This window comes from Amphibalanus amphitrite, unplaced genomic scaffold (genome assembly GCF_019059575.1).
Source record: "Amphibalanus amphitrite isolate SeventyFive unplaced genomic scaffold, NRLGWU_Aamphi_draft 000276F_arrow, whole genome shotgun sequence".
In the NCBI taxonomy this organism is placed as follows: domain Eukaryota; kingdom Metazoa; phylum Arthropoda; class Thecostraca; order Balanomorpha; family Balanidae; genus Amphibalanus; species Amphibalanus amphitrite.
In genome coordinates, this window is record NW_024881771.1 from 597 (window position 1) to 288,954 (window position 288,358).

General features: G+C 52.2%; 3 protein-coding genes across 6 annotated transcripts; 2 read left to right on the top strand and 1 right to left on the bottom strand.

Annotated features, from left to right (window-relative positions):
- Positions 1 to 1,849: 1,849 nt before the first annotated feature.
- On the top strand, positions 1,850 to 11,509 carry LOC122387201 (ankyrin repeat and SOCS box protein 12-like; the record flags this gene model as incomplete). Its single annotated transcript, XM_043377141.1, has 5 exons — positions 1,850 to 1,962; positions 7,738 to 7,806; positions 8,125 to 8,281; positions 10,116 to 10,156; positions 11,348 to 11,509. Coding segments are annotated over exons 2-5 (408 nt in total), but the record flags the coding sequence as incomplete, so codon positions are not given.
- A 58-nt stretch (positions 11,510 to 11,567) lies between these two features.
- On the top strand, positions 11,568 to 116,888 carry LOC122387188 (leucine-rich repeat serine/threonine-protein kinase 1-like). The gene is made up of 48 exons (XM_043377118.1): positions 11,568 to 11,606; positions 37,095 to 37,254; positions 38,391 to 38,535; positions 39,924 to 40,111; positions 41,152 to 41,254; positions 42,633 to 42,840; positions 43,822 to 43,971; positions 44,418 to 44,596; positions 44,936 to 45,126; positions 45,318 to 45,471; positions 45,765 to 46,006; positions 46,258 to 46,330; positions 46,639 to 46,808; positions 68,954 to 69,157; positions 69,682 to 69,875; positions 70,217 to 70,368; positions 76,310 to 76,457; positions 76,777 to 76,919; positions 77,207 to 77,341; positions 77,569 to 77,714; positions 78,154 to 78,298; positions 78,576 to 78,685; positions 79,307 to 79,446; positions 79,701 to 79,796; positions 80,170 to 80,298; positions 80,775 to 80,897; positions 81,371 to 81,567; positions 83,148 to 83,271; positions 83,645 to 83,823; positions 88,402 to 88,559; positions 89,020 to 89,156; positions 93,887 to 93,994; positions 94,305 to 94,459; positions 95,688 to 95,984; positions 96,361 to 96,485; positions 99,140 to 99,221; positions 99,678 to 99,786; positions 103,763 to 103,905; positions 104,370 to 104,508; positions 104,917 to 105,026; positions 105,439 to 105,561; positions 107,055 to 107,241; positions 108,950 to 109,130; positions 110,746 to 110,886; positions 111,263 to 111,379; positions 111,623 to 111,776; positions 114,217 to 114,396; positions 115,091 to 116,888. Exons 1-48 carry the CDS (start codon positions 11,582 to 11,584, stop codon positions 115,469 to 115,471), a joined length of 7,380 nt encoding a protein of 2,459 aa, XP_043233053.1. The 5' UTR covers positions 11,568 to 11,581; the 3' UTR covers positions 115,472 to 116,888.
- Positions 116,889 to 118,009: 1,121 nt separating this feature from the next.
- On the bottom strand, positions 118,010 to 218,087 carry LOC122387189 (rap1 GTPase-activating protein 1-like). Of its 4 annotated transcripts, XM_043377119.1 has the most exons (12): positions 217,628 to 218,087; positions 196,963 to 197,032; positions 178,615 to 178,710; positions 140,763 to 141,017; positions 128,579 to 128,761; positions 124,068 to 124,306; positions 122,529 to 122,680; positions 121,806 to 121,932; positions 120,989 to 121,154; positions 120,120 to 120,496; positions 119,361 to 119,637; positions 118,010 to 118,792 (listed from the first exon to the last, which is right to left on the bottom strand). In XM_043377119.1, the coding sequence occupies exons 1-12, from the start codon at positions 217,687 to 217,689 to the stop codon at positions 118,658 to 118,660; spliced, it is 2,139 nt and encodes a 712-aa protein (XP_043233054.1). In that variant the 5' UTR covers positions 217,690 to 218,087; the 3' UTR covers positions 118,010 to 118,657. The 4 variants fall into 4 exon arrangements, with proteins under 4 accessions (XP_043233054.1, XP_043233055.1, XP_043233057.1 ...); XM_043377120.1 differs by lacking the exons at positions 196,963 to 197,032; positions 217,628 to 218,087 and adding an exon at positions 195,817 to 196,023; XM_043377122.1 differs by lacking the exons at positions 178,615 to 178,710; positions 196,963 to 197,032; positions 217,628 to 218,087 and adding an exon at positions 152,611 to 153,178.
- Positions 218,088 to 288,358: the final 70,271 nt, after the last annotated feature.

Genomic DNA, 288,358 nt, shown 5'->3' on the forward strand with positions numbered 1-288,358 from the left:
TTCTATCAGGGTATAGGCAACCATGTTGATGCATGCCTACTGCATACATAACGGGATGAGGGTTGCTTTATTGGTCACTACTCACAATTTCTTTGGTTTCGGGTATGCGCGAAAATTGGCAAAATATATTGGCAAACAGCTCCAAAACGTTTAAATTTTGCAGCTCGTGTGACCAGTTTCATCCCAGAATGCCTTAGGTCTGGTCACCAAGTCAAGTTGCCCTGCCTATAAAAAATTGTGGTCCTTTAACCGTATAATTCATTTCCTGGAAGCTCGAAATTTTGTGTAGAGCAATTGCAGGACTGCTTGGGTCGGAGCCGGAGTCGGTCGGAGTTGACAGTTTTGGCCAGAGTCAGAGCTAGAGTCGCTGAAATCGTTTCAGGACCTCAGACTTTTAAGTCAGAGTCAGCATTTTCTGGCTTTGAAATCATGCTCTTGTAGCTGGTAAGTTGAAATATATGAAGCTTTTTTTGGCCAGTCGTATACGGCACACGTGGAATTCATGGTTGACGATATAAAAAGAATATTTTCCCATAGGCTTATCATTACGACGTAATGACCTCTAACTGACCTCAGGCCAGTGACATAAAAATGAACTATATGTTATACAACTCGGTAAACTTAGCAGTTAGCACAGCCTGAAAAGTTTGAAGGAAATCAGTCTAAAACTGTGAGCTGGACTGGTGCATAAATAAAATGGAAATTTGACCATGACTTTGTACCGGTTTCGGGTTTCTCTCACCTGGTGACTGACCCAAGGTCACCCGGACCTGAAACTTTTTAGGTGATATGTAAAAAGGCTGCCCCATAGGCTGTGAGCCTGTGCGTCGTATCGACCCCCACCCCCTGCCAGGGCGAGGGTTAATAGCAGGAGATCTGTCCTTGTGAATCTTTCCATTCAAAAGGTTCGGACTAAATTTATACAAAATGAAAAATGCATGCATTTTTCATGCATTTTTCTCTCATATGCATATGAGACTTGAGAGGAAGGTTATTACCTCTTATTATTTTAGATTTTGTTGAAAAAATGCAATGTCTGGTGCCTCACTTGCGGATCCGGGGGGCGGGGGAATTTGCGGTAGATCCCTCCCCCCCCCCCCGCAACGCCATAAATTGAAATGGACCGAAATTTGCGATATTACGACCATAGAACGAAAACTAAACAGCTTTTATTTCTAAAGTTTGTTTAAACTGCATAGCAGCGCACTGCGTAAGGAGTCGAAATCCGATTTTCTTTGAATTTTGAGAAACGTTTTTTGACTTTGTGGTTTGCCCTTCTCCCCCTCCGCAGCGTCCAAGACCACCTCTCTGGATCCGCCAGTGCGGTGCCTCATAGTAGGTAAGATGTGCACCTGTGCAGTGTGCTTTCTACGATTTGGTACCGGGCTGGTACCGGGTCTGATTAGAAAACCGTCGGCTTTAATCTTTCCTAATTTCCGTACTTTTCTAAATAGTGTAGCTTGCTACCAAATAAGTTTGCTGTCAAAATATATGGATAATTTGGTAGAGCATTTTTCATCATCATCGTTTGAAAGGAATGAAAGTAATCGATTCATTCGTTTTTAGTACTTTTTCTAGCAGCACTATATGCTGGGCAGTCAAATGCTGCGCGATAGTTGCGGACGTGAACCATAACAAAGAAGTGTTCTTTTAGAGACGAGAAAGAAATCACGGTTTCCAAACGCTCGATGTCCAGCGTGGTGAAGAATGCTAGTGGTTGTTCCCTAAGCAGCAGCAAACGCTAAAATGAACACTTGCCTTGAAAGATTCCGTAGATTTCTATGTTGAACGTGTTGAAGAATGATATTGGTGTATGTTTAGGTTGCATTTAGGAACCATATTGCACGTTTATTTTTGAATCATAATGCCTATGCTCTCTTTAAAGTGGATGTAATTTTGAAGCTTTATTTTAAAGCTGTATTTGGTCTTGTACTTATTGAAGAAGACCTTGAAGAATATCAGGTACTTGATCATTTGATTTCATGACACACTTTACTTTGTTTTAGGTTATTGTTATAGGGGAAGGTGGGCATAGTTTGGACACCTTTTCTGTAGAGGCTATTTGCTCAGTAACTTTTCAGGTTTGGTGAACTGCAAATAGTGCCCCTGTTGGTCCCATGTGCATCCTTCACAGTGGCGTATCTAGGATTTCTCTCAGGGGGGATCCGCAGTCAAAAGGGCCCTTGACTGACTGGGTTGAAAGGGCCCTTAAGTGGCAAAAGGGCCCTTGAAGCCTGAGTTGAAAGGGCGTTAGCCCGCGCCCCGTATGGGGGGGGGGCGAAACGGCCCCCTGTCCTCTTCCGTAGCTATCTCCTAAATGACTGCAGATATCGCCACCAAACTTTCAGGACCTCTCCGGGCATCCATTTTACACATTGTGACCTTTTTCCAGAGGCTATGATAGGTTGGCCGCAAATACGTCAGAATGACGTCATGTTCTGCCATTTTCGACCCAAAAAATGTTTCGCAGGAAGAGCTATCAGGCCTACAGAGCTGTAGAAACATGAAAATGTTCCGATATAAAAAGTGTACAATTAACAGGCTTAGGTCAAATCTGAGCACAGTTTACAGAAAGAGCGTTAAAAGAGCTTTGTTTGTTTTGTTGGGTTGGACCCAGGCCCTTTCGGCTTTCGGTCTGACGAGACCATTTCAGGGCCGGAGGGATGATAGGAATTGAGGGAGACATTGGTCTGGGCGGGCACCTTGGTGACTCACTGGGGCTGAGCCTGTCCAACAGGACAGGCCGACCAGCCTCCCAAGTGCTCACTGCACCCGGTTACGAGCGTGCTTCCTTTGGAGCTGCAGTGCGCTCCAATGGGAGCCGCCCGCATGGAATAAATTTGCCCGTCCAGGTCCAGCCCGGATCAGGGGTTGCGGCATGGAGGAGAAGGATTTGAATGTCCTGAGGATGGAAACGGCGAAAGGGGTGTTAAAAGAGCTATTAACTACGCTTTTCCCCGGTACTGTAGCTCTATTCATTTCCAAATCATGCGGTGGTTTGTTGAAAATTGTCGAAATTGGACCTGAAGATTGGCGAAATTTAACCTCGGATGACCTCTGTGAACTGAATTTTGAACTGATCTAAAAAGCGACAGGCGTAATTTCGTCATTATTGTTTGCTTGCGTCCCTTCGAACACTGCCTTAGGCGTGTTGGTACGTGGCTCAGAAGCCGAGTTATAGATGCAGGGGTGCGGAGCCGGAGCTGGAGCCGGAGGAGCCGCCGGTGCCGGCAGGCGGCATATTTTGCCTGGAGCCGGAGCCGGAGCCGTGAAACAATATAGCCCGGAGCCCGAGCCGGAGCGGTAAAAAAGGCGGCGACTCCGGCTGTTTTTTTTTAAGAGGAAAACATTATTGACCTAGCTCGGTTTCACAGTACCTGCAAGGCAGTAAAATATGTGGTATTCAAAATAGCCTTGTTATGCAAATACAGAAACAACGTGAACCAATCCTTCATCTTTTCTTTTCCACCCGTATTTATTTGTATAAAGGATGAACTGAGTACTGGAGTCGAAGCCGGAGCCGGAGCCGGAGCCGAAGCCGATTTTTTTCTCCGGAGCCGGAGCCGTCTGAAACTTCCACGCCTCCGCATCCCTGGTTAGAAGGACCCTGGCCGGGGGGGGGGGGGTGGCGGGGGTGCCACCACATCGTTTTTTTGCGACAGCTCGGAACACGTCGGCAGGCAACAGAGAGCCAAAACTGGGCATAGCTACCTGACCTTTGATGCAAACCGGGCCTTGTGACGCCCGCATTTTCACGGAGGGCCTCTGGTCGTCTTAAGGACCCTCTGTTACCCTCAGAGGGACCCTCTGATGGCCTCTGAAGACCATCACTGGCCTCAAAGGGTCCTCTAGTGGCCTCCATGGACCTTCTGGGTACCTGAAAGGTCCCTCTGTTTTCTCTCCAGGGGCCCTTTTTACCTCAAAAGGTTCTCTTTTACTTCAAATGACCGTATGTTGGTCTAATACATGAGGCCCCTAGTGGCCTAAAATACTGCCCTCATATCATCTAAGGTGACCCCCTGTTTGCCTTAGAAAAGAGGTCCCTCCGGGTGCCTGAGAGGCCCTGTTCGTGTCCCAAAGGGTCCTTTGCTGGTCTCATAAGGCCCCTAGTTGACCTAAAAAGTCCTCTGATTGTCCAAGGGCCCTCTGGTCGCCTCAGAGGGCCAGCTTTTTCCTCAGAGTGCCTGATGACCTCATAGAGCCCATAGGGGCCTGACATAGCCTTCATATCACCTCAGAGGGCCCTCTGTTGTAAGGCTCAAGTGGCCTTCTCAGAGGGCTCCGACTGCCCTGTGACTGACAATTGTCCACTCTTATCCCTCTTTTGGGTGACCTTTTCCCCCTCTGACACCCAAGCCAAAATACGATTTTGGGACACTGACTCCGAAGGCCAGTTGATTTTCAGAGGGCCCTCTTTGAGGTGGATGTTAGGGCCCTCTGTTCGCCTCAGAGGGCCCTCTGGTGGATTTAGACTTCAGAGGACCCTATTTTGGCATCAGAGGGCGCCTCTCTGTGGCATCAGAGGGCCCTCGGAGGCCTCAAATGGCCCTATTACATCTCAGAGAGCTGTCTTTGACCTCAGAGGGATCTTTTTTACTTCTTTGTGGTGTCTGAGGGGGCCCTCTGGCCTTTGTTCGCTCAATGAGCCTTAAGGGGTCCTCCGATGACTTCCAAGGACCTTCTTTGATCTCAGAGGGCCTGATGACATCATAGGGCTCATGGTGGTCTGACATAGCCTCATATCACCTCAGAAGGCCCTCCAGTGGCCTCAGAGGGCACTTTGTGACCTTTGAAGGCCCTCCATTCGCCTTAGAGGGCCCTCTTTGATCTCTTTGATCTCTTCGATCTCAGAGGGCCCTTTGTTCACCTCAGAGGGCCCTTTGGTGACCTCCAGGGACCATCTTTGATCTAAGAGGGCCGTCTGGTGGCCTCATAGGGTACCTTGTGGCCTGACATTGACCCTCGTACCTCAGAGGGCCTTCTGTTCGTCTTAAGGGGCCCTCTACTGGTCTTAGAGGGCCCTTTGTGTGCCTGGGAGGCCCCCCTCAGTACCTGAGAGGGCCCTCTGTGTGTTTGAGAGGGCCCTCTGTGTGCCTGAAAGGGTCCTCTGTGTACCTGAGACGGCCCTCTGTTTGCCTGAAAGGGTCCTCTGTGTGCCTGAAAGGGCCCTCTGTGTACCTGAGAGGGCCCTCTGTTTGCCTGCGAGGGCCCTCTGTTTGCCTGCGAGGGCCCTCTGTGTGCCTGAGAGGGCCCTATGTGTGCCTGAGAGGCCCTCTGTGTGCCTGAGAGGGCCCTCTGTGTACCTGAGACGGCCCTCTGTTTTCCTGAAAGGACCCTCTGTGTGTCTCAGAGAACCCTCTGTGTGCCTGAGTGAGCCCTATGTGTGCCTGAGAGGGCCCTCTGTGAGCCTGAGAGGGCCCTCTGTGAGCCTGAGAGGGCCCTCTGTGTGCCTGAGAGGGCCCTCTGTAAGCCTGAGAGGACCCTCTGTGTGCCTGAAAGGGCCCTCTGTGTACCTGAGAGGGCCCTCTGTGTGCCTGAGAGGGCCCTCTGTGAGCCTGAGAGGGCCCTCTGTGTGCCTGAAAGGGCCCTCTGTTTACCTGAGAGGGCCCTCTGTTTGCCTGAGAGGGCCCTCTGTGTGTCTAAGAGGACCCTCTGTGTACCTGAGAGCGCCCTCTATGTGCCTGAAAGGGCCCTCTGTGTACCTGAGAGGGCCATCTGTTTGCCTGCGAGGGCCCTCTGTGTGCCTGAGAAGGCCCTATGTGTGCCTGAGAGGGCCCTCTGTGTGCCTGAGAGGACCCTCTGTGTGCCTGAGAGGGCCCTCTGTGAGCCTGAGAGAGACCTCTATGTACCTGAGAGGGCCCTCTGTGTGCCTGAGAGGGCCCTCTGTGTGCCTGAGAGGGCCCTATGTGTGCCTGAGAGGGCCCTCTGTGAGCCTGAGAGGGCCCTCTGTGTGCCTGAGAGGGCCCTCTGTGTACCTGAGAGGGCCCTCTGTGTGCCTGAGAGGGCCCTCTGTGTGCCTTGAAGGGCCCTCTGTGAGTCTCAGAGGACCGTCTGTGTGAGAGGGCCCTTTGTGTGTCTCAGAGGGCCTTTGTGTGCCTGAGAGGGGCCTCTGTGTGCCTGAGAGGGCCCTCTGTGTGCCTGAAAGGGCCCTCTGTGTACCTGAGAGGGCCCTCTGTATACTTCACAAGGTCCCTCATTGGCCTAAATGTGTCCTCTAATAATCCTCAAAAGAGTTCTACAATACTTTTTCTTTTAGCGAATAAAATGGGAAGTGGTCAAAAGGGCCCTTGAAGTCATTTCAATTTTTTCCGTGTTATAAAAAAAACTTATTCTAGGCTCCAGGGGGGATCCTAGGACCCCCAGGGTCCCCCCTTGGATACGCCACTGATCCTTCATAATTAGCAGGAAATAAAGGAGTTCAAGTTGGCTTGAAATGTGAAAGTTGAAGTAGGAGATGTGTAAATTTTGGGTCAGATGTCCAAAATACCCCACACATGAGGAATCCCCACAGTCTGTCTGAAGCTGCCCCATCATCTGCCTGACTTCAACCCACCCGTGGGTTGAAACCCAAAGAGTTTCGCGCTATGGGTGCAAAATGACCTTGTAGTCGGCGTGCCCTTAAGCCCAATAAACAAACAAACAGCCAAACAGTCGCAGTCTAAGAGGTACTGAATACTATGATCACATGTTTAATATTACATCGCCTTTTTCAAAAGGAAAACAATGCACCTTGTGTTCAAGCGCCCTTGGAACCTGACCGCTGTATGGCGCCAAGTGTTGGCCTACTGAGCGTGACAAAACACCCCGCTGCTGCTGCTGCTATCTTAAATTTTTACTTGCCTTGACTTGACTATCCTGCCGTCCGAAACATACCCACTCTCTCCTAGGGCATGCTGTCCTCTTTTTCATTGGATTTAGATTAAACTTATTTCAAGTTGGCTTCCATGTCATTCAATATGCTGAATATGTGTACTGCCTTTTACTGAAAAAGAGTTGATAAATGTATCATGGAAATTGGAATTCATAGTGTTTATTTTTGAACTTATATTACATTGGCTTATGCCTTCTTAAATCTACTGAATCGAATGGGTGAAAGATGCCTTTTGTATCCTGGGCTCAAAGATTTTGTGATAGGTAATTTATGAGCAGAAATACCAAAACCTAATCTAACGTGATGTATTAAACAGGTAGTTATAGCCACAAACTGCATAGGTAAATGTTGTGGTCTTGTGTCAAAGTTTCTTAAATCATCCTTTTGTACCAAAATTTCTTTGTCAACCCATATGCTGAATACATTCATCTGTGCCTTGGTTCTTTTAGTGGAAGTGCTTTAGCTCATTAACTGCAAGTGTGTTCTCACTTCTAGTTAGTTTATCTGATGTGGTAGGACAGCAGCCCTGGCCTGTCTTATTGAAAATTTCTGACCAATTGTGCAAGAGAATCTGGATAAGATGGAGCTGACCTTGATTGACTCATGAAATGATTTTTAGCATCCCGCAGAAGGCTTTTAGTCAGATCAGTGTGGGAACACTAGATAATCTAATGGGATGCCTATGTGGGATGCCTGACCACATCAGGGAGTGTGTCAGACTCATGCATGAATATATAAATCAAGTAGGTACCTACTTTACATTGTGTGCTGCATTCAATCAGAGTTAATTACAAATTGGTGTGATGTGAAGAGTGACATCTTTTTATGCCTACCTGGCTTTAAATCTAGGTATCCCATGTTTACAGATGTAAGCTCATATAGACAAAATGTCAGCTGAAGATTCAGATGAGTTCCCAGGCAGGCTGCTCCACCAGGTAAGCTTCTATGGATGTACCTACTCTGCCAAGCAGCTGGAAGCCTAATAGTCTGGTTGTGTCATTCTCTACATTGCTCTTGCCATTCTACTATTATTTAAGTTCCATAGTATTTTTTTTCATACTCATGAATTCATCTTATTCAGTTTTTATCATGCCTGTCAATAATTTAATATGCCCAACCAGTCCATCTTTGGCATCATTTCATTCACAGCGTGGCAAATCACCATACCAAAATGCTGGCTGGCGGCCACCAGCCAGCAGCGGCATCCCATGTATATGCACTCTAGCCTCGTTTCCTCCGCCACCTGTCCGCAGGCGGCGCTGTGGGACAATGCCGAGCTTCTGGAGGACCTCCTGGCCAGTGAGGAGATCGCGCACATTGGCTCCCGCGACTCGTGGGGCCGCACACCTCTGCACGCGGCCGCCACCACCTACAGCTCGCGGTGTCTCCGGGTGCTGCTTCAGTCGGGCGGTGAGCGGGCGATTCAGACCTTTTTAACCCTCGCCCGCACATGGGGGGGGGGGGGGGGGGTTGCCACCCCCCCAGGTAGTCTTTCTGCTCTGCACTCAACATTTTTAGAGATAGAAAGCTGATTTTTCGTATAGCTGCTCGTCTATCCTTTCTTGATGTTCGCTGAAAATTTCAAGTTTCTGTGATTTTTGGTTTCGGAGATATGACCTTGTTTTTCAGGTCATGTCATGACCCAAATGGCCAATTCTCAACATCTTGCGTTTGCCATGGGCCTTGTGAGGTTTTGGCACCCTGATTTCGGCCTTTTTTGCCAGTCTTACCTCCCACCTATCATGGAACATGTTGTTCGACAATGAGCAGGGGTCAAGGTCAGGGTCAAGGTCAACCTAGGTCATCTAAGATAATTGCGTTTTAGGCAAGCTGAATTTACTTTTTGTGAAGTTTTTTTATTGCATTTTTGGTAAAAGCTTCTCAGATCATGATTTCATGTAATATGGACCCTAAAACAATCGGTGCACACATCAGTATACACACAGACACACACAGACATACAAACACATATAATTGACCTTGACCTAACTTGACCTGAAATGACCTCAGCAGCAAAATTCTGGTCGGGTAGTGTGACAAAGAGGTTCTAGCTGGCTTGGCACCAGAAAACAGCATCGTCATCGGTATTTGATAAGCAGCGCACTTGATATCCAGCGGTGACCCAAAACAGCAACATTTTTTAGTTTGAACTGACCTGGAAGGTCAATGACTGACCTGAGAAGGTAAAACTGGGTATCATTGGATTCGTCTCTTCCCAAAGAATCTTTTTGGTCATTACCGCTAAGCTCTATCTCCAACAGGAACAAAATGGCGCGGGGGGGGGTGGCAACCCCCCCCCCCCATGTGCGTTCTAGGATGGGAAAATGGCATGTGCGGGCGAGGGTTAAGGGATATATAACTATATTCATCAGCATATCATAACATGACACGTTCGTGGTGACACTCGATGCTACGCTTCATCTCCCTGGACATGAAACGATCGTGGAGGGGCGATTCAGGCTGGAGGAATCCTCCAGCTTCCAGCCAGTGGCCACCCGGCGGCCATTGACTGGAGGGATGGGGCAGATTACATACCTACATATATGCCTAATAGAAACGAAATAAATTCTTCCGTGTTGACATTGTTCGACTATACTACGGACATTGTGTTGATGTTTGGGAAGTTTGTTTCTGTACTGCTCACGCGGTCTAACACACGGCCCTAAAGTAATCATTAATGGTTTCAACCCTCCGGTGCAGTCTGCATGTGGCACGTTCATGCATGTCCAGCCTGTCCAGTTGCCGCCGGTCGGTGGCCGGACGTATCGACCCGCTCCCGCCCCCGCCCCCGCCGCCCCCGCCGCCGCCGCCACCGCCCCCGCCACCGCCGCGACACAGTGTGCGCGGGCTATCGCCACACCTTCCCAACACAACGCAATATCGAGGTTATTGTCTGGCGAACCCCGCCCGTTCGATCGCAGATGTATGTTAGACGTGGTTCCGGCTTATTCATCATAATATGAATGGATGAGTGTTGTGTATGTACGTATAGCTATATGCCATATGATCTGTATCTCCTCAATCCCCTCTTACGGTTATTTTTTTTTTCAAACTGCTTTTGTTCGAGTTTTTAACAACAATAATTTTTGCTGGTTTTGAATGACAGTGTAATACGGGACCCGAATTAAACCAGCCAGGTCATTAGCCTGACGTGACCTAACTGACCTGTCACCTGTGACCTGACTGTCCTTCAGCGACCTGACGCTGCCGGACGTGACCTGACCTTGGGTTTCGTTTGTTCCAGCGGACCCGGATGTTCCCTGCGGACCACGGGGAGAGTACAGGGTGAGTGAGACGGAGAGAGAGATAAATCTGTAAGGCGGAGATAGCGAGCTAGACAGGAGAGACAGGAACCAGGGTGGTGATCGTGGGCTCAGTGAATCGGGTCCGGGAGTGGATGGGGGAATTATCCGGCCGGAATAATAACTTCCTTTCGTCATGTCGTCGGTGGTTGATTATCAAAGCTACAGAAGCGTGTCCCGGGCCCGTCTTCAGGTCGCCAGAGCCAAAGCCCTAAATGCCAGAGCAGTGTTTCCAGAACGAACTGATAAAAATCAGCGGCGTATTTTCAGCTGTGACATCGGCGGCATTTTATTACGTTACCGGTGTTTCTGCCGGGGCGCTGCTCTGCCCCCCCCCCCCCCGATTGGATCCCTACCGCCCCGAAATCAGCGAACGATGAACAGCGAACACCTGGGCCGCGGTTAGCGCCGATAAGCGATAAGCGTCTGCTGGCCTCACACCTCGGCGAGAGGACGTTTGAGGCTGTCTAGAATCAATATGCCCAGCCAAGCTTACCTGAATTATAATGCAATTGAATTTAGCAATTTAGCGTGTTCGGATGGTGCAATCGAATTCAGGGATTTACGAATTCGCTGGCTTTTGAATAGTACGTTTTATGAATATTTACTAAGTTCTAGCCTTATCGAAAAATAATTAATAGCTCAATTTTGTTTATAATGGAAATGAAGTTCCTTAATACCAAACCGAACCCGACTGTCACGGGGTGACAAGGCCGCGTTTTTCAGCAAGCATAGTCGGGTTCCATTGCTGACCCCTATATTCATTGCTGAGTCAGGCGAATGATTGACACCAATTTTGTCTGAGCTATTAAACCCCTAATTCATGAAGCCAGTACAATTATTTAACCCTGTATCAACTCATTGGGTCTTGATGCCATACGAATGTCCTGGCGGCGCTTAGAAGTTATTTGCTGGTCGCTGTTATAAGGTTGTGGACTGTGGTTGTAGCCGTGGTTGTAGCGGCCTGACTGCTGCGCTGTCCAGCTCGCAGAGAAAGGCGCGCTTCCAGTCGTGTTTATTGACACGAATCGAGTCTGGTCGTGTGGTCTAGCTGACGTCACCTAAAACCACAAACCACCAGTTTCTCCATTTACTACCACCTAGCGGTCGCTGACTGCAGGCCAGCCTCGGCCCGCCGCCGTCAGGTGTCAGTAGTGTGCCGTGTGTCCCGCAGACTGCGCTGCACCTCGCCGCCGAGCACGGGCACCTGGATAATGTGCGCCTGGTGCTGGAGAGCGGCGCCGACCTGCTGCTCAAAGACCACTGCGGCCTGACAGCCATGGACCTGGCCGAGCGGGGAGACCACACCGACTGTATGCAGCTGCTGCGAGAGACGGCAGGTCAGTCCCGTGGGACAGAGCCTGCGCGGGCGGGCGGGGGGGGGGGGGGGGAGGACCACACCGACTGTATGCAGCTGCTCCGCGAGACGGCAGGTCAGTCCCCTGTGGGACAGAGCCTGGGCGGACGGGGGGGGGGGGGACCACACCGACTGTATGCAGCTGCTCCGGGAGACGGCAGGTAAGTCCCGTGGGACAGAATCGGAGCCTGGGCGAACGGGGGAGGGAACCATACCTACTGTATGCAGCTGCTCCGGGAGACGGTAGGTCACTCCCAAACCCCACAGTCCAGCACCCCTCAGACCTCATACAGGTCAGTCTAACACCCCATAGTCACCAGTCACAGAGATACGAAGTTCTGTACAGCTCACACAGAGACCGACAGGTCGGTCCCACAGTCCACAGCTCACTGTTGGGACCGTCAGGTCAGTCCTACATGTCGAGGTCCCCTAAGAGACCAGCAGATTAACCCTTTGTACAGGACCAGGCGCAGTGGGCTGATCATATCGACTTTGTGAACCTTCTGTGCAAGATGGCGGATCAGCCTTATATATGAATATGTAACAGGTCACATACGGACCTCCCTGAGACTGAGGAGCAGCCCAGGATTGTCAGATGGTAGACAATGTTAACCTGGAACTCTAGACACGTAAGGACCGCTATGATAATGAAAATTCAGTACCACAGACCCCGGTTCCACACAAAGTTCGTAAAACGACAAATCCATTTGATTAGTCTGGTCACATTCAAAAGTCCCGAGACGACAGGTCACTTTTCACCATACCTGCACACAGGCCACTTAACATTTTTATGGAATAGGCTTGCGCATGTGTGTGTGTGTGTGGGGGGGAGTGGGGTGATGGGGAGACGTACAGTATCTATGGCAACCACGCACGATTATACTCTTGTATCAGCTCCGATCTTGCTCCAATTAAAACACCACATTGACTGGCGACAACCCCATCAGCAACCCATACCCCCAATGATGATATGACCTCCCTGAGTCTGCGGGGCGGGGCAGCCCATGCATGTCAGGTGGTAGACATGCTCACCCATGATATTACTCCCCTGGTGGTTGGAAGTTCGGAACTCCTGCTGACTGCGTAGATCGCAGTCGTTTCGTAGTCTACTTTTATTTCAGACGAGAACCCTTTGTCAGGAGGCCGGACTGCCGATTTGGGTAGCCTGCAGTCGACTGGCCGGGGATTTAGGAGATTAGTGGACCGCGGAGGTTGACAGATGTATATGACATGCACATGATGCTCCTTTTGAACTAGATTTATGAGATTCAGCAGCATCGATGCTTAAATACCACAACATTGCCTTTAATTAGGTTATGGGTGCACAATGGGCAAAACGGTAAATGGATTAGTGCGAGGAGGTCAGACATACAAGTTTGAGACTTCCACAATCTCATTTTTTTGTGGTATGCGCTGTTCGCTGCGTTTATGGAGAGATTTACTGAGCTCAAAGTCGCGAAGCAACAGCTCTGTCTGTTTGTGCAAGCCACGTAATCAGATTAAATGAATGGTATGTGTGACGACGGCATAGAAGCAATTCGTCATGTATCTGAGGCCTGTCACGCTGCCACGTTACTGTCAGATTTTAGCGTCAAGGATGTCATGTTACGAAATGCTTCCCCGGTTATTGACACTCATGTCAGACCTACATATTTGGTCTGAAATCCATAATGATTTATTGCGTATTGCTGCACTGAGGGCGAATCATCTCTCACTGAAATAGCCCGTTCAGCCTAAACAAAGTCTTTCTCCTTGTTCGATGCAAAGTTGCAAGCAAAATCCTTTATCGTGTCTTGCTTGCGGTCTCTGCAGTTTCGTGTCTATCTGGGACTTGTGGCTGTCATGCTCAATCTGCTGTATGCAGTGCCTGAATCGAATACCTCAGAACTCCCATTCGCACAGGCTCGCAGCGAGGGGCCATTCCTTTGCCGCACGGTCTATGTGCTGCTCGGTTAGACATTTCAGGTAGTGTTGGGTGAATACCTGTGGTCGGAGGCCGTGGCTGGTGAGGAAATCTTCTGTGGCTCCCTTTATTCAGTAATTGTGAATGGTGAGCGGTGACACTGGACCCGGCGACTTGTTCGTATCAGATGGTGGGAATGCCTTTAAAGCCGTTTGGAATCAAACAGCTGTTTTCGGCCTTGCCCTGATTGCAAAAAGATCATAGGTCAGACTGGCATCAGTTCCGGTAGATGTTTCCGTATGGATAACAAAGAGTTTTAAGGATGTCTCTAAGCGGTATGTCTGATTTTGTCACATGTTGCGTCATCTCCGTCTGGCACTTATCAAAATTATCGCTATCTCTTCCCATTCATATCTGTATATGCCTTCGATAAAAGCCCTGCTCTATCTAAGCGTCTGTCCTGTCCTGTTATTTGTTCATCCGATCTTTCGTGGTGCTCCCGGTGGATGTGTTTTCCGTGTTCAAAACCAGTGTTACGCGAGAGCTGCTGCCTGCCACCGCCATCCGCTCGAAGTGCAGCTATTTCACTCCTCGTGGACCGGCTATGGGTACAAGATTGAGCCGGTCTCGCTCCGGCAGGCGTCCCTGTAAGTAAGCGTCCTGTAAGCGACGTCCTTTATGGTCTCTGTAAGCGTTAGCGCCCTGTAAAATCCAATCTTTGTGCTGTGTATGTATCTGTGTTTTTTTTTTTTCAGTTTTAGTGCCTCATATTGATCAGCGTCAATGGTAAAACGATATTGCGATAGGTTAACCCTCGCCCGCACATGCCATTTTCCCATCCTAGAACGCACATGGGGGGGGGGGGGGGTTGCCACCCCCCGCGCCATTTCGTTCCTGTTGGAGATAGAGCTTAGCGGTAAAGACCAAAAAGATTCTTTGGGAAGAGACGAATCCAATGATACGCAGTTTTACCTTCTCAGGTCAGTCATTGACCTTCCAGGTCAGGTCAAACTAAAAAATGTTGCTGTTTTGGGGTCACCGTTTGATATCAAGTGCGCTGCTTATCATATACCGATGACGATGCCGTTTTCTGGTGCCAAGCCAGCTAGAACCTCTTTCTCACACTACCCGACCAGGTTTTTGCTGCTGAGGTCATTTCAGGTCAAGTTAGGTCAAGGTCAATTATATGTGTTTGTATGTCTGTGTGTGTCTGTGTGTATACTGATGTGTGCACCGATTGTTTATGTGTCCATATTACATGAAATCAGGATCTGAGAAGCTTTTACCAAAAATGCAGTCAAAAAACTTCACAAAAAGTAAATTCCGCTTGCCTAAAACGTAATTATCTTAGATGACCTAGGTTGACCTTGACCTTGACCTTGACATCTGTACATCGTCGAACAACATGTTCCATGATAGGTGGGAGGTAAGACTGGTAAAAAAGGCCGAAATCAAGGTGTCAAAAGCTCACAAGGCCCATAGCCAACGCAAGATGTCGAGAATTGGCCATTTGGGTCATGACATGACCTGAAAAACAAGGTCATATCTCCGAAACCAAAAGTCACAGAAACCTGAAATTTTCAGTGGACATCAAGAAAGGATAGAGGAGCAGCTATACGAAAAATCAGCCTTCTAGCGCTAAAAATGTTGAGTGCAGAGCAGAAAGACTACCTGGGGGGGGGGGGGGGGGTGGCAACCACCCCCCCTGTGCGGGCGAGGGTTAAATTGTAGCATTGGCGCTTGCATTGCCTTAGTGGTCGGCGGTCGCTGGTCGCGTATATGATTTAGGACAATCGTCCTTTGCAAGAGAAGCAGATCTCGTGATGTGTTCATGTAACATTTTCCATAGGCACTATGCATAGATCATTTCGTTCTTGTATCTTGTATTTCTTGTATTTTCATAAATCACCAACAGGCTTACGCCCAATGACAGGTGAAGTCACACGCACACGCATACATCAACATGCATAAATACCCCCCCCCCCCACACACACAAACCACTTCTTTGCATCCGACAGAGGCCGACTGTCACATAACGCACGCCAGTGTTGACGCATACGCCGATGCCTCTCGCTTGAGTCGCCCGATCGAGTCAAAGAAAATATCTGACCTAGGCGAGAACTCAAGAAACTGATTGACGCAGCGAGGGATGCGCACAAAAAGCCCTCCTGATATGGTGTTCACCCTGGCGAACGGCACATCAATTAATGGTGTGTTTCTGGTCGGCCTCGCGGATATATGGAGCTTAAAAGACCCAAGTAAATATGATGATGAGATGAAGCCTTTAAAAACCTTGCATAAAAACAGAACATCACACTTTGCGCGTCGTGCTCCTAAGTGTGGCACACGAAATGATGACAATAGGTCCGAGTACTTGAGCGACGAATTACAATTCGTGGTGCGACAAGCCAGCCACATCAAAAACTTGTGTTGCACCCTCTCCACACGAACGAGATGAGATTTGGCCACTCCGCCCCATATCACTGAACAGTACTCGACCACAGATCGAACATTGGCGTAATAAGCCGCCAACACGGCCTGCCTGTCCAGCTTACACTTGGGGGAAGCCGACTGGAACGTTCGAATGAGGAGCCCGAGCGCTCTATTAGCCCTTGTGACCACTGAATGCACGTGATCGGCGAAATCTAGCTTTTGATCAAGAATGATGCCTAAATCTCGGATCGATGTGACATTTTCCAAAATAGTGCCATTGATCGAATATGTCGAGTCAATGGGGCTACGTTTAAGTGTGATTTTAAATGACTTGCATTTGGAGGCATTTAGCTTCAATTTCCAGTCGGCCGCCCAGCGAGTCACTGCGTTCAAGTCACGCTGGAGCGTCTTAACATCATCATCGGACCTAACCTCGTGAAGCAACTTCAGATCGTCAGCAAACAGCAAACAGTTGGTGGAAATAACAGTTGGCAGGTCATTCACATAGAGAGAGAGAACAGCAACGGAGAGATGTGACCCCCTTCCGGTGTTCCAGACACAACCGGAACCCACTCGGACACTTTCCCGTTCAACACAACGCGTTGTTTGCGCCTCTCCAAGTAGGACCTCAACCACTGCAGAGCGTTGCCGTCAACGCCGTACATCCTTTCGAGCTTATGCAGTAGCTCGTTGATCTCGATCGTTGATTTCGATCAAGATCATTTCGTTAGATCATTTCGTTGTTGAGGTTGTTACCTTCATGTCATGCATCGACGTGCGCTCATTGAAAGATGTGACGTCAGTAACTGCTGTTCAACTGGTCTCTTATATAAGCTGCGTTTGACTTCATATCTAGCAATAAATGATGCATGCCACTGTTAATCACAGAGGATGCCTACTGCTACTTGTTCAGGATAAACGCCATTCCCTGAAGCTAACCATTTCATTTAATTTCAATTCCATTCTTGAGCATTGCTGAGCGATGAGCAATGACACAAGTCTTAATTCAGCGGCGCCGCTGCAAACATTATGTAATACGTGTACTCCAATTTCAAAAACTTGTATCCTACAGCCATGCTACAGCTATGCCTCTTTATGATTACATTGGTGATGTGGGACCTTGGAGACTATCTGCGTTACTCTTATTTCTATGCACGCAGTATTCCTCTGCGTGTTTCATCCCACTTTCCACGAGTTTGTTCGACTTCAGTCATCCTACCCGTTACAAGCCGGCATTTCAGCATTATTTCTATGCATGTCTGGCCGCCATTCGGCGCCTCACCGGGTGAGATCCGGTGTCCGGCCTTCGCTGGGCGGTGTGCCGCCCTGACCTTGACGGGAGAGGAGGCCATCTCCCGACCACCCCGGGGTCGAGTTCCAGTGGCCGGCGCCTGACCGCCAAACAGCCGTGCCGATCGCTCTTAGCTTCCAGATTTGGAAATAACTCGACAGGTATTGCAACGTGATGAAATGCGGCTGTTTTGGGTGGCGAGGACAGATCAACATAACTCTGAAGATCAACATTTCTCCTACTTATTCCATCGCCGGCGTCGACTAAGTTCGCATTTCGCATGCGAAGAACGCCGTGCATTTCTCATGTTTTTGTTGAGGTTAAACGAAGAGACGTTTTGTCGGGATGTCTACGCTTGTGGTTGCAGTTCTCTGGCCGTTTTTATCCGTCCTTTCCCGGCCCGGCGGTCCGTCAAGCGATCAGCCGATTGGGTCCATTAGATAGGACCGGTATGGGCGGAACTGACACACGGTGCTCGTCTGGGTCTGGTAAGGGTCAGTGACCCTCACAGCGGCGGCTACTGTTCATGGCCTGACGCACGCACTGTAGAAGGCACTAAGCGCCGAGCAGTGTGCACTCAACTGTGCACTGTGCAGGTCTCCAGGCTCCCGTGATCTTCCCCTAGCAATCGATCGCTGTCTTTTCAGTTTCCAGCACTCGCCCAACATGTTGCAGATGGGCGATTAGCGTAAGAATATTGCGCTGTTTCCTGCGTGTATCGTTTCCAACTTTGGTGTTTTTTCTTTGTCCAAGCTTTAAAATATTTCAGGGTATGGTGGCAAATATATATAATAAAAACATGGCATAATTTATCCATCATGCAAGATTCCAGTTGAATGAGTATAATTATCTCGCTGTTTTGCAGCATGAAGTTACGGCTCAATCTCACCAGCATCGCCGGAAGCTACTCTACAAGGTTATATGGTCCGTTCGTAAACTCTCCCCACCTCCACTAATTCTGGCCGTACTAAAGTGGACCTCTAAAACCCCTCGTGTGGTTCACCGAGCGGCCACCAGGCGTGAAACTGTCGCTGGTGTCGCGCCGGTGCGTTGTGCGGTGGGAAGTCAGGTAGTCGCGTTCTCAGCTCGGTGGTGACTCGCAGGTGATAGTCGGCCGCCGACAGTGGCGAGAGGAGGGCTGTGTGACGACCGTACGTGATGCTGTGACTCGGCGTGACGGGTGTTGTGACGGTGGGGTGAATTGAACGAGGCTGTGTGGACAGGTCTGAGGCCTGCTCCTTATTTGGCCTGTCAGCGCGAAGGACAGGCAGGTGCGAATCCGTGTCCGGTGGGGGGCTGGTGCGACCGGGTGGCCAGTAACCGTGGACCAAAAGCGGCACGTGCGAAGTGCCCCGTGGTGTGAGAGAATTATTGCTGGAGAGTGGTACCGTTCCGTGTGAATTACCACACGGCGTATGAGTTGTGGGGCGGACAGCTCCAGTGAGCCAGTGTGACGTCCCTCCCGCCTCTGCACGCGCGGCGCCCCGTTCGGTGGCGGTACCGCAGCCGTGCGCTCTCCGCCGGTCGCTGAGGACCCGGAACCCCCCTCTGAGTGCCGCCATGGTGGTGTCGTCGTTTGGGGAGATGGTGCAGGGACTGCGCCGCTCAGGCAGTCTGCGCTACTCGGTCCGACGCCGGCCGTCGCCCGTTCAGCCCGTCTGCCTCGGTGAGACTCAGCGCGTGAAACGAGCCCGGGGTCCGTCTCGGAAAGTGTTTTATGTTTTAGACAGCGCTGAATCGACTTGTATTGATATTTGATACGTTCTTATGCCTCTTTCAGTTGTTCTTTGCTCTTTTATGTTCAGATTCTTATGACTTGTAAGCCACTAAAGGTCGAACATTTAATTTTGGAAAAGCATCCCACGATTGGTATTACTTACCTAGGTACAGGTCTCGCGAGATTAAGCGGTAGGTTTTGCACTTTTACATTTCCGGTTATATCTCAGAAACTAATCGATCTACGATGAAGCCATTTTACACGATCATGGCCGGCTTGTTACCCAACAAGTCGATCGCATCTTCAACACTTAAAAGCTTAAGACGACGAAGATATAGCCTGAAGTACACTAAATTTTCTAGGTGCAAAACCTACCGCTAAAACCCGCGAGACCTGTACCTTCAAAAATACCAGTTCCTTTTTGAATTTGACCTCCCCTGTCAGACTTTCATGTGAGACGGCATAACGCCAGCATCAGCCTGACGGCTGTCTTCCGTTCGTACCTCGTGCTCAGTCGTCTGCGAACACCGGTTGATTGCTGAACAGAACAATAAGAAAAGGCATTGATGTTTCGGTTTTTATGTTATATAATATGTGATCAGCCAGATATTATCCGTCTCGAAGCCAGGCTTATGGTGAGCTAGTCTCAGGCCTTTGTGTTGAGTTTTGGTGGTGTTACACAATGTTTCATCTATCATTGAGGCATACTACCTATCTCCTTTTCCTTTTTAGCCCAAACACTGGACAGGCCGATGACGTTCTCCTGTAGCCTACCACAGACGGTCTAGCTACAGCCTCTCTAGTCGATAGACGACCTGGGGTATACCTGCATCGAATCAACTGAGTTCGGTCTCGGGCGGCCGCTGGTTCCACCGTAGCGATCGGTGTGAACGTGTGAACGCCACCCCACCTCGGTCGGGTCGTGGGAGGGTCATGACCGCGCCACGGAAGAACTGATAGCTGCGTCACGGTAACGGTGACGTCACGAAAGGAAAGACGATTACACGACGCCCAGTGAACACTGAATACATGGGCATAAATACACACTACACAATGCACACACATGCGTGCTTATTATACATGTACCCTTTCTACATGCATACTCGTATACACAAATATAGCTTGCTGAGATACACCACGCACACAAACAAGCTGACAAGCTGTTTTCAAGGACACCGGGTAGCACACAAAGGCGCCCGCGTGCCCAAACAGTCGCTATTTGGCTGGGATCGGTCTCTGAGGTGTTGGGCCTTGCCTCAGCATTCATCCCGTTAGCTTTGTTCGCTGGTTTTGTTGCTCACCTTCTGACGCTGTGCATTGTTCAATGTTCATTAGCATCACTTGGCTGACAGAGGAACACGGCAAAAAGCAAACATTGAGGTGTGAACAATGATACGATGGATCCAATCTTCTGTCTATCACTTTCATACAACTATCGAATATCGATTCTTCCCAATCATGCCTGTTCGTTTCCCTATGGTCGTTAGTCGTTTGTCAGAGGCCAATCGGCGTATTTTAGGCAGGAGCCATGTTTCTTCCCGTCGGAGGGGCATGGTTGGTCTGTCTCCTCGTCATAGGTGGGGACGCCTGGCTGATTGGTCCGTCTTCTCTCATCAGAAGAGATGCAGGGTTGGTCGAACTGTTTCATATTTCCTCCTCTCAACAGCAGACACAGGCCGGTTGTGCTGTCTCCTACTCACCCAGAACCAGCGGGATAGGACGTTAGAGTCGACCCCCACCGGACACGATTTGGTAGCCGAGGTCTGTGACGTCAGCTGGACGTGAAGTTTTCCCTTCACCATAGGCTTTGCACACAAACTGGCCAAAGTTCATGCCTGGATAGCCAAGCCTGAAGGGCAACAAATGATTACATTTTGCCCTTATTAGATTCAGCGCCTCATTTTATAACTGAAAACGTCCGTTATTAGGCCTCTATGAAGGTACAAAGTACTCGAAATCGAAGTTCAAGAAGATGCTGTCCGAGCACAATCTGGTAACATCACGTGACTTCTTTTCAACAGATTATATATAATTTAAGGATATATTTACACGATTTCTGCCTTAAACATCATAAATAGTACACTTTTAATATTTATTACTTCTGTTTAAGTCATAACATTGTAAAACGCAAAGTTTATCATTTTAGTCACGTGACCAAGGGTATAGCAGGGGGTTGGGACAAACACTCAAAGGATTTCAAGTTTTGTAATTAAGTTATATAAGTTTTATATTGAAATTGAAAGACTGTATTTTTTGCTTATAAAATAAAAATTTTCGTTTGTAGAATATTTTCCTTAAAGGTAGTGTGCCACCTTTGAAAGATTTCCCATTTTATTTTTCCTAGGATAAGAAGCTTCTGTTTTTACCTAATATCGCAAAAAAATCAAAAATGGGCCTGGAATAGTGCCTTTTTCGCCTAAAAGTTTATCGGTTTTTCGATATGTATAACAACTGTAGTGGGCTGACCTGCAAACAGGCGTCGGCAACAATCGCGAATGCGGCGCACATGTGACAATAAGCAAAGGTCATTATAGAGTTACGACGTACGGGAATGAGTTATCAGCTGTCTAATCGTAGACAACTGTGTTGTCACAACACAATGTCGAGCCTTAAACTGTAAGCCTGTATTGGTAGTGTTTCTTTTATTTGGCTGTCGAACATTATTTATGGTTTGAAATATGATTTTATGTAAAATAATTGATATGAAAAAGCCGTCTCTTAAGTTATGACCCCATTTCACCACACGCAAGTGGCAGAAATGACAATGATCAGCTGACGCATTTTCTTGGCCGAAGTCAGAGCGCGCGGCCCGACGCACCACCACCGCACCACAAAGTATGAGCAGAAGCCGCGCCCAAAGCCAGGGCCCTGGTAACGTGAGGTAGCCGAGTCGGGGCAGCGTGCGCTGACCCAAGCCGGGGCCGCAGCTTTGGGCGCGGTCTACCGCATCCCCGCGGGCAGCCCCGGGCTATCACATGACACCGGGAGGACGCGCGGCCCCGGCTTGGGTCAGCGCACGCTGCCCCGACTCGGCTACCTCACGTTACCGGGGCCCTGGCTTTGGGCGCGGTCTACCGCACCACCTAACAGGCGTGTTCGAAACCGCAGGAGATGATGATGAACGGGTTTATCGAAACTTGATTGGATGAGCATATCGGTAATAGCGATTTCAGTATGTGCATTTATTGTTCATAGTGGTGTGAAATGTGGTTGGGGTACGACCGACAACCCGTCGGGGCGAATTTCGCACTGGGGTACTCAAAATTTGAAGAATTTAAGACGTTTCCATGAGTTTTGAAGGTATAGATAAGTTCTAAAAATCCGGTTCTCCTTAGCTGGGCCATTAACTCCATACGGTCCAGGAAAGCTGGCACCCTACCTTTAAAGGCGAAATTCTCCATATAAGAAATGTCCGTGACGTCACCAGGGCTTTACTCAAAACACCCGACCTACCTGTTTCTTTTAGGTATCTTGGTTAGAGTCGCGTCCGTTAGAGCCGTCCCCGCTAACAAGAGGAGACGCCTGGACGGTAGAGCCACCTTCCCGTTCGAAGAGTGCCGGACGGACCTCGGTCGCGTGTCGCACGCCATCCGACCTTACTGGGAAGTCGCCGCGATGGGCCGCCTCCCATATGTGTGTAGAGGATGTGCGGCTCGGTGGCGTTAGGTAGGTATAGATGCTGACCGGTATTGTCCGGTATGTGCACGGTAACGCGCTGTGTACGGTGCGATTTGGTACGTATGTACGGTACGGTGCAGCGCTGAACGTGGTGCAATCCTGGACGACACGGTATGGCTCGGTATACGTAAACCGTGGGTATATGTAACAAAACCGTAGGTATATGTATGTACGTTTCGATGTGTAACGCCAGCTGCCCTCTGCAAGACCGTTAGACTTTCGGGCCCAATACACTCCGCTGGGCTAGGAGAGTCTAAAAATGGACTTGGGCTCACTGGCTGTTTGAAGTGTGAAGCTGTGAGATATAAGATACGTTACATTTCCTGATTTTCTGTGGACGCCACGAAAACTTGGACACGGACACAGGGAACTGAGCAGATCGGCGATTAGCTGATTAGTAAATGATCACGGCTGACGCAGTCTCGGTAGGAGTTAAGGTGATGTCAGAATTTGCATGGTCTGCTGGCTTCAGTGCCAGTTTTAGAGAGCTTCAGAAGCGTAACGAAGAGTAATGAATGCGTGTGTGAAAGGATTTCTTTTCACTTCTTGGCTAATGCTCGTCCATTATCGCAAGTTTTCGTATCAACATTACAGGCGCTGCATTGCATTGTGGCTTTGTTCATGTTGCCTGTTGAACAATCAAGTCTTTCTGATGTGGAAGGGAGTCAAATGGTCACTCTATCTCAGATGATCCATACATGCACCCACGTTTGGCTGACTCGGCTGGGGCGGACCGGGTGACCCAATGGGCGGTGCGATTATCCGTCCGACCTCGCCGGTGGTGTTGATTGTTTGTTTACAGCGGCGCTCCCTCTCACCGGCCTTTAATGCCCGGCCTCCCGTGCCGATGTGCACTGTGCAGGGCTGTGCACTGTGCAGTGTGCACTGTGTAGTCCGGAACGGATGAGAAGATAGGCCGTGCAGCTGAGCAGCGGAGATGGATGGGAGGACGGGGCGTGCAGTTGAGCACCGGGAATGGAAAAGGTGACTGCGTGTGCACTGTGCAAAGCTAATGCAGGGCTGAATGCCACCGACAGACACAGTCCTTGGTGAGTGCTGTGGACGGCTGCCACCAATCGAAAGTGCCAGTCGCTGATGACTGCTCGGTCATGTGAGGGCTACGACGGGCCTGCTGTCGCCGTGCCCTGGCGCCTATTTTGCTGGTTGACAGCCACACTCGGCCTGCGATCCATGCTGGGCTCTCTGGTCGCGTGTTGTGGACTTACTGCACCGGTCCATCAGCATCGCCCTCATCACAGGTCGGCTGTGCCGCTCCTTCGACGGATCTATACCAGCCAGGTGTCGTGGCGCTACAGCGCCGTCCAACCAGTCCTTAGCGACCGACGTCCGTTTTTATGGCAGCCCAGCGGCTCATTCCGTTTCCTGTTTCTTGTCCTGGTAAAAAGCCGGGGCTCCCGTCGTAAGGTCTGCGCTCTGTCCATGCTGGAAGTTGTGAGATACGAAGGTGGTTGATGGATGCCCACTATTCATCAACAAGGCTGAACGGTTCAGGACTGACTCCTTCATCACACTTGCTCCTTCTTTATTGACTGGCTAAATCTCCTTATGGGCATCATTTCTTCTCATTTACCACATATCACTTATCTTTGCCTGTCAATTAGCCAACTTCTGTCTTTCCCCTCTCCTCCGCTATACCTCTCTCTCTCTCTCTCTCTCTCTCTCTCTCTCTCTCTCTCTCTCTCTCTCTCTCTCTCTCTCTCTCTCTCTCTCTCTCTCTCTCTCTCTCTCTCTCTCGCTCTCTCGCTCTCTCGCTCTCTCTCGCTCTCTCTCTCGCTCTCTCTCTCTCGCTCTCTCGCTCTCTCGCTCTCTCTCTCTCTCTCTCTCGCTCTCTCGCTCTCTCTCTCTCTCTCTCTCTCTCTCTCTCTCCCTCCCTCCCTCCCTCCCTCCCTCTTCTCTTGTTTCTCTCCCTCCCTCTTCCTCTCCCGCATCTAACCTCCCCTTCCTCCTCCACACCGTCGCCGGTAGTCGTCAGGTGACTCCGATCCGACACCAGCAGACCGGTCCGGCCGGTCCGGTCCGTCCCCATCCCTTACCACCGGTGACGGGCCGGTTATGTAATTCTGCCGGCGGCGCCGAGACCTCCCTTCCAGTCGGTCCGTCTGCTGACTGACGTTCAACCACTGCACCTGGCGACGGGCGGGCGCCTACTCGGCCACAGGATTACCCAAACGAGTGGCCCGCCCTGGTGTACCCTCGGGCACACAACGCAAATGTTGGCCCACCACGGCCAGCGCACGCCGGCGGTCTTGGCTAGTAACTAGTAGCGCTGGTGTTTGCTGAGTTTATTTCTTTTTTTACGGGCTTTTATTATTTGAAAATATATTTCCTTCTTTTCTTGTGAATCGCTGATATCAATTTGTGTCTCTAGTGTCAACTAAGCCTTTTCACGCTTCATGTTCGTATCTTTTCATCATCAATCACTTTGCCAATCAAATCAGCTCCCTGGTTCCCGTCATGTTGTTCCAGCGAGGACTCGTCAGTCGCCATGCCATGCACGGAAGACTAGTTATCAATAATTGGCGCCGCCAATGTCGATTGATTTGTCTCGTTTGACGACATATCAACGTCAAAATGCACTTATCATTGGTCCCTGCCAGAGCCTCGTCACTCAGTCTTACCTTTGTTTGATGTCACCGGTAGTTGACATGCAGAGGTCCCTTGGTATTCCCCTAATTAATTGAGTCTTATGAAGAGTTTCTTCTGAATCTCGCTGCCTCCGGACTGGCTTGACAGCGGCTGATTTGCCAGTTATTGTGCCTGATTTACTGTGTTGCCAGCCGATCAAAAGCTGAACAAGGTAGGGAATTAAAACCAGCTGACCAAACCGAGATGGCTCTGGAACGATGCTTCCAAATTATCGCGGTAGGTGTGTGCCAAATTGGTTACAGTTTTACCTCACCGCTTGCATGCTTTTTGCTGAATGAGTGAAACTTGGAAATCGTGCTTTTGTCAATGATTCATAAGTATACATGAAAATAGACTATTTCCGGTGCAAGATCCGTTTTCCGGTTTGCCCCAGGGAATCTGTCTTATTGTTATCAACACTAACATTCGTTAAATTATTTCAAGGTCACCTGATACTAACCACGAAATGGCCTTTCCCGCGATCATTTATGCCAACATGTTGATTGTCTTTCTTTGCCAGCAATAACATGGAGCTGATGTCACGAGAACGCTGTTGCAGTGCTTATAATACAGCGCTGTGTTTACTGTCGAAACAATGGTATAAGGCAGGGGTGCGGAGCCGGAGCCGGAGCTGGAGCCGGAGCCGCCGGAGCCGGCATATTTTGCCGGGAGCCGGAGCCGGAGCCGGAGCCGTGAAACAATATAGCCCGGAGCCGGAGCCGGAACCGGAGCCGTCAAAAAAGGGGGCGACTCCGGCTCCTTTTTGAAGAGGAAAACAATTATTGACCTTAGTTCGGTTTGACGGTACAAGACAGTAAAACATGTGGTATTCAAAATTGCCTTGTTATGCACATACAGAAGCAACGTGCACCAATCGAATCGCCTTTTTTCTTCCACCCGTATTTAATTAATCGCATAGGATATGTACTGACTACTGAGTAGGAGCCGGAGCCGCGGAGCCGGAGCCGCCGGAGCCGGACCATTTTACTCGGAGCCGGAGCTGGAGCCGGAGCCGCCATGAGATTTCACCCGGAGCCGGAGCCGGAGCCGGAGCCGATTTTTTCTCCGGAGCCGGAGCCGGAGTCGGAGCCGTCTGAAATTTTCACGGCTCCGCATCCCTGGTATAAGGTATTGAAAAACAAATAGATGAAGTGATCCAGTGATGGTTTCATGTTTCAGCCAATCTAAATTATGCGATGCAATGCATATATCAATAGCGCTCTTGGCGCAAAAAGAACCAGTTTCCCAGCCCTGAAACAGCGCTTGTTTTGCTCGCGTTCCCCGGGCTGTGTCTGAAGGTGACCCTGACTTCACTTCGGGGACCGGCGACGCAGGAGAGGCTTTGTGTTTATTCTGCACTGCATCTAATCGAACATTCATTCTTCGGCTCGACAGGGGAGCCGGTGTTCGCTCAATGTTTATTCGAAGGCCCGAGCTGCGGCGTGTGGGGCAACTTGGGCACCTTTATAATGTGCTGTATTTGATATATGCTCGCACCTAACATACCGCTTGAGTACTGTCAGCTATGCAAAACAATCCGGTCGACTGAATCCACTGGTGATATAGAGGATTATTCATGGCTCCGAGTGGAAGATAGATAGTCTCTTTCACTCTTGATGTTTATAAAAGGTGGCTTCTGAGTGTTCAGTGCATTTGACTTCGCCCTTTCACATGTTTTCGTGCCGCTGATATCGAATGTTTGGTCACCATAACGATGAAACACATGCTCACAATGGTGGTCATACAGCTTTCCAAGCAGTGTTTGAGCCTCAACTGGATAGTCAGTCTTGGCAAAAGGGGCTTCCTTGCCTTACCAATGGTGTTGTGATCAATTCACATGGGAGCTTATCATGCAGTGCAGTGTGCACTGTGCATTCAGTCATTCTTTAGTTTGCCATTCTGTTCAGCCATCTGGTACTGACCATTGTATTCAGTCAAGTCGTTTCTATTGATAGTTACTCGGCTACCCTTTTCATTCCTCTCATCCACCCTTCCCCAGCCTTTGCCTCACCTTTGACCGTGACCCTGACCGGACGCCGATCACCGAGCCGCACCGCGTGCGTTCGTTGTCGCCATCGAGCGTGCGCGTCCTGCCGTCGGCCCGGGCCGGGCCCAGTGCCTGGACGCGCGTCGGTGCAGTGGCACGCTCCAGCGAGCGAGTTGGTCCAGTGTGCCCGCCTTACATACATTGGGAGCGACCGAGCGGCACCGAGCCAGGTCGGGCGGGGTCGGCGAGGTGCTGGAAAAACGGACTGTGTGGTTGGAGAGAGGGAGTGGACGGGGAGGGGTGAGTGCAGACTGCAGGGCTGATCTGTGGTGACCGGGGCGGGGCGTGCAGACTGAAGAGGAGCAGTGCCGTGGTGCAGCAGTCAGTAGTCAACAGGGGTCGTCACAGTCACGCTCCGACTCCAGACGGCTGAATTCGTGATTATTGGTGACGCTCGGCCCTGAGTTCTCTGGTGCTGGACTGGTGCCGATCGGAGGCGTGGTGCAGGTTCTGGTGTAGTGCGGTGCTGTTTACTGGCGTGCAGCGGTGCCTGCTGTCGCAGTGCGGTGTCTTCTGCTGCCGTGCAGTAGCAGACAGAGTTATTACCCGGGGCGGACGCGGCGCGAGCCGGACGACACGCCACTGCAGCAGACGACCGGCCAACTCCAGGTGATAAATAGCAAACCTGTCCCGTGACCACGACTACTTTTGGTGCTCGCTGAGGACGTACCACAACCGACACTTATCTATGCATGAATAAAACCCATTTTCCCCTTAGCCAGCCAAAAGATACCATCATCCGTGCGCTTCCCTCGAACCGATGAGTCCGGACACTTTCCGTGCATGTCCGTCAGTCGCAGCTGTGTTTTCCTTTTCCTTGCCGGGGCTGTGGCGACTTGGCCGTCCGTGGCAGACGCCAGTTGCGGTGGAGCGATGCGACGGTGCGCTCCGTTGCCAGTCAGTGCAGTGAGGAGTGTGTTTACCAGTGGCTGTGTGGCTCGTCAGTTGAGGTGATTTGTGTGGATCGTGCAGTCTATAGAGTGTGCACAGTGCAATGTTCGTGGAGATCGCACTAGATGACGGTGAGATTGGGGAGAGTGGTGGACAGCCCTGGAGAGAGTATGGGGGTTAGAGTGTCTCTTTAGTCCATCTTGCTTGCATTCCCAAGTAGCATGCTTGGAGTGATTGACCATTTATTGTACTCGTACTGAGCTTCAAGTGGCCTATCATGCAGGACTTTTTGCTTACATAACAATAGACGGTACGTCATGATTTCGCCGTTCATGGTAATCGCATGTCGTGAACAAGGCATTCGGCCCGCGAATACTTCTGGCCCGGTGAACCACACTGGAGTTGAGTTGCTAGCGGCCTCACATATGCCTACCTGCGAAGTTATTGCTCCTTTATGTGTCTAACTGGGTCAACCTGCCAGCCTAATCGTAATAAGGCTTCTACCTTTAAAAGACCACTAGTCGCTTGTGTCCGTTCCCCTAGCGCTAAGTAAGTGGAGAGGTGCCAGAGGCTGCTTTGTCCCCGTGGTTGAGCGTGATTCTGAGTAGTCCTATGACGCGTAGCACGATCACTCGGAAAGTTTTATTGTTCAGACTTAAGACCAGCCACAACTCGCACCTGAACTTTTGTCGCCACGCTGACAACTTTAGTTGTTCCCTTGGATCTCAACTTCATAGATATGTATAGCTCTAAACCTGCCGTGCTGCTGGAGGGACGAGAGCGGCCCAGTCCAATTCCGCCTGAATTGTTGAACCCATATTCCGTTCATTATGAATTTTATCGTCCGAATCGTCGTATAATTTGACATTCGTTGCGTGTGTGCTATTTATGAAAATATGTTGGGGGGGGGGGACTGGCTGGGTCCAGAGCTATGCCCATATAATGCGTCTGCTCACTGCTCAGCTTCTCCTGCCCACGTGCTCTTAAGAATGTCGCTATCTGAAAATAAGAGAGAGAGAGAGAGAGAGAGAGAGATCCCTTTATTGGCAGACTCTAGGTCCATAAACGAGTCATCCACTCAGCTAGGGCACCAAGGCCCAATGTAACACAATCTCAACTTCCATGCAAGCTCTTGGACCATGCTTTCCTTATCAAGGAAGTGTAGGCCAAGTCACTAAAGAATAGTGACAACACAATCCTGTTGGAAGATCGTGCAAGACGTGACACAAAGTTCCACACTGATCTACGATACAGCGCATCAAAGCCAGGTAAACACTCTTGAACAAACATATTAGACGCACTGCAAAACCTATCGTAGCCAAGGAACATCCTGGCAGCATTATTAAAACACACTTTGAATTTCGTTAGAACAGATGCATGAAAGGAGTGCCAAAGGTGCATACAACTGACATTTGAACAGTAGGTAGTATACAGATACTTCTTAACAGAGTATGAACACATCGCAAATTTACGACTCAAAGAATTCGCTCGACAGCACAAATTACGATATTGTTGATGAATTTCCATGTCATCAGCCCTGGTGCTTTTGTTAGTAAGCTGAAATCCAAGATACTTATACGATTCAACAAACTTCAATTCACTACCACCAAGAGTCACAGACGGTACGTACAGATCGCGGAAATTTCTAGGAAGAATTGTCATACACACAGTCTTTTTCGTATTGAATTTAATATCATGACCGTCTGCATACGTAACACAAAGATCCAGCATTTTCTGTAGTCCATACGACGAAGGAGAAAGAAGGACCATATCGTCTGCATAATAAAATAACTTATGTGCATTGCATACTAGGTGCTGCAACTGCACTGTCAAGCTTACGATGAATTATTTTTGTTTACATTTATGTTTCGCATACATTCGATGGTTGTGACAAACGACAGCAGTATCAGATGAACTTGCCTTCTGGTACATGCCGAGTTGAAGTAGAGCATTATTTGACCACCTGCTGCCGTCCACGGTTCAGCAATTTTTATGCAAATATTGAAGTCGTCGTTAGTGGCTTGCCTGAGTGACCCAGTTCGGTGTTATGGCCACGGACGGAAGCCGCAGGCCAACCTTTCCCATTCCCAGGGCCGGACGTGACTGAGATTGAGGCTGAGTCTGCTGAGCGGGGAATTCTTCACGGGATGGACTGGGACTGAGACTGCGCGGACTGAGGTCCTTTTCCGCATAACTGGCTGTTTCCTCAGGCTATTTGTCCTTAGGACCGGCTGTATTTTTTCCCAACAAGGATCGCCTGTATCTGGGATGCCCTAGGGCTGTGTCTGGGTTGCGACTGAAGGCTGACTGTGCTCTCAGCACTGGCTATGTCTGGGCACCGAGGGTCCGCAGTGTTCGAGGTGGGCCGAGGGTCCGTATTATCAGGGTCAGTCGCTCCCCGGGCGGAACTGAGGCCCCATAGTTGTGGTCGCTGACCAGTCGGGCGACCAGCTGACCGGGCGCCGTGACCGATCTGCTCCCTCACCACTCCGGAGTCTGTTCCCAGCTCCCGCCCAGGGTATATGGAGCACGGTTCAACCCACCCTCAGCGGCCGCCGTCGGGGAGCAGCGCGGGGCTTCGGCGTGGGGTGGCTTACACCCTCCAAATACCCCCCAGAACAGTGTTGGTGAAACAGGAGTCTTCCGGAATCGATGATAAGCCAGAAACTGGTGTGTCTACTCTGTAAATACGTCTGCAACTCCACAGTGATCGAAGATATTCAATGTTTCATAACTATGCGTGTCCTCGCGCTACCTATTTCTTGTTCGTTGCAATATGTCTGCCTTTCTGTCGCGATCGGAACTGCAAGTAACTGTTCCCAACCATCACATGCGTTGTAGCTTTTACGATAAAAGTCTCAGATGCCTTGATATACCATACGATAATCATCACCAAATGGTCCAATGTCTCTCCTCTTCGCCATATGGGAGACGCTGGATCACCGATACTGAAACCCGTGGTCTAAATAATGCGGGATGTGGACGGTCATCAGTGGCGCTAACTCCGGCCTGTGATCTAAATCGCTCTTTATCGGGATGTAGGTCGGGCCGATCACAGGGCTCTGTGGTCTGGATCGGTTCTGGGCGGAATGTGTGTCTGTTCCGCGCGGGTGGTCGGCGGGATCTCTCCGCGCTCCGCTCCATTGCGGGATCAGCGCACCGCGTGCTCTGATCGCGCGCCGCTCGGATAGATCCCCGGCACGGCATCTCCTGTTTACCGTTAGGTAGCGGTGGTCGGATAGACGGAAGATGAATTACCTACGGGAGAAATGTGTGCAGATGACTGGAATGCTTACACGGAGTTGCCCATAGGCTACTCGTGTGGCGAGCGCACAGTGCGGCGAACTGGCCTTTTACAAACATGCTCCGTAAGTTTGAAGTTATCATGGCGTTTACTTGATAGCATGATTCGTCCATATCATCATCATCATAACCAAGTTTATTAAACAAAAAATACGGGCTGAAATTGTACAAAATATAAGACAGGCGCAAAAGCAAAAGCTTAACTCAAAGCGCCAACATATCTCTATATGTTGAATTAGTCCGTAGATTATCGATGCCAGATATTTGACCCAATTCCATATTCTGCCTGGGCTCACGTTGGCCACATGTTCGCGTGGCGTAACACAAAACCGACTGGGCTGACATGGAAGCTCATCCACTATGTTACATTTTGGCGGCACGTCTAAACATAGCTCGGCTTCAGATAGTTTTATGACTCACTTCCGATAAAGGTTAGTCGTTAGTCAGGAACCAATGAATGATGCATGAACAAAGCCTAGGTACTTAATTCAAATGTGCAAAACAAGACATATTCTCCATATAAGATCCCCATGCGTCGCTGAAAAGATATGGCTTCTCTCCCCTCCCTTATCTTATAAAGCAAGGCTTTCATAACCTGGGCTTTCATAGATGTCTCGTTTCTAATCTATAAAATAAGACCTGCATTAAATCCTTCTTGCAGTCTCTCTCAGCGTTACCATGGCACGGTCTTTATTTCTGTGATGGCACGGCTATGGTAGTCTCTTCTTACCCCCAGTGTTCCCGCTCATGTAAGATAGCTGCCGTCAGACATGTGCATGGATCCGAGTGATGGATCTATGATCTCAGTGGATCTCGAAGCAAAATACAAGTTAGGATCTATGATCCCACCGGATCCGGCGTGAAAAATACAGCTTGGATCTATGATCTCATATGATCTGACGATAAATTAAGAACATGGATCTATGATCTGAGTGGATCCCACCATGCACCACATCTGAAACCATGTTTTAAAGGGTTTTTATGCCAGTAAGTGACACAAACCTATTGATTATGACGTGCGATCACATAAAATCACTAAAACAGAACGCTTGTGAGTTGAAACAAGTGTTTTTTCTTATATATGTGTTGACAAAAAATAAGTGAGGATCTATGATCTCACTGGATCTCAAGCAAAAAATGAGACTCGGATCTGTGATCCCTACGGATCTCTCGATAAATTACAGAGCTGGATCTATGATCCCGTCGGATCCGAGATCAGGATCCGTGGGATCAGATCCCAGATCCATTTTCTCGGATCCATGCACATGTCTGGCTGCCGTGCACAGCGCACATTGCGAGTGGCGGGTACCATCGACGATGGGTCGGTTCCCCAGCTCATTCTCACGAAGCGCCCTGTAGTGGGTGTGGACACGTGAGCCTGTTTCGGATCTCAGGTCTGTATTAGAGAGTCGGCTCGTCTGGAATTAGCACGTCTGAGATGGGATTTAGTCAGGCCTAGGTTGATTGGAGTCGACTGAGAGCCAGTCAGTCAGCTGAGACCGAGTTGGCTGAAGTGGATCGGAAAGGACCAAAGTCGCAGGGACAGGGCTGATTGCATGACGCTCTGACGGAGTCGGGCTGAGGCCAATGACAGGTGGAGTGCGTACAGGCTGGGCTAGCCGAATTGTAGTCGGTTGATGGCGAGAGTCTCGGTCTCTCGGATACCGTGCTTTAGACTCAGCGACAGTCGCCGTCACACCGTGCATTTGTACAGAGATCCGGGCGCGGATGGGACTGTCGGGGACGGGACGCGACAGAGCCACAGTGGTAAATGGGTCGGGAACCAATACATCGTGCTGGCAGTGGTGCTGGAAGTGGTGGCTTCCCCGGGGAAATAGCTGAAAATGACACTGATTATGTCTGGGGATCATGTTAAGAGAGGCAGCCTGCAGGCGTACGATAGAGATGGATGCGTCATGGGAAACCTCTAACTAGTTTACTGGCGCCGAGGTAGACGGAACCAATCCAACCGCACGTGAGAATGGGACGCGGGAGGCTTCGCTGCCTCACCGGCCGCCTTTATTGTCTCGGCCTTGCGACTGGCATGCATGAACAATGAATGCCTGCCACTGAACTCTAATGCCTGCTGAGATCGGTTGGCCGCTGCACTGAATATGTCCACATGACCAATCGTTTGTGATGACCGTCCAGACCCGCCGGTAAGTCGTGACTCGGCCCTGTCTGCTCCCGTGGCCAATCGCGTGCCGGTCGGCTCGTGTTAAGTCGGCCGCAGATGGTTCAGCTCTTGTGTGACATTCGCTCTCTTCTCCATCATTTCTCTGATGTCTGTTCTGGCGCTGGTGAATGGTGAATGGTGACTGGTGACTGGTGACTGGACTCTAGCAGTCACCAAGCACAGCTTGCTGTCCCCCTCCCCACTGTCACCGTTGTTTAGGACTTCCGACGACGTCTGGACGCGACATTCGATCCGCCCATGTCTGAGTCTTATAAGCAGCTGCAGAGCCACGTCACCGAAAACCGACCCGTCTCCATTTCTAAAGCCGCCACCGCCTCCACCCCTCCCCTCCTGTACTCTCCTTGCCCATCTCCCCTCCCCCCCCCGTCGTGGCCAGGAAGTCACCCCTCCTCCATGACACAGCGTAGGAGAGAATCCTACTTACCTCCTATCTCAACCCCTCACGGTTATCTCAACCCCTCACAGTTTACGCTTTTCCTCGGCCCTCCCCGTTGCGTACCTACCATTCACCAGCCCCCATGCTGTGATGAGCCTCCCCCACTCCGCTGGGGGGGGGGGGGGGGGGGGAGGATGGGGCGGTGCCGGCCCTTCGTGCCGTGAGCAGGTGGGTGTGGTCCGCCGCACCATTCCGCCATTGCCTGACACACCAGAGCCGACTCCAATCTCGCTAACTGAGGTCGGGTCGACGGCCGACGGACGGTGTCACCAGCCGGTCGACCCGGCAGGGTAGCGCGGTGACGCTATTGAGTGAGGTACCGGCGCGTTCCTGGTAAAGTGTGAGAGTATTTATAGGTAGGTCAGCCGCAACATCTCTAGCATTTTGTATCCATGTGGGGACGTTATTAGAGTTGTGTGCGAAGTGGATTGAGTCTTGGCCCAGTTGAATAGTATACTTTGGAGTTAACTGAGAAATGAATCATCCGCCTCGTCGTCATTAAAAAACTACCGGAAATTTGGACGTTTACCGGTGAAATGCCTACCGAGCTATTTCCTCCTGTAACATTGCGACATCTTGCTGCTTCCTTAATTTTCCTGAAAATCCCTTTTCCTAATACCCGCTGAGCTGGCCAGTATAACTAATGGAAGAAGATCAAGCAATTAGCTGTCAGCCTAAATGGTCGCCGCTATGTCTGTACTCGAGTCCTATTTTTGTGCTCGAGGCCCTCAGCCCAAATTTTCTGCCTGTTTTTCCCCTATCCCTGTATTTATTTATGTGTGCCCTGCCTCTGTTTCCTGTCGTGTGTTGTTCCTCCCTGCACTGGCGGTCGCAGCCGCTAGCAAAAGGGGGGGCCAAAGTCATACTCGCGGGACATAACATTTATCCGTCATCGGGAGGGGGGGGGGGGGTGATCGGCTATTTTTTTACGTCCACGAGGTGCCGCGCAGTTGGCATTACTTATGCTTCATCCATCTGATTCTTGCGTGAAATCTTTAAGCTCAATTTAAGACAAAATCACCAGTTCCATTTCCCGTCCCACGGTGCTTCCACCGGTCGGCCTAATGCACCATGACGACGGATCGGTGTAGCATAGGTATACTGGAAGGTCAGGCACGCGGATTCATGACCTTACCACTATAAAACAATTCGGAAAAGTACAGATACCTCTTGCTTTGAACAAGCATGTGAAACCCAGAGAGCATTTTCAGACTATGACATTTACCCATATAGGTAACATACCTACATAGTTGTGTGGCGGCGGGAGAGAGTAGGTACACCGACCTCTGGAGACCCCCCACAGGTTCCGAGCTTTCAAAATTGGCATCTGAGGGCCGCGCGCGACTCCTGCGGGGCTTCGCAACGGCTCTATTGGGGGCTGGGGCTTACTCAACCTGCCTAGTCTTACTGCTAAAAAGACTGGCCCTGAGCCATAAGGACTTCATCAGTCTCTGCCAGCCCCAGGACCCATACCGGCTCATGGGGTCCCGACGTCGAAATATGAGGGAATCTGCGCGGGACCATCAGGACGTAAAGTAATCTCGATCAGGACCAACGTAAGGCTGTGCCGGAGATTGCGTGAGCCCTCTGATCTTCAGAAACCCACCCATATATGTTTTCACGTAGAGGCCAGTTTAGGGCCCTCAGAGACCAGTACTGTGCCTGCAAACTATAAAGGCCAGTAGTTTGAGACAATCAGTGACCGAGTTGGGCTCTCAGAGGCTAATGTGGGTCATTACAGGCCAACATGGGCCCTCAGAGGTCAGCGTGGGGCCCTAAAAGACCGACATGAGCCGTCGTTGGACCCTAGAGGCCAGCAGAGGGCCCTCAAAGGCCAAGATGGGCCCTCCTCAGAGGCCAATGCAGGCCCTTAGAGGCCGGCATCGGGTCTTCAGCAGCCAGTGCGGGGCCCTCATTGGCACCTAAAGGTTCGTCTTGGGACACCACAGACAGAAATAAGGCCACCAGAGACCGGTGTGAGACCCTCACACGCCGGTTGGGACCCCTGAGGCCGGTTAGGGGCCCTCATAGGCCAGATGTGGGGTCTCAGAGGTTGATGTAGGCTCTTAGCAGTCAACGTGGGCGCTTGACTGCCACTGAAGTTCCCTCAGAGGTCAGTGTAGGGCGCTCAAAGACCGATGTGGGAGCTATTTTAATAGCTGGGCGTGGGTTTTTTAGCCTCGTGACGATCGAATAATTGCCAGGGCCCCATACACCTATATGGGGGCCCATTGGTTGTTTGAGGGGGCAAATGATATGATGGCCCCCTTTATTGACCTGGGGGGGGGCATGGCCCTGATGCCCCCCCCCCCGCGACCGCCATTGTGTACACATTACACACATGCCTCTGAGATTACATACTAGCTCATGCAAACTCTATGCAGGCCCCGGAGTTCCCACGCTAATCCTTAAGAAACCAAGCCAGCATACGGCGTCACCACCGGGCTTCTGAGGTGCACAGCACCAACCCATGAGGTCTTAATTTCGTGTCTTAGAGCCAATCTCCTTTAGCCAGGGCCCACCCACCACTGCCGAAGAGGGTCTCATGCCAGCCATTGCTGGGCCTACGAGAGCCTCAAGTAAACCCACGCTGATATTCCATATAAGATCCGGCCATACTCGTGAACCGGTGCCAGCGACGCTGACCGCCAAATTGACAGAATGCGAAACTGAGCCCACTCATGAGTAAAATTTACGTCCTTTGATGGCGCAAGAAAGAAAATGAAACATACGAAAAGCTTTTCTAGGACTTTTGTTCGATCTGAAAGGTGGGGCCAAAAGATAGTATGGCCCCACCTTTCAGCACCAAAGGGGGGGCCATGGCCCCCGTGGCCCCCCCCCCCTGGGACCGCCAGTGCCTCCCTGTGTGTCACATACGATCACTGCTGATTGCTGATCCTATTGTTCTTTCTGTCGCCACCATTGACCACCTCTGTGTGTTTGTACAGTGACTGTCGGTATCTGTATGTCAGTACCTCAGTCGCCAGGTCACTAACGACATCTCTGTCTCTGTCTGTTTCAGACGCCCGAGAGCAGGAGAGGCTGGAGCGGCACGCGGCGCTGCGCGAGGCCTGCTCGGCAGGGGACGTGGCCCGCCTGCGGCAGCTCCTCCGACAGCTGGGCCGCGATGCCGCCGCCGTGGTCAACATGACACCAGACGGCTGCAGCACGCTGCTCTACAAGTAGGTGACGGGGCTGGTCGGAGAGGACGGGCTAGTCTCGTCAAACATGCTGTTTAACTCGAGTTTGGTAAATCTGGGGACCAATGGCTGGTCTGTGGAGGAGACGAATTGTGTTGTGTGCAGGGATGCGGAGCCGTGGAAATTTCAGACGGCTCCGGCTCCGGCTCCGGCTCCGGAGAAAAATCGGCTCCGGCTCCGGCTCCGGGTGAAATGTCATGGCGGCTCTGGCTCCGGCTCCGGCTCCGAGTAAAATGATCCGGCTCCGGCGGCTCCGGCTCCGGCTTCTACCCAGTACATCCCCTATGCGATCAATTAAATACGGGTGGAAGAAAAAAGGCGATGGGATTGGTATACGTTGCTTCTGTATTTGTATAACAAGGCTATTTTGAATACCACATTGTTTTATGCCTTGTATAGTCGACTACAGAATGATGTTCCACTCCTCAGAAGCTAGCAGTTGACCGGGGCGCTAAGTTGTGCCGTTTATCACGCAATTAAGCGTGTCGATTGTGAGCAATGGGACAAAGCTATAATTTGTGAACTCAGCCCGTGTGATGCGGCACAGCCTACCACTCCAGGCAAATAATTGCCTGTGAAAAGTGGAACATCATTCTGTAGTTGACTATACTGTCAAACCGAACTAGGTAAATAATTGTTTCCTGTTCTACTGTTATCTATGTTTCCTTTTAAGAAAAGGAGCCGGAGTCGCCCCCTTTTTTGACGGCTCCGGCTCCGGCTCCGGCTCCGGGCTATATTGTTTCACGGCTCCGGCTCCGGCTCCGGGCAAAATATGCCGGCTCCGGCGGCTCCGGCTCCGGCTCCGGCTCCGCATCCCTGGTTGTGTGTCATTGAGATTCCTAATTTTGGTCTGCAGTCGGCACAGACCTCGTCTTTAGATAGCAGGGCTCTTCAGTGTCCAAATAGCTCGGAATAGCTCGGAAATATTTTGAACGAATGGATTGCTTTGTGTCAGTATATCAGTTTTGTCAGTATGAATTAAAACACGGTTTGTTTTGCGTTTGATATTTTACCGAGTGCATTTGTCCTACCTTCCCCTGCCGTGGTCACAGTTCCCCTGCCGCTGCCCATCCTCCCCCTGCCTCCCTCGTCTGACCGCCGCCGTGACCCGCCGCCAGGGCGTCCAGCGAGGGTCTCCGTCCGGTGGTCAAGCTGCTGGTGGAGCACGGCGCGGAGGGCCGGATACACCCGGTCACGCGCTACTCGCCGCTCTACATCGCCGCCTATAACGGAAAGAAGGATGTGGTCGAGCTACTGCTCAAGGTAAAGCCGAGTCGTGGATAAGGGGTGTGTGTGTGTCACTCGCTGGATGTTAGTTCGGTGATATACAATCAGCAGCGTATCCTTAGTTCATAGTGTTCCTTTGGATGGATTTTGTTGACATGGAATTATTAAAATGTCATTGCTGTTGTTTGCATAATTTCGCTATGTAAAGCCCCTCGGAATGACAAAAATGATGAATAACAACGTGCCGCAAGCGCCGTCGGGGACACAGATTCGTTATCTCCTGTGCAGTAGGCGTTTATATAAACCCCAGTCGTGAAGTGAAGACACCAGTGACCAAACTGGTTCCATGCTTTGCGATAGATGCGAGTTGAAGCACGGAAATATATAGCTGGCTCCTGGCTGCTGCGTTGCCTGCTGCATAATGCATGCTCCTTTTATGTAACGAACGGATTGCGAAGGCTGATGTGCATTTGGCATTACCGTATGCCATCATTCTTAAAGCGTTTTAAATTTGACTAGTTTTGCTTTGACTTTGACATGCGCTGGTTAATATTCCATCTTATGGTAGTAAAATGTCTCTTGTTGAGTTTAAAATGGCATGACGAGATGTTTATAGCTGTTGCTGCTGACGTGATCGAAATTGAAAGCGGTGTTCAACTGATCACTGATCGTACGATTGAAGCTATCTTTGAACAATGTTATAAACACATCTCTCTTAACATGCGTCACGTTTTTCGGATGAGTGCTATCCGCGGACCCATACTTTTATTGGCCAATGATGCGATATCGAGCCTCAAAGGGAGCGATACGGTGCTGTCGGCAGTCTTTGTACGCCGCTCGGGATTGTGTTCGCCGTGGAGAGTTTTTGTGTTCCCACGAGTGCTTTTGAAGTAGTTTTACCCACATCACAACCAAACGCGACATTTCATATGCTCCTGTAGTCTCCAGTGTAGACGCCCTCTTAACATGCTGGGAACTTTAATCATCTGCCGCCCTCACGATACCGCAGCAATACCGTGCGGTGTGTGCGACTTTCAGTCAACTTCCTGTCTAGATTCCCGTCCCATTCCGTCGCTGATAAGGTACAATGTCAATAGTCGGACCGTTTCCTTTCCAATGTTGACAGTATGCCGGTCTGTGCTGGTTAGAACTAGAGTGCGCGCTTACAACTCCGACATTGCTGTGGAAAACAACGTGCTTTATGTTTGCATGTGGCGCATCAGACGGTTATCGCAACCACGCCACGAGGTGAAAGCGGCACTTGCTAATCAGCATTGCAGGCCAATGTTGTTTTTGGTGTGGTCACTGTGTCGATTGATGCAGTCCGTATACGCTGCCTGGAGACAGTTGTAAGGATGTACAGTATCTGGTGCAGGTATGTACCAGTCTCCCTCCGTAACCCTGTGACCCCTCTGTCCCCCCAGACGTACCCGTCGCTGGTGCAGGTCCTCACAGTGGAGCGGTGGTCGCCGGTACACGCCTGCTGTATCACCGGCCGGGTGGCCGTGCTCGAGCTGCTGTTCCGGTACCCGTACCCGCCCGAGGTACTGCAGCGGTACCGGGACCACACCGGACAGTACGAGTACTACATGCCGTTCGACGTCAACGCCAGGTGAGATTAGAGGGGGTGATGTCGGTGGCAGAGGGGGTGGGAGGGGAAGGTGAGGGTCCGCACTCCGCAGGTCGGTGGGGTTTGGACCTGCTAGTCGGGAGCCAGGCTTGGAGTCGAGACACGAATCTGGTGGTCGGAGTTTTTGTTATGGGCTTGGCTTTAAGTGCATATTTACGGCATGAATAACAGACTTGTTTTGTTGAAAGAGGTGTGCGGTCACTGCCGTGCATTGTTGAGCAGGTATTGGATTTTATGAGACTTGTCTGTAGATGGATGAACTTTGCTTGCATTCGAGTTATAAGTTTATGTTTAATATATATTTATCATGTACGTGGAGTGCAGGATAAATAAGGGTATCAGTTTACTGGTTATGTAAGCGTATGTCATTCAGGCTATATCCAGTCCATCGGATTTTGCTCCAAAGCGGTCTTGGTGTTTCGCTTTGTGGCCTTATCTGCATCAGAGCTACTTAGATGTGCAATGTGTCTGGGTCTGTACCGCCTGACTCCCCTTGTATTTCATATGATCGTTCACGTATGCTTATCCTCACGGGAATGTGATGCTGTGTTGCATAACATCAGATGGAGTATTGGTCTGATCTGCAGCCGATGACGCGGGGCGAGGCTCTAGCGTCCAAAGATGGGTATTTGTCCTCAGGCTGACGGCTTTCAGATGCTGCATAAATGCATAAGGTTTTTTTTTAAGTCTACATGGATCAGTGTACTGGTTATGTAAGCGTGTCATTCAGGATATATCCAAGGTCGTGTATTATATCTGCACCCGTAAACGGCCAATTCTTATCATCGGAGCTGGAATAGAATTTGCTCGCAATGTGGATAATCTTACTAGTGGAAGGTGTACCTTCTTCTTGACCATGACCAGTCCATCGAATCCCCAATGGCACTGTTGAAGACCTGTGTAGACATATGCTATCTGCAGGGGAAATTCGCACACTGTGGCGAGTACTATACCCCGCACTGACCCCTGTGTCTCGGCGGCGGGCGGTCGGACCCAACGCTGACCGTCCTGCGCTGTTCCAGTGACATGGAGGGCCAGACGGCGCTCTACCAGGCCTGCTGTGTGGGCAGCGTGCGACTGGTGGAGGCGCTCATCAAGTTCAGGGTCAAGGCGTACAAAATCAAGGTCAGTGACCTCTGGGAGGCGTGACACCAGTTGAAGGATTAGACTCAGGGGCATACAGACTATGTATATGGTTTGATTGATATTTCATCTTGTAGCTATTTTGATCTAAATCTATTATAGTCGATTCATGCTACCAGGGTAGTGGGTCTGAAGTAGAGATGTCGATCGGATACCGACTTTTTGGTATACCGATACCAAACCGATACCAACTTGGTATTTGGTATTTCAATCCTAATGTGTTTGGTATTTTGTTGGTATCATGAACCCCCACTAATGTATAAGAGGCTAAGAAATCGGTAAAAAGTTGGTATTTCCTTCATGTTTCCAAGTTGGATTGGTTTCGTCATTGGTTTCGATTGGTTGGATTGGCTTTAAGGTCAGCTGCCTGTATCTTATCTATTTTATCGCTGTTCTTCGATCTATGCCAAACGTATCTACCTCACCTCAGAACCGATAGCTTTGTCATTAATCTGGATCGATAAGGCCTTTATGGTTTGGCAAATACACTTGACGCACTTCAATCGTCCTTGACTACATTAATGAGTCAGAATCTTATCATAATTTCTAGTCTTCGTATCGGCTAACTTCTAGTCTGAAAAAATATAATGCATGAACTTCCAAGGTCCATACCCCAGCACACACTACTCGTGGGTCCGTATTCCTGAATGCTATGCATATATTTTGTGCCCCTTCCATGGTCCATGCCCAGTTCACACTAGACGCGGGTCAGTACTCCTCTACGCTATACATACATAGAATACATGCAGCCTGCTCTGCGTTAGCCGTGCAAGTGTGCTGGCCACCACCCGGTCCGTGCGTGTTGTTTTTCGGAGTCCGGCCCGACTGTGCCGTCTGTTCATTGTCGATCGATGGGTCGTCACTACGTGCCGCCGTGGTGTGGGGGCGTGGTCCGGCCGCAGCTCAGGTCCGATTAGACTGACTAGGGGGACTGGGGAGGGGGTTCAACGAGCCACTGTATGGTACTATGACTGATCCATCTTTAGAGCCAAAATTCTTAAGATATGCAGGGCCCGATGAGCAACACGTCCGTGTGAAACGAACGCTATCTCGGTCTTGTCATGGTGGTGTGCTAGGCTGAGTACTTGACCCCAGGCTTATGATGACATCACGCGTTTTCTCACCTCTGAGCGACTCAGCCAACACTTCACCTGATCATTGACCACTGGGCGTGACGCCTGATACTACCCTTGGCCCCTGGCCACTGACCCTAAATCACTCCTAATGAACATTAACCCTTAAACCCTGACCCATGAACCTTGAACCCTAATTCAAAACCTCTAATCCCTGATCACTGGCGCCTGACATTGACCCTGATCCCGACGTGGCTGACCCCTGACCGGCCCTCTCTGACCCACAGGACGGCAGTCCGGCCGGGGCGGCCGCCGAGGACGCTGCCGACCAGCCAGCCTCACCGGCCGCCGACTCGCAGGTCAAGAGACGCATCTCGGACGGAATCCAGGCGCTCATGTCACGTCTGAACCTGGGCAGAGACGCGCCCGGCGCCGCCAAAACGGACGACACCATCGCGCCGCTGCACCTGGACATGTACTGTAACAATAACGCAGGTGAGACGTGTAACGGCGTCATAACGCATCGATTGTCAGCGCACTGCGCTGTGGTGGCGAATGCTGACTGAGTCCGGGGGCGTATAGTGGAGTGGAGGCGGGCGGGAGCCGAGTTTGCCGAGATTGCCTCAGGCTTAGCGTTCAGAGGTTACACGTTCTCTGTGGGGTATTAGCTCTGTGCCCCCAACTGGGCACGGTCTAAAGGTCACCGGTGATGACGCCGGTCTGGTGCGGTGGCTAGGTGTGTTTTGGGCGGTGGTACTGGTGAAACCTGGCCGGTATCGCCGAGCTGTTTGTAACCATATGAACAAACTGACCACTTCGGGGAAACGGGAATCAAAGCACTATCGGTGTCTCAATGTCGGGATTTTTTGCGCGATGACTGTCTCGGTCGGACCCACTTGTTATCCACTCGTACCGTCCTGTTTTCCCATCGAAGTCGAGTGGCCGAATTTCCGAGTACCTGCCTGCCTGTTGTCACACACACGTTTCCTGCCAGGTGACCTGTTATCTGTTACTCTTCTAGCCTGTCTAGTGCCGTATATTTTCCCGTCCTCTCATGTCTCGGTCGTGACCTCACCGTATATTCCCTTTATTACCGATCCCACGGACATGCTTGTCGGGCCGGTGTTGTCGGGTACCCCGAACCACATTCTTCCCCTTCTGTGTCTTCCCACTCTCTCTCTCTCTCTCTCTCTCTCTCTCTCTCTCTCTCTCTCTCTCTCTCTCTCTCTCTCTCTCTCTCTCTCTCTCTCTCTCTCTCTCTCTCTCTCTCTCTCTCTCTCTCTCTCTCTCTCTCCCCCTCTCCCTCTCCCTCTCCCTCTCCCTCTCCCTCTCCCTCTCCCTCTCCCTCTCCCTCTCCCTCTCTCTGGTCTCATATCCCTCTCTCCCTCTCTCCCTTCCAATCCTCCCTCCCTCTTCCTTGACCTCTCTCCCTCCCCGCCTCCCCTCTAACCGCCCCTCTCCCCCTCTCCCCTACAGAGACGGCTCTTCACGTGGCGGTCCGGTCCCGTCAGCACACCATCGTGGGCTTGCTGCTGGCCGCCGGCGCCAACCCCAACCTCAACATGTACCTGAGCACGGAGCTGAGCGGTGACCAGGAGAGCATGGACCAGTCCATGGTGTTCACTGGTGAGAGATAAATAAAGGGATCGCGCATGAGAGAGTTGTACACCCACTTTTATATCCCCGTATGGTACAAACGTTGCTACGCAATGAGAGAAAGTGGTCCCATGAATGACGTTCATATAAGTAAGCAATCTGGTTTTCTTCAGGTGTTTGATGTTAACTGTTAGCGTTTGTGATATGTGCATACTCCTCTTACTACGTAGATATAGTAAGTACATTCGAAGGCTACACGTTATTTTATCATATTATATTTTACACGTTATTTTTATGTATTACGAATTATAGCCTGCAAATGTAGATTTTGCCGCTGGACGATTCATCAGAGTTCACATTATTCGATCTTTTCCAGCTCTGCAATTGTAGGCCCCTCGCTTCTTTTGATTGAGATTTTTCGGACATGCTGCTGGCCCATCCTTAAATGACCTGATCTGACCTGCCTCTCGTTCCAGGCTCCACGGCGCTGGTGGAGGCGTGCCGTAACCGCGACCTGCAGATGATTGACCTGCTGCTGCGGCACAACGCGCGCGACGACCAATGCAAGGCGCTGTACGTGGCCTGCCGCTCGGGGGACGAGGCGGTCGTGTCGCGCCTTCTGGCGCTGCGGGCGCACGCCGACCCCGACCACAAGGTATGGGGCTGGAGAGGTGTGGTTTCACTGGCAGTGGAGAGGGCTCCGTGGCTCGTATTGGCTGTCGAGTGGCCTGAATGTAGGCATAGCTCATCAGCTCTTCGGCTAGCTGCAAACGTACTTGACGAAACAAGACCAATGTCGTTTTGCAAACTTATGCGTTTTGTAAACGTATTCATTAGCTACCTGCTTCAAAAGCAAACATGGGTTTGGGGATCTGGATTACCTGAGCCATGAATATGGCCACTGAGAAGATCTATGGGATTTTAACCCTTGTTTTGTTACCATGTCCCGCTGACCAGTGTCGTTCCGATATAACACACTCCTCCCGCCCATCAGGTGCACCCGCGTCCGGGCGGCGCCGGTCCCACCTGCTACGTCCCGGTCATGGTCAACTGGCACGGCCAGCGCTGTCTGAAGAACCTGCGCGCCTCCTGGCTAACGGACGCCGCCCAGCGCGTCAACCCCAAGCTGAAGCTGGTCCGACAGCCGGCCGTGGCGCTCTCGTGCATCACACGGCTCGACGTCAGGTAGGCGGGGCTCGCACAGGGACGGATGGGGAGGGTGGAGGGATGTTGACATCAAATAAAAGGGGAAGAACGTTCATCGAAAATGTTCTGGTTGTGAGAGAAATCACGCAAGATCACCCAGCCGGTCAGGCGGAGTCCATACCCCTTGGTACGATCTTACCGTCACCGGCCTTCCATCTGTCTTTCCGCAGTAACAACGCTCTCTCGGAGCTGCCGGAGGCGGTGTTCAAGCTGTGGTCTCTGCGCACACTGTCTGCCGCTCAGAACAAGATCGAACACCTGCGACTGCCGGGGGAGGCCGACCCGCGGCAGACGCTGCCCGTGCTGGAGGAGCTCTACCTGCAGGTGGGGGTACTGACTGACTGACCTCTTACATAGCGGGGCGTGCTGGGGATGTGGGCTCAGGAATACAGTGTCCATGGTCGTCAACGTTGAGTGAACGAATTTTGAGTTAACATTGGGCCGTTTGGGACATAGTTTATTGCCTGTATGACTGTTAGATTGAGCGTGATGGGGTAAATCAAGCGCCGTGCTTGTTTTAAAATACGGTGGTGGTTGGTTCCATACGCATCATGCCTGTGTATGATACCTGTGTTCACTGGTGGTTCAATTTGTAATCCCTGTTCTCGCCGCCTCAGGAGAACCGTCTGGAGAAGGTCCCCGAGTTTCTGTTCCGTCTGCCGCGCCTCTCGCACCTAGACCTGAGCAACAACAAACTGCAGTCGCTGCCGTTCGCCATGTGGAGCGCACCCGGTCTGAAGGAGCTGAACGTGTCGCTCAACCTGCTGTCGGACCTGCCGCTCTCCGGCGGGCCGGAGGTGGCAGCGGCGGCGGGCCGCGCGTCCGCCCGGCTGCCCGGCCAGGGCGCCAGGAACCCGCAGTGAGTGGCGCGGGGGGATTGGTGGACAGGCTGGGTTATCGATATTCTTCTAGTATGCTTTTTGGATGAACAATTATTTTATGGAAATCCTAAATGAAACCGTAACTTGAAACCTTACCATTTACTTATTTGTGTGTCTCATTCGGTTCCCTCTGAAGGTGTTAAGGCATGCGTGGCGCGATGGCATGGCGCTATGAGGCAGTCACTGACTATGCTGCCTGTCCCCCTCTCCCTCCTCGTGCCGCCCCCAGAGTGGTGTCTCTCAGATCTGCCCGAAAGCCGCGCTCCGCCAGTGAGGACCGCACCCGACTCCGGCACTCGGTGGTGAGCATAGATGCAGGGGTAGAGATCAATGTTAGCTGCAGATGATTTTATTACTATACCTAGTCAATTATTTGAAAAAGATGATGAATGAGTCGCGAAAGATGCATCTCACCAAGTAATTATTTAGCTATTTTGCCGGGAGGATGTGATACATGACGTGCCAAGTGCAACTATGAACATTGAACATTGTGTTTAAATACCGGTCTTATTGTGGAACAATTGTGTTTATTTCATGTATAAAATGTGATGAACCATAGCTCAGCCAGTAGGCATTTAACATCCTCTGACTGGTGTCCCTCCGCCGTCAGCCGGTGGCGGGCCGCGGCCAGCGCCACCGCTCCCAGTCCCGCCGCCGTGGCGACCCAGTCGGTCTGTCAGTACTCAGCCAGGGCCGAGCGGCCGCCGCGCCCCTGGTCGACCCGGCCGCCGCCGCTGGGGCCCTTCACCGCAGTCAGATCACGCTCACAGCTACACTGAAGTGAGTCATGAGCTGTCAGCGGTTGATCGTTAGGTTTTTGTGGGAACGGGAAAGGCGGGGTGAGACGTATAACTGATTGTGGCCTAGGGGTCCCGAAGTATTTTTGAGATTGCAGCGTAGCAGTAGTCAATGTCAGCTTACGTTTTCAGTCGAAGAATTGTGTGCTCCGTTAAAAAAACGGGCTTCAAAGCGACCTCGTGTCATTCGAAGATACTCCTTCGTGTGCTCATGGTTTGACAATATTTTGATTATGTAATGCACATCGTGCGTATCACATTTTGCCGGTGTATAATGTATCTGTACGGCTGATTACGCCTATGTTCATTGTTATCCAATATTCTCTGACTTTCTTGCTGCTCAGCTGTGATGTGAATGGAATAATGGATCGTAACTGACTGATCAAATGTCAGATGTGCGGGCATATTCACACGGCCACACCGACTAGACGTGTCCAGACCGAACTGACCGTCTCTGTACAGCAACGGTCCGCTCTGTCCTCTCACCGTCACTGACCCTCCTGTCTACAGACAGCGGCAGGTCCACCACCACACCCTGTGGGAGATCCCCTCTCACCCTTACTGGTCCTCCTGTCTACAGACAGCGGCAGGTACACCACCACACCCTGTGGAGATACCCTCTCACCCTTACTGGTCCTCCTGTCTACAGACAGCGGCAGGTACACCACCACACCCTGTGGAGATACCCTCTCACCCTTACTGGTCCTCCTGTCTACAGACAGCGGCAGGTACACCACCACACCCTGTGGAGATACCCTCTCACCCTTACTGGTCCTCCTGTCTACAGACAGCGGCAGGTACACCACCACACCCTGTGGAGATACCCTCTCACCCTTACTGGTCCTCCTGTCTACAGACAGCGGCAGGTACACCACCACACCCTGTGGAGATCCCCTCTCACCGTCACTGACCCTCCTGTCTACAGACAGCGGCAGGTACACCACCACACCCTGTGGAGATACCCTCTCACCCTTACTGACCCTCCCGTCCACAGACAGCGGCAGGTACACCACCACACCCTGTGGAGATACCCTCTCACCGTCACTGACCCTCCCGTCCACAGACAGCGGCAGGTACACCACCACACCCTGTGGGAGATACCCTCTCACCCTCTCTGACCCTCCTGTCTACAGACAGCGGCAGGTACACCACCACACCCTGTGGGAGATACCCTCTCACCCTTACTGGTCCTCCTGTCTACAGACAGCGGCAGGTACACCACCACACCCTGTGGGAGATACCCTCTCACCCTCTCTGACCCTCCTGTCTACAGACAGCGGCAGGTGCACCACCACACCCTGTGGAGATACCCTCTCACCCTTACTGACCCTCCTGTCTACAGACAGCGGCAGGTACACCACCACACCCTGTGGGAGATACCCTCTCACCCTCTCTGACCCTCCTGTCTACAGACAGCGGCAGGTACACCACCACACCCTGTGGAGATACCCTCTCACCCTTACTGACCCTCCTGTCTACAGACAGCGGCAGGTACACCACCACACCCTGTGGGAGATACCCTCTCACCCTCTCTGACCCTCCTGTCTACAGACAGCGGCAGGTACACCACCACACCCTGTGGAGATACCCTCTCACCCTTACTGACCCTCCTGTCTACAGACAGCGGCAGGTACACCACCACACCCTGTGGAGATACCCTCTCACCCTTACTGGTCCTCCTGTCTACAGACAGCGGCAGGTACACCACCACACCCTGTGGAGATACCCTCTCACCCTTACTGGTCCTCCTGTCTACAGACAGCGGCAGGTACACCACCACACCCTGTGGGAGATACCCTCTCACCGTCACTGACCCTCCCGTCCACAGACAGCGGCAGGTACACCACCACACCCTGTGGAGATACCCTCTCACCCTTACTGGTCCTCCTGTCTACAGACAGCGGCAGGTACACCACCACACCCTGTGGGAGATACCCTCTCACCCTTACTGACCCTCCTGTCTACAGACAGCGGCAGGTACACCACCACACCCTGTGGGAGATACCCTCTCACCCTCTCTGACCCTCCTGTCTACAGACAGCGGCAGGTACACCACCACACCCTGTGGAGATACCCTCTCACCCTTACTGGTCCTCCTGTCTACAGACAGCGGCAGGTACACCACCACACCCTGTGGAGATCCCCTCTCACCGTCACTGACCCTCCCGTCCACAGACAGCGGCAGGTACACCACCACACCCTGTGGGAGATACCCTCTCACCCTCTCTGACCCTCCTGTCTACAGACAGCGGCAGGTACACCACCACACCCTGTGGAGATACCCTCTCACCCTTACTGGTCCTCCTGTCTACAGACAGCGGCAGGTACACCACCACACCCTGTGGGAGATACCCTCTCACCCTTACTGACCCTCCTGTCTACAGACAGCGGCAGGTACACCACCACACCCTGTGGGAGATACCCTCTCACCCTTACTGACCCTCCTGTCTACAGACAGCGGCAGGTACACCACCACACCCTGTGGGAGATACCCTCTCACCCTTACTGACCCTCCTGTCTACAGACAGCGGCAGGTACACCACCACACCCTGTGGGAGATACCCTCTCACCCTTACTGACCCTCCTGTCTACAGACAGCGGCAGGTACACCACCACACCCTGTGGGAGATACCCTCTCACCCTTACTGACCCTCCTGTCTACAGACAGCGGCAGGTACACCACCACACCCTGTGGGAGATACCCTCTCACCCTCTCTGACCCTCCTGTCTACAGACAGCGGCAGGTACACCACCACACCCTGTGGAGATCCCCTCTCACCGTCACTGACCCTCCCGTCCACAGACAGCGGCAGGTACACCACCACACCCTGTGGGAGATACCCTCTCACCCTTACTGGTCCTCCTGTCTACAGACAGCGGCAGGTACACCACCACACCCTGTGGGAGATACCCTCTCACCGTCACTGACCCTCCTGTCTACAGACAGCGGCAGGTACACCACCACACCCTGTGGGAGATACCCTCTCACCCTCTCTGACCCTCCTGTCTACAGACAGCGGCAGGTACACCACCACACCCTGTGGGAGATACCCTCTCACCGTCACTGACCCTCCCGTCCACAGACAGCGGCAGGTACACCACCACACCCTGTGGGAGATACCCTCTCACCCTTACTGGTCCTCCTGTCTACAGACAGCGGCAGGTACACCACCACACCCTGTGGAGATCCCCTCTCACCGTCACTGACCCTCCCGTCTACAGACAGCGGCAGGTACACCACCACACCCTGTGGGAGATACCCTCTCACCCTTACTGGTCCTCCTGTCTACAGACAGCGGCAGGTACACCACCACACCCTGTGGAGATCCCCTCTCACCGTCACTGACCCTCCCGTCTACAGACAGCGGCAGGTACACCACCACACCCTGTGGGAGATACCCTCTCACCCTTACTGGTCCTCCTGTCTACAGACAGCGGCAGGTACACCACCACACCCTGTGGGAGATACCCTCTCACCCTCTCTGACCCTCCCGTCCGCAGACAGCGGCAGGTACACCACCACACCCTGTGGGAGATACCCTCTCACCCTTACTGGTCCTCCTGTCTACAGACAGCGGCAGGTACACCACCACACCCTGTGGGAGATACCCTCTCACCCTCTCTGACCCTCCCGTCCGCAGACAGCGGCAGGTACACCACCACACCCTGTGGGAGATACCCTCTCACCGTCACTGACCCTCCCGTCTACAGACAGCGGCAGGTACACCACCACACCCTGTGGGAGATACCCTCTCACCCTTACTGGTCCTCCTGTCTACAGACAGCGGCAGGTACACCACCACACCCTGTGGAGATACCCTCTCACCGTCACTGACCCTCCCGTCCACAGACAGCGGCAGGTACACCACCACACCCTGTGGGAGATACCCTCTCACCCTTACTGGTCCTCCTGTCTACAGACAGCGGCAGGTACACCACCACACCCTGTGGGAGATACCCTCTCACCGTCACTGACCCTCCCGTCTACAGACAGCGGCAGGTACACCACCACACCCTGTGGAGATCCCCTCTCACCCTCTCTGACCCTCCTGTCTACAGACAGCGGCAGGTACACCACCACACCCTGTGGGAGATACCCTCTCACCCTTACTGGTCCTCCTGTCTACAGACAGCGGCAGGTACACCACCACACCCTGTGGGAGATACCCTCTCACCCTCTCTGACCCTCCTGTCTACAGACAGCGGCAGGTACACCACCACACCCTGTGGAGATACCCTCTCACCCTCTCTGACCCTCCTGTCTACAGACAGCGGCAGGTACACCACCACACCCTGTGGGAGATACCCTCTCACCCTTACTGGTCCTCCTGTCTACAGACAGCGGCAGGTACACCACCACACCCTGTGGGAGATACCCTCTCACCGTCACTGACCCTCCTGTCTACAGACAGCGGCAGGTACACCACCACACCCTGTGGGAGATACCCTCTCACCCTTACTGGTCCTCCTGTCTACAGACAGCGGCAGGTACACCACCACACCCTGTGGGAGATACCCTCTCACCCTCTCTGACCCTCCCGTCCGCAGACAGCGGCAGGTACACCACCACACCCTGTGGAGATACCCTCTCACCGTCACTGACCCTCCCGTCCACAGACAGCGGCAGGTACACCACCACACCCTGTGGGAGATACCCTCTCACCCTCTCTGACCCTCCTGTCTACAGACAGCGGCAGGTACACCACCACACCCTGTGGGAGATACCCTCTCACCCTTACTGGTCCTCCTGTCTACAGACAGCGGCAGGTACACCACCACACCCTGTGGGAGATACCCTCTCACCCTCTCTGACCCTCCCGTCCGCAGACAGCGGCAGGTACACCACCACACCCTGTGGGAGATACCCTCTCACCCTTACTGGTCCTCCTGTCTACAGACAGCGGCAGGTACACCACCACACCCTGTGGAGATCCCCTCTCACCGTCACTGACCCTCCCGTCCACAGACAGCGGCAGGTACACCACCACACCCTGTGGGAGATACCCTCTCACCCTTACTGGTCCTCCTGTCTACAGACAGCGGCAGGTACACCACCACACCCTGTGGAGATACCCTCTCACCGTCACTGACCCTCCCGTCCGCAGACAGCGGCAGGTACACCACCACACCCTGTGGAGATCCCCTCTCACCGTCACTGACCCTCCCGTCCGCAGACAGCGGCAGGTACACCACCACACCCTGTGGAGATACCCTCTCACCCTTACTGGTCCTCCTGTCTACAGACAGCGGCAGGTACACCACCACACCCTGTGGAGATACCCTCTCACCCTTACTGGTCCTCCTGTCTACAGACAGCGGCAGGTACACCACCACACCCTGTGGAGATACCCTCTCACCCTTACTGGTCCTCCTGTCTACAGACAGCGGCAGGTACACCACCACACCCTGTGGAGATCCCCTCTCACCGTCACTGACCCTCCCGTCCACAGACAGCGGCAGGTACACCACCACACCCTGTGGAGATACCCTCTCACCCTCTCTGACCCTCCTGTCTACAGACAGCGGCAGGTACACCACCACACCCTGTGGGAGATACCCTCTCACCCTTACTGGTCCTCCTGTCTACAGACAGCGGCAGGTACACCACCACACCCTGTGGAGATCCCCTCTCACCGTCACTGACCCTCCCGTCCACAGACAGCGGCAGGTACACCACCACACCCTGTGGGAGATACCCTCTCACCCTCTCTGACCCTCCTGTCTACAGACAGCGGCAGGTACACCACCACACCCTGTGGAGATACCCTCTCACCCTTACTGGTCCTCCTGTCTACAGACAGCGGCAGGTACACCACCACACCCTGTGGGAGATACCCTCTCACCCTCTCTGACCCTCCTGTCTACAGACAGCGGCAGGTACACCACCACACCCTGTGGGAGATACCCTCTCACCCTTACTGGTCCTCCTGTCTACAGACAGCGGCAGGTACACCACCACACCCTGTGGGAGATACCCTCTCACCCTCTCTGACCCTCCTGTCTACAGACAGCGGCAGGTACACCACCACACCCTGTGGGAGATACCCTCTCACCGTCACTGACCCTCCCGTCCGCAGACAGCGGCAGGTACACCACCACACCCTGTGGAGATACCCTCTCACCGTCACTGACCCTCCCGTCTACAGACAGCGGCAGGTACACCACCACACCCTGTGGAGATACCCTCTCACCCTTACTGGTCCTCCTGTCTACAGACAGCGGCAGGTACACCACCACACCCTGTGGGAGATACCCTCTCACCCTCTCTGACCCTCCTGTCTACAGACAGCGGCAGGTACACCACCACACCCTGTGGGAGATACCCTCTCACCCTTACTGGTCCTCCCGTCCGCAGACAGCGGCAGGTACACCACCACACCCTGTGGGAGATACCCTCTCACCCTTACTGGTCCTCCTGTCTACAGACAGCGGCAGGTACACCACCACACCCTGTGGGAGATACCCTCTCACCCTTACTGGTCCTCCTGTCTACAGACAGCGGCAGGTACACCACCACACCCTGTGGGAGATACCCTCTCACCCTTACTGGTCCTCCTGTCTACAGACAGCGGCAGGTACACCACCACACCCTGTGGGAGATACCCTCTCACCCTCTCTGACCCTCCTGTCTACAGACAGCGGCAGGTACACCACCACACCCTGTGGGAGATACCCTCTCACCCTTACTGGTCCTCCCGTCCGCAGACAGCGGCAGGTACACCACCACACCCTGTGGGAGATACCCTCTCACCCTTACTGGTCCTCCTGTCTACAGACAGCGGCAGGTACACCACCACACCCTGTGGAGATCCCCTCTCACCCTTACTGGTCCTCCTGTCTACAGACAGCGGCAGGTACACCACCACACCCTGTGGAGATCCCCTCTCACCGTCACTGACCCTCCCGTCCACAGACAGCGGCAGGTACACCACCACACCCTGTGGGAGATACCCTCTCACCCTTACTGGTCCTCCTGTCTACAGACAGCGGCAGGTACACCACCACACCCTGTGGGAGATACCCTCTCACCCTTACTGGTCCTCCTGTCTACAGACAGCGGCAGGTACACCACCACACCCTGTGGAGATCCCCTCTCACCGTCACTGACCCTCCCGTCCACAGACAGCGGCAGGTACACCACCACACCCTGTGGGAGATACCCTCTCACCCTTACTGGTCCTCCTGTCTACAGACAGCGGCAGGTACACCACCACACCCTGTGGGAGATACCCTCTCACCCTTACTGGTCCTCCTGTCTACAGACAGCGGCAGGTACACCACCACACCCTGTGGGAGACCCCCTCTCAGACCACCCTGACCCCTCCTGTCTACAGACAGCGGCAGGTACACCACCACACCCTGTGGGAGATACCCTCTCACCCTTACTGGTCCTCCTGTCTACAGACAGCGGCAGGTACACCACCACACCCTGTGGAGATCCCCTCTCACCCTTACTGGTCCTCCTGTCTACAGACAGCGGCAGGTACACCACCACACCCTGTGGAGATCCCCTCTCACCGTCACTGACCCTCCCGTCCACAGACAGCGGCAGGTACACCACCACACCCTGTGGGAGATACCCTCTCACCCTTACTGGTCCTCCTGTCTACAGACAGCGGCAGGTACACCACCACACCCTGTGGGAGATACCCTCTCACCCTTACTGGTCCTCCTGTCTACAGACAGCGGCAGGTACACCACCACACCCTGTGGAGATCCCCTCTCACCGTCACTGACCCTCCCGTCCACAGACAGCGGCAGGTACACCACCACACCCTGTGGGAGATACCCTCTCACCCTTACTGGTCCTCCTGTCTACAGACAGCGGCAGGTACACCACCACACCCTGTGGGAGATACCCTCTCACCCTTACTGGTCCTCCTGTCTACAGACAGCGGCAGGTACACCACCACACCCTGTGGAGATCCCCTCTCACCGTCACTGACCCTCCCGTCCGCAGACAGCGGCAGGTACACCACCACACCCTGTGGGAGATACCCTCTCACCCTTACTGGTCCTCCTGTCTACAGACAGCGGCAGGTACACCACCACACCCTGTGGAGATCCCCTCTCACCGTCACTGACCCTCCCGTCCGCAGACAGCGGCAGGTACACCACCACACCCTGTGGGAGATACCCTCTCACCCTTACTGGTCCTCCTGTCTACAGACAGCGGCAGGTACACCACCACACCCTGTGGAGATCCCCTCTCACCGTCACTGACCCTCCCGTCCACAGACAGCGGCAGGTACACCACCACACCCTGTGGGAGATACCCTCTCACCCTTACTGGTCCTCCTGTCTACAGACAGCGGCAGGTACACCACCACACCCTGTGGAGATACCCTCTCACCGTCACTGACCCTCCCGTCCGCAGACAGCGGCAGGTACACCACCACACCCTGTGGGAGATACCCTCTCACCCTTACTGGTCCTCCTGTCTACAGACAGCGGCAGGTACACCACCACACCCTGTGGAGATCCCCTCTCACCGTCACTGACCCTCCCGTCCGCAGACAGCGGCAGGTACACCACCACACCCTGTGGGAGATACCCTCTCACCCTTACTGGTCCTCCTGTCTACAGACAGCGGCAGGTACACCACCACACCCTGTGGAGATCCCCTCTCACCGTCACTGACCCTCCCGTCCGCAGACAGCGGCAGGTACACCACCACACCCTGTGGGAGATACCCTCTCACCCTTACTGGTCCTCCTGTCTACAGACAGCGGCAGGTACACCACCACACCCTGTGGAGATACCCTCTCACCGTCACTGACCCTCCCGTCCGCAGACAGCGGCAGGTACACCACCACACCCTGTGGGAGATACCCTCTCACCGTCACTGACCCTCCCGTCCGCAGACAGCGGCAGGTACACCACCACACCCTGTGGGAGATACCCTCTCACCCTTACTGGTCCTCCTGTCTACAGACAGCGGCAGGTACACCACCACACCCTGTGGAGATACCCTCTCACCCTCTCTGACCCTCCCGTCCACAGACAGCGGCAGGTACACCACCACACCCTGTGGGAGATCCCCTCTCAGACCACCCTGACCCCTCCCTCCTGTCTACAGACAGCGGCAGGTACACCACCACACCCTGTGGAGACCCCCTCTCACCCTCTCTGACCCTCCTGTCTACAGACAGCGGCAGGTACACCACCACACCCTGTGGAGATACCCTCTCACCGTCACTGACCCTCCCGTCCGCAGACAGCGGCAGGTACACCACCACACCCTGTGGGAGATACCCTCTCACCCTTACTGGTCCTCCTGTCTACAGACAGCGGCAGGTACACCACCACACCCTGTGGAGATCCCCTCTCACCGTCACTGACCCTCCCGTCCGCAGACAGCGGCAGGTGCACCACCACACCCTGTGGGAGATCCCCTCTCGGACCACCCTGACCCCTCCCTCCTGTCTACAGACAGCGGCAGGTACACCACCACACCCTGTGGAGACCCCCTCTCACCCTCTCTGACCCTCCCGTCCACAGACAGCGGCAGGTACACCACCACACCCTGTGGAGATACCCTCTCACCGTCACTGACCCTCCCGTCCGCAGACAGCGGCAGGTACACCACCACACCCTGTGGGAGATACCCTCTCACCCTTACTGGTCCTCCTGTCTACAGACAGCGGCAGGTACACCACCACACCCTGTGGAGATCCCCTCTCACCGTCACTGACCCTCCCGTCCGCAGACAGCGGCAGGTGCACCACCACACCCTGTGGAGATCCCCTCTCACCGTCACTGACCCTCCCGTCCGCAGACAGCGGCAGGTACACCACCACACCCTGTGGGAGATACCCTCTCACCCTTACTGGTCCTCCTGTCTACAGACAGCGGCAGGTACACCACCACACCCTGTGGAGATACCCTCTCACCGTCACTGACCCTCCCGTCCGCAGACAGCGGCAGGTACACCACCACACCCTGTGGGAGATACCCTCTCACCGTCACTGACCCTCCCGTCCGCAGACAGCGGCAGGTACACCACCACACCCTGTGGGAGATACCCTCTCACCCTTACTGGTCCTCCTGTCTACAGACAGCGGCAGGTACACCACCACACCCTGTGGAGATACCCTCTCACCCTCTCTGACCCTCCCGTCCACAGACAGCGGCAGGTACACCACCACACCCTGTGGGAGATCCCCTCTCAGACCACCCTGACCCCTCCCTCCTGTCTACAGACAGCGGCAGGTACACCACCACACCCTGTGGAGACCCCCTCTCACCCTCTCTGACCCTCCTGTCTACAGACAGCGGCAGGTACACCACCACACCCTGTGGAGATACCCTCTCACCGTCACTGACCCTCCCGTCCGCAGACAGCGGCAGGTACACCACCACACCCTGTGGGAGATACCCTCTCACCCTTACTGGTCCTCCTGTCTACAGACAGCGGCAGGTACACCACCACACCCTGTGGAGATCCCCTCTCACCGTCACTGACCCTCCCGTCCGCAGACAGCGGCAGGTGCACCACCACACCCTGTGGGAGATCCCCTCTCGGACCACCCTGACCCCTCCCTCCTGTCTACAGACAGCGGCAGGTACACCACCACACCCTGTGGAGACCCCCTCTCACCCTCTCTGACCCTCCCGTCCACAGACAGCGGCAGGTACACCACCACACCCTGTGGGAGATCCCCTCTCACCGTCACTGACCCTCCCGTCCGCAGACAGCGGCAGGTACACCACCACACCCTGTGGGAGATACCCTCTCACCCTTACTGGTCCTCCTGTCTACAGACAGCGGCAGGTACACCACCACACCCTGTGGAGATACCCTCTCACCCTCTCTGACCCTCCCGTCCACAGACAGCGGCAGGTACAGGGACCCGCAGTTGCTTCTGTACACACTAGTATTTCAGCGTATTCTTTGCCTGTGACACCGTTGGAGGCGAATTGGGAAATGATTGTGTGCTTATTAAAACCACCATCTGAAGGGCTTTAAACTGATGTGCTGCTCTCCTAATTCAGTGAACTTTTTATGGCTATATCAGCAAAACATTGTTTTCAGCGCTCTTTCCTGCCCCATTCCTTCTGAAACCTGGAACCGCTTATTCCATTTACTCCTGCCATCTGACGATGGTCGTGCTGACTACTAGTTTCGGCGCTAGTTACTGCTCCAGTTTTGCACCCGGCACAAACTCAGACGGCACCGCGGGCCGTGGCTCGACCATGGGGAGGGTCGGACCGAGCCGACTGCCTGGGGCGCGGTTAGATCGGAAGCCCTGCTGGGGAAGGGAACGGGAGTGAGGGGGAGTGAAGGAGGTGGTCACGTGGTCCATCCAAGATCGCAGACGACCTGACCTGTCCTGCGCCCAGCCATGTTCCGTGATCCAAAATGACACGAGAGCTGTGGAATGTCTGGAGGAGACGCTTCGAAAGCGAACTTCAGCAGCACTAATTTACCATGTTCTAAATTAATATTATCTTAATGCAGAAAAAAATTGTATGCCCAAGCTGTATAAGCTGTATCTTTTTAAAAGTTGTAAATATAAGTATTTTAGGGACTTATAGGCTTCGTATACACAGTGAATTGTGTTACAATAAGCCGTTTCGCTGTTATGGTTACTAACTCAAGAGTTATCCTTTTTTCTCACAGGGAAATAACAATATAACAATACGAATAAAACCAGACGTTTCGCACAAAAAAGTGCCTCCGTCAGTGGCAAGAAATGAGTAATTAGGCATACATGTTTTCTTTCGATAACATCGATGAAGTAGTTATCTTTATTTTTTTAAAGATATATTTTCAGCAGTTTTTTAAGCACATCATGGAAGCTTATAAACATTTGTGTATTTTATCGGCAACCCGGCTGGTCAGACCGAGACGGTGCCGCATTTAGTTCTCATCGATGTTAAACCTATACACTCATTTTTCTCCACTGACGAAGGCACGTTGTTGTCCGAAACGTTTGGTTTTATTCGCATTGTTTTTTATATTGTCATTGCCCGTGAGAAAAACATACTCATATGGACTGGTCTCAGTTCATATAGAAATTGTTGCACATTCATCAACACAGATAAAATGAATATTAGCCCTCACCACACAAATAAGTAGAGGTAAGTAGACCGCGCCCCTGTTTTTCACCAATAAATCGCGGCAAAGCGAAGGATTGCGACGATTGGTGCCCTGGAGTTAATCAATTTTACAACTTCCCGGAAAATTAAATAGCCCTAATCATTTTTGCATCTTGTCTGAGAATTTTAAATCCCTGAACCAAATTACCTTTAACCTGTGATTATTTTTCTCAAGATCATGTCAGGCCAGAATAGCAATTGAAAGTCAGCGCACATCTTCTGTGTGTTTCCATAGTCGTTTCGTGATTGGCAACGTGACAACATGTGAAATATACTATCTAATGCTTGTCTCATTAATTGTTGTGGGTGCCAAGGTCACGTGAAACTCAGGTTAAGGTCATTTACTTGAAATGATCTCGGTTAACTTCCTTAAATTTACACCTTTTACTGTGGTTTTTAGGAAGTGTTGGTTTGAAATTTAGCACCCATTTTAGCATTTGAAAACTAGGCATACTTAGGTATCAGTTATGGTGCCTATGCAATATGTTGCAAGGCTGTAAGTGCTGGTTAACATTCTATATAGCCGGCAGAACGCCTAATGGGTGATCTGGCGTGACCCGTCCTACCCCAAATGCTTTGATACATCATCTTTGGTCAAAGCAAGTGCAAATTCGGAGTCAGAAGCAAGCCAATTCCCAGCAAACTTCACTTGTAGAAATTCTAGCAGGACCCAATTTTCCGTGCTTTTGGGTTATTAACCTGATCTGGGAGGTCAACCAGTGACCTAGGATCTCAGCATTGACCGGGACATAAAAATAATTGGCTTTTTCTCGTCAGCGATGACCAGGACCCTCAAATCATCGCATTTCTCTCGTCACGAGCAGCACGCTCTTTTTTATTTTTCAGCGAAGCTCTGACTCTTTTTATCAAGGGCCGAATGGCTGAGGGTTTCTACGCCCCTCCGCTACATGTAAGACGCCGAAAAGAAACGCCTAAATAGGTGAGGGTTAAATATCGATTGCTTTTTAAGTGCCGAAGCCCGAAACACTTTAATTTACTTCGATAGCAGTTTTTAAGACCAACGAGCTCGAATAATATAACTTCTTGAACAATGTAAGCAACACATAAAATGAATCGTGAGAGAAGCGGCTGAAGATTAAGGAACTATGAGACACTTAATAAAAAATGGCATAGATTAGAAACTGCACCTAACTTGCACTGGTTTTTAAACCTTTTCGTTGCAGACTGGTAGATTAAATTTTAGGATTGATTTCAGCTGATGCTCAAATGGAGCTATTCATTCGTTCATTCATGCGACCATCCTATTCCATTCATAAAAGAAGCCAGTGACAAAATTGTTCATTTTAGATAAGTGTGAAATACAAACTCAATAAAAGTTTAATGATACGGCAAATTTGACAGCTTTTATAATGAACAGACAAATAACTTTAACGAATCAAGGTTGCGAGCCCCAAATAAGGGAGAGTGAGGTATAGATGAGCCAAGGGGCAAGTTTAGCCATCCCGATTTCGGTGGTGGCTATTCGATTCCTATGGCGATTCCTATGGCGCTGATTGACTTGAGCTTCCATGTGCCGTTCGCTTACGATGCTGCAGTCTTTCACGTGAGACGGCAACGTTATCACGCTCAGCACCCGGTAACATGTGGTATCGCCCCTGATAACTAAGACATGTTTTGCCTTTAAAATGAGATGGTTGTTATCTGCGGTGCATGGTTATTTTCCTTAGCGGGTGTCATTAATCGAAAATGGCCACGGGTGGGGCAAGATGAGCCATTTTCACCTGGGGGAAGATGAGCCGGATAAGCCATTGTTGTCTCCGCTGTCAAAAACCAAACTGAGCTGCGCTTGTATCTGCTGAATAAAAATGGTAGGAAATTGTTTTTCTTTGTTGATTACACAAGTTGTAAGTGATTTGCAGATTATCTGAAGGATAAAATGATTTCTTTCGTGATAGAAAACTTGACGAGTTATTGGAAGGCTTTTAAAACAGTCACTTTTTGATGGAGGAAAAAAACTTTGCCATAAGTATGTATGCCATGGAGTAAATAAAAGAGCCCACTCTTCGCCGCGCCCGGGAAAAGAAGAGGTTCGCTTTTTCCATCCATGCTCAACTTTCCCCACGACGTGTCACAACTTACCCCGCCCATGGGGTAAGATGAGCAACGTGCAAGATGATTTTTGACGTAGCCTTTCAGTACAAAAATAAGCGGTATGAAACATTTCTGGCCACCATTACATGCGCAATGACCACTCTGTCCGTCCAACTCGTAAACGCAGAAAAATGATCAGTAAGTTAGCCTGTAGCTTACGAAAAACAAAAGCGGCTCAACTTACCTCATTCTTCCCTACGTTACACAATTGAGGGCATTTTTTAGGCCATCACAGTATTTGTCAACAATGGTTGTTTGGGGGGCTGGGGAGGGTGGTTACTGGCTCATAAACTGTCCCCCCCCCCCCCCAAATAAAAGAAAACGAAACCGATCATCCGCGAAAGGAACTATTGAGCTCGAACCAAGGTGACGAATCGATTTATAGGTATGCAGGATGACTAACGATGCCACTTTTTGACTTCTTGTGTCAAATAAATTCCATCATCTGGATAGCACGTCAACATTCTATTTGACATTTTACAACAAACGTATACTATTTGGCGCGACTAGCCTCATAAATGTTCTGAAACTAAAACCGTTTCTTCGCAATTAACTTGGACCACGTCATCCCAGCTTATGCACGACAAAAATAAAATAATGCTTCAGGATCACTGGCCTGAATTCGAATGCTTAAAGTTTACTCAAAGCCGGTGTGGCTGAGGCACTCTTCGCTACATCTCGTAACGGCCACCATTGTGCTGCATTTTTCGGTAAGCTATAAGTTAATAAGGAAAGGATTGGTGAGTGGGTTGAAAATAGCCCCCCCCCCCTCCACCCCCCTTCTTCTGGAAACATAAGTAATCGAAAGATCTGGCGATGGTTTATCCACCTCCTCTGCCGCCGCGCTGCGAGGCCTCGATTCGTTCGGTATGTGGCTTCCTGAGCGGTCCTCCCCGGAGGCAAGGTGAAAGGTCATGGCCTGTATCAGAAATTTATACTCTGCTGAATATGTTTTATAGTTCTTCCAAGGCCTTGCACACCGTTTTATAATATCGGATAAACATTGCACTTTCTTGTCAATCAATACATTTAAAGAAAACTTGATCATAATCTTATACTGCGGCAATTGTAGTTCTGCTTACGGTTGCCTCTTTATGATACGGGCCACCACCACCTCCACTGCGCTGGAGCTCAGGCGTTCTACCCCTCCCCGCTACGGACCGGCCCTCGGGCTAGGTGTGTTAGTACTGAGCGCAAACCTGTAGTAGTCACGTGACTTTCATTCACGTAGCGGGAACGGAAGCTATAGGCGATACCAAGGACGGGCTCTGGGGAGGCAACCGGCGCGGAAAAATAGCACGATTGTAGTTTTGGAAGAATATCTGTTGCGGTAAGAGGAATTATATAAAACATACGTGCTAGGAGCAAACATGTGTTATTCCTCCATACTTTGCGCTACATTTCCTTTCTCCAATGGCCAGCACTTAGCAAATAATAGCGCAATTCTAAATTGGTAATATATGTGTACAGTAGCAACTGCGGGTCCCTGTACACCACCACACCCTGTGGAGATACCCTCTCACCCTTACTGGTCCTCCTGTCTACAGACAGCGGCAGGTACACCACCACACCCTGTGGAGATACCCTCTCACCCTCTCTGACCCTCCCGTCCACAGACAGCGGCAGGTACACCACCACACCCTGTGGGAGATACCCTCTCACCCTTACTGGTCCTCCTGTCTACAGACAGCGGCAGGTACACCACCACACCCTGTGGAGATACCCTCTCACCCTCTCTGACCCTCCCGTCCACAGACAGCGGCAGGTACACCACCACACCCTGTGGGAGACCCCCTCTCAGACCACCCTGACCCCTCCTGTCTACAGACAGCGGCAGGTACACCACCACACGCTGTGGGAGACCCCCTCTCAGACCACCCTGACCCCTCCCTCCTGTCTACAGACAGCGGCAGGTACACCACCACACCCTGTGGAGATACCCTCTCACCCTCTCTGACCCTCCTGTCTACAGACAGCGGCAGGTACACCACCACACCCTGTGGGAGACCCCCTCTCAGACCACCCTGACCCCTCCTGTCTACAGACAGCGGCAGGTACACCACCACACGCTGTGGGAGACCCCCTCTCAGACCACCCTGACCCCTCCCTCCTGTCTACAGACAGCGGCAGGTACACCACCACACCCTGTGGAGATACCCTCTCACCCTCTCTGACCCTCCCGTCCGCAGACAGCGGCAGGTACACCACCACACCCTGTGGGAGATACCCTCTCACCCTTACTGGTCCTCCTGTCTACAGACAGCGGCAGGTACACCACCACACCCTGTGGAGATACCCTCTCACCCTCTCTGACCCTCCCGTCCACAGACAGCGGCAGGTACACCACCACACCCTGTGGGAGACCCCCTCTCAGACCACCCTGACCCCTCCTGTCTACAGACAGCGGCAGGTACACCACCACACGCTGTGGGAGACCCCCTCTCAGACCACCCTGACCCCTCCCTCCTGTCTACAGACAGCGGCAGGTACACCACCACACCCTGTGGAGATACCCTCTCACCCTCTCTGACCCTCCTGTCTACAGACAGCGGCAGGTACACCACCACACCCTGTGGAGATACCCTCTCACCCTTACTGGTCCTCCTGTCTACAGACAGCGGCAGGTACACCACCACACCCTGTGGAGATACCCTCTCACCCTCTCTGACCCTCCTGTCTACAGACAGCGGCAGGTACACCACCACACCCTGTGGGAGACCCCCTCTCAGACCACCCTGACCCCTCCTGTCTACAGACAGCGGCAGGTACACCACCACACCCTGTGGGAGACCCCCTCTCAGACCACCCTGACCCCTCCCTCCTGTCTACAGACAGCGGCAGGTACACCACCACACCCTGTGGAGATACCCTCTCACCCTCTCTGACCCTCCTGTCTACAGACAGCGGCAGGTACACCACCACACCCTGTGGAGATACCCTCTCACCCTTACTGGTCCTCCTGTCTACAGACAGCGGCAGGTACACCACCACACCCTGTGGAGATACCCTCTCACCCTCTCTGACCCTCCTGTCTACAGACAGCGGCAGGTACACCACCACACCCTGTGGGAGACCCCCTCTCAGACCACCCTGACCCCTCCCTCCTGTCTACAGACAGCGGCAGGTACACCACCACACGCTGTGGGAGACCCCCTCTCAGACCACCCTGACCCCTCCATCCTGTCTACAGACAGCGGCAGGTACACCACCACACCCTGTGGAGATACCCTCTCACCCTCTCTGACCCTCCTGTCTACAGACAGCGGCAGGTACACCACCACACCCTGTGGAGATACCCTCTCACCCTTACTGGTCCTCCTGTCTACAGACAGCGGCAGGTACACCACCACACCCTGTGGAGATACCCTCTCACCCTCTCTGACCCTCCCGTCCACAGACAGCGGCAGGTACACCACCACACCCTGTGGGAGACCCCCTCTCAGACCACCCTGACCCCTCCTGTCTACAGACAGCGGCAGGTACACCACCACACGCTGTGGGAGACCCCCTCTCAGACCACCCTGACCCCTCCCTCCTGTCTACAGACAGCGGCAGGTACACCACCACACCCTGTGGAGATACCCTCTCACCCTCTCTGACCCTCCTGTCTACAGACAGCGGCAGGTACACCACCACACCCTGTGGAGATACCCTCTCACCCTTACTGGTCCTCCTGTCTACAGACAGCGGCAGGTACACCACCACACCCTGTGGAGATACCCTCTCACCCTCTCTGACCCTCCTGTCTACAGACAGCGGCAGGTACACCACCACACCCTGTGGGAGACCCCCTCTCAGACCACCCTGACCCCTCCCTCCTGTCTACAGACAGCGGCAGGTACACCACCACACCCTGTGGAGATACCCTCTCACCCTCTCTGACCCTCCCGTCCGCAGACAGCGGCAGGTACACCACCACACCCTGTGGGAGATACCCTCTCACCCTTACTGGTCCTCCTGTCTACAGACAGCGGCAGGTACACCACCACACCCTGTGGAGATACCCTCTCACCCTCTCTGACCCTCCCGTCCACAGACAGCGGCAGGTACACCACCACACCCTGTGGGAGACCCCCTCTCAGACCACCCTGACCCCTCCTGTCTACAGACAGCGGCAGGTACACCACCACACCCTGTGGAGACCCCCTCTCACCCTCTCTGACCCTCCCGTCCACAGACAGCGGCAGGTACACCACCACACCCTGTGGGAGATCCCCTCTCACCGTCACTGACCCTCCCGTCCGCAGACAGCGGCAGGTACACCACCACACCCTGTGGGAGATACCCTCTCACCCTTACTGGTCCTCCTGTCTACAGACAGCGGCAGGTACACCACCACACCCTGTGGAGATACCCTCTCACCCTCTCTGACCCTCCCGTCCACAGACAGCGGCAGGTACACCACCACACCCTGTGGGAGACCCCCTCTCAGACCACCCTGACCCCTCCTGTCTACAGACAGCGGCAGGTACACCACCACACGCTGTGGGAGACCCCCTCTCAGACCACCCTGACCCCTCCCTCCTGTCTACAGACAGCGGCAGGTACACCACCACACCCTGTGGAGATACCCTCTCACCCTCTCTGACCCTCCTGTCTACAGACAGCGGCAGGTACACCACCACACCCTGTGGGAGACCCCCTCTCAGACCACCCTGACCCCTCCTGTCTACAGACAGCGGCAGGTACACCACCACACGCTGTGGGAGACCCCCTCTCAGACCACCCTGACCCCTCCCTCCTGTCTACAGACAGCGGCAGGTACACCACCACACCCTGTGGAGATACCCTCTCACCCTCTCTGACCCTCCCGTCCGCAGACAGCGGCAGGTACACCACCACACCCTGTGGGAGATACCCTCTCACCCTTACTGGTCCTCCTGTCTACAGACAGCGGCAGGTACACCACCACACCCTGTGGAGATACCCTCTCACCCTCTCTGACCCTCCCGTCCACAGACAGCGGCAGGTACACCACCACACCCTGTGGGAGACCCCCTCTCAGACCACCCTGACCCCTCCTGTCTACAGACAGCGGCAGGTACACCACCACACGCTGTGGGAGACCCCCTCTCAGACCACCCTGACCCCTCCCTCCTGTCTACAGACAGCGGCAGGTACACCACCACACCCTGTGGAGATACCCTCTCACCCTCTCTGACCCTCCTGTCTACAGACAGCGGCAGGTACACCACCACACCCTGTGGAGATACCCTCTCACCCTTACTGGTCCTCCTGTCTACAGACAGCGGCAGGTACACCACCACACCCTGTGGAGATACCCTCTCACCCTCTCTGACCCTCCTGTCTACAGACAGCGGCAGGTACACCACCACACCCTGTGGGAGACCCCCTCTCAGACCACCCTGACCCCTCCTGTCTACAGACAGCGGCAGGTACACCACCACACCCTGTGGGAGACCCCCTCTCAGACCACCCTGACCCCTCCCTCCTGTCTACAGACAGCGGCAGGTACACCACCACACCCTGTGGAGATACCCTCTCACCCTCTCTGACCCTCCTGTCTACAGACAGCGGCAGGTACACCACCACACCCTGTGGAGATACCCTCTCACCCTTACTGGTCCTCCTGTCTACAGACAGCGGCAGGTACACCACCACACCCTGTGGAGATACCCTCTCACCCTCTCTGACCCTCCTGTCTACAGACAGCGGCAGGTACACCACCACACCCTGTGGGAGACCCCCTCTCAGACCACCCTGACCCCTCCCTCCTGTCTACAGACAGCGGCAGGTACACCACCACACGCTGTGGGAGACCCCCTCTCAGACCACCCTGACCCCTCCCTCCTGTCTACAGACAGCGGCAGGTACACCACCACACCCTGTGGAGATACCCTCTCACCCTCTCTGACCCTCCTGTCTACAGACAGCGGCAGGTACACCACCACACCCTGTGGAGATACCCTCTCACCCTTACTGGTCCTCCTGTCTACAGACAGCGGCAGGTACACCACCACACCCTGTGGAGATACCCTCTCACCCTCTCTGACCCTCCCGTCCACAGACAGCGGCAGGTACACCACCACACCCTGTGGGAGACCCCCTCTCAGACCACCCTGACCCCTCCTGTCTACAGACAGCGGCAGGTACACCACCACACGCTGTGGGAGACCCCCTCTCAGACCACCCTGACCCCTCCCTCCTGTCTACAGACAGCGGCAGGTACACCACCACACCCTGTGGAGATACCCTCTCACCCTCTCTGACCCTCCTGTCTACAGACAGCGGCAGGTACACCACCACACCCTGTGGAGATACCCTCTCACCCTTACTGGTCCTCCTGTCTACAGACAGCGGCAGGTACACCACCACACCCTGTGGAGATACCCTCTCACCCTCTCTGACCCTCCTGTCTACAGACAGCGGCAGGTACACCACCACACCCTGTGGGAGACCCCCTCTCAGACCACCCTGACCCCTCCCTCCTGTCTACAGACAGCGGCAGGTACACCACCACACCCTGTGGAGATACCCTCTCACCCTCTCTGACCCTCCCGTCCGCAGACAGCGGCAGGTACACCACCACACCCTGTGGGAGATACCCTCTCACCCTTACTGGTCCTCCTGTCTACAGACAGCGGCAGGTACACCACCACACCCTGTGGAGATACCCTCTCACCCTCTCTGACCCTCCCGTCCACAGACAGCGGCAGGTACACCACCACACCCTGTGGGAGACCCCCTCTCAGACCACCCTGACCCCTCCTGTCTACAGACAGCGGCAGGTACACCACCACACGCTGTGGGAGACCCCCTCTCAGACCACCCTGACCCCTCCCTCCTGTCTACAGACAGCGGCAGGTACACCACCACACCCTGTGGAGATACCCTCTCACCCTCTCTGACCCTCCTGTCTACAGACAGCGGCAGGTACACCACCACACCCTGTGGAGATACCCTCTCACCCTTACTGGTCCTCCTGTCTACAGACAGCGGCAGGTACACCACCACACCCTGTGGAGATACCCTCTCACCCTCTCTGACCCTCCTGTCTACAGACAGCGGCAGGTACACCACCACACCCTGTGGGAGACCCCCTCTCAGACCACCCTGACCCCTCCTGTCTACAGACAGCGGCAGGTACACCACCACACCCTGTGGGAGACCCCCTCTCAGACCACCCTGACCCCTCCCTCCTGTCTACAGACAGCGGCAGGTACACCACCACACCCTGTGGGAGACCCCCTCTCAGACCACCCTGACCCCTCCCTCCTGTCTACAGAAAGCGGCAGGTGCACCACCACACCCTGTGGAGACCCCCTCTTTGCTCACCTTCACCCTCCCTCCTGTCCCCCACAGACAGCGGCAGGTACACCACCACACCCTGTGGGAGATCCCCTCTCACCCTCTCTGACCCTCCTGTCTACAGACAGCGGCAGGTACACCACCACACCCTGTGGAGACTCCCTCTCACCCTCTCTGACCCTCCTGTCTACAGACAGCGGCAGGTGCACCACCACACCCTGTGGAGACCCCCTCTTGGCTCACCTTCACCCTCCCTCCTGTCCCCCACAGACAGCGGCAGGTACACCACCACACCCTGTGGGAGATCCCCTCTCACCCTCTCTGACCCCTCTGTCCACAGACAGCGGCAGGTACACCACCACACGCTGGTGACCCCCCCCCCCTTCTCACCCTCACTGACCCTCCTGTCCCCTCAGACAGCGGCAGGTACATACACCACCACACCCTGTGGGAGACCCCCTCTCAGACCACCCTGACCCCTCCCTCCCGTCCACAGACAGCGGCAGGTGCACCACCACACCCTGTGGAGACCCCCTCTCGGCTCACCGTGACCCCTCTGTCTACAGACAGCGGCAGGTACATACACCACCACACCCTGTGGAGACCCCCTCTTACCCTCACTGACCCCCCTCCCCTCCCCCACAGACAGCGGCAGGTACACCACCACACGCTGTGGCACGGCCGGCTGGAGATCACCGACACCGGACCGGACGACCAGCTGACCGCTCAGGACCAGGTCACCTCGCAGCTGCACTCGCTCATCCTGGCGCACAACCGGTTCAGTCGACTGCCCACCGGCCTGGCCTGCCTGGCCGTCAGCCTGTCACGGCTCAACCTGGCCTACAACTGGTGAGTGGCGCCCTGGTGATGCCGGTTTTGGAATAGTATCTTGAATTAGTGCTGGAGTGATGACGGAAGGATTTGTTTTGTTTTGTTGGGTTAGGCCCTTTCGGTCTGACAAGACCATTTCAGAGCCGGATGGATGCTAGGAATCAGGGGGTGACATTGGTCTGGGCAGACACCCTAGCGAGTCGCCGGGGCTGAGCCCGTCCGAATGGACAGGCCAACCAGCCCCCCAAGCACTCTCTGCACCCGGATACGGGGTGCGCTCCCTTGGGAGCAGCGGTGCCGCTCCAAGGGAGCAGCCCGCATGAGATAAATGTACCTGTTCAGCCCGGAGTGGGGGTTGCGGCGTGGGGGAGAAAGACTTCAGTATCCTGAGGATGGAAGCGACGGAACGGAGGTGTTGAATGTTCCCGCCGGCTGCCTTTCATGCCAAAAATCTCCGAACCTCTAAATAGTGTTTTTGTGTACATTGGTACCAGTTAGTATTTTTTTTTCTGGGTGAGATTGAAGAAACCTGTATTTTTCAGTCTAACTGATCTCGGCTCGGTGAGCGACTTTCCGGCGAGTCTGAAGCAGCTGGACGCCTCCCACAACCAGATCAGCCAGTGGCCCGAGCCTGCCACCTATTGGCTGAGTGACGCACTAGTGTCTGACGGACTGGCCGAGGAGCGGCGCTGCTACGCCGCCGGCGACACCAACAAATACATCGTCAGCATACCAGGTGAGGGTCAGTCATCCTTCGATCCCTCCGAGCTATACTCAGGACACTCGGAGCCTTCTCTGCTCCTTGAAACCACTGATTTGGGCTAGTCGGTCACCCTCATCCGAGGTGAGCAGCTACTCAGGAGCTCAGGTTCGCTGTGGTGACCGTTAGCGGGGCTGGGTGGCCTGTACGTACGTCGTGACGGGCTCAGCCGCGACGGCGCATCAGATTGTCTGTTCAGGCTTCTCCCCCTCATTCTTCAAATATTCCGTAGGGTGTGAAATGGTACCGCAAGATAGACAATCCTGACCTAACAAAGCAAGACAAACTCACGCCTGATCTTATACTCTCCCCGGCAGGTGGTGACGCGGCCAGTCCTGCCGCCCACACCTGCGTGCACCGCCGACACCGTCGGTTTGACGCGCTGCGGACGCTGGTGTTGACGGACAACCAGCTGCGGGAGGTGCAGCTGAACGAGCCGCTGCCCACGCTGGACGAGTCGCCGCAGACGGTACGGGGGGGGGGAGGGGAGTTAGGGATGGCTAGGGTCTGGGGAGGGATAGGGAGGACAAATAGAATAGTTATATTAGGGGATGGCTAGGGAGGACTAGGGGATTACTGGGGAGGATTGGTGCCGGGGAAGGACGGGTCTGGTCGGAGGTAGATTTGGGAGCAGGGAGATGTTGTGTTGTTGGAATGGGGCCAGCTGTAAGTTTGGACTAGGGAGTAGATGAGTTGCAAGTGGAAACTGTAAGGGAGCTGTGGAGTGGAAGTGGACCTTTAAAGAGGATTGCTGCACTGGGTGCATGCAGAAATGTAATGGCTGTCAACTGAACTTAACAAAAGCATAAGAAAACGCGACAGACTTTTCAAACTAGCAAAACGATCAAACACTAATTACGACTGGAATCGCTGGAAATACCAAAGGAACGTAGTGACGTCATTAAATAGGGAATTAAAGAGACAACATATAGAGAAACAGGTCCGTAAGCTTTTAACTCATAGACGAGACCCTTACAAATATCACCAGACGTTACGCGAAATAACAGGACGCAAAAAGACTGATACCATCCCACCATTTGAAGGAAAAGACGGAGAAATACTTACTGACAATTACACAAAGGCTACCCTTCTAAACGAATTTTTCGCCGGACAAACCAAAACTGACAAAAGTGGGACACTCTTACAGACAGCTATTCGAAGAACAGACACTTCGCCGGTACCCACTCTGGACAAAATTACCACATCTGAAAGAGAAGTTCTGCAAATTCTAAATTCCCTAGACGCCAACAAATCTACCGGCCCAGACAACATCCCTGTGAAACTTTTAAAATTAACTGCCATCTTAATTGCATCCCCTTTGTCGAAACTATTCAACAAATCACTAGCGCTAGGCATTTACCCTTCCAAATTCAAAGAGGCCAACATCAAACCAATATTTAAAAACAAAGGCTCCCCATCTGAGCCCACAAACTACCGTCCCATAAGTCTTCTTTCTTCGTTGTCCAAAGTTTTTGAAAAAATAGTCCACAAACACATATATGCACATCTTTCCCACCATAACCTCTTGACAGATAAACAGAGTGGGTATCGGCGAGGCCATAGCGCAGAACAACAACTATTATACTTGACACATAATTTATACAAAGCATTGGACTCAGAAAGCGATTTTACTGCTATTTACCTGGACATTTCAAAATACTTTGACAAAATTTGGCACGAGGGACTTTTGTACAAATGTAGACATGAATTTGGCATCACTGACTCACTTTACGACTGGCTAAAATCTTACTTGTCTGATAGACGACAGAGAGTTCAGATCGGCGATACCTTTTCAAAAACAGAAATTATCAACGCCGGATGCCCACAGGGTTCGGTTTTGGGTCCTCTTCTAGCCCTCATTTACCTCGATAACCTCTCTACTAGAACACAAAACGACATTTTATTTTTCGCAGACGACGTATCGCTATATGCATCCCATACAAAACAAAATTTGAACACAACACAGACGTCATTACAAAATGATCTCAATGAAATACAAAAATACGGTAAAGAATGGGCGATTACTTTTAACGTAAGCAAAACAATACAACAGACATTTTCACGCAGCCCACAAAACACACCACCTGCTCTTACATTTGGGGACGACATAATACCCATTCACGAAAACCACGCTCATCTGGGAATGACATTTTCAAAGGACTTGCGGTTTCATCAGCACATTAACGAAATTTGCAAAAAGGTAAACAGAACCATGAGCCCATTGTACTCCATTGCTCCATACATCCCCCGAGAAATTTTAGATCAAATTTACAAAACATACACGAGACCACATTTTGACTTTTACGACACAGTTTATGACGGACATATTACGCTCCAGGACACACAGAGACTTGAAGTTTTACAAAACAGAGCGGCTCGGCTTGTGACTGGCACTTTATTTAGAACACCAACTGACAAATTGTTAAAAGACCTAGGATGGAACAAGTTAAAAACAAGAAGAGAGATGCACAAAATAACACTATATCATACACTCAATAGCCACATGCAAAAAACTCCCAACTACATCAAATCAATCATACCGGACACCCGCTCACAAAGAACAGGAAGGACCCTGCGAAATCACAGGAACCATACACTCCAACCACATCGCACCACATCCTATCAGTCATCGTTTTTCCTTTCAACTGCCAAACTATGGAACCACCTCCCAGAATCATTAAGATCCTTGCCACATACATCCTTCAAAAAAGAAATTAACCAGCGACTAGGGATGCCCAAACCCCCAGACTACTACAAAATTGGCTCAAAAACTGGAAATATTTTACATACCCGACTAAGAACTGAAATGTCTTGTCTAAATTCTCATCGTTTTCAAATCAACAAAGCAGATTCGCCTGAATGTTCTTGCGGCCACTTCAAGGAAGATGTCCGCCACTACGTAATATTCTGTCGAAATTATGATGCCCAAAGGAAAACACTATTTGATAACGCTTCTCGTATACTGAGAGAAAATTTTGCAAATTACTCACCCGACCAAAAATTGAACATTCTTATCCACGGAGATCGCTTGAGTGGCGAGGGCAGTCGAGAAATGGCTTACGCCTTTCAAAAGTTTTTGACAAAAACAAATAGATTTTCGTAGTAACAAATAAATTCATTCAAAGTTTTCAAAATTTGCAATCCCGAGGGCTGAGCGGCTGATGGAACACCAAAATTTACCGCTCATGAGCGACTGGTCAGCGGCGGCGGCGGTTGTTTCACATGTTTTATTTTTGTTTCAGAGTGGTGCCTCGAGTTAAGCGATTGCGCTTTTGCACCACTCTGCTATCACTTTTATGTTGCTACATTGTGCCATATGTTTCATTGATCATGCTTTATTTCTCGTGTATCTTTTGTTCCTTAATAAACGTTTTGTGTGTGTGTGTGTGTGTGTACGGAAAGCCGGCATAAAAGTTGTTACATGACGTTGTTGACAAGACCCTGGGTGCAGAGACAATTGCGTTGCTAAAATACCTATTTGCATCAGTCGGTTGAATCACGGTAATATCTAAAAATGAACACAAACGCCCTCATGTCAATCGTTTTTTTTTTTTACCACAAGGTACATTTCGATGACACTTTAGACGCTACCACTCATATTCCGTCAGTGCTTTGGTTTTGCACCAAATATTTCGCCCCATGGAACCTCGAAGTCGCTTGGGGCTAGCTTTCTCCCATTCTCGATGAGCTGGCCAAACACGCAAATACGCTGGATTTTGATGAAGAAGCCGGTGGAGCTACTTCGCCGTCTACGGCTGAGTCCGACTCTTCTACCGGGCCAGACGTGCGTCCTGCGACACACCCTACGTGATGGGGACCAGCTTCAGGAGGGGCTGTGGCGAGGATAGCGGCGGAGTTTCCCCGGATGATCGCTATCGAGACTCTTTGCAGAAGCCAGGACACTTCTCTGGGGTCCTTAGTCGCCGCAGAAATCCGGCCGCCGATATCCCGGAGCAGCTTTGACCCTGCTTCTCCGACTACGCCGGTAGTCTCCACTGCTACTGGAGTGAAGATGTAGCGGTCTGCAAGACTGGCGTAGCGCATGCGCTTCAGGGTCTCGGCGGCGGCTGCAGCTGCGCCGGGATCCACTGCACACTTCACCACGTGTGACTTAGCAAACGTGTCAACGCACGTGGCGTCCCCATGTGAGGCTTCGACCGGCACTGAAGGGGAACGTTGTCAGCCCGTCGGGGTGCCTTCCATCTCCTCTGTCTAGCCCCACAGGTTCTAAGATCGATGGTACGCCCGCACTCGCCAGTGCTCGTTTAATGACGTCATTTAGGGCTGCGTGCCGTGGGAAGCGACCGGCGCTCTTCTTGCATGATAGGCCGTGGTGTCCCAGCCTGTCCACAGAGCATCCACATAGCTTGCATTGGTGGGGCTCACAGATGGGCAGGCCTAGTCGGAGGGCTACCGCTATACGAATGGTCTCATCATCAATGTACAGTCCCAGGCTGGGGATTGGAGGTGCTTGCAGCGAGGCTGCAGTATGCGGCATACAAGCAGCACCGAGACGAGCGCGATGTATCTGATTGGCTCCGGCGATCAGGCGGTTAGCGGTGACAGTTGACGCGATGTCGTCCCAGGTCTTTTGGAGGCTGGCCGCCGGGCGTTCTGGAACAGTCTCGATGCCAGTTGCAGCCATGAACTGCTCCGTGGCTGGTTGCAGTGCCGCTAGCTCAGGGCCCGTGAAGGTTGAAGGGCAGATAGATAAGACCAGCGGTGCTGCAGCGGTGAGAGACGACAAGTAGCAGGGCAAAGCGAGAGCGTGCACGGAGCGCACGCCGAGCCCGCCATGCCTCTGGGGCAGTGTAGCCTGCTCCCAGGCCTCGTCTGTCAGTGCCACGTTACCAACTTCCTGGAGCGTGAGGCGAACTGTGCTGTCGATTCGGGATAGCTCTGCAGGCTCCTGATAGGCTGGCGATGAACGTAGGAGATATTGTACTCGCGGGGCAGCTACGTACTTCGATAAGAAGAACAGAGCTGTGTGCCGATCGAGGAGGCGGAGTCGACTGCACAGCAGTTTGATAGTCGTGTGGTCTGATCTGACGGAGTCGCCAAGCCCAGCCTCGTGTAGCGGTGAGCCGAGCAGTGTGAGCTGTTCAGGAGGGGTGGTTTTGATGCCGGCGAGGACTGACGAGATGGTGCTGATGACGCTCTGGCCTTCGGCTGGAGTGCCACCGATGGTGGTTAGCTCGCACTTTGATTTGTTTAGTTCTAGGCCGAGCTTTGGAAGTTCGGTACATAGGGTTCTAAGGTCTTCCTCCACTGTTTCCACTGGTCCTGCAATTGTGGCATCATCTAGGTACCATAAGTTCAATGGAGACTTCAGAGATCGCGCGCAGCCATCTACCACCAAAGCGAAGAAGGCTGGACCCAGTGGATCACCCTGTTGGACTCCACAGCTTGACATGATTTTTTTATAGGATGACGTTATCTCCGAAGTGGAGCGGCGATGGAGCGCAGTAGGCTTGATAGGCAAGCGGGTATACCTCTGGGCAGCGAGTTCGTACCGCATTCAGCATCTGGTCTCTTCTGACCGTGTTGAAGGCATTGGATATGTCCACTTTGATAACCGCTGTCGGGACTGACACATCAGAAGTGAGCACCTCACGGGTGGCGTGGACAGCCGCCTCGCAGCCGAGGGGTGTGCCAACACCCAGCTGAACTGGTCTCAGCTTTGGGCCGATGATGCCGGCCATGTGATGGGCTGCCATGCGACTAGCTAGTCGGCGGTAGACACTACCGATAGCTATGGGTCTCAGCCCTCCATCCTTCTTCCTTAGGGCGCAGAGTGAGGCTCCGAAGAAGCTGTCCTGGGCGTGATCCGGTACAGCACCTCTGAGGGTCATGTTGATAAGATTCGTGTTTTACTTTCTTGCTGCCAGTTTGCGTCACATTAACTTCACCACGTGGTGCCTTATCCTGGGGAGATCATTTGATAAGAATATGCACAGACCCTGAGTGTTCTACATTTACTTTAGTGGTTCGCATTCGCATGTTACGCCAACAAAACGTGCGCAGTTTCGTAGTAGCGGTAAAGATAGGGGAACTGCAGAGTGGTCAGGTTTGTAAGAGATGAACCGGCCATGTCTGGTTTATCCGGTTCTTTCAGGTTTGAAATATGGAAAATTATGCACTAATGAAGCTCCCGGCAGTGTTCCAATCTCACTTGATTCACATCGAGATTGCACCAGCTCAAAACTTGGGCGAAACACTAATTGAGGCGTGAAATATTTCGTATGTAAGTTGCGTACAATGATGACTCGATAATGCTTCCGTGAAAATGATCGATACAACCCTCTCCGCTTGTCTGCCCCCCTCCGTCACTGCATTAGACGGCCCTCCCGTTTACCCGACTTAAGCCCCCACCGTATGTGTCCATAACAGCCCTCCCCTCTCACCTCCAGACGCCGGTGCGGCGGCCGCGGGAGCGTCCGCGGCTCATGTTCCCCAACCTCTCCATGCTGGATCTGAGCGACAATCAGCTGAGCGGCGTGCCTGCCGCCATCCACGAGCTGAGCAACCTGTCGGTGCTCAACATCAGCGGAAACCCCGGTCAGTCGCGGGGAAGGGAGGGGGAGCGGGAGCGGGGGAGGTATAGCGTATGGACGCTGATGGTGACCAGTCATAAGGGACATTTTTCAGTGTGTTGGCTGTGTTGAAATGTAGCTTATGTGTCTGACAAGGGATGGGAGTACGTGCTTAACTGGATGCAGGAACTGATGATTGCATGAAGGCAAGTGAATGAATAGACGGATAGGCTTCACTTACGTACTAGCTTCTTGCGGTATTCTGGCTAGTTTTTTTTTTTTTACTTGTGATGATTAGCCGTGTTGTCACGGACTTCTGACGCCAAATGTCCTTCCACCGATAGACATTTGCGAGTTGCCACCCCAGATGGGTCTGCTCAGTCGCCTATGGAATCTCAACACGCGAGGCTGCTCCCTACAGGAGCCCCTGAAAACCATGATCGACTCGAACAAGTACAAAACGATGGATGTCATCGGCTACCTCAAGGTAAGAAGGGCGGAGGTCATTGCTTCGGCGTCTCTTGTTATGAATGAGAGGTTGTTATTTCGGCGACTCTAAACTCGACCCATCATCTCAGTGAAAGTCGGGAGCGTCTCTGCATCCCAGTCATCTAGAATCTAGGGCCTGTCCTTATTTGTGTACGGTCACGCCTTTTGCGTAGATGAACTCCGGATCATAATTCAACAGCCAACTTTTTATGACCGTGTCTACCTTTGTATAAATTTCTTAACTGACTCGCAAGGACCGGCATTACAACTGTGTGTTTTTCACAGTCGGTTCTGGAGGACGCCAAGCCGTACGCCCGGATGAAGCTGATGATTGTCGGAGTGCAGGGAATCGGTAAAACGTCCCTGCTAGAGCAGCTGCGCGCAGAAGGAACTGGCTCCTACAAGAAACGACCACCAGAGGTTAGTTGTGACGGGTGAACTTGTTGTGCTCTCCCGTCTTAGGTGTTCAGTATTCGTGTTTCCTTAGGCGATGTTTATTTATAGTGTTTGAAAGAAATTCAATCTAGAAAAATAAACCACGGATTGATTTAACTACACGCATTCTGGTCATCATTTCATGTAACTGTATCGCTGTGCAGTTTATATGTTGGAAGCGCAGCCACATTAAATGCGTTCTATGTCCTCAGCACTGGGCGAAGCGGATGGGTAACAAGAACTTTAACCTGAAGACGGACACGGGTACCACTCTGAGCACAGTGGGCGTCGACATCGGGGATTGGGTGTACGAGAAGCGTGTCAGGGGACACAGCTCGCACGGACCGGTCACATTCAGGTGAGGAAACGGAGAGGGTCTTCACGGGTCACACGGGATCGGTGTGGGCTGGGATAGTGTTGCGGGAAGAGGTTGGTTCACGTCGGGTCTCTCTCGATTAGGGATAGGGGGCTGGCTTCGGAACAGGACTGAGTGTTTATGGGGGAGGGGGAGGGGGAGGCTCATGCTCAGGCCAGATAATGAAGTTGTGTGACTAACCTCCTAGTAAATCAAACCTTTTAGCAAGCTGGTTAAGTTGCTTTGTTGTATTTGGTGGTATTCGCCAACCTTCCATTTAGCTATCTGTCTCGTGATGCTCCCTCAAACAAGTGCCAAAGTGTACCGTCACTGTCGCTCAATGCATATTCGTGTGGGACAGGCCATGGAACGGATACACGCCAGTACCTGACCGTTTCAGCACACCTCACCACCAGCTGATCCCATCCCCTCTGTGTGCCAGGACGTGGGACTTTGGTGGCCAGCGCGAGTACTACGCCACGCACCAGTACTTTCTGTCCCGGCGCAGTCTGTACCTGGTGGTGTGGAGGATACCCGACGGGCAGAAGGGCGTCAACAACATACAGCAGTGGCTTGTCAACATTCAGGTCAGTCCCGGCAACGGCGTGATTAAACTTGGCTGCAGAGAAAAGCTTATTGAAGCTACTAAGGTATATTCGCTTTTGTGGTGTTGAAATTTCATTTGCCATGTTGTATGATATATAGTTGCGACAATTTTGCTTTTCCTATATATTGAGATGTGTGCAAGTGCGTAAGTTTTTTTTTAGTCTGTTTGTGGCGTAGCTAGATAGTATGACCGTTCTATAGCCTTGGTATGAGTGGTATGACCCATTACGATCGACTGACCTGGGCTGTGTCCGCCAGGCCCGGGCGCCCAACTCTCCCGTCATCATCGTCGGTACTCACTACGACGTGATCCGAGACCGATACCCGGCCAACTACTGCGAGGACCTGCAGCAGCTCATCAGGGACAGGTCGGTAATGGGGACACTGTCTGGGACAGGTCGGTAATGGGGACACTGTCTGGGACAGGTCGGTAATGGGGACACTGTCTGGGACAGGTCGGTAAGGGGGACACTGGGATAGGTCGGTGACGGGTACACTGTCTGGGACAGGTAGGTAACGGGGACAGTGTCTGGGACAGGTCGGTAATGGGCACACTGTCTGGGACAGGTAGGTAACGGGGACACTGTCTGGGACAAGTAGGTAATGGGGACACTGTCTGGGACAGGTAGGTAACGGGGACACTGTCTGGGACAAGTAGGTAATGGGGACACTGTCTGGGACAGGCCAGTGTGACGGGGACGCCCTCAAAGACAGCTGATATCAGAGTAACACCGAAATACACCTGTTAACACGTACAGTGCTCTGGGCTTTCGCTCCGCTTCTTACACTGTTCACAAAATTTACTTAATTTGTGTGTTTAACGGAGATTCGTTAACACATTTGCATTGCATTGATTAGGCCGATGTTGTGTGACTTTGTATGCGTTCTGTTCTCCGTGTTTCGACTTTCGGTGCCGGTTCACTGATTTATCCGTATCTTATGAGCTTTCGTGACCTATAGTATGACCCGCTGCTCCTGTTTCCGCGCAGGTTCATTAACCTGGTGGACGCAGACAAGTGCGGCCTGCCGCGCGTCCTGGACACCATTGAGGTCAGCTGTAAGACCAGGCACAACATCCGCCTTCTGTGTAACCTCATCTACGACACCGTCTACAGCCTCAAGTCGCCAGGTACGGGACGTGTGGGACAGGCCGGCGGGTGGCCGGGAATGAGAGCTGCTGCAGGGAATGTTGGAATAGGACAGTACTAACAATCAAACATAGTTATCTAGCGGAGAGCCTGGCTAATTAGGACTGAATAGATTCATGACCGGACTAGTTGATGTACTGTATGTCAGATATTTAGATGTTTTTAAAGAGTTGATGAAAGAATGCATTAGAAGAATCAGAAGCCGATCATCCCAATCTTTGCCGTTGTTTGACAGGAAGCAAGGAGCGCCTGCTGGAACAGCGGATCCCTGCCACGTACCTGGCTCTGGAGGATGTCATCACCTACCTGGCTACCGAGAGACACTTCCAGGGTAGGTGAAATAACGTCGCAGAAACATGTCACACCCGCAAGATGGTATTGGTATCCATGGTACTTCTAAGGCCCGGTGCTTCAAGTTTCAACCATAGCCGTGGCCCCTCCCCTCAGGCCGTGATCCAGTGCTGAATGGCGACTTAAGTACCGCACTCTGGTCGGCTGTGACCTGGTGAGTTGACCCCCAGTTGTGACCTCCCCGCAGGTTGGGACCCGGTGCTGACCGGCGAGCAGTGCCGCACTCTGACCTCCCCAGGTCGTGACCTCAGTTCTGATCCTCTCCCTTCAGGTCGTGATCCGGTGCTGACCGGCGAGCAGTACCGCACTCTGGTCAGCTGTGACCTGTGACCTGTGACCCCCTCTCCCCTCAGGTCGTGATCCGGTGCTGACCGGCGAGCAGTACCGCACTCTGGTCAGCCGCGAGATGGCCGCCCGGTTCGACCTGAGGTTCCGGGACGCCGCCGAGCTCAACCAGGCCACCGCCTTCCTTCACGAGAACGGTGAGCGGCCGAGCGGATGACCAAGCCAGCTGAGGAACATCTGCTGTGGCGGCTGGATTTTGGAGCGTGGCTTCGGTCTTCCGGCGAGATTAATTGGCTGATGCTAGGTGATGGCGTCTGTGGTGCTAATTGTTGGGCTGGCCGAGCTGATACATAATTGTTTTTGTCTTGGTTGGATAACCGATTCAAGCGGCACATTTCTTTCACTGGCCCACGACGTGTCTTGCTTGCATGTCAATAGTCTTTATTGCTGCATCTTATTTTTAATTGGGACTACGCTGAGCGAAGTGGAACCTAATCTACAAACGGATGTGTAGTTGATGATGCTGCAGTACGAAAGGATGAAATTCCATAACTGCAAATGATACTCTTACCATCCATAACTGCACCAGCCTTCCGATAGATGTGCTGTCGGCGCCTGAGCCCTGTATACCGCAAGTAATCGACATTGACCCGTGCCTCGTGTGTGTTCACAGGCGTGGTGCTTCACTATGACGACGCCACGCTGAAGGATCTCTACTTCCTGGACCCGCAGTGGCTGTGCGACATGCTGGCCCACGTGGTCACCGTGCGGGAGATCAACCCGTTCGCCCGAAACGGTACGGTGCGGCGACTCAGGCTGGCGGCCACATTAGCTGCGACTGCTTTTGGTGGGAGCTTTGGGCATTGGGGGCCGTCTATTGTATATATATTGGCTACTGCAGTGGCTCAGAGGAGTGGGTGCGTTGGCTGGTTTACTATTTAAATTCGTCACTATCCGGCAAAAAAAGCAATGTATGTTGTTCCGGATTTTCTAACCAGAAATGCTATAATATGACGGATGACTTCATCACCGTCATTGTTAATGCAGGCTGAGGCACCACTGCACTTGCCACCCGTAAAACTAGATATTGGCGGCCTTCGTTTAATGACTAGCCGAAATTCGCTGATATCAACTCACTGTTTTCACATCGTCGATGTTTTTATTGAGCCTTTGTTTGCACTAACCGCATTATTTTCGCATTCCACTCAGTACTGAGGTCTTCCATGACTTGACCTGACCAGAGCTCCCATTTCCGGCACTGCACCGCAGGCGTCATGCGTCTGGAGGACCTTTCTCTGGTGTTCAAATCGTCTACATGCGCGCCGGCCGACGCCAAGTCGTACATCATCTCGCTGCTGGACAAGTTCGAGGTGGCGGTGACCTGGGACAGTCGCACGCTGCTCATCCCCAGTCTGCTGCCCTCTGAGGAGATGCTGCGCGGCGGAGTGCCGGGCATGGACGTGCGGGTAAAGGTCAGAGGTCGAGGTCGGGCCGGGGCGCGCGTCACACAGTCACACGGTGCCGGCAGTGGAGAGATGAGAGACCCTCCGACTAGAGCACTTAATGGGCCGGATAAATCCGCGGACCGGATAGGATTGGATTCTAAATTTGTTAAAAAAGAACGGATATGGGCGGGCCGGATTTGGGAATTGAAGGTTGAACCCGGATCAAAACGGATCAAAATTTTAACATTCAACATTGAAGTTAAAAATTAACCTAATGTGTTAAGCGGCAGCAGAGGTTTGATTAAAGTAATAGGCATCATTTTATGACACTCACTTGTCACAAGACTTGTCTTCAAGTGGATAATGTATGCAATGTATGCATGGTTTTTGGAACCATGATGGTCTATGAGATGTATGGCTGTCTGGTCCCTTAGATTGAATTTGTTAGTCCAGTTTTGGGTGAAACCAGTTATTGGTGAAACGGATTATTACGGATATTTTTTGAAGTTTGGCTGCAATACGGGCCATGGGTGGGCCGGATTCTGATATTCAAAGAAAGGCGGATAATGGGCGGATCTGGATATGACTTGCCGGATATGGGCCGGGCCGGATCCTAAAAAGCCTATCCGTGAAGTGCTCTACCTCCGACTGTGCTGAGTAGTGAGCAGTGAGTGCCGGACGGTCTGTCGGGGTCTGAGACCTCCGACAGACCGTTTGTCGAATCTGTAATGCCCGTTGGAAAAGACTGCTCCATGGAACCTCTCAGATTTTCTCCTAAAGGGGCCTGAGAACAGTTGCCGTTTTTTTCTAATCTTGAGACCTCCCATGGCCCATCACTTTCCGAGGCCTGAGACCTTCGACAATTTTATGTCAGAGGTCTGAGTCGTGTGATGGGCTGTTTCGCGCAGCCTGCAGTGTTAGCATGCCCTCTAACTGTCCGGAGACCTACGCCAGCCGCCCACAAACAGTGCGGAGCCGCCGGAGCGCCCGCCGGCCGTGTTTGTACGCTAGAGTTTGGGGAGTTGGCGCCCTCCGATCGCTCCGTTAGCTCCTTTGTGAGTTTGTCCAAACGCCCTGTGAGACCGGCCCTCCGGGCGTGAGAACTAACACCTGCCGGCTGACGGCTACTACGAATTGTGAGCGGCAGACACCCGTGCGTACTAACTGGTCTTCGGTGATATCCGGCCAAACATGTGTGTCGGCTTTAACAGTATCTGGCACCGTGTTGACTTAACAAACTAATGCGTGCCCCGGCCCTTCCTAGAACCTCTTAGATAGTTGCATGCTTTGTTGTACAGTCGTACTACTCTTTTTTTGCGTTGATTTGCGTGTTTTAACTGCGTTGGCGCTAGCCAAACTTATCTTCCTTTAGCTGTTCGTCTAACAAACTCATCTTCAGATCTAATGATAAGTGCATTTTATTTTTCAACCATCATAAAGCATTCTTGTCAGACGGGATGGAGTATTTTTTATAGGCTTTAGCTTTCAATGCAGTTGTTCCAACTCACATTAGCCTGCTGTAATCGGTGTTCTGTTAGTAAGCACCACCAGGCCGACTTCTGACACCAATGACCATCCCTGTGTATCCGCCTCCTCCTCAGATTCCCGTCAGGTCACGCGGCTGGGCGCTCAGGAAGAAATCCCAGTCTGTGACTGCCTTCCCTTCTGATACCGGGGCGGGCAGCGCTGGTTCGGCGGCTTCCGCCTCTCAGGACTGTGCTGGAGGTGAGTGAGGCTGGGTTAGTGGGCTGCACCGCCGCGTTAATGGGGAATCCTGTCGGTGATGCTGCTCAGCAAAGTTTCAGTTGCTTTATGTATATCCTGACGTTAACGTTGTAACTTATTATATACATTTACCTCATCTTCGTGTGCAGCTGATGACGGTATGTGTAACCTTGCCCTAGTGCCGGCTGTTGTATCACCTAGCCCCTCGTCACATATTGATATTATATCCTCAGCGGTTGTTATGTGTGCATCTCACCACCATGCCTCTATCGCTGCCCCATATTATTTCCACTGCGTCTATCTGCCCCTCTTTTTCCAACCGCCTGTCTTCTAAGTTCGCACCGTGACTGACTGCTCCTCTCATCGTTCTCAGCCGGCCCGTCGGACGGCCACTGCAGTGTGACCCGCCGCGCGGTGCCGCTGGCCGCCGTGCGCCGCCTTCTGCTGCTCACCTACTTCCCCAGCGGGTTCTGGTCGCGCCTGCTGACCCGGCTGCTGGCCGACGACGTCATTGTGGACGTCATCAGGGCCTACTTTCTGGTGCCCAGACAGGTGAGCCGGGTAGGGAGATAGGATAGAAAGGAGTATAGAAGGATGTGAATAAAATGGAGAACAGAGTGATGGGCTTCTATCTTATGTGTCAGTTCAGTCTTTGCCTGACACTTCCCGCTTCCGTCAGGTGCAGCAGGACGCCGTGCTATCGTCCGTCCTGTGTCAGTCAGTGTGTCCAGTGTGTCAGTGTTTGTATCTGACACCTCCCATTCCGTCAGGTGCAGCAGGACGCCGTGCTATCGTCCGTCCTCTGCCCTGTATCAGTCAGTGTGTCAGTGTGTCAGTGTTTGTATCTGACACCTCCCATTCCGTCAGGTGCAGCAGGACGCCGTGCTATCGTCCGTCCTCTGCCCTGTATCAGTCAGTGTGTCAGTGTGTCAGTGTTTGTATCTGACACCTCCCATTCCGTCAGGTGCAGCAGGACGCCGTGCTATCGTCCGTCCTCTGCCCTGTATCAGTCAGTGTGTCAGTGTTTGTATCTGACACCTCCCATTCCGTCAGGTGCAGCAGGACGCCGTGCTCTCGTCCGTCCTGTGTCAGTCAGTGTGTCAGTCTCTGTATCTGACACCTCCCATTCCCGTCAGGTGCAGCAGGACGCCGTGCTATCGTCCGTCCTGTGTCAGTCAGTGTGTCCAGTGTGTCAGTGTGTCTGTATCTGACACCTCCCATTCCGTCAGGTGCAGCAGGACGCCGTGCTATCGTCCGTCCTCTGCCCTGTATCAGTCAGTGTGTCAGTGTTTGTATCTGACACCTCCCATTCCGTCAGGTGCAGCAGGACGCCATGCTATCGTCCGTCCTCTGCCCTGTATCAGTCAGTGTGTCAGTGTGTCAGTGTTTGTATCTGACACCTCCCATTCCGTCAGGTGCAGCAGGACGCCGTGCTATCGTCCGTCCTCTGTCCTGTGTCAGTCAGTGTGTCAGTGTGTCAGTGTGTCTGTAGCTGACACCTCCCGTTCCGTCAGGTGCAGCAGGACGCCATGCTATCGTCCGTCCTCTGCCCTGTATCAGTCAGTGTGTCAGTGTGTCAGTGTTTGTATCTGACACCTCCCATTCCGTCAGGTGCAGCAGGACGCCATGCTATCGTCCGTCCTCTGCCCTGTATCAGTCAGTGTGTCAGTGTTTGTATCTGACACCTCCCATTCCGTCAGGTGCAGCAGGACGCCATGCTATCGTCCGTCCTCTGCCCTGTATCAGTCAGTGTGTCAGTGTGTCAGTGTTTGTATCTGACACCTCCCATTCCGTCAGGTGCAGCAGGACGCCGTGCTATCGTCCGTCCTCTGTCCTGTGTCAGTCAGTGTGTCAGTCTCTGTATCTGACACCTCCCGCTCCCGTCAGGTGCAGCAGGACGCCGTGCTCTCGCCCTGTGTCAGTCAGTGTGTCAGTGTTTGTATATGACACCTCCCGTTCCCGTCAGGTACAGCCGGACGCCGTGCTATCGTCTGTCCTCTGTCCTGTGTCAGTCAGTGTGTCAGTGTTTGTATATGACACCTCCCATTCCGTCAGGTGCAGCAGGACGCCGTGCTATCGTCCGTCCTGTGTCAGTCAGTGTGTCAGTCTCTGTATCTGACACCTCCCATTCCCGTCAGGTGCAGCAGGACGCCGTGCTATCGCCCTGTGTCAGTCAGTGTGTCAGTGTGTCTGTATCTGACACCACCCGTTCCGTCAGGTGCAGCAGGACGCCGTGCTATCGTCCGTCCTCTGCCCTGTATCAGTCAGTGTGTCAGTGTGTCAGTGTGTCTGTATCTGACACCACCCGTTCCGTCAGGTGCAGCAGGACGCCGTGCTATCGTCCGTCCTCTGCCCTGTATCAGTCAGTGTGTCAGTGTCTGTATCTGACACCACCCATTCCGTCAGGTGCAGCAGGACGCCGTGCTATCGTCCGTCCTCAGTCCTGTGTCAGTCAGTGTGTCAGTCGGTGTGTCCAGTGTGTCAGTCTCTGTATCTGACACCTCCCGCTCCCGTCAGGTACAGCAGGACGCCGTGCTATCGTCCGTCCTGTGTCAGTCAGTGTGTCCAGTGTGTCAGTGTCTGTATCTGACACCACCCGTTCCGTCAGGTGCAGCAGGACGCCGTGCTATCGTCCGTCCTCTGCCCTGTATCAGTCAGTGTGTCAGTGTTTGTATCTGACACCTCCCATTCCGTCAGGTGCAGCAGGACGCCGTGCTATCGTCCGTCCTCTGCCCTGTATCAGTCAGTGTGTCAGTGTCTGTATCTGACACCTCCCGTTCCGTCAGGTGCAGCAGGACGCCGTGCTATCGTCCGTCCTCTGCCCTGTATCAGTCAGTGTGTCAGTGTCTGTATCTGACACCTCCCATTCCCGTCAGGTGCAGCAGGACGCCGTGCTATCGTCCGTCCTCTGCCCTGTATCAGTCAGTGTGTCAGTGTGTCAGTGTTTGTATCTGACACCTCCCATTCCGTCAGGTGCAGCAGGACGCCATGCTATCGTCCGTCCTCTGCCCTGTATCAGTCAGTGTGTCAGTCTCTGTATCTGACACCTCCCGCTCCCGTCAGGTGCAGCAGGACGCCGTGCTCTCGCCCTGTGTCAGTCAGTGTGTCAGTGTTTGTATATGACACCTCCCGTTCCCGTCAGGTACAGCCGGACGCCGTGCTATCGTCTGTCCTCTGTCCTGTGTCAGTCAGTGTGTCAGTGTTTGTATATGACACCTCCCATTCCGTCAGGTGCAGCAGGACGCCGTGCTATCGTCCGTCCTGTGTCAGTCAGTGTGTCAGTCTCTGTATCTGACACCTCCCATTCCCGTCAGGTGCAGCAGGACGCCGTGCTATCGCCCTGTGTCAGTCAGTGTGTCAGTGTGTCTGTATCTGACACCACCCGTTCCGTCAGGTGCAGCAGGACGCCGTGCTATCGTCCGTCCTCAGTCCTGTGTCAGTCAGTGTGTCAGTCGGTGTGTCCAGTGTGTCAGTCTCTGTATCTGACACCTCCCGCTCCCGTCAGGTACAGCAGGACGCCGTGCTATCGTCCGTCCTGTGTCAGTCAGTGTGTCCAGTGTGTCAGTGTCTGTATCTGACACCACCCGTTCCGTCAGGTGCAGCAGGACGCCGTGCTATCGTCCGTCCTCTGCCCTGTATCAGTCAGTGTGTCAGTGTTTGTATCTGACACCACCCGTTCCGTCAGGTGCAGCAGGACGCCGTGCTATCGTCCGTCCTCAGTCCTGTGTCAGTCAGTGTGTCAGTCGGTGTGTCCAGTGTGTCAGTCTCTGTATCTGACACCTCCCGCTCCCGTCAGGTACAGCAGGACGCCGTGCTATCGTCCGTCCTGTGTCAGTCAGTGTGTCAGTGTGTCAGTGTTTGTATCTGACACCTCCCATTCCGTCAGGTGCAGCAGGACGCCATGCTATCGTCCGTCCTCTGCCCTGTATCAGTCAGTGTGTCAGTGTGTCAGTGTTTGTATCTGACACCTCCCATTCCGTCAGGTGCAGCAGGACGCCATGCTATCGTCCGTCCTCTGCCCTGTATCAGTCAGTGTGTCAGTGTCTGTATCTGACACCTCCCATTCCGTCAGGTGCAGCAGGACGCCGTGCTATCGTCCGTCCTCAGTCCTGTGTCAGTCAGTGTGTCAGTCGGTGTGTCCAGTGTGTCAGTCTCTGTATCTGACACCTCCCGCTCCCGTCAGGTACAGCAGGACGCCGTGCTATCGTCCGTCCTGTGTCAGTCAGTGTGTCAGTGTGTCAGTGTTTGTATCTGACACCTCCCATTCCGTCAGGTGCAGCAGGACGCCATGCTATCGTCCGTCCTCTGCCCTGTATCAGTCAGTGTGTCAGTGTGTCAGTGTTTGTATCTGACACCTCCCATTCCGTCAGGTGCAGCAGGACGCCATGCTATCGTCCGTCCTCTGCCCTGTATCAGTCAGTGTGTCAGTGTTTGTATCTGACACCACCCGTTCCGTCAGGTGCAGCAGGACGCCGTGCTATCGTCCGTCCTCAGTCCTGTGTCAGTCAGTGTGTCAGTCGGTGTGTCCAGTGTGTCAGTCTCTGTATCTGACACCTCCCGCTCCCGTCAGGTACAGCAGGACGCCGTGCTATCGTCCGTCCTGTGTCAGTCAGTGTGTCAGTGTGTCAGTGTTTGTATCTGACACCTCCCATTCCGTCAGGTGCAGCAGGACGCCATGCTATCGTCCGTCCTCTGCCCTGTATCAGTCAGTGTGTCCAGTGTGTCAGTGTTTGTATCTGACACCTCCCATTCCGTCAGGTGCAGCAGGACGCCGTGCTATCGTCCGTCCTCTGCCCTGTATCAGTCAGTGTGTCAGTGTGTCAGTGTTTGTATCTGACACCTCCCATTCCGTCAGGTGCAGCAGGACGCCATGCTATCGTCCGTCCTCTGCCCTGTATCAGTCAGTGTGTCAGTGTGTCAGTGTTTGTATCTGACACCTCCCATTCCGTCAGGTGCAGCAGGACGCCGTGCTATCGTCCGTCCTCTGCCCTGTATCAGTCAGTGTGTCAGTGTCTGTATCTGACACCTCCCATTCCGTCAGGTGCAGCAGGACGCCGTGCTATCGTCCGTCCTCTGCCCTGTATCAGTCAGTGTGTCAGTGTCTGTATCTGACACCACCCGTTCCGTCAGGTGCAGCAGGACGCCGTGCTATCGTCTGTCCTCTCCGGTCCGGCCGAGTGGCGCTGCTGGCAGACGGGCATCGAGCTGAAGTACGCCGACACGACGCTGATCAGAATACGGGAGCTGCTCGGATACCTGCGCTACTCACCAGACTACAGGAAATTCAGGTCAGCAGTCAGCACGTATTTAAATGTTTTCGACCCGCGAGAACTGGTTGTTCATTGTGAAATATAGGAGTCGCAGCGACATCCCATTGAAAATTACATGGAATGCCCCAAAAGTCAGTCATTCAATACCTTCAAAAAAGTTTGATAAAAACAGACTTCTTCATAAGAGTATAAGTCGTGCGAGGTCCCGATTTTCGACAGTCTCTGTTTAGTAAATAACATCCCAGTTCGACGTTACGGCGAACTGGGATGCTATTAGACACCTTATAGTTGCTAGTGCCAGCAATATGCTCCGATCTACAATGCTCGGTGCACTTACATTATCAAATCAAAACCTGCAAACTTCAGCGTGCCTTCTCAGCCAGTCAAGCCTCGCTGTTTCATTTCTGTCTAACCTCCTGATGTATCCTCCCTCCCGTCCCTCCGTCACCACTCTGACCGTGTCGCCGCCTTCCGTCAGGCTGCTGGCGCTGCAGGAGGAGCAGTGGCAGGACGTGCTGACCTCCAGCGCCGCCATCCTGGAGGTGACGCTGCCCAACGAGACCATCATGATCCGCCGCTCGCTGCCGGACGACGCTGACGACCCGGCCGCCTTCGGTACGGGGCACGGTCCGTGCGGTACGGGGCACGGTACGGGGCACGGTCCGTACGGTACGGGGCACGGTCCGTACGGTACGGGGCACGGTCCGTACGGTACGGGGCACGGTCCGTACGGTACGGGGCACGGTCCGTACCCGTGTCAGGGTTACGGTACGGGGCGTGGTCCGTACCGGTGTCGGGGTTACCGTACGGGGTACGGGGCACGGTCCGTACGGTACGGGGCACGGTCCGTACCGGTGTCGGGGTTACCGTACAGTAGGTCTACTAAAAAAGTCCCCCGCTCCAGAGGCGGCCGGCCGGCCGAACCCCCGGATGCCAGCCCCGACTCTATTGCGCAGGCCGCGGCAGCGATACCGGCGACACGGGTCAGGTCGCGGCGCCCGGCGAGTGGGTCAGTTGGCGGCCGGCCGGCCGTGGAGTGAGGACGCCGTGTGTGGGGCGCAGAGATGCCGCAGTGCAGAGGAGGGGGAAGATAGTGACTCTGCACTATGCCGGAAATGATGCCTTTGTGATCTAAATCAAACACCTGCAGACGCAGTGCATATCCTCCCTCGCCCCATTCCTATTTTATCACAATCCTTCAATAATCCGTAATGACCATTCAACGCAAGCAAGCAAACAAAACAACCCGTTTAGCGGCGACATCATATCGGATAAAAAAGCGACAGTGATGATTAAAATGGACTTAGCGCGAGGGCAAATCGAGGGGTATATACTATATATGTATCACATACCGAGTATTTTATTCCCATCTAGCAAATCAAGACTGGGGATCTTGTCCAACAAGTCAGCGGCCGTTCTAGACACAGATAAATGCTTTGTTTTCGGTCGCATCATTATCTGCAATAATTCGAAGCGATGTTTAACCCTCGCCGGCCGAGAAGAAGAGGTCAATGCCGCCACCATGTATTTTTTTTTTTTGCGGTAGCTCAAAGCACACTGATGATAGAAGGCTGACATTTCATATGCCTTGCATTTGATTCAAGCCGGATCATTTGACATCAACCACGTTTTCAGGTCAGGTCACTGAACCATGGCGTCTTAAGTAAACCTCTGCACGGTTGTCGGTTATAAAATGATGTAAATCCGCAATGCACTTAGTGTCATATAAGCATAATAGGGAAAACTGTTCGTCTTGGCGTCGGAATTGATCTAAAATTATACCTCAACTCTCAAGCACTTCAAATCGTGACTTCATACATTCTTGGCAAGGTCTAATGCTTCACTTTTGCATTGTTCACCTTGCGTGACGTCATTTATGATGTCACTAGGGTGATAGGAGTGCTTCGTCAATAACTCCCGATCAAAATGAGCTAGCCAGTCGGGACAGCCATCAATGGACTTTGCAAGACTTGCCAAATCAAATGTTATGCAACATGTCCTCCTTTCAACAGATTCGTTACCTGTGTTGCCCTAACATGACATTGACCTCAGGTAAACATCCTAAATTGCTTCACCTAAACAAAAAAGCATGTAAATCGACGCGTCTGAGAACAGAAAACACGATTGTATCGAAAGGACGATAATGCGACAATTTTTGTGATTATTTACCAAAAAAAAACGATCGGATGCCTTGGGGCCCTTGACCTGCTCTTAGAGGTCACTGATATTTTAAAATGGGGTACCAGTCGCTGCGTCACGTAACGAAGCAAGCGCTCGTTTTTTTCCGCGAGGCTCTAGCAGCTAGCTCAATTATAGGAGCTAAACATGCGGTTGGGGGATCGCTCCCTTCTCACTCACTATTTGGCCGGGATAGTGTTTGCAATTATTGTTAAAATCTAGCATTTTAAGATTTCAAATGACCCATTTTTCCCGCCCAAGTCTTTCAATTCAAGGTCATAACACCAGGACACGTCAAGTGACCTAACCTCAAGGAAAGTTCCTGTGCTCATCAATCTAAATACACCGACTAACCGATCGCATTAGAACTTTCAGCGATTTCAATGGGCAACACTATACCTATGTATTTGAAACGTTTACTTTGCAACTTTGACATTGTTGACAGAAAGGCCGGGTCAATTTGGAGATCGTTTAAGTCAATGGGAGAAAATTGAACTGCGCTTTTTGGGACGGAACGCATAATAAACACTCTGAAAACATGTGGTGTTTGATGAGATACAATACTAAATGAGAAAATTGTTTGTTTTGTTGGGAGCCATCTTTTTCGGTCTGAAAAGGCCCTTGCAGAGCTATGACATAACTATGCTCTGGTGTAGTAATTAGGTTGTGCGAGCCAGCGACAGTGATCTGCGGAAGCGAGACTGTTCCCGTGGGACGATTGCCCTGTCGGGACGGTCCAGCCGTCTCCCAAACCGTCACCACGAAGATAATTATTTGTCCTGGAATCAGACATGTGCATGGATCCGAGAAAATGGATCTGAGATCTGATCCCACGGATCCTGATCTCGGATCCGTGGGGATCATAGATCCAGCTCTTTAATTTATCGAGAGATCCGTAGGGATCATATATCCGAGTCTAGTATTTTTGCTTGAGATCCAGTGGGATCACAGATCCTCATTTATTTTTGGTCAACACAGAAATCCCAAAGATCACTCGTTGCAACTCACAAACGTTCTTACTTAGTGATTTAATGTGATAACACGTCATAATCCATAGTTTTATGGCACTTATTGACATAGAAACACTTGGAAACCTGGTTCCAAATGTTATGCATGGTGGGATCCACTCAGATCAAAGATCCATGTTCTTGGTTTATCGTCAGATCCTGTGAGATCATAGATCCAGGATACTTTTTTCACGCCGGATTCTGTGGGATCATAGATCCGAACCTGCAATTTGCCTCGAGATCCACTGAGATCATAGATCCATCACTCGGATCCGTGCACATTTCTGCCTGGAATTGATCTGACATCAACTACAGGTTGGCTAGCGGGGTGACCTCCAGTCCAGAGAGGGAAGCATGAAGACTAGGGGCGATGCGGATTGTTTTTTTTTTTTCCTGAGGATAGCTAGGACGGAAGGAATCTAGCACCCTTGACCCTTCCTTATACTGAATATATCTCAGGCTGTTAAATCTCCTAAGCGTTTTTTTTTCTCGACATCGTCAAGGTGTCATTAATAAAAATATGAAATCCGGGAGGATAAATTAAATATAGAAATTGTGGCCAACAGAAAATTATCAGTTGCGTTCAACATACTCGTGAGAATGATCACACACCCAGCCTACATGGAGCCATATAATAATTATTTTTGATAGACATGCTTAAGTTATGAAATCATCTAAAGTTCCACGATACGGACCTAATATCCTGCTATGCATCATGACCATTTCTGGTCAGGTCATGTCTTTGAACATAGGCCAAATTTTTCAAATGACCTTTAAAGATTAACTTCTGATTCATTCGAAGCGTTTTGATAAGAGGAACACGAGGCTGGTAAAATTAATTTCGAGTAAGTTTTAAGCTAAAAACTTGTAGGTGTTTGTGGAAAAGCAAAGTTTTCTCATAATACCAATGGTGACAGTTGCTGTTATTTACGTGCTAAGCCGTTCACCTTAATTAAATCCGACAATATTATTCAGACATAGCGGTAAACGAGCTGATTGTTGTGTTAGGTTAGGCTCGGTCGATTTCAGAGTGGGAAGGATGACAGGAATTAGGGGGAGACAGGGGGCCTGGGCGGTGTTTCACGGCCCCACGCTGCAGCACGCTGCGCTGCGCTGCTGCATTGTTGCGGCGGTTGATATGAATTCGGCTCCACGCTAGCGTTGCGAGCTTCCGAGTCTGTTGATGTTTCCATGGAAATTGGAAACCCAATGCACCGGTGAGCGCAACGCACCCTGAACAAGCAAAATTTTACCACCGATGACCTCTGGTGACATGACCTCTGGTTCTGACCCGATCTTAAATTGGCTTAAGTATTTTTCTTCTTCTTTTTGCTACTTTTGACGCTACTTCGAATGCCACTTAAATGCCCAAAGCTGAGTTATAAGATTGATGCTCAATCCCCATTTCCCCTCCAACAGAGCGTGAGAGTCTAGGCATTCCTGTGGGGCACGGGCTAACAATGACTATCTCTATAATCATTGTGGCCATGAACATCTACTGCCATTGTTAAACACCGGTTTCGCTGCGCTGAGCGGTGGCCGTCCCGTTTGTTGGGTTCTACAGCTGGCTGGCGGAAAGCGTTACCGGCCGCCCGTCCACCGCCCGCGGGCCGGACCGAGCGGTCCCGCTGACCCTACCTGACCTGAACCCGGCGCGATATGGGACAGGCAGACGGGGGTTCGGCTCAGCGAAGGCAGCGCCCACTGGTGCTGGGGACTTTTTTAATAGACCTACTGTACGGGGCACGGTCCGTACCGGTGTCAAGCGGGAGGGGTGGTGGCTTGTTGATGGTTAAGGTGGTGGTGCGCATGGTGATTATGTTGGTGATTATGTTGGTGATGGCGTGACGGTGCTGGTGATGTTTTGGTGACATTGCTGCTTATGGTGGGCTGATGGTAGCTAATTAATGCTAGTGTTGAGCTGAAAGTCTTGGTAAATATTGTTTAACTGGAAAAAGGATGCAATTATCACATAGATCCTAAGTAGTCGGCCGGCTGCTGCCGCTTTTACCACATACAATGAGCTCAGTTATCACGACCAGTAATTACTGTTACCTGTTATGATGCCCTATTGCTGTGATCTGTTACCGTGATCTGTTACCGTGATACCCAGTTACCACGGCCATTTGCCGTGACCTGACCTCGGTCTCCCCTGTCCAGGTATTCAGTCGGCAGTGCTGGAGCCCAACCCGGAGTGTGCCTCCAAGCTGCTGGCGGTTGCCGTGGACCACATCGACACCCTGCTGGAGGACTGGTACCCCACACTAGGTCAGTGAGCTGAACCGGGAGGGGGGGGGGGGGCAGACACGATACGGGAGGCTTAGATCTTAGTCGTGGCAGATACGAATTTGTGATTTTTGTATTTGTGTCAGGCTCAGGTAAGGGCAGGAAATCCTGTCATAAGTGGACTCTTCTCTGATATTTTTTCATCGCATGTGTTCTTCACTTTCGTCTAGGCTATAGTTTTGCTCGCATCCTTTTCGCCCAGTCTGCGCGTTCCCACTTCCAATGACAGCCGCCGTCCACCTCCCCTGCCGTCGGTCCCCGACCACTGACGGCCTCCGACCCCGGTCCACAGGGACCCGGTTCGTGCACACCTCCGAGGGCCGACTGCTGGTGACCCGCCTGCTGCCCTGCCCGGCCTGTCTGCCCGCCGGCGGCGACCAGGACGACGGCCTGGAGCCGCCGCCGGCGCCGCCCTCCCCGCCGCCGCCGCCGCTTCCCGCCGACCAGGTGAGCGGGACGTGCTGACCGCGGTCTTAGCTACACCCCCGGGGGTTTGGTGGAGTTGGGTGACTGTTTCGGTGCTCCACGGCCCACCTCCGTGCCCTGCTGCGTCGTCGGCGCCTGCCTAGAGGCTGTAGCTTCGTCACTTGGTACTCGGTGGTCGGGCAAACAGGATATTTTTATCTGTTGCGGCGTTGAGTCTGCCTGAAGCGCTCGAACCCGTCGCCTCTCCTTGGTTATTTACAAGGATAAATAAGTTGAGTTGAAGGGGTGGCTTAGAGTTAGTTGTTTGACGTGCTCGAACTGCGCGCCGGGTCGTTGGACAGACATTATGGGAAGTTCAGTGAGTGCTAGCCGGTCGTGCGATATTTAGGTAGGCGATTACTGTAAGTAGGTTTAAAGACGCCCGCGAGTGGAAGGGACGATCAGTCATCCGTTTTTGACTGTTACAAATAGTTCAAACGGTTCAATACCGATTGAACCTCGACAAGCGCTGATTGTTTAGTAACTACTTTCTGTTCAATAGGTTATATTATTCGATAGTTTTGATTAGTCTTGAAGGCTTCCTCGGTTAATGTGGAAATAGGAATTCATTGCATGGTAATCTGGGGCGTTTGTTTTAATCTGTTCAATATGCATTCATCTGCTGCGCCATTTAGACCCTGTTTGACTCTGTCTCGCCGACGGCCGTTCGTTCGGCTGTACCCAGCCGCTGGGTTTATTGTGGCTCGTCTATCCTGTCTGTGTGCTATAATCTATAGGGCGACTGGCTGTTGCTGTCCGTGTATATTTTCCCCCTACCGCCGTCTATCCCGTGCTCCCGGTTCTATGCAACAGTGCTGTTCCAATCTTTGTTTTATTATTATCACCGATATTTTATCAGGTTGACCGGCCGTCATCCTGCTATAGGACAGATTTGCTGCTGCCCGTGTTTCACCCCTATTGTGACCACCACCCGTCTGTCCCTGACAGGTCGAATGGCTGTTATAGCTGTGTTATGCTGTTACCACTCACCCATGTTTCCTATCCCTCATAGGACGACTGGCTGCACTGCTGGGTTTTACTGTTACCACTCACCTATCTCGTCTCTCCCTGAACAGGTCGACTGGCTGTAACTGTGTTACCATTCACCCATTTTGTCTCTCCCTATACAGGACGAATGGCTGTAACGGTGTTTTGCTGTTATCCCTCACCTATCCCGCCTCTCTCACTGATCCCGTCTCCCCGTTTCCAGGACGACTGGCTGCCGGAGGTGGTGCGTCAGCGGCCGGCCGCCGACCCTGCCGAACACTCGGACGGTGACAGCGGCGTCGGTCCGGACAGTACGCCCTCCAGCCGGAACCCGTCGGCCCAGGGCTGTCCGGAGGCCGGCGCGCCGCCGCCGCCGCCGCCGCCGGCCGAGCCGCCGCCGCCCCCACCCACCGTGTACGCCTTCCTGGTGGAGGAGTGTATCCTGGCCAGCTACAGCAGCCGGCACGTGGAGTGTCCCAGTCACGGGCCGCTGCTGCTGGCACAGGTGGCGCCCGACACGGTGAGGGAGCTGCGGTGGAGGAAACGGAGGGAGCGCGGGAAAGGTGGGGATGAGAGCGTACGAGTGGGGTGCAATGACACGGAATCGCTTCAGAGCGCGATGAGGAAGTTAAGTGCGGTGTGTCTACAAGTTTCGAGCGCTACCCAGGAATGATAAGTGATGCATGTTTTTTAACATCAGCTGTGTGTTTTATATTTGCATTCTGTCATTGCTGGTTTATGTATTACGCATTATTATCTTCTGGCCAGCATCGACTCCTTTTATTGTTTTTCACTTCAAAAATTGCCTCCGTTCAAATAATTGTCTGAGCCGGCCAGCCAATCCCATTTTCCCGTCAGACTGTCTACCACTAACGCGCGCCCCTCCGCCCCGTCAGGTGTTTCTGGACGTGGGTGAGCGGCGTCTGATCCGCCCAGAGAGCGTCCAGCGCGGACCTATGCTGGGCCGCGGCGCCTTCGGCTTCGTGTTCCGAGCCTCCTACCGGGGACGCCACGACGGCAGGTATGGTGTGGTGTGGTTTGTGAGGTGTGGTATGGCGTGGATTGACGTGGTGTGGTGTGTAATTGTGGAATGGTGGTATGGTATGGTATGGTATGGTATTGCGTTATATAATAATATGGTGTGGTGTGGCATGGCGTGGCATGGAGCTGCGTCGAATTTTGTTAGTTATGCGAGGAGGAAGTAGGAATGGTTCATTGCCTCTGCGTTGCAAGATATGCTCATTGCTCCGTATAATGAACAGGAAATATGTTTCAAACTTATACGATGACTTGCGTGGGATGTGGTGTGTCCTTGAAGTTAAGACATAGTGGTATTTGTTAGGATACGTTATATGGCGGATCATCCGAAGACACGCGGAAGACATCATTTACGTCAAGTTAATTATTCGCTTATTACACTATGCAACAGTCATTTTGTTCCTGAGTAATGACCGATTTTTTTTGGACTCATTGGGTCCCATTATAACCGAAATGGGCATTTGTTTTGATCTGAAAATGCTTTTCCGGTTTTCAGAGACGATTTTCGATTTTTGGCCCCGAAATTCGGTTTTTGGCCCACTGTGTCCGGTGTAATTGAGTAATCGACTCGCGGTAACTTTCATCGCCCTTCCTATGCCACAAGCTTTCGAATGATATCCGGTTTTGCATATTTGCGTGTAAAAATAACGTCATAAATCTATGTTAACCCTCGCACGACCAGGCCATTTCTCATAACACGAACGACCAGGGGGGGTTACGACCCCCCCTGGCGTTTCGAAACGGAAGGTCGTAGAGCTTAGCGGAAAAAACCAACGGATTGCTCTCAACGAGATCTCGCGATTGGTGGTATATTTTTTGGTCCTAGGTCAACATTTGACCTACTTTTGACCGGTCAAAGGTCAAATTTTCGGAAAAATAGACTTTTCTCAACTTTCGGCGGCGATTGCGGCAAAACGGTGGGAGATATCGACTTGAAACCTTCACTATCGTGTTCCTTGATCAATTCTCTATCGTTTGGTATGTATTTCGTTTCCCTAGCTCTAAAAATGGCGCGTTGGGAGCGCCGGAAGTCGGCAAGGTCACAGTCGGCGGCAGAAATTCGAAAAATCAAAATTTAAATTTTTGAAATCTGATTGTATTTTTGGATTTGGGAGGTCCATTTGCTCCCTATAGAAGCTAATATTGCTGCATATTCCCATTGAGGTGACAAGAATTAGCAAAATAGTGGTTCGGGCGCTTTTCAAAAATAGTACCGGACGCTGTTCCTCTTGTGACGTCATAGCTCCGTGACCTGACCTGACCCGGTCAAATTTCTTATACCATATGATAGCCAATACTTGCCCCAACATGCATGGGAAGTTTCATCACGATCCATCAACCGATGTCCGTACCACCGGCAGGAAACCTCGGGCGTTGGCACTCAGTTTGTGAAAATCCGGCCGGAGGCTGTACCTCTTATGACGTCATAACTCCGTGACCTGACATGACCCGATCAATTTTTTTTCGGCAAAAGATGCGCAAAGGTTGCCCCAGAGGGTATTGAAAATTTCAGCCCGCTACGACAAGCCGTTTAGCGTGCACTTCGAAAAAACGTCAGGGGGGGGTTGATACAACCCCCCCCCCTCCTAGGCGTTCTAGGGTTAAAGTAAGAAAATATTGAAATTTTGTAAAAATTTGACATTTTTTTCGATTTCATTTCAAAATAGAGAAAAAACTAAAGGCCATATCCAAATTCTGAGCCCAGTTCCTTGAAGAGCATTCAATTTCCGTTCGGAAGGTACTATTTTAGTGCATTTTATCGGTTTACCGTGGCGTCCAGATTGAGTCACTTGAAAAACGGGCCCCCAGCCATTTCCATGACAATATGTGTTCAGTGTATGAAGAATCATTCTAACAAATGGAGGTACAGATCAAGATTCTGAGCGACAGGACTGCTCAAAAGTAAGTTCCTGCGTGTGACCCGAGGTCACAAGGGGTCAACAACATGACCTCAGTTAACCCCTCGTTGATCCTATGGCGTTAACATACGTTATCAGATTAATGCTATGTGATATGACTTAGGATATGTGTTTAGGTTAACTCAATCTGGACGCCACAGGAATCCGATAAAATGCACTAAAAAGGTACCTTCCGAACGGAAATTGAATGCTCTTCAAGGAACTGGGCTCAGAATTTGGATAGGGCCTTTAGTTTTTCCTCTATTTTGAAATGAAATCGAAAAAATGTCAAATTTTTACAAAATTTCAACATTTTCTTACTTTAACATAGATTTATGACGTTATTTTTGCACGCAAATATGCAAAACCAGATATCATTCGAAAGCTTGTGGCATAGGAAAGGCGATGAAAGTTACCGCGAGTCGATTACTCAATTACATCGGACACGGTGGGCCAAAAACCGAATTTCGGGGCCAAAAATCGAAAATCGTCTCTGAAAACCGGAAAAGCATTTTCAGATCAAAACTAATGCCCATTTCGGTTATAATAGGACCCAATGAATAAGAAAAATTCGGTCGCTTTCCAGGAACAGAAAATGTTTCATTTTTTGTTGCATAGTGTTATAAGTCAGTATTCAAAATATGTTGAACTGCGTAAAACTCGTCTAATGCTTCACGTGGCAAAGCTGCACCTCATTTATTCCGCGTGTAGCGTGTTCTCATTTATGTGTGCTCGTCAGGTATATGGACGTTGCGATGAAGATGCTGCAGCCCAGCGATCCAGGAGAGGATGCGCGATCGTCAGCAGTGGCTGCCTACAAGGTACGTACGAACAATGTCGGCGACGGCTGTCTAATCACAGCTAATACGACGATAATATGAGACCATTTTCCTGATCCCACATTACGTTCAGCTGAAGGCACATTTGTGAATAATGAGGTGTCGCACATAACTTCGCTGTTTTTGCTTGCCGGTTCCCATATCCAGTTTATTTTTCTCTCTTCAATGACAATGCCGGCAGTCATAGGTTCTGCGCACTGTTGACCTTTCTTTGATGTGCCTACATGTAAAGGTTATGAGCGCTCTGCAGCCGTGTGCTTACAATATATTAAGCACACAGTCTGTAGAGCGGCATATATTATATGCCGTCTGTGCGCCTGCTCGTCCGTGCGTCTAGCCGTCCGCGCGTCTAGCCGTCCGTATGCCTAGTCGTCCGTATGTCTGACCGTCTGTATATCTGACCCTCCGTGTGTAACTCTCTGTGCCCCGTGTCCACAGGCTGCCCAGAGTAAGTGGGAGCGCGACCCGCTGCAGTACGCCTGCAAGGCCTACTGCACGGCCCGGCAGGAGCTCAACATCCTGGTGACACTGCGACATCCCTACATCGGTGAGGGAGCCGGCGGTAGGACTTCGCAGGGACAAAAGACACAGAGGGACTCAGACGGAGGTCTATGGGGGTGATCATTGGCTCGGATGAATGACAATGTATGCTTTAAAGTGGATAACTCGATCCGCCTGCCGTTTGAATGATGCTCTAGCTTTCGCGACTTGCATATTAAACAGCTCATTAACCTTCCAGGCGGTGAGGGGGGGGCATTTTTTTTTTTTTGCCCCCATCCCTTAGTTTTTTTTTCGATATATCTCGAGACCGCTGCGCCGATCGTCACCAAACTTTCAGTACCCTCCCGTGAATAGCTATTGCACATTGTGACCAAAAAATTTCCAAAACCTATGATAGGTTGGACGCTAATGACGTCAGAGTGACGTCATTTCTGCCATTTTCGACCCATAAAATGGTTTCGCGAGAAGAGCTGTCAGGCCTACAGCTTTAGAGACACAGAAAAATATTTCAGACATAAAAGGTGTAGAATTTAGAGGGCTACAAAATTGCTATCTCGGATTTTTTAAACTTTTGGATTTTGACCCTTAAAAAATGGATTTTTTAAATATAATAGCCGAAAAATCCAAAAAGTTTTTTTGAATTTCGAAAAAGCGGAAGATATGTGATAGTACCTACCGCCTTCTATCTACATACCAAATTTGAGATCGATACCTCTTTTTTGGCCAAGTTATAGCGAAAAAAAAACTGTTCAAAATTGATGACGTCAAATTTTTAAACTCAATTTTTTAGCAATTCTAGACCTCGTAGCGCAAAACAAATAGCTGCATCGAGCTGCATCGAATCAATACCCATTTTATGCAAAAATATCAGCTTTAAAATTTGACCTTTTTTTGACCTGACCTTGACCTGACCTCCACCAGAAAGTGACCTAAACCGTACCTGATGGTGTTATAACCAACACCATTGAGTTGGAAATGAAAACTGGCCATAAAACATGCATCTCACAATATTAGTAAAGTTGGGTTCATGTGGTGACCCTTGGTGACCTTTGGTAACCTGACCTGTGACCTGACCTGGTATGACCAGTGACCTCTGATAGCAACATATGTACTATACAACTGACGCCCTATCGCTGATTTTCGACAAAATGCGTTTTACTCGGTGTTATAGCGCTTTCCCTAGAAGCCCCGTGAACGGTGAAACATTTGATCTTTGACCTGACCTGTGACGTCATCGGTGACCCCGAGGTCAATGAAATTTGGTTTCCTTCGACAAATTTGACAGGGCTATCGAACGCCGTTTGAATTTTCTGGATCCGTCCAGTAGTTTCGGAGATACGGGGGGGGGGGGGCAAAAATGCCCCCCCCCCCCCACCGCGCGGAAGGTGGCCGGGAGGCCCACCGCCTGCCGGGTCAATGCTAGTTGCTTAAAATATTTTTTCGCATTTTTCCCTATCCGCTGTTTTCCCGTGACGACGTGTTATAAACTTGGTAGGCTCGAAATTGTTATTCATGGGCGCAAAATGACCTTGTAGTCGGCGCGCCCTTAACCCGCGCCCCAGTGTCAGTCTGGATTTTCCACGACCTGGTGTGGGGGGTGTTTGAACACCCCCCCCCCCCTTCTAACTCGGCTCCTGGGCCACGTAGCGATACGCGGTAAGCGGCAATCGAAAGAACATCCAAAATAAGGACGAAAACACCTCGGTCATTTTTTGGGTCAGGTCAAAGGTCAGGTCACCAGATGTCACCAAAGGTAAAATGTTGACTATTTCAACATTTTGGAAATTGCCAACGGCTATCACGGGAACCGATAGAGCTACAGCGCCGCGGAAAAGCGCATTCGATAGCCCTTTTACAGACCTTTCTGAGTAATGTTCTCAGATTTGACCTCAGGTCAACGGTTTATCCTCACAGGGCAAAAACTCCAAAAATAGCCGTTTTTACGAAAATCGTTTTTTGGCGATAACTTTTGACTCAAAAGAGCCAGGACATTTACTTTTGCCAGCATCGTGTTCCTCTCTTCGAGACGCGTCGATTGTCGAATGAACTATAAGTTGACCTTGAAAGGTCAACTTGAAAATTTGACCTCAGGTCAAGGTCATGACCTGACCGGAAAAGGTCATGTTGCATATCAGTCGATCCGCAACGTCGAGCCGAACACATCTAAGGCGTTTTCAGCGCTCTAGCACGCCTCTATCAGAAGTTATTAGCGAAAAACTGTTAGATTCTGTTCGTGACCTGAGATGACCTCGGGGACATAACGAGGGGTCACAGTTGCCATTTTCCGGTTCAGTGTGTCAATTTTACCTACATCTCGATGTTTAAGAGTGTCTAGAATGGCGTTCGTGCAAAACAGTCGCTTTTCAATTTTCTCCTATTGACTTAAAGGTAGTGTGCCAGCTTTCCTGGACCGTATGGAGTTAATGGCCCAGATAAGGAGAACCGGATTTTTAGAACTTATCCATACCCTCAAAACTCATGGAAACGTCTTAAAGGTAGTGTGCCAGCTTTCCTGGACCGTATGGAGTTAATGGCCCAGATAAGGAGAACCGGATTTTTAGAACTTATCCATACCTTTAAAACTCATGGAAACGTCTTAAATTCTTCAAATTTTGAGTACCCCAGTGCGAAATTCGCCCCGACGGGTTGTCGGTCGTACCCCAACCACATTTCACACCAATATGAACAATAAATGCACAGACTGAAATCCCTATTACTGATATGCTCATCCAATCAAGTTTCGATAAACCCGTTCATCATCATCTCCTGCGGTTTCGAACACGCCTGTTAGGTGGTGCGGTAGACCGCGCCCAAAGCCAGGGCCCCGGTAACGTGAGGTAGCCGAGTCGGGGCAGCGTGCGCTGACCCAAGCCGGGGCCGCGCGTCCTCCCGGTGTCATGTGATAGCCTGGGGCTGCCCGCGGGGATGCGGTAGACCGCGCCCAAAGCTGCGGCCCCGGCTTGGGTCAGCGCACGCTGCCCCGACTCGGCTACCTCACGTTACCGGGGCCCTGGCTTTGGGCGCGGCTTCTGCTCATACTTTGTGGTGCGGTGGTGGTGCGTCGGGCCTTGCGCTCTGACTTCGGCCAAGAAAAATGCGTCAGATGATCATTGTCATTTCTGCCACTTGCGTGTGGTGAAATGGGGTCATAACTTAAGAGACGGCTTTTTCATATCAATTATTTTACATAAAATCATATTTCAAACCATAAATAATGTTCGACAACCAAATAAAAGAAACAATACCAATACAGGCTTACAGTTTAAGGCTCGACATTGTGTTGTCTACGATTACACAGCTGATAACTCATTCCCGTACGTCGTAACTCTATAATGACCTTTGCTTATTGTCACATGTGCGCCGCATTCGCGATTGTTGCCGACGCCTGTTTGCAGGTCGGCCCACTACAGTTGTTATACATATAGAAAAACCGATAAACTTTTAGGCGAAAAAGGCACTATTCCAGGCCCATTTTTGATTTTTTTTTTGCGATATTAGGTAAAAACAGAAGCTTCTTATCCTAGGAAAAATAAAATGGGAAATCTTTCAAAGGTGGCACACTACCTTTAAAATGGAGAGGCCGCAAAATTGACCTGACCTTAGGTCACCGATATCAAAATTCCGAGATATACATTGTATAGATACTGTTACCCTCATCAATCGCTGAAGGTTTCAAAGTGATCGGTCACTCGGTGTAGCTATGGCAGACATAGTGACCTGGTGACCTGACCTTGAATGACCTTGGTCTGAAATTTTCACAACATGTGTAGAATTGATGTATGATAAGGTGTACCAAAAACGGCGGCGCTCCGCACCGCCATTTTTGAAATATCTACGAAAAAAACGGAGGGCGGGGGTGTTCAACCCCCCCCCCCCCCACACACACACACACTGGGGCGCGGGCCCCAATAAACAAACGAAATTGCTATTCACCTGACGCTCTATTCGTCTCAATAACTCTGCTGGACGCTGGGCTGTTACACGACTAACAACCCCTTCTCGTGTGTTTGTGTCTGTTACAGTGCCGCTGGTGGGTCTGTGCACCAGTCCGCTCTCGCTGGTGCTGGAGCTGGCTCCGATGGGCGCTCTGGACACCACTCTGGCGCACTACCGGCGTTCGGGCGCCCGGCTGCCGCCATCGGCCATACAGGGCGTCCTGCTGCAGGTCAGAGACGGGCCACGGGGTTATAGGATTGCCAGTGCCACCGATGCCATACAGGGCGTCCTGCTGCAGGTCAGGGACGGGTCACGGGGGTATAGGATCGCCAGTGCGTCCTCGACCATACAGGGCGTCCTACTGCTGGTCTGAGGAGAACCACTGAAGGGTCATGGGGGTGCCAGGACTGCCGTCTTCGGCCATACAGGGCGTCTTCTGCAGGTCACGAACGGTTACTGCAATTTCATGGGTGTCCAATCATGACCATGGGTCCATCAGGCGAGGGTGATGAAGAGTTAGTGCCGACCTACGCTCCCGGCCATACAAGGAATCCTGCAGCTTCAGGGCAGGGACGGGTCACGCTGGGAGCTTCTTCTATCAGTTTTTATTTTCCTTGTCGCCTATTCCGTGGACTCCGATTGTTTCTGTGCGAGGCCGGCCGCTGAACCTGTGTTTCTCTGCCCCGCCACCAGGTGGCCAAGGCACTGGAGTACCTGCACCAGCAGCACATCATCTACCGCGACCTCAAATCTGAGAACGTGCTGGTCTGGTCGCTGCCGTCACCGTTCCAGCGGCAGCACGTGCCCGTCGAGGTCAAACTGGCCGACTATGGTGAGCGGGGCTGGGGAGAGGGGCGGAGAGAGGCCGGGGAGAGGGGAGGGGAGGACTGGGAAGGCTGAAAGAGGAGGCAATGGAACTTGAAAGGCCTGGAGGGGCCGGAAAGGTCTGGGGATGGTTGTGGGATGGGTGGTCTACCATGAAGCATTAAATGCTGAAATTGACCTCTTCAAGTTTCATCTGTCAACATTTTATGTAACGCTGCAGATATATGCATACAAATGTTTGTAAGAATTGAGTATAGATACTTCCAATAGCAGCATTGCGAGCACATTAGAATAAAGATTTCCGGCGTTCCCCGCCTACGCCTAGCAGTGCTGTGAATGTCAGCTGCCCCCGCTGTGTATCCCGCCGGTGTTTGAGGTCCGTGCAAACACCCTTACCCTCTCCGTCCGCCCGTAGGGATCAGCCGGTCCACCCTGCCTGCCGGCACCAAAGGCTTCGCCGGCACCGAGGGCTTCATGGCGCCGGAGATCATGCGCTACAACGGGGAGGAGGAGTACACGGAAAAGGTCAGTGCAGGGACGCCAGAGTGGAGTACGGAAAAGATTAGTACAGGGACGATAAAGTGGGGCATAGTGCTATACTGAAAAAGGTGGTATAAGTCATGTGTGAGACATTGGTGCAAAGAATAAACCCTAATAATCAAACAAGTGTGCACAAAGGCGTGCGTATAGATGGTGGTTACAAGACAGTGGACATCAGCAGACGAGGATCATATTGATGCATGGCAAAATGGGCACAATGACTGAATGCAGTGAATCAATTGCTGTGAAAAAGTCGGATTAATGGCGGCGGTGGGTCTTTCCGATGATGGTCCAGATGGTTTCGATAGCGAGTATATTACTGTGTTTTCGTCGTCCTAGCAGATTGATTTGATTCCTGTTTGCTCTGACCTCTGCCCAATGCGCACTCCGTCCGCAGGTGGACTGTTTTTCGTTCGGGATGTTCCTGTACGAGCTGATCTCGCTGCACCCGCCGTTCGAGGGCTACGAGTCGGTCAAGGAGCACATCCTGGAGGGACGCCGGCCGCCGCTCACCATCAAGGTACGCCCGGGGGCGCCGGGGTGCCAGAGCAGACCGGGGCGCCGGGACGCCCAAACAGACGGGGGCTCCGGGACACCAGAAGCCCGGGACGCCAGGACACCTAAACAGGCGGGGTCATGGGGACACAGCGCCAGGCCGGGGGCGCAGTAACTGTGGGGCACAGCGACCCAGCGCCAGGTGCTTCGACCTGGTGTGTACCCGGACACGGCAACACCTTGACACAATTATACCAGCAGCGGGGCGCTTGGACCCAACGGTTGGGTCAGCTCGAGTCAATAATAGCCTGGATCGAGCTAGTAAGCCCGACTGCAGTGAGTTATAAACATATAAACACCTTCGAGTGGGCAGATCGGGGCTAGGTTTTGTATTGGTTCTGCTACAATAACAAAGCTTTTGACCTAGAACGTCTTCTATCTTGCCAGGGTCACTGGGCAGCATTGGCGTCTCTAAAGGGTGAACTGGGTTTAATCCAGATCACTGAGTCACCCGTCCATCCTTTAAAGCTGTCTGATCGCAGTTTTTACTTGCGACGGAATCGGTGCAGATTTAAAATTGTCCTTAATCCACAGCTTTACTCTAGGTTCTTTTGCTGTAGTCTAGCTCGGACGTTGACCTGTCCGATGAACTTCAACCTGCCTTCGTCAAAAGCTGTTTTATGTTTCGCCAGCTATACTTTTTCGATCTTTTATGGAACGGTCAGCGACCACCAGTCGACCAGTACGAAGCGGCGGGTCTCAATTAGCACTCGCAGCGCCGAACGTGCACTGTTGCCATGCTGTTCAGGGATTGATTCCATCAAACAAAACACATACTGCTGCTGCTATGGAGGGCTGAAACGAACGAGTTATCGTTAGATTGATTCGAAGTGTCAATTAGTATTGGTCAGTTGTATTGGTAACCCGATCCCGAATCATTCTTTGTGGTTGAGTCTTTGTCGCTCCGGTGAATCCATCAGTTAACGAACGAGTTGGAAGTTCTTAGCACACTATCGTTAGGTACCAGTATCCGTCTATCCAAGTCTCTTTAACAATGCCCGTCGGGCGTCTTTCGAATGACACTCTGAAATGTGACTCCAATGGCATAGCAACCACTGTGTATTTCATTTTTATCTTCATCTTCAACTTCTCGTTACCGGGACAAGAGGCATGGTGTCCTGTATGGCCCGTTCTCGCCGATTTCCTTAAGTTCAATCTGCTCTCAGTCGGTAGCAGGAATGGAGTACCAGATCGACTCCCAGCACGCATCCAGCCTGTTCTTAAAGACGTTGACTGAGGGTGAACAACATCTGCGGGAAGTCTGCTCTAACCACTAATACACCGTACAGAGAAGGGACATTTTATGTGCGGAAATGCTGAAAGATCCAAAAACAGAAGGGATTTTGGGGGATCAGAAGTTCCCACCCCTTCCGACTGAATGTCGTTCTTCTGCGCCTTCGCTTCTTCGCTGCGAACGCTGCTCTGCGCCTCCTGACCACCCTGCTGCTCTCCCCGCAGGAGGCCAGCACGGCCACCTACCTGCTGGACGTGATGGTGCTGTGCTGGGACCAGCAGCCGCGCTCGCGGCCCTCGGCCAGCCAGCTGGTGAGCACGGCGGCGGCGCCGGAGTTGACTCAGCTGCGGGACGTGGTACCGCTGGAGCAGCCGCTGGCGGCGCTCACCGCCTCGGCGCTCACTGTCACAGGTCAGTACAGGTGGTGGTGGGGTGATGGGTCATTGCTGGGTCACTGGATGGGGTGACAGGGCAGTGTGACAGGCCAGTGGCTGGGTGAAGGGTCACGTGGGTAGGTCAGTGACCGGGTCAGTGGACATAGATATTTGGTGCTGCGATATTGTGCGTCGTGTAATGTATTTATGAGTAGAAGTAGTTAGCCGAATAGTGTACGTTTAGCAGCTGTGTTGACTGTAGTGTCTAGTGGGAGTTTTGACTATTATCTGTCTCGCAGGCGGCGCGGAGCACCAGGTGTGGGTGGTTCTCTGTCTGGTGTCACAGTGCTGTCTGACTGTGTTTTACAGGCGGCGCGGAGCACCAGTTGTGGGTGGCTCTCTGTCTGGTGTTACAGTGTTGTCTGACTGTGTTTTACAGGCGGCGCGGAGCACCAGGTGTGGGTGGCTCGCAGCGGCTGCCTGCCGTACGTGCTCTCCTGTCTGGTGTCACAGTGTTGTCTGTGTTGTTTTACAGGCGGCGCGGAGCACCAGGTGTGGGTGGCTCGCAGCGGCTGCCTGCTGGACGTGCTCTCCTGTCTGGTGTCACGGTGTTGTTTGTGCTGTGTTTTACAGGCGGCGCGGAGCACCAGGTGTGGGTGGCTCGCTGTCTGGTGTGACAGTGTTGTCTGTCTGTTCTGTTTTACAGGCGGCACGGAGCACCAGGTGTGGGTGTTTCTTTGTATGGTGTGACAGTGTTGTCTGTGTTGTTTTACAGGCGGCGCGGAGCACCAGGTGTGGGTGGCTCTCTGTCTGGTGTTACAGTGTTGTCTGTGTTGTTTTACAGGCGGCGCGGAGCACCAGGTGTGGGTGGCTCTCTGTCTGGTTACGGAGCGAGCGAAGCGAGCGGAGTCTTTCCTTAGATTAACGGAAATTTCTGAGTATGAGCGGCCGGCCGGCCGGCCGGCCGGCCGTGCGGACGCTTTTGCGAGGCTTATATCTCAGCAACCACTTGACCGATTTACATGCGGTAATTTTTGTAGGGTAGCTTCATTCCTTCTACCAAGTATTGGACTATTCCCGATGCATGTGGGTGACCCCTGACGCACGTGCCACGTGCAAAACGAAGAGGTGTCAGTTTTGCAATTGTTGCAATATCTCGGTAACTACTTGGCCGATTGCGCTCAAAGTTGGCATGTAGGTAGGCACCCACTAGGCACTGCATATCCATGTGCCAGAGTTGGGGTGCTGCTGCACGTGCGCACGTGCAGGGGTCGTTTCCAGATCTCGAGAACGGCTCGACCGATTGCGCTCAAATTTGGTACACAGTTTGGGACCGGTTAGTAGGGTGCCGTGCACAAGTCAGTTGGGACCCATTTTGCACGTGCGCACGTGCAGGGTGCCGTTTCCAGATCTCGAGAACGGCTGGGCCGATTGTGCCCAAATTTGGCACATCGCTAGAGACCGGTTAGTAGGGTGCCGTGCATAACTCAGTTGGAGGTACCCCCTCGAAATTCCGCACGTGCAAGGCTCACCCTCTCGCTCGCTCCGTTAGTCGCCCCAAAAGGCGTTATACTGGTGTTACAGTGTTGTCTGACTGTGTTTTACAGGCGGCGCGGAGCACCAGGTGTGGGTGGCTCTCTGTCTGGTGTCACAGTGTTGTCTGTGCTGTTTTACAGGCGGCGCGGAGCACCAGGTGTGGGTGGCTCTCTGTCTGGTGTTACAGTGTTGTCTGTGTTGTTTTACAGGCGGCGCGGAGCACCAGGTGTGGGTGGCTCGCAGCGGCTGCCTGCTGGACGTGCTCTCCTGTCGGCAGCAGCAGGCTGTCGACTGCCACAGTCTGCTGCTGCCCCAGCCGGCCACTGCCACCGCCGTGGTGGGCGAGAGTGTCTGGGTCGGGGACAGCCGCGGACAAATCAGGGGATACTGGTGAGTTGTACCCATCATCGGGAGATTCTCGTCAGTTGTGGTACACTTACTGACCTCGGGACATAGTTCAGTGAAGATAGGCTATTGCAGACGTTCCCCGTTTATCCAGGCAGCCATCCATAACGCGATTAAGAAGTGAGCAGGAATGTTCTGTTATTTGAACCTAACTTTGTGTCCCACGCTTAACTACGGAGATCCAAACTACGGAGGAACTACGGAAACTACGGAGATCAAAGTCGGCTGGAATGTGTATTTTGACAAATATTTAAGCTGAATTGAGGTTCGCTGGAGTTTGTCTCAAATTTTAACCCGCGCCCCGTAGGGCTACCGGCGGACCCTACCACCCGTGGGGGGGGGGGGGCGTTTCGCCCCCCCCCTAAGATCTCGGAAATTTACCGGCCGATTTTCAAAATTCAAACGGCGTTCGATAGCCCCACCGGGGAACTACCTTGTGACCAAATTTCATTGACCTAGGTCAAACTGATGACGTCACAGGTCAGGTCAAAGGTCAGATTTTCACCGTTCACAGGCATTTCAAGAAATGTGTTGTGAAATCGAGAAAATTGGTAAGTTATTGAAAACCATCGATGGAACATTGTTCGTGAAACACATACTTCGCTATCTGAGGTCACTAACACCAGGTCAGGTCACAGAGGTCAGGTCACTGGGGGGTCACAATATGAAAGTGTCGTGTGATACATGTTTTATGGTTCATTTTACATGACAAATGCGATTATGTGGGTCAGGCAGCTTTTGGGGCCAGCTTAGGTCACGTTTTGGTGAAGGTCAGGTCAAATTAGGTCAAATTTCAAAGTTGATATTTTTGCATAAAATGGGTATCCATTCGATGCAGCTCGTCACGGGGAGTCCAATGGTGGTCTTTGTTTTTCCCTACGTGGTCTAGAATTGCCAAAAATTGAGTTTGAAAATTTGACGTCATCATTTTTGAACAGTTTTTTTTTTTTTCGCTATAACTTGGCCAAGAAACGAGATATCAATCTGAAATTTGGTATGTAGATAGAAGACGGTAGGTACTTTCACTTATATTCCGTTTTTTTTTTTTCGAAACTCAAAAAACTCCTTTGGATTTTTTGGCTAATATATCCAAAAAATTGCATTTTTATTTTTTTTTGGGTCAAAACTCAAAAATTTCAAAAATCCGAGATAGCAGTTTTGTAGCCCTGTCAATTTTACACCTTTAATGTCGCGATCATTTTTCTGTATCTTCAAAACTGTAGGCCTGACAGCTCTTCTCGTGAAGGTCTTTTCGGTCGAAAATGGCAGAATATGACGTAATTCTGACGTCATTTGTGGCCAACCTATCATAGACTTTGGAAGATTTTTGTCACAATGTGTAAAATTGATGCCCGGAGGGGTCCTGAAAGTTTGGTGGCGATATCTCCAGCCGTTTAGGAGATATCGACGGAAAAGGACAGGGGGGGGGGCGTTCCCCCACCCCCACCCCTTCGGGGCGCGGGTTGACAATTTCCAACTCTCTATCTTCCTGCAGCTTCCTTATCTAAAGTCGTTTGACATCTATGGTGTCGTTGTTCGTAGCATGTTGCTGGTGACCTTGCGTTCACCCCCGTGACCACTCCCTCCCTCCCTTCCACAGTCCCACCACGTTCGAGGAGGTGTTTCAGTACACGCTGGAGCCGGACAGCGGAGAGCCGGCCGCCGTGCGGGACATCTGTCCGCTGACTCCCATCGACAGGGTGGCCGTCTCGCTGGCCAACGGTCGGCTGTTCATCACCAGGTCAGAGACTCGGACTGTCGGTGGGCGTGTGGGCTAAGGAGGGGAGGTGCTAAGGTGTACTAAGGTGTGCTTAAGGGCGTGTGCTAGGGGAGGGGATGACGCTACCGGTATTCGATGGTTTGTGTTGTCAGTTGGTCTGTTAGCGGCTGGACGTTATATCAGCTGCTGAGACTGTTTCATTTTCATTGGAACAATGAATGACGTTGTTCTCCATTCTTCAGTTTTCATTAGCGTTCGCGTTATGGTCTCAGTTTTGGCCGTCTGGTGACATAACTACCTAGTGCCAATTGTCCACTGGTCTGTCAATGAGCGGTCACTTTGCTGTCACATTGCCGCGAAAAGTCCATCTGACACCGCTCGATGCCCCATCCTCCAGGTCGGACGTGCTGCCCAACAGCCCCACCCGCGGCGAGGGCAGTTTCGTGATGACGGAGCTGGGCACCCTCGGCGGCCGGCTGCACTGCGTCCGGGCCGTCTTCTCTGCCGACAACAGGTAACCCAAAACCCGGCACCACCCGCACCGCGGGTCGACGCCTTAACCGATCGCGCCACCAGGGTCGCAACAGTATAGCACTAGCCAGCGCTGCGTATGACCTCTGACATGCCTCGCTCTCTCCACTAGTTAGTGCCGGACTGACCTCTGACCGCTGACCGCTGACCTCCGTCCCCTGACCGCTGACTTCTGACTGCTTTTGTGACCTCTGGCCACCCCCCCCCCCCCCCCGACTCTCCACAGGCGCTGTGAGATCTGGTGCGGCCAGAGCGGCGGCGCAGTCTCTGTGTTCACGCTGGAGGACCAGGTGGTGGTGTCTCAGGAGGCCATCAACCACTACGAGCCGCCCATACCCAACATCGACGTGCTGCGCCTGCTGTCGCCCGCCGAGTCACAGGTTAGTACTGAGAGCCGACCGACTCCGACGGTCGAGTCTCAGGTCAGTACCGAGAACCGACCGTCGGTCGAGTCTCAGGTCAGTACCGAGAACGACCGACGCTCTAGTCACAGGTCTGTTGCAGAGAGCGGACTGTCGCCCGCCGAGTCACAGGTCAGTACCGACAGCGGACCGACTCCGACGGTCGAGTCCCAGGTCAGTACTGAGAGCGGAGGACGGCGATGGAACACTGACTGCAGACGGGACACGAACGCTATATGTGCAATTATCAGCAGGAATACATATCTCCACTAATTGTGAATCAATTGTTATTCGGAAATTCCTAATGTGATATTTGCAAGTAACATGTCAGCAAAATTATTTAAGGTAATGATTATACATACGCTGAGAATATCGAATCGATATAGTCTCTGAAAATTTCAGTGACAATCAATCACATCAGAACCTCATTTCCATTACAGAAGCATTACACTGACTCGACGTAACTCTTACGATAGTTATCTTCTTCATTTGATTACTTTTGAGGTTGTGACTAACCGGATCCTGGCGTCTTTCAGAGTATTGAGAAAAAGTTGTAAGCGATTGGATTTGCTTTTAGTGAAATAAATTGATAAATTATTGTCAAGTTTCAGACATCAAAACCCAAAGCGACATTATTTCTTGAAAGTTTATAAGTTGCTTTATGTCACTGAAACTTGTGTGTGTCTTGCTTTTGTTCGAGCTACTTGATATAGAATATGAAGTCATCAAGGTAGTTATGTTAAGTGGCTTTAGTTGCGAAATATCCCCCCCCCCCGGAGTTTGTTTAGCTGTCTAGATGTAGCTGTAAGCGCTGCATTTCTTATTTCCTAGAGGTTGGTGCATTGTCGGCAATATGTTACCGTTCAAAGTCGAATTTATATCTAAGAAAGTCTGGCTCTGGAGGAGGTACGCAAACATATCTTCTAAGCAGTATGCAAGATGAACTAGATGTCATCTGCAATAGTTTGTTTGCCCGGCGTCATTTGCGATAGTACTGTTGCAGCCCACGCCTCTCCTCCCTGAATTTGCGACAAATCTATCTCCGATGTGCAGTGGCAGACGGCACGACTCGGGGCCACAATGGTGCTGAACTTTACACGGACCGGTGAAAAGAGAACTTTTAATTAATTTTCTTGCTCTGTGTGGGCGCGGCCGCCGCGGACTGTGGATAGCTGGCTGGCAGTAGACTATCCTAACCGCCCGGCCTGCGCCCAGACTGGCAAAGATAACATCTGGCAATGTCTGTCTGATGCGATTTATTCTGACGTAGATGGAAGCCCAGAGTCGGTCAATCTCATCAGTTTCTTTGATTTGACTTTTGTTGAGTCTGATGAGTATGCCGGCCAGCAGTATGTGCCGGGAATGCGCTACGATAATGAATACGTCTGATGAATATCGCTTCCTCGAACATCATTTTCCGTGGGAATGGCGAATATAAGTGGGATGGTGAATTACGAGTAAGGAGGATAGATGATGTTTTATCCAAGTACCCAACTATATGGTAGACTACATGGGAGCACCAAGCTCAGGGTGTGTGTTTTGTTTTATCTGGGGATCCTCAGTTCGGGAAGTCTGACCCGAACTGAAACGTTTTTGTGGGGTCTGCTTGGCGGCATCCGAACAATCTTTGAGCAAGCGACCATTGACCATTTTTTGCTGAGTGGCCCAATCCTTGATACGATTAATTTGAGTGTCCCTGGCTCCAATGAACGGACGCCAGGGTGCGTATTATAACGTGCTGAGGCTAGTCGTAGCATAATAACTCCGCTTGCCAAAGTCTGCAGCGATTGAAGCGATTCGACTTCAGAACTCCTTTCTGCTATTGGGGACTCGTGTGACGATGGATCACAGTTAAACCACACAAACTTAGCGGTAGTTGGGAATGACCTTTTAAAGGAGGCATTAGGGCAGCATTTGAAATCACATAACGCGGCGAAAGCTTGGGTTCTTCACCCATTTTTGCGCTGGTAACTCAGGATCCCCCAAACCCTGCCTATTCTCCGAATTCTGCCATGACTGCTATGTATATCAGGAGTTTCAGCCCGTTGGGAGCGGTCGCTCGGTACACTTTGCAGCCTTCCATGCATATCGCCGCTGTATTATTCAGACTGTGGGATGTTGGGTGTCCCGTCAAAGGCGCCGAGTACACTCCCAATGCCCTGGCCATGACTAACAATCTACAGCGCCCTAATGATCCGGGTGCCGCGACTCCCAGATCAGTGCATCTCAGCCAACTTTGTGTTTTGGGCTTGATATGGGCCGGTGTGGCGAATAGCAAATCAGCCTCCGTGACCTTGTGGGTACAGCAGCTACCGGCTGTGCTGAGCGCCGCTGCTAACCTGAGTGTTGGTGTTGTGCTTGTGTACGTGTACTGCCCCTGGGTGCGCGGCGCTGACGTCAAGTGGCTGCTCCCCGGCAGGTGTCGGCCGGCCTGGAGCAGAGCATGTGGACCTACATCCACCCTGGCTGCGTGGTCTACCACTGGGACGTCACCACGCACACGATCGCCAACAAGCTCGACTGCTCCAAACTGGTGCCGGTCTCGGAGTCAATGCGCTCCATCAGTATCGACGAACACCTCAGTCCGGCAAAATGCCAGGTGAGCGACGGTGGTCCGGGTCTCAAACCGCGACTGGTGTCCCACTCCTGTCTTCTGCTAGGGTCCCATTCGCTGTGATATCCTACGCTTGCTCCCTGTTGTGATTGATCACTTTCCAACTTGTGTGCCCTACTCGGGTCACACGCTCTGGTGGTATACAGACCGAGTCTCTCGCTGTCGTCTTTTCTGTTTGAGACCTCCTCTGGTCTGTCGCTCAGTTTTCCTGCCTCTGCGCGAGTCACAGATGGTAGTGAACCAGCTCGAATGGGTACCTTTCGAACGGACAGCACACTGTCCTTTGTGGTTTAGACTGTTAGACTGCGGTCCTCTGGGGTCAGTCGATAGCGCGCCCCGATCGGACCTGCCAGTGAACGACCGGAACGGAGATCGATAGCCGGTGCCCTTCATATAACATCTGCTAACGGTGTTCTTCCGCAAACAGTGCCCGTGTAGCATGTGCGCCTGGTGTACCTGTACCCAGTGTACCACCTGGTGTTACATATCTATCAATAGGAAAACGCAATTCTGACGAATAGTGTTTGTCTGATTGAAACAACCTGCGGTTATATGTAATGGCATTCTGGTGTTACCGTCTGTTATCTGACCCTCCCCCTACCCCCAGGTCACCGCTCTATCCGTGCTCGGCTCGGAGCTGTACCTGGTGTGTAGATCTGACCTACCCCTCCCTGTTCAGGTGACCGCGCTGTCCGTGCTCGGCTCGGAGCTGTACCTGGGCACCGCCTGGGGCTGCGTGGTGGTGGCCGCCGCCGCCACCATGCTCCCCATCACCGTGTTCCGGCCGCACGAGGAGGAGGTGCGCGCCATCGTCCCGCTGCTACCGCCGCCGCCCGCCCTCCCCACCGCCGCCTCCACCCCCACGGCCGGGGCGGACGGAGACTCAGAGGCCGACTCGGACTGTGAGACGGCCGGCAGGGGACTGGTCACCGTGGGCAGGGGCTACCGCTCGCTGGTCAGCCGGTTCTGCCCGGCCGCCGGCGCCGCGCCCTACGAACTGTCGGCGCGCAGGTCGGTGTACACGCTGCTGTGGCAGCCCCACTGCTGGGTGGTGGACTAGTGGGGAGATGCAGCAACAGTCATCTGCGGTGCGTTCATTAGTGGATCGTGGACTACTTAGGCGCTGATATGGCCGTGAAGCTAGCAGCAGTCTCGGCACTGCTGAACTGTGAGTCAGGCGGCGCTGGACGGGGCCGATTAACCGGGTCCGGTCGCCCAGTGGCTCCTCAGGGGAGATAGAAATGTCGGCGGCTGCAACCATTCTGTGATATGGACCCTGCCGGCCGCGGTGCGGAGATTCAGTGTACAGATGTTGTTCTGATGCCTAGTGTATATAGGTGGAATGACTGATAGCCGAGGGAAATTTTAAGACCAATTTAAACTCAGTCGATCAGTCAGTCTTGGACAGCTGTAGGACTGATCGATTTTTTCCAGAAGTGCTGCATTAAAACCGTAGAGTGCACTTGTTGGCGTCGCTCGAGGTACCGCATGCGTACCGAACGTACCAGGTACCCCGGTACTGGAAGCACGGTGAGCCAGACGCCACGCGGAAAGATCCGATGGGGTTGTGTCGCAGATACCAAAGAGACACTAGTCACTACACATGTGACGCAGTGAGGTTATAGAGGGAAGCGTTCGACAGAGAGCGGTTTTATCGCCCGGTCCGCAGTGTTTCAACTGCCCAGGGTAAAGTCGGTAACAGATTTTCGGACGATTTGATAGCGTTGGTCAAATGTTTTTGGTCGGTTTTGATAGCGCTTGTCGGATGTTTTCAGTTGAATTTGATGTGAACGGCTAGTGACTGTTCGGCGTCTGATATTAACTTTGTGATATTAAGTGTTGTCATCACATGGACTTGAATGGAATAGTTTCAGCACATCTCACCGATACAATAAGTATTATATTGTTGTGTGTGATAGTAGTTGTGTTATGTGCCGTAAGTTATTTGGCTAGGTTTTGTATCTGGTAAAACTGCACGGTGTTTTTTATTTGAACAGTATGGGCTATTGTAACTGCATATTGCAGGTTTTCATGTCAACTATTAAACAGTGCTATCGGCTCTCTTCAACACTGTATTGATAGTCACCGATTTTAGCGAACATTTATCCTTGGTTTGATGTTGAATGTATAGTTGTTTCATTATTTCTCATTCGAAGGACATCCGCTCACTAAGACAAGTGTCGCTCCAATTCACGGTCGCACGGTTTTGTTGAATGTCGCTGTGTTGAACTAGCTCTGATTCCTTTCACTGACTGTTTGACTCTGTTGAGTGGTCTGAATGGGCTTCTACCGTTTCCTCTCTCTCTCTGCACTGCGTCATATGTAATAAACACCGCACTTCTCAGAGCCGCGGAGAACACCACTGAGTCTCTTTGTGGCACGTCTGAGTGTTTCGAAAGGAGTTTTGAACAACCCTTGTAACGAACGAAAGACAAACTAGACTAGAAAGCTACAGAAATACACGGCGAAACGTGAGACCGACTGGTTGGGTGCTGGAAGTTCGGGGCAGTTTGTCCGATCCACTAATTTGGTTAATTTCAGACGTATTGTTGTCTCGCAGCACGCACCTTCTACAGACCTTCGCAAATACATTCCGAGCAGCGGAATGGGAAGCCTGACGAGCTCTGGCGTCTTTATCCTCTCGAATCCGTGCCAATTCACCCTTTATCTTCGGGTATCGATCTTGGACCCCGGGACAGGCCTTTGTCGCTGGATCAGTGACTGACATATGTCTCCAAGGAGCCTAAAGTTGATGCGTGGGCCGAGGTCCTGATTGATATCCGTTTCGCCCGTGTGCTGGATTCAATAGAGGGATTCCCTGGTAGATATGTTGAGGCGAGGTGTGTGATCCATTGCTGTTTGCTGCGACCGAGGTTGAACTGTACACAGTCAGCCTGACCTGAAGTTGTGATACAAACGGATAAATTTCTCCTACATATCCCATGTTTCCCAGTCTTTGAATCGAATATAAATAACACTCTTCGCTTGTTAGTCGTGTCGTGTTAGTTCGTGTTCACTTGCTAGAGCAAAACAGATTAACTTTTTGCTCGCTAGCGGATATGTGAATTACGGAAAATCAGAAATGGGGTGCTTGCATGTGTACCGCAGTTTGGCCTAATCTCTAATGACCTTTACGCGTTGTAATAAGCGTCCTTTGGTTATCGTTTGACTAAATCCCGCTCATATACCTAATGGCGGAATGTTTGTGGGTGCATGGCTAGCCCAGCTGCAGATCTATATCCCTAGCCCAGCTTTACAGTCTACTGCAGTGTGGCTTCAGGACTGTCATCCCCACCGCACTGCTCGCACTCGCACCGTGCATCATGCAGAGTCTTGTTCGCGGATTGAACTTGACGCAAAAAGCTAGCGGCACCACCATCGGAGGGATCTGTGTCCCCCGTGTCCTGTGTCCTGTGTCCTGGTGTGACCTGTTGAGAACCGAACCATCGACCGCTGAATCGTGAGACGAGCGTCTTCACCACGGACCCAACCAGCGCCATGGCCGTGGAATTTCACTAAGGCGTTCCCTTTAACCCTCCTTCCTTCAGTATCAGTTCCTCCTTGCCTCAGTGATAGGCACCCCACAGAGATAACCACCTAAAACCTCGCACGTGTATTCTCGCAAGTTCACAGAGAACATACACATATACGATAAGGACTATCCCATGCTCAGATCACATTGACGTACACCGAGGACTGAATGCGTCCTGTACTGCGGCCGGCCCGGGGGTGTCGGGGCGGTGACCCACCCAGTACCCACCCGCGGCCGCCGGTGCCAGTACGAAAATAGCCGCACGCAGGCGGCGCCGCGCAGCGTGCACATTGCTGTTGGACAATAAATATGTAACGGTGCTCCCGAACGCGGCAGGTACGGCCGCCGACGCAACACTGCCCTGTGCTACATGCAAATGAATTGACTAAATGGGCGCCGGCCGGGGACTAAGCAGGCCGGCGCGCGCGCCGCGCCGCGCCACGCCGCAGTGCGCCGCGATGCCAGCAGAGGAGAACAGCATGAACACAAACCCATTTGTACACTCTTCTCAAATGCGCGGAATGCGAGGCGACACGGCAATTACTATATAGAGCATGATTCAAGCGCAAACAACGATTATTCACTTTTCTTTGGATCGAGCGCGGGTCGAAACGGCCCGCAAAGCGTCACACAGCGATAGCCAATCAGCGATCACCTGTGAGCGGTGTCGGCCAATCAACAGTCAGCGGTGAGCGGCGCCGACCAATCACAAGCTTACACGGCCGACAGCTCGGTGCCAAAGTCTTTCACGAGCGCACGAAGCCTGGCGATTTCTCGACTGGCTGACGTCATGTCCTGCTGCAGCTTCATCTCGTTCGCCTTCAGCTTCTTGATGTCCCTCTGGCATGTCTGTAGGACAGAGAAACAGCAGACGTTATTGCGCGTCCCGGTCCAGTTCACACACACCGACACACTATATTTTAGCGTTGTTTGTTTACAACCGTGCCCATTCCTGATACCACAGCCATGAACCCAGAATACAGAGCACCCCTGGCCTACTCTAAAACAGGCGGAAGTACCCGGAATCATTCGATACGGTACGTGATACGCCCGTAAATGCCGGGCCAGACAACACTAAAGCAGATACAGAGACACTAAATCAATTCTATGGCGCAGTCGGGCCCCTGTCATAAACCGCGACCCATCTCATGTTCCGCCATAAAGCCCGGGTCAAAACACGATAAAATGCCGCACCACGAATCAGCTCACATAACAAACCACTCTCGGGCTGTAAAAACACTCCGAACCGTACTATCCGAAGTGGCACGCTAAGCCTCAAGTGTGATATGACAGCCCGTGACAACCTGCACTTTTCCTGACAAAACACATCACAGGACAGATGTACGCGACAAAGCTGACGCCGACTTCAAATTCATACTCGAGCCCGAGATAATCCAAATTCACGCCGCATACTTACCACATTTTGCCTGAGGAGGTCGAGCTTGTCATTCTTGAGGGCGCTGACTTCAGCGCGTAGCCTCTCCATCTGTTTGACCATGTCGCTGGCGGCCGCGGCGGCCGCCGCGTCACTCGGCTCCTCGGCGCAGAACGAGCACGAGAGCCGCTTGTTCTCCGCCGATCCCATGCTCTCCATGCCCGTGTCCGAGTCGTCGTGGTAGCCGTTGCCATGGTAACCGGCCGGCTCCAGGTCCACAGAGTTGAGCGACGAGTCGTCGCTCTCCGACATAGTGATCCTGAAAACGGAGGAAATCGTGTTATGATCCATATTCAAAAACGAACACGACAGCCGCTTGTTCTCCGCTGAGCCCAGCTCTGTGACTTCAATTTCACTATTCTAATATTCAAACGTAAACCAGACGGCTGGCACCGAGCGAAAAGGTCAAGTCCCCTCGTTCTGCCGCCCGCCGAACGAGATCAGGTTGCCAAAGTTATTGGGACTGGAAGCAAGTGACGGAAGGAAGTAGCATTAAAACGTAGCACGCAGTAATATTACATGTTGTTTGTCTGTGCTGAGATGACACTTGAATTGTCGAAAACCAGGGGACCCAAAAACCTCTAGGGCCCGGCAAGAATCGCAATATCCCCAAAATCTGATACCGACAGAGCTCTTGGGCGATTCGTTACGCAATATCCACCATGACAACACAGCTGGAGTACCCTCTCTCCGTCCCTCCCACCCTGCCCCACTCCTCTCCCAGCTGTCTCGTCCCCTTACCTCTGTGTCCTGTGCGGGGTGGCGTCCGGGCTGGACGAGGCAGAGCTGCAGGTCCGGTAGCTGGACTGCTGGCTGGACACGGAGCTGAGCGTGTCCTTGTTGGAGGCGCCGGACGAGGTGCGCTTGGTGAGCGGTTTGTGCGCGCGGAACACCAGTCCGCCGTCGGCGGCCGGGCTTGGCGGCGGCCGGCGCCGGTCGTCCGGCTGGCTCTTGGAGCGCGAGGTGAGCGCCTTACGGACCGTGCTGAGCAGGCCGGACGAGGACTCGCGGGGCAGGTCAGCGCCGCTGGCCGGCGCCGGTTGCAGGCCGCAGAACTGCAGACTCCGCAGCCGTACCTCGTCCACCAGATTGGCCAGCAGAGAGGTGCGAGTCCGCATCTGTGGAGGGAGCAACTGGTTAGCGGCGAACAACATCTCAGGGTGGTAAAAACGGACCAAAAACACACCCCACCGTGGCGGACTGTGTGGGAAGTGTGCGTGGTGACGCGACAAGGGCGGTGGTAACGACACTCATAACTGCGCAGTAGGTGCGTGGGTCGTTGTCACCGAGATTGAAGCGAGGTCGTAAATTAACCACGAGTGGATAGCTCACGTCAAGTGGTTCGTTTATGGCCTGCGTTCCCAGAAATATCTCCAAAAATGGTGGATGAGCATTGGGCGCAGTAACGCCCGTGTTTCAAGTCCTAAGCAAACTGACATGCGAATAGGTGATATCTGAAGACAGCTCAAGTATGCTGCTATTTTTGTGAGGCATATATCCATGCCTCTTGAGCGTCTACAATAGCGCACTATGCAAAAATTATGCAACAAGGTCGTGGTGCCCACATGCCTGATCTGCTTGGGTCAGCCCTAATTCCTCACGCTACCTACCTCCAGTTTGGCGAACTTCTCCGCCTTGTAGCAGGCGTTCTCGGCGTTGATCAGTTTGGTGAGCAGGAACTCCCTGAGCTCGGGTCCCTTCCTGAAGACGGCGGGACTCGGCAGAGTGGGACCGAAGAACGGCACGTCGTTCCGAGCCACCACGCTCACCTTGTACCTGGGAACAGCAGAGAGAGAGAGACGGTCAGGGACAGCTCAAGGTGCGAGAGCAGACGGCGGAGCTGGCGCCGGCTAGTGGGAAATGTCCTGCGAGAGCCTTTACGTCACTGAACGAATATAGCCAACTCATATTATCGATGAGATGTGACCTATGCAGTAACGATGAGCTCTGTGTGAATGTAACATAATATCGATTATGCCTCTTCGTCGTGTCTTATCAATCATGTGTGTGTTCTCTAGCGTTTTGCGCCTGATGTGCGTTGATTGAGATTTAATGTCACAATTTGTCAGACGTGTGAAGCTCATATGATAGATCATTATGCCGTCTCGGCTCCATTCATGTGAGCTACAAATACACGGAGTTTGTCACGCGGCATCATGGATGAACGAGCTATTGCCAGCCAATAATGCTTTCATTTCACTCTTTTCACTGAATGAATACAGGCAGATATAGACAAGGCGTTTATCGGGTAGAACTCAATCATCACATTCTCCGTACGCTCATCATAAAGCATCCCACACAAGGAGTAACACGTTATACAACACCTCATTATGCCATTCACGCTACATGCGTCCCTTGACGGCCAGCAGCCAATTCATGTAACCCTCCCGCAGCGCATGCCACGCCTGATATCACTCGGGCACGCACCTTGTATTACTCGTGCAAGGGTCGATGACTTGGACCACGATGTAGGCGTGGAGGAAGTGCGAGGCGATCATCTCAGGAGCGAACGGCGTGTTCGCCTCTTGAAACACGATGGCCACAATGTCGTTACCTGCCGAGCGGAGAGAACGAAAAGTCAGAAATGCACAAGCGCAGAGAGAAAGAGACACAGACAAACACAGTCACGGCATGTTTAACACGGTGTGTTTTGGACGCGAGCCCATCAGACACCGAGCAGCGAGCACACAGGAAGACAGCCACTGCGATGGAAGATAGCTAGCGGCCTCTGCTCGGTCACGGCTGCGCAGTTTCGAAACTCCGACGGTTCCCACACATGTTACCCGCTAAGTGGCGGGTAGTGACGGTGGGGAGTGGGGAACAACACGATAACTGAGACATTCACCACGAGCTGTCACACCAACACAGGCAAAAACAATCACAACACTTTGTTCTACAGACCTCTGGGGCTCTGATGGGGTGTTGTGCTGTCCCCAGCAGCAATCAGTACCTTATCCCCATCCTTTATGCCTCTCCAGTTTAAAACACCAGCCTTCAGTAAACCCAAGTATCGAACTCCTTTACATTTACCACAAGTTTCGTGTCTATCTATGTATATCATCCCGTCCTAAGTTAACTTTTCTATTATCACGGTCTTAATCACCCATTATTTTCTCCAATCATTCCCTACTGTCGTCCCTCACCACTCACCGATATGCCGTTTCCGCTGCAGCTGCTGCGGGTCGTTCTCAGTATAGGGCAGCAGTGTGGAGACGTGCAGCATCACCTCGCGGTCCTTGAACGTGTCGTAGACAGTCTCCTCGCCGGTCTGACCGTGCTGCGTGTCCAGGCCACCCCGGTACCTGCATGAGGAGAGGAGCTGGGTCAGACGCCGGGCTCGAACACGGACTGCCGCCGCCGAGGCAATAACAGTGAGGGAGACAGTCAGAGAGCCGGGGGATAAAGGCAGAGTGTGAGAGACGAGCGGAAGGTCGTGGGACAAGGACAGAGTGAAAGAAACGGGTAGAGGTTTGAGTGATAAAGGCAGAGAGCCGAGAGGTCAGGACAGAGGGCTAGGGACAGAGCAGAGGGTCGCTGCCCGCGGTGGAGAATCGGGAGGAAATTGTGCTCGGCAGCTCGGCGAACGGCAGAGGAGACAGGTGCCGGAAGCGCCACGGGAGATGAAGGTCAGACGCCGGTGCCACTGACGCGGCTGACCTGTGCTGGGGAGCACCGCACCAGGTCGTCGGGTGTGGAGCTGATGGGGTGGCGTGGGAAGGATCACAGGCGCTGTCTGAAACCGACGGAGCCGCCCGGAACCAGGGCAGGATCATAGTCGAAACGGACGGATCACACACGAAAGACATTGTGGAAATAAACGGCGCAGAGTGTTGAAACCGTTATAAGATTAGAAGATGTGGCCTGGCCGTAGGTAAAGAAAAATGCTCAACCAGAGCAGCCTAGATAGCTAGTCGCTCTTGCAATGACATACGGTTTATACAACAGCTGATAAGCTAGATATTTGATCTCAAATATTTACCTACCCGAACTATTCAGACCTAATTTATCCAGCAAAGGATGTACTCGGAATATGAGACGAGCCCACGACTGGGGGCGGCAGGCAAAACCATGCTAACTGGAAAGACATTAGAGTCGAGCCTCGGATGCACAGAGAAAGTGAAATAGTGCGCCGTCTGTTGAAGCACCTTCTCAGAGCCCGCCGTATATTGGCATTGTTCCCTCTGTGTGATGTTAGTAATGGGGACATGATACGGGCAGTATGGATGGATGGATGGATGGGTGACAAAATCCTGGGCTCGGCCGCATCACGTCTGTGTGGTGTAACAGGGAAAGTAATACTGTCACTGTTGCAGCTGCACGTGCTGGACGCCGCACGTGCCGCCAATAACAACGGACGTAACGCATTTCATGTCATTTCGATATTGACAGCGTAACAAAGTAATACGAGGCCAGCAAGAGCACTAAAACTGGAAGAGCACTTCTCTGCGCCAAGAGTGGGCCGTTCACAGAAGATTGAATAACGCCTCACGTCAACCTGTCAAGCTGTGAATATGCTGAGCAATGAGCATCCTGAACGTTCGAAGATGCAATATCCTTATGTAAGGTCATACGCAGTTTGTAAATCGTCACCAGAAGTGGAACCAATAAAGTTTGCATTGAATCGACTTCCCTCTCGTATATCATTGACGCCGTTTCTCTCATATCTCGTCGCTGTCCGTTTGCACTCACCCCTTGTGATCCTTGAGCGGGATCCTCCTGCCGAGCATCTCGAGGAACTCGTCCATGGCCTGGCTGTGACTGCGGTTGCCGAAGAGCTCCTCCTCGCGCGTCTGGCCGTGCCGCTGGTAGATGACGCCGAACTTGAAGTGGTTGACTAGCACGTGCTCGTCGTAGGCGAGCAGCAGGGACGAGGTGCCCGGCGCCAGGACGGGCTCCAGACGCTCCACCGTCAGCTCGTCGTTCAGCAGCTGCAAGAAAAAAAACGACGGGTTAGAACAAACTAGCATTACACACAAGGACAGCAGTGTGCCAGCGCACGTATAAATGACTGGACATTGTCGCTGGGTATGGTTACGAATAATGCGATTAAGCGGACAGGTGGGTAGCAGAGACGATATAGCTCCAGCGTCAGAGCGGATGTACCTATAGCGAAGATAAAATGCCCGACTGAACATCTTATCATGACTATGGGTGAAGAAGAGATGGCCCACTAAGACATCATATCTATGCACACAGTCACAGACAATCGTGAATCGCCCGTAACGGCCGCATACCCGCTGCCTTCTCCGCCGCCCACCCGCTGTTCCCCGTTCCCGAAATGGTGCGGAAATGACAGCCGCTCGCCGCTCGCCTTCCTCACTCTCAGAATGTAAATCAGGAGGTGCATGCCTTCTGTCGCTCCGTCGCGGCAGGGCGACACGGTCCCCGTCGTGTCACGCGTCGTTCGCTCCCCGAAGACGGCCGGAAGCCGCCGCCGCAGACGTGTAGCGCCGTCGAGAAAGCGGGCCAGCGGCACACCACGGAGGGAGCCGCGGTGCGGTGACAGGCAGAGGAGAGACGCAACGGAGCGGCAAAACTCATCTCCGGAGCTGAGAAAATAAACAGGCCGGCTCGGCGCACCGGCCGCCGCCGAACGGGTGCAGGCCAGACGGAGGTGGAGATTGAGACCGAGATATTGCGCCAGCTTCCTGCGAGTGAGCCACGCTGCCGCGCAGGCCACGGACAACAGACGGGCCGCCGGGCTGCTGCGGCCACGGAGCCGCCTCAGACATGGCAGGATGTTTACACCATGTGCGAGGCGGTATCCGGGTGCGGCTGCTCAGTGCTCACCCCGAGCGGCGGTGAGTCGGAGACCGAGAGACGCGGCGCCCGCGGCCGGCCGGTGAGAGACAGCGCACCGGCGCCGAGCCGACCAGCGGCGCCGCGGGAGACGCACTCCAACTCGTCTCATGCAAATGAGCACGCATTCATCAGGCAGTGCCCACAAAAATATCCACTAATTGCGCACGAAACGAGGCCGTGGTTTCGGCCGGTCGGCGCTGAGGGGCGCTGGTGGGCCGAGAGCTCCGGTCTGCCGCCTCCCACCGCCGCCCATAACCGCCCACCACCCACCGCCCGCCCGGCGCGGTGCACGCACCGTGCGCCCATTAGAGACGGGCCCGGGCGGCGACCGAGAGGCGCCGGCGTCTGTGGACAATGGAGGGCGGCGCGGGCCGACCTGAATCTGTCTGCCACCGCCGAACACGGCGCCGCCGGGTCAGCGGCCGGTCAGTGCGGGCGCCGCGCGAATCTCTGACAGACTCGGGTGGTATCCGACCAGTCACCTCCGAGCGGCGCTGATGTCCGCCAGCCGTCTGGCCAGAGCCGCCTGCCGCGCCAGCTGTCTGAGCTCTGCACACAGCCCGTCTCGAGCTGTGTCGGCCAGCACACAGCCCGCTGGTGACTCGTCCCAGCCGCGGCTCTGTCGCCCTCGGTCGGCCCGTCTGCCGACGGCGTTCGACCGTTAGACCGACCTATCTTCGCAGCTGGTCTAAACGCAGACACGCCCACTCATCAGCGCCCGCCAATCTTCCTCGGTCACGGCAAGAATAGGCGCCCGACACCACCGTTAGCGAGCCCGGACACCCGCATAGACCGGCAGCCAAGTCACCGATCTGTCTTATAGACTTCGAGTCCACCCCAGCCACACGCCCGACCATAGAGCCGTCCATGTTGAGATCCCCTTCCCCTGGACGCCCTCCCCAACGACGCCGAATATTTGCGAGGCCGGTGACGGGGGCGTTCCACGCGGGAACGTCGTTAATATATGCAGGCAATCGATGCGAATCGATGCCGTCGGGCGCCTCCGAGCTGATGTGGGGGCGATACGGTCCATGGTCCGACGACCGGCCGTGCTGAGTCGGTCGGGAGGGACCGGGACGGCGCCGGCACGAGCCGGAGTCCTGCCTTCGCCGCCGCGCCGTCGCCGCTGTTACCGCCTGCATGGAAGGGTCGCCCGGCGAACAAAGCCTCTCAGACGAATAGGGTGCATAAATCAGGTCCGACGGGAGGAAGGCCGCCGGCCCGGCTGAGCCGGGTCCGAGTGTCGACTGAGCCCGGCCGCGGGGCCGGCTGGCCGGTCCGGTCCCATGCCGGTGGCGATTCTGGCAGGTGAGCCGGCAGAGCCGTCTGCAGCCCCTCAGCTGCTAACTGTTTCACATATCTTCTACCACTTGCCGAGACTTGCAACCGTGCAACTGTATATACTGACGGCTGAATGGCTAGGGTTTGGTATCGAAGACTGGCGCCGCATGTGCTGGTCGAAATAAGGGCGCTCGCGGTAAATGTGCGGGAAAATGACTACAGGATATAACGCAGCGCTAAAAGGACAGGCAAACCGGCCACGCTCGTAGACCAACAGGGAAGGACAGACAGCACGTAGCACGCAGTCTTTGCCTGTTCGTGGCCGCTGAGTCCAGCGTGCTGGAAATATGTGCGCGGTTCAGGACACGACTCGCCTGTTCTGCAGCTTGCAACAGACCATAAAAAGCGCATCAAAATAAATTGTTGGCCAAGGCTACCTGTAGAATTATCCCAGCGAGGTAAAGATTAATGCTACTGTGCCGCAAAAATAATGGCCACCCGCGGCTCGGGAGGTAAACTGTGACGAAACTGCGCCGGTTGAGGAGAAAATGGAGGCTGTTAGTGCGCGGCCACACATTGGGAAAGAAGTGCCTCCGAGAGAACGGCGGTAGGTTTCCGGTTAGAGAATGTGCAACAGTGCCGGCGGAAAAATATCGCAGAGATATTAGGACACAGTGACATGCCAGGGGAGGGATACAGGCGCATATGTGCGCACGTAGCGCCGAGTTCGCTGATTCAATTATATTCACCTCCATGCCGCCGCCGCCACCGTCTCAATAAATCACCCTGGAGGCGACATCCTCTCCCCGATACCTCTCTCTCCCTCTCTCCGCTCGCGCTCTCCCCAGCGCCCAGCTTACACGGCCCGGTAGCCGCGGGGCAATCGTCTCCCACGACGCGTCATCGTCGCGCCCGACGAGCCCTAATCATATGTAATCATTCGTCGTGGTCGACGCGCTGTGACATGGCCGATGGGATGGAGACGCATCGGTCAGAGCCGCGGTCGGGTCCGCCGCGTCGAGCAGGCTCTTTCGTGACTTGTTACATAAGACTAGCTAGAAAGCTTTGTGTACGCTGCTTTGACTGGAATTTAATATGAATGCAGTGTTTAGCACTTCGAGACGTTTCTACAATTGCGTCATACTGGCTTTGACAGTGCCTTTTATGTGAAGTTCGAGCACGTAACACGTTTTGACGGAAGACGTTATTTCATATAGTTACTTCGCTTTCAACGTGTGCACTGGGAGTCTCGCCTGAATGCTATTACTTATTAGACGTTTGCCTCAAAAAGACACTATCCTCTCGCGTTGAAAGGAGCTCTGAAGGCTCCTGATAATCAAAGGCGGCTGCCCACGCCATCTTACCTAGCTCAGAATATCGCTAATGGGTTTGATACGACCGAAAAAATTAAATTTAGGAAGGTCTCCTCGTTACCTTTAATCTAGCGTTGCCCTTGGGTAAGCCAAACTTGATGGCGTCTGAAAAGTTGCGCTAGACCGGCCTTGAAGCATCGTTCCAAATCTCCAACCCCGCCCTTCAAAACTCGCCAGGTCGTGATCACGTGACCTGGCTGAGATCACGTGACCAATATGAGCTGGGCCCAAGTGGCCGCCGAATAAATCCAGGCCTCACATTTGGATCAAGGCTGCTGTGGAGAGGCTGGCGCTCAAACAGAACCAGAGACTGGAATGTCTGAAAAGCCACGCCGTCCTAATTAGGGCCGATTCAGAGGCACGTAAACAAACCCCAAAGCGATATCGTCGAGCACTTGGCTGCGGAGAACGTAGAAGTTTGTCTCCAGTTACCAAACGACAGCCTTGATTCGGTAATCTACCGTTTCAAAGGAATATTCATATGCCTGGATATTGCGGCGAATTAACGAAGGTCGCTAAATTAAACCGTACATAAATTCAACTAGGCGTAAAATAAAACTTATTAAAAAAGAAGCGTAAGCCTTCAATACAATGGCCGCATTGGCCGCTTAGCAGTGCTAATGAACACGCATTGTTCCATAACTATTAAGAATATCTAACAACCACTTCACAGAGCAGTCTTGAATAGCAAGAATGGCAGGAGGTTCCTTCGACAGAAGCCCTGCCGGTTCTCTGGCCGCTCACCTTGGCCATTCGGGCTGGCGTGGGCGCGTCACCGAGGCAGGAGCAGGGCACCAGTTCGTGACAAGTGCCGCTGCGCAGCCGCAGGATGAGCCGCAGGTGCTCCTGGGACGAGATCTGCTCCGGCTTGATGGAGAGCACCAGCGGACCGAGCAGCTCGTCCTCGCCGTACCAGTTCATGTGCTCCTGAGGGAGGAGAGAGAGAAACGTCAGTGGGTGTCTCCTTGCAACAGTGTTTGAGGTCAGGTCTGGCCAAACGTCACGAGCACGAGCGGGCAGTTGTCCGAGTTAATAACAGGTGTCTGTGGAAAATGGACTCTGATTTCATTTAAGATATATGGTAAATAAAAAAGCGTCAGAAAGGTGAGTTAATAAGCATCTATTACGGCACCGGCCACAAGAAGCCATTAAGGGCGGCAATGTGGGCCAGAGGTCACAGCGAAGATGGCCCAACAAAGTAAACATAATAGCCGGCGGCAAACAACGGCCGGCCAGACTCCGTCGGTGGGGTCAGAGATCTTCGTAATCGCCAGCTCTGCACGGTAAAGCAGGGAAAGTCGCCGGCCGATGCCGCACTCAGCTCATTAGCCTGGACTCGGGGAGTCCTGGGGGATTGGGAGTGTCTGGGAGCCACTGCGTCGCAGACAGCCACACAGAGCTGACGCAGCTATACAGCAGAGGCCAGTGCGCAGTGCGGGCTGAGCTGACTGAACCGGTACGTCCCCAGAGTGATCAGACTCCGAGTGATTAGCACACAATCCACTTCAGTCATTACCGTCAAATCCTCCCTCCACTGATGGTCCATTCCTTTCCAATACATTACGACCCGGAAGAAATGATGGACTGGACCCGGAAAGAATGAACGTCTGGTGCGCCTGCATCAAAGATGGCCCAATACATGGCATGTCTCACGTTCCACGGGAGTATCTGACCCTTCCGTCTCATTTCCTCTTCCAGCTTGGTTCGGCTCTCTCCCTCCATCAAACACGCCTCATTACCCCATAAAACTCCGATTCCGGCACTCGTCGGGTTCCGTCGGCCGCCGCCCCACCTCTATCTCGGTCCATCTCAGTACACTCCCACGCCGCCCTCCCCAGTCGTCCGGTCATCTCCCGAGGTCTCGGCATCAGCTCCGAGCCGCACAGCCGCCATTAGCCTACATTGGAGCGCGGCGAGCATGCTCACACCACCGAGCGAGCCGTCTCTACCCTCCACTCTCGGCGCTGGATAAGAGCCGACGAATCTGGGTCGCCTTCCCAGGCCCTGGGCGCGCCCTGAGCAAGGCCGGCCGGCGGCGCGCACCTGAGGCCGAGCTCGGGCACAGGACGGGCGGACCGGTGCGCGCTGCAAGACGGCTCCGGCGGCGGTCGCCACGCTTGGTCGCGGGTTCACTGGCCCGGCGATGGTGCAAGCGATGCGAACAACAATACGCCGGCTCTGAGAAGCTGCCGAGCCGGCTGAATGTGCGCACCGCGAGGACTGGAACGGGCAGGTAGAGTGTGTGCCTGGAATGGTAAATCGGCACCGAAAGCTTGTAGAGAGAGCGGGTGGAGACATCGTCAGCCAGGTGCAGACCGGACGGATGGGCTGCTCGCTGGCCTTATGGTTCTCGGAAGACGAGACAAAGGATCAAACGGTAACCAGAGAGGACGTTCCTCTCGTGCCAGCGGCACTGGGCCGGGCTGGCCAGCCGGGCTGTCATCCCTCGCTCGTGACCGCACAGAGCAGCATCGATTTGTCTGGGCTCAGCAGGGCCGTCCCTCGCCGGGCGCGCACTCTCTACAGCGCCTCAAGGCCGGCCGCCGGGCCAACCCCCCCCCCCCCGCTAAAACCCGGTCCATCTCGAGCCGTCAGACACAGGCGAGGAGTTCACAAACCGAACAATGTCGCTCATCTCCAATTTCCAACATAATTTGCTGAGAAGTTAATTTTCCAGCAGACTTGAGCGCTTCTGATTAGAGCTCGGTAATCTGCCTAGTAAAAAGTGGCTGAGCGCAGTGGGTCGGTGAAGTCCCGCAGGCAGTAGAGGCGGCGGCCACTCCGACCCACGGCCAACCCAGGAAGTTCCCAGACACGTGGGCAATGCAGACTGGGCAGCCAGTGCGCCATTAGCTGCTGATGCCCGGAGGCCGGCAGACTTCCCCTGGCCGTGGTCGGGCGCCGCTACGACCGGCTAATCTCATATGAGCCCGTCCAGCCCCGATGGGTAAGTTCGGCAGAACGGTCGGCCCAGCTCCCGGAGACTGGGCGCCGACCGGAGCCGGGTGCGGCCCGGCCCGCCGCGTGCAGCTGCCGGTCCAGCAGCCGTCAGCCGGCGGCACTGCCCGGCCCGGCGACAGTGTTCACCGAGACGCACTCGTTGCTATCAGGAGCTTGCGGCGGAGCTTGTTAGCCTGACTGGGTCGTTGGGCGGTGGCTCGTTGTGGTAATAAGCTTCTTAGACGCGGCTGTGGCTTATGTAAGGCGCAGGAGAGGGAGCATTTCCGTCTGACGTTGGTATAGTATAGTCTCGTGCGTTCTGCGCGGAAGCAGAACATTGCTGCAGTTGCGAAGTAATTCTGATAAATGTTTTAAGTTCCTGGAAAACTAGCTACGTATCTTACTTGGAATTCATAGCGTTTCATTCCGAGCAAGCGTTTAAGATCCACAAAGCGTGAGAAAAGTAATATTTTTTTTTTTATTCGTCACCCTTCCAACGGGCCGGTTTTGCCCATTTACAGGAAGGTACCCCTCCCCCCTAGGCTACGGCTAATGTGGGAGCCCACCCCACTCCTGATGACACAGCTGGGGACGACGCCCGCGGAACGGGCGCCACCGGGGATCGAACCCGGAACCTCCCGCACCGCGGGCTGACGCCTTACCAACTGCGCCACCAGGGCCGCGAAATTCAAAATTCATCGTAGTTCTGACGCAAGAACCGTTTCAATCTGCGCTTGTGGTGCTGAAATCCACCGAGCTTTGTGGTTTCCCTCTGACCTCCAGTACTGAGCTGTGCTTCTGCAACCATGCAACAAAGCCGGGGGGAGGCGGCTGCGGGTCAGGACGACCGGTTTTACTGCCGTGCCTGCTGCATGGGTCGGCCGCATGAGATCAGCGTCTGTGAGGGCCGCGTCACTTCTCGCCCGGCGCTGACATCGGCCGGTGCATATTGGCGTGCCAGGCGGGGCGGCACGGGACGGGACAGGGATGGGACGGGACGGGACAGGGATGGGACGCGATGGGACAGGGATGGGACGCGATGGGACGGGGTGAGGTGGGACGGGCCGGACTGCGGACCGCGGTGCGAGCAGGTGGCCGCGGAGGAGACGGACAGGCGGCTCCTGGCACGGGGCCACGCCACGTGCTGAGCGCACGGCGCCAGGTGCCCGTTCGTGCCGAGCGCTGCTCACACCGACCCCACCTGCTCCGCCAGCCCGCTCCTCCTGAGCCCGCATGTGAATCCAGCTGTCCACGGCGGCCGGCGCGCACAAAGGACACAAAAACAGCACCCCTGACCGGTGCCGCCGCCTCCTTCCGGCAGGCGTTGCGATTCACCAGCCCCGCCGCCGCTGGAGAAAGCCGTTGAGCAACACCGGGTCTCGACTCACCCCTGTGACGTGCACGGAAGGCGTTCGGGAGTCGGGAGGGTCGCAGGGAGCCACCACGAGCAGGGGAGGAGTGATCTCTCAGAGGCTACCCTCCATACATGGTGCTTGGTTTGATGAGGTCACAAGACCCCCGAGGAGTGTTAAATTCTCCATTTGCATATCTTGCAGAGGGCGTCGTCCCACTAAGACCCGTATTGCTCGTCACCTCCCAGAGCGGTGATCAAAGGCAGAGCGCCGCCAGCACAGGAGGGTCAGGGACTCTTCCCGCTATCTGCACACCTCCGAACAGCGGGTCCGTCACTGGAGCCCCTACGACCAAAAGCAGCTGCTGAACAGCGGGTCCTCCCTTGAGGCCCCTATGACCAAAAGCAGCTGCTCATACTTGTTATTATGCAGACGAAAATATCGACAGTATTCTTAAAAAGTGTTAGTTAAAGCGAAACACGTCTCGGTCTCGACCATCAAACAAGAGACGGTTATCGGTGGCGTTTCTATTTTGAACAATCCCAAAACGTCACACGTCCTGGTGTCTTGAGGCTCCATACTAAAATGTGATACAGGATCTCTGGGCCCCGGGTACCGATGCAGTATCTCGAGTTCCCGACGTCAGCGCATGGCGGGGCGACGGTTCACGCTCCACCGGGCGCAGTCGACAGCTAACGGTGGGTGTTCAAACGGTACGTGTCAGGCCGGCTCGACCCACTGCAGCCGGCCGGCACACGACCGTTGAACAAACCAGGTAACGTACACTCCTACGGTAAGAAACATTTGTCATAAACCTGCCCATGAGAAGAACGCCCAACGACCAATGCAATAAATAACGACTTGACCATGGTGAAGTGTCTTCCACAAACTTTACAATATGGTCGTTTTCCTGCTCACGGAGGCTCACTGTGCCCAGCGCGTCGTTTGGCAGCTCGTGTCGGTGTCGTTAGCACGTGCGGCGCGGCAGGAGGTCATTTGTGAACGCGGAACAGCAGACTGGCGCCGTGCCGCTAATAACGGAAAACAATGCGGAAGGCAGCGGCCACCGCGACCGGCCCGGCGGACGCGGAGGTGGAGGGGGTGGATGTGGATGTGGTCAACTGCAGACAGTGGATGTAGTCCAGTGGATGTGAGTGACGAAGGAGGTGACCTAGAGGATGTGGGTGACTATGAGACAGGAGAGTGAGTGGTGTTGATTTCCATGGTGCTCATTATGTTGAATAATGACGATTGCATAGCGGGGGCAACTCTATGTAGGGTCAGGTCGGCCAAAGGGAAACATGAAAACCTTTGAAATGCCCGGCTCAAGTTATGCCCCTGTAGCCAAGCCCGAAGGACAGGCTGGGGTCAGCAAGGTCAGACTCGGACCAGTCTCAGGACCAGTCAGGTAAAACTTCGATCCATCAGAGAGCGTGCTGGGTTACCAGTGCCCTCGGGAGGCCGGCAGCTGAGGTCGTGACAAAGATAGCGATCACGAGACGACCTCCAGCGGCTGGCGTCACCCATGCTGTCCCTCCGGATACATAATGCCGCCGCCTCATGAATCATTCATCTTCAAGACAGTAGCGTCGTCCGCCTGTGACCTAGCAGCCCTTTGAATAGCGGTTCAATTCGTTTATAAACTGGAGAAACACATGAATAATGGACCAGCGCTCGGGCTATGTGTTTCGGAGTGCAGTCATTTGGCTCGGTCGCCCTAGGGAGGCCGCAGTCGAGTTGGTCCTCAGGTAGAGGGACAGGGGACGGTCCTCCGTCATCGCTCGGATGGGTCAGAGGTCATGGGACGGCCGCGCGGCGGCACACCCAGGCTATTGTTCTCCCCTCCTCGAAAGTGCGGAGGGAAGTGAGCCTCTGCACACAGGGCGTCGGCCCTCATTAGATACAAGCCAGTGCCGGACCGAGGACAGGAGCTGGACTGTGGAGTGTGGACGGTGGACTGTGGAGTGTGGACGGTGAACTGTGGATGGTGAAGTGTGGACGGTGGACTGTGGACGGTTCACAGTTGACGGTGGAGCGGCGGGCAGAAACAGCCATGGTCTAGCGCACGGGCACCGACGCGTGGTGTCACGTTTACGGAGCACCGTTTGTGCGCGAGCAGCGGTGCTCACGCCCTGGCGCCCGTTCACAACAGATGACCCGGTTCACGAGCCCGGGTGCGTGGCGTGGTTACGCGCTGCTTCTCCCATGTTGTCCCGCGGTGGCGGCCTTGGTCTTTGAAGACGTGCCCGTGACACAGACTGTTGATATATCACTGACCCGGTTCCGTCTCGTGGATTTATTGAGGCATTCATGAGTTGCATAAAAGCAAGCATAACTTGTACAGCCACGAACTTCTGAACGAATGACTTTTGATTGCGATCAAATGCATGTTCAAAGTAACCATCAGTCTTGTCATCCATTGAATTATTGGCACATTTTGCTTGCAGTTACGACACCAGATCCCAGTCGCAATCGACCGTACGGCTGCCAGACCTGAGATTTTGATGTGCAATTCATCCAGACAAAACGACAATGACACTCAGGACCGTTTTCTCGGAGCTTGGTCCCGGACGTCGAATTACTCCAATCGCCGGGTACCCAGAAGTACTGAGTGGCTCCGCTGTCGCCGCCGTGGCGTGCACGTCTCCCTGTCGCTCTGCATCATTACGGCGCTAACGAGACCAGGGCTGCTCGTTACCTTTCGCTGTCCGCTAAAAGTGACACGGCGAAGCGCTGCCACCGCCTGATCAGCGCAGCCGCCGCTCCTGTCACAGACAATCACCGCTTTCATGGCGCCGTCGATACACGTGCCGGCCAAAAAACGTGAGAGACGAGCCCTCAGCAGCGCCGAGAGGCTGGATAAACAAGCATTGCTCAGAAGTCATAGTGCCAGCACAGACACTGACGACGGCACAGGTAGCGACCCAAGTGACAGAGGCTCTATTGGAGCATTGAGCGAGGTGTGCGTCACGAGCGACCACACCCGCTGTGTCGAACGTCGTCAGACTCGGCTAACTATGACGACCTCACGTGTCGGGGGCTCGGCTGTCTGCCCTCACCGCCCGTAGTGGGTATTGATGATGCATGGAACTGCAGTTCTCGGCACGCTCTGTGGTCACTACTTTGTGAACTTCGGTAGGAGACTGATAAAGGAAGAATTAAAAAAAAAGAAAAGGAAGGAGTGAGACGCGGGAAGTGGGAGGGAGAGAGATAGAGGAGGGAGAGGGAGAGAGAGAGAGAGAGAGAGAGAGAGAGAGAGAGAGAGAGAGAGAGAGAGAGAGAGAGAGAGAGAGAGAGAGAGAGAGAGAGAGAGAGAGAGAGAGAGAGAGAGAGAGAGAGAGAGAGAGAGAGAGAGAGAGAGAGAGAGAGAGAGAGAGAGAGAGAGAGAGAGAGAGAGAGAGAGAGAGAGAGAGAGAGACGTTGAAACCGCAGCCATTAACCTCAATCATCAGAACCATTGAAATACGCTTCTGACCCTCGAGATATCATCTCCATAGCGGCCGTAGGGGCTTTCGAAGATGGCTCAGAAAACAACAACAGCTCTATGCCCGAAGTCGGCACCAAAGTCCCGGCTGACGTTAATCGATGTGCTGGGCTCGTATTGAGACCTTTTGGTGATCGACGCTACTTCGAGGCACTCTGTCACAATCAGTCAGTTTCACACTGATTCAGAGAGTGACGACCATTCTACAGCGTTCAGAAGTTCCGTTTCGTGTGCCCGATCTCAGCATGCTCCTGAATGGTATGTAATTCATCTCACTGGGGCATCAGCTCAGAAATTGTCCACTTCGAGACGCCCAGCTGAGTGAAAACCAGTTCATTTCGTATGGCCCAAACGATCGATTTCTTTCCCAGTGCCAGAAAAAGCTGGACGGAAGACCCGTCTGTCATCCTCTCCATTCTCTGTGCATGTATGGAAGGAGTCTGGCCTGAACGTGCGGCAGCGGCCCCGTAGCCGGTAGGGTCACGGAACAAAAACGGGTGCGTCCTTCGTGCCGCGACCTTGGCCTCACACTGTCCCTTCCAGGGGCGCACCTCAGCCGCGGACTGACTGTCCTCCGGGGTCTGCTTCGTGCCTGCAGTCTGTCTATCCCAGCGGACGTCGTCTACGGGTGTTCTCCGTCTCACAACTCCCAGAGGAGCCAGCTCGGCCCGGGACCGGTCTGCGGCTCCCGCCGCACCGGGCCGACCCAATGGCTGCCGATCTGGGTCACCCGCCGCTGACCGATCTAGGCAGGTGCGAAGGAGAGGTGTGTCAGACCGCTGGAGGCGGCACCACACCTTCTCTGAACCGTGGCCCCCAGCGCCGTCAGATAGGTACCGCTCGAGAACCGTACGTCCCAGCGCATTGCCGACTGCCACCCAACATATGTTCAGATGTTGGACTGTAGTTAGTAGAAACAGATGTAGTCGGTCAAACTGATAAATGACTGTGACCTTCTGAGCGTCAGAATCCGTCCCATCAGTTTTCAGAAAAGCAATAACCATTTCTTTCCATCCAGGACGGTCGTTTTCCAGACAGGCTGCGCAGCTCTTACATTAATGAAATGGTATCATCTCACCGTCCCTTTACCTGGGAGTCCGGCAATAGCCCGTGCCGGCAATATACGAGCCATGGTTATTAACCAGCACACCAGAGAGCCACGAGCTGCTCATAACCACACCCTCATTTCTACTGCATGACACCGGTAACACCAGCTGCAATGTCCACCATGAATCACTGAGCAGCAGTCGCGGCAGGGCAGCTATACGGCAGGATATGGCACCGGGCGGCGGCAGAGGCAACCCGTCGACCTGCGGTCACAGCGCACCAGCTTTCACCGGCACCCGGCAGGGCGGACGGCCCGCGGACGGAACCTGTTTACCTTCAGTTGACCGCAGTGCTCGCCTCTGAGGATGGCCTCTGATAAGGAGGCCAGGTGCCGCGACGCGTGCTCAGTGTGTTCAATGACGAGTTGGCCGTGGATTCCGCAACGGGTATAAGCAATTGTTTGCCAGAGGTTTAAGAGGATTGAGTTTTAGAAGACTGGGATGTTGAATGAAAGCTCGCCCCTCATCACCAAGATCGAACGTCAAGCCACGTCATCCTCCTCTCCATCCTCGTCTCTCTCTCTCTCTCTCTCTCTCTCTCTCTCTCTCTCTCTCTCTCTCTCTCTCTCTCTCTCTCTCTCTCTCTCTCTCTCTCTCTCTCTCTCTCTCTCTCTCCTCTCATTCCACCCTCTCCCTCCCGCCGCCAGCTCCGCCCGTTGACCCAGTGTGACCCGGATGGCACAGTTGCAGCTGGCTCGGCCGGGCCGGTCGGCCCGTGGCACACATACCACAGCTAGCTCAGAGACGCCGCTGGCCTGCCCTCAGAGAGCGGCGGGTATCAGCCCGAGCATCAGCCCGCAGCGCCGCGCCGAGTTCGGGCCTCGGTCTCCCGCTGAGACCGGCACGACTCGACACGGCTCTGGATAAACTTTGGGCGACTCTGGATGACTCGACACGACTCTGACTGACTCTACACAACTCTAAACAGGCTAGTCAGGGAGGAGATGTGAGTCGCTCGCTCGCTCCGGTTGGCACCGCGACGGGCGCTGCCGCGACCAGCCGGTAGCGCCCACCTGCCTCGCACATAAAATCCATTCATTAGCGGGAGTATTTCTGGACGCACCTGCCCCGGGATACGTTGCGCTCAAACGGCCCTCAGACACGCGCCTGCTACCAAGCGGAGCTTAGACGCTTCTACCGAAATGGCACGGATGTGCCGCCATCAACGTTACCATGCCGCTTTAGCAGCACATCGCGCCCGACTGGGAACGGCACGAACCGGCCTCTCGGATTCATGAGGAGGGATTTCATAGCGTGCGGTGCCACTGCAGCCCGCCCGGATTCAGACCACCCAGGTAGCTACCTTGCATTAGAATCATCAGTTGGGCTCGGGTGCCTGAATGATGGGAATGGGTGCCAGACCGTTGGGGGCAGGGTGCCTGTCAGTGGGTGCCGCGGAGTGAAGGTCGATGGGTGCAGAGTGTCTGTCAGTGGGTGCGCGAGGGTGCAGGTCGGTTGGCGCTTCTACCGGAGGCGATCGGTGCGGGTCCAAAGAGCCCTCCAGTGGAGAGTTTTCAGCGGTGAGCCACCGCGCGTGACACGGGTGTGTTGTGAAGGCAGGCAGGACTCTCCAGCGCGCGGGGATCAATAGAGCGCCGGGCCGACACGACCCAGCCGGTGCCGCGCCGTGCCGTGCCACTCAGACGGACCAGTCGGATGTTGAGGTGCTCCAAACACTCGGCGGACTGCCCCGACCCGTGTTTGGCTTGAGTCTGGTCTAGAACTCTCAAAGGGGTATAGTCCTTGGAACGTTTTGACTGTGTTATTTTATATCAAACCTTTTATGTTTGAGCAATTTTGGGGTTATTTAATTTTCGTCCATTTAATTTGTTATTATTTTCAGCGGGCAACGAACGTTGATATTGAGGACCCCTCGACGGCCACTCAGTCGTGTCCTGTTGTGTTGCCTTATTTCCTGTTGTGCCGTTTCGCGTCGTATTGATTCGTTCAGTCGTGTTCTAACCCTTACATGGTGCAGGTGGCCGCGGTTCGATACTGACCGGAAATCTACCCATCCTTGCTCTGACATCCGGCCGGGCTCGAGTCACCCATCCGCGCCCGCCGACTAATTACCCGACATTCCCTCGCGGAAACGCGAGATTAGCTAACGAGGGGCGGGTGCGGTGCGACCGAAGACCGGTGGCAGGTGGGCAGGCCAGGGCGGAGACAGCCGAACGGGGTGAGGGGATTGCGGCGGAGACAGCGGAGAGGGTGAGGGGATCGCGGTGGGCGGATAGAAGCCGGGGAGCGGCCGAGTCCTTCCGGCGGGGCGGTCCGCAGTGTCAGGGGAGGCGGGCAGGGGAGAACGGAGGAAGAGGGGCAGACTGGGTGAGGGGAGTCGAAAGGGGACGGTCTACAGATGTCCCGCCGGAGGTGTCAGCTGGCGTGCCTGTGGTGGGGGCGGACAGCCGGCTCACACCGTATATGGCGGCGGCGGCGGCAGCTGGGCCGGGCCGCATTCCCCGCCCGTCCTCCATCCGCCCGGGCCACGCCGCCCTATCAGCTGCCCTCCGAGGAATCCGCCAGGTGGCGGGCGAGCGCCGGGGGACCCACCTGTCCCCCCAGAGGCACCCAGCACGTGCAAACACTGACACGCACAACAGCCGGCACGTACCGGGCAACGTGACCGCCCCGGGGGCAGAAATCTCATCCTGACTCGAGAGCCCTCCTCGTCTCTCGTAGCGCAGAGATGAAACGGACGGGATGTGCAGCTTTATCTATTATTATTTCTCCTTTGATTAAAGCCCAAGGGCTGCTCCAAAGGAAAATATATGCGTCATTGGGAGGTAAGTGTTATGTTACACGACGGAAAATCATTGCAAGAGACTTCAAACGCAGGTGCAGTGGGATGTTTACCAGCCCGACTTTTTCAGGCGGCTTGCTTGCTTCTTTGGCAGCTTGTACGTGTATCAATGCTGAAGTTTAATAAGACATTCAGCTGAAAATCTGGTCACGTCGCTCACTTTGCCCGTATTGAAACACCACACGAAAACGTCAATTTCAGATGTGTTTGTCACCCAAATTTTCCACGAATAGTTTATTAGGTTTAAAAAGAGTTTCTCGTTAAGTTTGCAAATGCATTAATTAATAAAGAAGCACTTCATGCTAAAGTTATCAAAATAACAATAGATCCGAAATGCATAACAAATGATAATCTAATGTGGGTCCAAGGTAGGTACCCGGTTCCAACAAAAGTTGGCATTGATCCTGAGAGATAGTTTGGTTTGTTTTTCCCCCTCATATAATGATGGCAATTTGCGTAGGTACGATAAGTTGCAATCAAATTATTTCGTGTTTATCTCAAAAATCCAAAATCTACTGACAATATTCTCGTCATGCAACGCTAAAATAAACAGGTCATTTCTGCGCAATTAGCAGCATTCAGGCGGCCCTTAATGTCAAGCAAATGATATTTGTGCCTTTCAATCAGCCCAATCTAGGTCGTCTCTCGCGCATTCACGCGTCTGGCTCAGTAAACACGTCTGCGCCACTGTCAATAACCCAGCCGGTCTTTCCTAGCCTCTCTAGTTCGAGCGGCAGAGTCGCGCCCCGGGGGAGCGGCGGCGACCGCAAAGCGCGGAGCCCCCGGCGCCGCCGCGACCGGAGGCGTTTTTGTGCGCGCTCGATTCTCGTCGACGTGTGGGTTTTTGTCAGCGCTCGTCGTCGCAGTGCGTGAGCGATGGGAAGATGGAGACGCCGCCGCCGAGGACAATGGCCGACGGCCCGTGATGCGCAGATGTGGTCATACGCGACCCCTGTTTACCGCTCCTCTTATGGTGATTGGATGGGCTTCAATAATGCACGAGGGACAAGAATAGACCGATCGTTTCGGACATCTTGGTGCGCAGATGTGTTTGTGCGCAATAATATTTGCAACTGCTTAAAATTGTATCTGCCAAGATATTGCAAAAACACTCATTCAGCTTAATCCCTCCCTATTAATTCTCTCCCTCATCATATTTGCTCGTAATGTATGCAGCATTTTCTGCATGACCTGACCCACTGACCTGATCCAGCGATCCGACCCACCCACCAACTCGACCTACCTTGCCGAGGAAGTGTCTCCGGTAGCACTTGGCCGTCTCGTCGCACTCGATCTTTGGCTTCCAGCTGTGCGCGGGCAGCACGGGCTCGCCGCGCGCGTCCAGCGGCGTGTCGTGCTCGGTTCCGTCCACCCAGTACTCGTCGTCAGGCCTGGTGAGCACCATGGGGTAGGGCGGGCCTCGGCGCAGCGCCTGCTGCAGCATCTCGGACGGACACCGCTTGTCGGGCGGCGGCTTCGGCGGGTCCTCCTTCGACGGCTGAAAACAGACGGAGGGAGAGACGAGGTGAAGGGTTTGTAGCGCGTTAGATGACAGCGAAATACAGCGGCGATTTATCGTCAGTAGAATGTCAATATTGGTGTTATGAAGAGCAACAGGCGGACACAACAAGTGGAGAACAGCACGATGGATGGTTAATGGTGCAGCATTGATGGTGATTGATCGTAAGAAAGCTCAAAGCGAGAAGTGCAACGAAAATCATGTAACAAAAAGCGACGAATATGGAAAGCGTCCTGGGGAGATACGTTTGGCTGACTCGCTAATAGTAGCCTCCTGACAGTTGTGTAGAGTGCGTGAGATAGCTTCCCGTCCCAGCCCGGCTCGGTGGCTGATGCCGTAAGCAGTGGTGGCTTTTTGCCCTTCGAGGTCACCGTCAGCACGCGGCGGCCGGGTCGGGGCCGGGGGCAGAGAAAGGAGCGGCGCCACACAGACTGCCGCCAGTAAACTGCAGCGCCTCTTCCTTCCGCCGGCACTTCACACGATCCCCTCTCTCCTCCCTCTCTTCCCTACCTCCCTTCCTCTCGCCGCATCCCTCTCCAAACCGAGAGACGGCTGTGGCGCCGCCGTCCGGTGCCGCCAGCTGCGACCAGTAATTGTCCCTAAATCTCACTGTCAGAGAGGCTCGGCGCGGCGTTTTCTGGACACGCTGTGTCCCTTGGGAGCGTGTCCGACGCAAGATATTCCCTCGCCGCGCCGCCTTCGTCGCCGCCGTCTCGTAGGTCCGATGGGACGAACGAACGAACGAACGAACGGACGGACGGACGGATGGACGGACGGACGGACGGACCGACTGGACCGCTTGGAATAATGGCAGTGCCGAGCGGACCGTAAATCGCAGCGAGCTCTGAAAATCCATAATGTCGTCCGACGACCTCCATCGTCCGGCCTGACGACAGTCCGTCGGACGCCGCTCCCAACACGACCCAAACGTCCACCAGGCGCCGGCCGGCCGGCCAGACGGGCCGGTCAACAGTCGCCTCACGGTCAACATCTCGGGCCTTAATTGCATCGGAGTTCTGTTTATCTTTCCTAGAGTGTTGACAGATGGGCGGTTTACCCAATTTCCGCACAGACATCTGTCTGGAAACCCATGTCTGCACACTAACAGCATTGCTGCTCTATGAAATTGTACACCTAGGCGGACTCAGCAAATGGCCTGCGGTCGCCGCGAGACAGGCCGTTGCTCAGAATGACGACCGGAAGGGACGCTGGATGGGTCATATCTGTCTAACTGACCGCGCTCCGGGCGGATTCCGGCAAATCGGCCTCCGGGGGGACGGGGCCACCGGCTGCTGCAGCTCTGTCTGTGCACTCACATCGGCTGCGGGAGGGATCTCAGCGGCTGCTGCACTCCGCACTCGGCAGCCATATTGGGAGAGCCGAGTCAACAGCCCGCGGGCAGCTGATAGCGGGTTGGGGAGACACGAGGTCCGGCCTCGGCCATAGAACCGGACAAGACCGGAGTCCCAGTCGAGGTGGCAGTCCCCGGACCATTTGGCACGGCTGTTTAACGCTACGCTGGCGGCGGGCCCGGTTTCAAGGCAGCCCCGGTCCCCTCGTGCCCGTTCCGACCTGGCTGGCCGAGTCGGTTCGGGCCGCCATTTTGGAGGTGTTCACGGACACATACAGGGTCGCCTGAGCGCGCGCACCGCTCGTCCTGCCAAGGTTTGCTGGATAAATGGGACGCCGATCCGCTCCACTACCTCCCCCCCCCCTCCCCCAGCGTCTGGCAGCCGGCGCCGCGGCCAGTGCGACCCTCGGCCGCTAAACTCATCTCGAAATCACGCTGAAATCGATGGCCCGTCGTCATGGCGACGAATTAAACAGTCGCCGACCGGCCGGCCGCACTGACGCCGATCGTCGGGGCCCGAGCGGGGTCAATGTCAAGGTGGCGGTCGTCCGCAGTCCCCATTCTTCAGGGGCAGGTGAGGGGCCGGGTAGAGTGTGGAGCGGAGGGTAGAGGGAGGGTGACTCACGGCCGGTTCAGCAGGCTGGCTGTCGGCTGCAGCCCGCTGCCAGTAGCGGCCCCGCGTGCGTCACAGCCCACAGGTTGTCCGGCGGACTAGCACTCCAAGGTATAACCGCTCCAAACACAGAGCAGTGGCTATTGAAAGGTTATCGATGGGTAGCTAGAAGCGGCTGCAGCCCAGCTTCGCGTGAATTTGAAGACAACAAAAGAAGTCAATTACCAGTGACACAATTGTGTGTAGTTGCGGAGCCACTGGGCAGTCGAAGAAATATCATTGATATCAAATTACATGTCTCATTGATAAAATCCAACATATCACAAGACCGTGTAACAAAACGTAACTGAGTATATTCACCATCCTGCCGCTATAGCAGCCTGCTATAAGCAGTGCCATCCGGCCGCAAATTGAGTTACGCTCTGCTTTGTCCCGTTACCCCTCCACCGAGTGAGTGACGTTTCCTGGGTCCCGCTCGGCGTCGCGTCACTCCACACGTGCAGCGCTGCACCCCAACCCCACCACCAGGATCGAAACAAAGGCCGCACGGACCACCCTCTGTTTAGTCTGCGTGGGGCGCTGTCTCACGCGCTCCAGACCTCCCCACGTGTCTGCAGAGGTGTGACGCCGTGACGGTGAGCTCCCACTCCCACAGAGGCGTCCCCTCCAGATCCCACGGCTCCCCGCTGCCTCCCAGACCAGGGTGGCGCCCTGCCGCCCTCCGCGGCCCCCAGATGACATACCGTGAGCGGCGTGCGGGCCGGTCGCGCGATGGGCTGCGGTGCAGGGTAGAACATTTCCTCCCGTATGCTCCCCAGCGCGAGGACCCTCACAAATGGCAACAGGGCGGCGGCGGCGGCGCGGGCGCGGCCGGGACAGTCGGCGCAGCAGCTCTCCCCAGCAGCCTGCTCAGCCAGTCACTGCAGCGGCCAGGGCCGCGGCGCGCGCCGCCGCCTCCGTCGCCATGGTGACGCCGTGGTGTACCTGACCAGTCAGCTGGCGGAGCGCCGCTCAGCCAAGGACTCCGGCCGGACGGCGCCGGCGGAGCGCACGCCGCAGCAGAGGGGAGCACTGCTCACGCTGACGAAGCTGTTCCGGCTTACCACCCAGAACGGGGGAGAAGAGCGACTGGTGAGCCGGGAGGAGCGACCCGATTGGCTGGTGGCAGACCCGCTCTGCCGCGCTCAAGTGGTCCACTTTTTGTGCGACTTTTTGCCATTGCTGTTGGTACTTTCCGAGGACTCCATAACACACCGTACGGCACACCCGAGCAGACCATGCCCGATAGAACACTGGCCGTTCTGTTTGTCGTGCGTCCATTTCGGTCAGGTAATGAGACGGCGCGGTGTTACGTTTTTGTCGTTAGCGGCTGTGATGCAGTCTCCGGGCCGGCGGCGTGTATTGCGGCACAGACTATCAGCGCAGGTAAATATGCTGCCGCGGCACAATACTGCGGGAATGAGAATTTATCGCATTACCACAAACGTTGTCCAGAGTGGTGCAGCGGCTCTGATCTGCAGTATCAACTTTCCGCACATTGTAAGTAACAAGTTTATCCCATCTCTCCACACAAAACCGCAGGTAGCGAGCAAGAAGGAAAAATGGGGGTAATGCAGCATGCCAATCACGATCAGCTTGATTTCTGATGGATCAGGTTCTGCTTTTCCCAATAGAATTTCTTCTCGGTAACAATATGCACAGTGGGACTTAGCGCTGGCATTCAATTATGACATCTGCAGAAGTGGAAAAAAGCGCACTGCTGAATAAAATATACCAAATAACACAGAAGCGCATTCCCATAAGAGACAACACGGCACGTAGGGAAGTCCCACAGTCGGGCAATCAATGGTAAAAGCCTGTAGCGAGCACAGCTGCTCGTCCGACAAGCCCTGGTGACCTACGGCCTGCTCTAGCTCTCGGCGGGGGCAGCGTCGCAGACGACGGGCGTCGGCCCGCGGCGCACCTACGTCGCAGTCGACGCCGGCGCCTCGGCTCATTACCGGGTCAGCGGAGTGCGGTGTAGACAGAGGCCAGTCCAAGGGCAGCCGGCGTGCCACGGACCCGTCCCCGCGGGCGGGGGCGGCGGCGGGGGCGGGGGCGGCACGCCGTCCTATCGGCCCCATCGCCACTCAGCACAGAGCGGCTGGTGGTCAGGGGCAGACGGCCCGCGCGGCGGGCCGCTGCCGACACCCTCAGCTGGAAGGGCAAACACGCTCCTCTGCTGGGGTAGATCCGCGCTGATAGCAGGGTGCCATCAGCATAATGGCCAGAGTGGATCCGGCGTCAGAGCGCGCCACTCAGGCCATACGGCCAATGACATTGGGAACTGACAGCCTCCACATTACAGCGAGGAAAACACAAGTACACAAACTGAGACGGTATAAATAAAACTGAAACTCACTGCGCAGTACGCACTTCATGCATACAACCGTCAAGAGGTTTATTGTTTAGGTATATCACCGCTTCCTTGAACTGAGTCACGTTGAATGTCAAGCAAGGATCGTTGAGATGTGACAACAAAGTTGTTGAGCGACGGCAGCGCCAGTCTGGGTATCATCCGTCCAGGATCCGTCTCGTAAGTTATGCCAGACAAATACCTAGAGGAGGTGCTAGAATGCCCAAAGTGGATCTCAGATAGAAGAACCGAGCTAAATCGAATAATTTGTCACCTGCACCATTCCCAGAAGTTAAAAGTGCTTTAAATTTACGAGCTAGCTGCGACAAATTATGTGCTCTTTAAATACCAAAGCTAATGTTCCCCAAAGTGATTCGTTCATTGAACGAACAAACTCCGTAAGATTGCAATCAAATAAACTCGCATGGAGCGTCGCATGATTGCACATTGTAACAACGTCCTACTCGACTTCCTGCCTGACCTTACGTGCTGCAGGTGACTCACCACACTCGTATCAACTTTTGGCCTAACAGTTTCGACGAATTCGTCAGGTACGCTCCAACTGCTTCCGCTCAATACACCAGCCATGGGTTCAGTGAGCATTCAGGCAGCATTCAACCGGATGCGTACAAATACTCGCGTGAAATGCCAGCATCGCATAAAGTCTTCACCATGAATCCTGAGCCAGGAGATCTCCGGCGTTCATTCTACCATGAAGAATAACCCTCCACTGGAGTAGGCAGGCCAGACCAGGAAGTGCAGAGAGCTGCATTACATCATCACTCGGCCGCGTCAGTTGGGAGGTGGCACATCATCGACCGCGCATGGTGCGCAGTGGAGGGCCGCCCTGCAGGACCCAGCCAGCCAGGTCCCAGCCTCGCCCGGCCGAGGCCCAGCGCCGCCGGCCGCTCAGCGTCCTCATAAGTCGGCCGGTAAGCCTGTGTCGGGCACAGAGCTCCAGTCCATGTGCCGCAGGCTGCCGGGGTCGGTCGGTCCGCCAGGCCGGGTCACACGGTGTTATGTGGCGCTCCTAAGGCGGCTCACACCGGCTCCCACCGCCCCAGGTGCGGCGGACACCGGCGGCCGGCCGGGCGGGCGGGCCCTGCAGAACTCCGGCCGGCCGGGATACTGCGCCGTGCAGCACCCGTGGGCACCCCACGCGCCCCTCCCGCCCTCACAGACACGTAACCGTGGTGACGCCAGCTCGGACAAGCGTGGCGTCATATTCGTCTGACCGTGTCGGCTCAATGCCCGTACGTGGGCGGAGCGGGTACGCGGTGACGGGTGTGTCTGTCCGCCCTCGTCCCGCCCGGCGCGGCCGACCACGTCACACACAGGTATTTGTGCTCCGTGTAGCATTGTGTGCGCGACTGCTGTGACGCGGTGCGTGTTTGTGTCCGTGTCAATTAGGGGGTGCGGGCGCCACACCCCCGTCGATCAGACCCATACGCTGCTGCACCGACCCTCGGTCTCCCCTCTACCTGCACCCATGCCCTCCACCTGCGCCGGAACGCCAGCTGGGGCTGCACTCGGTGGGGTCGATTTAAGTCGCAGAATGCAGTTGTGCGCCGACGTCCAACTGAGGACAGAAAATTCCGCACAAAACAAACAGAGCGGGCCGAGCGGGCAGCCGTCTCATCAGGATTCATTTGGGGCCGCCGCTGGCCCGGCGAGTGGCGGAGGTCTGTGGAATGCCGATGGAGGACGAGGCAGCCAGTCCGAGCCCCGACTGGAAGAGCGTTCAGGGCCAAAGTTTGACAGAACCGGGACGATCCCGAATATAAATGGTATCCCAGAACAGAGTTTGAAAACATGCAGATGGTGTTCGTTTCAAAAATCGAGCATTGCCAGCGCTCAGCTGGAGGTCTAGAATGGAACATTCTCAATTAACTCGAATTAATTTTGCCTTTATCATCAATCACAGACTTCTCGCTCGAAGCCATGCGGTGTCAATTTGGCCAATTCACAACGTATCGGTGTTAATTTCAAATCAATTATCAGCTCAGGAGACTCGGCTGAGCCGCTCGCTCACGAGGATGAGGGTCTCGGGGTGTTTACCTCCATGGCGCCTTGTTTTCGCTCCGTGGGAACCGGCCACACCAACCCAGTGAGTCTGTCGAGGCGGGACCTCAGGTCACCCAACTCATCCATCACCCATCAGCTGCCCAGCGGGGAGTCTTCTCCCGCCCTCCCCTGTCCTCCCGCTCTCCCCTGTCCTCCAACAGATGGTCGAGCACCGCGTGCCGCCAGTCCGCCCTCACAGCGGGGGCGGCGGACTGCAGGGACCGACACCGATACACAGAGCCGACCGGGTGCGACAGGCGGCAGTAAAAATGGCGGCTCGCCACCCGAGTCAGTCAGACCTTAGCACGCGGCCTGAAGCCGATCAGTGAAGCGGAGGAGAAAGGAACAGGTTTGTGGGTACGCATTACGCCAGAGACCAGTGCCCTCCAGTTTGAAAGATTGCTCGGGAAAATGGAAATTAATAATTCCACGGCAAACTCGCACAACGCCAGGAAATTATGATCATCAGCGAAATTACGGAACGCCCTGGATCGCTCCGCATTGAGCCAAGGACACGGTCCATTATGGGCTTTCTATACATCCTGGTCAGCAGTTTTCCAACCAGTGAACAGACGTCGAGGGCGTGAGACATCGCAGCGGCGAGACCATGCTTCGCTCAGCGTCGTTAGATTGTAGCGCCGATTTGAATCCCGAAAGACGGACGGCCGATAGGCGGGATACCTGGGAGAGGACGGACGCAGCCATTGGTCGTCTGTGACAGATGGGGACGGGGACCGTTTGTGTCCTTGGGTCGGGACCGGGGTGAGTCCAGACCACGCCGGGACCAGACTCGGAGCGTCCCCTCGCGACAGGGCGACTCGTGCCGCCTGTTTACCGTTCACGCTCGCTGGGGCGCGGTGGAGGACGGCGCGCGTACGTGCGTGCGTGCGTGCGTGCGTGAGCGGGCGAGGTGCGCCGCCCACGTGCCAATGTAAATCAGCGGCACGGACCAGGGCCGAGCGCACCCGGGCAGGACCCTCCCAGGCCCGTCTGGCCTATATCGGTGGGAGGGGAGACCGGACCGGACCCGACCCACGCTGTCGCCGTCCCGGGCTGAGCGAGGCACGCCCTGACCCACCGATGGGAGCCGCGTCCGGTCTGATATCTGACCAATAGACCGTCGCTGCCCGATGATTGTGAAACTGTCTCAGAAATGATGTGAGGGAAAGGTTTTAAAAAGATGAAAGGGAGGCATGATGGGCATGTAAGGGAGACATGTCAGCTATGCGATGTATAGCGTGAACACTCCCGGTCACCAAGCAACGAATACTGTCTTAATTCAAAACACTTTTTTTATGACAACGTGTCACGATACCAGGCACCGAGCGGGATTAGCAAGCGATGTTGATGCGACCGGGAACCAGATACGCCTGTGTCTCTTCTCATTATGTCGATCTGCCCGCACTTCGAAGGGCCCTGTTATCTGGTGTCAGTGTAATGAGCTCTTGGACACACGTGTCCCCAGATCAGGACGATCGGTTATCACTAGTTCGCTCATTAGCACCATGTTATCTAAAATACAACGGCGACGACGGAGATAATTTGACAAATAAATCGAACTACCTATGTTCAAACCATAATGATGATCGGCGAATGTAATTACCAGTGGCTTCAGTCTTAGCGATTTTCGCCATATCTGCACCAGTATCGCATTGAAGTAACAAACGAGCATCAAGCTCATATTGCCTTCTTGGCTATTTTTAACATTTCTTGATTAGTTTCAGAGGCAATGCCACTCGTGAAACAAATTCAATAACGTGCAGCCATAAAAGCGCCAAATTCACAGGAACCGTCAAGCTGCTAAGCCAAAAATATCAAATCGATCAATGATATAAACCATATTTGGAAGACCTGGAAAGGCGGCCAGCATTTTTACGCCCCGGTTCTTGGTATTACGCGATAGCCTGAACAATCGTCTGAATTGTCGCGGGAGAGGCTAACTGATCGGTCCGCAGCCAATAACTCGGGGCCAGATCACCGCCTAACAGCTCCTAATGGCGGCTAAACGACCCGGCCCCAGGGGTCACCAGCCGCCGCGCGACCTCCACGACCCCGGGTGACCCGGTGACCCCAGCGGCGCCTCTCATCTGCCGAGATGCGTGTGGGATCGGGACGGTAACGGGACGCAGAGGAAAGGGACGCCCAAAGTGGGGCAGCCCGGACCATCTCTCGATTTGCACGGTGAAGATTGGGTGAAGAAGAAGATGGGCGGCAGGGAGACGAAGAAGAGAGGAGAAAAGGAGAGACAGAGGGAGTCGAAAACATTGCGCAAAGTCGGATTAACATTGCAAAAGGACAAGACACTGAGAATACTAATGAGTTACGAACAAAGCTCTTGAATGCCGATGGATTCGAGTTATTCAGAACAAAATAATTGCAACCTCCAAAAGCAGCCATATTTCAAATGCACCGTATATTGGTAACATTCATTAAATTTGAAAGTCACAGACTATTCTAGCTTATCACAGGCTGCTAACAAAACCTTTGTTCGGTCCACTGGGACAGGGAACCGGTAGTTCAATAATGGGACGGGCCGTTGGGGTGGGTCGGTGACGGGTGCAGCGTCGCACCCGGCACCGGTCGGTCGGCTTCATTCAATAACCGTCAGTGCAGCGGGCCACTCTGACAAACTCAATTGGGGCCGGCTGGACTTATCCGGTGCACCGCAGCCAGTGGACCGCTGACAGGGTCACCGGGAGTGATACGGGTCAGCTGATGGGCACAGGAACCGGCTTGGATCAATGGGGGACGGGAGTCAGTGGGTTGTTCAAGCTAGTTCGATAATATCTAATCTACCTTCACACAGGCAGTCAGCGAGTCCGCATTCCTCCCTTTCCTTTCCTTTTAGTAACGAGTGGATTTCAAAGATCAGGAAAGTCTACCGACGGTTGACTGAAACGAATCAATTCACAAATTAGCCGGAAACACTAGCGTGTGCAACGCAATCAATGCAACTAATCTGATCCATTCGTCTCACTGGCACATATGCAGGAACATTTACAGACGTTGCGGCTAGAGGATCAGGGCTAAGCCTTCTTTGACACCGATGAAAAGCTGAACATGTGACGGACAGGCCTCTTCAGCGATCATATGCTATGCAGAGTGATGATGGGATTTACCCATATAGCACGGATTTAACCTAGCACGGATGGTGAACGGTGTGAGCCAACGTTCCGCCCTGCGCCCCGCAGCCGCTGGGCGGGCTGGGCCGGTATGAGCCAACCTTTCGGTAAGTTGGAACGGCCCGCGGGCCGCTCCAAACTGCCTCAGCAGGGGACGGCCTCACGGGTCGGTCTCACGCCGGCGTGGGTACGGGTCCCCACCGCCCTACCGCCCTACCGCCCACCGCCCGACGGAGCAGCTCAGCGACAGCGGCTGCACAAACAGCGCTCCGTGCAGCGGAGCGGTGCTAGTGCGTGATTTATGTGTTGGCGTGTCTCGCCGGCTGCGGGAGAGCGCCGGGAGAGCTGGCCGGCGGCGAGCCGGCACGCCGGGCGAGTCGAGCGAGGGACGCTCGCCGTGTGGAATGCGCGCTCCCCTGCTCTCGGTGGGTCTCAGCCCGGGCTCCGAGCGGGGGACGCCTGCGGTCGTGACCACCGAAAAGAAGTCGACCGGTTCGTGACCGGGCCGGGCGGACGCAGCTTCTGCAATCGGAGCTGAGGTCTGCTGGCCAAGGCCGTGCTGTTGCGCCAGAGGAGCACCTGGCCGCCTGAGATTCGCCCTCGGACCGCTCTCAGGCCACGGCGAGGGCTGCGGCGGACCGATTTCCACACGACCACAACTGTCAATGGATGCCTGGAGGCAGGCCGATTCCATTTCGGATTGTCCAATCGTTACAGTACTACCGTTCAATGTCTAAAAACTCATCGGTTTTCACTCTGCCTGCTGTCACGTATCGCTCAATTCACATGTCATTCCAACCGGGTCCGCACAAACACAGGTCTCTATCTACAGGAAGTAACGCAGTGCCGACTGCCATCTCCACTAAGCCAATAGGCCGTTATCGCCACTCGCACACTCGCTATCAGCGGAGGTGAGCCCGAGTGAAAACACGATATGCGGAGAGCCCGCCCAATAACGATAGGCACGCGTGGATACAGGCTTAGCGGTGATACCCGCCCTCGGATACGCGTGCACAGATTGCCAGGGTAGACGGCAACATTCAGCGCACTTTGGGATTTGACGTGAAAACAAAGCGGCAAATTCACACAGGCAGTTTGTTTCAGGGAGGGGTGGCGCACAATGGGAGGAGCTCGAGCCTCAGGCATTGCCGGAGGACAGATGAGTAAGCCGGTACGCCACAAATTGTGATATTTAAACGTGGGAAGTTCACAGGGTTTTTAACTTCATGTGCACCAACGTGCATTGTTTCAGGGTGCAATGCAAGTCTTGCGGTTGGCAAGTGCCTACAGCCCATTCGCAAGGCTCACAAAATTAAGAACCAAGAGTGAAAAGTTAATCACCAAGTCCAGAGGACTAAATTACGCAAAATGCACACTATTCAAATTATATCTAATGAATTAATTATCACGGCCTCACTATCAAGGCTCGGTTCTGTCAACGCGGAAAAAATCTTGTTCATGAGACTACCATTCGAATTTAAGCCACCGCTTGAACCGTTGAACCGCCGTTGGAGCCGTTGAGCGACTTTTACCCGTCGTGATTTAGTTTAAATTATGCTTGAAACATGATAGGAATCGGGGCCTGCAAGTGCAACCCTTGAGTTGCAAGTCTCATGAGCCACTCTTGCAATGAGTATTTTACTCATGCCACCCATAACGTCATAATTTATGCCGCTGCATAAGTTAGTAGCTGCGTTCCGTGCCGTCGTTCCAACCCCAGGCAGCGGAGCGTAACGGACGCTGGGGGAGGGTGCGTCGCCCCTGCCGCCAGCCGTGACGCGCCACCGTCACGACCGCGTAACGATCCCGCCACGTACGCGTCACGAGCGTATCACGAAACCATCACGGATGCATCACGAAACCATCAGAGGCATGATGGATGCTCACTCACAACTGTTGCTGATGCCGCATAACTCAACCGATCTGAGTCAAAACACAGCCAAAAACGCAGACAATCCGTCCCACTGCTCCATGATTATAGAAATGTCATGAGCGTAACAATATAATCCCCGCAGCTCGTGACTCACCTTGGGTACGTTTTTCTGGCGTTTGGATACCATGGCTGACAGCAGGGTGATCTGAGCTCTGCGGGACGCCTCCTGCCGACCTCACGACGTGGTGTGTCGGGGGACGCTGGGCGGTCGGCGGCCGGTCGGCGCCTATATGCCCCAGGTACGGCCCCTCGCGCCGACGCCGAGCCACACGCCGGCCAGACAGACGCTATACGGCACACCTGGGAGCGCGCGCCACGCCGAGCCGACGATAGACGACGCCGGGGCTCGGGGAGACGGGAACGACGCGGGGTACGGCTCCGAGAGACGGGAACGACGCGGGGTACGGCTCGGAGAGACGGGGTGCGCCGGCCGCACGGACTGACGAGCGGAGTGCACGGCGCCGTAGTTCACTCTCCGATCGGTTCCGATCACTGTCACTGACCAATCCTCCTCAAGGATCCTTCCAGTTCACCACACTGTACCACAGACTATCCTCCACAGGCAGCGACTGTCTGTGAGCCCCGAACGGCGAGCGGTACACCACGACACGACCTCTCGCGGCGGCGCCGGCACCGCGTCTGCCCGACTAGCGCGCCTGCGCACTGCGCCTAGCCCGGCCGGCGCGGCGGCTCGGAGCCGGTCGGGCCAGTCGCGGCGCTCTCCATTGGAGGGTCCCCGCCCTGACACCTGGCCCGGCCCGACACTGCGGCAGCCGGGTTGAAACAATAAAACACCGCCGGCTACCGGCAGGCGGCGGCACGGCCAGACGACGTGGGAGAGCATAATTACGGACTGGAGAACGGGGGATGGCGACGGCTGACGGGCCATCAGACATGCTGGGGTAGTCGACGGTAACTAACAGTGCGAGGAGCGACAGGAGATACCTATATATTGTCTATTTGTACGCTTAACTACATGAGCAGACGATGCACTTTATTTCAGAGATGCGTAATGATGAAACATAAAATAAAAGCAATGTTTAATTACAGTCTAAGCCCCGGTGAAATTCCAAGTGAAATCCGATGAGCTGAGATTTTGTGCCATGCCTAGCTTAGCTTGGGACACGGGCACGAGCTATTACGTCAAGACAAGCGAGCCGGCTAAATTGGTAATAAAAATGGTAAGCCAGATTCACGATAGTCTCCGTTCCTCGGGTTGCGTGCCCCGTGCGAGCCGAAATCAGCGATAAACGGCTTTCAGAGTCCCTGCATTGTGCAGTAAATGGGCAGCATTACGACGTTTCGCATGTCTTTTATACTCTTTAGCCACGACAAGCTTGACCATTGCAGAACAGCAAGACGCAAGCATACACCTTCAATAAAAACGGATAAGTCTTTATGCCGTTTTGATGAATTTGATGCCGTCTTATAAAGTTTTAGATATGATCAACGGAAATATGCGCCTTGATGTTAAAATTACCTTTATAGTTTACTGATGTGGCCGATAAGTTCATTTGTCTAACGCCCTAATTGAGAGCGGCCTTGTGAGCAGAGGGCATGTGTAAGTAATCAGACCATAGTCTGACCTGAGGGCCGATATTACAGCCTCGATCAGCTACTTATTCACCGGTATTGACGTGACCCGAACTATCGGTCACGAGCCGCGAAATGGCGCAAGGCCAGCGAGCTGGCGCCTCATGATTGAGCTTCTCCGTGGTGGCCCATATTGGAAACAAATGAACCGGCAGGCCTGATCCGCATCCCTGGCGTAAACCCGCTGCGCATCCCTTCACTCCGCCGCGCGGCGGCTATTCGTGGCCCGTATACCGGAGTTCCTCATCTTTCAGCGGATGAGATACGCCCCCCATGGGTCGTCTCTCCATTTCGCTCGGGCAGATTCCGGTCGGGGTGAGGTCGGCGGGGCCGGTGTCGTCAGGTCAGTGACCTTTGCCGTGTCGCCGACCCGCAGTTGGACCACCGTCGCGGCCTCATCAGCGGTGATGCGCTGACGTCTGTCTGGGTCGTGTGGGAGTGCGGAGAGCACCTCTACATCCTCTGAGTTCGGACCAGCCCGCGGGTCCGCCATCGGCGTCCCCGTCCAACGGTCTGATATACCGGCACCCCGGCGGGTTTATTGGACCCATTAGCACCCTCGGCGGCAGCACAATGGCGCCCGAGGCGGGCTCCGGCTCCCCTTTCCCAGGCGCGCGCCGGAAGAGGGGAGGTGGTCGGGCGGCAGGGACGGCCAGGGTTCACACGGCCACGCGGCGTGCGCCGCCGCGCCCGTCGCCGTTGGAGCGCTAATGACCAGTCGACTCACACGGTGGCAGCGGAAGTCTGCCCGGGCAAGGGCGGGGGTGGGGGGCGGCCAGGTGCATCTTCCCTCCCACCCCTCACCCCAGCTAACCCCATCCGCCCCCACCCCATCCGTAACACCCCATCCTGTGGTAGACCACTACGTGAAGTTGGCGCAAGTCCAGGATGGAAACACAGGCAAACGAGGCAAATGTAGCGCGTCGGCGAGCAACAGCCTACTGGAAACACCTGCTGGCGAACAAGTTGGCTGAAAGTGGCAACTTTGAACGCAGGCTCTCGCGGCTGTTGTCCGGCGGAAGCGGTAAACTGTCACGGGAAGTCGCGTGAAATCTATGATAACAGTAACCGGTCCATGTGACAGTGCCCAAACTTTTCACGTGTGTGGGTCTTTAGCGCAGGATTACGGAAGAGTTCTGGACAAACAGGCCCACCGATGTATGCTGATACTGTCTGCATGCTTCACGCCTTATACGCTCCACCAAATGCCGGCAGATATAATGTCACATGTGTTTTGTCAAAGAAATGTGAAGAAGACTTGCGACCATCACACTGTCGCCCCTTCTATCAAACGGTTGGATTCTACTTGTATTCGTGCTCTGAGCGTAAACCTCTGCATATTCATATATAGAGTGGCAGTTGCCTTTACGATGAGACCAATCTACCGAGATGGTCATTGGTCAAGCTTGTCGACTGTGGTAAACATTCTTGTGGCTTTCGCATCCACCCAACGTACAACCATGGATGATATAACACTGGATTGGTGTCTCGTGGAAATTAACATTGGGATCCGCGACATTGGGATCAGGCCTGCCATCTAGCGAGAGAATTATCGTAAGTTAGGAGCAAGCCGAGTGAACGCCATCTCTCAGCATTATGACACACAAGGGTGTGGTGTGTTAGTTGGCTTGAAGTGCATATTCCCACGAGTTGGAGGTAATCTTACTGGACCTGAGACGACAAAAAACGTCTTAAATGCTTGAAAGCCAAAAATGTCAAGCAGCCTTTAGGTAATAGCGAAAGTAAAATGCGTAAGACGGTGTGTATTGAAACGCCCAGTCACATCGGCTTGTACGACCTTTTATATGGTCATTTACTCACAATGGTACAGCAGTTTGACAATATGTCACTTACATATTTGGTAGGTTCATTCCTTCTTCTCCGAATTACGCCCGATTTTCTTCATCTTAGTTAATGTTACGGCACGTGTCACGTGCCAACTTAGGGGTGTCGAAATTGTACCACATAAAGTAACTCCGCAATGGCTGGGCCAATTACAGTAAAACTGCGTCAATAGTTAGGCACCCAGTGGCCAATGCATTTCCACGTGTCACTATGGGGATGCTACTGCACGTGCGCACGTGCGGGGTGCCGCTTCCATATCTCAAGAACGGCTGGGCGGATAACACTCAAACTTGGTACACAAATGTCACATCGATGCTCGCACTGCATTGATCAGTGCTTACATTGGTGCAGAGCTGTTAGGAAAACGATGAAATGAGATGCGTGGTGTTTATGCCTTTCTTTTCCAGCAGCTGATTGATTCGCAACAGGAGATCCTTGTTTGCGAAGGCTTCGTCTCCCTTTTCCACCCCTTGTTTAAAATAACATTAACAATGTACGAAGAAGATCACACATAAAAGTTGTTTTAGGCGGCTATCTTGGGCCAGGGCTGCGAAGTTGTAGTCAGAGCCAGCGGTTCTGTTCCGACTCGGAGTCGGTTGATTTTTAAAAGCTGCAGCCCGAGTATGAGTCGAACGTCACCGAAAAGTCATCACTCCACAGACTTACCAGGGCTGCAGGCGGAGTCAGAGTCGGAGTCTGTGTGAATTGACAGTTCTGCCCGGAGGAGTCGGAGTCGATATTTGGATACCGGAATCGGAGTTGGAGCCAAAGTTACTGAAATTTCATCGACTACGCACCACCGGTTGGGCCCTTTTCATAGAGCGTCTTGAATGACATATTGAGCGGCAATGACGTTAGCAATTCCGTTTAAGTTTTTCATTAGACTTATAGATAGTAATTACGTTCGTTTTGTTCTTTGATCGGACAATTTGTTTGATTTAGGCCAAGTAAAGACTCATGTGAAAAATAGCGAAAACGACACGTGCTGGCGAAGTCTCTGCACTAACTTCCTGTTTCACGATTTAATGAGGAAATAACATGGAACTGCTTATCTTATTACTGATCCTGCACATAAATCTATTAATTTCTTCACTTTTACTAACATATAAAGACATAACCTTTTGAAAAATTGCATAACAAGCCTGCTACTACACCACACTCCCGTGTGTCACAATGCTAATCAGCGGCGTTCACTCGGGTTGCTCCTAACTTACGACAATTCTCTCGCTAGATGGCAGGCCTGAGCTCAATGTCGCCAAAAACTGCGAAGACACCAATCCATTATTATCTCATCCATGGTACAACGAACATGCAAAACATTTAATGGGATATGTAGCGAAAGCCACACATAAGGACGTGCATCCCATCACAGAGTCGTATCTTATGATGATGATAGTGTTTGGTTTCCTGACGACCGTTCCCCAAACTTCGTCATAACACGGCGCCTGAACGACAGAAAGGTATACCATCAAACTGGTCCCAGGGAGGCTTTCTCTAAACTACGAGCAGGCGGTGTGTTTTAGGGCTTTTCTCTGGGTTTTATGGGTGACCGGAGTCGGATTCCCCGGCTCCGGGTACATGGCGACGGGTGACGACCTCTCAGTGATGACCTCTTTGAAGTGACCTCTCGACCTCACGCCCCATGGCACCTGACGGTGAGGTCTATCCGACTCCAGAGTCCTATACGATCGACCGGCCAGCCGTGCAGACCTCTTCCGCAACATGGGAGCGCCACTTCATAATATTGATGACAGGCGCAGGCCGCTGCAGCAAACTGACCTTGGAAATTAAGGGCACACCATTGCACATGTGGCGGTATTATTTCATTGTGAATGTGGCAATCCAATAGCACACTCGATTACACGTTTTCATTCATCTTTGAAATTAATGTTTCCAGCTTTCTCTGCAGCCGTGCACCTACTACATATCACCGTCACGCGTTTCTGAATATGAGAAAACGTGCAACTGAAAAGCAAATGATCCGAATCTTATTCGGTATTGGAAAATGAACGGATTCACACCCATCCGCCTGCAATGCCAACTCACATCGACGCATTAGCTGGCACTGGGCAGAATCTATATGGGTCACAACTCACAAATGAATATTTCCATGCCAATGCAGGCTTTAATGACCGCAGGGATCCAAACGTTCCTTTGCAAAATGCAACTTTACTGATTGGGCAGAGCAGAGTGGCAAAACCGGACAGACGGCCGCAGAGGACACATCCATAGCCTGAGGACACATCATTTGGTCATCCCACCCGAAATGACCCGCGTCATGCCATCCAGCTCCGGGAAGGAGGAGGGGGGGGGGGGGCGGCATCCCACACGTCACAGGCCACCGCGACAGAAGTTGGCGCTACCACAGCTGTTGTTGGAATGCAAAATGTCTCCCAGGTAAGGAAGGCACGTTCTGCAATGTCGTCAGCGTCAGACGTCAGCACAGCTTCCAGGAAATAGCTGCCATTAAATCGAGGAGACCAAGCAATGTGCTACTGGTGCTACTAACGGAGCGAGAATTAAAGTAATGGTACCTAATCGATCGAAGAACAGGTTCGGACTGAAGTTGGACTGAGCCACCGGGAACACGCCATTACGATGCCATACCAAACGCACCATAATGGGCCAATGGGCAATTGGGTTAGATCAATGACGTCGGATTAATCACGACTGCACTATATGTGTATGTAAGAGGTGGCACTGGCACTATGTGGAATAAAGGCTCTCAATATGGTGCCGAAGAGCCAAAGGATGTAGCTCTCAATTTACACAAATTTATCCATCAATATTAATTCAATACATTTTAAATCAATATAGGTCAGAAACAGGATAAGTGTATCTGGTCACCACAAATAGATAAAAAAATATCATGAAAACTTACAAGCGTTTGCCTCCGAGGCTTATTTATACATAATCCCCTCGTAATGTGCAATGCTGTTTTACATTCTGCATGGTGGGTATCATTTTATTCAATGCGAGCTCAATCAATTCTCAGGAAGTTCGGGCCAGCGTGCAGGGAAGAAATGCGTCAATCTTATCTCGCATTCTTTGATCGGATAGCATACCTATGAAGGTATTTGTAAATGAATTTGCAGGAATACGTAAAACTTTAATGCATCTGCTGACGTAATTTGGCTCCACTGAGACAAAGGCTACAAAATGGCTTGCGCAAGAATCCACCCACATCGCATGTTACATCAAGAGCGGCTATATTCCACATGAAACATCTCGAATGACGTGGATGACCAAGTCGCAATCTGACATCAATTTCAACAATGAACTAGGGATATATCAGTCCCTAATAGTAATGACTTTCAGAGGCTCTTGCCATTACGGAAACGACCACAGCTCCATCAAACATCTGTCTCACGCGATATGAAGTCCGGCAGAAAAGTGAGAGTGGATTCACACCAAGCCATTGTGTAACACCACATACCACCAGACAATCAGCGGTATATGGTCCGCCCTCGGCCGACGCTTTACGCTCCCAACGTCAGCCGACAGGCCTGAGGCGACATCATTAGACCGGGACACGTCAGTCGGCGTCACCGGACGACATCAGTGGGCGACCGGAGGGTGACGGTTCGCCGGAGGCCGTCCGTCTGACAGGTCAACAGAGCCGGCCGTCAGCCGCAAAACGGTCTGTCCCGAGCAGCAGCGCGGTGTTGACACACCTTCCCGGAAGCTGCCGGCCACTGGCAGCTGCACACACTGCACAGTCAGTGTGACAGCGGGCTGTCCCATCCGCTCTCCAAAGAGCTGACAGATGGCCCCGCAATGCCGCGGGAGGCACTTTGTGTTCAGGCGGGAGAGGATCAACAGGAGTTCTTTTCATAGTCCATAATTGTTGCTCCATAACTGTTAGAATGGAGGATAAATGCTTGGTTGAAGCTATGCCTTTCATCAAGGTCATCCACAATCCATACGATTTATTTAGCTTATATACAGAAACACACGAGTTTAAGTTATCATTAATCAAGTGAGAGCTTGTGAGATATGAGCCATCTAGATATTTAAATCGGCAAAATTCAGGTATGCTTCAGAAGAAAACAAGCAGCTGCAAATGCGAATCGAACAGTTTATATCTCTGCACATATATGTTCTGAGCTTAGAACAAACTGGTTAGCCATGCATCGGCTCTGCAGCAGCAAAGCTGTCATAAATCAACAGGACTGCCGGTGACTTTTTACAGTCTGGGTATAACCAACAGCCATGACCCACTGATTCCACCTCGTTGGCCTTTATTTTCACGGCCATCAGAGAGCCCCTGAAGAGCTACCTCAGAGGACCGAACTCAGAGCTCGACATGGCCGTTCCCGGGGCGGCGGGTCGAGTGCCACCACTCGCCCCCGAACAGCTCCGCTCGACCCCGAGTCTAAGGAGGGTCAAACGGAGTCGTTCGCGTGACGGACGAGCATGCCGCGCGCTGCCAATGCCATCGATAAAGGAAGCGAAGACGAGACCGCGACGGGAGAGTTCCCAGTCGTGAATTTGAGCTCGACCTCGGCCCAGCCCACAGCTCGCCATTCCTCCAGGGCCGGCCTGGAGTGGAGGAACAGGCTGGAGGAGTTCAGGGGTGAGACTCGGGTTCATAGGACGGGAACAAGACGGTTGACGGCATGCCCACATGTGATTGAATCGTTAGTTATTGTCATCGGGTTAAAGGGACCCTCCCACCTTCAAAAAAGTTAATAAATTGGCATGAAAGTGATGTCGCTCGGTTCAGAAAGAGCAAAAACGAATATCTACCAAATTTCATCGAAAAATATTCACCGGTTTTCAAGATATTAGACTTTTACTTTTGTTTACTTTTTGGGATCTCCGCTGTTCCTAGCAACTTTATTTGAAAGTGCGGCATTTGTTGCGCGCAAAGCAGCATATACCACCGCGTGCTACAAAACGTTTTAGTCAAACATTTAACGGACGTTCGGAAGCCTGATGACGTCATCAGATTCCCGTAATGGTTAAGAGATAGGGACCACGCTGGTCCCACCCTGCAAGTAAAGGGAAGAATTTTCTTGAACACCATAAAGCTGCGGGGGTTGCGACCAGGATAAATGGTGGTTTCTGAGCCTGGCCGCAAACTTGGCTATCTCAACTCAAAACTAATGTTAAGGTGGGAGGGTCCCTTTAAGATGTGATGGCAACCACAAATAAGGGGCGCAAAACGGCTGAAATTCACCTGCTTGCTCAGAATGCATGATTCAACCAACGGAGCTCGAGTGACCAGCTACAGTTTTAAATTCCAACAGCAAAATATCACGACACCACATGAAACTCGACACGTGTGGCTACCAGTTTCTGATACCGACCACGTGCCGAGTGAGAGATTGCCGGACCGTCGCTAATGCCGCCCGGCACCTCTGACCAGATGATCCGTTCCGATCCCCGTCGGGGCGAGCGGATCCGTGCGCAACGACGCGGGGACACATCGAGGCGTCCAGACACCCTGCGAGCGCATTTCGGGCCCATAGACCGATGGCGCAACGGCGATCGGCCAATCCCCGTGAGCCCCCCCCCCTCCCCGCCTCGGAGAAACGCCTGGAGCCGAGCTACCGTGGGTTTTTGAAAGGCTGATGCCACTGAACCGGCAGACATTTAATGGATGGTTCCAGTTGTGATGGATCGCCGGCCGTCCGAACGCCCGCTGACAGCACGTGCGCCATCGGTTTGTTCTCACGGTGCACATAGTTTCTAACAGTATTACAGTCATGCAGCTGCGTACCGTATCAACCTACGTGTCTGGCCATCTCCGCAGAATAACTTTCAACCAGCCAGGATTTAGGAATTACGCATGACAGCCATTGCCAAAGTTCCGCTCCCATACACAAGATAGATGGTTAATCATTTTTCCCGAGCATCGGTATGTGCAAGTCTCACGATGGAGAAAGAACCCAGTTTTTGAAAGGCTGATCCCGGAGTTACTATTGATAATACCACCCACATTGTCAAACTTTTGAACATGTGCTCTGCATCATATCCTTCGGCCTTCCCCTCAGCGAGAGAACGCACCCACCCACCCCCTCTGGCTTATGCTGCAGTCACGCAGAGGGAACAGTCTCTCAGCCCATTTGGCATAGGAAGTCTCTCAGATTCAGCCTATTTGGCTACAGAAGTCTCTCAGATTCAGCCCATTTGGCTAAAGAAGTCTCTCAGATTCAGCCCCTCTGACCGATGAAGCAACATCTCAGCCCATCTGGCTAGGGAAGCAGTCTCCCAGACTCAGCCCATCTGCTGAGGAAGCAGCCTCCCAGTCTCCCTGGCGACGGGCGCCTGCAGAGCTGAGCTCTCCCACACTTCACTGCTAATGACGTTAGCATCATACTTCCTCGTTCCTCCGGGCCGTGCCCGACAGGAGACGGCAGCTGGCGCCTCTGCCGCCGACGCCACCGGGCCTCCCCTGTTCCGCGTGAGTGGTCCGCGTTCTGCGGAGTCAGAGGCGCCCGAACCCGACTGGCATTTCTTCCGGACTAGGCTCTGTGCTGAGGATATGGCCAATAATGCTGTACCGAATGACAGAATGAAAATCATTTGAATAGAATAACAAAGTCAAGTATGCGGTACCTATGTATTTCTCATTATGACATGAATATTGCCTTTTCTTTTAGAGAGTGATCCACAAAACGACAACTGTACCTATTTTCTTTTTCATCTTTTTTTCGACAGTATCTGTACAAATTTTCAAAATGTCAAATGCGTGAGCAATATTTTGAAAAGTTAAGAAAGATAGGTTTGAGAACGAAAGAGGCAGTTGGACAAACAGCATACCCTCGACAAAGAAGCAGGTGCGAGGCAGACAGCTGTGATGACCTGACCTATAGCCCAGCCCGGTGACAGAGCAGCGGCGGGGCCATGCGGGCTGTCTGCCCTCCCCTCCCGGCTCACGGTCACGGAACAGGTGACGAGACCGCCCGTGAATCACCCGGTGTCACGCCTTCATCCGTGAGTCACGCTGCGAGTTCGGCTCAGAGTCACACGCCTCCAGCACGTCCCGGCGAGGGCCAGAGACAAAGGACGAGCTGTCAGCCGTTCACAGCGGTAAATGCCAGCAAAAACGAGCGGGAGTTATCCCGCGGCCATGGAAAAGGGCAGACGCCGCGAGATACTCTGGATTGATATCTTCTTAGCGAGGCTGTTGGGCGAGCTTCACCGATCCACGGAGGTTTAATAGTTGCGGCCGCGGCTGTTTGTCAGTAGTGTGGGAGGCTGCGGTTAGAAGTGGGTGCCGTGCTCACGCCATTATAAAAGTAGGCATCGTCGTTTATCGAGGCGAGTGCGGCTAAACGGTTCTCGGCTGGCTGCTCCGCTGGTTTCGTGTCACAAGGTAACTAACGGTGGCACACATATTACAGTATACGAATACTGCATGGGGGAGCGGGCAATAGCAAAAAATATTGCCCGATGTGACGTCACTGTCGCCCGAGGGTGAAGACCGAAACAAGTGCTATTGCCCGAGGCGAAGCCGAGGGCAATAGCACTTGTGGAGGTCTTCACCCGAGGGCGACAGTGACGTTACAGAGGGCAATATTTTTGCTATTGCCCGCTCACCCATGCAGTATTCGTTTTATTACATGGCCAACTCTCGGAATCTTTACTTAGTACTCCTTCATCCCGTAATAAAAAATATCCAAACACAAATATCATGGTACAATTGAATGTATTGGATATACAATCATAGCCACGTCACATGTCTACGGCACACACTTAGTTGCTTTACATGTTAAAGTTGAAGATGCAGCCTATGAAGAGCTGGCCGCCGCCGGTCTGAGGCTCCACTGATGTAGATGCTGTGGTCCTTGCTGTAGATGCTGTAGATCATTTCCCATCGACGTCAACAGGTACTGTTTCACGCCGTACTTGAGAGTGTGGAGACTCTTCGATTTGTAGCGTTCACCGTCCTTGCGTTTTACAGTAATGAAGAACTCCTTCACAGCGTTGTCCAGGACATCGTTGCTGTGCATGCAGCTTTCAACAGATGTGCCTTTTACTTGCAAGAACTCAATGAAGACGTCTTCTGCTGATTTAATCACCTTTTTAGTGCCCTGAGCCCTGCGCGATGAAAATAGCTCATCCAATTAATGCGGCTCCAACAAATTAAATCGGGGTATTTGAACGGACATGTTCAAATGACGGCCCAGTTCTTGATGACTTGACTAGCCAATCACGAAATCAAACTGAACAGTCTGAGAAAACGACGATAAAATCAGGGGATAAAATTACGACATTTGAATTTTTGTTCAAACACCACTGCGCGAGCAACTTACTATTGACCGTTGACATGGCAACCGCTTCTCACCTTCAGAAAGGTCAGTAACCTGACACTGAAAGGTCAGTAACCTGATGCCGGGCAATAGTAAAAAATATCTCATGCCAAATTAACACAGGAGCCATGTAATATAGTTCGTTTTTCTTAAGTTTGCCCCTCACTGTAAACGTCTTTTTCAACACAGCACGAGAATTGCTAGCTGAATTACTGAGAAAACTGGTTGGCGCACATTGTATTGGAGATATGAATAATATTTTCAAAATAAGTTTTGAACACCGACGATGTAACGTTAATGTTAAACGCCGTGCAATTTATTGATTAGTTCAGACATAATTCCTGAGAAGTTGTCTATCACTGTGGAGCTATAGGTATGGGTAAATACGAGCTATGAGTCTGTGAAATAGTAAACAAATTTGATAAAAGTGATCGTCTGTGAAATCTGGTGAAATCAATGTGCGCCAACCAGTTTTCTCAGTAATTCAGCTAGCAATTCTCGTGCTGTGTTCAAAAAGACGTTTACGGTGAGGGGCAAACTTAAGAAAAACGAACTATAATATGACATAATTTGACGCAAGGCAGACACGGTAAACAAAGGACGACCTCAGATGAATCCAAACAATGTAATTTCATCAATGGACTGACGCATTCATATCCTCGCGGAAAATGTTTATTCTTCCCCTGTCAAATGGTGAACGAACACAAAAACTTTGCGCGGATGGCAAAACAATCGGGCACCACCGTTCTCCTTATCAAATCCTTTCACCGCGTCTCACCTAAATCTCAGTGGGTAATCTGTCAGTCGGAATTTAACCGGCTGGGATCAGTCCAGTTCAGCTGTCTATCACAAACTCTGGCCGTCATACCTCGCCTTGAGCGCGGCCACCTTTCCAATCTGTTCATCTAATCCTTCATCTGGGCCGGCCCTGATCGGATCGGGCTCGTGCGCGCCGGCCGTCACTCTCCAGGGACACGCGTCATCGTCCGGAGACGGCTGTCATCGCTCGGAGACAACCGTCATCGCCCAGAGAGACGGCTGTCATCGCCCAGAGAGACAGCTGTCATCGCCCAGAGAGACGGCTGTCATCGCTCGGAGACAGCTGTCATCGCTAGGAGACAACCGTCATCGCTCGAAGACAGCCGTCATCGCCCAGGCCCAGAGAGACGAGCACCATTGCCCATAGAGACGAGCCCCATCGCTCGAAGAGGCGTCTGTCATCGCCCGGAGAGACACGCGTCGTCGCTAAGAGAGACACACTGTCGCACGAGGAGATAGCTGTCGTTACCCAGAGAGACAGCATACGAGCATGCATCATCACCCAAAGAGACATCAGACAGCCATGAAATTGCCCGGAGAGACACCACATGACATCGCCCGAAGAACCAGCTGTCATCGTCCAGAAGGACGCACGTCGTCACCCGCGGATTTGTCTGCTATCGCCCATAGAGACACGCGTCATCGCCGCACAAACAGCTCGGACCGTGTCCCTCCAGACGAGCGAGTAGTGAGGACGACCGGCGCACCTGGCCATCCCAGGGGCTAATCCCTCGAGAGCCGCGAGTCGGCCCAGACGGCACGCCGGGCCAGACGACACGCTCCTCAGAATGGGGAGAGCTGCTTGGAAGGGGAGAGCCGTACACGAAATACAGAGTGATGTGTTTTTGAGCCGAGGCAGAAAGTGATGGGAATACTGAAAGGGCGGTAATCCATTTACGAAGAGACAAATGGCGTTGGCATTGCGCAACATTTGTATGCCTCTCCGAGGATTAAACTTTCTTTTCTTTAGCTATAGGTAATCCATCCAAATGACACTATGCAAGCAACCAATACGCATCTGTAGCCCCACTCCTGACTCAGGATGTCGAGAGGAGCGGCTGTGAATCCAATGACTCCGGTGTGTCCAGCACCCTCTCTCTCCGGGAGTCCGGAATCTGGACACGCTCCGCGGGACGCGAGTCTCGACCCATGTCGGTCGATTGGACACGTTCCGGAGAGCAGATTCCGGTCACCGGACACCGTCTCACCGTGAGAAAAAACTCACCGCCGCGCGAGGAAACCGTGGCTGCCGGGGCTGATGACATGTAATCCAGTAGCCGGAGACAATGGGAACCTGTCCGTCATCGCGTCATTATTACAAAACGATGCGCACCTCCCGAGCTACCGGTCCGTGTGGGAGAAGAAAACTAGCGCCTGGTGGTATAAGACGGGCCGGGCTGGGAGAGAAGAGACCGAATTGACCAGCAGGAACCAGTCATCACCATGTCTGCGCTTACGAAAATTAATAGGGATATTAGTCGACGAGACTTTCTGACTTTCAGCTACCTACCTTCCAATTTTCGCCCTGCAGTAGGTAATGAAGGTATCTCTCCATCCTCTCTCTCTCTCTCTCTCTCTCTCTCTCTCTCTCTCTCTCTCTCTCTCTCTCTCTCTCTCTCTCTCTCTCTCTCTCTCTCCATCTCTCTCACTCATTCTCTCTTGAGAATGCTGACCAAGACGAATCTACAGCGAGCGAATTATCCATCACAATTACCGTCCAGAAAACATCGACAGCACGGCGGGCAGCAACAAACGTCGCTAACAACGCGATCGATGGAGCGCGATCATCGACACGGGGCGGGGGCGGGGGCGGGGGCGGGGTCGGCCGGGCAGCGGTCTCACGGCCGGCCGCCGCCGTGGGAAGTCCGTGTGGTTCACGCCCGTCGACCTGTCCACTCGTACCCACACCGGGCACGCCGCTGGAGGCGGAGCTCATGCATAGTGGCCGTGCATACCCGGGTGGAGGGCGCGCGACGGGCGGCCGGCCGGGGTCAGTAGCTGACCTGGCTGACCTCTGGGAGCCACCGAGCCGGACGGGAGCCGCCCTGTGCCTGGTGCCGGTCCGCTATAGCGCCAGATGGCGGACCGAGAGGCCATAAACGGGCGAGTGGCGCACAGCCGCCAGCCAGCCCGCCGAATACCTAACGGCATGACGTGGACACAGGCACGGCGGACACAGACACATAGCAGACACACAGCGGACACAACAACGGCGGACACAGCGGACATCCAGCGGACGCAGCAGTGGCGGTTGCGGACGCATACACACAGCGGACACAACAGTAGCGGACACGGGTGCACAGCGGACACAACAGTGGCGGACACATACGCACAGCGGACACACAGCGGACACAGCAGTGGCGGGCGCGGACACACAGCGGACACAGCGGTGGCGGGCGCGGACACAGAGGCCGACGGACTCGGACACACAGCGGTCACAACAGTGGGGGACACGGACACACAGCGGACACAGAGGCCGACGGACACGGACAGGGGATCGTGCATGGTGGATGATTGGACACGAGCTGAGTCTGGAGGGTTGGGAAAAGCAGTCTTTACACAACTCATGCACGATTGCACAGCCATAGCCCATGGAAGTAGTTATGCAAACGTCGAATCCAGCAGAAGTTAGTTACGTGGACAGCGTTATGGAAGAACGGAATTAGTTACAGATGTGTGCGGTGAGCAAAGCGAACGCGAATGCAGACAAGTTATGTGGACACAGTTTGATCACAGATACAATCCGAGTTGGACGCGGGCGCATGGACAGGACCTGCCCACATTGTTGCCGAATTGAATACACCTACCAGCACGTGACAGTGACAGAATCCATGGAGGCTGTCATACCTCCCGTCATGACACAGAGCCCTGTCAGCTATCCGAGCCGTGAGCTACGTGGCGCGTGAGCCGAACTCCAGCCATTGTCGGCGGGAGTGACCGCCCACGTATCAGCCGGTACGCGGCGAAACCGCGGCGCCCAAGGAATGCCACCGATGGTAAGGGGGAGGGGGGGGGGGGGCGTGACAAATCGCAGTTCGCACATCCATAACCTTGCGGTGTTGAAAGCACGTGTTACCAACGTGATACCATGAACGCCCATGGAGCTACGACTTCGACGCTTCTGGCCGGATTTCATCACAGACAACAGACTTTAGTTCGAAGCGGTGCTCCATGTCGCTCCGAGTTTTCGGGCGAGATTGCGCGGCGGGGCGGCACCGCGCCCGGGGCAAAGTTGCACAGGGGAGAACCCAGGCTCCCTGGCTGAATTGCATACATGAATGGAGCAGTGTTTCGGTCCTCATGGACCGGCTGGTCGGTATTGGCCATCCCCGGTGTCTCCCCAGGCTCAGCGCCATTCCGCAGGCCGCTATAAATCGGTATGTCTATATCTAATACCCAGTGGGACCCAGTCACCGCCACAAATCAGGGTCATGCCGTGTTAACCCCAGCACACCAAATTACGAACAAAATACAGCCGGCACCGAATGCCGGTCCGAGCGTTGCCTCCTGGCTCCACCAATCAGCGTCTGATGTTACGAGGTGAGTCATTACGCGGTCACCGCAACATTACTCCGGGAAACCGACCGCCCAGCAAATGACTCTCACTGCCCTGCACTTTTGCAAATGGCGGAGGTGTGAACTGATACCGAGCAGTGCTCAGTATATCGTTCTGAGAGCTCCAGTCATTGTAGACGGGGTGGACGACTTCGTAACCACGTCATCAGTAACGACATATGGCACGAATTCAGCGGGGACGAAGTCCGCTCATGATGTTGGCAGTCACTGGGCACTAGAGATGTCAATCAGATACCAACTTTTTGATATACCGATACCAAACCGACACCAACTTGGTAGTTGGTATTTCAATCCTAATGTGTTAGTGGTATTTTGTTGGTATCACTAATGTATAAGAGGCTAAGAAATCGGTAAAAAGTTGGTATTTCCCTCATGTTCCCAATTTGGTTCGGTATCGGTATTTGCCCATAGTTTTGGTTGGTATTTGGTTTGGTATCGGTATTCCGATTTTCCATAATTGACATCACTACTGGGCACTATTTCTCTGACCAAGTGCAACGACTCGTTCCTCGAAACTGTGATACACTCCTCAAAGGTAGCCTATATGTCGAGACGCATATGACGGTTTATGGAATGCAGGCTGCAGCCCAGAACCTGCACGTACTCAGCTCATTTAAATGTTTACAGAAAAAAAGCGCCAGAACTCTGGCTGTGGCTGATAATAAAAAGTGGCTGATAAGGTTAAATACTGAGGGAAAGAACATTACCTGATTTTCGACACACGGATGTCAGGAGCATTGCACTTAATAGATTTATAGTACTCAGACATTTTCACATAAGTTCGTGTAGTATATATTTAGATTGTTGTAGAGATAAGCCACAGGCTGAACTTACCTTTGATTTGTTGAACACATATTGTGAGGAATGGCACGGTATGCGTTCATTGTACATACGGTCATTGATGAATATAATATATACCGATGAGAACAGAATACCGAGACTTTTAAGTAAACTGAAGGCCACCTCGACTTCGATCAAAGAATTAACATGATGCAGTACCTACTTGTGTCATTTTGTCATTAGTTGCTTATCATCCGCGATATGGTTAGATCTCAATTTACTCGAAAGGACATACGCATTTTTAGCACACAGGCAACGCAAACTCGCAGAAAACTTTGCGGTCTGTGCAATTTAAACGTCTAGACTATGGACAAGGTTTTTATTGGGTTTGCGCTATAACAGGCAAAATAGCAAGCCAGTAGAAAACTTTGGCGGCCAGAAAACGTGACCTGAACAAACGTGTTTGTCGAATAAAATTCCATTACCGTCATAACAAGAAAACTAAAAGAAGTCAAGTCTTCAAAGAGGGCCCACTGCCCAGCTTTTCTGGTCCGCCATAATGTTTGCTATGAACTACTTATAGCTTAAAAGTAACCTCTCAACTTCAGAAGTAAAAACAGCATAGCAATCTTAAAAAATACGAAAGGTTGCCGCTTGAACTTGGAACTGCGCATTTACTTCCGCTGCTTGATGAAAAACATGCCTGCAACAATGTCGTTAGTAAGACACGAGTACACCGCATTGTGAGCCCGGCTCGGGCTGACCAAATAATTGGATCAAATTGGTAAATAAAATGTCAATGGAAATAAAGCTAGGCGCACGAGAAAACATGCCCCTTATAACTAACCAGAATCCAATGACGGAGCGCTGGAGCCGGCACATTTGGTCCGAGCTGAAGCTGCCGAGCACTTCACTCAATAGCCGGGTCCGGTAACAAAATACTCAACCGGAGCCATAATCACGAAGGAACCCGGTTATTTTTTAACCCGGCACCGCCTGGGCTATTTCCGTACCCACGACAGCCTGGGGGGGGGGGGGGTCGGATCCGACCCCCCCCCTGTTATCTCGAGAACCAATGGTCGTATCGAGCCCCGCGAGGCGGCGTTCGAAAGGTCTCTGCGAGACCTTCCCAAAGCACTCTTAAGATTTTAAGATTGAGGTCAACTTTCGGGTCAAGGTCAGGTCAAAGGTCAAATTCAGGGGTTTTGCATGAATCGGCTTACGGACAGCGGAATCGATAGCTGCTGCTCGAAACTCACCAAAAATGACCTCAAAGGCCTAGTGAAGGTACCATGTGCGTATAGGGGTCATACTAGGTACAGGTCAAGGTCAGGTCAGGTCACGAAAGGTCACGGTTTTCACTTTCTGCTACATGGGCGTGCGACACATGTTTTATGGCTTATTTTTCACGCCGAATCCGATGGTAATGCTTATATGTGACCCCAAGTCACTGTGCTGGTGATAAGTGTGCATTGAAAGCATAAAAAATCGTTTATACTATACATAACTAAACGAGGGCTAAGAAAAAAGGTCAATTTTTCAACTTTTTATTTTTGACATAAAAATGCACTTTTCTAGACGAGCTTTGTCCCAGTAATCTAGTGGTGCCATTTGTTTTCACATGCGATGTTCAGAAGTGCCTCTAATTCACGAAAATGCTTATGACGTCACCATGCCCTATGCATGTTGGAGCTATTTTTTACAATTTGGGGGTCAAAAATCAAGATAGAAAGTTGAAATTTGGTGCATCTAACGTTCTAATAGAGCTCTACAACATATATTCCGGTTTTTTGGAAATTCCCAAAATTTTGGATTTTATTAGCTTTTTTCCAAAAAATATAGTTTTTTGAATTTTTTGGGGTGAAAAACGCATTTTATGGAAAATCCGAGATAGCCATTTTAAAGAACTGGTTGAGCTGCGTCTTTTGATGTCCCTAATTTGCAATTTGCTTCAAACCCTGATTTTTGGCGATTTTTTAAACATTTACCACTTTTTGACTAAAAACGCCATGTAGTTACATCACTAAAATCGATATATCTCAAAATTTTTGGAAATTTTTTCTTAAAAATTGCACAGAAGACGTCAAATTGATAGGGGAGAAGGTATGCCAACTTTCAAGTAGATAGCGAAAGTGGTTCATGAGTTATTCAAGAAAAACGAAGGGGGGGGGTCGGATCCGACCCCCCCCCCCGGCGGTCGCGGGTTAAGGGCTGCACAACTCTGGCGCCAACTTATATGAGAACATGACCCATGAAATCAAGGGAAATAGTTCGTCTCCTAAAAAATAATTTTGCTGCGACATTTCTTGCATAAATTATCTGACAATTAGGCACTCTACTGCGTCATGCATGCATACGACACCAAAAGGACACCATTAGCGAAACGGTGGGCGTTATTTAGCAGTAAACACAGTCATCCACATTATATCATTTACTGTTACATAATGTTCTCGCAATCGCCGCAAAGGCTATGTATTTGCCGGAGCTGAGAGCGTTAGCTCCTTGATGTCCCGCGGTATATAAGCCGTGGAAGACCAGCTGTGCGTCACGCTGGTCCCCACCTTCGATCGATCTCCACCTCGTGTTTCACCGAAGTCGAGTCGATACGCCGCCGCTGGCTAACCCATCGGCGGAGACGATTACTTCCCTCGAAAAGTAATGTCAAGATGTTTGCCGAGGCAATGGGAAACGTAGACCAATCACCGTATCCAAGAAGAGCTCCAATAACGCTGGTCGCTTGACTGCCTATTGAGGGTTACCAAAAACAAGCCTTTTACAATAACCCGCCGTACTTATGTCAATATGAGCTCGGAATTAACGAGCAGCAGATGTTGAAAGAAGTACAACAATGGCGCAGGTCACATGCCGTCTTCACGTGTGCAGCACTAAACCGAAACATCATGTTCATAAATCAAACTCGCTAGAATCCTGAGCTCAGACCTCATGGCCGATGTTTTTAGTAAAATACATCTTGGCAAACAATCCTGTTGTTTGGCGATGCCAGCTTGAAAATATATTCACCAAGCAATGCCTAAAGAATGAAAATTTTAACTCATTACACCTGCAGATCAATTCCAATTTATATATCACTTACGATGATTACTTATGATGGTCGTTCTTTTGGTGAGTGCTACTGAAGTCTCTGGGCCTCGTGGCAACCTTAGCGCCACCTGGCTCCACAGCGCCACCTACGAATCTGAGCTAGGTCACGGGACGCCAAGCGCCGGACCTCGAACGCTAGCCCAGCGCCACCTAGGCAGACTACAGCGTCACTTGGCCGCTGCCTGAAGCGCCACCTGGCAGTATAAATTACACGCCTTTACAGCGCCATCTACAGCCGCTGTGGGGCTCAGCACGGCCCTAGGGTTACAAGGTGCATTTACGAAAGACACCACGTCGCTGCCCCAATCTTTTCATATATTTTTACTTTTGGTTAGCTTATCCATTTTATTTTATCGTAAAATTTGTGTTCGTTTTGTGATGAAACTTCACTAGCGAGTGGTAACCCAGGGGTTTGGAATTTGACATCAGAAATGGGCATCCCATCTTTCCTGCATCTTCCTGACCGATGCATTCTCATCCTAGACATCTCTATTCCAGGTTGATGGTTACCACACTCAGGCAGCTGGTGAGGGCTCACTGCGGCTCTCATGAGAGCATAGCTCTCTAGTGTGACCGTTTGAGCATCTGGGTGCACCTTCCGCAACGGAAGCCCATCCGTCGAGTAAAAAGCACAGTCATCTTCCAAGCAGACTTGTAAGCGATTCAACTCTGATTGAATCGATTCTCATGAATCGCTTGTAAATGCCGACTCACCGTGATTGAGTCGGTTGAATCATCTCTTGTCACCATATGAATCCTGACTGAGTCGGTCACACATGGCAACTGCAAGTGATTGAATCGGCAACTCATTGATTCAAGTTGATTGAATCGGCAACTCATCGATTCAAGTTGAATCAAAAAATGATTCAATCACCATGTGCTAGAAATTGCAAAAGCAATATGTTAAGTATTTTGAATCAAGACTTAGCTTAATGAGTGGAAAAAATAGCAGTACTCAGCAGTCAGAGCCAAGAGGGCAGAGGCAGGCGGCAGCATTATCCACCTGGTAATTGGCATTAGTATTACCTAATACCTACCTACTCATTTTCATTCAACGGTAAATTAATCAATAGGTTGAGGTAGGTGTACGTGATGATTGGTAACAGACATACTTAAGTCCTAACCTAACTGACTAGGTACATTAATTATTATATTATGAATATGTACCTACAAAATACAAATATATGTGACATTTGCATTAAAACACACGCAAGGCGCAAGCACAACACATGCATATATTCATACCTATATAGTATATGGGCTATATGTAATATTGATTGAATTGAATTGAGTTGAGTCGTGAGTTGAATCATTCCCTGAATCACTGATAACGGGATGAGTCGTGATTGAGTTGAATCACAAGGTCAATGAGTTGTGATTGAGTCACTTAGAAATTCAGACTGTTCGATTGAGTTTCGATTGAATCGGTCATTTCATCAAGTGAGTCGTGATTGAATTGATTGAGTTTTTTTTAATCGCTTACAAGTCTGCTTCCAAGACTGTCTGGCAAAAAAATTCCCAGGAATTTGTCACTGAAAGGGTGGCGAACTACTTGGCAATAAAATAACTCAGGATATGTCATGAAGCCAGCATAATTTCCCTTCCTAGAAAACGCAATCATCAGAATCCGTTTTTTAGATGCTCATGCCCGTTAGTGACATCGTCTCTACAATCTACATTTACGCTATTAAATTGAATACAAATATATGAACCGCGATTAATACCCATCATTTTTTTTTTATTCTGCAAGCAATTGTAAAGCCATTTGGAAATAAGCCGGTCTAATGGTGCCTCGCCACGGTACCAACTAAGGCAGATACTGCGATAAAATCATCATCTGCAACGGAAATTGTCACATTGGTATCGGTAACCGATCGTCGCCAATCAACAAAGGATTGCGGCCACAAAGCCGCAAAACGGCACCAGCAGTTCGTCATTCGGAACAAAAACGGACAGCAAAGTCTTAATACCTACTGAGAATGGATGGCACCAATTGTCCTCAACTCATTGTTCCACGGCGTACGAAAAGTGGACTTCACTCACAGCGCGCTGAAGGCATACCATGACGACGTATAGGTAAATCATGCGGGCATAGGAAAAGGCCTTGACAAAGCATTATCGGTGCTGGTCGCACACCGGAAAAGATGTGCACACTGGCCCATCACCAATAAAGCGCACTAATTTATTAGCGTCCTGTCGTGCGCGACACCACTAAAACACCGTTCGACCGCTGCCATTGTAACCGTTCCTGTCCGTGCTATCGTGTAACCCCATAAATAGTCGGATCACTCGAGTGACAGTCTGTAGTGGGAGCGATTTGAACGCGATGTCTGAGAGGTATCGAGGAGCCGATTTGTCCAGTCTCTCACAGCGCGGTGCGCGAGGGAGGCGTGCCGGTTTGGTTCACCGGCACAGAACACATCCTACCACAATTTAGTAGTGCACGAGCGAGCGATGATGACGAGAACTAGGGACGGTGAGACGGAGCCACGATACGGAGCAGAAGTGGACAGGTTGCAGCTGTCTTTGGGACACCAACTGCGCTGTCAGCTAAACCCTTCACTACTCAGCATCGCACGGACCCGATCTATTCAACACGGCGCGGTCCGATCACACGACGCGACGCCCGATTAGCGAAACCCGCGACTGATCTGGCCTATAAACGGATCCATCATTCATGAGCGAAAAACGCATTCGCGCCGGCACCCACCGCCAGTGGGCATGGCGGCGGGTGCGGGCCACGGCCTTGGTGCCAGGTCATCGAAGACCATCGCTTATTTATATACAGATGTGCGACTGCGGCGGCCCGCGGCGGGGACAGGCATATCGCTCGACGTCAGGTCTGGTGTTACACAATTAAAAACCGCAGAATTGTTGGTAAAAGCAGAGGCATGCATCTGGTTAAAATCACTCAGCTGAATGCATATCCAGTCAGATTACAACAGATATTCATGAACAGCATAACGATTAGCACTGGACATTTCTTTTCACTACATTCGATCATTGCGAATTAGGTACCTACGTAGTACGTAGTGCAACAGGATAAGCCATAGGTATTATTGGCAACGTCAGTTTGCATTGTATTTGGCGTGCTTTCAATCGAGCCGTGTGACCAATTATGCCCTAAAATATTGACAAAGTCTGAGTATTGATGCTCACCATATTTCTACAAGTATTAGCCCCATTTAAATCCATTTACGTTCCAGGGCAATTCATTTGTCCACATCGATCAATTATAAATGCTAATACCGAACCCACCAAAAACTGAAAGTGAAAAGTCCACATTTATCTCGGCAGGGACCGTAACGTTTTCATTCGGTAATTGCTCCGAGTTCATTAGTTCAAGGCAGCCATGAGGTCTCTTTGAAACGGATGAATAAAATCTGCGCTGAGAAATGACTTCACATTTCACAAAGAGCGATTACAGTGGTATAACACAAGGCACAATCGCTGCCAGGTGCTATGAGCGGGCGCACAAACGATGACAAATCCTCCGTTGTATAATTCGGGCCGACTGCTCAGGGGCTCGGCACCTGTTAGCGGGGCACCACATGGTGGAGACATCTCATCAGCCCGCTCGACAGCCACGCCATTTATTATCGTTGCGCACTGGGGCTCCGCGAGGCACGCGCTCAACACTCGCTCCCGGCGTCTATGAATGGAGACGGAGCTCGGCGCCGACACGGCTATCAAAACCGGTTCAGACGGGTACATCTCACGCACATATCCCCAGCGGCGGTGGTCAGTCGTTTAAAGGCCCGGTTCATACCGTATCCGGCAGCGTGCCGCGCTCGGCCCGTCAGCTGACGGCTCGCGCCGCGGGCTGCGGCGCGGCGGCCGCGACCACCGCGGCCTTGCGGTCAGTGAGACGCGCACGGTGAGAAAGTCGGCCACCGCCAGCACCTCGGCATGCAGCGGCCCATCCCCGGCCCGGCCAACACCTGCCCGCTGCCTCCGACTGCCGGCGCTCCCAGCCCAACCCGACCAACTGGCCACGAGCTCCGCGCAAGCCTTGTGCCGCCCGGCGCGGCGGTGGGGAGGCCTTGTATGACGTTCAACAGTGAGCAACTTGACACGACACCGACCACAAGCGGCTTTAGTTAAGCAGCTTGAGGGAGGTCACTCACCGAAGCGCGAAAGAAATGAACAAGGTGCTCGAGATGAAAGAGGCGAACAAGGCACAGGGATTTGATACCGAGAACGGCGGTTTCTGGGCCGCATACAGTACTACATATCACGAAAGTATACAGTTCGTACGGGATACGGCTTTTAGAAACACGAGTCAGCGCTGCGTTGACGTCGGATAGGCGTGGTGCCAAAGGACCCGAATTATTCGACTCCCAGGTAATCACAATTCACGCAGGGCGCAAAACGGGACAATCATAAACAGGAGCCTATGTAAGACAGTTTCGAGCCGCTATGATAGGCACAGCAGCCATTTGATGGAACCAGCAGCAGCCGGGCTGTCAGCCGGGTCCATCAGCTTCTCAGCAGTGACGGCCAGCCCACCCGGCCGGCTACCCAGGCGTCTCAGATCAGCGCCGCTCCCCTCCAGTGGTAGAAATAAAGCTAGGCGGCTCGTCCGTCCACCCAGGACCGGCTCTCTTCTCCCCCGGGGAGAAAGACAGCCTCTCGTCTTCCCTATCCCGCGGGCTGGAGAAGGAAGGCCGGTCCTGGGAGTTGAGAGCCGGCGGTGCGCGCGCGACACCACCCTCAGCACACTATTAGCGCCTCATCTCTGGGCAGCGAAAGTCGGCCCGGGGTCGGCCGCCAAACGCGATTGGGGCTCGAACTTAGTCTCGCTAGGTTCCCCGCGCTGTTATTTTTACGACTGTTCCAGTCACTTTCACACTGCCCGGGTTAATTGCTGGGGCTCGGTAGCTGCGGGATTGTAGTAGGAAATCAGTGGGCAAAATCGTTTACAACATCGACTTAAGAAACTGGAAATGTCAATGTGATCTAATGTGTGTACACAGAAAGTGAAATTCTGTCCTTGTTTGGTGTACTTACACTGTACACAAGCGAAACTGCGCTTGCAAACACGTCCGCTTAAAAGTGAAATTACTCACCTTGGGTATGTACAGTTTCTATACGTGATGGGTTTAAATACAGCTCGGCAAATGTGAATGGTGCAATCGGCGGTGACCTCAGGAGTGACAGTAGGCTCTCTTATGACTGCGGCTGTGCTGATTATGATGTCCCGGCCCCTGGCACTGCCTCAGAGCTCATACGCCATATTTGTCGGCACCATTGTCGGCACGTTGCCGGCTCATCTGTTTGACCGAGTGTGATTGAGTTCACTAAGATGGCCATTTACGTCACATCACGTTCGATCGGCGGCGCGGTCTCTGAGTCAGAGGATCGCCGCGGTCGGTCGCGGACCTTGGCTGGCCGCCCCGAAGGTCGGCTCTCAGTTTCGACAGCCACCCACGCTGATATTAGTGGCCAAACACTGCGGGCGGGGCCGGGATATTCCGAAATCGACGGCGACTCCCCGCGCCGGAAGCGTCGCTGAGGGCTCTCGGTTCCACGGCCCGATGCCTGCAGCTAATCAGCCTCTCTGACCGGCCGTGAGCGCACGGAGAGCTGAGCTGAGCTCAGAGGCACTGCAGTTCACCGCGCTGAGGTCAGCCGCTCAGAGATCAGCGGCTGATGCTGAGGTCAGCGCGTGCACCTGGGAACTTTCTTCCTGAGGAGCTGCCGTCGGCCGCACGTCACACCTGACCGTGACGTGGTGATCTAACGCCTGCCTCGCGCACGTATCACCGATAGCGTAACGCCGTGTGCATGAACGTTTTGCTCACTGTGTGGTGGGAAACAGAAGACGTCACAGAGGTCCTGATATGCAGAGTGGCCAACACAGAAAGACAGCCGACACAGGCTCAGTAGATCAGCCAAACGACTGGCGTGGATCGCTGAGAGATGGAGCGCCCAACAGCAGAGATCCACCGCCTCGGCAGCAGTGTCCCCGACGCAAAAGTGAGCCGTGTCCCCATCACTGGGCCATGCTCCAGTGTTCCGGCGGGAGGTGCTCATCTCTCCGGAGGCAAACTGTGCTCCGGTGCTCACAGTGCGATGTGTTCCTCGTGAGCTGATTCGTCACGGATGCCGTGGGTACTCACCGGTCCGCTGAAGTAAGCTGGCAACACACACCGCTGGTCGTCCAGCCGGCTGTTCTGCAGGCGCGCCAACAGCTCGATAAAGTCCTGCGGATCGCTCTGAAACATCACAGAAACATAGTGTCAATGTAGGATCACAGCAATTGCAGGCGAGTCCTAAACGCTTCAATCACGCAACTAATGCGCGAAAACATAGGCAGTCCGGTTTGAGCTCGTCTGGCCAGTATGTGCAACGCGATGGTACAGATATATCCATTTTTTAGAGTTACGTAACAGGATACAGCTAAATCTATCAGGTTTGTCAATACCTTAGCGGTCAGCGAGAATTGGACAAGGCAGGGACGAGACGCAGGAATGCTTTGAGGCCACCGTGTTTAACGTGAGAAACCAAGAAATGCCAAACAGCTAAATGAGAGAGGCATCTCGCAATGTAAGTAATACATCATTCGCTGTCAGGACAACTAGGAGATCGGCAATAAAACCGCTACTCAAATCGGATAACAAGCACGTACACCTGTTCTCGTCTAGCGAGATTAATGAAATGTTTTGCAACCGGTACGTTTGGTCTGACGTGAAGCAATGCATCATGAACCTGTGCTAATGTAACAGCTTCTCGGTGGATGATGGCATGAGATGATGCATCGGTAAGAACCATGAGTCCACGTAGCATCTCAAACATTCGTGCGATAATAACACGGTCGGCTCGCAACCGAATTATTTGTGCAGCTGCCTGCTGCCAAAATCCCAGCCCTTTGAACAGTTGGCCGAGGCTGGCTCACATTCTGCTCCTTTTTTCATTGAGCTGACGTGAAGTCCTGGAAGCGACGCGTGCAGCCCGATTGCGTGCCTATTGGTGCAGCCGGTAATTGGCTTGCTGCAGGTGATTTTCGTGCGGCTGTCGCTAACGCGACCGGTGTCCGTCACTTCCCGGTCCGATCCTCCGCGCCGCTCAAGGCCTATTCAATTATGACACGTCAATTAGTTTTTGCGCCAAAGGAGCTTCAAAACGTGATAACAGGCAAGTTAGCAGAGCCCGACAGTAGAATGAGGGGAAGCGAGAAACGTCAAACCTGCGGCAAATTACCTTCCGAGTAAGACCCACGCCCCACAGGCAGCCTGGTTCGAGGCGTCTTCAGAAAGCCAAACAGAAAGCTGCATAAGGCACAACAAAACACATCGTAGTGTCGCAGATTCTCAGAAATGGCTCGATCAATGTCATTGGAGCATTATGCAATCGTTTCTGTCTAAGGTCGACCTTTGATGAATTGTAACGACGGTATCATGTCCCGTCTGGATCTGCTACGTCTCCAGTCAACGACGGACACCACACACGGAACTCATACTCGACAATATGCCCCAGTCCTGCTCTCCTATAGTCTGGCCGTCCAGCCTGGCGTGGCTGCGGAGGCCACCGGCCGGCTGGGACTGCCCGAGGCTCCTCTCGCGCTGTGTGTGATTTTCTGACACCTCTGCTGCCTCCGGCCCGCCGTTTCCCAGTCAGCCTTAGCGTGATCGTTACGTGCCCCCAGGCGCGGAACGGCCGACAGTTCAGACAGGCTGGGTCGACAGGACGGGAGAGACAAGCCGCCGAGATGGAAACGGAAACGGAGAGGGAGAAGGAGACGGAAACAGAGACGAAAACGGAAAGGAAGACGGATACTTCACAGAGATGAAGATAGAGACGAGGAGCAAGACTAGAGCCGTAGACGCAAACAAGAAGTTCCTATTGAAAGATATTGCAACAATAATTGACAACTAACTGACCTGTAATAGACTATAGCCACACGCGCACAGGTATGTAGATTTGACTTCCCTGACGTCATCCGCACGGTTCACAAGGCACATGTTCTAAGGATAGGAGCAAACATAGCCAAAACGACTGACCGTCACTTATGATCACCATCTTGACAATAAAAACAAACATGGACAAACAACAGACAGTGGTGATTTAACGATAGGCGATGGATGACATGTAGACGGAGCTCAGAGGTAAACGCGAAGAGCCAAATGTAAAAACCGCTCAAAACTGTAGCTGCAGAAAACAAGCCCTCAGCAACAGAGTGAAGACGGCCACCTCGACCATAACTCTACAGCAGAAGACAGACCAGACCACACGTCTCCTCACCAGTTGCCCCCTCAACAAGACGGAGAAGACAGACGAGGGAGCAGACCACTAACCAGACCGAACGAGGGAATGCAACACGCAAACCTACTCAGCCGGAGAGTGGCGCGCGACAGCACCGACCAATGAACGAGCCGTTGATCCTAGCGTCACGTCACGAGACTTTCAGCCGTGACAGCCGACCCGAGCACTCCGCCGAGTGTCCAGAGTGTCTGATCACCCGAGTGCCTGAGTGGCTGTGTGTCCGGCGTCCGCCCCAATGAGGGCCCGGTGACTTTATGCGTCATGAGCCGTGTAATGCCGAACAAGAAGCGCCGAGCGGCGCCGCCGGACCAGCCGTTAGATAAAATCAGCAGTGACGACATTAGACACCATGGCGGTTCCACGACGGAGACAGTTGAGGCGCGTCGCAGAGACAGACGTGGCGCGCTGGGACAAAGTGGAGCGGCCAATACGGCGCCCGGCTGAGGAATCAACTCAGAGGCGTGTGCTGTCTTTGCCTGGGGGCTACAGGAAAGGACTGTGTCTTCTAAATCGATAAGTGGATAAAGACGGGATAGTAAATGTGTCAATATTTGTCAATTTGCGATAAATATGTGAATTAAATATGTGATTATCACCGCTGAGTAATCGTTCTGAGAAGGTTCAAAAATTTCCTTTGAGTGTCGATTAGCGGATTAAAAAAAAAAAAAATAGCAAACGCAATGACGACTGTAAATGATCCAAGGATAAACAGCCTACGTTGCTTAGGTCGTTTAATATGATTCCTCGACCCCAACCTCGGGCGTCTTATACTCTTCAGGTTTTCATAACTTGAGATGGAATATTTTTCTAGGGCTTTGGCTAGCAACAACTTCATAAGATGAGATTATAAGATCTGGTTCACTCAGCTCGAAGGCCAGGAATGTGCACTGTGAGGCTTCGTGCGGTGGGCCCACACTGAACAGGAGAAATCAACCATGCATTAACAAGATCAGACCGCAGACTACCAGGGCAACGAGATCCCACCACAACGGCGCCAGAGCCTCCGTCGACGGCACCGAAACAAAGGCCACAGCCTAAAGCAACGGGACGCCAGCGGGTCGTGGCCCGGCCAATCTGCTAAAGGTTTCCCTCCGAACTCTCTTCTTCATTTAGCCACATTTCAGCAAGCTTAGTGAAGTCTATGAGAACAGCCAATTAGGACAAAACACGCAAAGTTAATTGCGCCGGTACTCAAGGGTTCACCGGTGTTATCGATGACAATCTGATAGAGCTATAACGGCTCGGTCGGCTCTAATTAGTCCCCCAGTCGGCGGATTAACACCTTTTCCGTGTCGGCTCATAGCAGTGAGGCAGAGCTGGCGTGTTACCGGCTCACGGACTGACGTGGCCGGCTGGACGGGGAAGACTGTGCCGTCCAGTCGGACCAGTACGCGTCTCGGTCAGTGCCGCCGCAGATCAGTGTAAAAACCACTCTGGACGACACATGGCGGCAGCAGCAGACGGCCACCTCAATATCGCATCGCCGGCCCTCTGTACTTCCCACAAACCTGTTCCAATGGAGTGCTGACAATGCGAATATTCACACTAATGTGATGGAAAGAGAAAAAGACTGACTATCTGGCTGGTGGCAGCCTTTTAGGAATAGTTGGATTGGATACAATGCTCCAATTTTTAGGAGGGCGGCAATCGGTCACTGACGCATAAAATTATTTTAAGCATGAATGGAAATACAGCATAATAGGCGCTGGATCCTATACTCGCCATGATCCTCAGCCGCCCATACTGTAGGACAGCTCACCGGCTGCCACTACTGACACACTTCCCAACCGGCTGCCGCCAGTCAACTCCACAAAGAACTCGGACAAAACAGATTAGCGCCGACGAGCGCCGCCAATGCCAGCCAGAAAGCGGCCGGTTCCGGCTTCTTAAAAAGCGGCGATCGGCGCCCATTCAGAGGCAGATATCGACATTCTTCAGAAGCGGCGCCCGTGGCTGCGGCCGCGGCGGCGCGCGAGCATTCAGGGGCGCCCACAGCGCGCCACGGCCCGACCGGCACGACCTCCATCCCGCAGCTTTTCTAAATATTTCTCCTCGCTTTCAGGCACCGGCGCTGCCCAATAAAGCCCGTTATTGAAGATCCAGAGAGCTAATGGCTCACTAATGACCACTATATGCACGCCTCTCGGTGACTAATTAATTGATAACATCTGCCAATTTGTCAAAGTCGTTTGGGGTTCCACTGAAGCGCTCAAAGACGTCTGCCGCGGCACCGGCTCGCCGCAAATCACCAGCCTTGGGGTTCACAGACTGCTCCTCAATAGCGGCCCGCACAGTGCACACTCAGCGCGCTGCAACGGTGGCGCCCACGCCGGTCCGTAATGAGCTCGGCACAACGTTTGTATAATTGCATGCAGATTGATATCAATCTCGTACATGCAGATTCCGGACCCTTTCAAATCGCCTCAAAATCGGCATGTAGACCAAACAGGACACGCTGATCACGAATCCGAAGTCCGTTCCGCGGCACATATGAAACTTTTCCCGTAATTGACGAATTACGGATCGGCATGCAGATTCCGGACCCTTTCAAATCGCCTCAAAATCGGCATGTAGACCAAACAGGACACGCTGATCACGAATCCGAAGTCCGCTCCGCGGCACATATGAGTCTTTTCCCGTAATTGACGAACTACGGATCGGCATGCAGTTTCCGGACCCTTTCAAATCGCCTCAAAATCAGCATGTAGACCAAACAGGACACGCTGATCACGAATCTGAAGTCCGTTCCGCGGCACATATGAAACTTTTCCCGTAATTGACGAATTACGGATCTGCATGCAGATTCCGGAACCTTTCAAATCGCCTCAAAATCGGCATGTAGACCAAACAGGACACGCTGATCACGAATCCGAAGTCCGTTCCGCGGCACATATGAAACTTTTCCCGTAATTGACGAATTACGGATCTGCATGCAGATTCCGGACCCTTTCAAATCGCCTCAAAATTGGCATGTAGACCAAACAGGACACGCTGATCACGAATCTGAAGTCCGTTCCGCGGCACATATGAAACTTTTCCCGTAATTGACAAATTACGGATCTGCATGCAGATTCCGGACCCTTTCAAATCGCCTCAAAATCGGCATGTAGACCAAACAGGACACGCTGATCACGAATCTGAAGTCCGTTCCGCGGCACATATAAAACCTTTCCCGTAATTGACAAATTACGGATCTGCATGCAGATTCCGCACCCTTTCAAGACGCCTCAAAATCGGCATGTAGACCAAACAGGACACGCTTATCATGAATCTGAAGTCCGTTCCGCGGCACATATGAAACTTTTCCCGTAATTGACGAATTACGGATCTGCATGCAGATTCCGGACCCTTTCAAAACGCCTCAAAATCGGCATGTAGGTAGACCAAACAGGGCACGCTGATCACGACTCCGAAGTCCGTTCCGCGGCACATATGAAACTTTTCCCGGAATTTCAGGTTCAGGTTTTACGGTGGGTTCAGGGTCAGGCACAACAAGCTTTGCTTAGTGCGGACTCTGATCCCCGAAGCCACCCAATCAACCATTCGGACTAAATTTATAAAAAAAAAAAATAGGCCGGGGCGCTTACCGAGTTGAGCTTGGTTCAGGGCTGGGAGCGACATTCAGTTGGTTCCGGAGAGCCTGATGCGTCGTTCCGTGTAGGTAAGTGGCCGTCTGCTAGAACGGCCACTTCAAACGACTTATGAGGCTAAATTGAATTGATTCGAATCAACTCATGACTCATCCAGTTTCGCAACGAAATGATTCGAATCAACTCATGACTCACCGAAAAACCATTCGATTCTGAGTCGATTCACGAATCAACTCCGAATCGTTTACAAGTCTGATGGAAGGAGCAGTTCTTTCGTTCGTTAGTTTCATGGCTTATGTTGACACGTGTCTCGATGGTTTTATTCTTATAATATACCTCAAGAGATGTGCCAAGAACAGCTTTGAACTGAGAAGTCCGTGTTGGTCGTTCGTCTGGCTCTGACTCCACTTGGACCATTAACACGCGCACTGCAGGGGGGTTGTTTTCAACCCCCCCTGTGGTTTTTCGCAGATCGCAAGAAAACGGCGGCGCGCAGCGCCGCCAAATTTTGCATACCTGTTTTCCCATCTTTTGCGCACCTTGAGTGAAAATTTTGACCCCAGGTGACCTATTGTCAGGTCACCAGGTCAGGTCAAGTGACCCTACCTCAGAACGTAAATTTCGAAGTTTGCAATCTCACCAAGCCCACAGTTGTTGAGATAGGATCTTGAAACCCGCAGGAAGTAGTAAGGGCATCAGGAGCTACAACTTGTATATCTCGAAATTTTTATATCGATGACCTAAGGTCAGGTCATTTTTGCGACCGGCCCATTATAAGTCAATGGGAGAAATTTCAACTTACTCTGAATGCCATCCTATGACTTCAATATGCTCAGGATCAAAGTATTTCAGGTCCCTGCTGGTGATTTCGCCGAAACATATCACTTGTGACCTTTGGAAGGTGATCTCCAGGTCATCTGAGGTCACCTGAGGTCACCAACGGTTTTTCTTCTTGAGATTGAATAACTTGAGTATTGAATAGAGATAGAGACTCCGTTCGACGTTTATCGTGTTTGTCTCGTCAATGCGGATCGAATGATATGCAACATGACCTATTTCGGTCAGGTCATGACCTTGACCTGAGGTCAAATTTTCAACTTGACCTTTCAAGGTCATATTATATATCATTCGATGCGCCTTGACGAGCTAAGAACGATGGCGATTGAAAGGGTCCGGAATCTGCATGCAGATCCGTAATTTGTCAATTACGGGAAAAGTTTCAGATGTGCCGCGGAACGGACTTCAGATTCGTGATCAGCGTGTCCTGTTTGGTCTACATGCCGATTTTGAGGCGATTTGAAAGGGTCCGGAATCTGCATGCAGATCCGTAATTCGTCAATTACGGGAAAAGTTTCATATGTGCCGCGGAACGGCCTTCAGATTCGTGATCAGCGTGTCCTGTTTGGTCTACATGCCGATTTTGAGGCGTTTTGAAAGGGTCCGGAATCTGCATGCAGATCCGTAATTCGTCAATTACGGGAAAAGTTTCAGATGTGCCGCGGAACGGACTTCAGATTCGTGATCAGTGTGTCCTGTTTGGTCTACATGCCGATTTTGAGGCGATTTGAAAGGGTCCGGAATCTGCATGCCGATCCGTAATTCGTCAATTACGGGAAAAGTTTCATATGTGCCGCGGAACGGACTTCGGATTCGTGATCAGCCTGTCCTGTTTGGTCTACATGCCGATTTTGAGGCGATTTGAAAGGGTCCGGAATCTGCATGCAGATCCGTAATTCGTCAATTACGGGAAAAGTTTCATATGTGCCGCGGAACGGACTTCGGATTCGTGATCAGCGTGTCCTGTTTGGTCTACATGCCGATTTTGAGGCGATTTGAAAGGGTCCGGAATCTGCATGCCGATCCGTAATTCGTCAATTACGGGAAAAGTTTCATATGTGCCTCGGAACGGACTTCGGATTCGTGATCAGCCTGTCCTGTTTGGTCTACATGCCAATTTTGAGGCGATTTGAAAGGGTCCGGAATCTGCATGCAGATCCGTAATTCGTCAATTACGGGAAAAGTTTCATATGTGCCGCGGAACGGCCTTCAGATTCGTGATCAGCGTGTCCTGTTTGGTCTACATGCCGATTTTGAGGCGTTTTGAAAGGGTCCGGAATCTGCATGCAGATCCGTAATTCGTCAATTACGGGAAAAGTTTCAGATGTGCCGCGGAACGGACTTCAGATTCGTGATCAGTGTGTCCTGTTTGGTCTACATGCCGATTTTGAGGCGATTTGAAAGGGTCCGGAATCTGCATGCCGATCCGTAATTCGTCAATTACGGGAAAAGTTTCATATGTGCCGCGGAACGGACTTTGGATTCGTGATCAGCCTGTCCTGTTTGGTCTACATGCCGATTTTGAGGCGATTTGAAAGGGTCCGGAATCTGCATGCAGATCCGTAATTCGTCAATTACGGGAAAAGTTTCATATGTGCCGCGGAACGGACTTCGGATTCGTGATCAGCGTGTCCTGTTTGGTCTACATGCCGATTTTGAGGCGATTTGAAAGGGTCCGGAATCTGCATGCCGATCCGTAATTCGTCAATTACGGGAAAAGTTTCATATGTGCCGCGGAACGGACTTCGGATTCGTGATCAGCGTGTCCTGTTTGGTCTACATGCCGATTTTGAGGCGATTTGAAAGGGTCCGGAATCTGCATGCCGATCCGTAATTCGTCAATTACGGGAAAAGTTTCATATGTGCCTCGGAACGGACTTCGGATTCGTGATCAGCCTGTCCTGTTTGGTCTACATGCCAATTTTGAGGCGATTTGAAAGGGTCCGGAATCTGCATGTACGAGATTGATATCAATCTGCATGCAATTATACGAACGTCTCGGCACATCCAGACGGAACTAACCTCCAACCTGCACCCAACGCACTTCTCACCGATTACTAGCTCTCGGCTCAGCACTCAGCAGCTACCCAACTCTCCCCTCCCTGCGCCCACACCAAACCTCCCGGACATGCGCGGGAGATGAATTAATCGTCCGGAATTCGAGCGAGGCCGCTGAGAGCGCTGCACGGCCGCTGCACTGAACGGTGCGTCTCGGCGCGGCACCTCAGCCGCCGGCGGCCGACCCGCCGGGCATCGACAGAGGGCCATTTCCGGCCCGTCACGACCCCGTGTCACGGAACCACTTCACGCCAGAAACGTCTGCCCTCGCGCCTCCACTGGGAGGACAGACAACGAACCGAAGCGTGTATTTTTAGGTAGAACAGCTAGATTGTCAGCTTACAGTCACCTGATTGAACATATTTAGTAGTTGTGGGGGCGCGGATTCATGCTTTCATTCAATGCTTGTTTATTGACGTTTTTACTTAATTCATTCATTTGATTCGCTGAAGCATGATTCATGCCATTGTGATACTTCTGCATGGCTTTGGATGATGTTTATCAGCATTGGCATATTTTTGGACATCAACTGGAAATCGTGCCGATTCTTTACGGCAGCACCGCTTCCGCTCAGCTTTAGCTTCATCACGGTCGCCGGAGAAAGCCGACAATTAGCTCCACCGCCAGGCGTAGATGGTCCGTGACGGTCTCAATGGAGCGGCCTGGTTACTCACGGATAGACGGACCAGGTGGTGGTGGGTGGGGGAGGGTCACTCCTATAGGGTCTATTCCAGTCGCACTTCCTAACACCTCTAAACTCCTCCAAGATTGCTTCCCTGTTCCAGTGGCAGCTCTAGCCCCTACAAAGCCAAGGAGGGCCCTGCTCCAACTTCCTCTATCTTGCTCTTGGAGGAGTTTAGAGGTGTGAGGAAGTGCGACTGGAACAGACCCTTAGATAGACGGACCGGGCAATGGTGGGTGGGGGAGGGTTTACTCTACAGACAGACGGACCAGGTGATGGTGGGTGGGGGAGGGTTTACTCTACAGACAGACGGACCGGGCAATGGTGGGTGGGGGAGGGTTACTCACGGATAGACAGACCAGGTGATGGTGGGTGGGGAAGGAGGGAATCAGTGCGAGCAGGGGTGATGTAAATCGGCAGGTCGTCATGGATGCGTTTCTATAGTTCGTTATTTATGAGACACAGACACATGCACGGATGATGAGATGGGGGAGGAGGGATAAGTGGGGAGTGGGTGATAGGGTGAATGGGTCAATGTCCGCTGCAGCTGGTGGGACTGGTGGACGCCACGTGACCTGCTGACCGGCCAGGCACGTGGGAATGAAGTAGTCACGTGAACGTATGACCTTTATGACTGACAGAGACTGCCGTGGCAACATGATTAGGATGGAATGAATCATGTGCACCATTCTTCCGGTCTGCTAATCTTGCTATTAATGACAAAATGCCAACGGTTCATCAAAGACGAATAGACATGTTATTCCGTACCCAAATGAATGAATAGACCAAGGCGAAAAAGCTTTAGAGAAATACAAATATTCAATATCGTGGTGCAGATAGTTCAGTAGAGATCTCGCCACGCTGTCATGTCCAGAGGTCACTCCATCCCTTCTAGCTAGCCACTGTCTAATAGAACCCAAGTAGGGGAAGGTGGGGTAAGACGGACCAGCTAAGGTTTGAGGCCGCATATCTTGCAACACTGCTCTCGTAATTCATATTATTTATAGTCTTCGGAATGCTCAATCCTTCCTCTGTTGATATGTGTAAAGACTAAATTTCAAATTAAAGACATCTAGGTGGTGGATGCTCTTAAAGAGGGACATGTCAAAAACTCAGACAAGAAAAAACGTGGGGTAAGACGGACCACCCAGCAGTGCCTGCTATCCGTTCATGTGTGTTACACTTCTGCTCTGTACTTTTGTAAGAAAAAGTAACCAGAATGGTAAAATAACAAAATGAGCCTTTATTCTTTACTCATGTGTGATGGAAGTGCAGCTAAAAGCTGGGAATATGTGTGTTGATTGTCGTTTGGCATAAATGCATGCTAACTGAGCACTTGCATGCATGGCTCACATGCAACAAAGACTACTTCTTGAAAAATTAGCTTACTTAAACTTGTGTCAATGTTTTGGAAAAGAACTTTCCATATGCAGGGTACAATGGACCACCACAGGGTAAGATGGACCACAGTGGTCCGTCTTGCCCCAAATCTAAATTCTGTCATTATCATGACGTATATGTCAAATAGCCCAACATTGCAATACCTTGCCTTTCCTAAAGTGTGACTATAACTAAGTTTATAACTTTGTTCTTCACAGTTAAGTGCAAAATAGAAACTTATCATGCAAGAAAGGCGCCGTAATTGAATCACCCGTAGACATCTTATATTAGATCGGTTTGACGAAAAACAACATTTTTCTCAATAACTCAAAAGCTATGCATCCTAGCAGCATGAGCTCAAGGTGGCCATTGTTATGAAGGAAAACAAACATAGTGAGTGCATAAAGCAGTAGATACCAGCAGCGGTTCAGACGGGAGGGCTGGTGGTCCGTCTTGCCCCGCTGGGCCGTCTTACCCCACCTTCCCCTACCCAGTTTAGGCGGGCCTCCAAACGAATGAGCATGCATTGAAAACATTTGCCTCTAATCCCAACGATAAGTGGTGTACTTCATCCTAAAAATGGAGCAACGCAGTAATCTGGGAGAGCCAGGTGTAATACTGCTCAGCCAATGCTTAGTGTTGCGCGCAAGATGACATCAGAGCACCAAGACAACATACACATTTCATGGAATCGTCTCATCATCTCAAAGCAGACCGCATAACAAATTGCGGCACGCTGTCATCGAGCAACATGCAATGGGTGCTCAGCTGAACAAACAACAAACGGAACATTTCCTCGACTGATTGCCATCAGTTCATCTCCAGGTAATAGGATCAAGCAAAGCTGCACCCCACCCGACCGTAAAATGCGCGTGGGAACGACAATAAATGGCTAAGTCCAAACAATAAACAGTTGCTTAGAGCTGAAAATGACTCAGAAATCATTCCACGATTGATTATACTAAGACTACTGAAAGGAAGTGTTTTTAATGTAATGCAATACATTTTTAGCTTAACTACCATGTCATCCGCCGGTCTAATTCCCCCAGATCAGGTCCATTGGGTGAGTTCTGTCTCGGTTCTCACGTCTGTCGAGCAGCGGTGAGTCACCGCCCGCAGAGGAGGCTGTCTGGCTGTCCCACGCCGGTGCTGATATCATCTGGACGGCGGCCACGTCACCGTCCGCGGGATAGATACACACGTGTGGGAGGCCACAGGGTCTCCCCCCTCAGTGCCCGTCCCTCTGTGGACCACAGGGTCCCCTCTCTCCCCTTCGGCGTCCGTCCCTCCGGGAGGCCAACCCACCACCGGGTCTCCCCTCTCAGCGTCCGCCGGTACATCAGGGAACGTCCCCGTGTTTTACGCCCTGCAGCGCCGCAACAACTTACTCTCTTTGCCAGTAACTAGGAACTTCCACAGATGCGGCATAATGACCTCTCGAATGTATACCCCAGTGAACATTGTACTAGCTTTGTCATTGATCGATATGCTTGCAGCATATTAATATGCCCTGCAATAAAAGAACTATGGGCTCTTTATTCATAGCTTGCAGTTTGATTTCATTCGCAGTGACATTCACCGACATTTGGATCAATCTACATTACAATCATAAGTATGCATTTTCTGCATCATTAGATATTTATACAATTAGTACAGTCATTAGCGGGATTCATAATTAAAACTCGATTAATAACATGAATCAATATAATAATGGATAAATCAAAGAGAAACACTCGACTAAGCTGGCCTATAGTTCCGACAATCGCTACCCTCTGAGATCGTTAGAAACGTCGTCATTGTCATCAAAATCTTTCGTGGGCAATAATACACGTCGCGTGAAGGAGGCATTACAAAATTTTCTGTCATAGAGGCATTGAGGAAGTTCTTGGGTTCGATGCAATGTCACTTAAAAATGTTTAATTTAACAAAGTTGCATTCAAAACAAAGGGATCAAGGGTAGAAACAAGAAGGAATACTTCGAATGGCGTCACGCTCATCAAGCTAACAATGGAAAGGACAATCAACAGAAATCTCATTAAGGTTTTCAAACCCATTATTTTTGTACCAAGACAATGGTCTGTTTAGCAACGAGGTACTTATGTTGTCAAGGGATATGAAGTTCAATAAAACGACCGCGGATGGTCATTGGCCAAGTGATAGGTAGGTATATGATGAGATGCAACAGCAAGTTGTAATGAGACAATTATTCTATAAAATATGCAAGATATTACAACAAAAATTACCCGACGTTTCGTTTAACCCGCGCCCCGTTGGGCTCTGCCGAGCAACGCGCCCGGTTGGGGGGGGGGCCATTTTGGCCCCCCCTAAGATCTCGAGAACCACGCAACATAGCGACAAGCGGTAAACGGCGTTGGATAGCCCCAACGGGGAACTACCTTGTGACCCAATTTTATTGACCTAGGTCAAACCGATGACGTCACAGGTCAGGTCAAAGGACCAATTTTCACCGTTTACAGGCACTTCAAGTAATGCGTTGTAAAATCGAGTAAAATGCATTTCATTGAAAATCATCGATGGGGAAATGTTCTTCAAACACATATTTTGCTATTTGAGGTCACTGATACCAGGTCAGGTCACAGAGGTCAGGTCACGGGGGGGTCACAATATGAAAGTGTCGTGTGATGCATGTTTTATGGTCCATTTTACATGACAAATGCGATTATATGGGTCAGGCAGCCTTTGGGGCCAGCTTAGATCACGTTTTGGTCAAGGTCAGGTCAAGGTCAGGTCAAGGTCAGGTCAAATTAGGTCAAATTTCAAAGTTAATATTTTTGCATAAAATGGGTATCGAATCGATGCAGCTCGTCACGGGGAGTTCAATGGTGGTCTTTGTTTTGCCGTACGAGGTCTAGAATTGCTAAAAATTGAGTTCAAAAATTTGACGTCATCATTTTTGAACAGTTTTTTCGCTATAACTTGGCCAAAAAACGAGATATCGATCTGAAATTTGGTATGTATATAGAAGAGCGCTGGGGCTATCACATATATTCCGGTTTTTTTCGAAATTCGGAAAAATTTGGGATTTTTTCAAAGTTTTTCTAAAAAAAACAATTTTTTGATTTTTTTTGGGTCAAAAACCAAAAATTTTGAAAATCCGAGATAGCAGTTTTGTAGCGCCGCCTTTTGTCTACTAGACCATATAAAGAACTTTGAAATTGCTTGATAACTGTAGATTTGGTGAGCGTTTCAAGATTGCATGTTTTTTGCTCATTTTTGCTCGAACATGACCTCAGTTTGACCTCAATAACTCCTGACCTAAGGTGACCTAAGACTTGAAATTTGGTGTGAAGGTGTCAAATTGATGCCCAGGAAGGTACTGAAAATTTGGCGGCGCTGCGCGCCGCCGTTTTCTTGCTATTCAGGAAAAACCACAGGGGGGGCCAAAATGGCCCCCCCCCCCAACGGGGCGAGGGTTAATATAACCTTTTCAAGGGATGCAAATGCCCTTGCAAGGGATGCCCTTGCAAATGCAAATGCAACAGGAATGCAACAGCAAGTGTCCCATGACATCTCAGTGCATCTCGTCCCAGCGTGCAAGAAAAGGGGTTCTCGCCAGACAGCCACTGGCATATCGCGACGACCGCAGTAGCCAGTACGCTGGCCGACAGTGGCATTACAGAACAAAAGCATCTACTTTTCCATCTCAGATGATACATTATGGACCGGACATGCACGCTGTCTATCTCCCCTAGATCCCGTATCGTCGGGCGATCCCACCCACTCGACATGTGTCACTAATGTGTCACTAATGTGTCACCAGTGTGTCACTGACAGCGGTATGTCTCAGAACAGACATGTGTGACATGCTTGCGGTTATCTCTCAACCGAAATACGTCACCACTAGACTGTGTAGACATGTTGGTCATCCTAGACATGTGGCATGCATGGGTGTGGCTATGAATTTTAATTACATCAATGATGCTTTTTGAAGAAACCATAAGAAACAGTTCAATGTATGACTACCATGATTACAAACCTTTCAAGAGATATCATGGATGATACAACAAAACTATCCATTATTTTCAGTCAGTCAATCAAACTCAATGCCCACAAAATGTCCCCAGCAGCACAACGACGAGTCACGACAACGACCAGCCTCGTCACGAGTCCCGTCGCATCACGATGTCAATTGGGGGGTTCCCTGTAACCGCCATCCTTCTATACGGACTACTTCCAGTGGTGGTTGTTCCCGGTGCCGGCACTGTAAAAAATGTTAACTAACTTCCGTGTTATCATGGCAAATCTCACTAACCTAAAGCGTGTAAAGTTTACACGCATCTACTGGCCAAACGTGTTTTATAAAACACGCTTTTAAGAAAAAACGTGTTATGAAACTAAGACATTAGTTTTCGACGTGGTGTTGACCTACACGCCTTTTGCGTGTGACCGTGTTACTTAACTAATATCTACCTGTCAATGTACTAACCCTCGCCCATGTAGGGGGGGGGGTTGGTGCAACCCCCCCTGAGGTTTTTCGGAAATAGTGCAAAAACGGCGGCGCGCAGCGCCGCCAAATTTTGGGTACCTTATGGGGCAAACCTTGCGCATCTTTTGATAAAAAAAATTTGACCGGGTCATGTCAGGTCACGGAGTTATGACGTCACAAAGGGAACAGCCTCCGGCCGGATTTTCACAAACTGAGTGCCAACGCCCCAGGTTTCCTGCCGGTGGTACGGACATCGGTTGATGGATCGTGATGAAACTTCCCATGCATGTTGGGGCAAGTATTGGCTATCATATGGTATAAGAAACTTGACCGGGTCAGGTCAGGTCACGGAGCTATGACGTCACAAGAGGAACAGCGTCCGGTACTATTTTTGAAAAGCGCCCGAACCACTATTTTGCTAATTCTTGTCACCTCGATGGGAATATGCAGCAATATTAGCTTCTATAGGGAGCAAATGGACCTCCCAAATCCAAAAATACAATCAGATTTCAAAAATTTAAATTTTGATTTTTCGAATTTCTGCCGCCGACTGTGACCTTGCCGACTTCCGGCGCTCCCAACGCGCCATTTTTAGAGCTAGGGAAACGAAATACATACCAAACGATAGAGAATTGATCAAGGAACACGATAGTGAAGGTCGCAAGTCGATATCTCCCACCGTTATGCCGCAATCGCCGCGGAAAGTTGAAAAAGTCTATTTTTTCGAAAAATTTGACCTTTGACCGGTCAAAAGTAGGTCAAATGTTGACCTAGGACCAAAAAATATACCACCAATCGCGAGATCTCGGCGAGAGCAATCCGTTGGTCTTTTCCGCTAAGCTCTACGACGCTCCGTTTTCAAACGCCAAGGGGGGGGGGTCGCACCAACCCCCCCCCCTGCATGGGCGAAGGTGGCAGATCGCCGTTTACGGGCGAGGGCTAATATTATGCGTGTAAAGTAACTAAAAAGTTAGTTATCCTGGCAAATCTCACTAGGCAAAAGCGTGTGAAGCTTACTAGCATTTTGCGTGTAAGCGTGTTTCCTTTTGTGCGTGTTATGTAACACCGAAGTTAGTTATCCTGCAACTAGGCATCGCCTAGTTGCAGGATAACTAACTTCGGTGTTACATAACACACACAGAAGAAAACACGCTTACACGCAAAATGTGAGTAAGATTCACAAGCTTCTGCCGAGATTTGCACATGTGCACATGTTATCCAGGCAAATATCATATAGCCAAATGCGTGTTAACTTCGGGATGCAGTGTGGTAAATACCAAGTTTACACGCATTTGGTTAGTGAGATTTGCCAGGATGACTCGAAACGTGCAAATATGTTTTACAGTATATATATACATGTTGTGCGTTTTCACACACCGTGTTGCGACACGCGTCGAAATTTTTATTTTAAAAAAGTATCATACAGACGAGTATTTAAATACAAAGATGTTTATTCAAACCAACGTATAAAGCAACGCAACCAACCTCATCATGCCAACCAACGTCATAAATCAGTCGGTAATCTGCACCGGTCATGGTGACAAATCTGCACTGATTCACACCTGCAACTATATATAGCCTGCAGGAATCCGCACTAGCTATGACACCATACAGGCTCCAAATACCTATTACGAAAACATTGAGAATGCTTCATTTCTGTCGATATGGGCAAACTAAATTGCAACAAAAGGGCAAAAATTCCCTGACCGAACAATGGTGGCTCATGTGTCTACAAAAAAATTATTTGACAACATGGCTGCAGTGACAGGAATTGCATAAAACAGCACCTCACCGCGTTCACTGGTTGAGTGCCCAACCAAAAATTATAGGTACATTTAATTTCTTGTTCAAAGCTTAATGCGGTTTTAGTGTGCAACATGCTCATTGTTCAGTCCGTCATATGTACTTATAGACGTCAATTGACAGTCAACAAATGAACAGTGTCTCCAACCTGAGACCCTCTAAAGCCTGGTTGGAGCTTCATTTAAAAAGAAAATGAGTGACATACATAAACCACACTAAAACGCCAGCAATATCTCCACTGATCTTTCCCATAATCACTCACCATACCAGTAAGGATGAAAGCCATGTCCAACAATCCATATCATTTCACTGTTTGACTTCTTATTATTCTTATTCGGGTTATGTATCACCACAGTATCACCACTTCTGCATCACCACAGCAGCTCCTTATACTGCACACGCAACACTTATGCGCCACAGCTCAGCTCCTTCACACCGCACGCGTCCTCTCCCTTCTCTGACTTGGCACAGACTGAACAATGGCGGGCGCTGCAGAGGGGCGCACAAAATGGCGATTTTTTTCAATTAACTAAGGTCTTTGTAATGCTACAACAAAAAGAGTAGTAAGAAAACTAAGATTGTGAGTAACAACATGCGTTTGATTTGTTAGTTAACACGTTACCCAGAAAAAAAGGCAAAGGAAGCATAAACAAACATGTTTGTCAAATAACACGGCATGGTTTGCACGGATAATATTTGTCGGTTTACAATGATGTTAGCTTTTCTGCTTCGATGAAATGGATGTGGTGTTAGGTTGCAAACATATGTGTTACCTGACCCGTTTTTGGCAACAACGTGTGTTTTAATACTAGATTTTGCTTGAAGAATTAACTAACTGGTTTGTTAGCATTTTTTACAGTGTATATGCTTGGCACTGGACAGTGGACATACTCGTACTGCTGCGGCCACGTATAGCCCCCACGGGCCGGCGCGCGTTGTGATAAGCCCGGCCACGTGCCGGTGATCGCATCCGGGCGACTAACATCTCCGATTCCGATACACAGCCACAGCAATAACAGACGGCAAAAAGGACCTACAGACTGCATAGTTAGAGGGTCGATATCAACAGCAGGATGCCCGACAAAACACGTGTCCGTATCGGACATTCCTAATCACGAGCTGTGTGGAGCGATTAGTCGTTTTTTCCGGTGGTCAGATCAGAGCGTGTCTGTTTGGTGACCTTGGCGGACAATCAATCAATGTGGTGACTAAGGCAGACGAATTATGATAGAAAGCCAGTGCAGCCGGATCAGTCCAGGTGCAGTGAGTGGAATGTGATTGATTTCTCAGCCCATTAACCCCTGACGTAGACACAAAACAGCTGGCGATGCACGGATACCCCACAGCAGAGAGGGTTAATGGAAACGTCACAACTGAACTGTGGTGATCAGCTGAAGTTTGGGCTTACCTTGAACTCGTCTTCGGTATGATGAGCCGCATGGCTGGCGCAATACACCTGGCCATCCGAGCCAACTCGTCTGAAAAAGACAGAAAAACGGAATATCAAACACTGTCAAGCACACATATCCAAACGAGATCTCAGAAACTAACGTTGCTTTGATCTAAAATCACCGCATGGACTATCTCCAAGGTTGTGATTTCATCTAGAGATTACAGCCGCGCCATTCACCCGCTAAACAGCGTCGAAAAGTGTCGGCACGGCGCGCGGGGACAGCGGGGGTTGTCATTTTCCATCCCGTTTAGCTCCAGTCACGCTGTCCGCCGTTGAGAAACACGGTGCCGTTCGCGGCGCCGAGGTCTCGTTCAGTCGCTGGCGGAATACAAACTAGCTGCGCGCCCGTCTTGTTCCGCTTCCGACCACCCACTGCGGCCGGCGCCGAGTCCGTCCGACTGGTCGCCTGTGCACGCGCACCGCGTCCCGCAGACACTTATTGATGGCCCCGCCCCGCCGCGCGTGTGTCACGCAGGGACGGCGGGGGTGGGGGCCGGGAGGGAGCGTGGGCTGGGGCAGCTCAGATGGACCAGACTGAAAGAGGAACAGGGACGAGGATTGCTCAGTAGCTACGAGCCGTACGATCCAGTTACAGCACAATTGGTAATGAATTCACATTTGCCATGCTTCTTCCTCTCCCACTAACAAACCCTCCCTATAATCCATTTCTATTGCCAGTTACACTAACGCACCTGAGGCCGTTTTCCATTCTGACCACTATCTCTCCACTGCTGCGAAAACCGAAGCAGCTATAGCTCTTACAACCACGACCACTGCTTTCCGAACTGCTTCCTTCTGTCACTCCCTCAGCTGTATCTGGTCCCACTGCCACCCTCACTGCCGCTCCCCACTGTATCTTTCTCTGCCACCCCCACCGCGTCTCCCCTGTTGACACCACCTCTGAGCCAGATTGGACCTCCCGTGGGTATCCGGCTCACAATTGCGTCTCAAGTGGCGGCGAAAAACGGGGCGGGCGTCATCTCTCCCGGACGCGGATTTCCATGAAAACAATGCGATCTCTCTGTGGAAAACATACCGTTTCCTCCCACAGGTATTGTGTAAGGCGAGCCTGGTCCAGATCGCTGCCATGGCCGGGCTGAGAGCGCCCTGAAAACGGCACAGCGAACACCTGTATGTGCCCAGTGACCGCCGAAGACAGGTGACTGCGACGCCTATGAGACACTAGCACCGGCGACTGCAGTCAGTCACAGCACGGTATCACCAGAACACCTGCGCGGGGTGGACACTGGACGGCGAGTGATGGCCGTTAGTACCGCCGCCGCCCTGTCCATGGGGGCGTGACGTAATAACGAGCTCCGTGACTTCCTGCGGCCGGCGGCCAGTACACAGGGCCCGGGAGGTTCCGGCGGCACGTTTAAATCTCCCCCAAATCGGCCGGACCGCCGACCGCCGAGCCAGTGGCGCACAACGGAGACGGTTGTGCGCCGCCGCGGAAACGGAGAGAGAAAAACACGGGACAAATTCGAAAATGGGTCGACGGTAACGATTTGAAATTGTCTCGCGGTCAACCGAACGGTGCACCCCAGAGTGCCCATTCCCGTGCGTTATTACAGCGGCAGATGTGACAAATGGCTCCGTAAATCCCCCGTGAAACGTCAGGCGACTCAAGAGACAAAAACACGACGCCCAATGCAAAGCTGTCCCGGTAAACACTGCAAACGGCGGCTGATGCGTCGCGATGCACATTCCCCGGTGGCAGGCTGGATGTCCGTCCACCCAGTGTGCAATCCTGCATACCTCCGGCTGCCGCGACCGCGTCGCTTTCCCCGACAGCGCCACAAATGCCGCAAATGCGCCGCAGATGCCGGCGACGAGTCGGGGAAACCGCGGCGTGCAGTGCCGCGCCCGGCGGCGACACGCGCACGCACGGCTGAGGCTGATGCAGGGAAGTCTGAGTGAGACGGTCATCCCGTCACGGATCAACGGTGAAACAGCCGGCGGCAGCAGCGGCGACGGTGGTGGGCCCGCGGCGCGCACATTAACCTACTGCGCTATCTTCGGCAGCGCGGAGCTGCTACTCAGCCGAGTCGAGCTAAACCACGCACAGCGGCACCACCACCGCCTCCGTCACAGCTGCCGCTGCCGCTGTCGCCGCTACTCGTCACCGCAAAGCCACCTAGGCCGTCTGCTGTACGCCAGCCGTAATTCTCGGCTAAACTCATTAGCATCGACAGGCGGCGGCGGCGCGGTGGCCGGCTCCGACAGGCGATAAATTGTCATCGGGCGCGGACGGCTCACTGGAAGCCGTTCTCACAGACAAGTGCAAACAGTGCCACGTAATGGGTGCCACTGATTACCGGTAACTAATGTGCCGGCGGGCGGCGACTGGCCGCAGGTCGGACCACACGGCGGGCCGCTCGGTGGACCACGCGGTGGTCTGTCAGCCCGGCCAGTCGGACCCGACGGCAGCCGGCAGCGTGGGCGGTAGTCGCTTCCGACGTGACCCGGCACGCAAACAACAGGCGGACGCCCGGGGTCACGGTGGGTCACGGCGGGTCACGCCGGATCACCAGGCCACGCAGGGTCGCCGGGGCCGCGCAGACCCGTCCAGGGTCGGCCCAGCTGTGTGTTGACGGACTCGGGAGCGCGGGCGATCGAGGCCGCGCGGGCGTTCCTCCAATAATGGGCAAGGTTAATACGATTATTGGAAACGGGGCGTAATTGTGAGGCGCGGGCTATTTGTGGGCGGGGCGGGGCCTTGGGATGAGCGCTGATGCCTATAAGTGACGGAGCCGACCGCCATTGATAGATTGACCATGACCGTATTACCATTATCCACCAAACGCGATACCGCGTCACATCAAAACATCGGACACAGGGGCGGATCCACGCAAAATCGGGTTAGCCCAACAAAAACGAGAAACGCGTTGTATGTCCACTGGCGTGGGAGGTCCCACGGCTGGGGCGCTAAGTGGAAAACGCAGAGTGTGACTTGCGGAAGCGGCCGCTCTGAAGGTCGACAGGATGTTAGGATGAAGCGTATACCGCCGACGTCGCCGACAGAGGATCTCCAAACAACCGCGTCACGAGAAGAGTGTGTGAGAAACTGTGTGAGAAACGCCGGAACAGGCGGCGAGAGGCGGCTCTCGACAAGCAGGACATACGCACAAACACACACAAGCCGGCGAGCCGGGTGAGAGCTCTGAGGAGCGACAAGCAGCACCTGCCAGAGAGCTGCTCACTGGGGCAGCGCCGCTACCGACGGGCGACGGGAGTGGGGCGGCGGTCACCCGACACTGATCACACAAACAGAGGACGGAGGGAGGTGGGGGAGTCACAAATGGACAGAGACACATGACAGGAGACAGAAGAGGCACGAGCAGAGCCACGGAGATGTCAGTAATGCCAGAGAATAGTTGTGCTCCAGGATAGAGTTGCATGAGATCACAGAAACTTAGTGTAAAGGCTGAATCAAATGCCGCCTTTCGAGTTCGATGGCAATGAATCAGCCGTGACAATAGCCATTTGCAAATCAATATGCTGACAACTTACACATGGGTCATGGCTAAAGACGCACGCCAGTTTTCTTCCTCATTGATGCATTGCTCTCACAGCTTCCCACTTGCACACCACGTTGCCATCCCAATCCAGGAAACCACAAATGAAGCAGCCCGTCGGTGCTGAAAAGCCATAGAAGCACCACATAAACTACGGGAAACAATTATCAGTGAGCGCGGCTTGCTGTGGCGAAGACAGCAAGAACCGCGCGCCAGTCAAACTCGATTTATACTTTCCGTGCCCCTCCGCCGGGTCAGAACACCTCCGAATGGGTCACTGTGTCCTGTTGAGGTCACTTTAGGCGGGATCAGTCCGCCCTGACCGGGTTACCGGTTTCCGACAGGTGACCTGACGACTTCACAATCCCAGACAGACCGGAAACTCATTACTCGGTGACTAACCGGCCAACCGGTGATCATCGGTGACCCCTAGTTAGCAGTGGCCGGCTGTCAGGGAGCGGCTATTGTTCTGGGTGATACCCTCGGCTGGTGGGGGGGGGGGGGGTACTTTGACAGAGCTGGATCGATGGCTGGATGCTGGGTGATTAGGTAGACATAATATCGACTAACAATGGCGCAACAATTGAACAAAAATGGCATCAATTGATCTAATGAATGTCTGTAAAATCTATATCAGTGTGATACACCATGCAGAGTACCTAGAAATACAAGAACTGGGTCACTCTTGTAAGCATTTTATTTGCAAAACAACCTGTTCATGACACGCAACAGATGACATGAAACGGCCTTGCACTCAATAGGAGTCTTGCATTTTACATTCAAACAGGAAGACATCAATTCAGTGGGTCATAAAAATGCATGGACATATCATGGGCGGCAAGGTAGGTACGCGCTTATTTGGAAAGCTTTCCGCATAGACGATCTTGAACTGGGACGTTTCTTTCCTTTCCATATCAATGATTTAATGCGCGGTCCACATTGATTGACATCTCTAAAAAAAGTTCAATGCCAAATCATGACGACATATATCCGCGGAGCCCACACGGGTGTTCTACAACGACGCTTCCCTACCGGCTTAGAGTTTGTCTGAATTGGCAATGAATGATGCAATGCATAGGAAATCCGCTGGCGTTGAGCTCCTAAGTGAATGATTACGGGAGATGTCATTAGTTGTAAACTGACCACAGCTATGCAGATCGGTAGCTGTACAATGTCGCATGTTGGTAGATAAAAGTGTCGCAGTGTACAAGATTGCTGCTACAAGAAACAAATTTCCATCTTTGGGACACTACACAGTAAGATTGTGTAATACAGTCATGCATAAGTACTGACTTCTATGAAAAAGTAACGATAAACCAACAAATGACTTTCTCTGTAACTGTAATGCTGGGCAAACGACTTGTAGCTATGCTTGACTTTTCAGAAATTTCCATACGGTTGCGGTAAAAATAAACGGCAGCATTCCATTTTTGCTTGTATTATTATCATTATGCGCATCTTGACCACGACGGTGAGCGCTTGTTACCAACAGAAGCACAACCCGGCACTGTAATTGAATAGACAGAATCGCCCACTCTCCTGGCCAATTACCCCAGCTTTGCCATATGTTCACTTCACCCCTCTCGCTCCCACTCTCTTTGGACTCTGTGAAGACACCCAGCTCCCCTCCCCCGGCAGCGCGTCGGCCCGCAGTGTGTTATCTCTGTCAATACGACTCGCAGTGGATCAGAGGCGGCCGTGGGGGCGCCGTGTCTGTCTGTCTGTCTGTGTGGGAGCAGGGAGACGCACAGGGGGTGGAGGGGTGGGGGTGGGCGCCGCGGTGAGAACGTTCCCACCGGTAACCCATCGTCACCCATTGACCAGGCCTCTTGTGGTCACGTGGGGCGGATTAATCTAGCCGCGGACGGTATGAGGTGAATCAACCGGTCAGCAATCCTCGCCCAGCGCGCCGGAAGGGTCGGCCCGTGGTGGCGGCTGGCTCCACCGAGCTGTGGAGGGGGGGGGTCACAGATGAGGGGGTCACAGCTGGCCGCCCGCCGTGAGTCGAGGTCGATCCACCGCCACCGCCAAGGCGCGGCACAACAGCAACTGAAGCCTGAAACCGACGGCGAAGGTGATATGTAAAATCACCGCCAAACTGCCACAGAAGCCATCAGCCACCGTGAAATCGAGTTTCCAGGCATTCTCGTCAAATTAGCACCAGACAGACCATTACATTTCAAGGCCACACCGGACGGACAAGTGAAGGCTATTCAGAAATCGCCGGTAGGTCCTCGTCCAGATCAAGGCAACTAACTACCCTTTCGATCAAAGATCCATGCCTAACCCTCTCGTTACCCGCTGCCAGGGTCACTTTTTGCGCCCCCTGAGAGTGGCGCCACCCACTACAACGTCGCTCGAGGCGCGTCGCGACGGATTGGGGCCATCTTCGTGACCCCAGTGCACGCTCTAACCGAGCTGGGAATTCTCTAACCGCAGTCCGGGCGATGGCGGCGCATCAAACGGTGTCTGGGCGTGGCCTCGCGCCGACGACTCTATCGGGACGGTCGGTGCGAGTGAGGGATGGGTTTGGGCAGTGGGAATAAACGCGGTGAATCGCGCGGTAGCAGGACATGCCGCTGAGACCGAACGACCAAAGCGACACGAGAGCAGCACACTTGGGAAGGATCCTTTTCTGGCAAAATGGCGCAGGAAAACACCCTGAACCACATGCACGCCTTATGTAGTCGGGATTGTGTTTGATAAGTGGCCATCCCACGCGGGACAAATTACATAACTGACAGGGCGGCGCGGCACGTAGTGCGTGGGAGACACGTGCGATTCGGCCACGTCAGACGCCTCGGCCGACACGCGGCCTCCTCCTAATGAGGCGAATCGGCGCAGCCCGACACGCGCTCACATCACGCGCGTGTGCCCGTGGCAGGTGTGAGACGCCCCGGGCCTTGGCCAATACGGCGCACGGCCTGCCACCGATACGCGCTCACGCACCGCGCACCTCACGCAATCTGAGGCACGTTCTCGCGTTCTGCGAGAGACAGGACGGCGCGGGAGGTGAAGGCTCCTTCCAATCGTTCTGTCTCAATTCAGAGATCATTGAACGCAGTAACGCAACACATTCGTGCAATCAATCTCACTGGGGTTACTCAGCAAATTTGCTTGAGCTATAGTGCGAGCAATCGCGATTTCGTATTATTTAGCGATAACTACGTAAGGCATCTCTGAACAGATCTCAAAGTGTGAGACAGACCGTGGGAGCTGTCAAAGTGTGAGAAATCCCAGCTTAGATACTACGGCGCGCTCATTTGGTATTGAAATAAAAAGATAAATGCCCAAACTGGTCCGATTATGGTCAAAAGGAGACGTAAGCGTCATTGTTCACACTTGTCAACATTCCTGGTTTAGAGTCTGCTCCTAAGCCGGAGAGCAATGTCTGCCTCGGACAAACCTTTGAGTCACACGTCGCATTAATATCCGGCGGAACAGCGTCGCATGGGGTACCGTTATACACATACAAGCCGAGCCCCGGCCGAGTTCGGACGCGCTGAATCGGCACTCGTGCACGGCCACACGATCGGACGGAGCTATCCCCACTTCCGCAACAAACTGTGTGCCGGAGGAAAGTAGCTCTATTTAGGTCAGCAGTTCTGTTTGCTAAAAAACGAACACTGTTTGCGTGATTGACACATAAATCACACTATTTGCAAATCTCGATCGTGTCAAATAAGCTGATTCAACAATTGACACTTGTACGGATGTCCGATACCATATCTAGTTTACAACGCTTTTTAGTCCACACTGACGTAACCACCTAAAACCCTCCATTCCGGCATCTTCCTTAACTCTCAGCTCCCTCCCTTCACTTTTTCCATCTGCGGTATGTTCTCTGGCCGATCCGCCCCTCCGAATGTGCTCCACCTCAGGGCCGGTAATTGGGCCTACTGAGGCGGCGTAGGGCGCAGGGCGGCGGCGGAGGAGAGGCACCGAGCATCCCTCCACGGAGACCGGTTCAAAGAGAACGCCGACCCTCCGACTGGCGTTAAACCAACATACCAGCACCGCCGCGGCGCCGCGCCTCGGTGGGCCAACATACAACGAACACAGAGAGAAGCAGCTACAAAGAACGCTTACAGCGACAGCACAGTGCCTACAGAACACCTCGTGCAGCAACTGTCAGACAATTACGGCGCTAACCCAAAACATCACAGACGCCGAGCGGTGAAACGCGTGTTGAGCGGGCGCACGACTGTCACTGAGCTGTGTCGTGTTCTCGGCTCAGCCCGTCGGCCCCGTCATGTCACGGTCAGCTCCGTTGTGTCGCTGAGCCAACTGGCCGACCTCGCCGGATCTCGGGCACCAGCCGGCGTGTTTGACCCGGTCTTCAGATCCAGCGGCGTCACCGACTGAGCCCGGCTCGTGACGGTCTGGGTTGGATACGAAAGGTGACGGTATAGAGGCAGAAGTGGTGGAGAAACTGGGGCCGGTCCCACACCGTCCCGAGCCAACGCGCCCGGCAAACAGAAGAGCGGGGACGCTACCCATTTTAGTGCTGACTGTTGGTGATGTTTATCTTGGCACTGCTCCTGCTGCTGTTAGTGCTTGTGCTAGTGTTGAGGCTGCTGCTGGTGCCATCTAGAGCTACAACTATGTGGTGCTGTTCGACACAGCGTCGATTGTGACGCACAAGCCCCGTGTGTGAGCTCCCCGTGGAGCGCTCGGCTCAGCGACAGCCCCGCGGCTAATGACCCGCACCGGTCGCACGTCGCAGAGAAAACACACAAACCCCACTGTGTACCCGCTCGGCGCCGTAAATATTTACGTGCTGCCATATGCCATCTGGCCGCCCCTGTGTGCCCCGGTGGAGGCACCCGCGAGCAGCGGCGATCGGGGTCTATGTAGCTACCCGTCCCAGCCTCATCCGCCGCCCCCGGGCTGAGCCGTTTGGTGTTTTTGTGGGCCAACTTACCAGGCTCCGAACCCAAACGGCCCAGAAAGGGCGGCGTTCCGTGACTTGATCGTCCAACTATCGGCAATACAGGCCAATTCGGGGCCGACAGATGCGATCGCATTACCGTGCGGCCACGGCGGGCCGGGACCACCGTGCGGGAGCCGGACGGTCACTGCCGTAAGTCTCATGTGCTTTCCCCACCGCACTGCGCCGAGCAGTGCCGTGCCGCGCCGTACGGACAGCTTACACCCAGCACGGGATCGCGCGCACCCCGTGTTGCTGGGCGCTCTGAGCAGAAATTCCAGATTTCCCTTGTTGTCGGCTTTGCACGGACTGCAGCGCGCCAGAAGAGCGCCGCATGAGAGCGTCATAGCGTGACGGCCGAGCCGTGACGCCGCCGGTGGTTTCCAAAATAGTTTGGGCACCACCCGCGGCCCGCCCGCGGCCGACTGCGGGCGGCCGGCGGATCTGCAGTGTCTCAGACTGAGCGCCTCTGGCCTGCGGCGTGCCACGGCCGGCCGCTGCCTGACCTCACAGCGGGAGAGCCGACCGTCGGCCGGGCCGCCGACCTGGCCGCCACGCGGCTGACATTTTCTGCCGAGCCCCGGCGCGTCCAGAACGGATCGAGACCGCCCAGAAGCTACTCTGCCGACTCGCCCAGATCCGAGCAGAGCGCCGAGCGCCGAGCGCTGAGCACCCAGCGCCGAGCCGCCCAGCGCCGAGCGATCAGCGGCGGCCGCTGAGCGCTCAGCGCTGAGGGTTGGCGGCGGGCCGGGCGGCGGCCGCTCCAGTTTCCTGCAGCCCGGCGCCGCTGGACATGGCCATTCCTACCTGGCACGCCTGGAATCCGCACCGCCGTCGAGTGGTGGGCGGTGGGCGGAGGGCGATGAGCGGTTTTTGCGCCGAGAAGTGACGCGGCCTGGGGTCGGGTGTCGCACGGACAGACGACCACATGGGTGGCGGCGCGGGAGGCGACGGTCCGAGAGGACGCTGGGATGTCTGAGAATGGTGTAAGGTCACATCGTTGTGTTTGTTTTTCTCGTCACAGGAGACAGGTGAAGATTACAGGCGTGTTAGCGGCAGAGGTGGGGATAGCGAGGATGGAGCTCACTGTGAGCGCGGTGGTGCCTCTGGGCTCTGTGGCTGCCGGCCGGGGCTGCGGGGAGCGGTGTGGCTCGAGGTCTGGAGGATGCGGTGTCGGCGAGCAGAGGTCAGACGGTATTATTGATATTCAGGAGCGGCCGGCGCGGGTCGCGGTGGGAGCGCCCGATCTGTTTTCATTTGGACGGACGGCTAAGGCGCGCCGCTCCTCGACCGTTATCGGATCGTGGGGTGAGCCGCGGCGGCCGGTGACGGCTCGTGTTTGTCCAGCGCCGCCCCAGAACTGGTGACCGGCTGTCACTCCCGTCTGCCACACGGCTGTCATTTGTGTGACGGGCTGCAGCAGGGGCAGCACTCGTCCCAGTCAACTCTGTCAAATCGACAACGCCACCCCACAGTTATCGACCAAACCGAGTTTCTGGATTCCGGTGTGATGCAACTACCTAGTTAGATATCATTTGGCAAAAAACATCTCTCCCGATGACGAAACAAACGGGCATCCGATACCGACGGCGACTGATAGTGTCATTAATTGAAAAGCTAGAAGACGGGGATCACAATTAAACAAATGACGGGAATTATCAGCCTTGGAGACGCCACACGCAGAAAACTGAGATGCTCGTGTCGCGGCTGAGGCGCTTTCTAGGCGACCGTGTTTGTTAGCGCCGCTGTGTAAAGTAAAGAGAAAAGTCCACTGTCGGGTGCGCCCGGTCTCGCATTCACCGCACGCAAAAGACAGTCGCCACCACAGCCCAATTAGATATCTCCAGGTGGCTATTTAGTTTCTCTTATCTTCCATGACTGGCGCGTGCCGTTTTTGACGGCGCCACAGGAGCTGGGCTGAGTTACTCCCCCACTCCACCGGCCTTGCACCCACACGGGCCATTCACTCTCCGTTGTCCCGAGTCAGGCCCGACTCGGCATCCCACCACGCAATAGACAGCAAGCGAACCGTTAAATTGGCGGCGAGACAATCACGCCTAATCACCGCCTACGAAAAGCGACTTCAAACGGGGAGCCGGCCCGTGATCGGCTTCTTTTGGTGTCGCTGACGTCGACGGGGGTAACGGCCGACCCAGCAAAGGGGAGCTGGGATATGGACGGGTTGAGGGGGCGATGGACCTTGGTGGGCCCTCCAGAGGCATGAAGGGGGCAGGAGAGAAGCGGAGACGCTCACCACAGGAGACTGGTGTCTCGCAGGGCGCCGCCGGGGCGCCGTCGGGCCGGACGCCGCCGAGATATATGGGGTGACGCTGGAGGTGGCACAGTGAAACCGTACACGGGTGGGAGCGGCGGCCGACGGACCGGGGCCACTCCCGACCCCCGAACAGTGGCGGCGGGAAATGTTTGGCCTCCTGGGAGACGGATGCCCTGCTGAGAGGACGCCCTCGAAACGGACGTGCTCCGCGAAATGCAGCGAATAGTTGAAGTAACATGAAACTGAGATAACCGGAGAAACGCTGTTTTTGAAATGACACAGACGTGGCAGAGATAAAAAACATTCATAACTCCTCTCAACAGCCGTCGAAACCAATACCAGACCAAAGAGCTCCGACAAACCTTGAAACTACGACATAAAATATGAATACTGAACACACTAACTAAGCATATAAATGGTGATCCAGTTGTCCATCTGACAACGTAATCGGCAGACAGGATCGTTTCCGAGTTATCGGCTGGGATCGTTTTCGCAGCTAGCAGACGACCTGTCACTGTCACAATCCTGGGTGGCAACTGACAGCGTTTGCAGGAGTAGCGGTTCCCAGATCGCGGAAACTCGCCAAGCACCCCGGTCTGTATATGTCCCTGATTGCGCTGTGCAGGCTATCACGAACTGTCCCGTGTCTGGTGTGACCCGTGGCGCCTCGAGCGGGCACCTCGCCGCGGCACTCGGAGCCGCAGTGTCTGCCGGTGTTTATACAGCTGTCAGTCAAAGTGCCACAGCGATCAGCGAGCCCGGCCTGAGATCAGATACGGGGCAGCTGGGCGGTCGGCCGGCGACACGAGCGCCAAATACACGGCCGCGGCGAGCCCCAGCCGTCAGCCCGCGGTCACGGCTAGACGGGCCGTCACGAGTACGGCGATCACCTGCCCCGTCCGATACCCCAATACCACCACGATACACGATAGCCCCTCTCTTACCCCAATACCACCGGAAAACGGATGTCCTGCTCAGAGTTAACGGTGGACTTTGATGTCGGAGCTCTGCTGAGTTGTGGCTGAGCGACTATCGTTTTGTTTGTCCGGCCCCTGCTGATGTGACCATCCTGTGCTCACCATAGGGTACAGACCACAGCGAAGTGTGACATCAGACATCCGGAAGATCACAAAGACCGGCACCTTTAGTGACTCTGACCCAGTATCGGACCGTCTCCGGCCACTGTGACTCTCCCCGCCCTCGACTCCCGCAGGCGGCCGGCCGGCGGCACTCCCTCTGACCCGCCGGGCGCGGCGGGCCCACCCTCCGACTCCCCGTGCCGAGCCGTGCCCGTTCCGGGGATATCAGCCGCCCAAATCCAGCCACAGAGCCGCGGGGGTCGCACGGGTGTGCGCCGTTCCGGGTCCGGTGACCGATCTGAGACGGCACGGGTGAGGCGACGCGCGCTTGAACGTTTAGTCCGTCACGTCGCGTCGATTGTGTCGTCGGTGCGGTTGCCATGACAACAGACAGGCAAGGCTCTGACGTCACTGAGGCGGGTCCGACTTGATGAAGGTTATAATAAGTAAGGCTGATTTTGACCGGCCACCCAGGTTGGAAGGCCGTCACGCGAACTTCGTTAGCCAGCGTGGTCGGTTTAAAAATCCAGTGCAGATGCGTGGGACGCAAGGGGGCTGGACCCGTCATACGTTCTGTAAAACAGTGCCGCGAGCCTGGTCAGAAGGAGCCCGAAGGTCACAAAGGTCGTCCAGGATATACACAAAGTCAGCCAGATTGTAACAAGGCATACCAGACTTGAATACAGCTCTGGAGTGTATCAAAATGTCCAGAGAATCAGTCAGAATTGCTGCTGGATATAAACGTAGGCCGGGCTGCAGACTCTAAAGCCGGGTAAGGTCAGGCTAAAAAAATGGCCTACTGGAATTCAGAAGCTTTGACCAGCGTCTGTAAGACTGGTGCACATACCATATCGTGATACGAGAACTAAGAACTCTCAGCTTAGACCGTACGGCGCCGCTAATCTCAGCTCGAAGCTCACCGGCCGGGCTCGAGACCCCGCCGAATCCCCGTCGGACGCTCACGCGAGGCGGCAATGGGGTGGGACGTCGGTCTCTGGTGAGCAGCTCTCTGACACATCGACTCGCAGGGGCTCAGCCGCGGCGGTGTGGACTGTGGAACAAACACGGTTATACACCGCCTCTTTGGTTCCACAGATGTGCTATTCTGCCTGTGCGTCACCGTAATCGTCTTTCTGAAGCTAGCGTCCTCTGCAATCGCTGCCAGGTGGGCTTTGTGAGATCCACAGCTGGTGCTCGCCTTCAGGGAGCGCTGAGCGGGTTTGGTGATGTTGATCGGTCTCCGGGGTACACACGAGTGTAGTTCCTTCCGCGGAGAAGCGAATTATGATCAGATCATTGCTCGGAAGACCGAGCACTGACCCGAAGGCCCCGCTATTCGCGCGTGTGATCCGTGATCGCTGATCCCGGCCAGTTCCGAAGAATCAGGAACCGGAAGGCGCATTGAGCAGGCCACCGATCGTACTCCGGGTGAACGATCTATCCCGTGACGGACCCAGACGCGCTGATCCCTCCCGGGGCGGGGAGGCGGGAGGGAGGGCTCTCAGCTCGGGCCACTGCCCGATGACCGACCGCCGACCATCGCTGACCGGTCAGCCCAGGACCACCTGTCGCTACGCCGACCGATCGGTCCATCATACGCGCCAATGAGCCGCGATCGGAGCGGCACATCAGAAGGCCGCGCCGAGTGCCGTATTTGGGAGGAGGCCGGTGGCCCGTCTGGTACTGGACTCAGGTCGGAACAGGGGAATACAAACTCTTGACGTAGACAGCACGAGTGATGTCGGTCTACCGACAGATATCTGAACAAGAGGGTGTTAGAAGCGGTTTCGAGCTAAAAAGTTACGCATTTGGATCCCCTCCATGGTTTGTGAGTAGTTGGTCAGCGAGGACGCCGGGTCGGGTCATATCGTCGGTTTGCACTTTGTCCCCCAGCGGCGAGATGTACAGACACGGAAAAGAGGGAGTGTTGTGTTTTGCGGCGCCGCATCGTTTCATCACTGTTGACACAGACAGAGCGGAAGTAAATACATCTGCCCTCAGTGGACTCTGTGAGACCACAGAAGCAGCCGGTTTGTATATGGCCCCAGAGCTGAGACTGGAGGGATGTCATTGCGTGATGGACTCCGTACAGAGACCAAAAGCGCCGCGGCGCGAGGCCGCCGCTCGCGTGTCGGCGCTACCATTCGGGAGCGCCGGCGCCGGCACCGGATGTCCCCTGGTTGGCGCCGGCTGCTCTCTCGGTGGCTGTCGTGCCGGTTCAACACTCATCCTATCTCGGTAAACATGACTCAGTCATTAGAGCACGTCATGGCGGCGCCGTGAGAGCGCCGGGCTGCGGTGAGCCGGAAATGGTGGAGTTCACTGCAGCAGGAAGGCGTGTCTGCCGCTGAGAAGGAAGCAACTACTGTTGCCAGCCTGATATAACAAGGATTTTCTCTCTGAGACACTTAAAACGCCCGCACAGAACGCTAGAGAAAAAGAAGCTTGCTTCGGTAACAGAGTGGATTTGCGGCGCCCAAAGGCCACTCCCGTACCTACCATTTGGAGGATTCCTGTCAGGTCATTTGTACAAGGTAACGGATTCGTTGTCCCGCTAATAGCCTATTAGGCAGTCAGACGGAAGCATGCCGCTCCATCAGGCCATATGGCATTAGCATGAGCTTTCCAAAAAGTGGTCTTATTTGGACTGGGATATTGGCGAGAGACGTAGCATCCCCGGAAGCGAAATAGTTAATTTTTACCTGCGATGCATCTACCTAAGTAGGCTAAATGCCAGCGGAAGAAATCAATGACGAGTTTTTTTCTGGTCGTTCGTGCGGTCTCTGGGTTAGTGTCGATTGGTCACAACAGTCTTTACAAATCACTGTCGTCCGGACAATTTACTGGTTTCTCTTATAGCCGGCTCATCGTGAATCAAATGACCACAGATCATCAACTCTCCACGAATTCACTGCTACGTCACACTAAATCCAGGCATGATGCACAGACACAATCCACTATTACTCATCTAAAGGTGTTTGTACGTCATCAACCGTCATCACAAGTCACCACTGCACGTCATCACACGCCACCATACGTCACCACATGTCACCACACATCATCCCATATCACTGAAGTCCCGCCACCAAGAACCAACATATGGGCTGCCGTACGGAGTGCACCGACAAATTACTCCTGCACTAGGGTGGCACTTAAAAATCATTTTTTAATTTTTAATGCGTGCGGGTGGTTTTCCGGTTCCATTCCCGTAAAAAATAAGGGAGGCAAATTTGTATGGAAAAATATTGATGTTTAGAGGTCGCGAATCAAGGTCAAAATTGAGATTTTGGTAGCAGATTTCAATATCATTAAAATCGTTTCTGACTTTCCTATTACGCTGTAATCGGATGATAATAAGGCATTTCTTAGTAATTTTCATATTGTTTATTGACATTTCATGCAGCTTCGGTCACACCGAAACGCTGGTCTATGTACTCCACTACTCCAGTTCCTCCTCTTTAGTAGATAGATTATTGGCGCCTCATTGGAGGGAGGGGCATCATGGGCAACGGGCACCCAGATCACTTTGTGTGTAGCCTGGTTAGCAATTTGCAGTCGATCTTCGGGTGTCAGGATAGCCTTTTCTGTGATCTTTTCAACGACATGGAGGAAGAACTGGCGCTAATCTTTGTCTTTCATGAGTGCCAGTCCTACATCAGCGCCATACTGCGCCTGGTGAAGTCATTCACCATACGCAACTCCCGGACTAGTTACACGAGCTGCGGTTTGGTAGCTGCTGTCCTCCCAGTGGCCTTGGTCATTGATTATGAGCCCCGCGTCCAGGTCGTGGATCCTTGAGAGCTTTTTGAATGATGGTGTGAGGAAGCTCGCCAACGTCTCGGTCGCGAGAGCGGCGTTCATAGTGTCCACTAAGGACTTATGGGGCGGGTCCTCGTCCTCCCTCTCCTACAAGTCTGTTGCCCGCACCATGTGTTGATTAAGCCCGAGGGTCGGGGTCTAAAAGCTCCAGTCACCAGCCGATCGCTCAAGTACTACAGGTGACGGCTGAAGACCGGGACTGTCGCCTTCGACAGCTCCTTTTCGGGGTAGGTGCATAACGAGTTCACGAAGGTCAGGTCCAGAGCCGGCGCAGTGGCAGTAGAGTCCCAAACCAGGCGGCGGCGGCGGCGGCAAACTTGCAGGCAACGGACAGCGCACAGCGTCTGATGACCTGGGCCTCGGCCGCCGTCAGCCGGAGCCGCTCCCTGAAGAGGAAGGCATCCACAAAGCGGATGGTCTTTGCCATCCACCTAACTCAGTGGAGTACTCTGAGGCGGAGAAACGGATGCCGTGCTTGGAACAACTCCACCGAGAGCAATTACGCAGAGCTCCAGAAGTTTTCGGTAGTATTCCCGGAGCTAGGCATAGTCCAGCGATGGAAGCGATGGAAGCTGACCAGCAGCTCGTCCCACTCCGGAACGTCGTCGACGGCGAACGCCATCGATGTGATCCTGTCATATGAACTCCCACCCGCCTTTGAACCTCTTAAACAGCCGGATGTAGTTAGAGGCCGCTCGAGATTCTAGGGCAGGTGGAGAAGGCCTTCTCTAGGACCAGCTCTTACACGTGGTGCCGGCAGGCCAGCTGGAGGACGGGCCGATTCAGCTTCTGCTCGATAAGGGCTTACGTACCGCTCACCAGCATGCTGTTCGCCGTCGTGGCGTCGAAGTAAAAGGCCGCAGTTCCGCTTCTCCAGTTCTTAGTCCCCCAGCGCTGTGAGCATGGCCTCCTGTGCTTGGATGGAGGGGAGGTTGGGAGCGGCGAGGAGCTTGGCCACCCCAATCCCTCCCCCCTCCCCATCACCAGGACGTAGAATCGGTCGACGCTCCTTCTCTCGCGATTCAGGATTCGCGGCTCAGCCGGAGTCGCATCCTAAGCTCCATGCCGCAGTTGATAACAGGCTCACGTGTTCTTCACACATTACGGTTGGGCAGTTTGGCCCGGTCGAGGCCAGTTCACTGTTGGGGACGTCCGCTCGCCCGCATGCGCTTGGGAGTGTGAGTCGGCGTTTCTCTCTCATGGTCGCCATCGTCAAAGACGTTCCCTCCGTGTGCGCGCCGCAGCGGCCAGGTAAGTCTGTTGCTGGCAATGGCACTAAATTCGGAAGAAGCGCCCACGGAAGAACATCCCGAAAGCACAATAAACCAGTGCAGCTCAATGCACACTCTCGCCTCTGCTTTTGCCCGCCGGCTATAGACTGACTCCAACTTCTTAACATTCTCTTTGACAGAAAAGGAGCATGTCTCAAGAACCGATAGAACCGTGGGGCTCGTCCTCCCTTTGGAACAGGAGAGACCGGTCACTCCTCACACTAATCAGAGGATATGACCTCCACTGTGAGAAGGCACCGGTCGCAGGTCAAAACAGGCCTGACATGGGTAAAACAGCCCAGATCAGACCTATCTTGGCCTGACCTGGACTGGCTACGATCGGCCGGAAGTGATGGGATAAACAATTGTTACACAAATAAAGGTCAAAATACGTCGGAAATGACGTTTAATGACCACATATGTCATTCCAAATAGGTTTAAAGTAGTTTCCAAAAAGTCGATTTTTCCCCAAAAAATGTCAACTTTGACCTCAATTCGCGACCCCTAAATATCAATATTTTTCAAAATCATTTTGCACACATTATTTTTTACGGGAATGGAACCAGAAAACTACCCGCACGCCTAAAAATCGGATGACATAAATTTCACCCTATTGCTAAGTGCCACCCTATCCTGCACCCTATAGGCCGATGAAGAAGCAGTGCATCCGGAAGTGCCGCGTCGGCTGGATGGGCGTGACTGAGCGGTCTGACAGGGGCGTGGCGGCGCGGTCGGAGCGGGCGTGGTCCGCTACACACTGACACTGACGTGCCCCGCATTAGTCCCTGGCGGAATAGGCACGTCGGCAATGCTGTGCCTTCCGTGCAACAATTGAAACATCAAGGCTGCGTCAGATGAATGCACTGCGGCTATTGAGTCGAGTTTAAATGCAAAGTTCCACATCCGGGGAGTGTCCCCATCCGAGTCAACATTCCTATCCGCCCGTTTGACGAGTCAGGAGTCGACAACGAGTCAGGGACTTTGCGGACCCATTAGATGTCCGGCGCATGATGAAACACTGGCAGACTCTACAGTGCAGTTCAGGAGTGGCACTGCGCAACGCTATTGTGACAGTGCCATCCTCTCCCGCCTGCCAATCAGCCCCGCCCGGACCCACACCGATATGGAACCCCAGGACCCCCCGTCCGATAACGGTTCCCGTAGACCGGCCCCTCGCCGGCAGAACATCGATTGTCGATCGTCGAGGTCGATGATAGGCTATCGAGCTGGATCGTCGGCCGGTGAGCGGGGCCGGTTCGAGGATGGTCAGGAAAATCGGCCCGGACTGCAGGCGTCCAGCGCGCACCGGCGTGCCATAGGCTGCGCTGCAGAGTTCACCACGGATGCACCGCTGCAGCCGCCAGTTCAAAGACGTCTTCCGCGAATGTTGAACGCTCATTGGAAGCGTCCCATACCGTATAAAAATGACACGACAGGAAATGTCAGAAGGAATCACGAGCGGCAGTGTCAGGTTAAGCGGCAGATAACGTGTAACGGTCCGTGTTACATCCACTGGTGACATCCAATGGCGCCTGAGACCGTATAGAACTCATACAACGAGCGCTCGGTTTACACCAGACGTCTGCATTACTGCAGGCCCTGTATGGCTGATGTTATTCGCAGCTGTACGACTTTGGTGAGACGGTACAACAGCTGCGCGTCTGGCGCGATTCACCACCCGACCTCAGCCACCCGACCGGGGGCACCTCAGCCATGTCCGCGGGCGCCGGGGGGGGGGGGCACGAGCCACGGGCGCCAGCGGGGCGCCGCCGGGGCGCCGCGCAGCCCGCAGTAGGCCGCCGACGGACCATCGCCGGCATGCGGACAATCTTCCTGCCGCCAAATACGGTCTGTCGTGACAATTAAGCGCATTTCATGGTCGGACTGCTGTCGGACCTGGTCTGCTGACTCGGCCGGATTGTACCGCTTAGCACCCACAGTTTTTTAGGGTCTGAGGACAGCCACAAGGGTGTCGCTTAGTATTGCTTCGGGCAAACTGCTGGAAGTGTGATTTGGAAGGATGGGAAGATTGAGCAGAGAGTGAGACAGCCAGGTTACAGAGGTAATTGAAGACACGACCTCACTCTTGTCACGCAACATTAATCCTTCCCTTTAACCCGCGCCCTGCTGGGGGGGTGTTTGAACACCCCCCCCCCCTTGTGGTTTTTCGCGAATATCTCAAAAACGGCGGCGCGGAGCGCCACCGTTTTTGGTACACCTTATCATACATCAATTCTACACATGTTGTGAAAATTTCAGACCAAGGTCATTCAAGGTCAGGTCACCAGGTCACTTGAAGTGACCTCACCTCATAAAAAGTTTCAATGTCTGTCATAGCTACACCGAGTGACCGAATGCTTTGAAACTTTCAGCGATTGCTAAGAGCAATGGCATGTACAAAATGTATATCTCAGAATTTTGATATCGTTGACCTAAGGTCAGGTCAATTTTGAGACCTCCCCATTATAAGTCAATGGGAGAAAATTGAAATGCGCCTCTTTTGGACGAAAGACATTATAAACACTCCCAAACACTGAATTACAAGTAGTTTAGACACACTGAACATGAAAATGGTGTCCGTGACCCCTGTTTATGCCCTGAGGTCATCTTAGGTCACGAATGGTATCTAACAGTTTTTTCGCAAATAACTTTTGATAGAGGCATGCTAGAGCGATGAAAACACCTTAGATGTGTTCAGCTCGACGATACGGATCGACTGATATGCAACATGACCCTTTCCGGTCAGGTCATGACCTTGACCTGAGGTCAAATTTTCAAGTTGACCTTTCAAGGTCAAGTTATAGTTCATTCGATGCGTCTTGACGAGAGGAACACGATGGCGGTAAAAGTAAGCTCGTACAAGGCTTGGGTCAAAAGTTATTGCAGAAAAACTGTTTCCGAAAAAATCGGCTATTTTTGCAGTTTTTGCCCCCTGCAGGCAAAACCGTTGACGTTAGGTCAAATCTGAGAAAATTATTCAGAAAGGGCGTTAAAAGGGCTATCGAATGCGCTTTTCCGCGCCGCTGTAGCTCTTTTGGTTCCCGAGTTATGCGTTGGCTTCTTGGAAATTTTCGACATTCGACCTGGAAATCGGCGAAATTTTGCCTTCAATGACCTCTGGTGACCTGACCTTTGACCTGAGCAAAAAATTGACCGAAGTGATTTCCTCATTATTTTTTACGCTCTTTCGAACGCCGCCTTCCGCGTATCGCTACGTGGCCCAGGAGCCGAGTTAGAAGGGGGGGGGTGTTCAAACACCCCCCCCCCCCCAGCAGGGCGTGGAAATCCAGGACCCCCAGCCGGGCGCGGGTTAATCTGAAGGTAATTTAGCAAAAAAGGAACATCGGAACGGTCAATTTTTGCAGGTAGAATCGAACACTGGTCAGTACTACTGCCCAAAGTCTCGGGGAATCCTGACGGTGCTCTTCCGTGCACCCTGCCGGATTCGCTCATATTCAGCGCCCACAGCAGATTATGGACGGGCGCGTGATTCGCTTTTCCTCCCCACGTCCGCACCTGTCAGCTTTCAGTTAATTGGCCAGCACGTAACCCATTAGGCAAAACGGTTCTTATTCCTCGCAGCCTTGAATGGGCCGAGGCATCGGCAGTTGTTCCGGTTGCTGACGCACGAGAGCGAGTGTAAATGCTGTCAACGCAGCGACGCTCGCAGCTGAGCTTGGGAAGCTGAGCGTTTGGAGGAAGGAGAGAGCAGCTCCGTCTGGACTCACCTGGTGAGAGGGCGGGGTCGCTGCTCCAAGTTCACGCTGGTCTGGGTCATAAAGGTCCGCATGACTGCCCGAGCCGAGTGCGGCTCCCAACCGTGACCTGACGGTCTGTCTCACACCGGCCCCAGGCCCGTCTCAGCACTGCCGGTATCCCTCTCTCACTGTCAGCGTCACGCAGCCCTCGCTCAGCTCCCCTGCTCACTTAGCTCACTCTGGTTCTCTCGCTCTGTCTCACTCTCGCTCGCTGGCTCTCGCGCGCCACTGCTCGCTCGCGGCGCGAGGCGCCCGGCCTGCACGTCCGTAGCGCCGGCGCCGACTGCCGGCCGGCCTGGCGCCCTCGCCGAGCGGCGACGTACCGCACCTCAGCGCCCTCCAACGACGAGCCGCGGCGGCGGCGCGGCGGCGGACAGCCACGCGCCGGCCGCTGGACCTCGCCAGGAACGCGCACACATACCAGCCCAGTGCCCACGGCACCCCGGAATGAGGAAAGAGGTGGCCGCCGTCAGAATGTGCGTCTCGGTTATCACTCGGCCGGGGTGGAGACAGGCCGGGCAGAGCGCGGTGATAGATGCGCGGTCCGCCCGTGTTTACCCCTGGGTCAGACGGCGCGTGCCTTCTCCCTGGTGCTCGGCATCAGGAGGCGGCAGTCGGGCTTTGGGACGGCTGAAAGGTAGGTATTTAGCAGAGCTGGAAAGTCGATGAGTGTTACCTTTCGAAGATAACGGCTGGTGGAACTGAAAGATTTATATTTGGGCAGGAAAGAGGCCGAGCCCACACACGACCATAAAGCATTCGTGTGACATGGGTGTGCGATGTATCAAAGGAATTAATTTCGACACGCAGCCGGCTCGCATAACGGATCTGCAGCACCACGACAAAAGTTCTGCGCACTTTGTCCGCAAACTAGCAGTGCAATTCAATAATTAAATAAAATATCCAACCGGCCTGCAAGGACAGTCTTGCACGAATAATTGCAGACTGTCACTTTGCTGCATTCAGCTTTACTAGGATATGACAATGCAGGCTCGTATAAGCGTACCCAGGACAGCCAGTGCTCACTGATTTACGAGCTTGTTTGGCATACATACCCATGACACTCATCCGCATACAATGCGAGTCTCCAAACTGTAAAACCGATCGGCGTAGCGCCAGCTTTAGCCACACACGATCTTGACCCAGAGAGGTAACAATGGCATTCCTGCGGGTGCCGTCATTCGCCGAGTGTGCTCCTGGGGCTGCGGCGCAGCCACCCGCGCACCACATGTCTCGCCGAGTGCACGCGCCATCAGTGATGTTCCGCCGCCCAGAGCCGACCGTCCCGCTACCGTTACCGATTATAGGTCGGCCGCCGCGCCGGCCGGCCGGCTATAGGTCTGCGGTGAGCGGATAGCTTACACCGGCTGGCGACCGCCCGGCAGTCCTGCGCTCCCAGGCCGTGGGGCCGTGCCGACGTAAATCGGCGCCGACACCGGCGGTGGCGGCGGCGGCGTTGGAAACAGTGTAAGGATACTGGTAAAATAGTGACGGTAGTTAGAGTGACCTAGTGTAAGAAAATATAACATAAGATGCATTGGAGTTTCAGCACAAACAAAAATGTGCGAGAGCTGGAAAATGATTGGTTTTTGACCCGATAAAAGCAAAGGGAAAAAAACTGAGATTTGCGGATTAAATCACAATGTGTTACGAAAAAGCAAAAGAAAAGATGGGAATGCACAAACAGACTGGACTCAGTGAGACAGCGGAGAACCCAGCGTCGTCTCTGACCGGGAGGCTGTCAATTAATAACGCCCCGTATCCGTGTGTCCCACGGTGAGCCGCCCGCCGGTCCGGGCGCGTCGTTTAACGGTGGTTTTCAATCGACGCAGGCCGCCGGCGGTATACGCTAGGAGGTGGTATATGCTGGTCTGGCCGGCAGCGGCGGCATGAGACTGGCAGTGGCTTATAGAGAGTGTGGAGGGCAGCGGCAGAGGGGACAGTTGGCAGTGGCTGAGAGAGTGACCGACAGCAGCGGCAGAATGCAATTGACAGAGACCTGAAGCAGTAACAGCCGAGTGGCATCTGTTATGAAATGGGATAATGAAATGGATGGGTGTGAGAGAGGCACAACTTGCAAGAAACATACCAAATTCAATCCAAAATGTCACCGAATGTCCATCAATGGAGCAAATTTCTTCTTCATCAATCACCATGGACAGTGGAAGCTGTGAAGCGTGAAACCAAACGGAGCCACAATGCAGCGCGCACTGCAAGCAAAATCATTGGTATAGCATTGCATACTGAGAAGCATTGTCAATGCCAAGCAGCGCATAATGCTAACGCAGTAACTCATCCCGCCGATACAGCCGTCACAGCCCTGTGTGTGCGGTCGGTCGGGTCGGACCGCGCCCTCGCTCCCGTCTGCGGCAGGCCGATGGGTCACCGCGACGGCGATGGTATATCGGACCGGCAGCTGAGCGTCTGGAGGCCCCGGGTCTGCCACCGTCCCCCTCCCCGCCTCCCCACACCCAGTCCTCACCCAGGCTCGCCACAGGCGGACATGTGTGCGAGGAGCAGAGGAGGCGGGGGGGGGGGGGTAGAAGGGTGGCAGCTGCCGAGTAAGGAAGGGGTGACGGCGGAACAAATCACCAACAATGCAGCTGCTGTGGAGAGCATCTGTACAAGTGTCGACTATACGTGATACAAAGTGACTATGCGGATATCATTTGTTCTTATCATACAACGCCGCTGACAGTTCCACATAAGAAAAAGTCATGACAGCTATTTTCATTTCAGCTTACGAAAGAGACCGCTAGGGAAAGAAAAGTAAGAGTTGGAGGCATTCGGTAGAGTGGTGAACCCTTTTAACCTTTGGAGAAGCAGGTGACGAAGAGGTCTTCATTTATTTCTACGGCTGTGACAGGCGGCATCAAGGCATCCGCTGCCGAGGACCGACCGTTAATGGCCCCGCAGAACCAGACAACGATGACACTATTTCCCCACTCTATAATTGATAACGGAAAGCCAGCCGATAAACGAATGAAAATGAACAAGGTATGAAAAAGCACACGACTAGCGGCCGTGCCACATGGAATGTCGAGTGAGTCACTCACGAGCAGAACCTGCCGGTATTCACATACCAAGCGGTTGTCATAGGCCATAGCGTCCAGCCTAATAAATTGGCCATTATGAAATTGTAAAGAAACGTACTTACAGTATGTAAAGCGGCTTAATTCTAATGTATTTTATAGGTAGGTAGTAGGTACTCATCTTGCTGTCATTTTTATACATGTATTTATTCAGCTTTCTGAGGTCTATCAAATTCCAAATGTACCCAGTTTGTGCGTCCATGGCGTTTCATATGAATTCTGTCACAAAATGTGCTCGGTCGACGAACCGTTGCGTTCCCATGCATGCTATGCAGGCCTTGGTCGTACTAACGTAAATCCCCGGCCAACCCCCTGAGTTAAACGCGAGTCGGCTCAGTGGCCAGCGCGTTAATTACGACCCCGCGCGTTCGACACTGCAACTAACGCCAGTCCATGAGTCGTGACCCGCTCATTAGCTGGGCTCGTGGGAAGCTAATTAGCTCTACTCAGACCAACGCATGTTGAGTCGTTTTTGCCCGACTCTTGACATTCGTTGTGCAGCGTGTCGTCGGGGCCATAGCCCCGAAATCTAGGCACAGATCTCGTGTGCAACTCAAGTTGCAAGCTTCCTGTAACGCTGATGGATGGTCATTGCACTACTGTTCAAGGTCTTTGCAGGACGATAACGCAAATCGGCATTTGCCATGGTGTAGCTGTCAGTGGTGATTTGGCCTGCGCGTAGGAATGCTAAATATTTGCTGGCATCGATGTCACAAATCGAGCCACTGGACAAACTCCAGCCGAGGGTTGCGGCGGACCGAAACGGCTGACGGACGCTTCTGTTTATGAATTTTGGCGGATTCTAGCATTCAAGCAGGACGGAATGCGCTGATGGCCCATGAGCATGTGCCTAGCTATCAGATATCTTCTACATACCTACGTCTAGTTTATGGCTCGTATATCATATATCACTTCATTCATTCTTAGGGTGTTTAGCTGGAAGATAAAAATACTGCACTGGCCTGGAAGTTCCATGCTTTTTTGTACCTTGCTGTATTTATCTTTTCACTTGAGTCAAAAATGGCGCTGGCCCATCAGTGGTGGTTGGTCATTACCATTCATTACGACCACTATACGGCCTACACCCCACATCTGCCCCTGCTACTGATCCCATGAAGAGACCCTAGCCACTATCAGGTGTCAAATGACGGGGAGATTTTGAGGGGAAGAAATGACATCTGGCAGACATCCCGTCCATCTATCGACTCCCAACAAACCAACCGAATCCGACCGATCTGTGTCTCGGCAGAGTCTTCTGCAGGACCAAGCGTATTTTGACATGGACAAAAATAGAGAAAACATTATTTTTGAAGTCACCTTGTGACGATTTTGAGTAAGCACAACGTTGGTTACAATGTCCACATTTGGTCACATACCCCTGTATATCTGGCTTCAGTATACTTTTGCCAAATTGTCAGGGAACTCAGATTTGATATAAATGGGTGTAATAATAATATGAACTCAGATTTGTCTTTCAATAGCAAAACATAATTCTAAAGAATAGTGTTTTAACTATTGACAACAAACCTTCGGTTACAGAGGTCTTAAGTGTGATATAGCACAAAGACTAGGTATACGTTTTCACTTAGCTTCATAACCTTACATATTCTATATTCAACGATATAGGTCACCAAAATCACTCATCGCATATCCAACAGGACAAATAAACATCGACAGAGGCAGAATAAGCTGATATGTTCCTCTCTCGAGAGAGAGAAGGATCCAGCATCTGTGCTATGTCAGCAGCGATAAGGAGCTGAGTAGCCATCCCTCCCTCCTCTTATCCCCCCCCTCCGCCTCCCGTCCCTCCCGGCTGGCTGAGTTTCGTCTCCTCCCAAATGTCTCGCACATCTACACCCGCGGGCTGTAGAGTGAGGACGACTCACGGCCCAGCAACCACAAACGCGTCCCAAGGCGTCATTAGTGTCGATTTTCGTTAGCGCCGGCGGGTCCGCCGTTTGTGGGTCGGCCCCGGGTGCCAGAGGACTTGGCACGGTGCCAGCCCCCCGAGGGGAGAGCCAAGGTCATAGCCAGCGGCGGCACAGCCTGCTCCTTTCCAGTACAAAAAAAAATCCAGAGATCGGGATCTGGGGGCAAAGGGAGAAGCAGGGTAGCTGCAAAGCCACAGACCGAAAACTTACTGACAAGAAAAGGCAGGTGCTGCCGCAAAATATATTGTAATCTCACCTTAATAGAAAACACCTGTCAATTTTTAATGCTGGCCGCCCCTAAACCAATTTGTGCATTCAGGCAAGTGAAGAATGGCTTTCAATAGATAAACCGCAGTGCAAAAGGTTGTAATAAAATCTCAGTTAGGTGTCACATCTAACAGAAGGGACCGCTAACACCTGCGCTGCTGCGTGGACAAGACAAGAACACCGGTCCAGCAGCTGGCCGCCAACGGACCAATGAGTCACTTTACAGAATCCAGCATTTTATCATTTTGAAGAGCAAGTTTTGTTACTAAAACGGTCAACAGTCATCACGCATGCATTCACAAGAAACATTATATCCGTCAAGACATGGAAGAAAATATAGACAGGTGTGACAACAGCGTCTGCAGTTGAAAAATAGAATTATTGGAAGTGTTTATCGCGATCCTGCGGATGTCCCGTTTCCCTGATCTTTTCCGCCTCGTTATTTCTCGCCCCTAACTATCTAAAGTAAAGTCCCCTCCACTATATGATATTTCCGTCATTGGAATAACAGTCGGACTTTACCCATTCCACAGACTGCACGAAAAACTCCCGAGGTGGATGATATTTGCTGACAGTTCAGAGGTAAACGACATCCGACAACAACCCAGTCCACACCGCAAGGTGACATTTACACGTAAAATGCCGTGCAACTGTCCGCTAACGCTCCGGAATCTGGAAATGGCAGCGTGTTCTCATAGCCCGAGACTGGGCAGAAATAAGGGAGCGGCTTACAGACAGCTCTAACCTATCCCTCGCGGTTCGACAAACGCCAATCGCGCGATCGCCAGTGTTCACAGCACAGCCATCTGCCAATACGAGCACAATGAGGTTGTAAAAACTGAGGACACGACCTCGTATGACGTCAGGAGGACGAATTGAAGTGACAGTTACATCGGTTATTGTGCCCTATCTCAGGCTAGAACCGGAGCTTCTGTTGTGGACAGGACACATCACATGGGTTCCCCGGGCAGCACAAATGGCGATTCTACATTGGTGGTTCAAAGGAAAGAAGCAAAGTTGAAACAGTTTGGAAGATGCAATACTGCAAGATCTACGTAGTTTTCATATACGGTAAATGGTGTCTTTACGATGAGTTTCTTTGCATGTTTTGAACACAATCCACATAAATGTAACATGCTCACATAGGTTTAATTGACCTCCTTCATCAAGCATATAGATCGCTACTGCACCGAAAACATCGGCCACCGTTTTCAATAGGAAATGCCTCCTTATTGTTCCCCCTGTTAGTTTTACGAAGATCCAGCAGCAGCACAAGCTTGTGTGACCGGTGCCTCTGAGGATGGTAAGTGCAGCATGCAAGCCCGTTTACGGCTCTGATGCTGCAATGAAGCGGAAATAACTCGCATTTCAGCATCCGCGATCGATCACGGCAGCTACTGCGGTCCAGATCTGAGCCATATATGAAACGCTGCTATGTGCTGCTGAGTGTGTCAATCACGTATCAATGTTTTCTTCTAAGAGAGCTTATCTTGATAGGAAAAACGCCGAGTAGGACAGTGCGGTGACCGATCCTCCCGTATGAATGGCTGCACTTTCGACGTTATATAGGGCGTCAACTAGCTAGCATGAAACTAGCAGACAATTAGAACTGCTGAGCTGCAACTATTCGATGTTTTGTAAACTTGCAATTGCAACATTAAGCGCTCTATTGAACAAATAAGCGTGCATTTAGCCTGCCAAAACTACTGGACGTGAATGAACGGTGAGAGAGGGCCGAGACAAGGGCTAGTGGGAAGGACAAACACCCATCCAGAGGCCTTTCTTTACACACTAAGTGCACATCAGTGTCGCCTGCCTAGCGCCAAAAGAGCTACTGTCATAATTCCGCAATCAGTCTCCGACCCGACTGCGGCCATTATAACTTATACCACTAACATACATATAGCACTGCACCGGTTACCGAGTCAGTGAATAAGTCACAGTCACATTGACGGAGTCACCAGTCACAGCAGCACTGAGATCAGTCACACCACACCGACAGTAACCAGTCACACCGACTCACAATGAGCAGTCACACTCACACACACAATCAGCGCTGACCAGCCTGTGACGTAACAGTCGGCCCATCACACGTGTGACGCATGTGGATGATCACATCTGTCCGCCAGATGCTCGGTCCGACCCTTTCGGTAGGAAGGGAGGGAGGGGGCTGGCTATGAGAAGGGTGCCTTTCCCACGTGCAGAAGCGGGCATCGACAAACAGTGGCAAGGGCAAGCGACAAGTGACAACAACATATGTGAGTTGTTCGTGCTTTGAGTCACCCTTCCACAGTGGTAGTGATACGGTCACACAAAAGAGCAAACACTAAAAGAACACGTATACGTATAGTTACTATAGACGACAGTAGACCAGAGCCTCGTGCCTTCATCTCTCATCCACAGCCTCAGGACTCAGTGCTGACCCATTGGTCTATCCACTTCACGACGACCTCCGCGAGGATAAATACTAAAATGGTGAGCATAAAGGCGCGCCCGCATGCGCCATCGGACGAAAAGAAGTCTGGTGGCGCTATGGGCAACTGGACGGCTCTTTTATTGTCGGGCCAGCTCACGCGACTGGGCCCCGTAAGGCTAATGCCAAACGAGGAGGCTCATCCTTCATGGGCGAGGTGTGGTAACGACAAGAGGGGAGAGCGTAGGGTTCAGATCGGCTCAGAGAGCTACTAGTAACTCGGAGCCGACACTACTTGGTAAAATATAATTCAAATACGACGTTGTTTAATGTCCAATTTGCAGCATCCATTGACAACATGGCATACGAAGGTTACCGACTGCATCATGAGTTACGAGACGGGAGAATCCAGGTTAGTCGTGCAGAGTAAACGATCACATGACTAGAGCAAATATGGACCGCGTAGCCAGTGCTGAAGTTTTTACTTCCGTGACAACAAAGGATCACGATCATTTAGTGAAACCAAAACAAGAACTCTAAATCGTTTGTCATCATTCAGCCGTGGCTAACATGTATCGACTGCCATTCGATGGCGGACGCTTCGTGTCTTCCCTGGTAGAATGGCTCATTCAGTAGCAGTAATTGTGCACTGCGCGATATTTAATAGCTCGGCGCACGCTGGCGGCAGAATCTAGTGCAGCTATTTCCGGATGGTTCAGCAGCTTAATCTCCATATTGAAAACGTAACAAGCAAACCTTGTCAAATTGAGAGAAAGAGAATTGACCAAACATTTCCAATGACATAAATTTAGTAAGTAACTCATGCTGAAAGCGACAACGCATTTAGCTAGCAAGTACGTTGCTCGGGAGCTCGTCCAGGTCCGACTAACCTTGAACTTGCATAGCTGCAGAATTTATATGTCTTTTTATTTTATTTTTTTATATTTTATTTTACATTTACCCATGAAGCCGCACAACTGCCGCGCAGAACAGTGATTGATGTGGGATTCGCAGGGCCGCCCACAGTGCAGGCGGACGGAGGGGCGGTCACTACCGGATGCATCAGCTAATGCAGTTCGCCGTGCACTATTACAATTAACGCCGGGTGGCGATTCCGAAAACGACCGCAGCTATGGCAACGAGGTACAATGACAGGCAGTATAGGAATAGAATGGGAAATGCGATGAATAAAAAGCGTTTCTGAATAATACATTCATATTCATCAAGTTTCAGAACAAATAAAGGCGTGTAAACTACAGCTTGCATTCGACGATGACATATATGTACACGCAAATAGCAAGTTTGTTCACAATTATAACAACAGGTCCTTAAGTCATTCCTGCAGCATTTCTGACTTGAGAACAAGAACGAAGTACCGCTAACCCAGCTGAGTGCCTCCTGTTCGCACTTCACCATCCTTCTCTCGGCCCTTAGCGCCCCGCCATCCATTTCCCAGCGGCTGGTTCCGGGCATACGTTTCGCCGCTGTCTGCCCCACCAATTATCAGCACCTGAATTCGCGGCCCTGCACACGCACATCGGCCGACTGCGGTCAGCCATCGGCCCTCGCCCCAGTGCAGAGGTGCGCGGTGCGCAAATTTACGCGACAGCAGCGGGGAGCGTGGTCCGGCGGACCGACCGACCCGCACCACGTCCGGGCTCCGTGAGGAACAGCGCGGGGCGCACCTCCGCTGGGGGAAGTCGATAATTGAACGCGTCTGTGGGGCGGTGTAGACGCGCCAGATTTGTGGTTTGCTGCAGCCAGGTGCTATGTTGTGAGTTAGTAAAGACGGGTGAATTTTATGAGATCAACAACGGCGGATTATTGGATGTGATTAGAAAAGGGTTGAGCTTTTGCCGATGGAATGGATTGTATGTGCGAGATGTGAGATGGGACACTCTGTTAGTGTCTAATTGGATAGTAAGGCTAGCAGGTGACAGGAGCCATCGATAGAGAACTGAAAGCTCACGGTTAAAGCACAACAGTGCGTAACATTGATTTGATGGTGATATTTTCAGTAAAGCACTTCCTTCAGTGTAGCTAGACTTTGAAGCAACATACGGGAGCCACATTCACGAAACATGGAGATGAACTTCATGTGGCGAGGCCGCAACAGAGTGGAATGACATCCCAACGATCCGCTATGGAGCGGAAGACCAAATCAGCGACGGCTTCTAGTTCTACTCCCCGTGCCGACTGAGAATGTTCATTCCCTCCCTTGTTTTCCCGCCTCGCGGGGCCGGTGTGTCTAATAAATTCGGCCAAGAAACGTAACTCTGCCCGTGGGACGTGCCACGTCGACCGGTGTAATTGAATTCCGTTCGACGCACCGCCGCGCCGCGCCGGACTCGCCACCGCCGCGCCGCCAGTGGCGCAGGTGCGCCGACATTGTATCCAGTGCGCCACGCAGCGCCGCGCGGCGGCCTCATGCCGGCAGGGACAGCTCGAGTTACTGGCACCGCCCGCGCGTGCACCGGTCCGGTCACTGCGGGGTCACTCAGGGGTCACTGGAGGGTCACTGAGGGGTCACTCGGGTCACCGCAGGCACGCCGGACAGCGCCGGGGAGCACAGGGTGGAGCCACGCCCGTGCTGGGAGCAGGAGAGATCACCCCAGAGTTACTGAGTGATTTACGGAGGAGCTGCTGAGAAATGGACCGGGGACCTATACCAGTTGGTGACATACCAGGGAAATAAGCTAAAATTAGAGTGCTCTATTTATTGCTCCTGCCCCATGTTGAAGAGATACCCCTAAAAGCGTGATCTTTTATCGGCCCTTACGCAGCAAGGCAGTACTTCTCAGGCCGGTGGATGGTATCAATAGAAAGAGAATGCGTCAAAGATTAACATGAATTAATTAAAATAACATTAAAATGTTAATTAAGCGTGGAAATTAGTCCCAAACTTAAGCTAATTATTGCTCCTACCTCGGCGACGGCGCTCCCCGCAGTCAGCGGAGAAGCTAAAATAAAAGCCACCATCCTCCTCCGTAAGTCAATTTTAGAGCGGCCGAGTGGGCCGATGCGGGGCCACCAAACTGAGGTGAGACGTGGCTAGCAATTGCGAACTGCCATAGAAATCAATATCTTAAGACGTACAATATGGGATGATTACTCTGAAGCAGGAGTGAAAGCATGAGTAGCTAGCAAGAAACGAAATGCATAGATTGGTTGAATTATGTACAATAGGCACAGCTCAGATGAAGCCATTTCTTTGATGTTGACATTTGACATAACCCTTCCTCTCCTCACCTACGACCTAAGTACGTTGGCAGTTACCGGCATAGTTTTTTTTAGCACGAGTGTAATTCGCCATCGGACCGCAATGCATGTTGCTAGGCTGCTGCAATTACAACGAACATACGAATACTGCCTTCATTTGTAGACGTTTGTTTTTTAGGCGGTCTTTGACGTACAAGGGGGCATACCTGTCGACAACTTGAGTTTCTCCGAATTTCAAAAACTCCCAGAATTCCAATTCCTTATGCACTGTTGTAGGTACAGCTATGTTCACAAGTTTTCGTTTCCTCCTGCTCTAAAAAGGATGATATTTGTCGATTTCGTGCGTCGCTGATAGAAGGGTGCGTTTAATAATTAGGCTTTCTGCATCCGCGAGTACCTTGAAAAGGGAACAACAGTTTCCATTTATTACACTATGGGACAAGTGACAAAATGACCACCGCAACACGCATGAAACGGAGCTCATATTCCTAAAAATGTCTACAATCACTTCTTTTCTGACACTATTAGCAAATACCATCTCAAGTTAGGTGGTTGACAGACAGTCAATGGAGATCTGGGGAGACTGAGTGATGCCAATTCACCACTTAACTGATAATGAGGGCCGAGGGAAGAGAAACATGCAACATGCACAACTGACAACTTGACAAGTGACAAAACACTACCACTATTGCGCAGTGCACAACAAATTACAGCAGCCAGCCCAAAAATGCTTTTGGTGGCTAATTGCAAAACAAGTCACTAATAAATGTCTTAGTTGCAGCTGAACACTGCACAATGATCACACTGTTCACACATTGAGTGAGATGCCACAGGTGGTTTGAATCACACTTTGGTACAACTGCAAATCTGAAGTGTTGTCATGAGGTTCATGCCTCCATGATCACAGCACTTTGGTTGTGGTTGGCATAACACTTGTAGTCTGCAGAGTTCCACATGAACTGCAGACACCTCATCTGGTGGTCTTCATGTTGCTCAACTTCTTCAGGAGGCAAATGTCGACCACCCAGCGGAAGCATGGTCCTGCAGAAAAGAAAGGTAATGCATAAGGTACAAACATTATCTGCTGAAACAACCCCTTCTGTTTGCTGTTATTAAACATAACAACATGTATTCCATGTATATTACATTTGTTGAAGTAAAATACTGCCCGCTATTTCAAAACCAGAAAATGAAATTATATTGTGGCATAATTCACATGCTCAGCTATCAGTATAATTAATTTAAAATTTGGCATATTCTATATAACACATTCATAGAATGTTCTACTTCACGTCACAAGGACTCACAATCTTTCTGTTGGGTGTTTGATTGACGCATTAACTAGGTTTGTCTTAGGTTTTATTATTGCATAAAATTCATATTGCATTATTGTATCAAAATACTGCCAGCAATAACAAAACAAGAACATGAAATGTCAATGAGCAAGCCGCCTTTCCTAAAAATGGATTACTTTGAAAAGAATTTTAGTTTCTTTTAAGGAAAAGGAGAAATGATTATCAGGTTATTATCAAAAACCACTCAACCAGCAAGTGGCTGGGTGGTTTCACAGCAAACATCAAGCCAAAACATATGCTTACATTTATCTAACAATTGAGCCATTTGACTACACAAGGATATGTGAGCAAAATAAGAATCCAATCATCCAATGTTGACTTCCTTGCAAAGTTTATGCCTTATTTTATGAAAATGTGTCACTAGAATATGATACTTATCATCGAATATTATTTAATTTACGATTTATTTCGATCGGAACGCACATGGGGTCCCGCGCCATTTTCGTCGACGATAAATATGATCGTGTTTCATGAAGAGATAAGGGGTTTCAATGGTCTTTCAAAGCAATAATTTGATGCAAAAATTTGTAGGAAATAATATAAAGCTGGTTCAAATGGCCATCAACCATTTAAAACACCGAAAATACTCACAACCCCGCCCCGACGACCACGCAGCACCGCGCACGCCACACTACTGGCACCAACTGGCACAATGCCAAAACTGCCGTCACAGCAGAAATGTTTTTTTTTCTCGATTGCAATTGTGGAATTATTTATTAAACAGAAGATTATCTTTCCGAAAAACCGACTGATTTCATACACAGATGCATGGAAAATAAAAAAATCCCGGTAAGTTTATTTGTATCGTTTTGTCGATTTTGACATGCTCCTAGTTTGCAGCCATATTTCGATATGTTCTACAGGGAGTTCAGAATTATTTCAGGACCAATCTTTTCCTCATTCATTTTCCCGTCGATCATGAAATTTTTAGAGCGGAACAATTAGTTTCCAGGCGGTCCGAGCGGTTTTCGTGAGAAGGGTGCAAAAATCGGCGTCATTTTTAGAGCCTCGACACCAGCTCAACACAGGACCCTATGGGAGACGGTGAAGTAGCGGGAGCAATAAATAGAGCGCTCTAATTTTAGCTTATTTCCCTGGTGTGTCACCGACTGATACTGAGGGATGGACCGGGGACCTATACTGAGGGATGGACCGGGGAACTACTGAGGGTTGGACCGTGGACCTACTGAGGGATGAACCGGGAAACTACTGAGGGATGGACCGAGGACCTACTGAGGGATGGACCGAGGACCTACTGAGGGATGGACCGAGGACCTACTGAGGGATGGACCGAGGACCTACTGAGGGATGGACCGAGGACCTACTGAGGGATCGACTGAGAGGCGGAGGGAGATGAACCGGATAGATAACGAATTGGATCCAATAAGAATAACCATGTCAATTGTCAATGCAGCCTGCTCGTCGTTTACGTGTGTTGTCTACTCCTCCAGGCCATGGCTAGTTCGTCTAGTGAGCATGCTAGCCAGCTATGTGACCAATCGGATGGCTGTGTCAGATGTGTGGGACCATGAGCTCCGCGACACCAGACTCCACTCCCATACCAACAAACACGCTCGCCCTCTCAGTTCATTGACGGGGGCAGGTAACGCAGCCGCATGGTAATCCGCTATTTACTGTAATGGGATATGGCGCGTGGCACCGAACGGGTGACCAGGTCAAAGGTCGAGTGACCGGAGGGGGAGGGGGGGCGGGGTGAAACAGGGGCGGAGCCCGCAGGCGGCCGGCCGGCACGTGGGGTGGGCTAGCAACGGCTGGCATTGGAAGTAAAGCGCAATAGCGCTTCCATGGGCAGGACGTTGAATGAACCACGTCGAAAACAGCAAAGGGTGGGCACGCGATGTGAGCCCATTCGGACCAAAGTTGACTAGACGATAGCTATTATTTTTGAGTTGCATAGCGCGACCTTAAAAACCCCAAAGGCAATAACTAGCCGTCTTAGCAAAAAGACACATTCCTTTAGATCAAGGAAATTGATCCATGCCTAGCGTGTGAAACAATCGGGCGTATATGGCTGCCACAAACGGATTAATTTTCAAAACAGTTGACTTGTATTGTATCAGGAGTCAGTAATACGTCTGGGTGGCTTCCAATTGGAGAGTTTTCCGAGTTTGTGCACCGGAGATTATATTTTTCGGCGTGTGCAGTGCTGTATCGGAGCGTAAGCCTCGCTGAAGGACATCAGTCACTGCACGCGACTGGATGTCCAGGAACTGGCGCGACCTTCGTCTGTACCCGGTCGTCTCCAAAAATCGCAACGGGAAGTTGACAAATTAGGCCGACACTTTTATTACCGACTGGCCATATTTTAGGTCAGCTACCAAATACGCCGCTGTGATATATTGATTAGTATTAGCCCTCGCATGTGTAGGGGGGGTCGGATGGACCCCCGGCCCCCATGGTTTTTCGCGAATAACTCGCATAAAAAGCAGCCGATCGCGACGAAAATTTCAGTAACCTCTCATTGATCAATTTTACACCTACCCTGAAAATTTCATGACCCTGACCCAAATGACCTTTGACCTGTGACCTCTTTTCCGAGACCATGTTTGGCCGGAATCGCGATTCCGCGTATGTCGGCTCGCATTAGCCGCGCGTTTGCAAGCTTTTCGTGGTTTCAAACGTTCAAACATGTGATTTGATGTTGCTCCCATGCATTAGAATGGGTGTCAAGGTCACCTGAAGTTCAGGTCCTGGTCATTGACCTTTGGTGACCTCGGGTGACCTCGGTTCACTTTTTCGAATTTTACATGTTTCTAGGCTAGTTTTTGGAGCTGAATTCGAATTTAGCAACCATTTGAACATTTACGAAGTAGTTTTGGTGCCTTCGTAACATGTTACGAAGCTGTCAGAGGCGGTTGACACGTACTACGAATACCCGTCACAACCCCTACTGGTTGACCTGACCTGACCTGACCTGACCTGGTCTAAATGCTTAAAGACATCATCTGTGATCAAAACTAACACGATATTCGTGATCAGCACCCCGAAAAAACCCTCAGCCGCCACACTTTACGACTTTCTAATAGGTCCCGATTTTCCCGACTTTGGGTCATTGACCTGACATGGAAGGTCAACCAATGACCTAGGACCTTAAAATTGGGTATCATCGGCTTCCTCTCGTCACGGGCAACACGCTCGTTTTTTCCGCGAAGCTCTAGCTCGATCAGGGGCCAAACAGCAAGGGGGGGCTCAACCGACCCCCCCCCCCCCTACACATTAGAAGCTGGCAAACGCCGCACACATGCGAGGGTTAAGGCTTGGAGAGTGGAGACCTTAATAGATGTATGTACAGGTGTCGCGGGTTTTAGCGGTAGGTTTTGCACCTAGAAAATTTAGTGTACTTCAGGCTATATCTTCGTTGTCTTAAGCTTTTAAGTGTTGAAGATGCGATCGACTTGTTGGGTAACAAGCCGGCCATGATCGTGTAAAATGGATTAATCGTAGATCGATTAGTTTCTGAGATATAACCGGAAATGTAAAAGTGCAAAACCTACCGCTTAATCTCGCGAGACCTGTACGTCATGAAATTCAAAACGCTACTCATGTAAAAATTGTGATTTAAAATGTTTTGAAATTAAAGCCGGGAGCAAAACTGTTGCCAGGCAGCGTCGCAAAATGCCGCGATAAATAGCGGACGGAACATGATAGATAATAAAACGTCTTTGGTCGCTAGGGTTCACGCAGCATGTAATAACTATTTAGGTTAAATCACAGAAAAGTAAATTGAAATAAATCATAAAATATAATTCAAGAGTGATAATCAAATCACGAAATACTTTATTCACTTTTACTTCCATCTCGCATGTTGGGATTTCCAACTCATTTGGCTAACAGTAACGTAGTAGGTCAAGGTATTGAATTTTCACAGATACTGGGACACCAAGTGCCGTAATAGCGGAACTGGCGGTGCAGAATTGCGTCGTCCCTGGACCTTCCTTCCACCGTACCATGTCGCGCCAGTCCCCTATCTGCCCCACACCAACCACACCCGTGCCCGACATCCGCTCTGCGGTCGAGTTTCGCCACAATCGGAGTTCCCCTGACGTGCACAGGTCGCGCGCCACTCTGACCGCCCATCCGGCCCAAAGTGCGCAACTCGACTGCAGCTGTGTGGGGTCTGTCCACCTTTCCTATCAGTGACCCTTCCTGCCACGGTGGCCGATCACCGGTGGGTTTTCGATGGTTCGCTGAATTCAGCAGCCCACGGAAGTTCCACACAGACCTGTCAGTTTGAGAGCTGGTCGGTCTTACCGCGCTGTCCAACCACAGATCGGATGCTGGTGGTGATTCGACGAACACGAGATTCTGGACCAGACTGGCATATGAGAGCTTTAATTGATAATCGATAATCGACGGCAAAGTCGATTTGTACATTATGTGAACGACACTGCGTTGAGTCGACCGCTGCACCGGCCGGTGTACTGCAGTCTGCAACATGGCTGAAACCAGGGGAATGGGGTGGAATGGGATGGGACACGATGGGACAGCCACCCAGCTGCCCGTCACGGGTGCCCTGGAGAGCACGCTTTTTAGGAGCAGTCCTCACCGGCTGTCTGAATGGCCACTCCTCGAGGACACGGATCATTCAGTCAGTCCTGTGGTCACGAGCCAAACGACCCCAACAGGTTCCAGGGAGATCACCGACATTCATTGCCGATACCTTCAGGTAGGCTTGCTGTCAGCAGCCAATCTATCCACGTTGTAACTGACAAACACACGCCACGGAAACTCCCTCGGGTGGCGAATAACACGGAGCACCCCGCGGCCGGGCCGTCGAGAGGCGCCCACGCGCCGCGGCGCCCGCCGCCGGCCGCGAGCCTCGGCGGTCCTCCGACGGTCCCCCGTGGTCCTTTGGTGGTCCTTCGAGGTCCCCCGGCGCCCAGTTGATCCGTGAACAATGATCACGTCGTTCGGCATTCTATAAACAACGCATTAGTAGTCATTAGAACGCCCGTTTCCGCTATCAAAGGGCCTCGGAGCGTCCGAGATCATTAGATAACGCCGGATAGGAAAATAACAGGGCGCTATGGCCGGGTCAATGCTTTTTCCCGGCAATCCAGTCCATGATTGCGGGCTGCCTTGCCGGTGCGATGTTTTGGCTATGAGATAATGGGGCGACGGACAATGGCGAAAACGGTCGGCCTGACATAGTCGGGCTCCTGAGCTGGCCGGGACAGCCGCCCTCCAACTGAAACACAGGGGTCCGAGTACCGTGCCTCGTGATGAAACGAGTTGATAATTGATATGGGGTTCGACGCATGCGACAGAGCCAAGGGGTGGGGGGGGGAGGCGTCGGAGAAACATGAGATGTTACGAAGGAAAGCTCCCGAGATAAGATGTACGGAGGAAAGCAAATTACTTAGGAGTCTAGCACCCTTCCCCTCCCCCTCCTCATGGAGACAACCACACTGGCTCCATGCCTTTGCCTGATGTGCGCTCAGGCAAAGCCTCCCAGCTCAGAAGCTCGCGTTATTGGAAACGCTTTGAATTAGCATATCGAATTAAATAGCCGATCAGATATTCAAGATATACGTATTATCGCAAACGTCGTCACCATCTCAAAAACCTGCTAGATAAATGATAACGTTGATTACTTTTTATTGGATCCTGGTTCAGGAAGAAGCCAGCAGAATACTAAACTGCCTTAAATAAGAGTGATTCAGCGATATAACTACGCCCCCGAGTGAGACAAAATTCAGTTCTCACTCCTATTTTGCTCACAATCGTTGAACGTAGGTCATTCCATAAAGGAGCGTCCAAGCCTCACTAGCTCACAACAGCATGCATATGCGTGCGTCACCCAATTAACGCATGGTGGCTGAGCACTTTTCAGCCACCTGGAACACCCACCACGGCTGTTAGTGATCCCAGCGAGGTTCCCCTCAGATCTGCTCGGCCAGGCCTGCCCGGACCGTGCCACCTGGCGCCGCATCCCCGAGCCCCGGGCGAAGAACAGGCGTCGAGCAGAGCGACCCAGCGGCGGCCAGATTAATTGGCCGCTCTGAAACCGCTCGCACATCAAACGCGCCCTAATCTCGGGAGGATTCTCATGACGGAAATGGTAACAGGTGTGGCCAAAATTAATGGCAAACGCACAGTGATAAAATATTTCCACCAACAACATCTTCCGACCGAAACATTGAAAGGCAATGTCTACATATTTATTTTTAGGGGCAACATTGGTCTATCGAGTATAACATTAATTTGAAAGAAGGTACTTACAACAAAAAAGCTGGCTGTACTGTTTACTGTTACCAACATCCGGTAATTATGCAGATGCCAAGTGAGAGGGCATCCACAAGCGAGCTGTGACAAAATAATTGCGCACTGTCGTTATCTTTGGCGATCAGAGAGCCACCACGGTGATAATGTATTCCAGGCTGGCGTCTCCGCGCACACTTCTCCACCCGCGGGGCTCAGGGGGCCGCTCACCATCACACTCAGCTGTGTTGTGTCGTCAGAGCAGTTTCGCCAAAACAATACACATGCAAAGCTCGCAGATTGGAGGCTTCAGCAGTCGCATATTAAATTTTTCGCAAACACGACGCTTTGTGTGTTGTTCAAAGATTTGCATAACTGTTTCCGATGAAAACATGCCAGGGCTGAGAGCAGGCGAAATCTGATAGTCAGTTTACTTCATCACGGTTCGTCCTTCTAGAAAGTGTCATTTGTGATTCGATAACCCGTCGATATGCTTTCACTACAAATCGCTCATCTTCAGGTGTATGATGAGTCTTGATTGCCACGTCAAAACGGGCTGCCGTTCCGAACGTGCTTGAATGGCACTTGAGAGCAGATGACAGCATTCGTGAGTTTTCCAGACACCTGCCAGCTACTGCAGTCCAAAGGCCTTTCCCCTTCATTGCTCGACAGTAAGTCAGACGGTAGAAGTGATATTTCAAATGTTACTTTCATTCCTCACCATCTACAGCAGCGCCAATGGAGCCAGTTTCAGTGACAGCTGGTGTAAATAGCGGTCATTTTCGGCTTAAGCACGTTCAACTTACAAATAGCATACTTGAGCCACACCCAGCAAAAAGAAGGATGAAGGTCGTTAAGCCTATCGAAGCCCACTGAGTTGCAGTGGTGGCAGGCGGGCCTTTTGTGTCCGAGTCGTTACGGCGGCGAAACGGCCGCCCTCACATTACCGGACCAATATGGACGATATGGCTTCCGAAGTGTTGAGCCTGCAACTGGTTCTCTGAAGCGTTGGGGCGCGGCGGAAAGGGCCGCGCGAGTTATGCCCATCGCCGGTAAATCCCTTTAACGGAGCACGCCTGCGCTGGGTGAACGGCCGCCGATGGAGGTTTATAGCGGACCGCGGCCGAGCGGACACATCACGGACGTTCTCCGGGAACTGATCAGCCAGCGCGCCGCGCTACCGCGTGTCCAGCCCTTCCTGCACGTCTCCCGGAACCCGGTCCCGGCTGATACTGACCTATGGGGCCGGCAGCGCGTACATTGCCGTTAAACGGCTGATAACACGCAGGGGGCGGAATGCACGCGCACTTACAAACGAGACTCTGACGCTATTCCAATTCTCGGGCTCGCCCCCTGCCGCCGCACCGGCCGGTATGTGCGTGGCAGGAGTCTTTAGAAAGGCGCCAGGGCGGCTCCGCGCTGTTTGTTTTGATCTTTATCGGAAGCCGGCAGCGACAGCCAGCAGGGCGAGGTGGAGTTAGTCCAATGAGTTTCTCAGCAGTCGGCGAAAGTGACTCCAGCAGTGCCGCGGCCTCCAGTCGGGCCATTCAAACCCGTCTCCCCCTCCAACTTCCCGGGACCCCGACGCACCGTGACACGCCGGTCGGAAGGAGAACGATCCTTGAAAGACTCGGTGACGACGACGAAACGACGGTGACAAAACGCCGGGGCCATTCACTTGACTGAGATCTGGTGCAAGGTGGCGTCAGCTGCCAGCAGAACGGAAGAGGACGGGGATGGCGGAGAGGGGAGGAGAGAGGTGCGCTCGTATTGTTGCCTCATCTCCCCTGTAGTCGAGTCAGCGCCCAGAGATGCGTCTGATGCATCTCGGTGGGGTAGCTAGATGAACCAACGCATGATGTCTCATCTAGATGTTATGGCGCTCCTGCGCGCTCGACTGTGGGGAAACGCAGCGCCTGCCGAGAGGCATAAAACTGTCGGCGCCCTTTCTCTAATTGATCTGCGAGGCCCCGAGGTTGTTTGGAAGGAAGATAGCGATGGGTTGATGTTGCGAAACTGACCGGGGCGACGGCGGACACATCTCCCGTCAGCGGACAATTTGTCGGCTCGTTACCAACAATGATGGATACGTTTGCGTCGGTCGCCTGCCAATGATACACGTCATCCGTTTTAAAAAGAGTCATCGCCGGTTTGCTCAAGAGGCTTTCATATCGGGCCAGCTGGCGCCTGCGCCGCGCGCACCGCCGCAGCGGCCGTCATTTTCATTGTCAATCAAATCGCCCGCCCCCCGGTGGGCCGGCGCGGCGGAGCGCCCGAGGACCTGCCCGGGTCGGGGGTCGCACCGCGCCCGGCCACTGACGAAACCACCGCCGGCCGATTCTGTTTCGCCAGTCGCGGGTCCCTGCTCCGCTCTGGACGACTAAATTCAGACCGACGCCTCCTCACCTCTTGCGAAACCCCAAACTGCGAACCGTCGCATGGTAATGTGTGCCATTATCGATAGCGACTGCGGCCGGACCGAACGGTCGGGCCGCGCGCTGAGGTAAGTCGCCTCAGACGCGGCGAACAAACAGACATACATTAGTCGGGTGTGGGGCGCCGGCGGGCAGGGCGCATCTTTATGCACGCCCTCGTCACCGCCCTCGGCTTAGTTACGTCACCGGGTACCATCACCGGACCGTGACGTCATCAAAGGAAGGCAGACCGATACCCGGAGCTAAATCGGAGACAGAGTCAGAGCAGGGTTAAAGCTGAAGTCAGATTCAAGGTCTGGGCTACATAATGGAATGTAGGTTGAAATAGCCAACTACAGGGTGATTTTTTTTAACTGTTAAAAAGTAAACGTCAATGGTGGTCCCTTAATCGAAAAATCTTGTGCAAAAAAGCAATGCACGTGATAGATAAATCTGGGACATTTTGTATGGTGTCATGATTTGTCCCTTTTAACCGAAGGGCTCGGCCCCAATGGGGCCTGAAAATGTCCCACCATTCGGACACGCATGGTCCACCGCCGTTCAGTAAGGAACGACACAAAACGATGATTTTGAAGCATTGAGGCGGTTCGAAGCATACGATCATTAAGGAGATACCTCAGAAAGACGTTAAATAATGCACGAACAAGCTTGTAGTCATAAATAACCTTCAAACGGTCCATCTGGCGTATGTGCAGCCTCTGAAGAATCAGTCTTCAGGGAGAAACAAAAACAGCGAATCAGACACCACCAGGGCCGCCAGAAGCAAAATCCTCGACCTGCCCTTTCTAGACTTCTAGTTTTTGGACCCAGGTATGGCAGACATAACAAGAAAACATTGGAAATATCTGGCAGAGGGGAAAATGGGTGATAGGAGCCTTTTCAGTCCGCCCAATGAGCATAGGAGTCCATGGTGCTGTTCAACACGTGCTCAGGCGGGATGATTCGTGTCGGTGAGAGAGGGGGTAACTTCAAGCACAAGTAAAATACACGATAGTCGTTCCTTCACATCGTGTTTGCATGAAATCAAAATGTCCCGGAATGCTCGTCATACTGGTATATAATTTTACAATATATATTTGCATTTTAACCCCACTAAACCTCATTACTTTTTAACAAGTAAAAAAAATCACCCTGTATATTGTCCTCTTCCGAGGTTAATTGTTATTAGTCATAGACATTGAAAAAAGTTTAAGCATGCTATTATGCATATGAAATAGACAATGAAAACTCGAGCCTGCTGAAGGTTAATGACTGACCAGAACAACATGTGTGTTAGTTTTGTTAAGGGAGGACCCATCTGGTCATTGGTGAATGGGGGTCTTGACGGCTATCCATATTACTCGCCATTGGATTCAAGGGCGGTTTAGTAGCACTATAGAACGATTTTTGACTGGTTATGGATCATTATGTCGTTACGGCATAGCTGAAGAAAAGATTTATTGAATCAATATTTGAAGACAGTAGGCGTCAAACTGCATATGGACATTCAAAATGTGTAGTATTCGTGCGGAAGTCACCTCGGATGAAGGACCGTTTATACGTTCGGCTGTTCCACGGGTGCCGCCTTCATTTTCTCGTCAAACAGAGCCAGCGCTCAGGATACCCACACGGCCATGTGGCGTGCTGGGGACTATTTGCCGTCGATACCGCCGGCCGAGCGGGGATCAGGTCAGACCCAATTCACTTAGCGGCAGAGAGGAAACATTACCCACACCCGCGGTCGCGTGTCTAGCGACCAGCGCAGCGGCTGCACTGGCAACAATAGCTGGGGCGGTCCGTGCGGCCAAGCATGGGGACAAATGAGATTCCTGGGTGGCTCATGTGCCGAAACTCGAATTAGCTCACGTGGCGCATGCATTGGTGCTATATCACCAATATGCTATATCACCCCATCGCTCACGTGCAAAGGATAGTGAGTGGTCCTTCACTGACTCAGCATCACCCCATTCATTCCCTTTGGCATCAAAGACGGGGCAGCGGGACGGGCGGCCGCCGACAAAAAGTCAAAGGTCACGGTGTCTGTACCGGTCAATGGTCAACGGTCATCGGTCGACGGTCAGCAGCGGTGACCTGTCCACCCGCGCTCGTCGGCAATTCCTCAGCCGCCGCCACCGGATACGGTCATCCCGGGCCCGAGTCCCCCGCCCCCGGCCAGTCGATGGCTCGACGGCCCACGAAAAGAGTGGCTGTCAGATGGTTTTGCCCAGATTTCCCAAAGGAGTGCTCCGTAAAGCATTGGGAGGAGATTTCCGGCGTAGATTGCTCCCAGCGGGAAGGATAACCAATCAGGGAATTTGTGTTGACACTCCCGAATGGCTTTTCGGAACAAGATTGACCAGATCAAAATGGAAGAGCAGAGATAAAACAGGACACAATAGAGAGAAAAGACGTGATCGGAAAGTACGACAAGCAAGGAAAGAGTGTGTGAGAGAGAGAGAGAGAGAGAGAGAGAGAGAGAGAGAGAGGGAAAGAGAGAGAGGGAGAGAGGGGGTGAAGGAGAAGAGAGAAAAGGGATGAAGACATAAAGCAAACATAATCATCGTGCTCCTCTGCCACATACCTAATGAGCACTTGGACATGATGCATGTCCAGATCTTCTTATAGTCTGCACTCTGCAGTCAAATAACGGGCATCCTGTGTCTCAGAAGGAGCAAATTTCGCTCGCCTGTTCCGCAGTGTATGACCTCACTGAGCGCCATGCCCTTACGCCTTACCCAGCCACGTGACTGCTACTGAGGCTCCAGCCGCCGTCGGTCGACTTCTGATGGTTCACTGCAGACGCTCTCAAACCCCCGGCGCATGCAACAGAGGCCACAACACAGCTGTACCGACACAGCCATGGGCCCAGCGGGGGATACTACATACTCTAATCCCGCCGACAAATCGCACCGCAGAGTTGTTGCGTGCTCGAAACACACGCTCGAGCTGTGGCGGCTAGCAGAATACTTAGGCCCGCTTTGTGGGGGTTCACAGCCTCGCGGTCGATCTTAATATGGCTGTGCTTACCAGAAACGAAGCGGTGGTTACGGGTGCCTCAGCAAGCCATAACTGGTCAGGAAATTACTGTAATAGGAGCGCCGGCGCGCCGCCGACACCCCCGAACGACGCTGTCGAGTCACCTCGCCCTGGAAGCCTGCAACTCTGTACATATATTGCACAAGTTCCCCCTGCAGCGAGTAGGGGCTGCTGCGACCAATGAAAGCGTCCGATTCTGGCTACCGAATCTCGGCAGAGGCGGAATAGCTTCCCCGTAGGCGGGAGAGTGGAGCAGCTAGCCGGATTTCCAGGCCGCTCAGATGACCGTGTCAGCACGTCGTTTAGTCGGGGTGAGTTGGCTCTGTTCATGGCCCTCATGCTCTCAGTTCTCGACTCTCGGCTCATCACAGGACTTGGTTTTTGGCTCCACTCTCGGCTCCGCTCTCGGCTCCGCTCTCGATTCTTGCCTCAAGTCTCAGCCATCTGTTCCTCTCTTTGTTTAGCTCTCCGCTCCCAGTTTGGCTCTTCTCACTACGGCTCCGTTCTCGGCTCTCGGCTCCTCTTTTCAGCTTGGTTTTTAGGTCCACTCTCGGTTCTCGGTCTTGTGGCTCTCGGGTCTTAGCTCTTGGCCCACAGCACAGCTTAAGACCAGCCCTCCAACTCGGCTGGAGTCGGAGCCGGCTCACGTAGCGAGCGGTCGAGTAATCCGCATTGCCACTCCCGTTTAGTCCATGATCGGGCCAATTTGGTCCCCCGTCGGTCACGGAAGTCATGGTCAAGGCTGAGCTGCCAGTCTCCTGCTCGCCTCAACCGACCCTTCGTGGCGTCGCCTACCACTCACTGAAATGCCCGGAGAAGCAGCCGCCTTCATTCAAACTTGTACAGGTAAGGACGAAACACTGAGGGCACCATTAACGTCTAGCACATACATATTCGTGGATCGATACATATCGAAACTCACGCTAGAACGCGTACGCGATAATGCGTACACGTAAAAATTCACGGACATCGTGTCTAATTCGTAGACCACACCCTGGTCTTTGCCAAAACGTTTCCCTTTCGCGGCAGCCGGCCAATATTTACCCGGTTGTGGCGGGCTGCTCGTGGGTTTTCCACGCGATAAGGTGTTTAACAATGCATGTCCAGACGGTCTAATCCCCAGTTTGGTTTTCGAGCGCCCGTCCAATTCATTCAGTGCCCTTCCACCAACGGCTCGTTGCCAGGTGGCTGCCCGCAGCTGTAAGTAAGTATGGTGTTTATCGAGCACGACGGTAAAATGCAAAAGGAAACGAAAACTCAGATAATACAATTGTGGTGTACGTTACCGAAACGACAAACATGCCCAGTCGTTGAATGGAAAGTCCTTCAGACTGCAACAAACAAACACTTTTTTAATCAAGTACCTAATAATGATAATGCCCTATTACGTGAAGGCCAGACATCCATATCCAATGCCAATGCATTGGATATCTACAAAATTATTTTTGCTTCTGCACCGCAACCCATGTCGTACAGTGATTCAGTGAAGTCTACACGGCAGCATGTGCACTCGCACCAGTCGTGTCTTCACGGGTAACACGCGACTAACTACACCACTCTGAATTGAACCGACGACTCCGAGAGAGGAAACAGAGCGCGTGCCGGCGTATGTTGCAAAAGTCGTCAACGCGAAACCGTTAATAGGGATGGTGAAGGAAAAATATCCATTTTATGTGAATGCACAAACTGGACACGTCGAGTTGTAACCATGAGCCGGACAGCAACAGCATGCTTAGGACAGCTATTGAGTTCAAGTACCGGCATGGTACCGACTACCGGCTACTTGCATGCATTGGATGTAAAAAAGCGGTAACTGTAATTGCATTTATTGCATGTGCATTGTGCAACAATGGAATGGATAAATCCAGTTTCTTAAATCGATGTCTGGCTTCACAGTCTCATTTGACGCTATTCTGGAAACCGGGTGCTATATATGACACTGATGATAGGCGAATAGACAGCATTCGGGCTTTCCAATCGTTTCAACTTTATTGGTAAAGTATGTGACTTACAGTAGCAGCATCGCTTGAAAGTTGAAAGAAGACCGAGGTTACTACATTATGCGCTGATTTGCGGTGAATAAAAACCATCCCACACTACTCTTCTTTTTTTCTGTCAATAATCTTGTATCTACCGCATCGTCCGAATAAGTTCCTATCGTCATAAACCACTCTAAGCTCGACTTTTTCACAGTTTGTGACCTACATCGCCCGTTCAGGAAACTCAAGACTACAACGACGTAATTTATAGTCGATACCAGAGAATAGCCTTGACTGCACTTACATGCGCTTAATCAGGAAAAGATCACATGAACCATCACTGAACACAGGATTTGCCTGTCATCAATGAAATACTGAACGCTAAACCAGCTAACAGCACATCCCCTCTAACTGCTGCGTCATTTCAGTGCTTCAGCCTCGTAAAAGTGGCCTATGAGACGTTAAACCGGGCCAAATCCATGGACAATCATTGCCAAAAGACCGCTGGAAGCAATACAAATGACCATTAGGCTTGTCGTAAGGCTTACCGAACTTTGCCGTATTGCAAAATTCGGTAACCTCTTTAGCATTTGTTTTTAATGTATTCTGATATCTATATGAATGCGCCTATTCAGGGCAAAGCGGAAGGCACAAAAACCATTTCCAATTTCAGCCTGGCTCCTGTGTTTCTGACATCATCGCACGGTGTACAAAGTAGCATGCGTGTGCGTGTGTGAAGCCCCTCCGTTACCGTATTACGTCACCACCATCCGTAGCCTGTTCCGCCTCCGCCCTTCACACAATTCCAGACGTCGGCAGTCTCTCAGGGCTACCTCCCGAGCCGGGGCGGGCGGACGGACGTCGCCGCGCGGTCAGCTTGTTCTTCCACATGACGAATGGTCACGAGCGGTCCCCGCGCGAGGGTGAAAGGATGCAGCGGCGCGCTCCCCACAGGCCGGCAAGTGCCGCTTTCCGTGATACTGCCCACTTACTGGCGCACAATAAAGAGCGATCTACATTACCTGGGGCCGCGAGCGGCGGCGGCGGCGGTGGCGACGCGGCCGCTTCCGCCACCTTAATCAGTCGAGAACTCATTAAACCGTGTAGTCAAGCACCTCACCTGAAAAGAAGAGAAAACACATTAATCTTGGTACGATCAACGCGCGCTGAGATACGAGGAGCCAGGGAAGCGCGCACCCAAAACGCTCCGACAATAGCGGGCCGCGTCCCGGCGGGCAGCGCCGCCACTCAGGCCGGCAACGGGCTTATAATGGCCGCGCCTGTCGGTGGTTCAATTTGAAGCCGGAGATGGCCGAGTCATCTCCTCTGACACACATCTGGGGTCAATTGAATAAATTCCCCGGCCGGTACATACGCTTTGTTCTTACCACGCCGGAGCGCGGTGTCGGGAATTGACTCATGACCCGGCAGCGTGCGGGCCGCCGCCGACTCCGCGGCGCGCCGCGACCAGAGCTGCGCCCCTCGCCCGAATCCTCGCCGAGCTCCTCATTTGCATGCTGATGAGCATTCGTGTCGCGCCCTCCATTGAACCGAGAACTAGAAACGGTGCCCGTCCACCTGCCCGCTTCCCACCGCCAACCGATCCCTATTGACGACCGATGGTGTGCTTCAAGGCTCGCTGCTGGTACCGTTACTAACGATACCACGTCGACGCTCAGCGCGGAACACCCAGAAGGGCCGTGCAAAACCTGGACACAATAATGAGTACCGTGTTGTGTATTGGAGCATAACTTTGGCGGCTCTATCGTGGCCAACAAGGGCCCATTCATGAAGAGGGCCGTATCTCAGTCCGGAAGAGAACTGCGCCGCCGTTGAAGCCGTCGAGGCCACGCAAGGTTTTGAGTGGCTGTCATTGGCGAGGAGGACGGGCACACACCCAGGTCTGGCTCCTGTGGCCATTTCTGGCACGTGGAGCACTTGTAACGCGGCAGACGTCAGACAAAATCGCGGCCAATTCTATTCGGACACGAATGGGCACCAGCTGGACAAGTCAGATCGCTCCAACTGCATACACTCAAACTTACACGGCATTACTGCGAACCGGAGCCGACGTTCTCGGTTCCCGCACGCTCGGTGGGTCTGCCCACGTACCGCACTGAACACTGAGAAATTCAGCAGCAGGGGCTGGACAAGGTTCGGTACACACGCCCAGAAATCCCCAGAACGTCCTCTCCACCGCCCAGACCGGTGAAAATACGAGCACCTTCCGCCCACGCTACCGCCGACCTCATGATCGTCTCATCGGGCGTGGAATGAGATGAAATTAGCCAAATTGACGAGCACAGCCGGAGGAGGTGGAAGAGGCGTTAGCTCAGGTTTGAAGGTCGGGGCAGCGTGGTATCCAAGCGCCCCAGGCGTACTGGCGGGGTGGGGGGCGTAATTACCGACGCAGTGTGCCTACAGGGGATCATCGGGGACCGATCAGCCCGTCCCACACGAACACCCCCGATCGGCGTGAGAGCTGATGGATCAAACTCGACCACCGCGAGGTGCTAATTGTGATTGAGCGTCACCTTAAAAGGACTTTTTGTGACAAAATTCGGCATAATTAGATGAACAATAAAGTGTTAAGCGTTTTTATGTCATGAATATCTTTTAACCTGAGGCACAGCAAAAGTAAAACGAAAACAAAATATTTTTTTTTATAGATATACCTACAAGCCCACTTACTCATATTTTACTAGGTAAATACTTCGATAAACACATTAGCCCACATACGTACTTTGGTAGTTATTCGCTTTCTGCACCATTTTAAAGCAACAACCGTCAATCTGTGTCTCTCAACTAGCCCTATTCCGTCCTAGCCACCTCCACTCTGGGCTGACATGTGGGTGCTCTGTAAACGGCGCATCCGCCCGCCAAGCCGTGCCGAAGAGCAGCGTCGCCCGGTCGGCGTCGCTGCCTTTAGAGTAGCCCGACCCTGTGTGACCGGCGGCGGAAGATCAGACCGATAGCGGTGATGATCGGTCGGTCGGGTGGCGCCGATAGCCCGACTAAATTGGCCGCCGATCAGAGCCGTCCTCTGCCCACGAGCGGAGCCGTTCCCACACCCACGGCGCGGCGGAGGCGGCGAACACAACTCAGCTCACTGAGAGGGATGCCGTCATCGGCAGCGGTATAGTGGTCAGCAGACCAGTCAGTGCAGCGGGGCCAGCCGCCGACAGCCAACCCTTTGTCTACCAGCAGCCGCCCCCGCCACGCGCCAGTACCGCCAGAGGCGCCTACCCGACCGCGCCGCGGGAACTCAGAGATTTGTCGGCGGCCGAACACCAAACGGGCCGCCGCGCGCCCCCGTGCCCCCCGCCGCGCGCACACCGGACAATCTGCTGGCCGAATTCCGCGCCAGGTGGGCCGCCGGGACGGAAGGTTAATGAGATCGGCGCCTGCGAACAGCGGCACCGCTCGGCGGCCGCCGCCGCGGAAAACGACACATTCCAGGCATTGGTGCAGAGAGGAGCGGAATGGGGTTTTGAGAGATGAGGTGAGAAACTATAGGGGTATTCGTTTACGATGCTCATTTTAAAATCAAGGAAGTAAAAGACAAACGCTTTTGGTTTGTCTTTAGGTAGAAACCACGGTGTTCAACAGTCCTAAGTCATTTGTCACTTGAAGTAGCTGCAACCGTTTCAACTTTGAATGTTATGCAGGATGTAACACTTCTTAGCGTCCATCTTGACCCGACCACATCCTCAATTACTCCTGAGAACTCTACAAGTGAGTACAATTTCTGTACATAGAAGCGCCACACCCGTTTCTGAGGAACTCCTCGGAAAGCGAGCCATCAGCCCTCCTCTCTAACCGGGGCCGGTACGTTAGCGGGGCCGTGTCACTGTAAAGCCCGGCGATTGGTGCGGTTTGTGGTGTGACCGGTGCACCGAGCCAGCTGACCTTTGACCCGGGGCGTGTCATATTCAGCGGCCGCCGATTCCGGTTCCGACAGCCGGCTACAGAAAACTGTGCCACTGGTGTGCGAGCCGCACCCCTCCCGCTATACGCCTGGACCGCTGTGAGAGCCGGGGTACCTACAGGCAATCCAACATACACAGTGGAGGACATACATGCATCCCAACAAGCGCAGAAGGATGCATGCACTATGCACAGCGCAACATACCTATTTAGCACGGTGGCAGAACATACATATTATGTAATAAACTGATTAACCATTTAAGCTGCTGTTCAGTGCTCAGCCCACATCATTTCGTAATCATTTAGAGACCCCTTCAACGAGCACACGCCATCCAGCGCGGCAGCAATCGTCGTGGGTTTCACGTGGTAGCAGCGATTCTCCGATAGCCCGGGGACCCACTTAGCACGCCATTTAACGGTCTGCAGCAATGGGTGTCATCAGTGTGCGCCGGGCGGCGGCGCCGCGCCGCCAGCCGTGCGAAGGAGGGAGCCGCGGCCGCCCTCCGACACCAGCTCGGCGGCACGCAGCCGCGGCCGCCCGCGCGCCGGATCGGCGCACGATGATCCGATCGACGACCCATTCCGGGCCACCGCCGTCCGGCGTGTGGGTGTTGCGCCGCCTGTGTAAGTCGTGATCATTGTCACGATAGTGTCAAAGCACATGTCGTCACCAGGACCCGGCTGCGTGCTGAGGACATCATGTCGTCGTTTTTTGGTGCGTCATGTCCGAATCAATCCAGGCTGATCGTCAAGGAAACCCACAGGGCTACATGTAAGGCGCATTGACGTGGACACTAAAAACTTCGCAGTGCCGCCTTCGTTGAAATTGCTCATTTATCAAACCAACACTGCGTATTTCGCGTCACTTTTCCGTATAGGCCGGCCTAAGCCCCCTGATGTCCTGTCAGATTTAACCAATGTTCAATCGGCAGCCGGCGCCGAACACACCCATACATGCTGATGCTCATTGCACAGGCCGTGTCTGTTGAACTCGAGGCGGCGGCGCGGCAAAAACGCCGCCAGTCGGCGCCGTGACCCGGACATGGGCAGGGCGGGGCCGGGGCTGTGCCGACGCCGCGTCCCCGGCCAGTCTGCTGCGTGACTCGGGGGTGTTGTCAGTGCGGCCGGCGGCGCACCCCGCGTCCGGCCGCGCCGCGCCGACTGACCCCTGACCTCTGACCGGTCACCGGTCACCGGCCCGCCAGTCAGACGCAGGATGGGCCGCCGGTAATTTATGGCCGGATCTGGAAAACCGTTTGACGGATGGTGCATAATGAGTGGGCTTCTGAACGCATCAGGGCGACACGTTCTGTGGGTGCGGGCTGCGGCTACGGTGATTAACCGGTTCCGGAGTGCAGTATAGCACAACAAACTAATGTGAGCCCACTAACGCTAATCACCATGTGCCAGAAACACATTGCCGTCAATTAGTATTCGAAATGACAAAGTCTACCTACATCAACCGTCTAGCGTTCGGCACACTTCTTTCGACTGGGAAGTCCAAACGATAGAACTCCAAAGCTTTTCAAATCCAATTCAAGCGCATAAGTTATACGATCATCCGTAATCAGTCCATTTAATGGAAGGCATTTGCCTAGGTAATAGTTTTCAAATACCATATACAAATTCGCCAAGTACAGCGGGGCATGGTGATTGGTGAACGGGCATCTTTGCATGGCATTTCGTTTGTGATTAGCCTCACGTTTCAAAGGCATACCACCCAAGTCGCGCTTGGCGCTCGTGTATGAGCTCATGAATGACCAATCGTGTACTTCGAAACGGAAACCAGCTTAAAACCACCGCAACTGCCCACCATCGCTTTCAAATCGCGCCGCCTGCATGCGAGCGCCGGCCCGCCGCTCGCTCCAGCTTTTCCCTGCATGACTCATCGCAAACACGCGGCTTTATACGTGTCCGCGCAGTGGCTCACGACTGGCTGCGGTGCACGGAACCAGTGCCGATGCCAGTCGATACATCGCCAATGCCGTCCAGCCGCCACCGTTGCCGCCTTGCACGCATCGTCGACATGTCGCGCCGACGGCGGCGGCGGCTCACTCGGACAGGTGGGCGATTCTACCCCAGATCGACGGACATGGGAGTGGCGTCACGATTAGAGTTGCAAAATTTCCCTACCGCACTACCGGCATGCCGGTAATTTTTCACTACCGCAGGTTTTTTCGTGGTATCTGGCATGTCTTGCCGGTAGCATGCCGGTATTTTTGATTTTGCACACAAAAAAAATTATCAGCATATGATTCAAACTTTGGACACTAAGAGTCTATTTAATTGTAATAACAGCAATCTTAGCCACTGCAAAATACATTTTGTGGTAGAAGTTCCATTGCCATGGGTAGGGGTAACACATGAACCTCAGCATTTCACAGGTTTGACTCTAATTAGAATTGTCAAGAATCTACTGTGGTCTATCAAAGGAAAACAGAATACTTATTCATGTTGCAAAAGCACTAACCAATTAGTAAGTCTAATGGTAGGTAATAGGCATAATACATTAACTAAAATAAATGAATGCTCATGGCAACATTCCCTAGGCAAAAGGCAGAATCAAGACAACACAAAACACATTGTTTGGAAACTGGCCTTGAGTCCTGAGATGTGGTCTGAGATACTCTACAAAGAATTTGACACTGAAAATCCAGCTGAAAAGGCAGGTGTTAGGTAGCTCTGAGCCTAACTTTGGTCCCAATATGAAATGAAAATGAAATAAACTGGCATTTTGTCTTATCTTTACAAGAAAACACAACATGCAGACCAAATGAATACAAAGTGGCGCAATGTGGCGCAAAGGCAACCAAGGATTGACTTTTAAGATCCTCTGTCCCGTAAAGAAAGGATGTAAGCTGATGACGTAATATTTATTCATATGCCCTTTCGGTTGAATCACTCAAGAGAAATCAATTTTCTTGTAGTGAATAACACTCACAGTGTTGATTTCATTGGAATTCAATATCGTGTTGGATGATTTTTATCAATAAAATCATTCACGAGGCAGAAGTTTGCAGTCTTAAAACCTTTTTTTGCAGTGTTTTAATCAGCTGGTTAAAAACTGTGTTATGGCGCATCTGTTTCGAAATCGATAACCTTGTGTTTGTTCCCGCGTTTGAGTGCGTTTGAGATGGGGGAGGAGAGGATATCATATCGTTTTTATACATATTATTTGGTGACTTCTCAGGACAAGTGAGTTATTAACACATATTTTTACATGATTCGTATCTTACTCACATGCACTGTGCAATCTTCAGAAACACATTTCAGTAATTCAAGTCCTTTTTGTCCTTGCTTTTTTGATGAATGTGTTAATGCTTTTTGTAGGCAATACCTTTTTGATTACAGGTGATATTTTAACAGCTGTAGACTGGAATTGAGTTTCAAAATTGTGGTATTTGTGGGGCGAACTCAGCCAACATCAGGCTGCTGGCAGTTTGGTTGGACAATGGGTGGCTGCTGGGTGGGGCGGTTACTGAAATTGCCAAAATGTGGCACCTCATGTAGGGGTAAGCCAGAATCAAGAATGCAGGTTTTTTGGTATGCCGGTAATTTGGTGGTTTTTTTGCTTGGGGCGTGGTAGCATGCTGGTATCCCAGAAAATTTTTTGTGGGGCGGGGCGGTGCCGGTAGCAGCCCATTGGGAAAACTTTGCATCTCTAGTCACGATCACAGGCGGTACGGTCGAGGTCACGCACTGCGACGGCGAGGGATGGTCCGGTACACCAGTTACGCGCTGTTTCCGACCACAGGGCTGATGGTATCGTCGTGTGGTGTGTTCTGCTGTTTCCGACACCGGTACGACGGCGTCGGGTGGGCGGCGGTGACACTCCCGGACAGTGGCGATGGCACGCCACTCGGCCAGGTTTGAACATGGCTAGTGGTGCCAGACTCCTTCGGGAATGAATGAATAGTTTAAATGCAAGAAACACATCGTTTGTTTTCGTGTTTAGTGATTGATGTCGGCAAAACCACTACAAAGCACAAGGTCACTCTTTGTTTTGCGGCCAGTTTCAAAAAGTAAATTATTCAAATAATGTATCTAATGCACCAATCATGCCGGGATCAGCACCCAACACGAGTTTCTAACTATATCACTATTTTTACATTTACCTTCCGCAATCATGGTGGCAGTCAAACAGCATATCACACAAGCACTCGTTACAGGCTACAGCGTCACTAAAATCGGTAAACGGCGATAGCGATCAGCGCCCGCATATCGCTTTCGCCGTCCCTGGAGCTGGCCTGGTTATGTCCCAGCAGCTACCGCCACGTGACCCAAACAGCGCCGCGGGGCAGCCCGTGACGTCATTGACACCGTAACGGCATCACGGTAGTTAGTACCGAGGTCGGTCAGGGCTGTAGGAGTTACACGACTTCCAAGTAAAAGACGGGATTTTCTGGGCATTCCACGAGGAGTTTTATAAAAAGCTCTCGAACATTCAGTGATGAAACTAATTCGTGATCAAGCGTTTAGAGTAAAAATAAACCCATCTGCACATAATACTCAGTGACCTCAAAACTCAAACGGGAAACGCCGGGGAAAGCCAGGAGCTCTCCGGTGCTGTGACCCTGACAATGGATCAGAACAAACAGACCGATGCCATCACCATTGCCGGTACTGGTGGTGGCATTGTGCCACAGCGCACAATTCACAGCGCGTAAACTGCTCTTAAACTTGGCCAGTGGCCACCTAGGCCGTACATACACACATGAGCCCGACTATATTGACGGACGAGTGCACGGTGGTGACGGAGAAACCGCTGTTAGTCGCGACACCTGAACTTCAGTTGAGCCATCGTGACCGGCCAACGGGTACCGAGACAGGAGTCTTCAGCCGCCGAATCGTCCTCTTTCACCGCCAGCCTATAGAGTCCGACATCATCGGATGCATCGATTGCCTGAAGTCCTCCGCCACCGCTTGCCTCGATCCCTCAGTCCCCGCCCGCTGCCTTAAAGTCGTCCTTCAGATTGGAGCGGAGGCAGCGCCTCGTCCGGCAGGGTGTGATCGTATCGCGACGGCCATTGTATCCTGCGGATACCGCGTGACACGTGACGTACAGGACTCTGATGACCGCCATCTGGCACGGCGGTTTGAGAGCGCGGCCGGCCGTCCGACCCACCATGCCCCTATCTGTCTCCGCTGGTCGCCGACCCGGGCAGGGCAGGGCAGGGTGCGGGCGCGTGGCGCCGGGTCGGGCCGTGTCGCTGACCGAAAAATAGATACGGGTGATAGAGAACGGACAGGTGAATTAAATGATGCCAGCAAAAAGTCAAACTGTTAGGTGTATGTCCAGCATTTTAAGTTTCCTTGTGTGGACTAATATAAGCGCAGTATACACTGTAAACCAAATCTACAAGTTGGCTCCTTGTTACAAGTTTGGTTCCAATTCGCATAGGCGTCACCTTGTCGATTCACCATCCCCAGGCTTGTAAGCCACCAAACTAACAGTTTGTCTACAAGTTTGGTTCCAATTCGCATAGGCGTCACCTTGTCGATACCTTGTCGATTCACCAACCCCAGGCTTGTTGGCCAACAAACTAACAGTTTGTCTACAAGTTTGGTTCCAATTCGCATAGGCGTCACCTTGTTGAGTACTAGTCTGGGCCTTGTGGACCTACCAACTTCTGGATAGGCATAGTCGTTTCCTTGTCGGTTCACCAATCCCTGGTTTGTTGATGAACTAGCCTAGCCTTTGATTGGGCATTGCTAGCTTACAAATTGTCAACAAGTAAGTGTACTAACACTCTGTTCGAACTTGCTCTTCCTTACAATCGCTTTGTTTGCGTTGATACTTGATAACCTTAAGAACTTACGATTCGCGTTAGTTTTCAATTGCCACGATACTGATTCAGGAAATATTTTCTATACGGACAGGTTATTTTTTGGCTGGAAGTGGTGCACAAAACCATGACTGGCATCACTTATTGCTCATGCAGCATGCTCAAAGGCTTGCGCTGACAAGAAACGAAATACTGATGGGTTATATAATTCAATGAATGCATACACCACATCCATTCGGAAGTTTCTGGAATCATTAGTATTTATTACGGTCACGTAATTAATACTATTGGCTGGAGACAATTCCGAGTGCATATTTCCGAATGGATGTGGTAAATGCATGAGGTAGGTATACCCAGTAGGTATACCTATCGTGCACCGTCAGCATATAAGTCTTTGAAGCAAGAACTGCTGCGTATGTGGAAGAACATGGTTTTGTGTACCGCATCAAGCCAGAAGTATAACATGCCCTATATGACGAATATTTCCTGAACATTAAGCATAACAATCATGGCAGTTGCACAATCACGCAGATAATTCGAATAAATCATGATCGCTTTTACATTAGCTTTTACAGCCCATATATCTCCATCAGTTAAGTTAAAAATACAAAGAGTTGAATTAAAGGCAAATAAATGTATTTATATATAAAGAACACCGACCGCAAAACATCTGCTCACATGTGCATGCACAGGTCTGGTCCACTTACATTGCGCGCGCAGGGGAAGGGAGGCGTCTCGACCGCGGGTATAGGCACGATTAGTGCGTCCCGCAGGCCAGAGGGGGCCTCACTCACAGCACGAACACCACAGTTCACAGATTTCACTTTTTACTGCACAAATGCTGGAAGAGCCCTCGTCGCTGCTCCAGGCTGCACGGCGGCCGCGCGACAACTGCTGGTTCGAAACCGCCGCGCCGGGGCCCGCTAACGGCTGGCGGCGACCACTGATTGGTCCGCCAAGTCTGACGTCATGGGCGCAGCTGACCATGTGTATGCTGACCAGCTGACCAGTACAAGTTAGGCGCCGGTTAAATAACCATGCGGCAACAAGTTTCCAAAATTGGTTAAGAAACAAACGTTGAAACAAATGTAGAGTTGGTCTGGATACTGAGAAGTTAGTGTGCATAGTAACTATTGATTCGTAGTTGTCACCTGACAAGCAATGCACCAGACAACGGCTTGTTTAAAAAGTATCAGTTGGTAAACATACCAATAGATGATTGGTTATATTACACAAGACTTGTCAATTTGGTTTACAGTGTATGCGAAAACAGCAGGCATGTGCTGACTCAACCTCAGAATACGCTGAAAAGTGGCTAGCTTGCCATCCGTATTTTTTTTATTAAGTGTTTTCCTTGCGTCTGACGCCTGGCCGACATCACGTAACTGCATTCTCCAATCACGGTCACGTGCGCTGTCAGCCCCACGACTTGTTGTCCTAGCCTGTAGCCATCCACATGACACCTGGCCACCAGCGATAAGTATCGCACCACCTCTCCAAGATCGCCAGGGCTGATGGGAGGAAGCACGCGCGCAGAGGGACTGTCGACCGGCTGGGTCGCCGTTTGTTCCGGGGATCGGTACCATGGCGGGACGCCAGCACCCCTGGCGGGCTGTGGCGGCTTCTGATGGACCCAGGGGCAGAACTGATGGACGCCGTTCTTCACTCTCCGCTCTCCATTTGTTCGGAGTGTGAGCGGGGAGGCTGACCGCAACAACAGCTGTCGTGGGAGCACGCAGAGGACTTTGACATGTCAATGACTCGACTGTGCACGATCACACGGTGTCACTTGTGCACAGTGCTCGCTGGCAGAGTCGTGCAGCAGCATCCACTTCAGAACCACTTCACTGTCTCGGGGGTTCCGCTCCGGAGCAGCTCAAACGTAGCTCTGCCGGTGCCCCGATGGCGCCTCTCTAGGACCATTGACCGCAGGATTGTGGCTGCTTTTGAAATAACGTATAGTCATGGACACTACTACCGCTTTACACTTTCAGCTCTGCAGCTGCTGAAGTCAGTCAGTGCAGTTACAGATCAGCCTGTGGTCATAGCTTAGCCCAAGCACATAATCCTTCCAATACCCTCGGCACCACCCTAGCCGTCCCAGCGTGGACAGACGCTCACCATAGGCGGTCTGACCCTGACCTTTCACCGGCTGGCTGACCAACGAAAACCACTGGACCTGACAGGGCATCGACAATGCAACAATGACATCATTGACCGGGCGAGGTGCGAGAGAGACAGCGTGCAAACGGAAGAGGCACTCCATAGTAACGGGTGGTGGCAGGTGGTACTGACAGCGTAAGACAGGGGGACGAATGAAGGGCCGCAGGGCGTCAAGAGCTTATCAGAGATAGTGGCTGGTGCAGACAGGGTGGCTAGAAAGAAGGCCGAGCCCATGAGAGTGATGTCAAATTCACGGCTTGCCAGGCAATGTGTCGATGGCATGCTGCCACGGGATATCTGGGTCACGATGAGTGCATTCGTATTTTATGGAAGGGAAGACTGGACATCAAAGCCATCACCGACCCTGTCACGCCGTAAACCAGCTCCAAGACGCTGATGACCTCACGGGAAGGATGCTCCACCGGCTGGAGGCGTCTGTAGCCGGCAGCGAGCGCCGACGGCTGCTCCTTACCGCGACTGGCTGTTTGGTGGGACCGGTTTCTGTGTAACGTTCCTCTGTGAGGAAACACGAGGCGACAACGAGCTAGTGCCGCGCTCCGGCCGCCCGCACCGACACAACGCGCTGAGCACGGCGTCAAAATGCAGCCAGATTCCCGGACAACGCGATGGGTATCAGGCTGCAGATCGGGAACAAAAATCACCTTTGTCCACTGCTGACCGTGCAAATGGATTGCGTTCCCGCCGGTAAAAAGACGATTGAAATATCTCGGCACGTCGGTTTCCTGGTATGCATCGGTTTCACTTGGTTTCAAAACGCTGCACTCATGCAGGCAGGTAGTCTCATGAGCTGCCAATAAAAGACGACGTCTGAATCACTGGTCTTACCGGTCCATTGCACTATGATGTTGTAAGCCATGCCGCTTTATCGCTATGCAAAATGTAGGCACCAGCTGGTTTTACAGGTTTTACTATCTCAGATGACAGTAAGAGTCTATAGAGCATTGATCACAAGCAGATTAGGTTGTACGTGCGACTCATCTTACATTGTACAGGACATTGGATAACCTCGAATCACTCTGCGATCCGTCAGAATGCAGCGGTAACTGACAAGCCCGTCCTGGGACGCCCCGTCCCAGGACGGGCGTCCCAGGACCCAGGACCCAGGCGTCCCAGGGTTCTGGGACGCCCCGTCCTGCAGAACTCTCACACGGACTAGGCGAGCCGGGCGAGCGTTTGGCGGGGCGGCAGCCGGAGAGGGCCCGCCAGACGGAGCCGATGCCAATCTGCCTAATGTTGGCCAAATGATCATCAGTTGCAGCGAGCGATGCGTATCGCCGACGGAGCCGGCCCGGCCCGGCGGTCACATCAGGGAGGCGCGGTGGCCGGCGGCCGCCCTCCGCCCTCAGTCCGCCCACCGCCCACCGCCCAGTGCCGGCGGTATACAGACACACACGGCCGCCCTGCCGCCGCCCGCGGCATCTCACCGCCTGACCCTGAAACTACCTCCCGCACACGGACATACAAACTCGGCGGCTCACGAGACCATCGCCTGAGACGCTGCACTTGGCTCTGAGGTATGTATGTATGCATCTGTCTGGCGGGCTGGCAGCCGCACCGCCCACAGAGAGCCCCGCCCGACGCATATTGGCCCCTGGCGCGCAGCACCGCCGCTCGCCGATCCCAGTGCGCTGATATGTTTGGCGTCAGGGCCGACCGAGCCGGGCCGACCAAACACTGCCGTGTACGACAGGCCGCCGTCCTGACGAGCGCTGCCGCATCTGACGCGCCGACCGATCGGTAGTTTATGTCTCGAGAGACACGGCCCGAGGAAAGACCACCTCCGCAGCGCCGCCGCGACGCCGCCACGGCCACAAACGGCCACCTAGCTGGTCGCCAGGCCCGCTGCGACGCGTTTTTCGGCGCTAACAGGAAAGCGTCGCCCGTTGCCAGCGCCAGCCAGTTCCCAATTCCCATGATATGACCAAAACGGGTTGTCGGTTAACCGGGCGGTGGGTGGCGGGCGCTGGATGGTGGGTGTTGGCCGTCGGGTGGTGGGTGGCTGTTGGTCGGTGGTTGTGGGGAGGGGAGGGGGCGCAGCGGAGGAATGATGTCGGGCGTTGGACAGCGGGCAGTTGGACGGTTTAGCGGCCGGCGGCCGGCGGGCAGCGGTAGGAGGTATTACAGCAAGGCAGCACGGCTAAAACTACACAGACCGTGAAGTTAGCGAAGGTCACCGCACTGAGGCGAGTACAGCAGCGCTAGCGGCAGCCGCTTATCTCGAGTAGCCGAGAACAGAAGCGGCCTTTACGCGTTCTTAGCCTAACGAGTCCTTAGTTAATCCCGTGGGTTCCTTGGATACGCAAAAACGACGAGCGAAGACGCACCACGCCGTCTACCGAAGGTGCAACTTTCGTTTGGGCACTTGAAGAGCGCCTTTTCAAGTTTGAAGGAACAGCTCAATGATAGCCTTATGCAGCCATGCATTTAAACCAGCAGTCAACCTCTGGCATACTTAACGGCACGAGAGGTGGGCTAGGTCGGTCAACCAATCAATCACTCAAACTGGACGCACGGAATAGGTACAGCTGAATAATCTGAGGGCTGAGGAGGGAAGCGCCGGAGCTGTTAGACGGGCGGGGCTGCAGACATCCATCTGCACATTACTCTAAGTACCGGGTGAAGGAACAGTCCTACGCACAGCACAGCACGCATGAAACGCACAGCATGTAACGCACGGACGCACTTCGCATCGTTCTGAGAAGTGCAACGAACCCGAGAAGACCAAGGCCGCGCCGTTCTGTGCAGGCTGGGCGGCAGCGAAGCTGAATTGCGGAGCGAGGGAATGAAGGAACGGAATAAGCACAGCAGAAAACGAAGGAACGGCGCCTCATTGGCCGGCAAGTCAGCGTGCAACGAAAGTCGGACCCAGGTGACTGCGCTGCGCAGCAAACAGAGTCCACAATAGAGTGAACTCTGGGTGCCCAGAGGCTAAATCCGATTTAGCGTCCGATGAGAGCAGAGCCAGACACTGACAGTGCAGTATGACGTCACCGGCTGTACAGTGTGATGTTACTGCCAAGTGTAACACGACAGGCACGTCTGTGGCCGCGGCTCGTATCGTGCCTTTCATTCACCGCTACCTTGTCCACAACATTATAAATGACAGGCAGCGCTATTTAAGAAGCACGAAAGTGTGAGCTATAAGTAGCGAGCGGCAAGTACTTAGACTGCATTCTTGAAAGCCATTGCGCTCGTGCTCACCAGCTTTATAAGCACGCATCGGACACGAGCGCGCTTGCGGGCCGTGCTTTGAACGTTTATATGCACGGCTGCGGGTAGATGAATCGCTCCATTGCAGGTAGCAGATGAGGGTGTATTTCTCGAGCGAGGGGGTGGGAGGGGGTGGGAGGGGCTCAGCGGGGGCCAGATCAAAGTCGGCCGGGCGTACAGCGCGCCACGTTTGTAGCCGCGTGCAAAGAGGGGGAGGGGCTGCGCCACGTCTGTCTCGGCGAGTATAGGGAGGGGAGCTGAGGGGCCAACTGCGCCGCTGATACGGCGGCACGCAGAAGATGAGTGGCATTGTGTATGGGGGGAGGGGAGCGTTATCCTGTCCGAGGCTGCATGCAGAAAGGAGTGGGAGGGGATCTGAAGCTGATACTGCGGAGCACAGAGGTGTGTGAGTGGGTGCTGCAGCTCACCTGCTCACTGTTAGAGCGTCCCTCCGACGGTGAGTCAGCGGCGGCTGCACGGACAGATCAGAAGTCGCGCCACAGACAGACAGACAGACAGACAGACAGACAGACAGACAGACAGACAGACAGACGGTTACGGACGGCCTGATCGGCTATCTCGCCCTGTGCCGCACCGTATACCGAGCGACCGCGGCACGCGCAGGACCGGCCGGCGCCGCCGCGCCTGAGTCTTTTTGTCTGCCCACCATATCAGACGGCCAACGAAGGTCATGCTCTTTAAATATTGCATCACTGATCCGTGATCACGACATTGAATTATACCTACTGTCTGGAGAACACATAGCTGTGGCCTATTGTTCGCTGAATTGCTCTGGCTGTAAGTGGAAGGCCGATTCCGTGCGCCGGTGCATGTACGATCGCTTATAGGTCGCGTGGTATGTAGAAACTGAGGGGCGTTCAGTCCGAAACACCGGATGCGGTTACATGAGCTTCGAACGATATTTCACATTTGATCCGCATTCGGCTATCAAAGCTATCGCTCGGCAGTGGCTAATCACAGAGGCAAACAGCGCAGTATTCCATCGAGGGGTAGCATATCGATGGAGAACTCGCGATCCAGCCGGGGCCCGGGGCTCAGCTCTCAGCAGGCTCTGATGCACGCGACCTGCCCACCACCTAGCGTCTATCTCTAAAGGCTGTGGTTCGTCCGCTCGCCGTGCACCAGATGGTGGCGGTAGCGGCTGGTCAGCCGACGTCGACCATGTAGCGCGGTTGTGAGAGAAAAATTTATGATGTAAAGCGTTTATAAATTACATCTGACCTAAGCTGTGGTTCTAATCTTACTTCTCTGATTGGAACTGATGGTCACCCCACCTACCTAAGGGACCGGTGGGACCCAGGGGAAGCTGCAAAAGCTGGACATGTCACTCTGGGTTGACCGTCTCAAAGGCTATTGTGGTGGCCTATCCCAATGGGACATCCCCATCCCCGTCCCCAACCAGGTTAGCCACTGGGGTGCATCAGTTGGTGGTACTAATGTACTTCTGGAACCTACATTATGGTCGTATACTGACAGCTCCCACCTCACTGCGCACACAGCTCCGACCAATAACTGCACCCAGCAACAACAGCCACTTCCCGCAATGACAAAACAATAACCGCCCGTAACAAATGAGGCTCCGAAGTGACCTAAATTCATCAATCAGCTGGACGTAAATAGATACAACGCTCCCTCCCTGTGCACTTGCAGTGGGGACAGACAATGGCCGGTCGATGGCGTCTCCGGCCGATGCAAGTCACGTCAATGTTTCAGACTCTCCCGGTGAGCTTGTGCAGCTATTGCAATTTGCAATGGCTGCGAGGCTAACATGCTAAGCCTGCATCAACCCCGCACCTTTGGGTGCATGGGGGGGAGGTATTCAGTTATATTAACATGTCTAGCAAGCTCGCAGCTCGTTGCATACGTCTGGTAAGTTTGTGTTACTATTGGTGAGAGCAATAAGCATCTCCTGCATTGTACAGAAAACAATAGAGCAAAGTGCAAGGAGGGAGCAAAGCAATCTCACTTTGTGAAACAAACAACTAACCCAAAACAAGGTAATTCGAAAGTTTACACTTATCTCCCCAAGTTGAGTCGTTTTTAAGCCTTATTTGTAACGGAATAATCGAGGCTCTAGCAAACATCTAGGGAAAATGGGGAGGTCGTGGGCTTGCCCCGGTTTTTGCGCTTTCTGAATGGCACGGTCAGAACAACACACTGAAAACAAGTTGAAAGAACGTTATGCAAAAGCATCTTAAAATATTCCACACTTAGGTTTTTTGGGTATTAGGGTAAACTGGCTTAGAGGCGAAGCAGAACGTCTGGTTCACGAAGAACACACACAGTGTTTCACATAGACCGAAGACACGTGCTGCTTCTTCGCGTGCAGTCTTAGCGGCCCCAGGGGGCTTCAACTCGACCAACACCGGTTCTTCTTCGTTCTCCCTAGTCACGTGATATTACGTCACACAAGGCGCGCGAAAGATAAACCCTTTGAAGGTTTTGCACGAACTAGCATCGGGTTTAAGAAGAAGCGGTTGTGGTTTAATCAGTGTAATGGCTTTCATCAAGACCACGCCCGCGGTACCATGTTCTAGCGTCCACCGGAACCGATCGCCATTTTTCGATCGCGTTGGATCACGCTTTGTGCAGTGACGAGCGGCTGGTGCAAGATTGGGTGAATGGCAAGTAATCGAATATTGAAGAACTGAAATAAGGTTAACTTTTGGCTTGTCAAGTGTTGTGTATTATTTATATTACTTGTGATTGACAATAATAAGCAATATCACAACGCTCTTCGAATGCATGGATGAATGCATGGGATGAAGACAATTCATATGCAAGACCCATCAATGCAGTAAGTATTTATATGTTGTATAAATGCCCCATAGCTTAAATTATGCATGTGGTATTTAGACAAATCTTCCAAATGAAGATAAATCAGGAATAGAATCAGCTTGCCATTTTGGGGTCAACTGATTTAGGTATAAATTTGGCTGATTTTAATAAACATATGTACTTGCTGATTAGTGCAATATTTTATCTAGTTGCACTTTATATGTTAAGTGCATTATTTTATTTTTGGAGTAGGCTCATGGTATCTGAAGTCAATCTAAGTTTCTTTACTCCCTGCCTGTTGAATAACGCATCCGCCCGACTCTTCATTCTAGGGGACGAGGCCATCTCCGCTCTGATTGAGGCCCTGGAGTCTGAGGAGAGCGTCCTGGCGTGCGGAGACGTCGACATCGTCGAAAACGCTGGCTTGAAGCTGGTGGTGGAAGGAGAAACTGTATGTGATTTGGGAGAATGCGATATCGCCACCCGGCTGCTGACATGGGCGATAGCGCATACATAGGTACTGTGTTTGGGAAAACATCCACTTGCTAAAGCTAAAAATGTGTTCATATTTGTACAGAAAGCAACCCTGAGCGTGAAGGAATCAACCTGAATAATTAAACATGCCCGAAAGGCTGTGGAGTTCTTTGGCTTGGATGTGTAAGGCAAGTGACACGGCCGAGGGGAAAGCGTTCCTGCAGGCTGATTGCGGGCTGATCGCAGGCTGAATGCGGGCTGGTTGCGGGCTGATCGCATGGGCTGGTTGCGGGCTGGTTGTTCCTGACTGGATACTTGCAGGCTGATTGCTCAGAGTAAAGAGGAAGGTAAATACATTTTAAGGTGTATCAAGTACTGTGTTTGCGCAGCAGATGTGACGGCGCAGGTCGATAGCCATGCATGAGGGGTTAAATGGAGGAATGAACGGGGATTTTGCGGTATTGCAATAGAACTGAAAGGGTTCTACAACCGATATTCAGAACACAGGGTGGTTTCCCTATAAACCTCAGGGACTTCTTCACAGACCCTTTAGAGTTCTTATCTAGGTGCTAGGAACGCTCTTATTTTAAACCCTAAACCTCATAAGAGTCTTTGGAAGAATCGTGTGGATTCTTTTGATGAGAATGCAAAGCCGTCTACGTGAAGAGCCATGGGGGTTCTGAAAAACGGTGGCATAACATTTTACCCCACATGGGTCTAAATACTCCTGTACGTTCTTAACGTTCTTCCAAACACTGCAGAAAACACTTTGGAAGAACGTTAAGAACGTACAGGGGTATTTAGACCCCTGTGGGGTAAAATGTTATGCCACCGTTTTTCAGAACCTCCATGGTTCTTCACGTAGACGGCTTTGCATTCTCATCAAAAGAATCCACACGATTCTTCCAAAGACTCTTATGAGGTTTAGGGTTTATAATAAGAGCGTTCTTAGCACCTAGATAAGAACCCCAAAGGGTCTGTGAAGAAGTCCCTGAGGTTTATAGGGAAACCACCCTGTGTTCTGAATATCGGTTGTAGAACCCTTTCAGTTCTATTGCAATACCGCAAAATCCCCGTTCATTCGTCTATTGAACCTCCCATGCATGGCTATCGACCTGCACGCCATCACATCTGCTGCGCAAACACAGTACTTGATACACCTTAAAATGTATTACCTTCCTCTTTACTCTGAGCAATCAGCCTGCAAGTCTCCAGTCAGGAACAACCAGCCCGCAACCAGCCCATGCGATCAGCCCGCAACCAGCCCGCATTCAGTCTGCGATCAGCCCGCAATCAGCCTGCAGGAACGCTTTCCATTCGGCCGCGTCACTTGCCTTACACATCCAAGCCAAAGAACTCCAGGAGCCAAATATGAACACATTTTTAGCTTTAGCAAGTGGATGTTTTCACAAACACTGTATGTTTGCGCTATCGCCCATGTCAGCAGCCGGGTGGCGATATCGCATTCTCCCAAATCACATACAGTTTCTCCTTCCACCACCAGCCTCAAGCCAGCGTTTTCGACGATGTCGACGTCTCCGCGCGGCGCGCGCCAGGACGCTCTCCTCAGACTCCAGGGCCTCAATCAGAGCGGAGATGGCCTCGTCCCCTAGAATGAAGAGTCGGGCGGATGCGTTATTCAACAGGCAGGGAGTAAAGAAACTTAGATTGACTTCAGAGACCATGAGCCTACTCCAAAAATAAAATAATGCACTTGACATATAAAGTGCAGTACAGATAAAATATTGCACTAATCAGCACGAACATATGTTTATTAAAATCAGCCAAATTTAGGTATACCTAAATCAATTGACCCCAAAATGGCAAGCTGATTCTATTCCTGGTTTATCTTCATTTGGAAGATTTGTCTAAATACCACATGCATAATTTAAGCTATGGGGCATTTATACAACATATAAATACTTACTGCATTGATTGGTCTTGCATATGAGTTGTCTTCATCCAATGCATTCATCCATGCATTTGAAGAGCGTTGTGATATTGCTTATTATGGTCAATCACAAGTAATATAAATAATACACAACACTTGACAAGCAAAAAATTAACCTTATTTCAGTTCTTCACTATTTGATTACCGTAAAGTGGGGCTATTTGAGACTGTGGGGCTATTTGAGACAGTATTTAAAATCGCTATAAAATGAAGATCGTTTAATTTTTATGTGATATTTTTGCTCAGGAAGGTGTGGAATCGAGCAGTAAATCGCCTCAGCAAAAATTAAGCATAAATTTCAAACGGTTTTTATTTTATAACAATTTTAAATACTGTCTCAAATAGCCCCACTGTCTCAAATAGCCCCACCTTACGGTACTTGCCATTCACCCAATCTTGCACCAGCCGCTCGTCACTGCACAAAGCGTGATCCAACGCGATCGAAAAATGGCGATCGCTTCCGGTGGACGCTAGAACGTGGTACCGCGGGCGTGGTCTTGATGAAAGCCATTACACTGATTAAACCACAACCCCTTCTTCTTAAACCCGATGCTAGTTCGTGCAAAACCTTCAAAGGGTTTATCTTTCGCGCGCTTGGTGTGACGTAATATCACGTGACTATGGAGAACGAAGAAGAACCGGTGTTGGTCGAGTTGAAGCCCCCCTGGGGCCACTAAGATTGCACGCGAAGAAGCAGCACGTGTCTTCGGTCTATGTGAAACACTGTTTGTGTTCTTCATGAACCAGACGTTCTGCTTCGCCTCTAAGCCAGTTTACCCTAATACCCAAAAAACCTAAGTGTGGAATATTTTAAGATGCTTTTGCATAACGTTCTTTCAACTTGTTTTCAGTGAAGTGTTTTCAGTGCAGGGCATGACCGAGAGCAAATGTTGCAAGGAACCACTCACTGACCTTTATGGTATACCGGAGGGCGTCTTTTCTAAGAATTTCATGCAGTATCGCTATTTTTCTGTAATAGTAAACACGTCTCATCAGGCTGCAGCTAACACCTGTTCTGAGTAGGAACTTTTTGTGGCTTATTTGGGAGTTCACCGTTATCATTTGCTAATCCTGCAAATGACAAATGATATTGTACTGAAAGTAGGAATTTAAATCGTTTAAAAACTATGTAGGTTTGCCTGCATTTTGTTGCAAAAAAAAATAATAAAGCTAGGTATGAGAGAAATAGCATGGTGTCATTTACGGTGTCATTTGCGGTGTGAATCGATGTGTCATTTTACCCCAAGGACACATTTCCTGTAAGCACAAATATTGATAGAACCTATTGTACTTTTTTCAAGGTGGAAAATAATAAGACATTAAAATACACCTGGCTTACAAGTCTGGATTCAGTTATGTGTCAGATTGCCTTTACTAATAGAGGTAAGCACATTGTACCTATATCTATACTCGATTTCTCTTTTTTAATGAGCTTTGGATGAGTGTTCTGACATTAGAAAGCATTAAGGTTAGGACGTTAGGTATGTCTTAGGTGTGTGTACAAAAGCACAGTTTGTGCAAATATGTATAGTTTCTAACGTAAGCTACGGCGAATGATGTTTCAGTCACAGTGGCTTGATTGATGAGACTTGCCAAGTCTCATCAATCAAGCCACTGTGACTGAAACATCATTCGCCGTAGCTTACATTAGAAACTATACCTATAATAACATGAGAGACTGATCAAATAAATCGCTTATTCATTTCAAGTCATACGTTTTCACTGTTAATGTTGGCGTGCACAATTATGCTCCATTATCTCAGAGCCAATAATGAAGAGGTCTAATTAAATTGGGTTGATTTCGCATCAGTGTCAATGATTTATCTGTGCCGTCACGTAATGCATTTTTAAATGTGATTGTATCTCGGCTATCTCTACCGGCAGCAATGAATGGCCCCAATGAGCCAGTCAATCATGGAACGCGCCGTGACTGGACTCTTTGAGGCCGTGTTCAGTTAACCCGCGACCTGGTGGGGGGGGGGGCTATTTTTTGCCCCCCCCCCTCCAGACTTTTAGATATATCTCCAGAACCACTGCGCCGATCGTCACCAAACTTTCAGTACCCTCCCGGACATCAATTTTACACATTGTGACCAAAAATTTTTCCAAAAGCTATGATATGTTGGCCGGAAATGACGTCAGAGTGACGTCATGTTCTGCCGTTTTCGACCCAAAAAAGGGTTTCGCGGGAAGAGCTGTCAGGCCTATAGATTTGCAACTACAGAAAAATGATACAGACATAAAAGCTGTAGAATGAACAGGGCTACAAAGCTGCTATCTCGGATTTTTGAAATTTTTGGATTTTGACCCCCAAAAATAAAAAAATAGATTTTTTGAATATAATAGCCAAAAAATCCAAAACGTTTTTGAATTTCGAAAAAAACGGAATATATGTGATAGTCCCTACCGCCTTCTATCTACATACCAAATTTGAGATCGATAACTCTGTTTTTGGCCAAGTTATAGCGAAAAAACTGTTCAAAATTGATGACGTCAAATTTTCAAACTCAATTTTCAGCAATTCTAGACCTCGTAGCGCAAAACAAAGACCACCATTAGACTCCCCGTGACGAGCTGCATCGAATCAATACCCATTTTATGCAAAAATATCAACTTTGAAATTTGACCTTTTTTGACCTGACCTTGACCTGACCTCCACCAGAAAGTGACCTAAACCGTACCTGATGGTCTTATAACCAACACCATTGAGTTGGAAATGAAAAACTGGCCATAAAACATGCATCGCATAACCTTAGTAAAGTTGGGTTCATGTTGTGACCCTTGGTGACCTTTGGTGACCTGACCTGTGACCTGACCTGGTATGACCAGTGACCTCTAACAGCAACATATCTACTCGGCAACTGACGCCCTATCGCTGATTCCCGACAAAATGCGTTTTCCTCGGTGTTATAGCGCATTCCCTAGAAGACCCGTGAACGGTGAAACATTTTATCTTTGACCTGACCTGTGACGTCATCGGTGACCCGAGGTCAATGAAATTTGGTTTCCTTCGACAAATTTGACAGGCCTTTCGAACGCCGTTTGAATTTTGCGGATCCGTCCAGTAGTTTCGGAGATACGAGGGGGGGGGGGGGGCAAAAAATAGCCCCCCCCCCCACCAGGTCGCGTTATAAACAGACCCCACCAGGGCGCGGGTTAAACTGTACGGCAAGCGGTACCGTACGCCCCGAGACTCCCGCTAGAAATTTCTTTCACCAAAACCGACGAACAAAAGTTGGCGATGGGTTCCTTCCGACAATTAACCAGAGCTCGATCCTCCTTTCAAGCGTGCTGTAGCTTCTATCGATCTTGTGGATTCTTAGAGGAGCTTCTTTGATCAGCTCAGAGCCCTGCAGGTGGCGTTGGACGCTGGTATAGCAGTGGCTGGTGGGTCGAACTACGAATATAAGCCTCTGATGGGCCGGACTGCCGGCGAGGCGCAACGCAGCCAGACTTGGGAGGCACCAAAGACCGCACTGAGAGCTCTAAGAGCGAGAGTCGCATGAAACTGGTATGAAGTCCATTTACTAACGAGAGATAAGGAAGTGATGCAAGCTCAATCAGCCTTGTAAAAATGCAGCTGGTAATGCGAAAAGTGTGAGGCAGTTTGTGCAGATAAGGGAAGTTCTCTGCTTGTGGATGGGAGCGACCTTGTGAAGTAAGGCGGCCTTGACTTAATGCACCATTTGGGAAAAGCTCGCGCCCATAGAACACGTCGAAATGGTTGGTTAAATGCGTATTTTTCGCTCAGTTTATGCAGGTCAGCATAAATTGTTGATGTGCGTGATCGGGAGAGAGGTTATTACCACCAATCTGGTCCTGGGCGTCACGACAGCGGTCTGCCAGACGCACCGCGAGGTCTGCACGACTAGACAAACTGATGTCTGGGCCAATATCTGGACACGTCATCCCGGAGAGCCGGCGGTCAGAGTCGTGACGGCGACCCACCGTGGAATCGGGAGCACCGGGAGAGGGTGCTGAGCGTGACAGAGAACAATGCCGGCGCGGAGAGGGCTAGACGCGGCGCCCGGACGGCACGGAGAGCTATGTGCGTCGGTAATGGCTGCACCATTCACGTGCAGGTGATTTAAGCGCGCATAGTGCAATAGCTTAGCTCCTGCGGGCACCGAGCAGCGCTGGAGCTTCGCTGACCGATTGCGAATTCGATATTAGCATAGACATTGTTTAAGTAGATTGATTCGGCCTTGTCCCCTGCAAAATACCATGCCTATTCATACCAGAGGCGCTCAGAGACGCGCTTTGACCCAATGCATTCAGCCTTCAGAATTGGTAATTCACATACTATTGCACCCATGTATCATTCAATTAGGTATGCAGTCGTGATGCTAAGTTTCATCCGACAGACCAAATCGGTCCAGATCAGGCACAGCTACAGACGCCACATTGCACTGGCCAAGTCTCGGCTGAGGTCAGAGCAGGCAGGGATTAGCTCGCGACGTCTGTGTACGGTAAGGTGCATCATGTGACTAGCGATGGAACCCAAAGAGCTCGATAGAGACTTGGTTTTACCAGCACTTAGTGGGCCTAGTGGCTGCACTCTCCAAAGTCGTGTGAATAATATGGCTATCGTGTGAGCTTCTATAGGCTTACAAATGTAAGCATGATCATTACTAGAGACATCCGAGTTGAAGCTGAAGCTTTGTTTCGTGAACCCAAGGCTCGAGCAATGGTATAAATAAGGTGGTGACTGGAAAAGCCACGAAAACAACGTGTCGAAGCAGTCCATCTCATAACGCAGCATTGCAGATGTGAAGATGTTTAGTAAAGATAATCCTTTCCATAACGCACTTTTCATTTTGATGGTCACTTCTTACACAATACCTAAACGCATCCAACACCTTCCAGTCACCATTCCCTCAAACATTTTTACGCTTTCACCGACTGAAGTTCACGCACGTCTGACCTGAGACCATGCCAAATGTCATGTACGCCCTCCGATTTATGAATAACTACAGTATTTCCTCATACGGTCATTACGTCCGTTCGGCAGGCGGCGGTGAGCTGCGCGCGGCCGGCCTCTGGGGTCAGAGTGTTCGGAAATTAATGATCTGTCCGGCTTAATTCTCCGCCTCCCACTCGTCCAGGTTGTAGGTTCTGCCGACTGGCACACGAAGGAGACAGGGAGTGATAGAAACAGAGGACAGGCGAAACAGAAATAAAGGCAGAGCAGCAGCGTTTGGTGCGTTGCCAACATCCAATTTGATGCAAGCGGGTGAATAACGCTCGGAAGATAATAAACCAAGCGTCATTCCGAGTCTTTTCGAGAGAAGTCACACTTAGCCCAAAAATGGAGTAAAGAGGGGAAGCATGGGAGAGAGAGAGAGAGTCTGCGCCCCGAGTGACGGGGAGGAGAGGGAAGAGGGCCGGCTGTGTGGCCGGTGCCGCCGTCACAGCCCACCCTTCGGACCGCTCGCCGGGGTCACAGGTCAGGTCGGGCGGAGCCGCAGTCAGAATTAGTGACAGCTTGCGAAACAAGGCCAATTTGCGGACGCCACCAATATTTATTTTTCCGTTCCCTATTACGGCACTGCCTGACAAGCGCAAGATGCCGCCTACTAGATCACTCAAACTGAACACAGGTAACCACAACCACTACAGGTGTACACATACCACAAGACACAGAAGTGTTAACGAGACTACTGACATACATAGTTCACTGAGGGTGGCAGCAGACAACTGATGTGTGTCGCCCGGACGGCTTTTCACTTTATTTTCCTAAAAGAATGACACATAGCGTGCAAATATAATCGAGTTTTTGTTCGTGGTCTGATGGCTAATTATCAATCCGGACAGATTCAACCAATATGTAAGCAATTACCTATACCATTTGACCAGATAGGCAAATTACACAGTTTCCTTAGTATCTTGGAATGCTGTATGGCTGCGTTTACTAAATGTCTTTGACAGCTTCACTTGAAGTACTGGACGTACATACAATTGGGGATCAAGATATTTTAAGTAAAGCGTTAGGTTCAAAGCCACGTTCCGTTACTCTTGTGAAGAAAATATTAGACAATTACGGACGTTGTGGCAACATACCATGTCGTTATATCTTACCACGCAAGTACGCGGTGTCAAGCACAGTTCTGTATATTATTGAACCAGCTAAAATGAGGACATCTTCAGACTTATCACAGTTGCAAGTCCACGTAAGTGTTTGAGAAGTAATCATAATTTGTCACTAACGGCTGCCAACTTGAGAGACATGTTCCAGACATGCGGCAGAGGCGGAAAAAGGAGATGATCATAGCCAGTGAGGACCGGGTGCCGCCTGCAATACCCAACTGGTTCAGGGCCACGGTTAGGGGTGAAGCGGTGGGCCATACCCCACACTCCTCTCTCTGTCAGTGATGGTATGAGCTGTGAATGTTCAGGACGGCACCAGACAGGGTCACACTGCGTTATACTGGCGAGCTGTGGATGGTGTGGCCCGAACCAGACAGGGCCGCACTGCGTTACTGGTGCCGCTCGGGTGGAGACCAAGGTCAAACACAGGCTCGGTGGCAGACAGGAGGACCCAGCGCCCCAAAAGCCGGCTGTATGTGTATGGGTCGGGGTGACCTGTTAACCTTTAGAGACACCCTCGGTCCTGTCAGAAATCAGAGCACAATGAGCGGTCTGCGTGTGAAACTGTGCCACCAATAGCGGTTGGTGAGTGACAAAGCATGCGTTATGACTTATGAGTGCAGGAAATTTGCAATAAAACCACCTTAGCCACTGCATTCCGCAGCCATTGGCATCCCATATAGTACACTGACTGATGCGCTGCCTTCCACGCAAACGTCAGTTGGAGATATGTAGTGCTCTTGGAGAGGTAAACGGCGGCACCATCATGTGCACTGTGCATTGCGTAGTACCTAATGTCCACACGTTTACGTGTCCTCCTCACGTGCCTCTGGTTCACGTGCCGTCTGAAAATTCATTTCGACCTCTGCGGTCACGTGCTGCCGGTCGGCAGACCTCTCAATTTTTGGAACCACTCCTGAAAGCCTCTTTGATCGCAGATGAAGCCCACCGACCTTTTGCAACAGGCGCCATGAGGCCAGGAGCTGACATTTGGCTGGCGCGGCCGGATGTTATCAACGGTGCTGCACATTTCATACAGAGCAGTGTTCGCCACGGGCCCCAAAATCCCCAGCCCAGCCCGGCCCGGGCCCATGGGTTCAGAGCCCGGCCCAGCCCGTAGCCCGCTCTTGGCAAATATTCCAAGCCCAGCCCGGCCCGGCCCGTCAAAAATAGCAATCTAGTTATTGTCTTAGTCTATTGCTATAATAAGCATGATTGATTACACTATTTTGAGAACAATTCAAATTGCATGAATATTAACATGGCAATCATGACTCCCTTCTTTTCAATGAATATAATCATTTCAAGCACCTATGGCACAAATTTTAACAGTAACAGAAAGCACCTCAGTCAATTAGGTCATGATTACACACCTATAAAAGTTTACATGATTATATTAACTACATTCTATGAGTAAAGTTATCTTGCAAGCTAATGTGTGTGAACATTATCATTCATAATTGGTGACTCTAATGCATACTTGAAGGAAGTATTTGCCACATACTCTATACTTCCCAGCACTTACCAGCAGAGAAAAAGCTTGACTTATGGGAATTGATGAATCTGTCTGGGATTGACCTTGCTGTTAAATTCACTCCATAGATGCTGCAATATCAAAAGCCTGAGAAAGCATACAAAATAGGTGACACTAACTTTAGCACTAAAGAGAAAATCCATCCAATTATCAGCAAAACTGATCTTATCTATTTTCAATTCATGCCCACGTGTCAACCGAATCTCTGTGGACAACTATCTGCTACTTTCCTTGCTATTTTATGTTCGGCTCTTTTCAAGATATGGATATCGCTAGCAGCGTAAGCAGAAAACATGGTGAGCTTGAAATGTCATTGGGTACTTTTGCGACTTTTACGCATCATCATCATGAATCGAAAATAAGAGAACACTTCTTGATTGTCGCAGCTGCGGCAGGTAACGATTTTGACCAATTGTATAATAAAACTTACATGATCAAGTTTTTGTTTTGTTTTTCGTTCGAGTTTTCAGACTTCGTGATTTAGGTTTTATTTTTTATTTGTTTAACTTTGTTTTTCACCTTGATACTTACTTAAAAAACATATTTATTTGATATACTGTTGTGTACACTACCTAGATGCCGCCACATAAACATAGCGCCGCCGCCATGATTGCAAATTCTGTTGAGAAGGGGCTGGTTTGTGTTGTGATTTATTTTGACAAATTTATGGACATTTAAAGAAGCTTTCATCGCGAAATACTCTGTAGAGTTCCTCGTTACTTACAGTGTGTTTTGTGAGTATCCTTAAAGGTTCTGTTCGTTAAAATGCCGTCGGTGAAGGAAAAAAGACTGTGTTGGAATTGTCTCACTATCGCCATATATAAGTGTTAAACTTAATGTAGCCCTGTAGCCCACCATTGTTGAGTGGCTTCTTAGTTTTTGGAGTTGTAGTGCTAAGTAAGTTATTCTGATGACTACATTTTAACTTTTATTACAAACTAATGATGCTAGAGATTCTCTGATCTTTTTGGTTGCGGAATTTTTATGAAAACCCTCCTATGTGTGATATGATGTGATATTGGATAATTCTCAAGATTCCCAAAATTCAATATCAAGTAGGTTTTCTTTCACATTGCTTAAATTTGGTTTAGTTTTTGTATTTTCCCAGTGGGTTTTGTTTGCATCAGTTTCCAAATTTTCTTAAATTGACAATCGCAAAACCCATAGTGCACAAAGCTCTTGGCCCGGCCCGTCCATAGCCCGTTAACTAATGATATTTGGGGGCCCGGCCCAGCCCGTAGCCCAGCCCGGCCCATGGCCCGTTGGGCTGGCCCGGCCCGTGGCGAACACTGATACAGAGTCCACCGGAGGTTCACATTCCACCAGACGATGTATACTGCCAATCCACATTTTAGGTAGACACAAATGAAGCCGCCTCAATGCCAATTCCATTCGGGAGTAAGATGCAGCCAATCATCATACGGGTCCATTGGCACTGCCGGACCCGTATGATGATTGGGCTCCCATTGGCATTGGGAGCCCACAAGTACTGAACTTTCATACGGAGGTAAGTAGCACTGTCGATTTAATTAAATAACTATTCCAATCGAGGCTGTATGAGCCATGCAAGCCAACACAGCCCGTGAAAGACTGTCGAAGGATTTTAGGAATTACTTTGAAGTCCACGCGTTGCAGTCTTGTGCGACCAATGATGAGCAGAAAGACACATGGATGGACCTGGCTCAGTTTTCGATGGTCATGGCAATCCCATCATTCTTTCTAGTATAAGGAAAATAAGCTACGACCAATATATTTTTAGTTAGATGAATATAAAATCTAGTCCATCACTTTTCTGTGATATCTCTGTCTGCCGTCGCCACCACTCCTCGAGTCTGGCTACCACAGGTCATCTGCGGCAGTCCCGGCAGACACGCAGGCACTCGGCTCTCACAATAAACAGAGCGAGGAGTGGGGGGAGAGGTCAGGGGGCGAGCCGCCGGGCTGGTAGCGGCCGCACATGACGGTGTGACTGATGACTGGGCGGCGCTGTGTGGCAGATCTGCCCACCGCACACCAGACACAGCGGCAGCAGCGGAGGGGAGGGGACGCGTGGCTCCACCACAGCTAGGTTCACAGGTCGACCAAACAAGATAAAAAGGAAATGTTATACGAAAAACTAGACAGCAAACTCTCCAAAACATCAGTTTTAGCTAAATATCAGTCAACAGGCCTAAAACAAAATAAAGTAGCTAAGTTTATCATTCCATGAATCAAGGCGTTACATTAGTCAACAGCAATTTTCTGCAGCCGGGCCTTACCGTGACTAATGATAATGAGGTCATAAAACTTTCCCATAGCAGGCCACTATTTTTGTCCATAAGCGATGCCTCATCGCGCCAGCCGCAGCCCGCCGGCGTCAAATTCCCCACACCAGGCCACCGTTGCACACATCGCAACATACGCAATTATAATCGCCGGTTATGTACTGCAGCGGGGTGGGATCCCAGTGACGCCGCTCAGCTCGTCCATCTGTGGTACGGAGCGAATCCGGTACGACGGAGCCGCGGCGGCGACGGCGGCCACTCCGCACCCCCTGAATGGAACGGCGCACCGCAGATGGAGCCGAAAATAGCACCCCGGGAGCACACCCCGTGTAAACCCGGGCAGACTGAGAGCCCGCCTTGGTCCGTATATGTCACCGGCTAACCGGAACTGCACAAGACTCATGGTCAGATAGAAGTACAATGTAACGAATTATTCAGGAAGAGAAACCGACATAAACTTACGAGAACAATCACAGTCAGTTCATATTGTGCAAGGTTGACATCAAAGAATGACAAGCGACCTCGTTGAACAGAGCTTCCCCTCGACAGCAGCCCACCGGCTGCCCCATAAGGTGTCATGGCTGGGCGTCATGACGGAGCACCTGTTTAGCGGCGACCTTGCGCCGCCCTCGACCGCGGCAGGTGCACCATTTCTCGGTCACGGTCCTGCAAAGTGCACAGTGCATAAAGTGCATCACTCAGCCAGCCGAATGGGAGCTGAGCTGGCGCTGAGCTTCACGTCCGGTGGGCGGTGCTGGAGCTGAGAGGGGTTGGTAGGGCAGAGTGGGGTGACGGACTGGGTGACCTGGGCTGACTGGACAGCAGAGCTGGGTGACAGTTTGACTGAACCAGGGTGGACCGGGGTGGAAGGTTGACTGAGCCGCACGTCCGGAGGCGGTGCTGGAGCTGACTGAGCCGTGAGGTGACGGGTTGGCGCTGACATGGTAGAGGTGAGAGGCTGAGTGACCTCTATAGGGTGGGATGATGGGGCTGAATAAGTTCGAGCAGTGTGGGGTGAAGGGTTGAGTGGACCGACAGGAAGGCAGTGGTGAGGTCACCACCCGTCCAGTCACCAGTAAGGTCACCGGCCATTGGCCACCCAGCAGCGGTTGGGGAAGGCCGAAAGATGTAAATGCACAGGAGCGCCATCTGACTCATCGCAACATGTCGGGGATGTTGTGAACAGGGTGCGCGACGGAGGATCGGCAGAACGGCAGGAGGTCTCCTCATGCATATAACGCATGATGCACGTTGTGCACATATGATTGCTGTTTCCAAGAAACATTTTGGAATACGTCTGATATCATGAATGAGCTGAGCTCCAGTCACCTCCAACTGAGCTCCAGAGGTGTGTGCGTGTTTGTGTGTGTGCTTACTCTAAGTGTATACGTGTATATGTGTGACATTCCAAGTTTATTGACGAGAGGTTGTAATAGCCATAATTTGTCATAGATACCTAACCTCAATGCAAGTACGAATAACGAATAACGAATAAGCTATTCATAAGAAGTTGGTTGATCATGACGGAATATTCTCGTGCCTCCTCGCAACAGGGTTTTATGACGATGGCACGCCACAGAGATGCAGTAGGCACAGCCCCCGTCACCGTCCCATCACGACGCTCACAGTACCGTCACGGTCCGCAACAAAAGCGCAGAGGCGTCACGCCGGGCACACAGCGTCACCTTTTGCCTCCGGCGCGTCACCTCTGTCGCAACACGGTCTCATCCACCTCTCTGCTGTCGGTGACACGGTGACATGACACCGCTCCCCGCGCGGTGACACGCTGACATGACACCGGAGCCGCCCGAGGGCCGGTCGGGACTCTGTCAGCAGGTGTTCGCTGGTAGGGGACATGGTGCGCAGGCCGGGTAAAAGGCGGAGACAGGCGTGCCAACAGGACGCGGTGAGCAGTTTTTGCACGACGCTGCAAGCCCCGTGCGTGGGACGGTCTCACAGCCGGGGTTCGGTTCGTCAGATTGGGGAGGATGGAGCGCGAGGGATGGGGAGGGTGCTAGGGAGGGTGCGGATCAGCAGGGCTGAGAGCGAACAAGGAACAAAAAGAGTAGCAACTATGTGTTGCAAATGCAACAGCTAACGTTAAAATGGTCGCATTGAATAGTTCGTGCTGAAGAAGTTCAACTTAGTTTGCTATTTACAGTACAGCATCTAGTCCCGGTTTTTTTTTTGTCACGCGCAGCCACAAATTTTAAGTCTTGATGTTATATGATAGGTCTACCTATGCACGATGTGCCTACAGGTGCAAACTGTCAAAATCGTAGTCTTCCAATAAGTCACAGGAAACCGATTGTTTAAGCTCATAATTAGCCAATTGTCAAGCTAAGCTGCTAAGTGTAAACGGCATAAATCACTCGCCCATATATCAGGTAGCAAGATAGGATATCACGTCAAGAAACAAGAATCAGTTCTGTAGGTTACTCGTCTGCTGCAAGAAGACCCAACAACACGTCATATTGTCGATGCAGCATACCGAAGCATCCATCTATCCCTCGGCCGCTAGGTGACAGCGTGTGCCCGTTAGCATTGAACCTGAGCGCGCGAGGTGCGTCCCCCGTGACGCGGCGGCGCCCGTCGCTCGGCACCAGACCTCGACTTCGGGTCAGGGCTGCGGTGACTTCTCCAGGAGCATTCGTTAGAACGTCATCTACGTTAACATGAACACCCGGGAGAGACTTCACGAGCTGTGTGGTCCAAATAGGAATAGCCCCTTTATCTGTTTATCGCTCATAAATGCCACCAAAACGGCTGAAAACAAAGATGATGTGATTATCGTCTGCCTGTCAAATGCAAGAGACCACCTAAAACTTTAACAGCCGAAACTCGTCAAAACAGAACTAACCGAGCTGTTCCAATCCGATCTCGTTCTCCAGACCGCTGACCTCATGGGGCAGTTTCGCGTTCGCTCCGAGGCGCGTTCCACGATGCGCTGTGACGTCAGTCCAGGAACTGTTGTTTTATCCAAACATAGACCGAGTGACATTAGCCGCGCATAGGACGAAGCCCTGCATATAGCGTGGGTGTTAGGTGAAGGGGAATGTAGGGTTGCCTGCACACCCCCTTCCGGCCATCTGCTGCTGGTATGTGAGCATGAGAAGGGGATGACGAAGCGTCTGGCGAATCTATGACATGCTTTCTGACGTGGATAGGCCGCTGATGACGGCGTGACGGTGACAGAAGTCACATCAGCCGACAAGTTGTCGAAAATAGTCTTTGTGAAAGACGGTAACTCAACGCCTCCAACTAAAAAAAATGAGTGTCTGGAGTGGACTCAAAGGTTAAAACAGCATGCTCGAGAAAGGGCTTGGAACTCAAAATTTGCACAAACAATCCCGATTAATTAGCCTAATAACTAGAATCATGACAAACAAAATGCCAGATTTTTAGTCTCACAGCTTAAGGGATCAAGTGCAATAAGAATCCGTTGGCATGGATAACAAACTCGGTAAACAGCTATTGTATAATTGGATTAATAAAGCTTTATTTGCGTTTTATGTCTGGGAGTGGAATTATCAGCACGAGCGCCAGTCACTTCCAAAGTATCCAGGCGGATGTATGGCTGCGTGCTCAGTAATGCTTGGACCAGACGGACATAGTTCCACTTTTCTACCCCGCTGCGGACCACCCGCCTTCCGCCTGGCACTGAGCCGCCGCAGACGGGAGGGGCGTCCCTCTCGACCTCATCTAGGTCAGACTTTCAGCGTCCTCCCGCCGTCCCGCGACTCCAGACTTCCGCGCCACGCACTGGTGCGGCAGATGTCGTCAGGACCGTCCAGAACGGCCAGTCAGGCCCGTAATGACACTCTAGCTGCCAGAGCTGGGCCATTTTGTCCCGCAGAGCATCCTCAGGGGGTACACCAGGCACTGTAATCCCATTTCAGATCACTGCAGTTGTTTAAAGTGTAACTGATGGAACACGTCCGCCAGCTACTAAACAGGGCCTACGTCGTTAGGGACGAGTGATGTCTTCACTCCGACGAATCTTGCGCTGATCAGATTACATACAGACCTACTCTGAAGTCACAGTTAACTTTGATACAACTTCTCTGCGAAGTATCAAGGCTGGTAGATATTACGGAAGTCCTGACAACAAAAGTTTCAACGACGTTACTCTCGGCATGTTGTTGCATAACTGAAGGACCCGGCGGCGATATTCAAGATTCTAAAAAGCAGAAGCTCCAGGGGTAGTCTGGCGACAGGACGCATAAAGACGAAGATTAATAAATTCACTGCAACGAATCGCGGAAAGTCGAGCTAACTAAACTTGACTTGAATCAAGAGACGAGTAACTAAGCTTGACATCACACCAATTCAGAAAAAGAGAGAATGTTGAGCATTGCACAACTCCGAGCTAGGTGGTTTCTTTCTGACGAGCTGAGTTCGGCGTCTGACGGGGCTTCCTCTGTCAAACAAATCCACATTTGTCCCATTGACTGACACGATTCCCGCAGCTGAGCTGCGCCACTATTGTCGCGCGCCATGAGTCGTGCCCGTCGACAATCGTCGCGCGACGGGTGCGCGTCAGCTCAGTGAGAAAATGTTACAACAATGAGGCGATCCTGGCGCAGATAATACCAAAGTACCGTTCTCATCGCCGCTGGGTGGAGACGGCTTTCGATATGGCTCAATTGTCTACAAAGCTGGGTGTCTTCAAAACATATTTTGTATTCTACATCGACGGAGCACGAAACAGAACAGCAAAATATGTGAGGCTAAGAGAGAGATAGGAGAGAGGAGAGAGAGAGAGCGAGAGGAGAGAGAGAGAGAGAGAGAGAGAGAGAGAGGAGAGAGAGAAGAGAGAGAGAGGAGAGGGAGAGAGAGGAGAGAGAGGGAGAGAGGAGAGAGGGAGGAGGAGAGGAGAGAGCGAGATGAGAGAGGGATGAGAGGGAGGGAGAGAGGAGAGAGAGGGAGAGAGAGAGAGAGTGAGGGAGGAGGAGAGGGAGAGAGAGGGGGGAGAGGAGAGGAGAGAGGGAGGAGAGAGAGGAGACGAGCGAGAGGGCGAGAGGTGGAGGGGAGAGAGGAGAGGGAGAGAGGAGAGAGAGATGAGAGGAGAGAGGAGAGAGGAGAGGAGAGAGGAGGGAGGGAAGGGAGAGAGAGAGGAGGGAGGGAGAGAGGGATGGGAGGGAGGAGGAGGGGGGAGGGAGAGAGAGAGAGAGAGAGAGAAGAGAGGGAGAGAGAGGAGAGGGAGGGAGGGAGGGAGGGAGAGCGAGAGAGAGAGAGAGAGGAGAGAGAGAGGAGAGAGAGAGAGAGGAGAGAGAGAGGAGAGAGAGAGAGAGAGAGAGGAGAGAGAGAGAGGAGAGAGAGAGAGAGAGAGAGAGAGAGAGAGATACTTTATTTACAGACCCGTGGTCCACAAATGGGAATGAAGGGGATATTCACACTTTACACATGGGTACAACAAGTCACCAGCCATAGAGAGCTCTTGACCACAACTTCCTCATAGATGATGTGCATGCCAAGTCACTATGATATAACGTGGATATGATACGATTTTCAGACATGCTTATTCGAGACAAAAAATTCCACACCGATTTGCGGCGAGCCGCGTCATAGCCATCTACATTCTGTTGAGCAAACATTTCCGAGGCACTGCAATATCGATCGTAACCAAAAAACATCCTGGCAGCATTATTAAAACAGACCTTAAACTTTCTCAAATCTGACATGTGATAGGAATGCCACAGGTGCATGTTGCTAATATTAGAACAGTAAATATCGTACAAGTATTTCTTCACATAGTGCGTACACAAAGCAAATTTACGAATGAGGGAATTAGCTTACAACATAGCAACCTATACTGCTGTCGATTTCAAGATCATCCGCTCTGGCGAAGTCAGAAGATATCAGATACCCAAGATACTTATAATTATTGACAAAGTTCAGAATCTGGCCACAGGCACTGTATAAGTTTTTAACTATTCGCAACGACTTCATATCCGCCATCTCCCTTTGATGATTCAGAGAACAAATTTTGCGGCCCAGCACCGTCACAAAACCCGGTCCTTTTGTGACTACAAACATGAAGCAGAAACGTGTTCCAGGAATACATCTTCAGCGGCGCTGTGGAGACCGAAAATACATCGCATAACGCCATCCGGGTCAGTTCGCATAGGGTTTTTTATACGCGCTCTGCAGAGCTGGGCTTCCGGAGCGTAATGCTGAAATATGGGCGGGTTTGAGAGCACCCCCGAGATAGACGTGCCCCAGGCGGTGGCATATTACTCAGCTTACCCCATATGGAGACACGTGACCTCTGCCGCCGCTATCTCAGAGCATACTGAGGTAATGCACTCCAAAGAGCATCAAAACCGGGCCCAAATAGCGGCATATCTGCCAAATGGGACCGACGGGTGCGCTTATTTGATATCACGGTCCAACCGCTAACTTCATGGCCCCAAATGGCGCATGATATGGTGGGCTTCATTAGGATTGGATGCAATCTCGACACATCAGCTAACACCCGTGGCATTGAGTTCTGATTTGATACGTGTGCCACCTGATGCCTACTGTGTCAGACAATGCAGACAATGGCATTTGTCTTCAGAGACAAATGCAGGCCGTGGCATTGCACAGCGTGCCGTGCGATTGACCAAGTGATCGGCTACCGTCACGCTTGTGAGGATCCCCATCAAATGTCATCTGTGGCGTTGTCATGGATATCTCGGCAAGGCCGACAATTTACACATACATATTGTATGTGATATCTAATATTTGTGCAACAAACATGTGAAAGGATTCAAGGCTTAAATCCATCCTCACTGCTCGGTGAACAGTGATTCAAGTGCATGTCACGAAGACGCGCAAGTTCGAACTTCTATAGGCCCTCGTGATCAGTGCAGTTCGAATGTAACGCCCTATATCAAAACACCGCGATGAAAAGGTGTATTGTAGTAGGGTTTGATCGTACACGCGTTCAGCAAGATAGCAAGTGACAACGCCTACTAATTCCTTCCTGGACAGTAGAAAAATGTACGCCCCAGCTGAGTTTCCTACCGTTCCCTGTTACTGAACAGTGGTCACTTGCGAGAAAACTCGGTCTCATTTTTAGTTGACACTCGAACGCTCTGTATGCTGTAGGTTAATTCTAAGTAAGTCTTTATCATGGAATAGGGTAAACTACACCAGCAGTGAGAGTTTGATAGTTTGGTATAGTAAAACAGTTTCCTTTTTATATTTATCACGAGAAAGCAACACCCTAATCTCGTCAAACGCCAACGTATAAACATTTTAATTACAGCTGTTCACTACTTTCAATACAGCAATCGTTTTGAATGTGACTTTCAAAAGTGTATCATTAGACAAGTATTTGCAGCTGTATTCCCTCCTTGTATCGCTCCTCTTGCCCCCCCCCCCCCTTCCAGTGAAAGGCAGCACATCTCCCCCGACCCCTCCCCTCCCGACGGTGTGCGATCGGTGACCTTGGCTGACAGAGGTCACCCGGGTCACCGGGTGCGACACGAGCGATGGACGCCCACCCCCCCCCCCACCCCCGACCCGCCACCCGCGGTTAGTGAGGATAAATGCGGGTCTGATTGGTGTCCGGCATGGCGCGGGTGGTGGTGCCGAGTGCCGACGTGCAATGATTTATTCAATTTCGGCATGGATATGGGAAATCAAAGCCAAGTTTCGAGTCCCATCAGATTGGGTCTGTGTTGAGATCGCTTCAATGCTGACTCACGTTGAATATTTAATCTGACTGGCAGCAAAACGCCATGGTCTGTTTAGCACAAATGTTTGTGATGAACAATTCGAACATCTGCGAAAGTAACAGGTGCCAGTAGAGAGCCTCAACGACACCAGACGAGACGAGACGGGAAAGACAGAGGACGCCGACGATGACTGTTTCACCACCTGTCACCTGCTCCTCTCCACCTGTCATGCCGTCCCCATGACCGCACAATCCTAGCGCGCCACTCCGTGCGTTCGTGGTCAAACCGGAGCGACTGTCTGTGCCGATTTTCTCCCGGTGCGCCGGAGAAACTGCCCTGCCGGTGGGCTGGTGCCGGACGCACTGGAGGGCGCTCCTGACCGGCCGGACGGCGGCAGGGTCAGTGCGGCGCGTCCGCTGCCGCTCGCCTTTGTTCCATTGTGCACAACATTGATGAAGCAGGCATTGTGTGTGACGGAAGGCCGTCGGAAAAACGCTGATCGCCAGCGGCCGCCGTCACGGGGTCAGCACGGACACTGCCGCTGACACAGCACCAAAACAGATCTGTACGCGTCCGGCAAATTGGGGGACTAATGGCTCGGGACGCGGCACAGCGATTTGTCAGTGTATCGGGCACAGGAAGCGTGCTCGAACGATAACACTAGAGAGGTGCTAAGTGTGGGAGGGGCGCTGATGTCCTATACGGCAGGGTCCGAGGACAAAGTCATTGACTGAGTACCTATTTCAAGACCAGAAATTCAGTAGGAGTTCATCTGATGAAAACTTAAGGCCAGCTCAGTGTCTTATGCCTATATTTATCGTAGGTAGGTGTACGAACTTGAAAACAAAGTTTGTCATTCTTCAGCGAGAAAGTAAAATAGCGTTACTAACGCTTGTATGGAAAAGAAGCAAACATGCATGATGCATTTCCTCTATTTCGCAACAGCTCCGGTTCGGAACTGGTTCATCCTCACTACGCTACGCAGCAGTTTGGGCCGTCAGTCGGGCTCTGTTCTGTTTTATGAATGGTCTGCCCAGTCACGGGCGGCCGGCAGGTTCGGGTTGTCGGGAGTGCCGCGTCAGCTGTAGCTGCTCTGACCTGGAGCAGCTGGGTCAGAGGCGGGGCGAAGGGGCGTGCCGGAGGCGGGCCAGGACTTGTCTGGTAGGTGTAAGTATGTACTATGGTCTGGTCATATGCCGGCCACTACACCGAGCCGGGGTGGGAGGAAGATCATAAACCAGGCGGTAAAATAGATAGGGCGAACGGGCAGGACGTTGGGACCTGGCACTAGCAGCGTTCTGCGAGAATATTCAATCGCACAGCACCATTGCGAGTGAAACACCAATTGGGCCCAGCCCATTGGCAGGTTGACCACAACCTCTAATGAATTGACACACCTGTCGGATCTGGCATAGTGAACGTGTCAAATTGTTCTATGTGTAAGGCATGACTTGGGTAACTAAGTGAGTGGGTGAATGTAAGTTAGCATGGGAGGCAAGTGTAAGACCTGAAGTTTCCTGCGGAATGGTTTAACTGTTTAAGCGGATTACTGCCGCATAAAGTCGCAGTTTCTATTTACGGCGGGAAATTTGCCTAAATTTTCTTCATTTTCTGCCGTTTTACACGACAATCTGCGCTTTGTTACGAAACTGATAACATCAGAGGCGACCGCGTGCCTTAAACAGATTCATTTTCCCGACCTCCCGCCGTGAGAGAAAAGTGCTGCGCTTCTCACATCTTCGCCAGCCGCCGACAGGCAGCGTCAGCCGATTTCGTAACGATTTAAAAATAAACGCGCGTGTCGCATTGAGGCAACGTGTGGCCCCAAATGTACTAATCTGTCCCTATTAGTAGCGATTACTGTATCTAACTACTTATGTATACCTGGAAATGTTTCCTGCTTCAAATCACTTTTGGAATAAATGCTACGGAGAAAGGAACCACAACACAATGTGCGACCACAATGAGCATCCGCACGACCGTCCACAACGATGATATGACTTGGCTAAACCAATTACCCGCAGCATATGAGCAGCGGGTCGCATGACCCCGGCATTTCAGCAGTCGCTTTAATCTGTATTCTTCGTTAACAGACCGCAGCTTTGCAAGTACGGAACAAATCAATCAGATTTAATATGGGGCTGAGTATGACGCATTTCTTTGCAACATAGCCCATTATCCAAGTCATGACAGTGCATGGCGAAACTCCGTCTTCTGAGCTGTTTCCCCAGCGGCTTGGACCGTGACGCGGCCACCGAGCACGAGCCAGTTGCCAAACGGCGCCGCACCAGTCCTCTGCGACACCGATTTGGGCGACTTTCAATGGGTCTGATTCCCACGTTGATTTTCCGCCGCGGTGTGGCCGGACCGTTTCACGGGCTGTGCGGCGGCAGGAGGGAGTAGCTGGGAGACTCAGGAGGTACCGTGAACACATTGCCGAGCTATACGACCGCCGTCAGACGGTCAGGCGCTGGGTGGAGTGCAGATGGTCACCAACAGCGGACAAAGCTCCGAACCAGCGTCACTGGACAGAGCTCTGAGCCAGAAACATCGACAACGGACAAAGCTCCAGCTTCCAAGCCAGGTGCATTAGCAAGGACGGAATTACAAGACCGTGAAAATGGAGGTAGCCTAAGCCACTGCAGTATATGTAAGCATATGTAAGCGTCTGCAGTGCTCCCCGACCCATTCGCATTTACATCAGACAGAGATCTCATATAGGGCACCACTACCGCATGGGGATGCGACACCAGGCTGCTAAAAAGCACGGTGAAACTGCGTCTTCGAAGCAAAGTGAATGTACTTGCTGCCCTTAAGCAAAGCTCTACAAAAAGTGCAAGAGGAAAAAACTTTAGCGTAAAAAAAAAACTATAAGAGAAGCCAGCTTATGAAAAGGAGCGTCGTTATAGAATATATGATGAAAGGAAAATGATAACTGCAATAGCAGTTATGCCAATTACAGGCTTACGAAACATCAAAGCGGCGCTATGGATATTAACTTTTTTTAAGCAGAAATACGAGCACCAGGTCGTTAGAAGAAGTTTCTGATTGATGACTATCTATTTCTATTACGGATTATGTGCTGCCACTGACAAGTGACAAGCAGTTATAATGTTACAAACATATTATGTCACAGATGTTTGATAAGAACTGACGTAGCTATGATACGATTGTGACTATCCAGTCAGTTCCCTGCAGCCTTACGTGTAACAGTTTGTTGACACGCTTTACGTGGCCGCCGGCTGTCAGGTGGAGGACTGATTCCATTTTCTGAGGCTGTCACATGCTAATCCTGTTACTTTCACTGATCACTCAGCGACGCGCGCGAGCCGAATCCATCAGCGAAAAGTAAACAGAAATGAGAGAAGAGCAGCTGGACAGACGCCGACGCGGCAGGCTCGGGCGCTCTCCAAATTAAGATGGAACAGACTGAGCATATTGGCCAATCAGGACCGGTTCACACGCACGCCCACAACAGTCGCTGATCAGTATTGGTCTTCATCAGCGGGAGAATAACCAGCGCAACGACGCATTCTGCGCTTAAACAGAAACTGAATTAAGTCTAACAAATTCACATTTTTCGTTTTTAATTATGTGCAAATATGTACACGCTATTAGAAATACAAATTAAGCTTTTTAATAATGCTGAATGAAAACATAAAAGTTCCTGGTCGGTTAGCATTACAGCATTACCAAAAAGTTTGGACAGTAAGAAAAGTCCAGGCAGAAGTTGGCTTGACATAAACATTATAACAGCGCTTATGGCAATTATCATCTTATCCCACGTTTTCATCATGATTATTCGTTTGATGTGATGATTTCGTGATGAATGGATTCAGATCACTTTCTCACTGTTCGGCAGCAATGCTCTCTCTTGATCGGATCTCAAGTCTTGGGGGATCGACACCTTAACACCAAATAAATCACACTTCTGGGTGGAGGATGATATGTCGCCGCGCAGCAGACAGTATCACATCATCGCGTACTATAGATCCATCTTCAGTGCGCCTTTAGAAAATAATTAAGGCTCATGCTTTCACGAAGCGATCTGATCAGACGGAGAATTTACATGAACATCAGGGGCTGGGCCATAGGTTTGTTTTCATAACCAAAACATGTGGCATTCGAAATTCAGAGGGTGAAACCGCTCATCATTATTATAAGTGCAAGCGTATCGCCATTTCAGAGCGCATGTAACAACGCAAGATGAGATGACTAGTGACTTCAAAAGACTGTAGTCAAATCAGAGCCCCTAAGTGATAAAGCAGCTACAACAAAGCTAGGTAATCATTTGGCAGAGTCGATAATGGATACAACTGAACGTCACTAACGGCTTCTAGAGCTCAATACCGCCACTTAGCATCAATGAGCCAATACTTACAGAACATTTGGCATGCCACTCTGATGATGATTACCATCCGTCAAGCCCATCAAAGTGCCCTCCACTCCCTGCGGCCACGTCTTCTCGGCAGCCCACAGCTCCCACCGCCGTCCAGAAGTGTGTCAGCTGCCACAGTGGCGCCGATTAAACAGCGGCAAAAAACAGTCCGGCCAATTCGACCGCCGCGGCACCTCACTGTATCCAATTCACCGGCCATAAAACATACACGTGTGACGTGATACCGGCTGATTGGGGCTCTCCGGAGCTGACCGATCTCCAGGCACCGACCACTTTCGACCGGCCGCCGTGAGATGGGTGCGGGGAGACGGGCTATACTTCGACACCCCATTATCGAGCGCTGGAAACGCTCACTTAGCGAGTGTGGGGATTCTCCACTTTATTCAGCGCGAAAACCCAGCCGATAGAATTTTCAGAGGCTGACAAAATGCTCTCATTCTAGGACAGAATATTCTTTGATATAAGGTGGAGCTGCTGGTGACCAGCCGACTAAACATAGGCGAATATCAGCGGACCATCGCTCCTGTCCCTTACCCAGCCGCCCCACACGGTTCCTCTCCTCCAAACGGCGCTGTTTCCATCCGGGTGAAAACCACTCCCAGTGGCGCGGCGGCTCGAGTGTTTTGGGGCGCCCCGCTCGGCTATTGTCTGCCGACACCCGGTCCATCATAGCGAATGAGACGTCAAACGAACGGAGGCGGACGGACGTCCACCTGAGTGGGTCACACGACGAGCGCGACTGACGCACGCCTCGGTTACCGAACCGGGAGGAAGCAGAGATTCAGAAAACCGAGCGACAAATTCGGGATGAAGTTGTTCTTTTAGACGGTTGGAGCGATGAGAGGCAGGCGCGGCGAAAAACAGAGATGAACAAATAAAGGATGAAGTTAGGCGTGGTGAGAGATGTGGTGCGAATGGTGCCATAAAAATAATACTTTTGCAAGTGATGCTTAGCTCTGAATGCCTTGATGCCATCAGCACTAAAATGATATTAGGCAGTCAATTAAATTAGTAATAGGCTACATCAAACATCGTTTCACGAGGTTTTTACAGCCTACTTGTGTTAAATGCTATAAGTCTTCAATCCGCCTGATAATGTGTCGTAATATTTTTATTGCAGAGATCCGGAGGAATGCCAGCATGCCACTGACATCAAAGTACCGACAGAGAAATCCTCGGATCGATACCGCATCAAGTGTGATTGGTAGCAGGAGGACGGATGTAAACCGGGCCTTAGCAGTGCTACACTCGTGCTATCAAAGTCGGCACTCCATATCACAGACTGTAACTGTCGTGTGGACTTGTCTTTAGGACGCCGCAGCCAAGCAGCTCAGCCAGAGATTAACCTCTGCACGGGACACCTGCCTACTTGCAGAATATATTGTAATGCGCTGATCGATACTGTGATCATCGCCGCATGGCCTGCCATTCGACGGGTTTGATCGCAAAGTAAAACCAAAATAGATACCTATTCTTGGTAAAATAACGAAACTGCTTTCATCATCACCGGCTAAGATGAATCATCACCGACTTCAGAAATCAAAATATGGTAGCTGTTTTATGGCATTTTCATCCCTTTATGTTTATAATTAAATAGTTTCTGAACTGGTGGATATTATCTAAAAACAAGTACTCACGGCTTCGTCTTCCCCGTTCCCGGCAACACTGAGCACTGAACGTGTTCTCGTCGTGATCTCTCTTACCTGGAAAGCAAGAAACAGGTCATGTCAGTTGAACCCAAGGAGCCTTACACCATCTTAGTAAAAAAAAAACTGCACGAGTGATGACAAAAGACAGCCAATAAATGAACTGACAACTGTAGGGTAGGCAGCGAACAATCAGCCCGGGAAAACAGCTGTTAATCAACGAAAAACAAAGTTGGAAGAGGCGTTACAATAGGGACAAACAAGCAGCCGTTTAGCTATTTCAGAACTGTTAGTGACATACCGTAAAATCGGCAATCGCGCAACAATGTTTTGCTCTTTTATTCTCGCCCAGAGCATGACATATGGAAGAATATGTGCCAAACGAAACGGTTTGCTCTATACGACTGGTCGTATGAGGTCTTTGTGAGCGCACAATAGCAGTTGATGGCGTTCCGTTAGTCGAGTAAAATCTCCAGTCCTCCGAAATCGGAGAATCGGCTGTTTCAGCTGACATATGTCGCGACCAGCTCGAGGCACGAGCCATATGGTGCAGCCACAAAAGCGGCTCTGACAGTTCGCCAAAAACCACCGTTTATAGTCCAGTAAGCTGGTCTGAATTGTTGGAAACCGCATCGATAATTGTTGTGAAAGTGTGCGTGCGTGACGGGCATACAAAACGACAAAACAGTCATCTCTCACTACTGTGTGCCAAAATACATGCCCGAGAATTGCATTTTCAGCTGACGTAAGCAACATAGAAAACGATATTTCAAAATAAATTGATCGTGTTTATACAGACAATAGAGACCGATGAGAGCCCGTAATTGAGCTCCTCTTCTGTCTCC

Bases quoted from the DNA above. Each gene is read 5' to 3' on its own strand.
- LOC122387188 (XM_043377118.1), top strand. From the start codon at position 11,582: ATGCAGCTGCTCCGCGAGACGGCAG. The intron at 69,876-70,216 runs GTGAGGGTCAGT...TCTCCCCGGCAG, and splicing joins ATACATCGTCAGCATACCAG to GTGGTGACGCGGCCAGTCCT. The intron at 80,299-80,774 runs GTGAGCGGCCGA...GTGTGTTCACAG, and splicing joins CGCCTTCCTTCACGAGAACG to GCGTGGTGCTTCACTATGAC.
- LOC122387189 (XM_043377119.1), bottom strand. From the start codon at position 217,689: ATGCGGACCTTTATGACCCAGACCAGCGTGAACTTGGAGCAGCGACCC. The intron at 122,681-124,067 runs GTGAGTGCAAAC...CTCCTCATGCAG, and splicing joins CCGCTCAAGGATCACAAGGG to GTACCGGGGTGGCCTGGACA. The intron at 121,933-122,528 runs GTGAGTGGTGAG...TCCGCTCGGCAG, and splicing joins GCAGCGGAAACGGCATATCG to GTAACGACATTGTGGCCATC.